The sequence below is a fragment of the Opisthocomus hoazin genome, chromosome 15, assembly GCF_030867145.1.
Source record: "Opisthocomus hoazin isolate bOpiHoa1 chromosome 15, bOpiHoa1.hap1, whole genome shotgun sequence".
Classification (NCBI taxonomy): Eukaryota; Metazoa; Chordata; class Aves; order Opisthocomiformes; family Opisthocomidae; genus Opisthocomus; species Opisthocomus hoazin.
The window spans coordinates 22265286-22502082 of record NC_134428.1 but is presented as its reverse complement, the minus strand read 5'-3'; the positions used below and the strand labels follow the sequence as shown (position 1 = coordinate 22502082).

At 49.7% G+C, this 236797-nt stretch overlaps 5 protein-coding genes and 1 long non-coding RNA gene across 14 annotated transcripts; 4 read left to right on the top strand and 2 right to left on the bottom strand.

Annotated features, from left to right (window-relative positions):
* Positions 1–5808: 5808 nt before the first annotated feature.
* LOC142363272 (uncharacterized) lies at positions 5809–23276 on the top strand. The gene is made up of 3 exons (XR_012765638.1): positions 5809–5872; positions 5999–6131; positions 22474–23276. It is a non-coding gene; the product is annotated as an uncharacterized LOC142363272 (long non-coding RNA).
* On the bottom strand, positions 6987–21941 carry LOC104335664 (uncharacterized). Its single transcript, XM_075436806.1, is given in 25 exon segments — positions 6987–7163; positions 8004–8066; positions 9414–9549; positions 9551–9598; positions 10033–10062; positions 10064–10131; positions 10263–10326; positions 10328–10396; positions 11625–11721; positions 11724–11760; positions 11762–11833; positions 13114–13213; positions 13215–13244; positions 14041–14270; positions 15006–15119; positions 15288–15419; positions 15745–15839; positions 15842–15986; positions 16599–16653; positions 17992–18175; positions 19323–19617; positions 19757–19828; positions 20247–20363; positions 21027–21220; positions 21788–21941. Coding segments are annotated over 25 exon segments (2778 nt in total).
* Positions 23277–52166: 28890 nt separating the features above from the next.
* On the top strand, positions 52167–60526 carry KPNA7 (karyopherin subunit alpha 7). Of its 2 annotated transcripts, none has more exons than XM_075436355.1 (10): positions 52167–52232; positions 52888–53025; positions 53591–53676; positions 55127–55395; positions 55898–55980; positions 57166–57429; positions 57795–58028; positions 58327–58509; positions 59228–59377; positions 60446–60526. In XM_075436355.1, the coding sequence occupies exons 1-10, from the start codon at positions 52167–52169 to the stop codon at positions 60524–60526; spliced, it is 1554 nt and encodes a 517-aa protein (XP_075292470.1). The 2 variants fall into 2 exon arrangements, with proteins under 2 accessions (XP_075292470.1, XP_009939704.1); XM_009941402.2 differs by having other exon boundaries at positions 52888–53031; positions 53600–53676.
* A 4845-nt stretch (positions 60527–65371) lies between these two features.
* On the top strand, positions 65372–113304 carry SMURF1 (SMAD specific E3 ubiquitin protein ligase 1). 4 transcript variants are annotated; one of them, XM_075436263.1, is made up of 18 exons: positions 65372–65544; positions 92962–93000; positions 93661–93769; positions 94374–94507; positions 94623–94688; positions 95565–95640; positions 96000–96238; positions 97033–97117; positions 99345–99491; positions 100745–100949; positions 101216–101319; positions 103018–103132; positions 104107–104285; positions 105130–105267; positions 105644–105764; positions 107252–107453; positions 108820–108895; positions 109639–113304. In XM_075436263.1, exons 1-18 carry the CDS (start codon positions 65490–65492, stop codon positions 109736–109738), a joined length of 2190 nt encoding a protein of 729 aa, XP_075292378.1. In that variant the 5' UTR covers positions 65372–65489; the 3' UTR covers positions 109739–113304. The 4 variants fall into 4 exon arrangements, with proteins under 4 accessions (XP_075292378.1, XP_075292377.1, XP_075292376.1 ...); XM_075436262.1 differs by having other exon boundaries at positions 108811–108895; XM_075436261.1 differs by having other exon boundaries at positions 95985–96238.
* Positions 113305–120506: 7202 nt separating this feature from the next.
* RNF216 (ring finger protein 216) lies at positions 120507–202294 on the top strand. Of its 5 annotated transcripts, none has more exons than XM_075436501.1 (17): positions 120507–120525; positions 136540–136668; positions 137820–137953; positions 139029–139886; positions 141688–141764; positions 145424–145526; positions 146419–146583; positions 147512–147626; positions 147912–148051; positions 149056–149106; positions 150106–150243; positions 151234–151382; positions 151838–151916; positions 187163–187260; positions 189760–189982; positions 198123–198192; positions 198824–202294. In XM_075436501.1, the coding sequence occupies exons 2-17, from the start codon at positions 136602–136604 to the stop codon at positions 199141–199143; spliced, it is 2787 nt and encodes a 928-aa protein (XP_075292616.1). In that variant the 5' UTR covers positions 120507–120525; positions 136540–136601; the 3' UTR covers positions 199144–202294. The 5 variants fall into 5 exon arrangements, with proteins under 5 accessions (XP_075292616.1, XP_075292614.1, XP_075292615.1 ...); XM_075436499.1 differs by lacking the exon at positions 120507–120525 and adding an exon at positions 120567–120693; XM_075436500.1 differs by lacking the exon at positions 120507–120525 and adding an exon at positions 121185–121255.
* Positions 202295–204315: 2021 nt separating this feature from the next.
* Positions 204316–215084, bottom strand: FSCN1 (fascin actin-bundling protein 1). The gene is made up of 5 exons (XM_075436776.1): positions 214209–215084; positions 207943–208099; positions 207337–207458; positions 206742–206909; positions 204316–206645 (listed from the first exon to the last, which is right to left on the bottom strand). The coding sequence occupies exons 1-5, from the start codon at positions 215029–215031 to the stop codon at positions 206443–206445; spliced, it is 1473 nt and encodes a 490-aa protein (XP_075292891.1). The 5' UTR covers positions 215032–215084; the 3' UTR covers positions 204316–206442.
* Positions 215085–236797: the final 21713 nt, after the last annotated feature.

The window sequence follows — 236797 nt, the reverse complement described above, 5'->3', positions numbered from 1 at the left end:
TGAGGCCTCCTGAGGTGAGGGTTGGCAAGGCAGAGCTGTAGACTTGAGGAGGAAGTTGTGAGGGTGTGAAGGGAGATCGTTTTGCCTTCTTCAGTGTGGGTTGGCTTACATTTGGAGAACTACAATGCTAGGAGTCTTTGTGAGCTTCCTCCGTTTTGGAGGCTGAATGATGGAAGGAAGGTGCTCTCCGCTTCAGGGGTAATAATCCTGTTCTCGCTCAGTCAGGTGCTGTAGGATCTTCACTCCTATCTGGCTGGAATATAGAAAGAAGTGCATTTGCAGGACTCTGCTGTACTCTTAATCCCCTTGAGGAGCTGGTTGCAGTTTGGGGTCTCATGGTTTGGCTCATTGTGAAACCTGAAACTCCATTACCTGTGAGGTTTTGTGAGCTCAAGTACAACAACAAAAAAAGCAAGTGGGGGGAGTTGGGAGAGATAGATATACTGAGGAGCAATAGAGTACTGAGTTTAATTTTGAGTCTGAGAGAAAATAAACAATTTATAAGCATCTAGAAGGAAACAAGAAGGTGAATGCTAGCCAGTATAGCTTTGTTGTGAATGAATTGAGCCAATCTAATTTCCTTTTCTGGCAGCATAACAGTGCTTGCAGATAAGGGAGAAGCAGTGTATGTCATATATCTTGATTTTCAGTAGTGCTTCTGACACTGGCTTGCAGGATATTCTAATAATACACTGGGAAACCAGTCTAGATGATACCGCTCTAAGGGAGCTGCAAAACTGGTTGAGGAAAAATGTTCTTGATATCAGTGCTTGTATAGAGAATTACCCTGGGTCCATTACTTATCCATGATGAAAAAGAGTGTAATTACTGCATTTGAAGATGAGATCAAGTTTGAAGGCAGAATAAACACAGTTGTAGAAGTAGGATTCAAAATGGGAGCTCTATGGAGAAAACAGAATGCAGCTCAGTAGCAGGTGCACTGCTGTATGCTTAACATAATCAACTTCAAAATTACAAGACTGCGAAGAACTGGGCAGCAGGCTGTGCTGCAGGAAGGAATGGAGGGGCTGCCGTGGGTCAAAAGCTGAGTAGGAGTCCATAACACCTTGCTGTTGCAGAAGAGGCAAACGCGGTGCGTGTCCGCATAGGTAAGAAAATGCTAGTAACAGGCACAGGAATCCTGCTCCGCTGAGCTGTGCTAGAACTAGAGTATGTCCCGTCCTGGGTTCTGCACAAGAGAAGTAGGGATATTTGGAGGAAAAGGTGGCAATAATGATCAGAGTCTTTGAACACATGACTTTTGCTGAGCCTGTTGAGAGGACGGAAAACTGAGGAAAGATGTGGTAAGTCTTCAAATAGATAAAAGGCTGCTTCTATGAGGAAAGGAACAATTTATTCTCTTATGTCCAGCTGGGGGTAGGGCGAGAAGTCGTAAGCTAAGATAACAGCAAGGCAGATCTAGGTTACAGTGAAAAAAATTCTCAGTGATTCCTTTGAAGCAGTTGAGCCCTGTGCTGGTCTGACGTGGCAGGATGTAGGGCTGCTCTTACTGGTTTTTAGGAATAGATCAGACAAATATTTGTCAGAATGGCAAAAGTGCAATATAAGATCTTGTGTTCAGGAAGGAGACTAGTGTCGATGGTCTCCTAAACCAGTGTTAGTATGGTTCTGTAACTGCGAGATATGTAATCATTGCAGCCCTTACTGGCTTAACGATAAAACTCTGAGCTGCACAGATTAAAGATACGCAACTAGGCCAAGTAAAATTACGTAACAGGAATGAAATTACATTTAAATAGGTTTTATGTTTACAAAATTATTTTCACCAGATGGGGTGAAAGTGTCTAAATGGGGAACTCTGCAGAGCTTTTAAGCATTAAAAGCTAAGGCCCTGTCTCCAGCGAAGCTTTCTGGAGAATTTTCCACCTTTGTTCCTGCGGTACAGCTGATACAATTATGCTGTGCTAATCCAGGAAGGATGCCAATGTTTTTGTGATTAAGGGCTCAGAAGCAAGACTGACTGATCTTAGTGAAAGTAGTTTAGATGCAGTCTGATCTTAAGATACACATTAAAAAAAAAAATTGAGCTGAGCCATCCTTTGAGGTTGTGTTTATTTTTTAAAGAGCAAATGTAGGCAGATGAGTAGCAGCTAGTCAAAAATAGGTCTGTTGGAAGCAGGCGGTTGTATATACAAACAGGTAATTGCAGATGAAGATAGTTGCCTTGAGAGGCGTTCTGGATGTGCATTGTTCACCCCGGTATTTGAAAATACAGCAGTTTCCAGCAGTATCATACCATGCCTGATGTTTAAAAGGAAGATGGAACAAATGGAATAAAATTAGGGGGAAAAGTTACCTATTTCTGTAGAACTGCCACCCAGATCACAGTAATTGGTCAAAATCTGTTCCCATCAGTAATATTCTTGAATTATCAAGAACAATTGCGTTAAGATCAGGTGAAGTCACTGATGATCTAAATAACTGTGAATCGGGGATATTTAAGCAAGGAAACACAATGTATCCCAGTGTCCTTCTTTTTTGCTACTTAATACTGTGCCCACCGTGCCAACTCTTGTTACAACTTTGTGGGAATGACGAAGAAGGAAGACTCTTCCTGCTGCTTGCAGCTTGGCCGAACTTCTACTGTGCAGTCCTTTTGCATACAAGCTTTATGGGTGATGATGAGCTTGCTGGTGATGGCTTTCCCCCCTGCCAGAGAAGGTCTGTCGTGAAGCAGGTGAAGCCTGTGTGCTCAGGCTGGTGGGCCCGTAGGCTCAGGCTCTAAATGACCACCTTTAGAGCAAAGTGTAAAGTGTGTGACAGCATCTGTGCTCTGTTAGCTTGCTTTTCAAAGGTTGTATGCATAAATGCATTTGTTCCAGTTGTCCAAGCAGGGTTTGGTGAACAACAGGAGGGTGTTTGGATGGCAGCAGTGATTTACTCTAGCTCCTACAGAAAATAATCACTAGAAAAGAAACAGCAGCAGTGTTTATCACCATTTTTTTAAATTATGACAGCAAAATTGTACATCAGCATTGTTAACATTGACTGGTTCAAGGCATTCCCTAAGGGTCAGCACTCCAAGTTCTGGAGTAACTCTCTCACAGCCAAGAAAGTCTCGCATCCTGCAGACTGTACCCCACTGCGATCTCACAGGAGCTGTTTCTGCCTCCCAGCTTGTCTGAATTTGCTCTATCTGTGCTACTCTACCCTCCCATTGCAGCACCCTGCTATGTCGAGCGTCCTAGGTTTGAGCAGCAACTCAGCGTACTGTATTCTGCTGTCTCGATGTGAACAAATTCAACTTTTTCCCCACACAATAAGCTTTATTAAGACTATGAGTGAAGGCTATTGATGAGAGAAATTCTTTGCAAGAGACAGCCCAGATTGCACCTTATATCTTTGACTTGAAAAATCCCAAATCTGTGTTACTACAGATCCGTTTCAAGTAGTGTTGGATGTCTTCTATCATTCCAGGTATACGTGAGAAGTATTATTTGCAAGTTTTCAGGTCTGACACACAGATAATTCTTCTGTCTGAAGGTCATTGCACACTTCTTGGTCTTCTAGTCTTTTTCCCATGTAGGCCACTTCCTGAGATCTCAGACCTGTTGTTTTAATCAGTATTATAGCGATTTTTCAATGGGCAGCTCTTGGCAAGATAGAGAGTACTCTGAAAGAAAAGGGGAGATTGAAGCTGTGTCACAGTAGCATCTTATTTACCTTTCGCAAGCTTGTTAAGAAAAGGGAGAAATGCTATAATGTCTAGGCGCATGCCCATAAAACCTCTTGCTATGTAAAGAAATCGCTTGGATAAGCAATGATGTTTAACCCCTTGTTATTACCCCAGAGGAAGCACGAGAGGGAGAAGGAATTGGGTGGTACTTGCTTTGTACGGTTTTGGTCCCTGTCTTTGCTGCTAGACTGCTGGAGTGTACAGAGGTGTCCTGGAGTCCCATGCCAGAATGAGGTGGGCTTTTTCCTAAGAGAGGTCCCAGCTGTGCAATTTTGGTGCCCTTAATGTGATTTAGCTCTTAATGTGCATCCCTTTTGGAAGTAAAAAGATGCTGCTCTTTCCCCCTTGCTGTTTCACCATTAGTGAAAACACATCTGTACCTAACCATTAGCCATTTCAGAACTTATCTCCATGCATTAAAATACTAATGGAATATCTCTGTTCCCTTTGGTAAGGAACTGCATGAGTCAGCTAGTGTTGAGAACACACCTATGTTTTCCTCATCTCCATCCCACACCCTTTTCTGCTCTAGTAAATTCATCGCAGGTGGGTTCAAACATGTGAGCTCTATCTTTGGTGCCTGTTCCTCAGCTGCTGACACAGAGGAAGAGGGTTTAGGTGCTTGGATGATATCTCCAAAAGTGAGCCTTTTGCTTGCTGAGACACAATGACTGTGGTGCAGTTAGGTTAGAGCTGATTCAGCTGTCCCATCTCCCTCTCCTCTGCATCATCCAGTTCACGTATGGTCTTCCTTTACTTGGCAAGGCTCTGGTTAGCCTCCTCTTCCTGTACCAGAAAGGTTTTGATTTAACAAGAGAAATCTTTGTACTGGAAAAAACTGACCTGGAATGTGTCCAATATCTGTGCATAATGATGTCAAGCTGAGGAGTATAGTCATGAGCCTAGAGAATGGTAGTTAGTAGGTATTTTTTAAGTTGTGTGTTCATATGTGTGTACGTAATGGAGACTCTGAGGACAGGAGGTGGCTGCAAAGAAGGGAGAGGAAAGTAATCCTTTGCAGAGAATGATGCATATTTTTGGGTGACTGTCTCAATAGGTGTGTGCAAGTCTACAGTGGGCTACATTTCTAGGGATGGTATCAGTAGAAGCTGAATGTGTGCTTCCTTCAGTATGTGTTTTGGAGAGACAAAGTGCCCCTGGTGTGCACAAGGTGCGATTGTGTGATCATAGAATACATCAAGTTGGATGGGATCCATAAGGATCATCGAGTCCAACTCCCAAATGATGAAGCAGTGAGCTGGAGCAGGGAATGCATACGGCCTCCTCAGTTTGCCTCTTGTAAGTTTTCAGTTTGTTCTGCATCTTTTCCCATCACTCCTGCATATGTTAGTTGGTTTTGTGGCCATTGTTTGTGGAAGACGGGCTCTTTTAGAGGCCTCTTGTTCTTGTGCAGAATTTTTTGTTTCTGCATGGTGTTTTTGTTTGGAGTCTAGCTCTATTTCCAGTTCCTTAATCTGAAAAGGAGCAGAAGGATATGTGATTATGGAAGGGGTTTGAAGTGTTGATGTGGAATTATGAGGATCAGAAAAAGAAATAGGAAGATGGTATCTACCCTAGGAATTTGAAACTACTTGTGCTCTAGAGTTTTGTAGCAGTTGAAAAACAAAGAGTAAGTCATGCCACTGATGATAGTACACCTTGCAAATTCACCTTCGTGGGTGTAGAGCAGCTGCTGACATAGGTGGCTTGTTACTGCTGTGTTCAAGTACCATAAAGATTCTGATCGATGAGTTCTGCACGGGGTGCACTGTGCTGAAGTTCTTTTGCGCTCCACTGGGCTGAGAGTGTCCTACACGCACCTTTTCTGCCTAGTCTGGATTTCCTTAAATTAGTGCATTCCCTTTGGGACATGTTGGCTGTTAAACAGAAGTGTTTCTTTTAGGTGTTTGTGCTGAATGTGGAAGCTCAGGTGCAGAAAAGAGTTTAATGGCTGCTCTGTTGGAATGATCTTTCTAATATATTTGTTCTTCTTACCCCGGAGTTTCATGATGGTGTGCTTTTTTCTCCTTTCTGGGCTAACTGCTCAGCCTATTCCATCTTGACTTACAGGTCTTTTATTGCAATTTAATAGTTCTTCTTAATCTTTTCCAGGTGTACATAATGATCCTGCTTCTGACACAGATCTTTTTGCCACACAGGAAGCCTACAAGGAAGGTATGAAACAGATTGACACCAGAGCTATTTATATAGAGCACTGAAAAGTGGGATATGTAGACCTGATATCTGTATGTTACCTTCTGAGAAATATTGCAATATCTTTAATTTCTCTGTGTATCATAGGCTGCCTTTCGAAAGACTGGATCCACAGTTCACTGAAATCAATGGAAGCAATCCCAGCTGACTTGGACAACTCTAGATCAGACCATAAACAAAGTGGTGGTGTGTTCATGTAGTACCACTGGACTAGTCAAAGGTATTATCCCACCTATTATGAATTCAGTAGCTTTAGTATTAATGACACTTCAGACTTTTACTTCTACCCTTCCATGGAAAAAGAGTGGCTGACTGTGTGCTGTAGATGGAAACTGAAGACACTGTCTGAACATGCAGTAGCTGAAAGCATAAAGGTGGCAGAAGGCTCAGCCTCACTCTGGGAGGAAATGCTGTGCATTAAATCCACAGCTAGCTCTGATATTTCTGAAGTGCCAGTTGTCAGCACAGTGCCAAAGGAGCAATCTGCTCAGTGCTGGCAACTTTTCTCCCCTCTGTGCCAATTATGAATGCCATTGACTAGCTAGAGGGGGAAGCCAGCCTACTCTTTGTTGGAGGCCTGATAGGTGTGATGAGTGGAGTTGTGTAATAAGTGAAAGAAAGGATGAATAGAGAGGAAATGGAAGAATTCCTCAGGGTGCCATCTGTGATGTAGATTACCAGGGAAGCAGAGAGGAAGTGGATTTCTTCTTTTGTGGATTAATTTTGCCAGACTGCAATCAGTGCGCTAACATGCATTCTGCTTTTCAGGATCGTAAAAAGCAGTGCAAGTGTTAACATGTATTATTAACAGTGTACTTTCAAATTGGCACTGGAGAGAAATAGTGGAATATATACCTTAAGGTTTCCAGCTACCAACATAAAGGACAGAAAGGTGGGGAGGTGACTTATATCAACCACAGTTTTCTTTACTCTCTCATCAGCTGCTCAGTGCTCACTGATGATTTCCTCATGCTCATTAGTAGTGTATTGAAGGTCAGGCTTCAGCTTTTGTTTAATAGTAAGCAGACTGATTCTAGACAGCAGAAAGAAAGAAGTCTTAGAGACTCAGAATGTATTATCTGCTCAGCTCTTCCATTTGGCTCTCAGAGATGACTTGTGCAGCACAATTTTCTATAGAGTTTGCTTTTTCTCTATAAAATTGTGCACTGTTAAGCCAAGTGGGATTCATCCCCACTGCATCTGCATTACAGAACATTAGGACCTGTTTATTTACTTGCATGTTAAATGAGAACTAAAATGATGATACACATCCGAGGCAGAAGTAGAACCTGTTGTTTATCAAGGCCTGGAGCCTGAGTCTGTTTTCCTGAATTTCTGTGTGTATAGATTTTAGTTTATATACCAATATTGTCTATTTCAAAGTCATGCTGCAGTAGCAGCAGCTGGCTTTAGACCCAGCTGAAACTGTATTTGGTTGCGTTCTCAACAAACATAGTCTCTGCTCTGCAGTTTATAATAAGTATGTGTCTTTTTAACTCATGGAAAATGTGAGCCCCACAGCTCATTTGGTGCTTACTGTTTACTCATATGAATCATTGACGGACTGTTGTTGTTGCTGCTGTAAGAAGAGTAATAATAAAAAAAAAAAAAATCACTCTAAGGAAGGAGAACTACAAAGGCTTTAATAGAAATGTTGCATTCTAGTAACGTAAGCTGCGCTTCAGCAAAACAACATCAAGTAAATGTGCCATTGTGTTCCAGAATGCTGCACAAGTTCTGTGCTATGTAGATTTTGTATAACAATAATTTAAAAACTCAAATTTGCTATGGAGGTAGCGGTTGACCTGCTAAAAATGTATCCTTGTATTATCAGTCAATTGGAAGTGAATGTATTAGTTGCATTAGTTGAATAAGCCACATTTATGACTCAGTTTTTACAACTGATGTCCCATAAATTCAGCTGAGGAATGTGTCTGGTATTATCTGTCCTTTCCAGAAGTTGTACTCTTCTCCTTGGAAATGTTAGCATGTGTGGTCTTTATGGAAAAGAACTACAGACTGTAATGGTGAATGTTAAAGTAGCTGCTTAAGTCTATGCACAAAATGAAATGGCAGGTATGTTATTTCATACGGCAATCTGTAATGCAAGGATGCTTAAAATTTCACTAAAACGGATCTCACTGTGGGCTACCGTCTACGGAAGAAATCCAAGCACCATGGAAACAACTAGTAAAACTAGAATTTCAGTGGAGGCAGAATTTTATACAGTCCTTATTAAGGTGGGTTTTTCCAAAGTGCTCAGCACTGTCTTAACTCTTCTGCCAAATTTGGTAAAAGTCTTTTCATAGGCCTTGCTAGGAGCAAAGCTGGGCAAAGGTGGTGAATATTTAAAAAAAATCCTTCTATGAGTGTAGTATCTCGAAAGACTGAGCTCTGCATGTTCTGTAGAGTTATCAGACCTGTCCTGCAGACCACTGTTATATTTATCCATTATTGGCCTAATCCGGCACTTCTTTGCCAGAGTTAAGATTGAATGTTAAACCACTGGCACATTAACTCTCTGACAAGGTAGCTGTTGTATAAATAGTTCGGCTTTCTCTGTACGTGGACTTTGAGTTCATTATGTCTTCTCCATGACCTCTGCCTGCTCCAGGAGCTTGAGGATGCTCGCTGCCCTCCAGGCTGGTCTGCACTTCCAGCTCTGTCTGTTGCGGGCTGAGGCAGCAGGTACCTCTCCTGCAGCTCCTCCTTGTGCTGGCAAGCATCCTCATCCGTTTAGATCTGAAGATGAAAGATTAATGTAAATAATGAAGGGAGAGGAAGGTGAAAGATGGAGGAGGTCTCTCTGCAAAGCTGTTCTTTAAGATGATGTCAGATTTTAAAATAATTTAAAAAAAACAACCCCCACAAAAAAACCCATCGCTGGATTCCAGTATCATGTATGTCTGTCTTATGTCATTGTAGCCACACTGACTTTAAGAGAATTACTTCTGCCTGAGACTGATGTGAGGACAAGTTAGGTTTGAGTTTGTGTGTATATATATATACATGTGTAAAGAGAGAAAGAATCTGTGTTGTTACTCTTTAAGTTACTAAAATTGGATTTTTGGCAGCAGTTGTATCACTTTATTCCAACAAAGAGGCTAGCATTTTACTAATTTACTTCATTTTATTTTAGAAATGAAGAGCAAAAGAAGCTCTTTGGTTTTACATCTCTCTTAGTTTCTAGTCCATTTCTTAGCTATCCTGTTCAAACAGCAATTATAACTTCTCTTAAAAGCAGAACTTTTTAATTACATATGAATAGTTCCTTGGGTTTCTAGTCTGACAAAAGCTGATAGTGATGCTTGTCTTGTTGGAACTACTGCAGATTGAAATTGGTATGACTGGGAGAACAGGGCTTTTGAATATAATCTCTCAGTTTGGTCAAGATGTCTGTCCAAACAAGAGTGCATAATCTACTGCTTTGTTGCTTAAGCTATAAAATAGAACTGGTATGATTTATCCATCCAGGGACCAGCTTCTACCCTCTCCAGTTTACCTTGACATGCTGTGGTAGTTTATTCAGTGTCCTGACAAGCTCACGGTTGTTCCTGTTGGTGTGACCCAGCTGCATTTCCACTCTGGTCAGGTCAGTGTCCATCTTCTTAAGCCTGAGAGCTTCAACGCTTCCCTTCAGTCTCCAGACTCGCCTGCAGAGACTCAGTTGCACGCTGGTGGTTATTTCTGCAGAGTCCAGTGAAGCATATGGTACAGCATTCTGTTACATTGAGTCTGATCCAGCCTTTGTATCAAATTATTGCCCACCAAGTAAGAAAAATGCAGTAACTGTTCAAACCTGTTTAAAACTGAAATACCAGTATTTTGCATAAAGCCATTCATGAATACCTTCTTTTAAAACATAGGGCTGGGAGAGGCTTGCAAGAGGTCATCTTAAAAATCTACTGCCTAAAATCTGGATCACTTCCTGCTAAACCAGTCCCACCAGACAATGTGTGACCAGGCTGTGTTTAACTTCCAATAATAGAGACTCCACAACCTCCAGACAATCTGGTCCAAGGAGTAATTCCCCTTAATGATTATCAAACTTTGCTAGTGTCTAACTTAAAGCCTCCGTGCTATAGCTTCACCTGTAACTAAATGTCATATCATCGGTATACCTGGTTGTTTCAAATTCTTCCTTCTCATGTTCTCCTGTCAATGTCAGCTTTAACCTGAGCCAGTTTGAGCTGAATGCAAATCAGTTTGCTTTCTTCAGCCTGCAAGGAAGTGTGCAACAGATGCATGAATAAATGTCCTTTGTGGGGTTAAACATACAAAATCCTTCTGATGGAATGCGGGCAGCAGCCACCGGGCTGGCGTGCAGCTCTCGCATCTGTAGCATTGGTACCTCTAGGGGAGACTCCGCTTCCTCCAGTGCCACCTGCAGTTCATCCTTCTCAATCGCCAGTCTCTATCCTTTGCAGCTCGTGAATGCTTTTCCCTCGCTCCCCGAGCTGATCGATTAGATCCTTAATTTCCTCCAGGGAACAAAACAGATATTTCATGAGATAGGTTTATTTCAGGACTATGAACCTTACCAAGTGCACCAGGCAGATTCTTTCAATGGAAATGACATGAAATTATTCCAGTCACTTTATATCAGCTGCCCTTTTGTTTCATTGCTTGAATATTATCCTGGATTTGTGAATAAGCCCTGCTTGCTGCCTGTGTTCATGGAGGCGGAAAAATGAAGCCTATTAAATGAAGATAATTTTTTTTCCAGTTTTTATCCAGCCTTCCCCTCTCCCCCTTTCAGATGGTTGCTCTTACAGAATAAGAACAGGAGCGCCACATCGTCTCTGTACAGCAGTGGGGCTCTCTGCCAGCTGATGTAGGCCAGAGGAAAGGGTTGGGGGAGATAGCCCAAAAAACACTGTGTCTGCGCCAGGGAGTCCGGCACTGTTTTTTGTTGGCCACAAGGGCAGCAGATTGTAGCATCTTCTAAATATTTACAGTGTCATCTTCCAGCCTCCTGTAGGAGATCAATTTTTGCAATTTACAGAAGTGTTTTAAAGAAACCTGAAAAGCCAAGGCAGCTGGTTTCCCTGTACAGCCAGTGGGAGAGAAGTGATGCCAAGAGAGAGACTGAGCAGGGGTTTAACTGACTTGCTCTGAACTGTTTCCTGGAGATGCCTAGTCCTCCCTGCTGAGGTTAAAGGGAACATCATCTTCCCAGGGTAAAGCTGGCCATTGTTAATGGTCCCCTAAGTGAATTGCTCAGAATTAGAGAGAATGCTGGTAGCCAGAACTGGGACTGCAGCTTCCGTCAGTTAAGCCTAATGCTGTAACCGGTCATTTATTCCCTTTTGCGGTGCTCTGATGATGGTGCCTGGCCCAGCTTGGAGTGATGACCTAGTGTAACAGTGAGTACAACCAAGGTGCAATTGTGATCGTGTTTTGAGGGTTCAGAAGGGACCTCGATGCTGAATGCTATCCCCAGAGTCGGTGTCCTGAAAGCGCTTCACTGGTGCTAGTTACAATCTTGGGTGATTGGATAGGGGTGGCGTGTGTGTGAGTACAGTCTGTGTCCCAGGAGAAGAATCTAACCCGTGACTTTAAGTGCAGCAAATGTATGTTACCAGAGAGTGAAAGCACTGCTGGAAATAAGAAAAGTGAAATTGATGCTGAAAGACACCACAAGAGATCATTCAGTAGGAATCAAGGGGCTCATGATTTGCAGAGTTTCTTGCCATCAAACCCGTACTTACACTGAAGGGCTTTGTTCTCCTTCTTCAGAGATTCCAGGTGCTCCAAGGACTCTTCACAGGCAGTCTTAAGCTCAAAATTTTCAGTCATGTACATTCGTTCTGGGAACTATCCACTTCCACCTGCAGCTCTTTGCATTTTGTGTTGCCATTCTGCTGGCATCTTATCAAAGGCTCTCTGCTTCTTGTCCAGGGCAGCACAAGCGGCATTGGCCTGGAAAGATGACGCTAAGCATTCACCGGATACAAGTTTTCTTTACACTTCACTTCTCTGTGTGTCCTGCCAGCTAGCCACAGTTAAATTGGCAGCCACTCTAATGACTGGCAGAGTTTCTTTTGGTCACTCTGAATGGATGATTAAAATGTTTACGAGGCTTTCTTTCCTCACCATTAGGAATTTAACAAGATCAGCCAGTTCCCATCAGTGTGATAGTCTTCCTTGCTCCTGCGGTTATAATGATGCTGCTGTGGAGCAAATGTTTTCCACTTCAGATATTCCTTGTGCAGATGTGCTGTTAGTAATTGCCTGGGTTGATTAGTGTGACTCTTTCTATTTCAAAGACGATTCTGTTACAAACAAGATGTTATTCAAGACTATTTTAGACTGTGTTTAACTGCTTGTCACGAAGGGAAAGAATAAAGGTACGTTTTTCTTTCCTAGGAGCTTTTAATCACAAATATTCTACATATCCTTATGATCCGCACATGCGTTCAGATACCATGGTGACAAGCACACCACAGGAACCATAGAATAAAGAACTGCTTCATTAAAGAAAGTGATGGTGAAACAGAGTTTCAGCCCAGTAACGTAATGATGTATGTGGGATTTTCAGCTCTTGAGACCCTGTTCTAAAGCCGACTGCAGTCATTGGCAGATACCCAAGGACTTCAGTGGATTTGGAGCAGCCTTTGTGCCTATTTTAAGTAACATTTTTATTCAAATGTCCCACAGTTGCACTACTATTCATGCTCTTACCCTAACACTAGCAGGAGTAGAAATACTAATTTAATGAAGGAGCATTTGTTGCTAGTGTTTAACTACATGTTGTTTAGATCTGCTTTGAGTATGGTCGTTAATAACCAGTGGCCAACCCACTGGTACTGCAACACTGAAAAGTTCAAAGCAGGATATCATTATCCTTAAAAAGAAGATGAATACCTTGCCTTGCAGTAAAGAAGGGCTTTTGCTTTAGCTGTACTCTTGTTTCTGGAAGTCAGCTAATGAGCTTACCAGAAGCATGCTGTTTGCTCCTAGGAATTAGTTGCGGCTCTCATCTGGGTTTTCTCTTGATGTGATGAATCTTAGCCTTGCTTCTCATGGTCATACAGATTACTTGGCATTTAATAGAGAGATCTTAAAATACTAAAAAATAAGGGACCAGTCCAAAGCTGACCTGAGTTAACAGAAATACTCCTGGGGCTTCCAGTACCGGGTCTTAGATCTTGCTGGTCAGGCTTGTGCTGGATGCACTCTTGAACAGCTGGATTTCTTGCCTTCTCAAGGTCAATGGTGAGGACCTCCACTTCTTTCTGAAGCCTCTGCCTAGTTTTCTCCGTGTTGGCAACCCAGGCTTGAACCAGTTCAGCTGTCTCCTGCTTCTTGGAGCCTCACAGCCAACATTATCCTGAGGGAGAGAGGGCAGAAATATCCTGGCAGCATAAAAGGTACTGTAAAACCATTACCAGGGTGTGGCTGATTCTTCCCCTCCACTGGTGCATATGGCATATTGGGCTGCAGCTCAGCTCTTGATTGCTGGATTGTAACCTGGTGATAGATACTTCCACCTTCCATTTGGGTATCTCAAGGACTGCGATAGTGTCGAAGAGCAAAGAAACCTCCCTCCCTTGTGAATGCCCCTGGGACTCAGTGCAAAGTCATGCAGAGGTGTAGTAGCTTATTCCATTTGTCTCAGCTTGTTCAGGTGCACAGTGAAACCCTCCAGATGCCTTAACTTTTGTTGCTGTTGTCTGAAAGCATCTGTATGTTAGCTCTGTTAGAGGGACTGCTGCAAAGATTTACTCGACTTCTAGCCTGTAATACCAGATCTCAAGGACCAGGTTCTAAGGGGTTTAATCTGATTTGGTGCTTAATTTATTCTTAGGAAATGCTAGTGGCTTTTGTAGGGCTGCTGGAAGAGTGAAGTCCTTCTTGGAATAAAGAAAGGCTATCCAAATTCAAGCCTGTATCAGAAAGGATCAGTGTTGGTTTTCTGTTGTCAGTGTACAAGTGTTAGGTCTCAACAGTCCCTCTTTATTATGGCAAACATTATTTTCTTTCTCTTGGCTGGAGCCCTGTGCTTTCTCTGTCTAACCAATTTGAGTCCTAACAGATCACATCTATAAGCTGTGACTCAGCAATCAAACAAAGTAATGAGACTGCTGTAAGTACTATCCCAGACTCCCTGAAAGCTGAGTGCTCACCTGGTTTCTTCCAGCTCTTCAGTCCTTTCAGTGGCATCAGTCCTGTATTTAGTCCTCCAGATTGTGACTTCAGTACGGAATTTAGAGACCAAGCACTGCAGTTCACCTTTGCTGTCCTCCTTTTCCTCCAACTACTCTTTCATTGGGTCCAAATCATGCTTGGTGTTGGCCAGCTCACTACAGCAGCAGTGCAGGTCTAGAGATTGCACAGCCATTGCTACACATCTGTCCTAGTGGAAGTACGGATGCACTGACCTCACTCCCCAGAGCTGGAGTGCTCTACTTGAACAGCTCAGTTCTGGACCAGCTAGAAACATCTCGGGCTCTAAACTATCTTCCTGCAGGAACCAAGCTTCTGTTTTCTGTACCTGTTTTTTTTGTTGTACTGCAGTGAATTGAATTGAGCTCATGCAACTGAAAACAGAACTTGGCTTGTCAACATCGCTGTTTTCTCTCAAACAGTGTTGCAAAAGAATTATGACAGTAAACCCATTTGGTGATTGTTCTGAACACAGAGAGAATTCGTGCCAGACTTTTGATATACAGGTGCAGCACTAGAATTACTTTTTGGAGATAAGCAGAAATTTCCAAGACAGAGTTGTCGAAGAGCTGAAATACTGGTATATTTTGAGCCAAATTCATGTGATCTGGGCAAATAAACTACTATACAATCCACTGAATGGGCAGTGGACGGAGAATCCAGAGGTGTGTGTTCTGTTCTTTGCTGCTGACTGTGGGAGATTGTGTCTTATTTTCATATCCATACAAGGCTCGTGTCCCCCACACCGCCTCCAGGATCAGCTGGTAACAAGCCCACAGATTAATTTGGATGAGAAAGTTTTCCTTTGTGAGAGCTAACACAAACCATTAACTTGTTACTCTGAAGTGGACAGAGTGCAAAAGAGCAGGCACCGCATGTCCCATGACAGCAGCAACCTCTGTAGGCAGTTGGTGGTCCTCAGTACCTTTGACTCTTCATCCAGCTGCCTTTTGAAGCCATCTGATTGCGAGGTGAGAGAAATCTTCATGTAGACAATCTGGTTAAGCCTGCTCTGAACTTCCTTGTGCTCCTGACTCAGCTGTCTGTGCATAAAGAAGCAAGAGAGGAACTAATTCAACCTGACAGGAGAGAAAGAGAAGTGAAGGCTAGAAGGATTGGGCAGATTGGCTAGAGGACACAGGGCAGGGCTGCCAGAGCTGGATGAAATGTAGAGGAAAAGGAGGATCGGAGGGAGGTAACATTGCACAAAGCTGTCAAGGAATTTACCTTGGACCCTGCTGGCATTAATTTCAGCTTGGCTCTTATCCATCTCAGCCAGCTGGGCATTGGCTTCAGACAGGTTATCTTCCAGCTTATGAACATGAGTATCTGAGTTCAGCTGTAAGAGAGAGGTAGTCATATGATGCTGAGTAAGGCTTGAAGGGCCAAAATATCCTCCCTCTCTTGCAAACTCAGTTTATTCCAGTTGGTTATAATTATAATGGGATGACTGTAATAGCTGGGGAGAGTGGAGAGTGTCCTGATCTTTCGTGAGGGGGATGCCCACTCCATCAGCCGGGGCGGGCAGTGTTCGGCACCACCTGCACACAGCTGTTTTCTGGCATCAGTTAGCTCCTCCTGCAGAGGGCTGAATTCTGCCTTGCACTGATGGCTGCACCCATGGCTGCGTTGGTTTGTTGAGGAATTCGCTGCTGGCTTCTCACCTTGGATTTCTGCAGAGACTCCATGCTTGCACTGAGGTCATCCATCTTGGCTTTTGTGACCTGTTTGTCTGTCTCCATCTTTGCTTTCACTGGGGATTCTCCACCAGCTCTGCCATCTCAGCCACGGCAACCGTGTGCTTCCTGCACAGGGTAGAGCCCATGGCCTCGCTCTGCAGGGCTGCCTCCTCCAGCTCAAGGAGCAGCTTCAGCAGTCCAGCTTCCTGCTTGCAATTCTGATAGATCTGAGAAGGGGCCAAGTACATGTTGTCAGCTGGGATCTGGCAGCCTTGGAGTCTTGGTAAGGCTCTCGCGGATGCTTTATAAGAAAGGCTTTTGGAAGCCTTTTATTTAGCTTTAATAGTCACTTTATGTGGGACAAGCCCTATCTTTGGTATTAATCCATTAGGAGGTCAGTGGCTGGTATCTTCCAGAAAGATTAACCATCTCTAGGCCTGCTTGCTAAAGCTCAGAGTAGTGGTTTGGACTGCAGGCTGTGTATTTTCCTTGCAAAACAGTAGAAAATAAACCTAACAGTCCTACCTCCTCTTTTTACTGTGTGCTTCTGAATTAGCAACTTTCTAACGAATCTCTGAGCACCTTCCTCTCCAACTCTATAGGAATAACAAAGCTCATAGTGCATTTCATGGAGCCTTGGTGCTTTACTCCTTCCAAGGTCTGTAGTGTGAGGGCAAGGTTGGGTAAGGTCTGCAGGATCTGGCCCGCTTAAGAGCTCGGAGAAGCTGCTGAAGAAGCCTCTCCTTTGGAGGATCCCAGTAATGTGTCTCATTCTCTGAGTAATGTATCTCATCTGAGGAAAGAGACGGAGATGCTTAGATGCGGGGAAGGTGTCTGACCTGAGGAGCTGTTGCAACACCAGCTTCTTGCAGGTAGTGTTCCTTGTTTCTCCACCTAGTGGGAAAGAGGTGAAGAAATTCTTATTTCATGCCAAAGAGCCTGTATATACTTAGAAGCATAACCATTTTGGAAACCACCGTAGCAAGGGTGAGGCATAGTCGGAGAGGGAACAGGAATTCCCAAAGCCTATGCTCTGCTTTAACGGACGTTGTTGCTTTTTGTGTCACTGGACAAGTTCCTTTACCTCTGTTTTCCCACCTGTGCAAGGTGTCTAACAACACTGACCTGTCTCCTGATATGGTTGAGACTTAATTAGCTAGCATTTCTAAAGTGGATTGAAATGGAAATGTTACTTATTAGTGATCCTATCAATTTGTATTAGTCATTAGAATGTGTTCAGAGCATTCTGTTAAAATACAACCTTTTGGGGACTAAATTATCTTCAGGCTTTTCCATTGTTAAAGAATCTGATTATGTATTTAACAACTACATCCTGGTAATTTACATAAGATTTATTAGAATAGATCCATCTGTCACTACAGAGCTGTACAAAGTGGATGGGGTGACATGGCAGGTGAAGCACAGGACGGAGAAATGCCTGTTTTCCCTGACCTGCTACTCTGTTGCTCTGTGGAGGACTGCCCTGTCAATAACTGGCTTCTTCACTGGTTTTTATGAAAGGAGTAGCATGTGCAACTTACAATGGTGTGTTTGCATAGGTTGATACTAGAGTTCAAGATTGTTGTCCAGCTTATTATTCTTTCATAAGGAGTTTTGGGCTTTTAATTAGTAGTTTAATGTTTTTAGATCTTTTCAGAAGTGTAATTGCTCCCCTGAGGAGTTTTTTTCCCCTTTAGAATAATATTGTTACCTGTGTTTTTATAGCACGCTCTGCTTCTAGCTCTGCAATATATGGGCCTGGAAGGCACACATGAGCACAGCGGTGGCTATGAGCAAGAGATGCAAAAGAAATTTGTGGAAATACAAACAAGAATATTAATTTCTTCATTCTCTATATGTCTGTCAGCTCTACTGTGTTTTCTTTCCTGGGAGAGATCTACAGCTGGGAATACTAAGCCAACAAAGCAGGAAAGACCTGGCCAGGTGTCTCAGTAGACAACTGATGATGTCTGCAGCATGGTTAGGTTCCTGTATTGTGTTGGAATTTGGCCTTCAGGAATATAATCAAGCTGGTTTAGTTACTTGAGGGAAATAGAGGCTTGTTTGTAGAAATAGCTGCCATCTAGGTTTGCGAGTTATTTTTTTGGTTGAAATGCTGAGGTTTTAGTTAAATATTTGGGCCCATACATACGCTGGATGAAAGAAATATTTTAATTCAGAATGTTAACTGTGTATCCTGTGAGCTGTGGGCTCATTTCTGGGTTTATTTACCACCTTTCCTTCCATAGTGAGAGGGAGAGTGCCTTGCAGGAGCCTTTGGCATTAATGTGGATGAAAAGATCTATCAGCTGTCTCTGCTGGCTGCCTGTGAGCAGAAGAGGAGGTCCCTGCAGCAAGTCACCTTTCTTGTGGCCATAGCAGCATGGCAGGGCATATGCAGCGAGCATACAGTTCCCTAGACTTCAAAGAAAGTAGAGTTTAGAGTGAGTGGATAATATACAAGACAAGCTGTATTTCAGAGCTGGCTTAACTATTGAGTTGCTGGAAGCTAAAAAAGCAAATGTTTCCAAGCCGACTCGGTTTCACAAGCTTGTAGAGCTGTAGTCAGAATCTGCTGTAGAAATAATTTCAAAATCTGCCTGGGGAAAAATAAATACTAGATCTCAGCTGGTTCTGTTATTTAAAGGTTTAAAGAGTGATAGGCTCCCAACTCACATTTTAACAGGGTAGGTTTAAAAGGTCTGTATTAATCTTTTATGCCAACTCAGTCTTATTAAAAAGATAAAATGGCGCAAGCAGGCTACTGTGGGGCAAGGAAAGGTAGGAAGTTACAGCAAATTAGTTAGGCTAAATAGGTGTTTCTGCTCTTTCTTTCTTCATTGATAGTGGGTTGAGATCTAGTGTCCTGTCTCCTTAGTGGGAATGGCAGGGCGTTTAAGTCCCTTTTTGCTTTGCTGAAGCTCCTCCTTACCCCATCATTAACTAGTCTGCAAGTAAAGGCATAAGCACCCCAGGAAGCGGAGTCATCTGTTTGCAGCTCTGAAGGACCAACACCAGCACTTAATTTTTCTTCTGTCACTTAAGCGTCCCAGTGGCCTTGCTCTGAAGCACAAGCATCTTGTACTCCCTGTGGAGCACTGTGCTGGAATTTGAATTAGCAAAGCTTGCCAGTATTTATTAATGATTGTGCACATTGCCTTAGCTGCTTAGCTCTTTAACTAGGTAAATTAGTGGTTTGGATAACACAGTTGGAAATTTGTATTCTGGGAAGTTAATTTCTAAGGGGAGGTTTGTCAGAAGTTCTGGCAGACCCATCACTAGAGTAGTCAATAGTGACACTAAAATAAAGTTCTAATTTGTGATAATATTTTGCATTTCTAAAACAGTTTTTATCTGAGGATCATAGGGCCTTACATAAACATGAATCATTTAAGCCTCATAACTTCCCAGTGATTATACACATTTTATATGTGGGTGAGTGTGGAAGATGAATTACAAATATCAGACAATGAGTCAGAGAAAGACCTAGGAAACAAAATCCTATATTTCTGATTCTGCTTGGGTGAACTACTGAACTGTACTTCTGCTTGTCATTAGGTTACTACTGAAGAGATCAAGGTATGACTGGATTTTCCCAGTGACTTTATGATCAAATGACTTTTCAGGTGTAGGTGATGCTGTCAGAGCTATGATGTAGCACAACTGCACCCAGTAGGATCCTGTGCCCTGGGAAATTCTGCTACAATTGATACTTACTTCTTTACAACCTCTTCCAAGTTTGGCTCGTTTCACCTCACTGAGATTAGCAATTGTCATTTTGAGGTTGTTTCCTGCTTTGTGATAAGTCTTTCCCACCTTGCCAGGTGTCTGCTTTTCTTGTTCCCACTTGTCCTCCAGCTAGTTGAAAAAAGTGGAATTAGTGTGAAAAAGAACTTTGTAACACACAGATGGGTGGTGTTTATCAGAAGGGCCCAAGAGGTCAAAAACAGACCAAAGGAGGCCAACTAAAATGTAGACCATAACAACTGCCCCTCACCTCAGGAGTCTGAGTGGTAGGCTTGCTGCTGCTCTTGGTCAGATGATTCACCTTGTTCTACCTTGCAATTTTCTAGGAAGGGAGAGACCAAGACTAGTGGACAGAGTTGGGTGAGAAACTAACTACCCTGCCCTGGCAACAGACTGAAAACCCAAAGAATAGATTCAGCTGAGGTGCTTCCTGAAAGCAGCGTGCGCTTTGTGTGTGCGTTTTCAATAGGCCCACAGGAACTCAGGCCAACATTGACTCTTACAGAAGAATTGTGCTCGCCCTCAGCAATTCACGTAGCTCCTTTGGGCAGTGGCGCAAACTGGCAACACTTCACTGTGCTGCCATGAGTCAATACCTAGAAAAATACGGCCCCCTTCCTGTTTGTGCAGCAAACTGTAGTCTCGCTGTGTTTAAGCAAGCAGACAATTGTGGGGGTTTTTTTTTTTCCTTTCCCTAGACTGGGAGAATAAGAATAGGAGAAAATAAATAAAAATGGAGCAGTTATTTCTGCCTGATGAACTTCCTCCAAAGCCCTCTTCTCCTTTTGGAATTCAGTGACTGACTCATTCTGATCAGAGAGATCTGAAGTCAGAGTTCAAACTCTGTGGTCTAATGCCTGCAGACAGGAAAGGGAACATCACACAGGTTTTGTGGATCACACAAGCCGTTAGCAGCATCAGAACAAAATGTCACTGGAAACTTGTATTTCTTTAGAAGGAATCTGAGATTCAGTTAATAAATTCTGAGACATATGAGGCATCTGTGAGTTTAACATCCTGTGGATGTTAACACTGACTTCAGAAGAAGCAGCAGACAGCCACATGGCTGCTGTAGTACAGATTTAAAACTTCTTCAGTTACATTAAATAAAAAACAGTTCAGGTGCAGGAGAGGGAGGGAGAAGTATTCCCCAAGGCTAGGTGGAAAGGAGTTACGTGGCTGTAGAGAGAGGCATTTTATAAATAGAGGCCTACCAGCATTGCCATGTAAAAATGGGTATAGTTAATAAAGAATGTAAAGGAGATGCAGATGTCTTTGTAGAGGGATTCCTAGAAATTGCTGTGAAATGACTGTTACTGTGGGGTAGGGGGGAAAAGTGTAGAGTTAAATCTATCCCAGGTTATATGAGATGCTGGAAGACAATATAAGAAACTGGGGGAGGAGACTGGCTGAGTGAATGTGAGCGTCCCAAAGGGTGCGCTGCCTGGAGGACCTGTAATGGTTGTCGGGGTTCATTTCACTGAAGAACGAGGCAGAAAAAAACTCTGTCATCTCCATACCTGCTTTTCTTACTCGGTTTTAGCCAAGGTAGTCTCCAGCCCTTCCAAGTCACATTTCAAATCGCTGAGCTAATCCTCCATCATCCACTTACTGGCCCTCACGTCAGCTCCTTCATAGCCAGGATCTGGCTCAGTAGATCCCATCTTTGATTTCATCATTTGGGCCAGGCATTTCTCAGCATCCAACAAGTTCTCTTGTTCCTCATGAGGGGATGGGAATCCAGTGTTCATCCTGTGAAAGGCTGCTACAACTCCTGGCTCTTATGGCAGCAAACTTCCATTTGCGGGAAATGCAAGATTTTGCCTCTTCTGAAGAGTTTATTGAGATTCCTTTACCATACCTGTTGATCTGAATCCAGTTGATCTGAATCTTCACAACTCAGGCCATAGCTTCTCAAAGTTGGGCATCAAAAAATCTGGGGTTTTGTACAAACACAGATCCTTGAGGAAGAGCTTACATCTTAAAGAGATGTCACCCTGATTTGCTGTAGATCATGCTGACCATCAGTGATTGACCAGGAAGAGAACCTGGGACTTGTGACAACAGCTCCTTTGCTTTAGCCATGAGGCCTCTCAGTCTCCTCTGTTTTCAAAGGACTTAACTTTATTTAAGATACAATCAGGCTGTCTGTGAATCTCATGCATCGTGCCCATATGCTCTTTATTCATTCCATATTCTGAAAAGGAGCCTGTTATGAGTCATCTGAGAAAGCTGACGTCCCGCCTAGATGAATACTAAGCCTTTATTGCCTATCGATAACGCTCAGCCTGCAGTTGGATGGGGAGGTCATTCTTCTCGTGGCTGAGGGTGACTGTCTGCTCTTTTGCATGTTCTGTGAGCTCCTGGGTCTTTGACATGACGCTTCTCAGCTCCAGTTCCTTCAGTTAGATTTTTTTTTTCCTGTTGGGCCACATCCAGCAAAGGCTTCACCTGGAAGTAAGGAATTCAAGTAGTGAGGTTCCCCAAACAAGCCTTTTCTATTATAATGGTCCCTGGAAGCCCTGAGGTGGTCCTTTTATTATCAGATCTTAGGATTTTTTGCATACCAGAGGGAGGCCTGGTGTTTCCTGAAATGCCTGTTTAGTGCAGAGGGTTTCATATCTGTAGTGTAACACAACTCCTAGAAAAGGTTGTTACGGTGCACAGGAGCAGATCTGCATGCCAGCATAGGAATCAGGACTGTATTCCAGATTCTGAACCGATATAAATGCAGAATGGTTAAAACAATCTAGCTTCATACCAGTCCAAATGGGACCCGAAGCCTTTGAAACTCTTTCTTTCTAAGGCTATGGAAGTTAATTTGGTTTGCACTGGAGTTGGGAGGGTGTGTCCCAGGTAAAAAGGCAGATTTTGTTTCAGCTATATGTGGAAAATTGGCTTTAACATAGTTCTGTTTCACTTAAGCTGGAGTATCTTGGTCAGCACTTTTCTTTCCTCTCTTAACAGAAGACCAACTGAATTACCCATCCTGGGACTAAGCGAAGAGAGTCTGAGCTGGAGCTGCCCCTTCATGCTGACACTGTGGTCCTGCTTAAGAGAAGTGAACCAAGCAGCTTTCTTTCAGCTTTTAAATGTTAATGAAGAGTGAAATCTTGTATACCAATGCTCATAACCTCACCGCTTCTTTCTGTGCTGTTTTGGGAAGTCCGGATCTTGAATTTCGAAGACACTCTCTTTCCACTCCCTGGAGGCAGCAGGCTTAGGCTCAGATTTCAGGGCTTTCTCCATTTACTAACTTTTCTGGCATTGATTTGGAAAGAAATCATTCAGGCCCCTTGCCCTATTAATAATGAACAAGAAAGTCACTAGCTTTCTCGGTGTCTTCACTTAAGTGAACATGGCTGTTATTTTTTCTCCCAGCCCTTATCTTGCCTGCCCAGACATCCCAAGGTTCTCAGTGCCTATAATTGCCGCTGTTTAATTCTGCAGAACAGGACAACCTCAGAGCATTTTCCTCAGTCTAGTGTACAATTTCCACCCTCCCCATAAAAGCAGCTGTGGAAACTTCTGGACATTCCTCTGCATTGCTATCAGGCCTAGCCTGTAGCAAACAGAGCACGTGTGGCTTAGAAACAATTTTGTTTCCAGGCAGTGTATGTAGGGGGACTCCAAGTGTTCACGCTCAATTGTACGCAGCGAAGTGCTGGAGTCGGTATGTAGCCTCAGTAAAATGGGGTAGGCCTCGATGCACCGCAGCTCTTTGGCATGCAAGAAGAGTCATAGCAGTTTGCTGATAAAGGAAAAAGGACGACAGAATTGAATTTGTTTAAAAAATGCCACTGTGAATGTAGAAATTTATGTTTTCATGCACTAAAAGAAACAAATACTGCTGGAAATATAAAAATAAAAATGTACAAATAAACCAGACGCTAACTGAAAGGGTGCGCTTTGCCTCCCGTCTTTCATCTGCTCTATCCTGCAGCCACGGATTCCATAGGCAGTGACAGAAAAAGTGCACAGATCGAAACCAAAATCTTGTGACTCATAAACGTATGTATTGTGGTTGAGTTCCAGGAGACTCGCAGCATCACAGTGTGACTTAGGGATTCTTGACGGGGATAATGCTTACTACCAAATTACAGAGATACCCCAGCTGTTGGTCTTTGGAGTGGATGTGCAGGAGGTAACGGAGCTACCTGCCTGTCTAGCTGCAATATTGTTCTACTGCATGGTGCCACGTGAAAAAAGCAGGAAGCTTTATTGCTTTGCTGTGTACTGGGGTGTAGAACTTGGAAGTCCCAGTTTCATTTCATGGTTCTCTAGTAAATGAATTCTATTAGTGGTTGGTTTCTAATGGATGATGAGGGGACCGGAACATCTCTCCTATGAGGAGAGGCTGAGGGAGCTGGGCTTGTTCAGCCTGGAGAAGAGAAGGCTGCGAGGGGACCTTATAAATGCTTACAAATATCTGCAGGGTGGGTGTCAGGAGGATGGGGCCAAGCTCTTTTCAGTGGTGCCCAGCGACAGGACAAGGGGCAATGGGCACAAACTGAAGCAGAGGAAGTTCCAGCTGAATATGAGGAAGAACTTCTTCCCTCTGAGGGTGATGGAGCACTGGAACAGGCTGCCCAGGGAGGTTGTGGAGTCTCCTTCTCTGGAGATATTCAAGACCCGCCTGGACAAGGTCCTCTACAACCTACTGTAGGTGACCCTGCTTCGGCAGGAGGGTTGGACTAGATGACCCACAGAGGTCCCTTCCAACCCCTACGATTCTGTGATTCTGTAATGCCGCCTTGGATTCACAGAATAGTTTCTAGTTTTTTCCCCAAGGATACCGTGTTTCCAGCATGTTTTTGTACTCAATCCTCATGGGGAAGCCATGAGCATGACACTGCAGCATGGTCATGATCTTTGCCACAGGTTCGTCTCTCGTGTCTTCCAGTGTGGCCAGGATCCCAGCACAAAAAAATATGTTGGAAGACAGGAGGCCGTTAGAACCTGGAGTTCTAGGTAGCCTTCGGGACTGTGAAACTCTGGACTTGCTGTGTATTAGCACTCAGAAATAAAGATATTTTATCTCTTTGGTCTTTACATGTTGATTTACCTTATTGTGATCGTGTCTCTTCTCTGCTTACATTTACAAAAAGAATAAACTTTGAGGATGTTATAGGAATGGAAGGCTAATCTTTAGCAATTGGGTTCCATTCACCTTTAGCATGGATTTTCCCGGAGTTGTTTAGCCTTCTCTGTGCCCACGGTATCAAACTATAAAAAATAATATCGGGATCATTGTAAGATCTAGCTAGGTGGCATAGAATCGTAGAATCATTAAGGTTGAAAAAGACCTCTGAGATCATTGAGTCCAACTGTCACCCCAGCACCACTGTGACTGCTAAACCATGTCCTGAAGTTCCACATCTACACGTTTTCTGAACCCCTTCAGGGATGGTGACTCCAGCACTGCCCTGGGCAGCCTGTTTCAATGCCTGACCACTCTTTCAGTAAAGAAATTTTTCCTAATATCCCATCTAAACCTCCCCTGGCACCACTTGAGGCCATTTCATCTTGTCCTGTCACTTGGGAGAAGAGACCAACACCTGCCTCACTACACCCTCCTTTCAGGGAGTTGTAGAGAGCAATAAGGTCCCCCCTCAGCCTCCTCCAGACTGAACAGCCCAGCTCCCTCAGCTGCTCCTCATCAGACTTGTTCTCCAGAGCCCTCCCCAGCCTCGCTGCCCTTCTCTGGACACGCTCCAGCCCCTCAGTGTCCTTCTCGTAGTGAGGGGCCCAGAACTGCACACAGCACTCGAGGTGCGGCCTCACCAGTGCCGAGCACAGGGGCACGATCCCCTCCCTGCTCCTGCTGGCCACACCATTCCTGATCCAAGCCAGGATGCCGTTGGCCTTCTTGGCCACTTGGGCACACTGCTGGCTCATGGTCAGCCGGCTGTCAACCAACACCCCAAGGTCCTTTTCCGTCGGGCAGCTTTCCAGCCATTCTTCCCCAAGCCTGTAGCGTTGCATGGGCATATAGTAAAGCAGGAGTGGAAGTCTTCTCCTTGATGAAACCCAACTATACCTTGTGCTCTCCTGTGCGAGGAAACACACTAAGTACTTTCAGTGACAATGAAAAAATAATAGTAGTAATCTTGTAGCTGTTATCTTTAAAAGTAAGATCAGGGGCAGTGTCTGGCCCACTTTAATCTCCATCCGTACGTTGAAATTTAAGGACAGAATGGGCTGGAGGAGTGATGAATATTCTGTAATTATTATAGAAGTTGGGAAATGCAGATTTTATGTTCATGCAAAGAACAGAATGCTCTGTTTTGCGTGGCTGTTACAATAGCTACTTTCATTATGTTATGACAAAAACAAATGTACAAAATTAAAGATATGTGCTGCTAATATTAGACAGCTACAACAGTCTCTCTCAGTCTCCACTTTCCTTTCCAGTCTTAAATTGGATAAATGATCAGTTAGTAGGATTTTTGCCTGACTAAGGAATAGTAAAGAGCAAGTGAGATTTATCGCATAGCTTAAGGTGCACTTCATTTGCATTATATTAACTGTACTGTCTGATTAGAAGTCAGTTTGGGGAGCATGTGTAAGAGAGAACATTATATGCATGAGGAAGTGGGTTGCTGTAGAAACTCTAACTCTGCAGCTATATCTACACCAAAGGCATGCTGAGTCATATCTGCCATCCATTTGTTTAGCTCAGTTTGGTAGGAGTAAAGAGTACCTTGTTAGATCCAATTCTGTACTCGTTTTCCCCCAGCTCAGTAGAGCCAAGCATCAACTCTGATGCCTGCTTGTTGTCCACAGACCCTGCAGGGATTACACTGGGATTCAGGCTTTGGCATCTAAAATGAGAAAGACAGGTATAATGATAGAAGAGCTGCAGTTAGCGGTGGTGCAGAAAGGCTAATCGCTGCTTAAGATCTTCTCTGGTTTAGCTTCCTAGCCCCACGGGCATGGCACTGGAATGCTGGTGGTGAGGAAGCTTGTGGACATTTCTGTCTGTCTGTGCGAAGCGGAAGCTCTTGGAGGGGGATGCAGAGGCGTTAGGAGCAGGCATTCAGACCCGCTCCCGCTCTGATTTCTTGTGAAGATGGCTGCGCAGGATGCATACCTCCCTCGTCTGACTGTGGAAGATGTGCATTCAGTAATTGCACTGGAATTCAAACAACATGAGTAACTGCCTGTTCATAGCAGACTTGTTTGCTGTTCACTGCTTTCCATTACCTGCTCTTCCACTTATGCTGCGCTTCCCCTCTGCACCTCACTGTTTCTGTGGCTGATCCTGCAAAAAACGGGTTGCAGGAGGCAATGCAGTCTAATAAATAATGGTGCCAATTTGTCTAGTTCCAGGTGGTGTATTTCCTAATTCTTCGTGCTTCTCTCACGAAGTGAGAGGTTTATTAGACATCCTGTCTCTAGCCCTGGCGCTTGGATGCATCGTTCAGACTAACATTCCCTTGAAGGGGTACAAGGGAGCCTGTGAAGTGATGACCCAACTTCCTTCATTCCTGAATCAAGATCTGTTGTTCAGCCAGCCACAGCTTGTGCTGAAGGCACTGTGTGGCTTTGCCGGAGGGTTGCTCTGCAGTGCTGCAGACACCTACCAGCCTGAATTCATTTGGAACAATGCAGCGGATGAAATGCGGGGATGTGCTGTGCGCAGCGGTCATCAGCTAGTTCAGCTGCTCCTGGAACAAGATAAGGAGGAATGGAGTGAAAAAACAAACCAGAGTTACCAAGGCTGCAGAGAGAAAGCCTTCTGTGTTATAAAGTTGTTTGTGTTTCACATCTGGGGGAAAAAAATAAAAACCCAAACAAAAGAGTCCCAGACAACAAGGTAGGAAATGAGCCTGGTCCTGCTTGGCCCAGGGGAACAAGCTTACATGCATGGAAGCAACCTTGGGTGTGGTGTGAACATGAAACAATTTCAGGTAAATGTTGTTTTGTGGTTCTGGCTTGTAGCGTTATATAGCTATTCTTTCACAGAGGACCATCGTAGGAAGAGTTAACGATGAAAAGACCTGCTCTCCACTAGCAAGCTTAGAGGAACATCTCTATGAACCGGTAACAGCAATGGGCTTTTGTTTGCTGGGTGGACCAGCCCCAGGAGACAAAAGCGTGCCACAGAGGACCCTGGTAATCCTGTTTAGGCTTATGTGAAAGCTCCTGCGTGGCTGCCAGCCATTGAGGGTGGTGAAGTGGCAGCACAGTGCATCATAAAAGCAAACAAGGATGTCTGAAAGGGCTGGACTGAACTTGTCCGTAACCGTATCAGGTGGCATTTAGCTTTGGATACCACAGAAATAGTAACACAGGACTTTCGCCGTAATGCATTTCCCCTCTTCATTTGTGACTTTCAAGCCAAAGTACTAAAGGGCTGCTTTAGACCTTTCTTGTCTTGTTTCTAGCACTCACGACAACAAATGTTAAGTAATGTGACACCAGCCTCAGAAAGATATAGCATGTCCTCCGGGTGCTGGCCTGCATGCTGGCCTGCATCTCCAGAGGCTGCGACCTAATTCTCTGCTCGGCCATATCCTTCCCGTGTGACCCAGACCTTTTAGAGGGATTTCAGTTGCCTAAACATAGCGACATTTTAGATGCATTCATGTCTCACCAGCCGCTGCTCCAGAAGAGCACAGGTCTCTGCTAAGCCCTGTGTTGTGTCTTTTTGCCACTTGTGGATGTCCCGGATACCCAGGGGCAGTTTAAATTACACCAATGATACTAGATGCCAAAGTTTCTGTAACTGAACACTGCCCTTTGCTCCTTCAGATCTGTGTTGGTAAAATTAGGGTAATGGCATGAGCCAGCCTTGGGCAGGGTTGAAGATCACCTAAGGAGCTGAAATACAAAGGCATGGATGATTGCTTGCCCTGTAGAAGTTGGAGGCAGTCACAAAAGAGGACCCTCTTTCCTGCCTCTTGCTGCCATCAGCTGAAATCAATATTATTGCACAGAATACATGAGAGATGCTCTTGAAAAGGACTCACGCTGAAGTAGTATGCTGTAGCCTCCAACGTAAATCTGTTTTAACTGATGGGAGTTAGCAGTTCAGTGCTGTCTGGATGAACTACGAACCAAACAGAAATATGCAGCATTTTGCCTGCGTTCTGCTTTGGTTCAGAGGTTATTGAAATCCTCAAACCAGAAGTGAACATCATTCTTGGAAAAGAAGAGAAGGTGGATTCACAATATGTTGGCATACACAATTCTTTGCATTCTAAGTCAGTCTCCTCTCTCTTACGCTGGTGCTGCTTTGCCAGTTTGGCATAGGCTGAGATGGAGTTGCACATGCAGGAAGTAGAAATAAGTTCCGACCTTATTTGATAGCTGGAAATCTGAAAAGCACTTTCCTAAACCGTTTCCCATCCACCTTCCGACTGCAGAGTCCTGGGCTGGGCTGATGACAATCCTAGTTGGCAGCAAGTTTTTCTGGTTGATAGAAAGCTGACATTTGTCCGGGCAGCAGAAGGCCACTGAATGCCAGGGGGGGATTATGTGGCTCGTCGCTAAGCCGGGACTGCACTCACGCTTCCGTCTGTGCAAGCGTGTTTCTGCAGCAGCGCTCGGCAGTGCCTTCACTGAGCGAAGTGAACCCTCTGCGAGTGCTGGAGGGGCAGAATTTTCCAGAACAGAGCTAGATTGTCTTTCAGTGCAGGAGAGAAGTATGCAGGGGCAGACACAGGCTGTTACCTGGATGAAGAGAGTGTTACAATGGCAGGCTTAATCCTTTCCACAAAAGAATGATGGGGAAGCACTGGGCACGTGAACTGATGACATTTGCTTGCTGATACATTGAGCTGACAGTATTGATTGTACCGCATAGTGTTCGCCCTACCTGCAGCCTCCTCCGCTTCAGAGAGGCCCCAGAGCGGGAGCGTGCTGGATTTCTGGAGCAATTCCTCACTGCTTCGTTCAGGGGATCCTCGCTCTTCTCTGTGTGATCCCATGTCACACCTGGAAGGGAGCAGGGGGGAAGGGGCATGGCCAGTTCAGATACAGCGAGAGAACAGCCCAGTAGCTGTGCATGAGAAAGCAGATTTCTGATTGTTAACCTGCATAGAGAGAGGGAGAAATCCTCCATGGGGAAATCCTCTGTGGAGAAGAGAGTTAATGCCAGCATGGGAATAGCACTAATGCACTGGCTGGGGTCTCAGGGTTCTTGGGGGACCCTTGCCACGGAAAGACCATTTGCCCTGAATAAAGGGTTCTGCAGGGTTGCTGAAGGAAAGGATGTTGCGGAGAAATGATATTTTTACCTTTCAGGCTGATACGTTGATACGCTGATAGAGGGGACAATGTGGCTTATAGGCTGGTATAGCCAAGCACAATCAGAACATATTGTGGTGCAGTCAAATGTCACTTTCAAAAACCTGCTTGGTAGCAAAGAAAGGAAATAGTTGCCGAGTGTAAAAAAGATAGAGCAAAGGGTCTGTGATTCATGCTCTGATCAGGTTCTGTCAGTATGTCTGTGCACTGGAGTACATGAATAACTGGTGGAGTTTGATAATATGCTTAAATACTGTTCCTGCTGCTAAACATTAGCATGGCTGCTTGACAGCACAGCAGAGAGGCAAGTCACATACACCAGGAAAGGCTAGACAAGCTGCAGCGAACTGCAGGACTCCGGCTCTTCCAGCAACATGTAAGCAGCAGAAGTGAAAGTGAATTTCATCCTGGGTTTGATGTGCTTTTTGGGTTGCTTTCCTACAGCTTTGTGTTACTAGAAACAAGCCTTGGCTTGAGTTTTAGGGAGTTTGTTCCTTTTCAGAATATGTGTAAGGATTATATTTTTAATCAAGGCCAGTGGCAACATGTTGGAGAGTCGTGAAACAGCCTTGCTGTTCTTTGTACATTAAAATGCTCAGCTGTTGCGTCACTGGGCAGACATTTGCACAATCAGTGTTTTCAATTAATTGTTACTGGAAAGGGTTTCTGAGATGCAGGTTTCTGTGCGGCAGAGCCAACCTCTGGCTGCAGCACTTTTTTAAGGCAACAGATCTGCATTAATTTGCGCCAGGAAAGTACTTTTCCCAGTGTTGCAGTGTGTTAAAACCTGTGGAAGTTTGATGTGATCTATTCACGCAGAGGGCTTGGCCTCCGCGTCCTGGCCTCGTGTCTGACCTCGCTGAGCGCAGCTGACTCACAGCTAGAGACAGGGGCATGGCAGAAACAGCGTGGTCTGCACTTACTGTGCCAGTAGTGGTTGTTCCTGATGGCAGCCTGCAGTGGCCATCGGTGGCCTCGGAGAAGACACGCGTGCTGGCCAGATCTCTCGTTCTGCACTGTAATGCTTTCCCTCTGGGCCTGGTGATGCCCCTCCAGAGCTTGGCAGAGTTCAGACCCATGAGCTGAGCAACTTTGTCAGCCACCGTTGGAGGGAAGAAGATTACTGTGATAATCTGAGTGAAAGGAAGAAAACTGCTCATTGTCTCTATCCCCTTGGTGCATACTCAGGAAAACGGTTGCAGACTCTGCTTTCAGGGGCAGGCAAGAACTCCAGCCCTGCTGGGAGCTCACTGGGAAGGACAGAAGGGAACCAGGTCTCAGCTCTGTCCCTTCACAGATGCACCATTCAGCAGAGCTTGCTGGATGGAGCAGAGGCAATAATACATGCCTCGAACAAGGTGTTACAGCAACTGCTCTGTGTCTGGGCTCCCGTATGCTCTGGGAGGTGTGTGCCCGTTTGCTCCACCATGGCTCCAAATGCACCTGCAAGCAGGGTTGTTCACCAAAGGATCAAGTCCTTAGCTGACAGCTCAGCCATCTGGCTAGGCCTGCTGCCCTCTGGCAGCTGTGAATGCCAGCTCTCACTCTCAATAGCACATCTGTTCATTTAAAAAGAAAAAAAAAATCAGTGTGTTGTTTAAGGTCATTTTCTATTCCCTGAAAACAAGAGTCTGGTTTTAGCAGCTTTTTCAATCTTAGTGAACTGGCTGAGCTCTTAGCAAGCTGGCTTTGTCCTAGTTTGTGGTCACCAAGTGTAAGATCTCAGCCTACGTCTGTGTTCTCCACCTCTGCCTGCTCTTCTCTTTGCTTCTGCTTGAACTCCATAGTGCCCAAGCACGTGATACCCCCAGTCAGCTTGTAAACACAGATCCTCTCTTCTGGACTGGAGCCCGGGATATCAAAGGCCACCTGGCAGAAGGGGACACAGACCCACACAAGGGAATTCTTAATCTGCACCATAAGCTGGAAGCCAGCCTGTACTGCCAAACATCTAAAATAATTTTCCAGCCGCTGAAATTTGACCAGCCAGGTCCCTTCAGCGTAGCATGGGACAGGGTAGCTTAATGTTGCTGTAAACCAGCACTCCGCTCTTCTTTCGTAGACTGATTTATGCTAGCTAAGAACCATGTGCTTTGACAGCAGTTGTTCTAAGCTTCTCTGATACCATGAGAAAAATCCAACGTATCATCTGGGATATCAGCTCATTCCACTCTTCACCATGCTGCTTAAAATCAGCAGGACATGAGCCGCAATGTCCCCTTACAGCGATTACCCCAGACCTCAGCTAGCACAGCTACGGAGGGAGCGCAGCTCTGCCGAAAGCATCGTGCTTTGCTCTGAGCGCACCTGGCGAAGGCAGAGCGCAAGGCTTCGGGCGTGCTGGAGAACCTTGCAGACAGTGTGTTACTCATGAGCCGTGATTTGGGACGGCCTGTCTGAGCGGCTATGAAAATCATATCTGCTTTGTGCAAAAGGCGTGTTTGCTATGTACAGATCCTGGAAGCTGTAAAATACCAACAGCTGCTAGAAAGGCCACTGCGAGTTCAGCAGCTGGAGACTGTTTGATCTCTCTGTAGCTCAAGTCCTGCTCACGGTAATAGTCTCAGGAGCCAGCAGATATTCCCAATAAGCTTTCTTTCAGTAACAGATTTTCTTCAAAACGATATTTAAAAGGAAAATGGGTGTCAAAACCAGACAAAGGGTCAAGTCTTCCTCTTACAAAAGCTGCTCCTTGAGATTACATATGTATGCGAGATGAGCAGGTTTTAACCCATGGTCTCTGCCACAGCTTTCAGATCTGTCAGTTTGCAGGCTTCAAACAAACGCTATAACCAGCTTGTCTGAAGTCCTGCAAACCCCAGGCCATTGAATGTTAACCAGAAACTCCTACGTCAAGCTCATTTGCTCTGGAGCAGATCTTTTACATTCAGGCTTCAGCTCACAGACAATTGAACAAATCTTTAGGCTACCCCTAGCTGCTCTTCCAGTTGCTTATTTATCCTCAGGTTGAAGAAGCTGAATTTTATTCCTGGGGGAAGCTTAGGCCAGGGTGGCAGCATCCTGTTTGACGTATTTTCAATTTCACTGATGTTTCTTCTTACTTCAGTGAGAAGTGGCTCTCCCCCGTCATCCGCGTTGTCTGCCATGATCCCACCTTGATGCACCCAGTGGTAACGATTAGGACTGGGCACAAGAATTACTTTCTGCAGCAAGAGACAGGCCAAGAGGTGATTACAGCAATTGCCATCAGTACAATCAAGGTGTGACATGAGCTTCTTGACCAGAGACTGAGGATTCTTTTAGGTTTCAATTCCTGAGCACGTTTTGAGTGGATCACTTAAGATAAAAGCCTTTTGTGGGATGAGTTGCTTAGACTACCTAGGAGATTTTGACATAGCAGCTGTGTCAAAGTAAGTGGGATTGAGCACCCAAACCTTTTCAACAGTATTGGAAAACTTGTCCTGGCTGCCTTTCCTGTCCTGCAGCGACAGTAAGCAATTGACACGAAGCAGCTCAACGCTTCAGTTTGAAAATGATCATTTTTACCTTAGTGGCAGCCCTGCCAGATCAAGTGGGACCTCACCACGCATTGATCAAGATAAGGGAAGACAGCTTTCTTTTCTCACTCTGGCCTGCCTAAGGAAAAGTCACTTGCAATCCTCTTCTTCCTGGATAATTAGTAACAACCCCCCACCGCAGAGAACCTGTTTCAGTCTCTAGCCAAGCGCAGTTCTGGTGAGTAGGTTTCTTATTCTAGAAACAGAGGATTGAGCAGGGATGTCTGCATTAAAGGGAGTGAGTAACACACACGAAGTGCCATGCCAGTAAGTTCAAGTTTGTTCTTCGAGAAACTCTGATGGAAGAAATGATCATCTCTCTTAGCTGCTTCCATGGAAACAACACGTGACTTCTCCAGACCTGAAATATAGAGAGAAACACATCCAGGTGTAGGCAGCAGCCAGAGATTGAAAGTCATAGCCCTGTGGTTGTCAGTGAGAATTTTGCTTTGATACCAGTGAAACCAGCATTTCACCAATGTTCTTTGGTCCTTTGGTGTCCTTTGGAAGTCCTATCAGTGCAGCAAGAACCATAGTATCCTTCAGTGATGCTCTCAGAGCATGCTTTTAAGCTTCACAGCATTCCCACTGGCACAAGGTTTAGTACAGCCATTTTGGCAGCTAGTGAAATGGAGGCAAAAGATGCCATCGCTTGTCCAGTTATGTCAGCGCTGTGTTCAGGAACAGATCTCCAGACTAACTCATCCTACTTCTAAGCATCCTCTGAATTGCTAGTGTATGGTTTGTACGACTGACCTGTGAAACGTGTCCTTATACTGCCCTGCCTTTCTGAGAACAGCTCCGGAAAAGATATTTTGTGGGGCAAGGGGCACAAACTGAGGCACAGGAAGTTCCGTCTGAACATGAGGAAGAACTTCTTCCCTCTGAGGGTGACGGAGCACTGGAACAGGCTGCCCAGGGAGGTTGTGGAATCTCCTTCTCTGGAGATATTCAAGACCCGCCTGGACAAGGTCCTGTGCAGCCTACTGTAGGTGACCCTGCTTCAGCAGGACGGTTGGACTATATGACCCACAGAGGTCCCTTCCAACCCCTACTATTCTGTGATTCTGTGATTCTGTGATTCTGTACCTTCTGTCAGGCACTAACATGCTTAGTTCAGTTTTTGGTCTTGGCAGAAAACATCCTGCTCCAGATCTCAGCTGTACCACATCACCAGACCTTGCTGGCAGCCCTAGCTGGGCATTTTTGATCCTTGCCTTTCAGCTGAAATCTTCTGTCCATGTGGCTCTGCTGGTGAAAAGGATCATGTAAGTTCTTCAGACAAATGTGGGTTAACTCAAACCACCTTTATTGCCAATTTTAGTTAGTCCAGGTGACTTCAAGGAGCACTCGTACAATCCCTTCTGCCAGCCGAGCTCCAGTGAGGGTGTGGAAGGGTCTCAATTCAGTGCTGTAGCTTGCACAGTGGAGGTCTGTCCACACGCTTGCTGGCCAGACCAGGCTGGAAGAAGCTGCCAGCTGCCAGTGAACAACCTGAAACTTGCCTTGGCCCGCTGTCCAGAGCAGCAAATCCAACATATGGTCTCTGGGTGTGATGCAAATCTGGGATGAGTTGAAAGCAGGAGGGATGCAGACAATCCCACATTAAAGAATAACCGGTCCATATGTTTCCTCTCTCCTTCTGCACACTAACGGGCTTCAGTCAGGAAGCATGGTGGGGTCTTTTTACCTTGAGAGCTGGGATTTGTGGTTCTCAATTTAGTCTTGGATGCACGTGTGCAAACGAAGAACAATGCACCTTCCCTGGATAGCTATTTTTAGGGTCTTGGTTGCAAGACAATTACAGTGTTGTACTGATGAACGTGAGTAATGGCTGCAATATAATTGTAGAATGAAAAGTGTACAGCTTTCGGGGGAGGCATTGTGCCTTTTATGTGTTCACAGAGCCTCATAGGCAACTAAAGAAAGAAGAAATGAATTTGTCATCATCTAAAGCATGTAACTTCACCGTGGAAGTAGGGGCAGATTTTGGTTTCATTTACAGCAGTGCAGATCCCTCAAGTTAACAAAATTCATTTCGGAGTTGCAGGTGTCTGATGTAATCAGAGCAGGGTCCATTCAACACAAGGGAAAATCTGAAGCAAAATTAATATAAAGAATTATGTGCTTACCTCCAGCCCTCGGTGTTAGCCCCAGCCAGCTAGCCTGTGCTACCGAAGTGAATTCAGATAAATTTGCCCTCGATGAGAAAATAAAAGATGAGTCTGTTAATCAAGATTGCAATATCTGTAGGAAAACAGAAAGTAGCTGAGAGGCTCTGAGCGTTCATCAGGGACAGACAGCATTGCCTGTAGGGGCAAATTTGCAAGTCAGTGAGAGGAAATTTAATCTTTTCAAAGATCAGATCTATAAAAAACCTCTTTCTTCTTGGATTCTGTATTAGAGCTTAAAGAAATCCTCCTTTCTCTGCAGCATATGGCAGAAGTATGTAGCACACAGAAACAGAGGAATGAGACTTCAGTTGAAAACCCCAGTGTTTTATATTTTCACTGACAATTTCAAAATTAAAAATAGTCTGCAAAAAATGAAAGCATTTTGAGTCTTTGCAGAAGTAAACAGTTGAAAGGGCGTTGATTTGGGGTTGATCAAAACTATTTTTTTCTTTTGATATATAAAAATAGGAAGTTAAAAAATGTCGACTGACAAACTTAGTTCAAGAAAATGGGAACCAATAATGCTTTGTGTGAAATGTTAGTAAATATAAACTAACTGTAGTGCTTGAGGAAGCATTTTAAAATAATTTTTGGGTTTATTTCTTCTAAGGGAACATCTTTGTATGGCCTACCAGTGACCTATCAGTGAAGGGTTGGTGCTTACAAAATGGGAGGAACTGCTTTCACATGATCAATTTTTTTAGCATTAGCAAGGGGCTCCAGAACAGGATTCGCCTGGAGGATTTGATCTTCCAGGGATTCCCACAAAAGGAAGAGAGAAGTCAGCATCAGCAGGATGCTCAACACTGAAGACTTCGGCTTTGAGCACAGCTCCTCCTCACCATCCAAAGCAACCCAGTAACAACATTTTCTGTCAGTCAGCTCCCACAGAAAGCTGCATTACTGCTGTGACCCTTAAATCCTTTTCAGGTTCAGCCCCACCGAAGGTTCTCCAGAGCCGTCCAGCCTTGTGGCTTTGGGGCCGGCAGGAGCCTGGCTGATCTCCCCAGCTCCGAGAACCAACACCAGATGCAAAGCGCGATGCAGTTGGCAGAGCTCAGCCCTTCAGAGCCGAGTTTTGGGGTGTTCCAGCACTGGGAGCCCCACAGAATGGCAGAGCCACGCTGGGGTCCGCAGGCAGAAAGCTGGGGAAGAGGAGCGGGGTTGGTTGCTGGGAGGAAGAGGAAGGTTGTTGCAGGGGTAGAGGGCAGCAGAAGACAGGCTGGGGATGCAGCAGGGCAGGGTCAGCCCCGGGGGAGAAGCGGAGGAGGAGGAGGAGGGTGGAGGTACAGGCTGGGACACGGCAGCGCGGAGCTGTGGCCAGGAGGAAGCTGGCAGGAGGAGTGGGAAGGCGCCGAAGGAATCCCACACAGCCAGAAGAACAGGATTTCTGCTGCCAGGCCAGATGCAGCTGCTGCTTATGTCTTTAAATTCGGTACTGTTTTGCTGACCCTCAGAGCAGAGTCAGAAGGGAGAGGAAAAGGGGCAAAAAAGAAAGGGAAAAAGGGAAAGGGAAAAGGGAAAGGAGAGAGGAGGGGAGAGGAGAGGAGAGGAGAGGAGAGGAGAGGAGAGGAGAGGAGAGGAGAGGAGAGGAGAGGAGAGGAGAGGAGAGGAGAGGAGAGGAGAGGAGAGGAGAGGAGAGGAGAGGAGAGGAGAGGAGAGGAGAGGAGAGGAGAGGAGAGGAGAGGAGAGGAGAGGAGAGGAGAGGAGAGGAGAGGAGAGGGAGAAGCAAAAAGAAAAAGAAAAGGAAAAGGGAGACAAGCCACTGCTGTCAGCCTTACAAGCTGCAATGCCTCTGCACGCTGAAGCAGCCGTTAGCATGGTGGGCTTCTTTCTGTTCAATACCAAATAGCACACTTCATTGCTATCAGGAGAAAAAAGACCAGGTCTCCCTCCCTGGTTATTGATGCTTACGTCTCTCTCATTATTTGGATAACTTGCTCTTCACAATTTTTTACCCAGATAAAAGACTTTTTCATATGTTTTTGGTTTGGCAGGTGGCAATAAATAAAGGGCTGGGAAATCCCACCTGGCCGAGGGTCCCTGAGGCTGCTCTGCAGCACTGTTCTCTCAAGAATCTCCATGCTCTCTGCAAACACTGTGATTATTCCTCCCACTGCTATTTATTTCATTTTCCAGACCACCTGCAAGCCCCCAGAGCTCTGCGTGAGGGTAGATTCATTGCAGCCACAGATCAATATCACCCTCTGTTTTATGAATGGGAAAAAAGAAATGCAGGGAATTTGTTTGAAGGCAGGGCAGAGCGAAGCGGAGAACTCAGATGTCCTGGTGCTTTGCCGCTTGCTTTTAACAAGAGACAGACAGGCAGGGAATTGGGGCTTGGACATGAGCTGACACTGGAAGATTGAAGTCGCATGCAGACAGAGTTTACAGCAGCACAGACTGGCCCTCTGAGTCAGGACCAGTTCCTGTCCTGCCGTTACCCTGTGCTGCTTTGCCGTTCCCCTCTGCCCTCTCAAATCATAGATCCTCACGTGGGTGTAGTGCTGACATATGTTGTCCAGGATGCTGGCCTCGTTCAGGAAGGTCCTGTTTGCATGTCATCCATCTGCTTGAACTTGGGCAGGTTCATCATCCACCGTTCCATCCATCCACTGGACATTCTTCACCATGATAGCGTGCAGTGTTGGGGAATGGAAACTAGGTGTTGTTATCGCAGATAGGTCTCCATGGACACCATGGGAAGACACTCTCTTGGAGATGCTTCCACTTCAAGTCTTGTTCTAGCTGCCACTGCTCCGGGCTGGTCGCCGGAGGAAAGGAGTCCCACAAATGCTCTGACGCACAGAGCACAACAGGTCTGGACTCAGACATGGTTGCACTTCCTCTGGGAGCAGTAGGCTATTGGTTTCCTCTTGAACCCATAAAATAGAGCTTAGCTGGTTGATTACCATCTTCACCATCACTTTGTCATCCTTTTCAGACCAGATGTCCCCAGCAAAGAAACACCTTTTCTCATCCTTCACCCAGCAGGATGTCTTGATGTCATAGGGCTTGTTCATGGCCTCAGTTTTCTCTTTCGCAGGAGGTGCCAGGAACTGCATGGGGTCAGCGTCATCCACACACTCTTCCTTCTAACCATCAGACATCTTACCTTCTCTTCTAGGCAGAAGGTAAAACTAGAAGGAAAGGAGAAGGGGAACAGTGCTTCCCACATTGCTGAGAAAGCAAGGGTTGAAGAAGCCTGGAGTTTCCTGTGGTGCTGTCCTGTTCACACCAACAGTACCTTCCAGTTCAACAGGAACCTGCAACAGAAGGAACAGGCGAGTCAATGCCCCAAACCTGGGTGGTAGTTCCTAAGAGGGGCCAGAAAGTGAGAGACGAACTGAGGAGAAATAGGGAGAATATTCCCACTTTCTCTTCAGCCTTCCTCACTGCCCAGTGCTGGGCCACTGGGAACCTGCCCATGGCTGAGAAGGAGGGCCTTTCTCCCATCTTTTGTTCCTGAACTCTGTAAGACCCTAAGGCCCAATTCTGGCGAGGGCAGTTCTTGGGTGGGGAGTGCCAGTGGGATTTCAGGAGTACTGAGGGTGTTGGTGGTTTTCTGTGGTTCGCAGAGGAACCCATGAAGTAGATGCAAGTCAGAGCAACCACAGAGCTTCTCAATCCCTCCCTGGGGTAAGGCAACTCCTGTGCAGACACCTCCTGTGCAGTATGGGCATAAACCTTCTTAGTGTCAAAGGCTACAGCAGTGCACAAAATGGCACAAATGCAGGCACAGCTCTAAAAGGGGTTCAGGGGAACCTGAAAGGGAGGAGCTGGTTCATCAGCTCCTGTCCTCAGCCATCAAAAACCACCGGGGTTGTCCAGGAGAGTCCATGGCACCTCCACTGCCCATGGTCCGTGGTGGTTTTCACCCTTGTCACAACCTGAGACTATACCTGTGGCAACGCCATTCCACAGGAAGGAGCAGAGGAGTTCAAGGACATGACTCATGTCCCACGGCTTCGCATTTTTTTGGGACCCGTTCCATTTTGGGAGCAGACTATGTCCCACACTCCGGGCAGTCTTCCTTCCCCCACCCACACATCTGAACTAGCTTTAATGTTGTCAAGGCAACGGTCAGATTGCTGATGGTGAGTAGTCTTTGTCAGTGTCCAGCTACCTAAAGATGTGCCTCCTGGGGACCTACAATACCCGCTCGACTTGTTGCTCTCTGCAGAGGCAAAGCTGATTTCATCATTACTATGCATACTTAGATTAAAGGGAACACGGGCTTTGTTTCGCTCTGCGGACACGCTGCCCCGGCCAAGGGCTGTTCTTCTTCCCACCTTCACAGCCCTCGTGACGACAGCCCCAAGCAATGCTTCGCACCAGCCCTGCCCGTCACAGCCAGGAGTTAGTCTGGGGCCAGTGGGAGCAGCCCCTGGGGTGGGTGGGGGGCTCTTCGCCAGCAGGGTCTGGTTTTAGAGGCTGCTGCTTGGGCTGGAGTCGGAATAGCTTGGCACTGGTTAGAGACAGTGACAGCGCTGGCCCTTCCGCTGATCTCATTTTCCCCACCATCCTCCTGAAAACCTTAGTGGTCTAAAAATATATGTGTGCAAGGACTCCAGGGCAGCAGCGCTGCCCCTTTGGCCCTTTTCAGGGCTCGAGAAGGTGCTGGTGTGACACTACCAATTGCAGTCTGCTGCTCTGGGATGAATTTCACCCAGAAAGCCGGACAGAGAAACTTTTCTCTGTATTTGCACTTCTGATCAGGCAGAGATAAGGAACTGTGACAGCTCAGCAATCATTTCCCCCCTCAATCTATATAGTTAGATCTGTGGACTTGCTGGTTTTAGATGCCCATATTTGCAGTGTATTCCCACAGGAACTGATTCTGTGGCCCCTTCCTGTTGCCATCACCTCCCTGAAGCCCATGGGCTAGCGTGGTCTCTGAAGCAGATCAACGAATTGTTAAACCAGACACCTACAGAAGAGGAATACATGTGACTAAAAATAGTTCACACTCACATCAAACAAAGTTCCTTGGGTGCAAGTTTCAGACCTTTAAGGAACTTTAAATTCTTTATGCCTCACCATCCTTTTACGGCTGGGGAAACTGAGGCACAGCACGATGACAACTTAAATCTTCAGAGTTGTCCACCCGTTGTCAGTCCGGTCTCTGACAGACGAAGCACCTACAAAAAGTCTGTTTCATTATGGCCTTTCAGTCTGAGGTCAGTAGGAGAGGCGGGTGCTTAGCTTCTCCAAAGGCAGCCCTCAGCCGCCTTGGTTAGGTACCCAGGGACAATATGTGTTTTTAAAAGCTTAGGTGTTAAGTGTAGTTCCAAAAGCCATAGGTGAAGGAAGTAGTAAGGCCGTGCCAACAGTTGGGGGTGAGTTAAAATTCTGAAATTTCATTTTCCAGAAATCACATGGAATTTAATAAACTTACACTTAAAATACCCATGAGTTCAAGTCTACCTGTTATAAAATCCAGTGAATATAGATCCAGACGGGCTTCACCTACACCTGCAGGCACAGTGCTTTTCTCTTTCTGCCTCTGCATGCAGTTTCTGCCCCATGGAAGTACAAGGGCCTTGGTGATCTTCACCCCACACCTCTTCCCAGCAATCACGCAGAGTGAGCACCCACCAGGCTAAACCCATGATCCTGGAAGAGGGGGGTTTGCAAGGGCTGGCCAGGCTCCTTCCGAGCTGCCCAAAGGGCCTGAGCCAGCGCGTAGGTTTTAAAAGAGACAACACATTCCTTATCCATAAATTCAGCGGGTTGTAGTGCTGGGAAAGCTTTGTTCCCTCAGGAGAGATCAGCTAATGCTTTGTTTCGTGGGGATTTCTCCTTGTCTTTCCATTCCTTATAGGGTGCTTTATGAACTCAGCTGCTGGAGTACAGGAACAAGAGGCTGACATAGAAAGACCATCTCAAGAGGGTTGGACTAGATGACCCACAGAGGTCCCTTCCAACCCCTACCATTCTGTGATTCTGTGATTCTGTGATACTGTGAAGCCTTTGTTCAAAGTCACATCTTGGGCCGTGCCCTTCTTGCCAGGGTGGACTGGTGGATTTCAGCGGTGAGAAGAGCTGTTCTTTGGCAGACAAACCACAGACTGAATCCTTGGCAGGAGCAGCCACGCTGATGATGGAATTAAAGTTTCATTTTAAAATCATTTCTAGGCCCCGTGTTCACGACGAATAAATTCTGTGTGTTTGCTACGAGCAGAGAGGATGAAGGTTGTTGTGTTACAGTAGTGCTTGTTCCAGCAGCTCAGTGGATGTGAACTGCCCCGAAAGCCAGCTGCTTCTGTGTCGCCCTGAAGGATTTCTCTGCTCTGTTTGCCTCAGCTGGAGCGTCTGGGATGCGGTTCCTCTGCAAGGATTGCCATTGTGGGTGTTTCGGGTGAATACGCTTGGGACAGAGTTTCCAGGCAGGAAGATTCTGATAAACAGCCGCTTTGAGATGAAAATTAGAGCATTCATGTTACACCCACCTCTGGAGTTTCTAACTGACTGTTCACCCTGCAGATCTGATTCTAGGAACTCAACGTGTCCCGTCAGGAGCAGAATAATACCGCAGAAACCCCGGCCAGCTTGAGTCTTGAATATTGAGGATTGTGATTAACTTCTCAGGAATGTATCCAGAGCAAGTCATGTTTTCTGGGTTTTTTAGGTAATTAGTTCAAACCTTGAATGAATCTGTGAATGAAGATTGTAAACAGTTCTCAGACAAACGTCTTGGAGAAAGACCTGAAATTCATCAAATAAATAATGGGTTCTGACCTGTTCGCTCATGTGTGATGTGCATAAGTGTCTGGTCTGACCGCACAGCAGGAACAAGCTGCAAAGGGAGCGATCAGAGCTCTCCATGAAGTGACGCAGGTCAAAATGGCAAACCTTGAACAGCTACAAGTTCTCTCAGCCCGTAGACAGATCAGCAACAGCTAGAACTCAGCCAAATTGCTTCCTGAGTAACTAGGATGCCTCTTGCTGAGTTTCCATAGCCAGGCCCTGTCCTGTATCATCCCATGTCACGCTGTTCTCCGGCACAGCACCTTACTCTGTAAATCCTGCTGCAGCAGCTGGGTTGGGCTGCAGCTGGTCCATCCAGCCACATCCCGTTACACCGATTATATTATCTGGTAAGGAGATTTTTGAAGGTTCTCTTATAAAATGAAGGAGACATCGTGCAGTGACGTGTCCTCATAGCGCTGCACGGCAAGCTCTGCAGACAGCGCGTCGTGGGGAGGGAGTTGTCTGCTGAGCAGGACGTCTGCCTTCGGTGTGGGCTCGGTTTCTTGCCCTGACACAGACTTTTCATCATGTTAAAGTGAGACTAAGAGTCCAGGCTTCTTGCCTGAAGGGATGGGGAGCATAACTATTTCAGACTGGAAAATGGTCTTCAGATAAGGGGCAAATCAGCCTATCTAATACAGGACATGTGGAATAACGGCCCTGGGCTCTCCCTCTTGGTGCTTCTGGAGTTCCCCGGCTAAGCACAGCAGCCCGAGTGTCCGTAGTGAGATTCCCAGTTACAAAGAAGAAGGTTGTAAACAGAGGAGGGCACGGTGTGAGGAACAGGGAGCACGAGACCGCTTTCGGCAGATCGCTGTAGAGCCTCAGCCTTTGCGATGTAGTGACAAGCCTTGGAACAGCAAGGAACCCAGGTCAGATGCTGCCTTTGGGGGCTGCATTTCAGCATCGGCAGCAAACTGTTCGCTGGTGGCTAGGGGAGGAGAGGTGTTCAGATCAGAAAGCCCCGCTGAAGGATCACAGGGTTATATAAAGATCTGGCCTAGGAGACTGCAAGATGTTTTTGCATTTATTAGTCATTTCTAAAATCATGCTGGTTCTGCAACGAAAGCTGCATCCTCATCCTCAGCTGTTGTCTGTGGCTTGCTGGGGAAGATCAGTGTATTCCTGCGAGCGCCGGAGCGGTGTTGGCTGTACGGAGACACGACCAGTCTCCCACCAAACAAGGACAGATCGCTGCTCGGGAGGCACAGAGGGTCCGACTGGGAAGATGCCAAGCACTTTCAAATCCCGTTAGGTGCTCAGTGAGTCACGGGTCCTGCGGAAGGCAGCCTCTGCCGTTATGGGGTCAAAAACTCTACGGGGAAGCATAGGCACACGGAAGCGACGTTAGAAGTCTTCCTGCTGTCGAACTTTTCAGTGCGCAGCTTTCCAACTGCAGCACTCTTTTAATGCAAGGAATTACGGAGGCAAAATGAACAGCCCCAAAACTTCTGAAGGTATTTTTTAAAGGAAAAAGAGAGGAAAAAATCCGCTGAAACCTCTGGCATGTGACCCCACACAGATCGTTGGCAAGGGTGGGAATTTTTAATCCATAGCCCAGACTTTGGCCACTTGAGCTCATGAGGAGTCTTCGAGCTCTGCCAAGTGTCTCTGCCCTGGGTGGACCAGCTGTAAGGTTTGGTCTGGTGGACCACCTCTGGGCTGGTGGACCAGAAGGCTAAGCCAACCGTTCCGCCAGGGTTTAGCTGCATCTGCCAACAGTGGAGGAGCAGTAAGGGTCAGAAAACAGTTCTCTGCCCAGATCTGGAAGGGAGTAAGTGGGGACTAACAGCCAACGTGCGTGCCCGTCCCTTCGTGCCGGAGCTCGGGGACAGCCGAAACCCTCGGAGCCCACACTAAACCTGAAGCAGGTCTATTGGTTAGCCTTCCCCTAGCCCCAGCCTTGAGCCTCAGGGCTCTGTGTCTACCTCTGACCAAGGACCACCAACAGCCAAGCCCTTACGCTTAGCCAGAGACCATCGGGAGCCACAACCTCGTCCTGGACAGGGACATCTCCCAGCCTCCAGCACCGTTCTGGGCCAGCCCCAGCTTAGCCGCAGCCCCAGCTTGGGACTGTCCCTGGGTCAATCCTTTCCAGCACAGGCCTGTGGCTTCTCTCCACTCTGACTGGCCCACCATCCACAGCCCTGGACGAGGACACTGGCAAAACCACAGCCCTACCCCTCACCATGGGCTGTGATTACCACAGTCTCAACGGGGGCGATCAGCATCTTCCTTAGCAGGTCTGCAGGGCTTTCATCCTGTGTGTTTGGGACCATCTCCTGGAATCCTCCGTTCAGTTCGTGCTGTGGGCACCTCCTGTTCGCCACACTCTGCCTGTGACATTCAGGAGCAGAACAGACAAGATGGAGCGGGCAGGAGGGAGCTCTGCCATTCCTCCTCCCCTGGTTGCCCTTTTTCCCGGGGAATTGTGTACCTCAGCCTCAGAAAAATGGACCACACCGATTCCCTGCCCCTGCACAGCGACATGTGGAATTCGAGTACATATTTTTACATACCTAATCCCCTAATACGAGACGCCCCAGTTAAAACAAATCTGCTTGGAGGATCACGGCAGCAGCATGGTGCTGCCCAGGGCCTCCGCTGGTGCGGAGGGACCAGGTTGTCCAGGACAGACCTCGGAGCATCCGAGTGGCAGAAAGGAGATGGCACAATGAGATCTAATTACTGGGGGGCCCCTCAAAAGCTCATTACCAAATCAGTGTGTGCATGACATGTGAAGCTGTTGAAACAGAGATGAATATTGCCCCTGGGCTTGGCAAAAACTATCTTTGGCTCCTAGGATCAGGTGGAATACGCATGTTGAATCCGCTTTTTAGCATTTCTTCAACAGGGCTTTTGAACCAAGGCTGCTAAATACACATTTTAAACAAAGACACTAATTTCTGTGGAAATGCTGTCCTCAGCTGTGATAATCAGAGGTGCTGGAGCAAGGTGAGCTGCTGTCTGGCAGCCCTCCCTGCCGAGGAGGCTGCAGGAGCAGCACGGGAAAGCTCATCTCCTCGTCTAATTAAGCTGTACAAGGACTCTCTGACAGCAAAGTGGCATCCAGAAGCTCAAGACCCCGTGATTTATTTGGGTTTCCTGGGGTTTTCCTGGGGTTTCTCTTCCCTACGTGATCTACAAGGTACTCCACTTCATAGCCTTTCTTCCACGAGGTGCTGTGGAGCAAGGTCACGCGTGTTTTATACAAAATCATGTGCTTTTTCAGGAAGTCCAAGGTCTCTCCATCACTCCGTTGTGCCTCAACCCCAAATTCACCATAGATTTCTGTTTCAGTTCCTCAAGTTACAGGTTCAGTGACTAAAGCAAGAATCATTACTGGGTCCCATTAGGGGGAAAAAAAAATCTGTAAGATTTTTGGCCATAGGTGATCATAGTTTCCGCAGCTGAATAAATCATAACTGACAGAGGATAATGGATTTAATAAATAGCTATGATTAAGTCTGATGTTATTTTTAAATTATTTCAAAAACTGTTACTCTAATCCCTCCGTGGCTGGCAGAAAGGATGCTGCTTAGAAGTTAAAAATAGTTCCTTAACGTTCAGCCTGGTGTGGAGTTACAGGCCCTCCAGGGCTGTGCCGGTTTTCGGGGGCGTCCGCTTACACCGTCTGCCTAACGGGCATCAGCAGCTGCCTTTGGCAAGCGGGAAAGGGCTCCCGCAGCTCACGCCGTTAGCCGTGCTCCTTCCCGGGGCTCAGCGAGCTCAGCAGCAGCTCCCACCAGCTCCAGCCCAGCTGCTGGGATAATTGGCTGGTGTTCAACTTCACGGTGTGCTCCACTTCACAGGCTGGCTTCCCCCACAGCGATTCCCTTCTCCCTAATTCCCAGGGCTCTGCCAGGCCTCTTTATCAGTAAATATCGATCTCTTCTGTGTAATAGAAATGTGACTTTTTTTTCTCTTTTTTTTCAGCACCTACCTTTCTGAATGAGCGATCCTGTCTTGGCTGGAAAAAGGCACCGAAGAGCACTTTGCCTTGAAAAGCACCATGCAGAGGGACAGGTTTTCTGGTCCACGTAACCTCATACAACTCTTAGGTGTGAAAAATGTATTTGCTCAAGCAAATACAAAATCCTAGTGAACCTGAACGTGGATCGTGGGAATGAAGATGTCCCACAGTGCAGCGGGTGACCACGGCAGAGTTGGTATTTACCAAACCCACTTTAACGGGCCAAAGTCCCAGGTATTTGGGAGAAGATTATGCTGCCTTTAAGACAGGCTGCCCTCCTCTTGGTGCCCTGCCATCGCAGAGCCCTGGTACATTCCTGTACTGACCACAGGGACGAGGGGCTGCACTGGGGACCAGTTTGCCCTGACCTGCCGCTGCAGCTGGCAGCACGAGATGCGATGCTGCGCTGACGCCCGCCCTCGGCGACACCTCTCCTCCTTGCCTACCAGCTCCAACGATCCCATGGCCACAGCAGGAGCCGTTTCAACTGAACTGGTGGAAACTTGGACCTGGGTGTGCTGGTGGACGACAAGGTGACCATGAGCCAGCAGTGTGCCCTCGTTGCCAAGAAGGCCAATGGTCCCCTGGGGTTCATTAAGAGGAGTGTGGCCAGCAGGTCAAGGGAGGTTCTCCTTCCCCTCTACACTGCCCTAGTAAGGCCCCATCTGCAGTGCTGTGTCCAGTTCTGGGCTCACCAGTTTAAGGAAGATGAGGAGCTACTGGAGAGAGTCCAGTGGAGGGCTATGAGGATGAGGAGGGGACTGGAACATCTCTCCTATGAGGAAAGGCTGAGGCAGCTGGGCTTGTTCAGCCTGGAGAAGAGAATGCTGAGAGGGGACCTTACAAATGCCTACAAATATCTGCAGGGTGGGTGTCAGGAGGACGGGGCCAGACTCTTTTCAGTGGTGCCCAGCGACAGGACAAGGGGCAATGGGCACAAACTGAAGCAGAAGAAGTTCCAGCGGAACATGAGGAAGAACTTCTTCCCTCTGAGGGTGACGGAGCCCTGGCCCAGGCTGCCCAGGGAGGCTGTGGAGTCTCCTTCTCTGGAGATATTCCAGCCCCGCCTGGACGCGGTGCTGTGCAGCCTGCTCTGGGTGACCCTGCTTGGGCAGGGGGTTGGACTGGGTGACCCACAGAGGTCTCTTCCAACCCCCACCATGCTGGGATTCTGTGATTCTTCCTTTATTGTCATGAGTTGCTTTCTCTTCAAATGAGCTGTCTGAACGGGCGCATCCCCACAGCTCCTGGCTGCAGAGGAGCCGGGGGAGAAAAGCAAGGGAGGGGAAGAAAAGCATGACTGTTTTCTTGAGGCCGCTACACTAAATTGGCAGAAACAACAAGCTGCACCTTGAGCCTCGGAAAATCCAGCTGTGGAGTCTGGCTTTGGCACTGGCTCAGCAGCAAGACAGGGATAACAATAAATCCCTTCTCCCACCTTCTGCGTGTCCTGATTAGATAGACTGTGCGGGACGGGGGCTGTCGCTTATTATGTGCTTGTTTAGTGCCTGGCACAATGCAGCTCTGATCTCGACTCCAGCCCGCGGCTGCTGCACCCACAATAGGGCTGAAATGAATCTCTTGGCTGGCGGTGGGGAGGTCACCGGCTGCCTGGCATCTGCCCGCCCAGGAGGAACCGGCGTGGGCTGCGGAGCGAGCGCTGCCTCCCTCCAGGATCGGGCGCCGGGAGGGTGCACCCCAACGAAACAGGAGGAATTTCCAGGCTCCATCCCTGCCACGCTTGGCAATTGCACTGCATCCACCAGCAGTTGCCTCGGCAGCTGGTTCAGGAACCTACATGGATATTTCCTTGGTGTTACTGTAGCTAATCAGTGAAATAAATTTGTTGATGTTAACTTAATGAAGCACATTAGACCTGACGGAGGAAATACGTTGTCTGAGAGCAGGCGGTCAGCGGCTGGCAGGAATCCCTACCTTTGCTCGCTCTCTGCCAGGTGAGCTGCTCCTTTCACCGAAGGGTTGCTCTGAGCAGCTGCTGTGGCCACGAAGCTCCCCGTGACGGAGCCCGGGCTGCTCCTGCCCCAGCTAACCCCGCTGCGGAGATGCCACGCGCTGACATCTTTCCTGACTTTACCTATCCCCGCACGCAGCGAGGGTAAACCTATTAAAGATGAAAAAACAGAGGAGGAAAAACATCAGTGCTTGTATCTCAGGGCTTAAAACTGGTATTTTTAAATCTGCCCCAGCCACAAGCTTAACTAACCTACAGTGGGAGCACGGGGCGAGGGGCGGCAAGGTGGGAGAGAGCAGCCACAAAGAAAACCTCTAAACTGGAACCGCAGCTTTTCATACCTGTCACGATGCAGCTTTTCAGCTCGAGCACACAAGGCTGAGCTCAGGGGACGCTGTCATGTAGATTTAGGGGCTTATCTCCTTTCCTCTCCATTAACTGTGATACCCTCTGACTGTGTTGAAAAGCAAAACGTTTTTTTTTCCTCCAGCCGCTGTCCTCTTTCCTGCTCAGCAAATATCGATCCGCCCGTGTCCTCAACACGGGTTGAAACCAGCCCCACTCATCCTCCGCCTGCTCGCAGGGCTGAGCGATCGCCTGTGCCACCTCTCGTGCCATCGATGACCAAAGCGAAGGCCGGGGAGCGAGGTTGCTAATCAATCTGCATGTGTTTTTCTCTCCCCATCCTCTCCCTCCCTGCGCTGGCAGTGACTGAGGACCGAACAGGATGGGTCTGATCCCGCTTGGCACATGGAGAGGGGATGGAAAGGGCAGAGAGGGAAAGAGCAGCCCAGGAGAACGATAAACTTCTCACAGCCTGGTAGCACATCCACATCCCACAGTGCCTGGGGCGAGAGAGCTCTCCAGGCAGAGGAGCAACTGCTGGGGGCTGGCCGGGGCTGGAAGCTGCCCCCACTTATCTCAGGGTGTGATTTAGAGCCAATTTAATTAAAGCGCTTGGCAAGGTTGCGTGGGCTCATCTATTTCAGCTTGAGCCAGGCCTGTTTTGATTTAGCGTTGGCTGATTAGGAATTAGCTGAAACAAACCGCTCAGAAAACAAAATTAGAGGGTGCACACTAACTTTTGCACCAGATTAAGTTGAATTAAAAAGCAATTGAAATGTAATTTTCCTGTCTCGAGCAGCCAAGAAGCAAGATAATGCAACCGGTGGCACTTGAAGCTTAAAAATGCAGCATCTAGGATTACACGACAGGCTTTTTCATGCCCACAAACAACAGGTTTATCTGAAGGTCTTCTCTCAAACCTTCCCCCTCCACCTTCTGCCCGAAGGAAGGTTCGCTTGCCTTGAAAGGGAGAATCAGTGTGACCCCGGGGTTTGAATCCACGACCTAAGGCAGCCCGGGTACTGCACAGCGTGATTCCGTGGGTATCTCCATGCGGGAAGGAGCTGCCCGGTGAACTCGTTGTTCCCTGTAAGGTGTATAATGCAGTTTGAAATGGCTCCCACGTACATGGCTGGTGGGTGCGAAGGCCCAGGCTGTGCTCCCGGGGTGCAGGGGGTGAAGACCCTGGCGGTGGGTGCTGCTCCCACCCCCCTCCTGCTTCCCACCGCGAGCCCACCGCCCGCTGGGAATCACAATGTGTCCCGTCTCCCTCACAGAAAAAGATGCCAAGCAATTTAAAATCAGGTTTTAACGAAATGTTTTCATAGCTGCTTTCCCTACCTGTTTGGCAAACCCTGCTCCTCCTCTCCCCATCGGCTGGGCCAGGCTGGCACCTCTGCGCACACGAGGGGCACGGAGAGGGTTTTCCGGGGCTTTGCTAAGAAGGGCGATGGGCTGGAGGGCTGGCAAAACCAGGAAGCCTTCAGCGCTTTAGAGTCCCTAAAACCTCCAGCAGAGCTGTAGCCAAGCCCTGCCACGAGCAGTTATTTTGAGGGCTGGGATGCTGCAGTCTCCGTTGGCTGGAGTGGTGGCACGGGCAGGAGGACAAGCTGTGCAAGCAGCCCCAGCATCAGCGTGTAACTGGTGTTAGGGGACTGTAAATGCAAATGACCTCTTGACGAAAGCCGATGGAGACTGCGATAGGCACGTAACGTAGCGTGGTCAGAGCTGCCCAGCAGCTCCAGGCCAAAACCTAAAGGACTCGTGGAGATAACAGGGTCCTGCTGGGTTTCCCTCCATGCTACCTCCTGCTGCAGCCCCACCAGGCTCCAGCCTGGAGGCATTGTACGGGTGCAGGATGGCATCTCCCGTGAAGGGTCTGGCCACAAACTCTGCCCAAAGTGGGCAAAGCATAAACGTATGAAGGAGGCACGGGGAGTGAGCATGGCGGCCCAGGCAGGAGGGCAGCTCCAGAGGGATTCCAGGCTGCTCCGGAGGGAAGGGAAGCAGCTTCAGAGGGAAGGCAGGCAGCTCAGGAGGGATGGCATCTCCATCCACCCCCTTCCAGGTGCATCGAGGTGGCCGTGGCAGAGGAGCAGCTGGGGATAATGAGAGGCTGTTCTGGGAAGAGCCAATCATGGGGGTGAGTTCGGAGGGGTCGTGGCTCCATGGGGGCAATAAAAGAGGCAGCCTGAAGGTGCTGGGGTATGAGAGGGAGCTGGGGTGAGTAATTCTGTCTGTTGTTTGCAGTGGTGGGTGGCTGTCTGTCTGTCTGTTCCCTTCCACCCTATGATGACTGTGGGGCTGTGCTGGGTCTCCTGCTTGACTGGTGTCAGCATAAGGGTTGTAGTGTATCTCTGTTGAGGTGCGGGTGGAGGAACCTAGGACAAGGTCCTGTGCAGCCTGCTCTAGGTGACCCTGTTTTGGCAGGGGGATTGGACTAGATGACCCATAGAGGTCCCTTCCACGCCCTACTATTCTGTGAAGCTCCCCAGAAAGAAGAGACCTTTTGGGGTGCTTCTGTTGGAGGGGGAAATATAGGAAGGGAGGCTGAAGCAGTCCTTGAGGTTTGGGTGTAGGGCTTAAGGCTATGGGGTGTAACTGGCTTGAGCTGAGAGGTGGATGGTCCTAGTCCCTCTGTGAGCTGGGGGAGGTCTGCAGCTTGGTGGCTTGGTTAGCATAAAGAGCTGATGCTGTTGGCATCTGGCCTTGGTTGCTGGGGGAGAGAGAGCACAAAAAAAAATTGTGAAGCCCTTCAAGCTTAAAAAGATGGAAGAAGGGGAGCTCTTGGAGGCTGGTCTGAGACACAGGTGTTGGCTATAAGCCTGGAGAGAAGGTGAAGATGCAACCACCTGTGTGAGTGCATTTATGCACAGCCTGGCTTTAGGGGGCCCTTGGTGGTGTCTGGCTGCTCTGAAAACACCACTGCTTCTGCTGGGTGGAAGCCTGGCTTCTTCTGACAAAAACTGTCTGAAGGCCTGCTCTTGGTCTTATTTGTGTATATGTCTGTGGCTCTTGCTAGGAGATGTTTAGAAATGGTTAGCTGGGTTTCCAGGAGAACCCTTTGCTTAGTTGAACTTGCTCACTTCATCCCACCACCCATGACCTTGTGTATTTTCTACTGGGGGTACCTCAGTGTAGGAAGCCAAGCTGGTCTGTGTGGTGGGAGCGGAGAGTAGGCTTGGATGTGGCTAATTCTCCTTAAATCACACCTGAAGTTTAGCCTTTTGGAGGCAAGAGGCCTTGCAAGGCTTGGGCTCTCTGTCTAAAACCCAAAAGCCCTGGGATCAGAAGCAGAGGAAGGTGGTGTCGCTGTAGATGTGAGAAGTGGTGTGTCCAGCTTCCTCTGGGGATTGTAGCAGCTGTAATTTTTGTAGCCTGGTGTTAAGTGGTGGTTTGTGCTTGTGTTAAGTTCAGTGGCTCAGCTGCTGTGTGTGAGGATCCTGCTGAGCTCTGCTTAGGGCAGGGGACCTCCAGCATCTCCCTTGCTAGGGGAATGGGGGAGAAAATGTGTGGCACAGGCTGTTGGTGGGAGTGGGGGGGCGGGGGTGTCCCAGACCCCTCTGTGGATGGAAGTGGGTGTTGCTGTGCAGCTGTGACCTAACCCTGCTCCATCCTGAACCCCAGAAGCACGTGAAGTCTTTCATCTGGCACCTCTCAAACCTGCTGAGATGCCGGTCATGGAGAAGCACAGTGAGCGGATGAAGAAGTTCAAGAACAAGGGCAAGGACACAGCTGTAAGTACTCCCCTGTGCCATACCCTGCTGACAATGGTGGAGCCTGCTGGGGGTTTGTTTCTTGGCAGGAGCTGGTGGGAAGGCTTCTGAAGGGCAGTTGCCCCCAGATCTACCTGTGTGGGGTAGCAAAGGTGGGGGGGATGGCTCTGCTGGCAGGGATGCTCAGTTAGCTTTTGAGATGTGGTGTGGAGCTGGCTGGGCTGTGAGGAGCGTGGTGGCACAGGCAAGGGGGATGTGAGTTTTGGGTGGGTGGCTCTGAGCTGTGCTGGGGAAGGGAGATGGTTTGGCCCCAGCCTGCTGAGCTCTCTGCCACAGCTGTCCCTGTGGAGAGCGGGCTGCTATGGAATGTCAGACCACAGGATCTGTCAACTTGCTTTAAGCCAGTAGAGGAGATGAGTGTTTGCCTTTCAGGTTCAGCAAATCTACTTTTAAAAACACTCACTGATTGCTGGTTCATCCAGTAGCCCGTGTCCTTGAGAGGCTTTACTCTGTCCCATCTCCTACATAATCCTCCGAGGCCATAGCTAGGAGCTGCCTGAGAGCAGATGTCCAACACTCCTTGTGTAGGAAACCTGTGACGGAAGGTTGTGGAGCTGAGCTCCTTGGGGAATTGGGTGATGCGGACACCGGTGGGATGGTGATTTTCTCCCTCCAGGCCATGCGGAGGCAGAGAGTGGAGGTGAACATCGAGCTGCGGAAGGCCAAGAAGGATGAGCAGATCCTGAAGCGGAGGAGTATTTCAATCAGTTTGATGGATGAGAGCTCCTCTCTGGGAGAAGACAAAAGAAATGAGGTAAGTGCTGGGCGCTCTGCGCATGGCCAGATTCAGTACTGCAGCACATGGCTTGTGCAGTAGGTATCATCTACTGCTTGGACCACCACCAAGTCCACCTCAAGTGACCTGGGTTAAATAGCCAGTGCCATTCCTGATGGCCATGCCCAGTGCTGGGGAGTGTTCTAGACTGCCTAGCCCTTTTTCTGTGTTACTTTGCATGGAGATGATGTCCTGTGTGGCTTCCCTTGATGGCAAGTAGAACTGGCTGGTGCTCCAGCTCGTTGGGAGCTGGGAAAGCTCCTGTCTGGCTCCTTGCATGGTGAGGGGTAATTACTGAGCTCGTAGGCCCATTGCGGTGTGTCAGTGACTCCTTCTGTGCTTGATTATAAGGATTAGTTGCCTTGAAGGCTTTTGTGGATTCTCTTCCTCTGCCTCATCTCGAAACTGCATTGCATAAAGAACAGACATTGCTTAGATATGAAGTGGTGATGGACTTGGGTCTAGACAGCTGATTGACTGCGGAGATTAAACTGGAGGGAGTCCTGGCTTGCTGTCTGACTCTGAATCATTCCCTGTGACACAGACTACTCAGCTGTCCTTGGAGGAAATCGTTGAAGGTGTGAATGGGAGCAACACCAAGCTGCAGCTGCAGGCTACGCAGGCTGCCAGGTATGCTGCTCTGTGCTGGGAGGGAGGTGGCTGACGGAGCTGCGGTGGGTCCTGTCAGCAGAAGGCCTTTCCTCCTGTTTAAAGAGCTCTCTGAAGACATGACAAAGGGGGAAAGGAGCCTGGAAACCCAAACTACTCTGAGGGACCTCAGATGGTGCCTGGTTTGTGCCTGGTGTGCCTTGCTTGGCTCCATCTGCAGTGTCTGTGACAGGGACCTGCGGGGTTGAACCTAACCAAGGGATGGGTGGTGGCTCCTGGAGCTGCTCCCCTTGCTGTCCCTGTGCTGGGGCAGGGACCAGGTTGGATCCCACCAGCTGGTGTGGTGGTTGGGACAAAACCAAGTGCCAAAGGCTTGGGCAGGACAAGGGCTGGAAAGCCTGGGTCTTTGAGGGCTGCTGCTGAGCAGGACTGTCCCCACCTGGGTGGGTGCAGGAGGGATCACAGGGTGCCATCATTGCCCAGCTGGCAGCAAAGACATCTCCCAAGGGTCCAGGAGAGGCTGCATTGCTGCTGGTGCTTGCTTGGCTGGCTCAAGCTGCCAGCTCGGCAATCTGCCCATGTGCCAGGGGACCAGTGCTGTTCCCAACGGCTGTGAGGATGGCTGCTTGTGGCTGTCCCTGCTCCCAGAAAGCAGATCAAAAGCTTTGCTCCAGAGGGGTTAACCACAGGCTGGCCAGAGCAGACCCTAAAGAGGCAAGTTTTGACTAGCTCCATGACCTGCTGTGCAGTGCAGAGCTGGCTTTCTGCCTGTCCCTGTTGGGTGCCCTCATGGCACACCCCACTGCAGTGGGGTGCTGGTGCCAGCACTGTGCAGCTCTGAGCTGTGGGTTCATGCCTCCAGGCTACCCTCGCTCAGCGCCTGCTGAGCCAGCCAGGCTGGGAAGAGGATCTGTCAGAAAGCATTTCTTTTTCTGGCTTGCTTTGACTTGATCAATGCCCTGATGCCATCTCCCAGGCAGCTTCATGTGCTTCTGCACTGGTGTGAGGCAGGGAACAGCAGCGGGGAGTTGGTGACTGTGTTTTCTAGTTGGAAAAGCAGTCTGTGAAACCTCCTTAGAAAAGTGAGCTCTGGCCAGCACTCCTGAGCCAGGGAGCAGCAGAGGCAGGCTTGCAGGCTGTAAGACAACAACTGGCATATATTGACTCTTCACTGTCTTGAACTCCTGCAAGGTGGGGAGCATGGGACAGTGTTGTCATGGTCTCAAAAGGGTAAGTGGAGTGTTGTGCTGTAACAGCCAGCCTGCTGTTGCTTCAGCATCTTAGATGTGTCTCCTGCAGAAGCTTCTCTATGGCAACTCCTCTGCCAGAGGTCTTGCTGACATGGGATGTTGAACTAGCATCTTAAGAGATCCTAGATGCTTCCCTTGCAGGCCGCAGCCTTGTACCTGGCTACAGGCTTATGGTGTGGGAGGGCTTCTCATGGTGGGCTGTGCTGTGTCATCTCTTGCAGAAGAATGCTGTCCAGGCAGAAGAACCCCCCTATCAATCAGATCATCGAGCTGAGGATCATCCCCAGGCTGGTTGAGTTCCTGACCCGTGCTGACAATGCTCCTCTGCAGTTCGAAGCAGCCTGGGCACTGACCAACATAGCCTCTGGCACCTCTGACCACACCAAGGCGGTGGTGGAGGGAGGTGCCATTCCAGCCTTCATCTCCCTCCTGTCCTCCCCACACATGCACATCAGCGAGCAGTCTGTGTGGGCACTGGGCAACATTGCAGGTGAGTGGAGGTCTCCAGGCCTGGGGGCATGTAGAGGGCCACTGCCCAAGCCAGTGCTGGAGAGCTGCAAATGTTGATGCTCCTCAAGATAGCCTTCTCTCCCTGCAGCTTTGTCTCCAAGCTGCTGCCCTGTTGAAACCCTTAAGCCTTCAGTCCCTTCATGTGGCCTGGCAGGCTTCAAGATGCTGTGGTGGTTCTGTAAGAGGTCTTTGGCCAAAGCCAAGTGCAAGGCTCCAAGCTACTGGGATGGTCTAACCCACTAGTGTTGTCAGTAGGGAGAATAGACTGGGTTGTGTCTGGTTAGCCTGCCACAAACCGGCCAGGATGGCACTCCAGCCTACCTGGTAAATCCTCCATGCCTGAAAAGTCACACTGGTGTGTGACTGGTGAGTGAGCTCAGTCACCCAGCCCTGGCCTCTGCCTGCAGGTCTGGCTGCTACTTGAAATGGGCTGTTTTGTGACTTGGGCAGATACATAAACAACCCTTTTTTCATCTGTACAGGTGATGGTCCCCTATACAGAGATGCTCTTATCAATTGCAATGTGATTCCTGCCTTGCTGGCTCTGGTGTCACCTGTAACTCCAGTAAATAACCTTCCTTTTCTTGACTTAATCTCTCTTAATCCCTTGGGTACTGGGTGAATGGTGGGCTTTCATCTGCCTTGTAAGCAACAAACTGTTTGTATAGTTGAATGAGACCCTGACCTAAACTGCTCTTAATGACCCTGCCTCTCACTATATGCAAAGCTGGGGGTGCCAAGCAGATGGTCTTCAAGTCAATGTGGTGTCCTCTGGCCTTAGCTTTCCTATCCAGCTTTGACCATCTCAGGCTAGAAAGAAGGTGGAACTGGTACAAGGTAAACTTGCATATGGAAGGGCTGAACTTGCACTTCAAGCTTCCTCCTGCTGCTTTTTGGGTGACTCTAAACTGCTGGGTTTGTGGCTTATCTCTGACCTTCTGCAGTGGTGCCTGTCCTGCTGCTTTCTCAGGCTCTGGGGGAGAAGGACCTTCTCAGAGAAGTGTAAGGGGGACCAAGAAGATCTCAGGGGCTGTAACAGTGGTACCAATGCCTCCAGGTGTCCCACCCCTGGATGTGGTGGAAGCTGTATGCTTTCTGTAGGCATAACTGTAGTCTTGCAGGCTGGTGTTAAGAATACACCATCTAGGCCTTCTGTTAGTCTATATAGCATGATCTTTTTTAAAGACACTTCTGGCTGCTCTGTTGCTGGCCCAACTCACCCTTGCCTCCTGGGGAGCCCTGTGGAAGAAACATGACAAAACACAAGTTTGTAGATGCATATACCTTGGTAGCTATGATGCTTTGAACGTAGCTCCAGTGCCCTCCTGGGAGCATCCTTACTGGGATGAACTGTCTGGATGATGCAACTTAATCAGATCCTCAAGGTGCCCTACTGTAGAACAATGAGCTGCTAATATTAAAAACAAATTCCTGATCTTGTCTAAAGAATGCTCTGTAATTTGTCCAAGGACCCAGCAAATGAGCTGTTTGGTACCTTTGTTAGTCATCGTAGCTTGTCACACCACCAGAGCTGAAGTTATTGGAACTTAATATTGGGCAGGGAGAAGGTGAATCTACTGTCTTAGTCACTTACCTGTTTCATCTCCCTGCTTCAAATAAGCCACAGCCCCTAAGAAGGCTGCTTCTGGCTACTGGATAACATCTCTGAGCTGTAAGGACCAGAAGTGGGGTGCTACCTCTTACTTATTTGTTGCTGCAGTGAGGATCTTACACCTCTGTTGTATTTCAGATTGGGTTCCTGAGGAACATCACATGGACACTATCAAACCTCTGTAGGAACAAGAACCCCTACCCTCCCCTGGATGCAGTGAAAATGGTGCTGCCAGTCCTCATCTGCCTCATGAAACATGAGGACAAGGACATAATTTCTGACTCCTGCTGGGCTGTTTCCTATCTGACTGACGGCTCCAATGATCGCATCCAAATTGTGGTGGATACAGGGATTCTTCCAAGACTGGTGGAACTCATGTCCAGCCTGGAGCTGATTGTTATGGTAGGAAACAATTGGCAATCTCCAGCCTCTAGTCCCTTAATGTAGGAACATCTGAGGAGAGGGGAGGCATGTCTCCTTGCTACATGTGGCTAGCGTGGTCTGCTGTCTCCTCAGACTGCAGTATTGATGGCTTGTTTGCCAAGCCACTGTTTCATTCCAGCTTGCTGCGGCTGGCAGAGTGGCTAGGAACTCGAAAGCTGCTTAGAGCAAGATAGGATGATGATAGGTCTGTAAATACAATGGTAATCACCTGTGATCCTTTCTCCATTTGAAGGATTGAGTACTTACTGAGGGGTCTTGCTGGACTTTCTGGTATGTATGCCTTGAGGTAAGGATTCTCCTTGTCTCCTTTAATCTCTGTCTAGACTCCAGCTCTCCGTGCAGTTGGGAATATAGTCACAGGGACTGATAAGCAGACGCAGCTAGCTATTGATGCTGGTGTCTTGGATGTCCTGCCCCGTCTCCTGCGACATGCAAAGCCAACCATACAGAAGGAAGCTGCATGGATGCTCAGTAACATTGCAGCAGGGCCTTCCCGGCACATCCAACAACTCATCACCTGTGGGTTGCTGCCACCTTTGGTGGAGCTGCTCGATAAGGTAAGGGATGGGTGCTGCAGAAGCAGTGCTGAGGTTCATGAAGTCTGTGATGCCTCATTGGTGAAGCACTCAGCATGTGCCCAGGAGCCACCTGAGCAGTCTGTTTCAAAGCTGTTGAGATCCTTGGAACAGCCTGGGCTGCTCTTGGCAGCTCTGCTGGGTGTCCACCCATCGCTCAAAGGCCTGGGGAAGGTGGGTCAGTCCAAACAGAATGTGAGGGAAATGGCTGTCCTTGCCTCACTCTGATCCTGGAGGGATGCTGAAGCTCAGGAGTGCCTTCACTGTGCTACTCTTCCAGGGGGACTTCAAAGCCCAGAAGGAGGCTGTGTGGGCAGCAGCCAACTTCATGACCGGAGGCACTGTGGAGCAAGTGGTGGAGCTTGTCCAGTCTGGGGTCCTCAAACCTCTGCTCAACCTGCTCTTGGCCAAAGACAGCAAAACTATCCTGATCATCCTGGATATCATTTCAAATCTCTTTCTGGTAAGATCTACTCTCTCTTGAATTCCTTCCCAAAGAGAGCAGTGAGGTGTGAGCTGTTGTGTGGCTGGAACAGCTCCTCCTATGGCAGCTACTGATCTTGCAGCAGTAAGAGTTAGACTTTGTGTTGTCAAACTTGTTCTTAGACACCCTTGTGTTGTCCAAAGGGCTTAGCAAGATTAAGATCGCAAGGTGTTTCTCCTTACCTACTGTGGCTTTAGTCCCCTTCTGGGAAGAGAAAGAGGTTATGTGTTAATCCAAGCTGGGCAGAGGTGTAGGTCTTGTAGAAACACAATGGCAGAGAAATCGAGTGGTCCTGGGGGCATTTCAGCTCAGCTCCCTGCCAACTGATGTCTGTGTACCTCCTGCTTGAAAGCCTGCTGCTTGTAGCACCTTTGAGCCAGTGAAATGACTTTTGCAAATGAAATAGTGGGTGGCCGGTCACACCTCCTGCTTCTCTGTGTGTGGTTGTGAGTCGAGTCTGGCTAGCTGGCTTGGTTGGCAGTCAAGCCAGTGTGCAGTAACCCCAGCAGGGACTGGTGTTTCTTAGGCATAGGAGTCACATCCCCAGGATCTCTGCTAAACACACATCGGGTAGGGACTGGTCACTTGTAGATCACTTGCTGGACTGGTCACTTGTAGATCGGGGTCTTACAGTCAAGACCATCTCAGACCCCTTACTGATGTGAGGTTGTTTGCCTGCTTGGTTATCTGATGTCAGACAGCTGAGAAGCTGGGAGAGACTGAAAGGTTGTGTCTGCTGGTGGAAGAGCTTGATGGTCTGGAGAAAATTGAAGCCTTGCAAACCCATGAGAACAGCACAGTCTACCAAGCTGCACTGAATATCATCGAGAAATACTTTTCTGGTGAGGTATGTGAGCTCCTGATGTTTTTTACGTGAAAACACGAAGCCATTGCACACTGGAATAAAGCACTGACTTTAAGGATGCTGAAATGGGTTTTTGGGAGAGATCTTTATGTGGCTAGAGTAGTCCTTGCAGCTTGTTCCAGTTGCTTTTAAAGGTCTGTAAAAGCTCTGAGCTGTCAGCTGATGAGGTGCACAACAGATATGGATGCCTTGATAGCATTTTGCTGCTGGAGTTTAAACTGGCATCAGCTGGAATTACTGCAGTTGCTGATATGAATAACAAATGTGGAGAATTTTCCTCCTTTGGAGCTGAGCTAGCTTGTCACTATGAATGGAAGCCTCCTACTCAGCTGATAACTGTGCTCAGGTCCTGTTTGGATTACTTGACCCTTCTCATGCTAATGAACTTGTGGAAAAAGAGGATAGGATGCCAGCTAGCAGTTCCAAGAGTCCCACAACTGTCACAGATGCTATGCTTGGTCCTAGTCTTAGTCTTGCAGATGGGGAAACATGAGGGAAGAGGCTTAGCGGTTCAGCAGATCTTAGAGCTGAGGCTTAGTCTAGACCCAAACTGCAGCAGCAGGGAGCAAATGTCTGCTATAGTCCTCTGCCCAGAACAGGGTCTGCGGGATGTCCCTGTGAGAGGGTGTGGAGGAAGCTCTCCTGCACCAGCACCTGCCTGAGGGGCTGGATGCCAGGGGCAATGTCTCTCCCAAGCAGCCCTGGCTTGCTGCTGTTCCAAGCAGGCTATTTAATCTGAGTGCTGCCACTCCAGCCGCTCTTTTCTTCTGCTTCTGGTGTCTGAGCCTGCAGACTTGGCTGCTTCTTGTGTGTGAGATGCAGGGACAGTGTCGCTTCAGCGTGCTGTGAAGAACAGGAGGACTTGGTCTGGTCTCCAGTGGTCCTGTAAGTGTCAAGCTGATCTTAACAGCTTGATACAGCAGCAGAGCTTTTGAAAACAAGAATAAAACAGTAAGCTGCTGTAGAAAACTTCTGGCAAACTCTGATGCAAAAATGTTAGGCTTATTGAGATGCAGAACCTTTAACTGGTGGCTATCAACTTCCTCCTAGGAAAATCCAGACCTGCAGCCTGGCACTGGCCAAGATGGACTATATGATTTCTCAGTGGAGAAGCAAGACTTCAACTTCTGAAGATGAAGCACTACACAGCTCTGAGCTGGTGGGTGGAGGTGTCTTGGGTACAGCTCAGACATCCACACCAAGGGGAGTAGGGATGCTGAGTCTTTTTATTTGTCAATAAATTGCACTTCTGGCTTTGTATTTCTGGCCTTTGATTAATTTTTTTCTCATAAGCTTTTTTCCATAATGTCTTAATCCCTCCAGAAGTGTATGGGAGCTCCTATGTACTTTCTGCATGGAAAGCACAGCCAGAAATTTTAAGTGCATTAAGCTACTGGAGAGCAGCATGTCACTACCACTTCCACCTGGGTCTTGGTCCTTGTGCTGAAACTTTCAGGCTGGACTTGGAGTGGTTGAAGTGGCTCTGAGAAACCGTTCAAGAGGTGTTTCACTCTTCCGCAGGCAAAACCATCTCTGTGTGAGAGGAGATGCTTCTAGCAGAGAAGGAAGTTGGCCAGGGGAAGGTGGGTTGCTCACTCCTGTGTGTGCTGCTCCACAGGGAAGTATTGGGGTCTAGACACAGGAGTAAATGCTGGTCCTTTGGCAGCAAGGCTGTGTCAGAGGCTGCTGCTGCCCTGGGAGCTAATTCACCTCCCACTGTATCTTCCCAGATGTTCCTGGAGCCCCTTGATCTGGCTGCTCTTTGATAGAGAGGACCTGAATTTCAGGTTTCCATTGCATGTCACTGCCCCTTGCTCTCTCCAAGCCCTCAAACTTTGATCTCTAGCTGTGGGCTGAGCAGAAGGTGAGGATAGAATTGATGTGGCCCTCAAGTCCAGCTTGCAGCAAGCTCTGCTGCCCTGCATACATCCCTGCAGCTATAGGTACTGCTCTGCTAGCAGATGCATAGCACAAATGTTCTGTGCTGCAGGTTCCCAACAAGGTGCTGGACACTGCTCCACCCTTGTAGTGTTGGGGTGTGGAAGGCTCTGCTTCGTGTCCTTCATCCCCCAGGGCTGGAAGATATTGCAAGGGTTTTGCTCTGTGCAGGATGGGGGTGGCAGCTTCCCCCTCCCTGCTCTGAGGGGTTTGACTCTTCAGAATAACCCCCAGTGGGTTCAGGGCTTTGCTTCCTCAGAATCAGTGGGAGGTGAGGTGACAGATAAAATTAATCTGAAGGGAAAATCTTCTCTCCATGAAGCAGAACCTCCTCTTCCACCCTGGATCTGTTAATCAGAGGATTTATGTATTTCTCCTCTAGACCATCTAGGAAAAAGGGAGTTGGTAGTTGAAGTCTGGTTGTGCTGCATGCCCTGCAAGGAGGTGTGCAGCCCTGATCATGTGTGCTAGAGCTGGGTGTAATTTATTTAATATTAAAATGCTGAAACTGATGAATTGCAAAGTGCTGCTTGGTTTTTAGCTCTGGATCCAAAGCTATGTACTTAAAACTGATAAAGCAATACCTGAACCTGCAGCTGAAACAAGTGCCTGTGCAAATCCTTTCTTTGTGCCATGGGTTAACACAAAGGGCTCTGGCTCTGCTGCATCCACCTTCTTGTTCCTGACAAGGCTGATGCAGCATCTGAAAATGGTCAGATTTCACCAGGTAAAATGAATCTGAGGCAGGTGCTTTCTCAGTGTAACTGGAGATGCAGACTGGAGCTGGGGTCTGTGTGGCTGCCCTGACTTTGGACTGTGGTCCAGCACGGACCTCATGGCCGCTTGGGTGGCAGGGCTGGTGTTTGCTGATGCTCTGCTGAGTTAAAGCCAGCTAGAAGAGAAAGGGCAGAGCTATTTGACTTTTTTTCCTGCTTTCCTGTGTGTGCCGGAGATGAGCCTGCAGTAGATGGTGTTATGCAGAGCCCTGGGACAAAAGCTTCTTGCTTCCACTGTCGTGGCCTTAAGCTGCAATAAAATAGCATCCCTGTAGCCCTGACTGTGATGGAGAGAAAAACATGTCCCTACTCTTAAGAATACTGGTATGTGCCTGCTTCCCTGTGCTGCAGGGCAAGCAAAGCGGAGGAGGTGTTTGGGGTGGCACTGCTGCTGTCGTCCCATGGGGGTCAGAGACCCAGGACCAGAATGGCGAGGCTGCTGGGCTGTACCTGCCTGCTGCTGTGTCATGGGCGTGCAAGCGACCTCCAGGCAGCCGCTTGCCCAGTTAATGGAGCTGATCTCTGCTCACTGCTGGCCCTGGTTCTCCTGCCCAAGGTGCAGGCAGCAGCCACTGTAGCAATTTTGGCTTCGGTGCTCAGCTCGGTGGGGTTGGGGCCACCCACTTCTCCCAGTGGGATGGGATGGAGCATCCATGGGGCCCTGAGAGGGTGAGATCCTGCCGTGCTGCTTCCCAAGAGCAGCTCAACCTCCCTCTAGAGATGCACAGAAAAAGCAGTTTTTCTAATTAAAGCATCCTGTGTCCTAGTCCCAGAGGAGGCTGCTCGGTCCCCACATCGCTGTGGAGTAGGAACAGGCGCTGCCAGTGCCCGTGGTGGCCTGTTTGCCCTGGATTAGAGCCCAATTAATTTATGCAGATGGACAGGGTCTCTGCTAATACTTTTATGCCTAATTGTTCACTTCCTGCCACCATGGGAGCACCCTGCAGCTTCCCTGGCACCGTACAGACTTGTTGCCCAGGTCTGGCTTTGCGGGAGCAGGTGGAAGGAGATTTCTGTGGCTGTCTCTGAGGCTGCACGCCCGGAGCTTGCAGGAGCTGGTTCAGGGAGCTACGTGAGCCAAAACCCGCTGGCTGGTGAGAAGGAAAAGGAGGTGGGAGAAATGGCTTTGGGCAAGATGGGCTGGGCAGGAGGCGGGGGTCTGCCCGGGGCAGGCAGCATCCCGGTGTGGGGATCGAGCTGGGTTAGCGGTGCTAAGGAGGGGAAGGCTGGAGAAGGGGATTTTAAGGAAGAATTTGGGTGAGGAAAAGCATTGCCTGAGCTTCCAGATCTGCTGCTGCACCTGATGCTTGGCTGTAAATCCCTGAGGCTTCCTCCTTTTCTCCACTGCTATTTTGCTTTCTCCCTGGAATTTCTGGGGAAAGTCTTTTTCCTCCTCTTGACCCTGCGAAGAGGCGGGCAGAGCAAATTTAAAAAGCCAGGTATTCACTACTTGTGCTGGGTCATGGGTACCCTCAGCACGTGCCGGAGCGGAGAGCCCAGCCTCAGCTGTTCGGTGTGAAGCAAGGCTGGCCCCAAGGTTTGTGTCTGTACAGGGAGCTGGCAGGGGTTCCTGTCTCTGGAGGGGTTCAGGATTTAGGGATTTTTCCATTTACAGTGATTTTGGAGGGGGAGGGGGATGTTTTATGGGATGCTTTTTTTTAATTGGCCGTTCATGAATCAATAGTTGAGGTTGGGTCAGGAAGAGAAGGACGGAGGGATGGGGCACGGCGCAGATGGCGGGCAGCAGCACCCGATGTTAGCAGCTGTTAGCCTGTGAGTGGGGGATGCGGGGACGTGGGGACCCTTCAGGGTGGGTTCTGGGGGCTGAGCCTGTGGTCCCAGCTGCCCGGGGCTGCGGGTGCTGCTCCCAAACCCCACGTGCTTGATGCAGACATATTCACACACGTCCCCTTGCCATTTTCCGCACCAAGCTCCATGCCACAGCCACGTCACCCACCCTGCACGTCAGCCCCATGCACCCCTAGATGTCCTGCACATGGGTCAGGGCAATCCCAAGCACAAATCCAAGCTGTGTGGAGAATGGACTGAGAGCAGCCCTGAGGAGCAGGACTTGAGGGTGCTGGCTGACGAGAAGCTCAACATGACCCGGCAGTGCACGCTGGCAGCCCTGAAGGCCAACTGTCCCCTGGGCTGCATCCCCAGCAACGTGGGCACAGGGCGAGGGGGGGTTCTGCCCCTCTGCCCCGCTCTGCTGAGACCCCACCAGGATTCCTGCGTCCAGCTCTGGAGCCCTCAGCACAGGACAGAGCTGGAGCTGTGGGAGCGGCGCCAGAGGAGGCCCCAGCAGTGATCCAAGGGCTGGAACCCCTCTGGCTGGGAGGAAAGGCTGGGAGAGCTGGGGCTGGTCAGCCCGGGGGAGAGAAGGCTGCGGGGAGACCTGACAGCAGCTGCCAGTGCCTGGAGGGGCTGCGAGAGAGCTGGAGAGGGGCTTTTTACAGGGGCATGGAGTGACAGGACAAGGGGTGATGGTTTTAAACTGAAAGAGGGGAGATTTAGACTGGATACAAGGAAGAAATTCTTCACCATGAGGGTGGTGAGGCCCTGGCCCAGGCTGCCCAGAGGAGCTGTGGCTGCCCCCTCCCTGGCAGGGTTCAAGGCCAGGTTGGATGGGGCTTGGAGAACCCTGGTCTGGTGGAAGGGGTCCCTGCCCATGGCAGGAGGTGGGACTGGATGATCAATAAGGTCATTTCCAAACCAAACGGTACTGGGATTCTGGGATTTGTGACCTTGAACTTCCTCCCTCAAGGCTTTGAGCACCCTGGGCTGGTGGAAGGCATCCCTGCTAACGGCAGGAGGTGGAACTGAATGATCGATAAGGTCATTTCCAACCCAAACCGTGCTGGGATTTTGGGATTTGAGACCTTGAACTTCCTCCCTCCAGCCTCTGAGCACCCTGGACTGGTGGAAGGCGTCCCTGCCCATGGCAGGAGGTGGAACTGGATGATCGATAGCGTCGTTTCCAACCCAAACCGTGCTGGGATTCTGGGATTTTGGGATTCTGGGGTTCTGTGCCACCCCCAGCGTCCTCCCCCTCGCCAGGGGGCGCTGCCCCCTCCCTCACCCCCCCCATCCGCGCATGCGCCCCACCCACCCTCCGACCTTCCCGTGATGGCGGCGGGACGCGGCCGCGCCGCGCCGCGCCCTGACGTCACCGCCCTCCAGGCGTGCGCGGGGCGGGGCGGAGGCGGGGGGCGTGGCCAGCGCTTTTCTCCTCGGTCTGGCGGCGGCGGCGGCGGCTGAGGGGAGCGGCGGGGAGTGGAGGCCGGGGTTCGGCGGCGCCGCGGGCGGGCCCGCATGGAGGGGGTCCGAGGGGCCGCCGGTTGATTTCGGCGCTGCTGTTACCGTCGGCTTCCGGCGCGATGTCGAATCCCGGTACCCGTCGGAACGGTTCCAGCATCAAGATCCGCCTCACAGGTAACGGGGCGACGCCGTCTCCCCCCGCTCTCCTGGGGCCCGGCCTCCCCTCCCCTCACGCCGTCGGGCCGGGGAGGGGGCGGACGCCAGGGCGGACGCCCCCTCCCCGGCCCGACGGCGTGAGGGGAGGGGAGGCCGGGCCCAACGCGGGGGGGCCGTCGGTGTGAGGGGAGGCCGTGGCCCTCTCTTAATTCTTATTTACCTATATTTTTCCTGCCTCACCCCGCTCTGTGAACTCCACCGGCTGCTTCAACCCTCTTGGGCTGGCGCAAATTTGGGGGGGCTGAGGGGATGTCCCTGTCTCCCCTGCTCCTTCCAGCAGGTCAGGGCACCCCGCTCCTTTCTGGTGTCTCTTCTGCACCTTCCTTTTAGGTGATACCTGTGTCCCCCCCCTCAGCACCCTGCTCCTTCCTGGAGTCTCTTCTGTGCCTTCCCTTTGGGGGATCCCTGTGTCCCCTCCTTCAGCACCCCGCTCCTTCCTGGGGTGTCTTGTGCACCTTCCCTTTGGGGCGGGCGTGGGGGTGTGTGTGGTGTCCCTGTAGGTCCCCCCCTCAGCACCCTGCTCCTTCCTGGGGTCTCTTCTGCACCTTTCCTTTGGGGGGGGAGAGGGGTGTCACAAGTAACCCCGCCCCGCCTTCCAGCAACCCCAGGACACCCTTGCCTCTTTCCGGGGTCTCCTCTGCACCTTCCAGGAGGATTTCCAGGGCTGTTCTCCCACAGAACGGCTTTTAGCAAAACATTTCATAATTTCCTTGTTTCACTTTAGTTAATAAACTCCCCCCAGCCTCCCATGTGCCTGGGAGGATAACTCGTTGCTAATGAGAAAACGTGTATTTATTGCTTTTAGCTTCTTTCTTAGTCTTTTTTTTTTTTTCAACACTTCTTCCTCGAAACTTGCTCTCGCTTGGCAAATCACGCGTTCCAACTTTTGAAGTTCCTTCCCCGAAGGAGCGATGACACCAGCAGCAGTGTATGTCGTGCCTGCTTACGAGGTGTGCCTATGGATAAACCAACTTGTGTTGTACCCTGAAAGATCTGGATTAAGTCTTCTGGAAGCTGCTCCGGTCGATGCCGAGACTGCTTCTTTAATGGGAAGAGACACAGTTTCTGATTCTTGAGACTGCTGTGTGAATTATTAATAAATAAGGCCCAATCCAGTCTTTCAGAGGCAACAAGTGGATGTTTGGAGATCTCGGGCTGAAGGAGCCATGGTGCAACTCCGAGTCGCTGGCATTGATCTCTACAGAGTTGCTTCTGTGGGTACATAAAACCTTGTCAAATAATGCAAAAACGGCGCTAGTTAAACTTCAGTTACAGGTTAACTTGCTTCTGGCTTATAACGCAATCAATCAGAAGCAGCTCTTCAACAGCAAATAAATCCTGGGTTTCTTTTAATCGTTTTTTTGATTCTGCACTGCTTGTGCTTTGGAAGATGAAAGTTTGTGAGGATAATGTAAATCGGGAAATCCTTCTGTTGGACGTGAGAAGGCAGAAAGTATTTTTAGGGTGTATGGATGATGTTTGATCTGAAATTAGTTTTGTGCTGATGTATGCTAAATGTCAGCTCAGTCATTAATGTGGCTTATTTTTATGCAAGTCAGTCAATGAAATTGTTGTGAGTTAAGTAACTTCTGCCGTGGTCACAGCCCTTCTGAGCTGGAGGACGTCATTTGAATAACAGACAGAAGCTGTCGGTTTTAATTTTAAAGCATGAACGCTGCATCAAAATGCTTTTTTGCTTTTAGCATGCACTGGTCTTCTAGCTGAGAATGTTTTCTGGAAGAGACTGAAGTTTCAGGTTATTGAGCAACTTGGTGGATTATTGTCTTCTTTTTAAAACTGTATTGAAGAAATCTCGTGCTTGCTCAAACACATCTTCTGTTTTTACGAGCAGGAAACCTGGGTGGTGTGACAAAAATTGCTGTATTTAATAAAAAATAAATTGCTGTGGGAGAGGTTTAGCTTTAGAATCGTTAGGCAATGCTGTGTTCTTGGCTTCGCTGGAGTCCTGTGCTGATTTACCTGTTTCAAATAGCTGTAGCTAGCGTGGCTTTTGTTTTCTCGTCTGTTTTGCTATTGGGAGATTTGAGCCAATCTAAATAAAGACAGAGGACCTCTTCTGTTATGATTTACTGCCTGCATGTTTTTTTCTGTGATTAGAAACCATTTATGTTTTGTGCTACTGAAAATAGCTGTGTAAATACCACTTAGTCTGAAGGTGCCTGTGAGCGTTACTTTGTAAATGGGAAGTTGAACGGTGGTAGAATCTTCCATGCTTAAAGACACCATTCTTTTCGTGTACATTGGAAAGGTATTTGTATTAGCGGCATGTTGGGATTATGTTATTTATGTGAATATATCTAAAAGTTCTGGATCCTGTGATGATTATCAGAAATGATCTTCCAGCTTACAGAGAATGGTGTCAGTCCTATCCTGATACTAACCATGATGAAGTAAAATGGCAAGTAGCACATCCTGTTTAGATACATGTAAAAAAAGCCCCAACCTCAGCAACTAAGTTGGATGGTAGGTGAAGATGACTTTGTGTCCTATGGATCTCAAACATGCTGATCTCTTGTCATATCTCGATTTCTCCAAAAGCCTGTTCCTCTTATTTCCATTGGAGCTTTCACCGCTGCTGGTGATGTAGGAGCCAGAGATATTCGTGGCCTTGTCTCTTGCTGCTTGGAGCAGTTCTAGACAAAGTAAGGTAAAACTTATTGCTAAGTCCATGGTCTCTTTGTGTCCGTGCTGTCATCAGCATAGTGTGACAGTGACGGAATTACCAAAACAACGAAGGAAATAATAAAGTGGTATTGCGAGTGCATCTGCTCAGAAAGTCCACTGAGGATCTGCTGGGTCAGGGAAGAACACAATCCACAGGCCAGGGGACCTTCGTGGAGCATGATGTGATTTTTTTTTTTTTTTTTTTTTTAACTGATGTGCTTCTCTGAAAGCTTTGTTTGCTGCCACAGTTGCTGCTCCCTGGGGAAGTTCCAAAGGGTTCGTCATCCCCAAGGCTTACACACGTCTTGCTCATACTGTTATATCACCCAGAAGTACTCGTGAAAACTGCATTCTCATTGTGCTGGGTAACGGAGACGTTCCTATTCCAGGTAGCTTGCAGATGAGGGTTGCAGATGGAATTGGAAAGTCTGTGAAGCAGCGGACTAAACATGTAAATTCTCTACCAAAAAAAAGCTCCAAGTTGTGTTTTGGCTTTGTCGGTACTGGCTTTTTCAGCAGTGTCTCAGCTGAGGTGTTAAAAGCTGGCTGGCTTCTGGTGCCGTTGTGGAACTGAGAAAAGATTGGGAAGGAAAAGGCATTAGTTTAGACTTTATGGAGCACTTCCTAGATGGAGCAGGAAGGGGGAAGGATCTCGTGTGTAAGGTCAGATGGCCGTGTCGAGGGCTGATGCCAAAACCAGTTTCTTTAACAGAAAAGCAGGAGCTGGTGTAACAGGAGAAGACAAATAATTGTCTCTGAGCATCTCACTTGGTGAGATGCAAAAATGAGTGTAAAAATGTGTTCCTCCTTGGCAGACCTGGCCTGGGAAGGTGCGGGGCTGCTGGTGGTGGCTGTCGTTGCCGTTTTGGAGGGACGGTATGGGTGAGAGGCCTCCTGGGTGTGAGGGGAAGGAACGTGCAGGGTTGGCAGCACCGGGGAGGAGCGAGGAAGGTGATGGGGAAGCAGGCGCTTTCTGTGAGGCGAGGGGAAGAGTCAAGAGGGGGACGCGTAGGCGACAAGTTTGATTCCTGTAGGAAGTGTGGTGGTGCTCAGCAGTGGCAAAGAAAGGGAAAGAGGAAAGAGGTGATGCAGACGGGTATCCTGAACGCCACTTTCGGTTCACTGTAGTCAGCACAGTTTAGGCAAGTCCCATCTACAAAACCTGACCAGTTAGCAACTGGTAAATGGGTGGCTTCGGGTCTTTCTGCAGATATGCCTTTGTAATTTAAGGAATACATGGAAGAATACAGCGACTTGAAGTAGAAAATAAAATATTATGTTACCTTAAGAGCAGTGTTCATGTAGGTTTGTTACAAAGGCACAGGTTACAATGTGTCACAGATGTCAGCATGTTTTGCTTCCCCTTCATGACTAATGTCATATTGATCAATGCAGCAAAATTAACTGACTGATCGATAGCAACACTAATATTGGTGACCTGGACAGTTTTATGCCCCGTGTTCAGAAACAGTGAATATCAGTGCAGGCATCTCTGTATCGGACATCGTAAATACTTCACAGGCCGTCTGTAGTTTTACGTTCGTGCATTACAATGACTCTGGGTTCCAGGCTGAGAGCGCTGGTGCAAGAAGGCAGGAATGCCTGGCCGGTCAGCCCAGCCTGCCTCGGCATTTAGAATTCAATACTGAGCCAGTCTCGTGCCATGGGGAGCACTGTGGGGAAGAAGCAGCATTTCAGTAGCTCCAGATTTATTTTGCGTGGTAATCCGGGAGTATGTCGAAACCTATGTCTCGTTATTTTCTTCTCGTAAGGATTTTCTCTACCCCTCGTCTTGTGGGAGCGGGTTGCCTGGTTGTGGTTGGAGCGCTGGGCTGGAACTCGACGCTGAGCTTCACCGCAGATTTCCTGTGTGATGCTGAGCGAGGCGCTTTATCTCTCTGCCTCTCTTCCCCATTTGTGTTGTGAAGTAGTAGCATTTTTGTGAAGGTGAATTCGTGGCTGTTCAGAGGCCCTGGAAGATGGGGATGGCAAAGAGGCTTGGGGCATATAAGTAGGGGACATTAAGGAAAAAAATAAAATAATGTTGCTTTCATGGGGGGAAGTGCAGAAAGCAGCCTCAGCAGCCGGCCAGCTGGCATCGTTGGGCTGCCGGAGTGGGAATCCAAAGAGCAGCCTTTTCCTCTGGGCAGGCTATGGGTAGCAAGTCTCCCTTTTTTGTTTCTCCCAGTAAGTCAAAGCTGTGCCAGCACCATTGTCCTGGTAGAAGTAAATTAAATCTCCAAAAGGAGTTTGTTTGAATACCCCCCTCAGGCAGGGAAAGTAGAAACAATAACTACTTTATTCCAAACTTGAAACTTTCTTTCTCAAACTGAGTGTCTTCATCTAAAGAAATGCAATTTGGGATGTGGCTGTGCAGTTACTTAATGATTTCTTCTTTTTCATTCCATACTACCCACTAGTCTGAGAACAGTTTTCTCATCCATTTCCTTAAACGGCTTTATCGCACTTCTAAAATTTTGTAATATCATACTTTCTCTTTGTGTTGCAAAATTAAGCATCAGTTCCAGGGTAATATAAGCTGAGTTTCCATTTTCTCAGCGCGGAATTGATGCTGCACACGATGTTATGTGTGCTGGGTAGCTGACCTCTTACTGACAGCAGCTCATAAGCTGCTAAAACTGCTACTGTAAATAAAGATAAACAAGACCCCTCGGTTGTTTCTGGAGCTGGCTGGAGGCGTGCTTGGTGGGTCACAGCGTGAAGGAGCACTGTATGGAAATACCGCCCGTGTGTGTCTGTCTTGGAGGTTTACCTGGATCGCTGCCCAACTTGAGGCAAGTCCAGTTGACATGCTTAACGTTGGATTAATCTGGTTAGATTGCTTGGTGCCGTTTGTGGTTGCAGTGTTGACTACTCACTCGGCTGCCTGGTTGGTTTGGGCCGTGTTGGTTGAGGTAGCGTGATAGGGCAGAGTGGTCTGGAAAAGATACGGTTAAATCGGTCTGGGTGGTGTACTTGTGAAGTTTAGGTATGTACGCAGGAGAGCAACTCAATTAAGACTTGAATGAAGAGAATATTAAAAAAAATGGCTAAAGAGACTGTTCCATCTGCAAACTTTTTCCTGAAATTAGGAATTGAATCCTTTTGGGCGTGTTTTTCCATGATGATACCTATGGAAATGGTCAAAATATTACCGTGAAAAGGAACAAATTCTGGAATATAGCTGAAAGCTTTTACCTGTAGTAGTGCTTTGATATTTTGCATTAAAACCAATGCTGATTTTTTTTCTCCTAGAGCGAAACAAGCTTGTATTCCCCTGTGTTACTGAAAATGGTTTGTTTCTTCCTACGCCAACAGCTGTGGGAGGGGAAGGGAGTTAGTGAGATCTTGAGTCTCGAGGTACTTGTTGACAACCACTGTGTCGTTTCTCCTGTTGTGGATCTGTCCAGGTTTTAGGGAATGTCCGTACCAAGGTCTTGCATATAGTCCTTGATGCTCTTGCCAACATCGGGATGCCTCCTCCGTTGATGGTGAGGACAGTGCTACAGTTGATTGACTTCCAGCGTTTTCACCTTGATGGTATCTCTCCAGGCTTTCCAATATACATGCTAAAGAAGTGTGCAGATAGTCGTCATTGAGCACTCATGTGATGGCTAGTGGTGAGGAAGCCGTGCTGCTCTCGGATCACAATGTTTCGGGTGCTTACAGATGAATTCCTGCAGATATTGCTGCGCTAACTCATGATGTTACCTCCTTGGTGGTCTGCTGACCCCCATTGCCAAAAATTTGTCACCCACCATGAGAAAAGTGGCAGAAGAAAACCTGTTTTCACACTTCAGCTGCTTCAGTGCAGATTCACATTCCGCATGTAAGTCTAGCACCAGAATTTAAACTAAGATACTGGACTTTGAAAAACTGAAGTATGTCTATGTGTGACCATCTGTTAGGAGGAGTTGACTTTGGGAGGGGAAAAACAGAAAAGAGAGACAGTAGTGATTTCTTACACCAAGCAGCAAGCTTTGTTAGAGCTTGTTTATTAGTATATATCAATTTATGAAAGATTTATGTAAGTATCAGTGTAATATAAGAAGAAACCTGCACCTATGTTTGCTAAAGAAGAGTCAGTAGGTCGGCGAAGATGCTACATGTTTATAAACTTTGTTTCACTTCTCTTTGAAGGGAAGTTCAGTAATTTCAGAGAGGAGATCCCTGGGGATATCTTTCTCTGTTTTCCGTCTCTATCTTTCTTTGTGAAAGTCATAAAACACAATGGGAGGACAGAGCAAAAATGTTGAAAGTCTTTCTTTCAAATATTCTCTTATGAACTGGCAACTATGTTGGGAATATTTGGGGGTATAGGAGCTAGATGATAAATCTGACGATGCTCTAGCTGAATTGGCAGAATAAGCATGCATGCGGTTTTAGAAAGAATCTCTCCACAGGGCTGTAATAGCTTGATGCCTTCCTCTTCAGTAAGTCATTTTTGTCAAGTTAAAGGCCAAAATTCAAACTGGCTTGTTGTCAAGGACACTAAGCACAGCAGGCAAAAATCCCCAAGGCTACCCAATTCACAGCATAGATAGATAAAGCTGGCAGAGCCTGGCTTACTCTGCCTCCCCTCCCCCATGACAAATCCTCTTGCCTGGGTTGTGTTTTGGTTTTTTTGAGGATATGGACACTATTATGCATACTAATACAATTTAACAGAAAGTATTTAAATGGAAGGTTTGTTCATCTGTTTGTGGGTAAAACAATCCGTTATTGTGTGGGGGTAATGCTGAAATAATGGACAATCCCCCCAGTGACTGTGTGGTGCTGCAGGCTGCTCTGCCGTTCCAGCTGTGCTCACCTCCACCACAGCTGGAGGGAGTTGTCATTGGCAGAGGACCGGCTCCAGCATCGCATCCCGGTGAGCACCAACCCTTTACGTTGGCTGCTGTGTGATGAAGCAGTTCAAATGGGCTAAGCTCATAATCCTAAATCGTGCTGTTATGACCGTAAGAAATGATGGAAAATCCTGTGGAATTAGGTGTTTGTAATAGCTTTCTATTTTACACTTTGGTTCCTGATTCTCTCGTAAGAATATACAGCAGCCCATTTAGGAATAAATGGCAATGTTAAACCACACTATTAACTTCAAGTATTATTGACCACTGGAATACTCCAGCAGTATTATGTGTCCCTGAATGTCCTCGCTAATGTGCAGCTTCAGCCACGGTTGGTTTTTTTGAATGGTAGATGTTACTTTCCCAACTGATTATGAAGAAGCCCTGCTGAAGAAAATAAAATTTCATTCTCTTTCTTTCGTAGATAATGTGGCATTATCTTTCTCTTGCTGTAGTTTTTGCTTTTACTGGTAACCAGTGGTAGGTAAAGAAACATTTTTTTGATAGGATGCAGTCTTCTTTTCCTCAAGTTGATGAGGTCTTTCTCAATACATTTTATTATTTGGAGTAAAATGACATTTTTTGTATGAGTGAATTAGGAGGAATAGCGTTTTCTTTGACCTTTTCATATGTTTGCATTTCTGTCTTCCATAAAAATCTGCCTGTTTCCTCTAATGGTTAGGCTAAAATAAAATGCATATGTTCTTATCAATTTAAAGTTTCCATCGCTTGTTTACTTCACAAAATGGCAAATTAAATTTGCATGTGTTAAAATCTATTCTTCTGATTAATCTTCCTAGTTTCCAGGACACTATAGTAAAATCTCTCCGTTTATTTTAAGGAGAAAAATACAAGGTTTAAAACCCATTGAAGATAGTTGCCTTTTTATTTATTTTGATTTCAAAACGACTGCTAAAATCGGCCTGAACTCTCTTTTTCATGGTCCTGATTTTTACTCCTCGCACCCCGAACGTGGTCTGCATCGCGTCTCCAAAGTAAACCAGACATTACAGCAGCAAGTTCAGTCCCTGTGGTCAGTGTTTTTACATCTTCTAGTCCACAGGGCGTATCAGCCGAAAAGTTTCTTGAAAAGGAAGCACCTTTTGAAATGCATGTGCTCCATCTTACTGAAGAGCAAAAGCAAAAAAAAAAAACCAACTCCAGACTGTATATGAAAATTAACTGAGTGTATAGATTGTGCTGTCACTTTAACATCTTTTTTTTTTTTATTTTTATGTTACACAAGTGCCAAATTTAGAAGAGCGAGGAATTTCAATTTGATTCAGACTTGCAGTGATTGATGTACTTCCAGGGGAAGCCTTGTTCTTGCATTCTTGCAGCTGATGTGTTTGGGTTCTTCTACATGTGCAGACATTTTTATAACTTCAGTTTAAACTCGGAATTAAAATGCAGAAGTGCCATATTCTAGAACTGTAAGTCTAGCAGATATCTCATTGTTGAAAAAGACTTCTGTAGCGTTAATGGGGAGAGAATCCATTAGGTTTGGTAAACTTTGGGTTCGGAATTGAGCAGGTGGGTGTAAGCTAAAGACCTGATGTCAGCCTTTGAAAGAAAAATTGGGTAAGTTTTCTGGGCTCTTGAAATGATAGCTACTTCAGCGTTAGATAGTAGTAGAAATTCCAAGCAGTATCTCTTCCTTGAAAACGCCTGCAGACAGGTTAACCATCAAGCTAAGTACTACGATGGGCACGTTCATATGTCATGTGTCTGTAAACACCCTGTTGAACAACAGATCAGAAAGAACAGAAATGGCTTGGTGCAAAAAAAAAAGAAAAAGCCTGAAGTGTTGAGGGTTTTGGAATTTGCAGAGAACTTCTTCGTATCTAGTTTTTCATCTCCCAGCTATTTCTTAAGTGAAGCATTTTTATGCTGTGATCTGCTGATGCATTTAACCCACTCCTGAAATAGTTTTTAACCAAAGAGTGAAAATACTTCTTTTGGGGTTCCCCTTTCACAGATGCCTGCTCAAATACAGGTGAGAGAGGAAGCGAGGGAGCTGGTAGGTGCCAGCAGGTCGCCCAACTGTTTGAAACAAAGCGTGGTCCACCAGCCCGGGAACATGCTGGAGGCAGAGAAGGGGGTCCAGATTGTGAATTTACTCCTTAATGACTTTGTTCAACTTGGTAGTTGTATGATGTAACCACATTAAACTTGGGTTTAAATCTTTGCCCTTGCACCTTTTCCCAGAGATCCTGTAATTCGTTAAATAATGCAACATTAAATTTGCTGCTGTAAGAGCACAGGCTGTAAGAATAAATGTCTGGCTCTTTGTAAGACTGACTTCTGCATGTTGTGCAATAATTACTTAAAATATAGTATGCTGCAGGTACAGCTAATATGCTGTAATAGAGACACCTACATCTTTCATTCCTTCTTTCCAAGATTTTTAGGGATTGAATGTTAATAGACTTTTTTCCAAGGTGTATTAATTAGAAGTGTCTGTTACAGCACAATAAACCAGCACAGGTATGAGGGGTAGACGGCCAGGCTGACACCAGCATGCAGCCTCCTGATCTACTTAGGGTAATGTAATCAGTTCCAATAATTACACTGTCACCAGCTCTTATTAGTAGTGATTTTTCCTGGTCTAGTAGGAGACTTAGGCAAACAAAAGAAACATGTAAATGGGCGCTTTTCTGTGTTGTGTTCTTCAGTTGAAAATTAAATACCTTCTCAGAGTTCGAAAGGTCTGTCTGGTAACAGGATAAATAATACTTTGGTGTAATCCAACAGCTTGGCTTGGACTTGAGTCACAAGTGATTTTTTTTGTCTTGTTTTGTTTTTTTGTTCGATCACAGAAATAATTTGACTTATCTACAAGTAATGTTTTGATAAACTTCAATAGAAATTAGCAAACCAGCCATCAAATGGGATTTATAAAAAGTTGCTTGGGAAAATGTGTTGTAAGTAGTCTGCAATTCAAGGCATTTCCTTCGCAGGATGCTTATCAAGTCTGCATACACTACTTCCAAATTGAACTAGAGCATAGAAGAGAACTATTTTTGATAGAAGGAGGAAAAAAAAAAAAAAGAAAATAAAGCCCAGCTGGAAAGTAGTACCCGTTTTTTTTATCATTGCCTTAGGATGTAAATCCTACAAGTGTGTGGAGAGAAAACAGACTTTGAAACACCAGAAGGGATCAGATTAATCTGTGATGTTTGAGATGATGCTGGTAGTGTAAACGTGATTGAAATAGTCATTGTAGGAGTGGTGAGTAAATATACTAGAAGCCTTTGGATAAACTGACTTCTCTTTGATAGCCTGTATAGCAAATAAAGGCAAAATGTCCTGCTTCTTTCTGTGATGTTTCTTCACCAGGGAGGCTGTATCATGCCAGTTTTAAGGATGGTCATGCTTCCAGATGCTTACATTGAGCTCTTTTTTCATGATGGCAACAACCAAAGACTCGTGCAGGAGGTCCCGCTGATGGCTGCCAGACTCTTCAGGGGTGGTGGAATTAAGATGTTGAAAGACTAAGGGGAAAAGGATCCAGCAAATATTTTTGCAGGGATTTCTTCTAGATTGGAAAGCCAATATTAATCAGTTTTCTAGGCTTTTGGTGGTTTCACAAATCAGCAGTGAAACCTGGCACATGGAGGCTGTCTACAGATTTCGGGAGACGGTGCTGCCTTAGCTGACCATCGAGCTGATGGATAAACTTACAGGAGAAGCTTAATCTTCTTTCCAGACTGAAAAATTACCAGGCTGAAAAAGGGATCACACCTGTTATTCTCCTCTGACTAATTTTTGCCTCTTCATCTGATTTCAGTCAAATTTAATAAAGGCAGAGAAGTTACCCATACTGGGTCTCCAAGACGCGTGGAGATGAGTAGCTTGGTAGGATGAATCCCCCTTCCCTCGCTCCGCCGGCACTGCTGCGGAGGGTGAGGAGGGGTGCTCAGCCCCGGGCCTGCAGACAGGAGGTGTCAAAGAAGCAACCTGGGAGGGTGTGAGAAGAGATGTGAGGTAAGAAGGGGAGAAAAATACGTGTATTAAGTCCACCACACCTCTGCAGGTAAATCAAGCTTCATGAGTTAAACTCCTAATTGCACAACCGGGCTGAGAGTGTTTGGGTGTTGTTGGGTTTTTTTTCCTCACAGAACTTAGCAACATTCTCTGAGGGAAACATCCAGATGACTTTATCAAGCACTTGTAATAACACTCCCTATACATGTGTTTTGACTTAGGGGTTTTGTCCTGCTTTTTAACCCAGATGAAACTGTGCGTTAATTCTTTACACAAAGATTCATCTGCGTCCTGTGAGCATGTCGCTTACAGCATCAGCCAATGCATCAACCTCCTACTGGCATTTTTTAATTAAAAGAACGACACTATCACTTCAAATTAGTGCCACATAGCTTATTGTAGTAAGGAGTGAAATGCTGTTTAAAGGTTTTTTTCTCTTATGAAAATTTTCTATTAAATTTTCCTCTCTTTTGGTTCTGTCTAGTAGTTTGCCTTCAGTGCTTGGGCGTTATCAGATTTAGGTGTGCGAGTCCTGTTAGTGATATGAATGCAAAGAAAAGGCTTGCTTTTATATATTATATATATTTCAACTATGTGATAAATAGGAATCGCCTTCTTAAAAAAACAAAGCGAACATTACATTATTTTATGGTTCTTGACAAAGCATGCGTTAGCTTTTTTTCAAGTGTATTCACTGTTTCGCGAAGGTAGTGAAGAAATAGATATTTCTGTGAGCTGCTGTGTCATGAACTGTGAAGAGGTGGTTTTTGTAATCCTGTTCAGTGAAATTGTTAGGCCTCCGTTGTACTAAATTACTGGGAGAGCAAGTAATATATTCAGTGAGAGCTAGCCCTAGTGAGAATTTTCCTCATACAGGATTTCATTTTATCTGGAATATTAGCACTGTTAACCATCCATGCGAAATGTAATGTATTGAATCTATTTAATCAATTTAAAATGGAAAACAAACATCTTAGGCTTTGACTGAATCAGCTGTCCTCATGTGTTGTTTTTTCGGATACTAAATTTTGGACTTTGGATGTGCTAATATGGTAGTTTGATAAAACGCTTCAGGAGAACTTTCTTCGTGTTTTTTGTTGCAGGATCTTGCAGCCAAGTGGTGTCACTTGCTTAAAAGCCTGTGTCTGAATATGAGACACATACGTTAAAATCATATAGGAAGAGGCGTGGTATCTCTTCATTCAAGCTCTGGTTTATTTATATAACACCTTTGATCAAGGTATCTTGGAGCAGTAGTGGGATTATGATTTATTGATGTAGTGGACAATGATATTTTGTACAAGGAAAATAGCAAGCCGTTGCTGTTACAGGCAAAGTGGTGAATGTATAATGTTGAGAAAATTGTAACCAAACATCGTGGTCAGAATAATGCACTAAAACATTTTCATCAAGATCCCAACCTTTGTGACTATGGGTTCACTTGGGATTAGAAAGGGGGTTTCCTTTACTGGGTAGCTTCAAAATTGTCCTTAAAAAAAGTGTCCGGGGCGGGGGGATGTCGACACATGTTGCTGCTAAACCACTGTGGAGAAGCTGACTTTGCAATGGAAGCATTTATTTTTTTAATTCAAAAAAAATCTTCACTAGAATGCTACATGCACGCAGTACGTTATCTGTTTTCGTTCTAAACTCTATATAATTTTGCTCTCTGAAGCCAGCCTGTAACTAAAACATTCCTAGCATCTTTTGACTGAAGGTTTAGTCAAGGACATTCTTCATCCTGCTTCCAAGAAGATGGTTCTAGCCTTCCTTGAAGCTGCTCCAAAGGAAATTTCCTTCCGTTGCAGGTACAGTGACAGTAAGCGCAGTCACTGCTTATGGTCCGAAGGCTTAGTGACATCCTCTTGCTGTTGTCGTGTCCTACCATGCTTAATCTGAAAACAAATGGAAATGTTTAACATAGCTAGATGGTACAAGATAAGGGTTGGAGTCACTCTGTATCTGTGATGTTAGTTCTGCTTGAGCTCGCTCAGCTCACAAGTTGGTTGTTAGCGGAATAATCTGGATAAATGTTTTATGGGTACGAAGGACAGGGACTGTGTCAGTGGCCATAGGCGACGGACCTCCCTCCCCACCGCCTGACTAAATCGAAGGTTATTTGCTGTCACGGATTGGTTTTTCTTGCTCAGCCGTAGATTGGCTCTAACCAGTCTGTTTGTTTTGTTGTTCATCCCTGGTGACTGTCAGTGGCGCTGGGCTGAATAAACAGAGACTATTGATCAAATTTGAAGTCATTAACTTGGCAGTTTAAATAGATGCTGTCCTATATAATTAGAACAAGGGAGTAACACATAGGCTGATACGGCTTTATTCTGAATAAAAGACTTCTTTTCATGAAATCTTGTTTGGTGCTATTCAGCTCTCAGTTTTGTGCCTGCCATAGGTCACACAAGAATGAGACATTTTGTTTAAAATACCTAAAGTGGAGAGGATGGCTTTGCTTGTCTAAGAGAGTGATCACATTGATATAATGTGGATCTGCTGAACTTTGATACTAGTTGGAAATCATGTTTGGAAGAAGGGGGTGCTAATGCGAGGTTATCGGTTAAGCAGATCCAGCTAGAGCATGGGTTAGGGAGGAATACCACTCCGTGTTACCTTCCATCTCCAAGCACGCAGCACTGCTCCCAGCTCTGAAGCAGAAGCGGTTTTTGATTGTCCATCTTGCTGCTGCTCAGCTGAGAGAAACACATGCCTGTTAGATCTGGAAGTTTACACTCAAACGCAACGGGTGATTAATTGTTTCGGAAGGAAGATGTTTCCTTTTAATGGCTACTGTCGTGCAATGTGCCTGTCAGCCTTCTAAATCATTTTAACATCTTAGATGGAGCATGGCCATAAGACACACAGAGTATTTTGCTCTGTGTGTTGTGGACTGCTTGAAGATCCGTTACAGATGACTGGCGGTGCAGTGTGAACACACCAGCAAGGAGCAGCGATAATCTCATTAATGGATGTGCGGCGTGCGCCTGCAGACAGCCCGGTGCTCCTGAGTCACGTCGCTGCCGGTCCCTAGAGAGCGTGCAAATTCAGCAGTAGGATGCACGCGTATTGACCCACATTTCCTCGGGCAGAGCGGCAGTCACGTGCATCTCATTGCTTGGAAATCAGATGAGAACTGATGTAACTTGGTTCATCCAGCATTTGCATGACCCAAGCCAAAGTGCTCTTAGGGATTTACCACTTGTGTGACTAATACGTGATTAGGTGGATTGTAGAGAGTGTGTGTATGTGCTGCTTAGTGTGTGTGCCGGGTCGGATGGGGTTTGGAGCACCCTGGTCTCGTGGAAGGTGTCCCTGCCCATGACAGGGGGTTGGAACTGCGTGATCTTTAATGCCCCTTCCAATCCAAACCATTCTATGATTCTTGTAGACAAGAATTACAGTATAGCAACGGCAGCAGCAAAAAAGTTTCTTACGCATCCTTCTCTTGTAGCTTTCAGATAGCACTGGTTATTAAGTCAAGGTGTTTTTTCTCTACGTAAAAGCTTTCATACTAATTACTAGGAAAGTTTGTTACATAGGGATGTTTTTCCTGCAACAGATGAACAAATGTCCTGTAGAAGAAGATAGTGATTCTGTACTAGGCTTAATAGAAAGAACAAAAGTAGGTGAATGAATGATAAAAATTTGGCTTCCAAAAGCTATTAATAGCTCTGTAATTGCAGTCTTTTTTTGGAACAAGCCTCGTTTCTGTCCTGTTCTCCTTTCCCCTCTGCCACAGCTTCCTTATTCCTGCACACACACACACGCAACCCCTGTCCCCCCTTCCCCATTAACTGGTGCCACAGGTGTCCCCTCCCGCTCCCCACGCACCCCTGTGAGTTCAGCAGTGCTGGCGCAGGGCCCGGGCTAATAAGCCGAGATGAGCTTATTGCCTGGCAGGTATCCAGCAGCACTGCTCACCTTTTAGCATCTGTGCCCTTCACAAATACAGTCGTGTGTTTGGTGCTGCCTGCGTTTTTTTCGTTTGTAAACAAGGAGGGTTTAAACTGAGCTCTCCAAACAAATGAGAAAAACTGCTTAAAGAAAGTGGAGAGTGATGTGTAACATCTTGGGCGGATGTTGAAAGGGATTATAACAGGCTGAATAATTAGGAAACAACCACTGAAGATTTTGGAGTTGACAATTTCCAGGAATTAAAAACAATATTCTAAAACAGCTGATGTGCTTTATTCGAAATTGAAAGGGATGCCAAGAATTCAATTTGGGCGAACGCGGTTTTTCTTTCTTCTTCCTGAATTTAAACTTTGAACCTTTATTTTAGTTTTTGTATTGGAAATGACTAAAATAATTTTTCCTTTTTGTAGCTAAGCACTTAATCAGTCTGAATTATTTTTTTAAATTTTACCCGGCCAGTCAAGGTGTTGTTTTTCCGTTGTTTTTGCATGTGCCTCTTGAATCGTCGGGAACCTGATGGATATAATTTGAATATGAAATGGTAATGAAGACAAAAATAGATGTGTGGCTGTATTTTGCCGAATGTCAGTATGCAGGGTTGCTGTAACAGGCTTGTGGTTAGTGTTCCTGCAGAGCACCGGTCTGACAGTGGCCGCTGCAGGGGCAGTCCTCCTCTGTGCCGATCATGGGGTGGCCGTGCCCCTACCAACAGCCAAGTTCTGCTCAGCCCGGCTGAACAGAATGTAGAAAAAATACCAGGTAGTGCTTCACGCGAAACCCTGCTCCGCTTTCGACATACGGTGTCAGTTGGGTGTGACGAATAAAACTGCTCGCCTCCTTTTTAGTACAGATTTACTACAGCAAGGTATCCAGGTGGTATTTTGAACAACTCTGGCTTTTTTTGCGGCAATAGCTTTACTTCACTGAGCATTTTTAAAACAAATGCAGTCTTCCCATTTCAGTAATCTATAGTGTCCGTTCTGTATTGACAGCAGCTGAAACCTGGCAAAAGAATGGAGGTTAAAACTGTTCACTGAACATTATGTGTACGAGAGACGGTCACAAGGTAGTCGTCAAGAAGAGAAGTCAGTGGAACGTTTTAGTTCCATCTAGCCTGGGCAAATCCTACACTTTTCCCCACAAGACACTAAAAGCATTTATACCTCAGCGCTAAGGTCCAAGTTAGGTTCAAAACTTCGTTTATTAGGAGCTATTAGGCTGTGCCACTCTTTCCAGAACTAACTCGATCTTGATGATCCGTAGGTTTGTTGTCCTCGGGTTGATAACGACAGCCGAGGGAGCTATGGGAAGAAAGAAGTACTTCTGAATGAATTCCAGCTGGTTCCGTTTTTGGCTGTCCATTCACTAAGTAGCCTAGAACAAAATGAACTCATCGCTCTAGGCTTTTGTACACTGTTAACTCTTCACTGAAAGTTGACTTTCACCACCCTGATTTTTAAATCTGAGCTCGTTCTCGGTCCGTTCAGAAAGTACTACTCTATCTCATCTGTTTGTTATCATGCTTACCGCAAAACGAACAACAGATTTGTGAATAAGGAAGGCAAAAGCTGTAAGAGCATGACAAAGTTTCTTTGGCAGTGAGGCCCGTGGCTTTGAAAAGCTTTATATGACAAGACTTGAGGCTTTTTATGTTTCTATCCAAACATGCCAAAAAGCACTCGGCATACCTCAGTTAAAGATGAGCGTGGAAAACAACTAGATGCGCCAGAAATTAGGGAAAGTTTGTAAGTCATTAGTTAACCTGAGGTATGTGGTTTTAAAGCAATGATACAGTGCGGATGCCTTGCTTGAAAGAAAGAACGCTTTTCATTTACTTGCAAAAAAAATGTGGGGTGTTGACTGTGCCTCTTGAAAAGTCATCCAGTATCTGGTGGAATTCGTTCTGGTAGCAGTTACTGAAGTTGTTAGTAATGCTCGAAGAGGTGCTTGGTAAGTGTTACTCTTTGTGGTAGTTTTCTAGCAACTGCTTGTTATGAGATTGTCCAGTTATTGAAGAAATGCAAAATGTGTCTGAGTTCTACTAAAACAGCTTAAGCCCAGTGCATGGTTTTTCCTGAAGTTTCTTCTTTTTATATATCTAATGTTCTATAGGCTAAATTTCCTCTCTTTTTCTGTGGAATTTCTGCATTGGAGAGTCTTCACTTGAATATTTCAGAATGAACAAAGAAATGTGTATTCTTGAATATTGTCACCATGATGGTCATCGGTGTTTTACGCATTTAACTGCAACTTCTAAAAATTACTCTGGCAAAATTTGTTGTTTCTTGTTTTCAGTATTTTTAAAGATTTTTTTTTTTTTCCTGTTGCTGGCAATTAATTTGAGCATCAGCAGTGTCCTAGGTCACCCAAGCAGTTCTCTTGCCAGCTTCTTGTTCTTGATTCACAGCGCAGCTTTAGTTTCACACTGAGCTGAGCAGTCCTACTTTGACCAGAGCCAAACTTGTATATTTAGCTTTAAGGCAAGGTTCCATGTGAATTGTTTAACTAAAACTATTCTACTGATACATTTAAGCCCCCATGGGATGGACTAATAGTTTACATAGTTTACAACTTACACATAACACCATTCATTTTTTAAATAACAGTGTTCTTGCTTTTAGCTTGATGAAAACCAGACATTAATTTTCTACTGTTTATTAAAATACCCCCTTTGGAAAATTTTGTTCCTATAAAGTTGATTTTGTACCTTATTTAATTGTAGTAGGATATCAAAGAAGTTAAATACTGAGTCTGTCTGGAAAAACAAATCTCAGTTCTTCAGCTGAGATTGAGAATGTGTGAAATTGCATTCGTTTCTCCTCCTTTGCAGTAGTGTTTAACATTCAGATTGTTTTGTTGAAATATTGATGCTACTTATATGTGAAGGGCTGTAAATACCCGCCACTCTTTGGAGGTACCAAACACGTGTTTTAGGTTTTAAACTGAAAAATATACTTGATTTTTCGCTTGGAAGTTTTAGACCTTTTACTGTTTGACAAAAATTCAGTGTTTCTATTGAAATGTTGCTTGGCTGTGCCTAGTCTAACTTTGCCAAGATTTTCAATACCAAGGTTTCTGCTTTCACAGGTTTTATGTGTTTTGCAGTAGAAGGTCAAACATTTTTTCTGCTTTCTGCAAAGCAGGCAGATATTTTGAGGCAAGAGAGTATGTATATGAAGAGAGCAAGAGATAATACTAGGTTAGAAAGTAGAAAAGTTGTGTGTTCTGTTCCTGCCATTTCAAAAATGTTTTGCTCCACGGACACCAAGGCTGGCTCTGTTTTAATTGGTCTGATTGCTTGGGCTTGCTACTAATTCTAGGTGTATGGTAAGCATCTGCAAATGTGTTGCTTCTGGTTTTGGGGTCTTGTTCTGTACTTTTTCCTCCTTTATAAAGCAACAGAGAGCAGTTGTGCAGGTTTTCCTCCCGGACTTAGGAAATTAATGTCTTGTAAAACCTCTAAGTCCATTAACTGGATGGTGTTTGGGGCGGTGGGGGAAGCGCTGCTGTTAGTACAGAAATGCAACTTGAGTCTCACAAACTGGTTATAAAACATATAGTTGTAGTAGTGGTATGGGTAGCCCCACAGAGAATATCTGGGAAGAAGGGGAATCTAAATTTCTGTGATTTATAGTGAACATAATATTTATTGGAAAAGCCTTTCACGTACTGAGTTAGTAAGCAAGTGATCAGCTGCACAGGAGAGTCCTTATAAGCTTCTTTTTGGTAATGAAAATAAGGTGCTTAAATGTACAAAGCGTTAACTTATGAAAGTGGAGATCAGAGGCATGTTAAATTAAACACACCCGAATTAAATGCTGACTGAGCAGTAGACTAAGCTGCGCAGGGGCTCTCGCTCTCCGTTACAGGAGTGTCAACTCTTTAATGTGTCATTTCTGTCTAAGTACTACCTAGCGCGTTCAGGGTTTTTTTGTGTGTTTGATTAGTAGTTCACAGTTGTTCATCTATTGTTTTTTCAGAGAAAAAAATCTATACGTCTGCAAGATTTGGACAGGATTTCTAGAAAGGACTTTTTGTTTACTGGGAGTACGGGAGTGGGGCAAGGTTTGAGTTTGGTCCCCAGCTCTGCCTGGGCCCTGTTGTGAGCAACGTTGGGTTGAGTATATGGCCCTCTTAGGTACTGATATTTGTAGAGGTTTGAAAAAGGTGCTTTGAAAACTCTAAGTGTTAAAAGTGCAAAATATTTTTGGCAATCTTAGCAAAATTCAGTTTGGAATCTGAGTTATGAGTGCATGTGGGTGGAGGAACATGTTTTTCATGCTTTAGGAATTTTTTTCCAGATGCTTTCGCAGTGCTTGTGTAACTATAAAAGCTAAGTATTAAGACTTCACCATGAATTTATTCCTTAATGTAATTTAAGAAAATTGAGCCACATAGTTTCACGGCATGTTTTTGACTTTATTATGGAGACGATGTCGCACGGTGCATGTTGGTGTCTGTTCCAAAATGTGAGCGCAAGTATGTGCAAGCTGTGCAGATAAGCCAATCTTGATAGACACTACTTGCTTAAAAATATCAATTATTCAATCCAAGCATGTGTGGTTGGAGATACAAGGGATGTAAGGGAAGAAATCCAGAATTGCATTGATCCCAGTAAATACAACTTGCATCCCAGTAAATACAACTTGCACAATGAAGTGTGGAGTAAATGTAAAATGCCATTTTGTAGGAATGTTGTCATTGAAATTGTTTTGTTTAGCTGTCAGCTAAGAGCTTCTATTTGCCCTGAGAATGGGACATTATTCTGCGTGGTTTTAACAGAAATGTTCTTTCCAGATATTTCTATTTCTTACTACTGTATACAGAAGCTGACATTATAGCTGAAGCCTGAGCATATACTTTGTTTTCAGAGAGTTGGGAGACCATTTGTGGACACTTTAACAAAGGAAAAACTTGACTGAATTTGGGAAATCTCTCTCTACAAAATTATTGTTCCACTCCGTTGTGGTTCTGGCAGGTGTGTTGGTGCGGGTGGAGGGCTGAGTTTTAAAAATCGTACAGTGGATGTAAATGACCTCATGTGCTGTTCATGTTTTTGCTGGTAAAACTGTAATTGGTGGGGTGTTTTTTGAGAATGGCTGTAAAATGGCAATAGTGGTAACTGCCTTGCTTCTTGAATTCCAGTTCTATCAGAAAGTGGTTGTGCTTTGAACGTGTTGGGAGACAATCTGTGAAGAAAAGGTACGAGGACATGAGGGAACACAGTGCATCAAGGCATCTTCTCCATGACGGAGGAGGCTTCACCAGTTACAGTCTCACTCTTGCCCCAGCGTCTCCAGCTGTATTTCTTACAGCTGAGCAGTCACTGTAGGGCTAGGCAGAATGGGTAGCTGAAGGTGGTGAAGCAGCAGTTTATTAAAGGTTTGCCCTAAAAAAAAAAAAACAAAACCAACCAAAAAAAACCCAACCCTTTTTTTTAAAAAAAAAAAAAAAAAGTCCCTGGAAGTACAATTTGAGTGAGAAATAGGAACTTCGTGTAGCTAGAATTTGCCCCCCTGGTACACAGGGCAAATAAATTTCATGGGCAGCTTCTGCTTTCGGAGCTGAGGCTGGGCTGAGGGCATGTCTGTAAGACTCAAGCAGTCGGGGATGCTTGGGTTTTATGTCTATCGAGGAAATAGGAGACTCTGCAGAGAGTATGCAAAGGTTCTTGGCCTGGATTAGAGGAAGGCATTGCAAAGTCGTAAGGAAACTGATGTAATAGCTAGGATTTAATGAAAGATTTAATCTGGGAGGTAGCCTTTGTGTCAGGCATTTGTTATGGGTGAGCAGAGGGGGAAGAGGAAGAGAAGTTGGTATGAGGGATAATTGGATATGCTGGTTTCCACCTCTCTGATTTGTGTGCCTTTCTCTGATTCTGTACATCAGCATTCATTCAACTTCCTATTGATCTCCCTTTTTTATTCCCGCAAAGTTCTTCCGCTAATTCCATAACTCTTAGTGTTTCTCCAAGTTTTACATCTCAGTCAGTTCAGTCTTAAACTTGCTTTACTGGTCTTGTGTTGCACACTTTAACTGGCAATTTAATGAGTCTTGTTCTTCCAATAGTCTTATGCTGTTTTTTCAAAGATTTATGTTATCAAGGGCTAAATCAGCCCTTGCTTGTGTGTATCTGTGTATATGAAGAGTTACTGTTGTTGGTCAGTGCCCTGGAGGATTTTTCAGTTTGAGTAATTTTTTAGGAATCCTGGAGATGAAACCCTTCTGTTTTGTCAACGTGGTGTTGTTTGCACTGCGAGGACTGACTCTCGTTCGTGACGGGTTTCTGCTTAGGTAGGATGGAATTTTGATTCCTGGCTAAGTAGATTCTTTAATGACATGTTAATGGACTCATAAAAATGGCTTTTTCTGGGTGTGTGGTTTTCTGAAGATCTCTTCAAAGTTGTCTAGTGTTTGCAAGTGGCTACACCAAGCCAAGTTCCAGCCCACGAGGAAAGCATGCCTTGAAAAGAGGCTTTGATTTTTACTGCAGCCTACACACAAGGCCCACAAAAAGACTTCGTGTATCAAATCCAGCAACTCTTTGAGAATAGAGGGTTTTTTTAATGAAGCATTGCTTTAATCTGGTAGTCAAGGTCTGTTTTAGCATGAGTCCGGGCAGAGTCTTCCAACGTCAGGGCATGATGTCTGCTGGCCGTGATGTCTTGAGGGGTCTTGGGGGCTTTTGGTTGGCTTACGTGTCAGATTGCAAATCTCATTGGCACCACAATGCTAAGATCGTTAGTGAAGGCCACTCAATGTGCACGTATGTATAAAATTAGTTCTGTACAGCTAATTGGTTTATTTGGCAAATGTAACGGAAGACTTCAGGTTTGTTTATCTTCTTCTGCATGCTAGGCGCTGCAATGATTCAGATTTGGTTACTGAGAAGTTAAAGCAGTCCATGGATTTATGCATTTCAGTCTCAAGCAGACGAAGAGAAAGACCAAAAGTATTCCTAAAGCAAACAAAAAGGACTAGAATAGAAACCTTGGCCTTTGTGGTGACAATTTGAACTGAAATTTGTGAATAAAGTGGTATATTTCAGTTCAGCAATGTGGCTAGCTGTAAAGACACTACTTTTTTACACGCTTGGTGCCTTTAGCCATCTTTCCCATTAAACTCTTTTCTCTTGTACCCTACCAAGCATAAATGTTTGTCATCCTTAAAAAAACCAGAACACTTAAAACCTACATGTGTTGCCTAGTAGTAGAAATAAAAACAGGCATTTATCTGCAGTGAAGTCTCATTTAAAGTTATGCCCAGAGAATAGGAACGGTAAGCAGAGTCATTCGTAAAGGCGGTTTAGAAGGGGTGGCTTGTGGTATTCAGAGTATTTTCCACAAAATAGGCCGAACCGTTTGGACAAGACATGATTTCATACAACAGATTCAGCAAAGATTTTAATTGTGGGCCTGGGCGCTTTGGGGCGTTAGAGCAGCATGTGGTAAATAGCTGATGTTTGCTTTTTTTCTTTTTCTGGAGGCTTTTTTACACTTCAAGCACATTATTTTTGCCATGCAGCCTTCTTCTGAAAACTGTTTTTCAGAATGGCAGAAGTTTTGCTGTGGAACCAGCCTGTAAGCCAGCGTGCACGAGGGGCTGTCCTGCTGTCGTACGCTAGAGCTGGAGCAACCCTACATCCAATGCCGGTTACCAGCTTCACAAGTCAAAAGCTAGGCAGACTTTGCAGCATTAGCAGAGATGTTTCCGTTACTTGGATGCATCAAATTTGACCTGCTTCGTGGCCTTTTTTATTTTTTAATGGTGCACAGTAACTTTAGTTTCACTTTATATCAAGGTTTTTATTCCTCTCTCCTCCGAAGCCTAATTGTTCTTTGCTTCTTGTTTGTATCTTGAACCAACCAACCTGTGATGCTTTTAATGATTATGCTACATATCTCTATGATTAAAGATGGTCTACATGGGAGTAAATATTAAGTCCTTTCTACGTCATCAGCCTGCTGGCCTGTGTTTATCTTCTGTCAGAAAGTAAAACGAATGTATCCTGGAATCTAGCTGCCTGTTTGTACAAGCACAAATGATTAACCTGGAATATCAAAGGCAAGGCCAAAGATGGCTGAAAGTTGTACTTGCAAGCATCGTTCAGTATGACCTTCCCTCTCCGTTCCTGAGGAAGATGTGGACATACTGCTGGTTCGTCTTGTCTTCAAAAATTAACTTGAGTACTAAATGGAAGGTCGTAGTTAGCGCAGATTCTGTCCACTTTTAAAAGTCCTTAATTTGAGCAAGGAGGCTCTTGCCTTATACTCGCAAATTGTGACTGCATGCAGTCTCGGGTGCAAGAATATTTTCGTCACTTACCTTCCCCCTCCTCCCAGGTCCCAAAACACAACCACCTAGTTCTTACGCTGTGTAGCAGACAATGGTCGTAGCATCTTAGCGCTGTGCAGCCGAGACTGGTTGTAGCATCTTGGCGCTGTGCTGCGGGACGGGGTATGCTATGTGTGAATAAATCCGGCGCTGGTGCGGAGAGGGCAGTGTGAGGACTCCCTTGCAGACTCGCAGCCACCCTTGGAGCGCTGACAAGTCAGGAGGAGGAACTTGCACATGAAGGCTTTGATTCTGTAGGCTGGGTCTGTTTACTCAGGGATGTTTGAAATGGTTCCTTACTCAGGCCGTCTGTCCTCTGCCTCCTTTCTGAAAATGCTGGTCTTGCTGCAGAGATCGGTGTCGCGGTGATGAAGCAGCAGCTTTCTGATGCAATTCTCAGCCGGGTTGTTCAGACATTGGTGCCACTCTGTGCTTTCCTCACTACGCCCATCTGTAGCCTGCTCCTGCGGCACCTCCTGAACCACAGCAGATGATTCACTTCTGCTTTGGAAGCAGGGTGGACAACCGGGGGCTGGCGAGGAACCACTCCACTCTCTCAAGTTACATCTGCATTGAAGACATCCCCAGGGTGAATACTGACTTTGTGTAGGGCTCGTCCTTTCTTCACCTCCTGCCAAATATGCTTTCACACTAGCACTTTACCCAGCTGGCTAATTTGGCCTTTGAAATTATCTCAATAATGTCAGGTACTTAAAAAAACATTCCCATCCCTTTATAAATATTATAATCTAGATGTAAAGACATTGTTTCAGTGTTGTTTGGGATCTGTTGTATTAAAAAAAAAAAAAAGCTCTTCAGTGCTGTGCAGCAATCCAGAGCGGAGTATAAACAAATACTGTGTCAAGCTGAAACAAGTCGGTTGAATTTGAGAAGGCAGAATGTAAATGCCCAAGTCAGGAGAATTAGTACCTTTTGTAACATTGCAACAAGTGCAGGGAGATTGCTCCTGCTGACAAGCCCGAAACCTTTCTTGTTCAAATGAAAGAAAAACTAAAAGAAAAAGCTCTGTGCGAAGATGGAAGTTAGGTGGAGATGAGGTTCATGCGAAGCTCATCTCAGGTGCCTGGTTTGCAGAGAAGTATCCATCCCATTCTCCCACACACTGGCGCAGGGATAAAATTAATAACTTTTTAAGCCTTTGTCACTAAATCCACCCAAGTTCACAGGTTTCGGGCCTGAAGTGGCAGCAGTCGGACCCTGTGAGCAGTCTTGCTGAAGTCCCGTTGGAGCCGATGCGTTTCAGAAGTGACCCTGGCGCGTGCCCAGCTTTACGGGGCAGGGAGGGGCTGTCTGCTCCGCCGCTGGCACGGACTCGGGTCAGAGGCTCCTGTTGCTGACCTTTGTCACCTGGTTCTTTACGGGAATTTAGAAGTCTATGGCTTTTAAGTGATAAGGCACTTGAAAATATTTTTTTGCTCTAGTGGGTTTAATATGCAAATAGTGGAACAGAGCCAATGGGCCATCTCAGGCAGCCTGACTTTGGAGATTGCTCCATAAAGGTTTATTTCGGCTATTAGCTGTTGTGCCAATATTTTTCTTGCAAGCAAGAGTAATGATTTTTCTAACCTAAAATTGAGGGTTTCACAGGCTGCAACTGGAAAATTGGCAGCCGCGCTCCTCTACTGTAGACTGAAAGCCCACGGCAGAGGGAAAAGAGTTAAATGAAAAAATATAATTCTTCCATAATAGCTTTAAAAACTTGCGTTGCTAGTTAGCTCTAGAAAGCACACCTGAAACACAGAATAAAGGTAATAATTATATAGTCAGACTATATGCAGACAGTTACTGATGGCATACTTTCCCAGTTCAGTAGTGTATTCGTAAAACTGGAGATGGGGAAGCAAAATGATTAAAATGATTAAAAAAAGAAAAAAGAAAAAAAAGGAAAGCTCCACCACTCACAGGAACTTTAAAATTCCTTTTGACTAGTACTAGGAACATACAAGTTCTGATTTTACCTATACTTATTCCCTGGTTTTCTGGTGTTTTTTCCTCTGAAGCACTTGCCACAGGAAGAGGAAATTAAAGGTTGCTCTGTCGTGCTTCCATGAACAGCGGACGGTGATTCTGTAATCCTGTTTTGTTTCAAACTGAATTGCCGTAGTCCAGCAGACTTCTCTTTTTTGGTCAGTTGTTAACAAAAAGCCCAAAACACCAAAAACAAAAACAAACAAAACCAAACAAGAGAAGCTTTCTCTGATTATGCAGCTTGCCAGTGTAAGAAATAACTAATTTTTAATCCATTCTAAAAATAATTTCCTGGTACAGCTGCTTTAATTATTACTAAAATGGAGGATTTGTGTATTTTTTTCCATGAACATCTGGGTGAAATAGTGGACTTCTTTGGTCTGTTTGCTTGATGTGTGAGGTGAACCAGTTTATTCTGCTAGCTGTGTTGGGTGGGGAGCATTGCTCTGGAGCTGAGAGATGGAATTCTAGGACAAGTGTAAAAAAAAAAAAATAAAAAATCCTGTATTTTTGCTACTGTGTCTTCCCTTTCCCCAGTATAGAGTTAAGGTGTGTAAATGCCCCTGGTGAGAGTGAGTGTAAGCCTGGAGCAAGGGGTGGAGATGAGAAGGGGAAATGGTCCATACCAGGGGAAATGGCCATTAGAGAATTTTCTGAGCAGTCATTCTCATGCTGAAAGATCCGAACTGGGTGGCAAAGACACTACCTCAAAAAGAGTTAGGGCTTTTATAGTTATCTTCCTCTCTTGAATCCTAGTTTTAGATAAGTTAGAGCTCTAATATTTTCATCTTTGGCTCTGTAGTTATTTTTCCTTGCCTGTTAAGAGTTTGATGGGTACTCAACAACTTGTATTGCTGAGGTCATACTGATCAGTCCTTATTGAAAGGCAAAACTAGGCTTGTCGCTGGTGGTAGATCTAGTAGACGTGGAGTCTGATGCGAGTTTCCTGATCTCATTTTTGCTTAAACTACAGTGCTATTTGGTAGAATTGGAGAGAGGGAAATGATATCTCATTTGTGGCCCTTATAAAGGAAAACATCTTGAAGCAAATTTTTTTTCAGTGTATTTTTTTTTTTTCTCCTGAGTAAGGTCCTGTCATGGTTACCACAAAACCCTTTTGTATTTGCAAACTGCTTGCGCTGCTATAGCATACCTGTTGTTTTGTTTGAGGACGTGTCATGTACCTTCTGTGTGTAAAGAGCAGAGGTTTGCGCTGCGTCTGATGGGACTTAGCATAGAGGTCTGCTTCTAGGAGTCCCAGAGCCATTCTTGGCTCAGAAACTTGTAGTCCTTGTCTAAAATTGGTGGGTTCTGAAACTACACAACAAAATTCTGGTTTAGCATTTGTGTAAGCACACATTATAGAAAATTAGGAGGTTTTAACACAAGGGGACGTTCATTAAATCTTCTGTATATTATAATAATAGAACAAAAGTAATTTTTTTCTTTATGTAAATACATATTCCAGTCACAGATAAAGAAAACAATGCTCAAATTTAGTTTTTGGATGGCTTTTTATGAATTACGATCAAGTAGTATTGTAGCTGGTATGGTTGCCGGAAAGTTTTCATTATGGTTTTAAGATTTCTTTATCTGATATTTTGTTTTGCAGTATTATGTGCCAAGAATCTCGCAAAGAAAGATTTCTTCAGTAAGTATCCCCTAATTGTATAACTTTCTGCTCTTGATTAATCGGATTTATTTGTAGATTGTGCATTACCATCGTGTCGTATCTATATATGTCATTGTTCTGTGGTTCTCTTCGTGCAGTAACATTGCATTACTACATGAGTAGACGTTACCCTGAATTGTATTTAGACAGTGTAGACTCTAGGACTGGGAGACCAAGGACTCACGAATTCTAGTTGAAAGTCTGGCTGATGAGACCACGAGCAAGTTGCTGCTTATAATTCTACGTGTGGGGTACCAAGAGCATCCATCTGAAAGGCGCTCTATTTATAAAGCATGCCAGGGGTATGAGTAAAGTACCCCAGTGCTGCAGGCTCGATATTATGTTAAGGACTGAATAAAAATGCCTACTTATCAGTATGCATGGGCAGGCACTGTCAAATTAAGCATGTTTAACCTTTTGTTTTACCTTCACAATTTATGGCAGATATCAATCTGTATGACACAAGTACGTTATCTAATTAGGAACTCAGTTCTCTTTTTTGGAGTTACTATAATAGTTTTAGGATAATGGCAACTTTTCTTTCGGGGTGGGAGGTGGAGAAGAAGCTCGTGATAGCATTATCTTGGAAGAAACAAAAGAAAAAGTGCGATGTTTAATAGGAGCTTTTCCCTTCCCCAGGACTTCCTGACCCATTTGCAAAAGTAGTTGTTGATGGGTCAGGTCAGTGCCATTCAACTGACACTGTGAAGAACACGTTGGACCCCAAATGGAACCAGCATTATGATCTGTGAGTTGTTTGTAAGGTCACAAGCAAACAAGATCCCAGAGATTTATCTAGTAAATAGCATGCACAAGGGTTGGCACTGCAGCTTCATTTTACGTTCGCAGGAAGAGGCACATTTGCTGAGGAGGACTGTTTTTTTGCAACAAGAAATTACCTGTTAATAAAGGAGTGGTACTTTGCTTATAGGTGTTTGCATTTGGGAATATTTGTGTGTCGGGTACACGGCACAACTGCTTAGAGTAAGCTCTACTGGAGCAGTGCAGTCCATCTTTTCCAAAAGATTGTCCTTGTTGTAGTGATTTATTTCCTTCAAATTATTAGAAACATAAATTTTAAAGTTTTGTGTATTAATCAGCTTGTTGCATAGCTTTTAATGAGGCTGTCTAGTTAAATTCATGCTGCAGCAAATTAACATGCTGTGTGAAATCATAGTGCAGTAATTCATTAATAATATCATTTCAGGCTTAAGCACTTCTGTATTTATAATGACGCAGCATGACCGATACACTAAAATGTATCAGAACTTGTATCAAATAAAGCATAAATTCTGTAGAGTAAAAAGAGGTTATGTTTTCTAAAATTACTCTTCTAATATGTATTTTTCTAGATACGTTGGGAAGACAGATTCCATAACCATCAGTGTATGGAACCATAAAAAAATCCACAAGAAACAGGGAGCTGGCTTCCTGGGGTGTGTCCGACTCCTCTCCAATGCCATCAGCAGGCTAAAAGATACTGGATGTAAGAGCGATTCCTACCTGGCTCAGTCAGGAACCTCCTGTGCCCTGTATCCGAGTAGCAAATAGTATCCCACCCCCCTCGGTGTTTTGTTGATCTTTCCTATTCTCATTTGCAGACCAGCGTTTGGATCTATGCAAACTAAATCCCACAGATACTGATGCTGTACGAGGCCAAATAGTGGGTAAGGATACTCCCAGCTAAACTTTCATCTTCTTGGGTAAATATATTATACAGACAAATGTTGTATTAAAAAAGAAACCTCTAGTCATTATTCCTTCTGTGCCTTTTCTGTGTTGTTTCTTCTGACTTTAATGGAATTAAATGACATAACCTGAAAATGTTTGTTGTACTCCTACGCAGAACTTTGTTTTCTCTCAGTCGGTAATGGGAAATTATATTAAGAAGAGGGAATGCATCTGGCAAGGTTTCTAATGTACCTCTGGAATGGTAAATGTTACTGTGAAACTGATTTGGTTTGGACCAAGGTGACAGGCAAAAAGAATCTTATGTGGGAAAGAAGATCTGGAAGAGTTAAAAGAAATTTTACAAATGGCTATTTTCATACCTTTGGCTTGTGTAACCCGTTTCCAAATATCAAAAAGGCAGTGCTAGTTTTACCGCCCGTTTACTCCATCTTACCATGTTTTGCTGTCCCTCAGCCCAAGCTTTTCTTTAGAGATGGATACATAAATATATTTGGCAAAACCCAAATTTTCACTGTAACGATGACATCTAGTGGTGAATGGTTTCTTGCCAGCTGACTTTGCTGGATCCTCATGAAACACAGGTGTAGAACCTGACATGTTTGGATATTTATAGACACAGACTCAGCTGAAGTTTTGGCATGGTGATGCCTCTGGTTTTTCTTTTTCCTTTTTGAAAATCAGTAATGCTTTAGGTTTATAGAAGGTGTTTAGGTAAGTGGTGTGCTCTCATGTGTAGGATATAACTTTCCTTAATGTTTTACCATAGATAAATGTGCGCCACTTGGTTTTATGTTGTTTTTAAGGGAACAATTGTTCTTTTATTACTAACTTGTGTTTCTTTTTTATTTCAGTCAGTTTACAGACACGGGACAGAATAGGCACAGGAGGTTCTGTAGTAGACTGTAGAGGGCTTTTGGAGAATGAAGGGTAAGGATTTTCTTTGCACTTAATTAGAAAAATGGTTATATGTGGAAAGAATATAATTAACACTAGAAATATTAAATATCAGTGTGAGTAATACATTGTCTGGGAATATGTATCGGGTAGTAAGGTTATAGCTGGATACTTACTTGAAGAAAATAAGCTAAACTGGGTTGGACTTGATATTTTTTATTACCAGTGCTTCTGGCACTTCCATGAGAAATTTGGGATATTAAAACATTAAGAAAGTTGCATATCTTGGGTTAAAAGTCACAGTACTTGAAGTAATGGAGAGAGAGAGACAGACGTTTTTTTCTGCATTCACTTCTCTGTGATGGAAACTCTTGAAGTTTCCCCATTTTCAGAACGGTTTATGAAGATTCCGGACCGGGAAGGCCGCTGAGCTGTTTTATGGAGGAACCAGCACCGTATACAGACACTACAGGGGCTGCTGGCGGAGGCAACTGTCGCTTCGTAGAGTCCCCCACTCAAGATCAGAGGCTTCAGGCACAGCGACTTCGGACTCCTGAAGTCAGAGGTCACATACAGACACCTCAGAACAGACCGCATGGTCACCAATCGCCTGACCTACCGGAAGGCTACGGTAAGAGCTTTTCAGAACTGTGAAACTGAAGTTTTTTTCAAAAGACTTTAGAGAAAAAAACCTCCCATTTTAATATATAGATGTGGTTTACCTATTAGAACATGCAGCGTCCATGTGCATCTAATGGTCTGCATTTTGGAAAAGGAACTAAGCAGTGCAGTTAGAAGTTTGAGATTGGCTGATTAGCAGTTGGCTACACCAGGAGACACTGAGGGTTGATGGTAAATTAAACATGAGTTTGTAGTATGATGCTGTTACAGAAAATTCAGTGCTAATCTTGGCTATGTATCTGGGGAGAACGACTGTAAAGAGCTCTTTAAACTAGAGCAGTCATGCTATTTTTTCCTTCCCCCTTGGCATGTTGTGTAGGTTTGAGCCCACATTTGAGAAAAGATCAGGAAAATATAAAAGCAACAGAGAAGGCAGTAGTATGGAAGATTAGGGAGGATAAGATTAAGGAGAATTTAAATCTCAGAAAAGAGCACGACAAATCTAGCAGTAAAGAAATCCAGTTTGGGGGGTTTGGGTTGTCTAAAAATAAAAATACAAACGAAAACATACTGGTGTATGGATTTGTGAGTTTCAAAAAGAACACAGAAATGTGTAGTCAACTAAAATGATGAAGACAGTGTTTTAAGGACAAAACAGTCCAAGCTGCAAGAGGTCAGGTGGATGGCTCAAGCACCTTCTCCTAGCTCTGACAGGAAGATAATCTGCTACTGGCTTTCAACAAACTGTTTATTCTGATGTTTTCAGATTGGTAATTAAGAATAATCTTTCTTCCCTTTTCATAGAACAAAGAACAACGGTACAGGGACAGGTTTATTTTTTGCACACACAGACTGGAGTTAGCACATGGCATGACCCTAGGATACCAAGGTATGTATTTATCTATTTATAGTTAGAAGGTCACGGGGGTTTGCAGTGTGTGTGTGTGTGTTGATGGCAGTAAGTTGAATCTTTAAGAGCAAAAAATCTATTAAATGGGTTGTCTAAATTTAAAGGGAGAGCTACGACCAGAGGAATAATTTTGGACCTTTCTAGTTACCTTTTCACCAAACATTAAGGATGTCTCTTTTTGAAAGAAAGAATTATCTACTTGTGACTCATGTAAAACAAAAGGGGAAAAAATATGTAGTCCTTCAGGAATTCCCATTTGACAAATTCTTCCAAAAATGTCAGTGTGACTTTTATTTTTTGGTGAAGCTACAGATTTCTGAATCTTACATAATTCTCTTTTTGTGTGTGAAAACAGTTTGGACTGCTATTTGAAGAAAAAAGTGACTACTTTCGTAAAGCCGATGTTTCTTGAGTATTGAGCTTGTACCTTTTGCTCGAATAGTGCTCACTCATGTGTAACTGAAGTGGAGATTACTTAACATCTTTAAACTTGAAGTGGTGTTGGGGTTTTTTCTGCTGTAGACTGGTGATCTGCAGCTAGAAAATTTGAATCTTCCATATGATTAATCTAGTAAAGCCTCTTTGAACCTTAACCTGCAGTTAATCCAGGTCTTTGACTAAGGTCTGGCATTCTTCCTTGAGGAGCTTTATCTGGGCTGTTTCACTGGACCACCTGCACACCAGATTCAAGAGTGAAACACGAAGTCAGTAACTCTTCAGCTGCTGCGCTGGCTGGATGATACATGGATGTGATACAGGATATTAGAAAAATGATATAAAGTAGTATAGGCAAAAGTGTTGATAAAACCACACACAGTAAATGGAAGGATATGAAAAATAAAGCTGAGAGAGAGAAAATAGCTGATGTTAAATTAGCTGCTGTCTTTGGAAGAAGTAGTGACAGTGCTCATTCATTCACGTTGCTCGTGTCAGGCTTGTGTGCCCAAAGCCTTGTCTCTGCTTCTAGTGATGCTGGTTGGCCTAATAAAAGGTTTTGCTTCTTCCCTCAACAAATTTTAGAGCTAGGTTTTCAGAACCAGCAATGTAAGTGAACACAACAATGTCTCATGAGTTACGGGTCACGCTTGTTTTAGTTAAAGGTGGCTTTCTTACTACCAAGTTGCAGTGCAAAAACCTGACCTTGGAATTTAGCACAGTTATAGGTTAAAACTTGATGTAATCAGATCTCTAAAGTACTTTCAGATGCACAGCTGATTGAAACAAATGGCTACAGCCATAATCGTCTTTAAGGGGCCTAACAAAGGCTTGTCTGTCTCCCGGGGTACTCCCTGCTGGCTTATACTCCCTCTGACACTACAGAAGTCTTTGGTGTGCAAAGTGTTTCTACCTTTTCTAAAGCCTCTCAGTTTACTCATTTATACTGATGTTGCATGATTAGATTTAGGTAAGGAAACTATGCAGAGTGATGCCTTCAACCCTCGATAATAGACGAATCCACACCAGTTGCCTAGAGAATACATTATTTAACAACAGCTTTTCTGTCTAAAAATAATCTTCAGGTTTCCCTCCTTCCTTTTCTTGCCCGTCTTAGTATTTTCCTCTATCAGGTGGCTGGGGCCTTCAGTGTTTTCAATTTTCTAGGTGTAAATACATCCTACGTATTGAATTCATGCACTACCCGAAAGTGAGTGACTACTTTTAGTAGCTGATATCCATGATATCAATGATACCCAAAACTGATTTAGGATGAAAGGGGTGAATGTCTTGGTAAAGCCTTGCTCTCAGTGATTCACGAGTCAAATAGTTAGGATTCTAACCTGAGGTGATACTTTTTTTTTTTTTACGTCATATTAGTATTTGGCTGCCTTAACCTCTTAATTTATTGGACCTTTGGAGACTGTGGTTGGTGCAGAGGCCTTTGCTTCATTGTTTGGTTTTCTGCACGGGGATCACACTGAAGTTACTTTTGAGCTGTAGGGCTTTGTTACTTTCAAAGCCTGGCAGAGACAGAAGGTGTTTTGCTGATTGCCTTTCTGTCTCTGTACCATGTATATGTAGGCAGTTGCGCTGCTTAGATTGAGGATTCTAAAAAGACAACATTAGAACAGCTATTCTGCCCTTCCTCCTAAGACTTCCAGCCTGGAATCACTGAGCACCAGATTCATTCTCCCCTCTCCCCTGGATGTAAATTGGTTTCATCTGAACTTCAGGAGTGCTTTAACTTGTTGTTTGCTTTTCTCCTTAGAGACCTTAACAGTGTGAATTGTGATGAACTAGGACCTTTGCCTCCAGGTTGGGAAGTTAGAAGTACAGTTTCAGGAAGAATATATTTTGTAGATCATAACAACAGAACCACACAATTCACAGATCCACGACTACATCACATCATGAAGTAAGAATCTTGCCTGATAAATAATTCCTCTGAAGTTTGGATTCTTAAACCTTTTATTTTTGTCCAATTTTAACTATAGTCTGGGAGTCATGGGGGGCTGAAGAGCTGCATGATGATGTTGGGGAACAGATGCAACCAATGCTCTGGTCAGGGTCTGAGCTTTGGTTCTCAGTGCTGGTTTTATCTAACCTTTTTGCAGAGACACTTCAAAAATGTTTTCACTATGCTTTGCAGTCCTCAGGTTAAAGGGAGGGCTTGCTTATTTTGGCACAACACTGATCTCTTTAAGCTGGTTTGACAAAACTGCTCCAAGCTGTGCTGGAGCAGATATGCAGTTCTGGAAATGCTGGGGTAGAGGGTCTGCCAGGCGGTTCCACAGCAGTCCGCTCGTGCCTGTCTGGATTAGTAGTTCTAGCTCTGTGCTAGCCATGCTAGACCTGAACCAGCTTCGTGTTCCCTTGAGCTCCAAACAACAGGAATATAAAGCCATTTGGAGTCTGGTCGCCTGGTGCTGTGCACAGCCAGCTTGGGTTTAGCAGGATTTAATGAGCTCAAGCTCTGCATCACGCAAAGGCAGCTGTGAGAGAACTGACCCTGGAAGCAGCCTGGCAGTGCTTGTTGTCTCCAAGATCAGACTTTTTCCTGGATCTGAGTTGTCTGTGCTTGAAGCCAGCTGGGGAATCTCTGTATCTAAAGAATCATTGTTCCACAACCCAAATAAAGCACTGATAGGTAAGGATAGTTGAGCATATGAAGCTGCAACTATCTGGGGCAAGTGCATCTTTCTCTTTCAGTAACCATAGATGCAGTACTTCTACTGTGTCAGGAATCCCTAGCCTTATTTTGCATGGAGCTGGAATAAAATTCATTGCGGTTGTTAGATGGTTCCACTTATAAAGCTGTTGTTTGTTTCATCAGAGGTCTCTTTGTGTTATGCTCTTGAAAGTTGTCTCCATATAGAAGAAATACAAACTTTTTAATTGCTGCTCAGCATTTGGTGGTTGTGACCCACAGCCTTCCACAATGTATTTGCCATATAAAAACCGAGCTGAAAAATGCTGAAACTCCTATTGTAAATATCTGTGTTCCTCACATCCCTGGATATAGGGTAACGATGGCGTAGAAATTGCCCAGCTGAATGCACACGTCACTCCAGGTTCCTCTTAAAGAAGCTTAATCAGTTCTTCCATCGTTGTTTTACATATTTCTTATTGTTACACTTCTAGAATAAGTATTTTATTTTTCTTTCAAAGCCATCAATGCCAGCTAAAAGAGCCCAGCCAGCAGCCTTTGCCAGCTCCAAATGAGGGGTCACTGGAAGATGGCGAGGAGTTGCCTGCACAGAGATATGAAAGAGACTTGGTACAAAAGTTGAAAGTTCTTAGACATGAGCTCTCTCTTCAGCAACCACAGGCTGGTCACTGTCGCATTGAAGTATCCAGAGAGGAAATATTTGAGGTATTTTTATTGACTTTTTACTACTAATAGCAGCTTTTGTCACTCAAGAGTTAAGTAACACTGATCTCTGATTACAGCAAGTTTGCTTCAGGAGAGAGGTAGTGAATACCACCAAGTGTTACAGAGTTGCCGTTGGAATTGGCTTCATATTAGCACTTCAACAGAATGTTTCCTGTAGTTGAGTAACAATCTATGTGTTACAGTAATGCATCTTAGTAGACTTAATTATAGGAAGGAAATACCTAATTGTAAAAATACACATATAGGAGTCCTACCGTCAGATAATGAAGATGAGGCCGAAGGACTTGAAAAAGAGACTTATGGTGAAATTTCGAGGAGAGGAAGGCCTGGATTACGGAGGAGTAGCAAGGTGAGATTTGGGGGTTTGTCTGACACTTTTCAACTGTAAAATTGTCCCTAAAGTGAACTGTGGCTGCTGTTATTCCCTTTAAAATTATCTCTTAATGGTATATGTAAGTTATTTGTTATCTAGTTTATAGGTAGTGGTTGTAGCTTCAGTCTTCATGTCGTGGTAGATTGGAAAGTGGAAGCATGCAATTGAACAGTTGTCCCACAGCCCTCCTGGTGTCAAAAGCTCCCACTAAATGACTTGGTATGCCTTGGATTTGGGAGCATTACTGGAATTAACGCCAGACTGAGGTGTTTGTTTCCCCTGTTCTCCATACGTACTGTTCTCCTCACCATTACCTGGTGAGTGTAAAAGGCTTGTTTGGGATAGGCTATTGATCTTACTACTGAAAGTGGTGATCCCAACAACAGGCTCCAGTTTCAGAAGTGTGAAAGTGTGATCAGATTAAACTCTGAGGTCTTTGAAGAAGCACGTATACTCTGAAGTCAAATCCAAATCACAGTAAAGGTTTTGTTAAACACACCTGTCTGATTTCCAGTGAATGGATTGCTAGACGTTAGGGGTTCCTTTTTGTTCTGTCTCAGCCACATTCAGGAGAGCCCTCTGATCTGTTGGAGCAGGAGTGGAGATGAACTAATCCTAAACAAAGGCTAAAACTTTAGAGAATAGTTGCCTCCCTCTTAAAAATAATTCCCTGTGGGTCGCATCAGATCTGAAGTTCTGGAGTTGCTGTAACAGCATCACCAAAATACTCATCTTCGTGGCTCAGATGCATCCTGTGAATTCACCGAGAGATTTCTCAAATCCACAAAAGCTGCATCACCCACTTCGGTGTCTTTCAGTAACCCATCGCTGGACAAAGGAAAGAAGTTGGAACATTCTGAGCTGCCTTACCCGAGGCAACCTTTAGTGTCTCCGCTGTTGGCATCCTGTTGTCCTGATGGCTTTCATAATTGCCCATTTGCTGCAACAGACTCTTTCAGATCAGAACTGCTCCACTTCTAAGCATTAAAGTTGATAGTTCTCTCAGAATATTTTGGACCCGGGATGGGTGTCCAAATTTAATAATAAAGGGGTATTTGTCATGGTGAGTTGGGAGGTCAAAAATCGCTTTAGTTCCATTTCCATCCTTGTGTGTTACTGAGGTGAGAGAAATTTACCTAACCCCTCCTCTCTCAATGCGTGTTGTCTCTCTGCCCCTTCTGGGCTCTCTGCTGAGTCATCAGGGATTTGCAGAAAAGCAGCTTTTCTGAAGATCTCCAGTGACCAAGTTGATTTTAAACAACAGATTTTTTTAAAATATTTCTCTATACTGTACAGGTCGCAGAGGAGCGGATCTCTTAGTCTCCAAATATCTGAACTCTGTACAAAGTCAAGATTTTCTTGGAAGTGTGTCTTGTTCAGACTCGATTTGTTGACGGCCTTGTCTAACAGCTTGCTGTAGCTTCTCTAATTGACGTTAATCCCTTCAGTGCTTCTAAACTAAACCATGTCTGCCTGGGAGTGGAGTAAGACACTCAGAGGTTTTAAGCATACCTTTTTGGTCTGCAAATGGAGGGTAGTACAAGGTGATCTGATTTTGAAATAAGCATTTCATAACTGATGACTAGTTTGATGATTCACAGTAATGGTGGTGTCTGAAAGTTAAGTGAAGTTGCACCCTTCTAAAATACCTTGTTTGGTTTTTTTTTTTGGCAGAGAATGGTTGTATTTACTGTGCCATGAAATGTTGAATCCCTATTATGGACTCTTCCAGTACTCCACAGATAATATTTACATGCTGCAAATCAATCCAGACTCTTCTATCAATCCTGTAAGTACGCACTTCTGAGCAGTGACAGAGGTCCCCTGCAGATTTTTTGTCGTAGCTGTTCTTCCATGGCAAGAGTGTAAACCGAATGGTAAAGCAGAATAAGAACGTGTTAATGAGTCTTATGTTGATATAGTATGAAGCAGAGGGCTTTTGTTTTAGAAATTAATAACATGGGAGAGGAGGTAGCCTTTGAGAAGTATCTGATTTCTGTGAGACTGCTCAGTACTGACTGGGATGCGCGGTGATTCGGAGAAGATACACGGACGTGAAATTCACCTTCACGGTGAATGCCAGTGGTTGTGTAAACAGCATCGCGTCCTCAGCATTGTTCGCCCCTGACTGTAGAGGCTATATGCCTTGCTTGCCCTGTCCCAATAAGCTGCTGTACTTCCTTTTTGTTCTTGCTGGAGGATTTGGACTGATGCAGACGCTAAAGGGAGCAGAAATTCTGTATTAGTACAGGGGAATTTTTCCCAACATGACATTTCCTGACATTTGCTCTGTAAGATGGGGGAGGTAGATCGGAAGAATCTCAACCATAGGACTTACGCCTTAGTTCTCAAAAGTCAGTTTATAAGCAACATGAAAGACATGAAGGAAGCGCGCACATGGCCTGCTTCCTCAAGAGCAAAAAGATTTTGGTGGCTAAACAAAGAATAAACTAATTTGTTTGAAATTGTCATACCTGGGATTCTGGGGATTTCATGGGGATTTTCTTTTCAGGAGTTTTGCCATATGAGAGGCGTAGAAGACTTGTATCCAATTTATTAGTCAGGTAATGCAGAGAGACTTGTTTGAGGCACTTAATCATTAAATGCTTCTGTTCTTGGTTATGTTATGAGGAAAAATGGTGGCTCCTCTTGCCCAGAGGGTTACCGATAACTTGCACCAAACGCACAACTGACAGGGCGGGTATAACCACAAGATGTCAGTGTCTTCCTGCTGCCTGATTTTCCTCTCCTCTCTCCCTGCAGGACCATTTGTCTTATTTCCATTTTGTGGGTCGGATAATGGGTTTGGCTGTGTTCCATGGACACTATATCAATGGGGGTTTCACAGTTCCCTTTTATAAACAGCTTCTGGGGAAGCCCATTCAGCTTTCCGATCTGGAATCTGTTGACCCAGAGTTACACAAAAGTTTAGTTTGGATCTTGTAAGTACTGTACTTATCAATTGCCTTGCTATAGAGAAGATGGGGTAGAGTATGTTGGCAATAGAGAATTAATGCTTTATGGAGAATATTTGCAAAAATCTTGTAACAAGAGAGATCTGTACAGAATTATGCAACTACTGTTTCTATGTCAAAAAGCGCAAGGTACTTGAAGAGAAGTTCTCACTGCAAGCTGTGTTAGCTCTCCTTGCAGCAAAGTAGATATTAAATCATTAAGCATTGCATGAGTATGGTAGAATCAGTATCAAAATCCAAACTCAGGACAGCATTCTGAGGGGAAGTACAGCCTTGTTCGGAAGAAACATGACTTTGATTAAAAAGGAAATAAATTGAATTAATTTGGGCTTCTGTACATTTACAGTTCAGAACAAAATCCACCGTTTGGTGTGGCTTTGGGACTCTTCAGCACTGCTTTGCATTGTCTCAATTTCTCTTCCTAAATGCTGTTTTGAATTTTGTATTTGAAGTTACTGATGTTGTTGAAGTTCACTGCATGTGATCTCTTCCGTGCGTCACATTGATACGTGACAGCAGATCAGATTGTTACTGTATAGATGTGTCTGTGTATATAGGGTTTTATTCATTATCCTCAGTGCTACTAGAATTAGATGGGTGACCCATATCTGATCAGGCTCTCAACATGCATTAAGCTATGCAGAAAGAAACTGGTGACTGTGGCAATACTTCTCTAGCAGTGTGAAATGCAGAAGGCTGGTTACTAGGTTTATCCTGAAGACTAAGGGTTCAAATAGCAAACTGTCAGCACCACTGAGAGTTATCAAAATATAAAAAATGCTAGGTTTACCTTTTATCTTTCTATTGCCAGAGAGAATGATATCACCCCAGTTCTGGACCATACTTTTTGTGTGGAACACAATGCTTTTGGGCGGATTTTACAGCATGAACTCAAACCAAATGGCAGGAATATTCCAGTGACAGAAGAGAACAAGAAAGAATATGTCAGGTATTGCAGACCAAAAATATATCCTGCAAAGGTAGTGGAAAGAAGGTAGTAAACAGATTAATTTTTTTTATCTGTTGAAACTAATGAAATAAGTATTTGGGGAGGAAATATCAGAGTCATAAATGACAGGAGTGTTTTTACACAATGTGGTTTTGTAAGACCTTGGAAGATGGAGCTGTGAAGTGTACTTTGGTTGTTCTGTTGGTGGTGCAATAATTAATTATTGATGGAAAAAGGAACTGATAAGCAGTTCTTTCCTAGTACAAAATATGTGTATTAAAACAAGTTCTTCTGTAAAACGAGCATTTCCCAGCTCTTCTATGAAAATCCGAGTCCTATCTAGCTCATCATCCCTGACTTACTCTTTCCCCCCCAGGCTGTATGTAAACTGGCGATTTATGAGAGGAATAGAGGCACAGTTCCTGGCTCTGCAGAAGGGTTTTAATGAACTGATTCCTCAACATCTCCTTAAGCCTTTTGACCAGAAGGAACTTGAGGTATATGTTTTATCCCCATGGAATATTTTGTAATTTGCTTCATGCACAATCAAGCACTGATTTTAGAAAATAAACAAGTGAAAACCAAACCCACGAAACTTGTTCCAATTTACGTACCAGAAAGCTGTGTACTTATTTTAACCAAACTCTTTTTGGTTTATTCTAGACTTTATTTGGGTTAACATTATTGAGAGGGCTACTTAAACAGGAAAAGACAAATACACCATGTTGTCTAACCAACGACTAATGCTCAGAGCAGGTGAACTGGGCAGAGGAGGAGTACTGCAAGTCTCTTGGCAAGACCTAACGCGTTATCTACCCCAGAACTTGTTTTCTTCAGTAACTGTTGTGGTGTGTGGCTGTTTCTGTATTCACACAGGGCATGGTTTACAGGGACTAAAATAGAAGTGTAGAGCATGTAGGAAAGAAATTAATTTGTCTTCTCATTTAATCCTGAGATGCAGAGTACTACATCTTAAAATAATTCCTGACATAACAATTTTTCCTCTGGTTTTGCCGTTTTGAAAAAAGAAAGCAACCTGTGGAACATTGACTGTTTGCAACATTCGAAGCACTAGCTTCATGCTAGTCGTTCGTGCATACTGATTAATCCCATGAAGTTATTGCATTCCATTTGCTAGCTGCTTGAAAGAGCAGATTAAAAATCCATTAAATATTTCAATACCGTCTGCGTCAGAACAGCCACAACTGTCCTAATAATGTAAATGAGTGCAAGTGGGTGCTGTCTTGGTGGCACAGAAAAGCAGCTGTTAAATGGGAGCTCTCAGAAATGCAAGCCTCAGTACGGAATATTACAGGAAATGTAGAATATGGAGCACATTTTGAGTGCTGAAGTTTTCTCTGTGCCATTTATTTGTCCTTGCCAGGGGAGGTGGTTACATTCATGGCCAGCAGTGACTTCCTTTTACAGTATTTTGCAGCCTGGTGTCTCTCTGGGAAAGAGATTGAAGTAATATGTCTGGTGTGTGTCAGATGACATCAGAAAACAGATGTGAAGTTTCTGTATTCTGTTGTGGGTTATGGAACAACAATCCTTAAACTGAGCAGGATTCTGTTGTAGTTGGTGTTGGCAGCTCTAGGACAAACCTACATCAGCACAATGATGTTGTGTAGCGCAGTGGATGGCATGCCTTCTTCCGAGTCTGTGCTGTACCCTCATAAGGATATGCTGTACTCTTCAAGTAGGATAGATTTTAAAAATGCAGGTCTTGAATGGGCTTTTGACTCTAGTTTCTTGTGAAAATTCTAGTTCTGGCGAGTGTACTCCATGGCCTCAGTTTCATTGCCATTTAACTGGAGAGATTTACTGCCCGTTCTAAACTGTTTCAGAGCGTTACCCTGCGTCAAAAAGGTGGTTGAAGTGTGTAAAGAATGCTAGGCTTGGTGAAATAGTTGGATGTGTGTTGTTATAGGTGCAGGCCTGAAAAGACTCTGGACGTTAAAGCGTTTTTCTAATCCTTTAACAGCTAATCATAGGAGGCCTGGATAAGATAGACCTGAATGACTGGAAGTCAAACACGCGTCTGAAGCACTGCATGGCAGATAGCAATATCGTGAAGTGGTTCTGGCAAGCGGTGGAAACATTTGATGAAGAACGAAGAGCAAGGCTGCTGCAGTTTGTGACGGGTTCGACACGTGTCCCACTTCAAGGTTTCAAGGCTTTACAAGGTGACTGATGTGGAGGCTGAGTTAATCTGTGGTGGGAGACAGAGATAAAAATCAGGTGATATTTACTAGCCCCTTGTAAAATATCAGTGCATTACTGGATAACTCAAGCACTGACAAACTGGAGATCCCAAGAGCAGCTTTTCATTTTTCAGCAGCTCTGCTGATGGCGAACTCTTTAGCCGTTGCTGACAGTGATAGAAGCTGGTAAATCTCTCATCATGTAGCACGTTGACTGGTGTCAATATTAGCTTATCAGCCTCCTACAACTCTGTAGACTGATGGTAAAATCATTGCATGCAAGCACACTGTCCTGTTTTCGGCTGGGATAGAGTTAGTTTTCTTTCCAGTAGCTGCTGTGGTTTGGATTTAGTATGAGAAGAATGTTGATAACCCTGATGTTTTCAGTTGTTGCTAAGAAATCGAGGACCTTTTTTCAGTTTCCTGTATTCAGCTAACGAGCAGGTGTACAAGAGCTGGGAGGGAGCGTAGCCAGGCAGCTAACCCAGGCTGGCCAAGGGAAATACTCCATAGCATAGACATCATGCTTAGTATATGAATGGGGGTTGGCCTGGGGGCAGCAGTCCACAAGTTCCACGATTGCTGCTCAGGGACAGGCTGTGCAATCAGTCTTTGAGCAGTGAGGAAATTGTGCATCACTTGTTTTGCATGTTCTTTAGTAGTAGTAGTAGTATTCTTCCTTCATTTGTTGACTTATTAAACTGTCTTTATCTCAACCTACCACTTTTAGTCCGTTCTGCTCCCTGTCCCACTGCGGGGGGAAGGAGTGAGCGAGCGGCTCCTGGTTCTTAGTTGCCAGCTGGGGTTAAACCACAACATACCCACATGATCATAGAGCTGACTGAACAACTTTTTCACATAATAATTGTATTCTCTTCATTGTTTGGCAACAAACCATTAGACTTCAAAACAAGTTCCTGAAAATTGCAGTATTTTTTCATTAGAAAAGGTGGCAGTGTCCTAGGCTCTTGTGATTCTCCTGGTAACGTTCCATCTGTTTGCTGACAGCAAACTGATGTTCGAAATTAAAATACATAGTTCAGTTTTACAAGGAAAACCTTCATGCGCTTAAGTCTTTTCAGTTTTGAAGTTACATCTTCATTAATATAAAATTTAGCAGCTTTCCAAAGCGGTAGTCTGCCAGTTCATTGTAATGAACAGCCCTGTTGCTTCTGCCATCCCTTCATCAGCTGCAGAACTGATCTACAGATTTAGCCTGTGACATCCTTAAGTTTGCAGCTGGAACTGCAATTTTCTCTTGTCTTTTTATCAGCAGCCATATCTGTGTACAGGAATGATGTTTTGTTGAAGTGCATTAACTAGAATGTTTGTCTGTAAGGTTCTACAGGCGCTGCAGGACCCAGACTGTTTACCATCCATTTAATAGATGCAAACACAGACAACCTTCCAAAAGCCCACACTTGGTAAGATGAAAATGTTCTGTGCCTCAGTGCTTGCTTTCCTTTTGTATTGGTTTAAAGGAGTCATCTCTGTTTGCCCTGGGTATGGGTTAGCCATGGGATACACATAGATGACTCCCAAGTGTGCTGTGCTAGCTTGGAGATATCTGTACTCTGCAGCCAGCAGAATAATCAACTTCTCTTCTTAAGCTTGATTTGTCTTCTGGGCTATCTGTGGCTTTTGTTTATGCCAGGGTTGATTATTCTGGATAGTGAGGTGTTTGTAAGTTTATTTCTCTGTGTTCAGCGAAAGTATTTGCCAAGAAATGACTCACAGCAATGTGTCCTCGTGCGGGATTACAAAGAATAGTTTTCTGATCTAAAACGTAGGAGAAGAGTGCTGTCGGTGCAGGACAGGCACAGAACTGAGCTCTTGTACGGAAGTCTCGCTCGCAGAGACAGGAAATCACTTCCGCAGCGGCACGGAGTGTTTGCAGGCAGAGCGGGGGGTTGGCCTGCCTGATGTCTTGCTTTATCTGCAAGCCTCCTGCGTCTGCCACCTCCTCCCAAGCACTGCCCTACCAAGTTGTGCATTCCTGCTGCAGAAATACAGTTGTATTTTGTCTTGTCTCCTTTGGCCACTGAAGTGGCTGAGGCTTCCTTTGATTTTTACAAATTCTATCTATATGTAGCTGATCTAGAATTTTTTTTTCCCCAATAAATATTTTAGATGCTTTTGCTGCAATGTGTTGTTATTTTACCTCTAGCTTTAACCGGATTGACATTCCGCCTTACGAGTCGTACGAGAAGCTTTATGAGAAGCTGCTGACAGCTGTGGAAGAGACATGTGGGTTTGCTGTGGAGTGAAAAAGCAACCAAAGGAAACAGATGCTAGCTCATGGACCACCAAATCAAAAGCTAGAAGAAGCTTGCTGTGAACTTCCTGCTAAGCTGTCTGAAGCATCGGACCTCTAGACAACTTAGAGATGGGGCTGTTTCCCTTCTACCGCTGGTGGATGAGGGTGGGGGTAGGGGCTTTTGTTGGTGGTTTCCAACTCTATTTTCTTTCCTTTGTTACAATAACCCCTTCCCTCTTCTTCCGCCCTCCATAAACCGAAATGCAGCCAAGTTCAGCATTTGGCTTTGGTTACACAGGATATTCTGCTAGATTTGTAACACATATTGTGATAGGGTCAGTGACCCGTGGTGTTTTTTTTAAAAGGAGACTCAAAGTGTAATTAAGAATGAGCTTAATTTGCTGAGGACTTGCAACTGGTAGGCATACCTGGCTAGTTTGTCTTAAATCAGGCTTGAGCCTGTGTAGAGTCCGGCGGGTGCAGAGTGCCTGGCACTAGAATTTGCGTTGCACATTTCAAACACCTGTTTAAAAAGGAAACTTCTAGCAGAAAATACCTCCATATGAACACTTAACTGAAAGGTAAAGAAATCCAAGTTCTGCCTTAGCAGGAAGCTCCCAGTGGAAGCTGCGGCTCACCGTGAGAAAAGTGAAGGAGCCTGGGACAGCTTAAATGGTATTGTATGATTTTTTTTTTTTTGGTTGTCCTGGCTGAAATCTAATTGTTTTGCACATGAAAACAATTATTTCTTCCTGCAGAATTACTTTCCATAGTTTGTTCAGATGTAAGTACCTTGCAGAGAAGCCTTGTAAGGAGGAGACAGAGGATAAAAATCCGTTGGATCCCAAAGCTGTGATTTCTGTGTCACTGTTTTAGCCGAGATGTGTTTGTGTGACTTCAGATTCTAAGGCTCGCGTGGAAATCACGGAAAGCAAAGTTAACAGAGCAGGCTTCTGTTCTGAAGTTTTTGTCCTTGGGAAAGGTTTATCTGGAGGTTGAGGTAAAAGGGTAACTACACAGTGAGTACATTTCAAATGTTATGGAAAGCTATTGGAAGAATTTATGACTTCAGTTCTGTAGGGATGAAAATTTCTCCAGAGAGCCATATAAGGCTATTTTTTCAAATATCTGAAACTAATATTAAAGGTTTGTTCTCTAACACGTTGCTAAAATGACTTCCCAAGGGAAACAAAAGCAAATCAAATACCTGAATCACTAACATTTTTTTCCAGTTTGCACACCAAGATGAGACAGTATTTTAACAAATAACACGGCTTCAGAAAGACCCAGTTATCTGTCAAACGTGTCTAAACTGAAGTAAAGCAGGCTTGTTGTATAGGATTTTTTTTTTCTCTGGCAAGCCTGATTTTTAGAGGTTCATTACTGAAACATTTAACAGATGTTATGTTTATGGAATAGTGCATTGAAATTCAGCTGTGGGTGAGATCGTTCTTAGAAGATGTCTGCTGGAATACTTCTATTTTGTCCTTTTTTAAACTGAATTTAATAATAGCTTTAAACTGTGATAGGACAGAAGGTAGACACTTGTCAAAACCCTGGCATTTGTCTCTGTTTTGTGGGTTTCTTTTTCCCATTGACCATAATTCTTGTGATTTGTTGTTGGGAGTAAGGATTGCATTGGAGGTGTAAAATTGTACGGTATTGTGAGATTGCGCGGTGTGGCTGAAGACGCTCTTCCTGCAAGACGGTACAGAAGAAGAGTATTCTGACCCGTGTTCTGTAGGAATCCTTGGCACTTGGGGACCAGTTTCTGCAGTACTGGTTGCTGGGACGTAAACGGGACGGTGTGACTCTGGAAGAAAAGAGAGGAGACGCAGCTGTCTGCAGAGAAGCGTCTGTACGGTCTTTGGGCTGAGCAGCGGAATCCCCGCAGCCCTGGCTTTTCCAAAGGGCTGTGAAGCCGTACCCGTTCATAGAGCGTATTTAATCCTTTCAGTGCGTTTGAATGTGCAATAAACCAGTCAGATAGGAAAAGTCCAAAACGGATTATTGCCCGAAAGCTTTGCATGCAGTCTCATGTGGATTTTTCACTAAAAGAGTTAAAAAAACCCAGATACTAAAGCCCACCGCTAACAAAAATCCTATCACGCAACTCTACATGCAGCACAACTGGCTCAGTGAAAACCAGCGAGGTGAAGGTAAAGGCTCTGATTTGGAGATCTATAGGTCAAGTAGCTTTATGTCAATGACACAGTTGACATATGATAGTTCCTAATGTCTTTGCTAGGTCAGTGTTTTATGGAATGCACAAAATAAGAATAGGCGAGGATTGTTGTTTTGAAAAGTCCGTCTGTTTTTTGCTGTATTTAAAAGCCCTTGTCAAGGTACCTCCTCCATGCTGACAGTCATGAGAATAGGGCACTGTCTTTTTAATTATTGCAGTTCTCTTTTTAAACAGCTTCACCACCTCCCCCATCGTGTTGTCTTTGCAATTTTGTGCCACTTGAGTGATGATGGAGACATTTTTTTGTATTGTTCTGTACATGCATTTGAGGCAGGCCTTAAAGCTGGTTGGATGGACGGAGGAAGGTAACGAAGTGAGGCAGAATGGGTCGTAAGCGATGGCTTGTTCTTCCCGTGGCTGCTGTCAAGGCCAGGGAAGGATGAAATGCAAACCAGGGTTTGCGTGGCTGGAACCGTTGGCTCTCTGAGGCCTCGGGAGCTGCTCAGATGACCTCAGCTGTCTGAATTTCTGTGTTCATTCCCACTTGGTCTGCCAGCACTTGAACTGGTTGTTACTTCTCAAACTTGCCCAAAGAATACCATCGAGTCTGGTGTTCCTTTTGTCATTACGCGTTCCACCTTGTACACGGATACTCTTGGATCCGACCTGACGGAAATGCAAGGTACAGTGTGTCTTTTGTTCCTGTCCCAAAGGCAAACCGAACAGCGGGGCCGCTGGCGCGGACCTTCGCGCTGGCCCTGGCACTGCTCATCAGCCTACCCTATATGCTCAGGGATGTCGGAAACCACCACTTGGCTCGCGTTTTAAATCGGGGAGAAGCGAGACCAGTTTGTAACCCTTAGCGTTCACTTGGGCATTATGTTAGACGAGACCCTGCTTCAGAAAGGCTGCTCGAAGCCCCGGATGGTGAAACGGGCGTTTGCTCAGCAGTGTGTACTTAGTTCCAGTCGAGGTGGTTATGAAATCCAACAGAGTTTGTAAATTAGTGATCCAGCCACCGGGCCCTCTGGAGCTGGGGCCTAGGTTCAGGGCCGTGTGGCACAGCAACTTCCCAGAAACACAGTATGGATCTGTTTTTAATTTGTTAATTTTTTGTTCCTCAACCACTTTATAATGTATTTTTTTTAATTTATTATTTTGTAATGTCATGTTTAAGTATTGCTGCTATCCTTGTTATTCTTCCCACTGTTTTTATTGCAGATTTATTTTGTGAAAGTTGTACACTAATGTTTCATTTTATGTCTAAATCAAAGTATTTAAAGAAATACTAGTTCTATTTAATGTGGTTATGGAACCAGCTGGAATAAACAGTGATTGTATAGTAGGCTGGACCCAGGAGGTCATGTTCATTTTTGTTACATATGCAATAAACTCACAACTTTAAACTCTTTGTATCCACTGTTTTTGTTTGTGAAAATATTTATGGAAGTCACAGGAAAATTGATACACTCACAGTTAAAGAGTGTGGTGGTGCAGTGCTGTGGTGGAGATGGGGGTGGGGGATAAAGGCCAATATTAGTGGCAGCAACAAAAAAATAATGATTGCTGTTATTGAAAGCAAGGTAGCATTACAAAATGGAGAGCAAGATTTAAAAAAAACCCCAAAACAATCCCGTTTGCTTGCCAGGCCCAGAGCTGGGCGTGATGCAGCTGTCCTGCTGCGAGCGCTGGTCTCTCGGGAGCAGCGGTGTTGGCTCACAAAGCTGCCTCGCGCTGCGTCCCAGCACCTCTGCGGTGGGTTGGGGTTGTGGTGGGCAGCTCCGCGGGTGAGGTATGGAAATGTGGCGATGTAGCAGATCAGACTGCCCAGACAGAAGTCATCCTCTGCAGGTAGAACACTTTGTTTCATTCAGTCTTTCACTGATTAATTACCACCCTTAACCTTTTTTTCTCTTCTTACCTTATTTATCCTGTTAGTTTTCCAAAACCTCACTTTTCCAGAAAGAAATTATAATCCCTAATCCCTCCCCTTTAGGAGAGTTGGAGAAAGATTCATTAACGCTAATGAATCTCTGCTTTCCTGTTTGTTTTGGGTTTTTTTCCAATCAGTAGTGTTTAGCAAGTGGAGAAGGATGAGTAGGGGTCTGAGGACGGGGCTGGCCGTGACGGCTCAGCGCTCGGTATCAGGGGTGCGCTGCCGCTGAGCCTTCTCTCTCTGAAGCTGAGAGCTAGGATTTCTTTAATCTGCACGTATTTGGGGTTTTATTCTTTTAAAAAGGCAGAGGGGGGGGCCCCCCAAATTCAATGATGTCTTTATTCTTTGAGTGACTTCACGACATGACCAAATGCGCTAACGCAGAATGAGCGAGCGCGCAGGGAGCTGCCTTCGCCCACTGCCTCGCTCCGGCCAGCAGCAGGGGCCGGACAACGTCCGCTCGATGGCTGGGAGCGAGGAACGCCGTCGGTCCTGCCGTGCTCAGTCAAACACTGCTCCCTTGTGCGTTCTTTAATGAATACTTCTTGGGAACTCTTCCTCATTTCTGGTATCCCGCTGGTATGCGGGCGCAGCTGCGAGGAAAGGAGGATTCCTGCAGCCTGCTCCAGCGGATGCGGCACGCTGGAGGGGGGTTGCTGTAGGGCTTCGGCACGAGGTGAACTTTTTGAAGACGTGATTAAAAAAAATCAATATTTCTCTGCAGAAATCTTCTAGAGCTCAAGACTGTCTCTTTTATGGAAGCTTGGCACGTCAGTGAAATTCCTCAGGTTAAATTTTTCCAGTCTCTGCCTCTTGCTGCGGGACATGCACAGCCAGAGCAGGAGCAGGAGCACTCGTGGCAATTTTGTTTCCGATTTATGGCGATGCTGCTGTGTCCTGGGCACTCTGCCTGCCTGGGGCAGCACCTGCCTGCTGCCATGTGCTTTAAAAAGGCGCGGCGGGATGGGTTTTAATTCACGAGGAAACCATTTTACATCTTCTGTTGCTGCTTTGCGGTCTGATGCCTAGCGAAACCCTCCCTCTCGCTGCCCTTTTCAGCGTTTCTTCGCGTGTGGCTTAGGGTGGAACTTCAAACCCCAAAGCTTTGCCAATAAATGATCACAGATGAAATCCTGCTGGGGTGGGGGGAAGGGGGGGAAGGCAGGAGGAGAAGATTCTGCCTCTCTTTCTAATTCGAAACGAGATCAAACTGAAATTTCTAACCCTCTTCTGCAATCTGACAACTCCTTGCTGGATGGGTGAGGCAAACAACGCCCACCCGTCCTGCGGACTCTCTCCCAGCCTTGGCCGCAGCGTTACTCAATTGCTTGTATCCGTCTTGAGGAGAAGAACCCCTGGCAGGGTACCAGGACGCTGCCGTGTTGCCCAGACACACGATGAAAGAAAACCTGCCTGGAGAGCTCGGGGCTGGCCATGAGAGGACGGGGAGGAGGTAAGGCTGAAGAAGACGATCTTCTCTTGTGCCACAACCCGGTTTTCACGGCCTGCGGAAGAGGGGTGTTCCAGGGCCGGGTGAGCGTGGCTTCAGGGATGGCCGTGGGAGAGTCCTGCCAAGTCTGCTGAGCTCCATCCTGGATTCAGAAGCAGTTGGCACCTAAAATGGAGGTCAGGCTGTGGCTGGAAAGCACACAATCAGAATCACAGAACCACAGCATGGCAGGGGTTGGCAGGGACCTCTGTGGGTCACCCAGCTCAACCCCCTGCCCAAGCAGGGTCACCCAGAGCAGGCTGCACAGCACCGCGTCCAGGCGGGTCTGGAATATCTCCAGAGAAGGAGACTCCACAACCTCCCTGGGCAGCCTGGGCCAGGGCTCCGTCACCCTCAGAGGGAAGAAGTTCTTCCTCATGTTCAGATGGAACTTCCTCTGCTTCAGTTTGTGCCCGTTGCCCCTTGTCCTGTCTCTGGGCACCACTGAACAGAGTCTGGCCCCATCCTCCTGACACCCACCCTGCAGATACTCATAAGCATTTATAAGGTCCCCTCTCAGCCTTCTCTTCTCCAGGCTGAACAAGCCCAGCTCCCTCAGCCTTTCAGCGGTCCCTGTGCAGGGATGGGGAGAGAAGTGTTCCTGGAGGGCTGGGGGGACCATGGCACTGGTATTTGGCCAGGTTTTAGGAGAAGATCTGTGAGAGAAACCTTCCGGAGGCAGAAAAGAGAAGCAAGCAACATGAGTCTTGCTGGTCCAAACTGGTCTCTTCTACAGAGGTAACCCTGGTCAGAGAGCTACCACGCGTTCATCTTCCTGGGCTGGCATAAAGCATTTAGTCTGGGAGATTTTGAAATTATATGTCCATTGTATTCTAATTAAATGAGCCTGGCTGCCTCCCCCGACTCCGGTCCTGGACACGGCCAGGCAAGCCCTGCCACCGAAGTCCCACAGGCGTCGGGTCCCCACAGACTCCAGGGGAGGTGGCCGGCGGTGCCCGGCTTGGGCAGCTTGTCCTGAGCGTGCCGAGGACGCGCGAGCGATGCTTTGTATTTCAGTTGGGATGCGGAAGGGGCAGCGATTCCAACACCTCTGCACGATGCAGATCTGGGCTGGGGGCTTCTGTGAGTTGATGTACTCGGCCTGGCTCTGCAGGAAGGAACCGAGTGGGTGTCCGTTATCCGAAGGGACTGGTCCCTGCGGTCGGACGTGGGCTGCGTCCACCGTCACCGGGTGCCCACACTCTCCTTTGACTCAGCCTCGTGTTTGGGCTTTGGGAGGGCCAGGGCTGATCCCCTGCACCATCGGCTCCTGCAGCCATGGGTGGGCTGAGCCCATGTCCTGTGCGAGCCCCTGCCTCCCCCCGGAGCTGCCCTGCAGCGGGGTCCCCGGCCGAGAGGGAAATGCAGCATCCAGCGAGGCTCCATGCCCCTCGCTTCACCTCCCTGGGCATCGATGGCCATGGGGCAGGGGGTGACAATGGGGGGGGTCCACCAGTACAGGCTTGAGCGGACCTGCTGGAGAGCAGCTGTGCGGAGAGGGACCTGGGTGTGCTGGTGGATGACAGGTTAACCATGAGCCAGCAGTGTGCCCTGGCTGCCAAGAAGGCCAATGGGATCCTGGGGTGCATCAAGAGGAGTGTGGCCAGCAGGTCGAGGGAGGTTCTCCTTCCCCTCTGCTCTGCCCTGGTGAGGCCTCATCTGGAGTACTCTGTCCAGTTCTGGGCTCCCCAGTTCAAGGAAGATGAGGAGCTACTGGAGAGAGTCCAGCGGAGGGCTACGAGGATGATGAGGGGACTGGAGCATCTCTCCTAGAAGGAGAGGCTGAGGGAGCTGGGCTTGTTCAGCCTGGAGAAGAGAAGGCTGAGAGGGGACCTCAGAAATGCTTATGAGTGTCTGCAGGGTGGGTGTCAGGAGGACGGGATCAGACTCTTTCCAGTGGTGTCCAGCGACAGGACAAGGGGCAATGGGCACAAACTGAAGCAGAGGAAGTTCCAGCTGAAGAGGGGGAAGAACTTCTTCCTTCTGAGGGTGACGGAGCCCTGGCCCAGGCTGCCCAGGGAGGCTGTGGAGTCTCCTTCTCTGGAGATATTCCAGACCCACCTGGATGCGGTGCTGTGCAGCCTGCTCTGGGTGACCCTGCTTGGGCAGGGGGTTGGACTGGGAGATCCCCAGAGGCCCCTTCCAACCCCGAACATTCTGTGATTCTGTGAAATCAGCTGATGCCCCAGGCAGGAGGTCCTGTGGATGATCTTCAGCACTGAACTTGCTTCCTGCTCTTCCAGCTGTGGCTGCTCTTCAGCATCTCTCAGGACAAGCAGGAGGACTGGGGTGGAACCACTGTTGTCTCCATCAGCTGCACCACCACTGTCTCCATCAGCTTCCTCTTCAGGAGATGCAGAGGGAGAGCTTTGAAATCCACCGGAGCTGAAGCGGGGCCATGGACGCTGCTTTTTTTCCCCGGTGAAGTTTGTCTCAGCCATGTTTGCGCCACTGGGGGCTGGGTTAAGCCCTTTGGCCGGGGGACACGGTGCTGTTGCCACCTGTGTGAGGCCGGTCAGAGATATCGAGTACAGTAATAAATAAAAGGATAGTAATAAATGAAAGGATAAAAGCCAGCTCCCCTGCAGCAGGGCAGCTGTGATCGCTGACCTCACCCTGAGCTTTTTGCTAAACATCTCTCTCACAGTGAAGTTTTTATCGAGGAGCTCTATTGAAAAATAACTTATTTCCACATTAGTTTGAAAAAGAACTTCCCGGAGGGAATCGTGGCTCCCGGCTCCTGCTGCAAGTCCTCTGGAAATCGCTTTTCCAGATTGTTTCAGCCAAACCCTCTGAGATGAGCCCTTTGCCCAGGGTTCCCACGCTGCCCATCCTGCAAAAGGTCTCCGAAGACCAGTTCCTCACGAGGTACATGCAGACCATGATGGGGCTGGTGGATAAGCACAGGAGATCGGCCAGAGCCAAGCTGATGTACACGTACATGGAGCCCATGGAGACCACCAGTGCGTAGATGTTTCCCACCACCCCGACCATGCACATGGTGGCCAGGATGCAGCCAAGGAAGGTGACCAGGAGGTCGCTGGTGCTTTTGGAAGAGCTGTTGGGCTGAGCGGTGGTATTTTTGGGGTGGCAGGGCACTGAGACGCACTTCCTCAGCTCCATCCTCCGTCGCTGAGAGCCACCCCGGGGAGGTCTTCTGGAGGCAATCCCGAGCTGCGGAAGCAGGAGCCGGCAGCAGGACGGGGCAGCAGCTCTCCGCTCCAGCCAGCGCCGCCTGGAAAAGCCATTTTGCCTCCCCCGCACACAGCGAAGCGGGGGTCCGGCCTCAGCGGAGGTGGGATTCATCCCTCTGCCCTCGCGGCGGGGATGCCAGCCGCCCACCAGCCTTCTGTGACGCCCCTTCCATGATGCGCATTGCTGCAGACGGGTCGTTTTCTATGAGATTTGGTTTTCATTCCTGTTCTTTTGTTGTTTTTCCCCATCTCCCGGGTCTGGGAGGCTCTGTGGGAGCAGGATGCGGCCCAGCCCTCGCCCTTCCCGGGGGGTTCAGCTCCCCGTAACCAGGTATCAAAGGAGAAATTAGTGCCACCCAAAATTCAGAGCAGTCTCTTGTCCCCAGAGCTGCTCTGTCCCATCGCCAGGTGGGTCGGGGGGGACACAAGGGTTGCTGGATTTTGGGGGCATTTTGGGGATGGCAACCGGCCCCCACCGACCCGGTGCTGGGAGCTCCAGGGTCCCGGGTAGACGGGATGAGTCCATGGACCATCCTGGGTCCTTACGAGCAACGTACGGGAAGCAGGGAGCTCCTGGCTTCTCCCGTGCTTTTGGGGTGAATCAGCGGTGCCGGTGCCGGGGGACCCAAACCCGCCGAGGTGTGCCGGCAGCGAGGGGGCAGAGAGCCCCACGGCGCTGCCCTAGAGCCGCTTTGCCCCCCAAAACCACAATTTAACGCCTCCGAAGGGCAGCGCAGCCCTCGCGGGGAGGGCCCTGGAGTGTGGCTCCCGGTACCTCCACCCCGGGGCTGCCCCTTCCGGGGGCTTCGTGCCTGAGGTGCGATGGCGGGGCTGCACCCCCGTAGGGGACCTGCACCCCTTAGGGGAACTGCGCCCCTATTATAGGGGACCTGCCCCCCACACGGGACCTGCATCCCTATTATTGGGGACCTGCACCCCACACGGGACCTGCATCCCTATTATTGGGGACCTGCACCCCATAGGGGACCCGCACCCATATGGGAGACCCGCACCCCTATTATAGAGGACCTGCACCCCTTAGGGGACCTGATCTGCACCCCCATAGGGGACCCACACCCCTACTATAAGGCATTGCACCCCAATAGGGACCTGCAGCCCTATTATAGGGGATGGCATCCCATAGGGGACCTGCACCCCTACAGGAGACTGCACCCCATCGGGGACTGGATCTGCACCCCCATAGGTGACTTGCACCCCTATTACAGGGGACCGCACCCCTATAGTGGACCTGCACCCCTGTAGCGGACCCGCAGCCCCATGGGAGACCTGCACCCATACAGGTGTCTTGCACCCCCATAGGGGACCAGATCTGCACCCCCACAGAGGACCCACACCCCTGTAGCGGACCTGCACCCCGATAGGGGATGGCACCACCATAGGGGACCTGGACCCCCATAAGGGATCCACACCCCCATAGGGGACCGGATCTGCACCCCCCTAGGGGACCCGCACCCCTATTATATGGGATCGCACCCCCATAGGGGACCCGCAGCCCTATTATAGGGGACCTGCACCCCTATAAGGGACCTGCACCCCCTTAAGGGACCCGCACCCCTATTATAGGGGACCCGCAATCCTATAGGCAACCGGATCTGCACCCCCACAAGGGACCCGCACCCCTATTGCAAGGGACCCGCACCTCCTTATGGGATGGCACCCCCATAGGGGACCTGCACCCCATCGGGGACCGGATCCGCACCCCCCTTAGGGGACCCGAACCCCCATGCAGGGGACCCGCACCCCCATAGAACACTGCACCCCAGAGGGGACCCGCACCCATACAGGGGACCCGCACCCCCATAGTGAGCCGGATCCGCACCCCCATAAGGGACCTGACCCCTTCCCCGCCCCGCAGATCCCCCCAGCCCGAGGAAACACGTGGAGCCCCTCGCCCCGCCCCTTCCCCTCAGGCCCCGCCCCCTCTCCCCGAAACCGCCTCAGGCTCGGAGGACCGCCCGCCCCCGCCTCTATGGTAGGTTTAGCCGAGACGGGACCCTTGGGGCCGCTCGGCGCTCCCCGCCGCTCCTCTCTATGGTGCGGCGCGGTGCGGTCACGTGGCGCGGGCAGGCCGGAAGGAGCCGGGCAGCGGCGGCTTAAATGGAGCGGGGTCGGCAGGGCGGCGCGGGGGTGGATGGGTTTGGTGAGTCCCGGCTGGGTGTCTGTGGCCTGGGGCAGCGCGGGGGGGTTCGCTCCGGGCCTCGGGGCTCTCCGTCTCCCCCCTCGGCGCGGGGCTCGGGCCCTGCCGCCGGCTGGGGCCCTGCCGCGCGGGTTCCCCCCCCCCCCCCCCCAGGGCCGGGTCTTTCCCCCGGTCCCTGCTCCCCTCCCCGGGGCCGGCCCCACTCCCTCCCCTCCCGGCGCTCAGGGGCTGGGCCCGGCGAGGCCCTCGCCTCCCTCCCGGGCCAGGAGTCCGGCCGAAGCCCCGTGTGTGTCCCCCGGGAGGGTGGGCAGGGTGGGGGGCACTCGGTGCAGCTCTCCGTGGGCTCCCCTCACCGGGACGTTCCAGGTACACGGGGCTCTGTGCTCATACCCGGGAGGAATAACGGCGTTGGCTGCAGAGCTGGGGGGGGAAGACACCCCTGACCTCCCGCCCTGCACCCCTGACCCCCATCCTGGCATGGGACATCTTGGCATTTCAGGTGTCTGCTGTGGGAACTGCTGCAGAAAAGAACCCCAAAACACAGCTGTCCTCGGAGTTGAGGGATGTGCGTAAGAGATCTTCCTCTTCCTCTTTGCCCTTCTCTGTATTGATTTGAGTGCTGGCTCAGCTTGGTGGGAGAGGGTGAGCGCTGGAAGCGTTAACGGGCGCAGCGTTTGTGTGGTGGAGAGGTCTGATGGGTGTTTCTGCCTCTGGAGCTGCACTTGTTGCCCCAAGTGGCCGGTGGAAGGTTGGCTTTTCTCACAGGTTCTTCTGAGACCGAAGAGTCGTGGCCAACTCCAGTGTGTGTGCGAGGAGCAGAGCGTGAGCTCACCCCGGCAGCGATCCCACGCGCTGGGTTTGCGTGGGCAAAATGTGCCTCGTCTTAAAAAGTTGCCATTGTCCCGCAGATCCGCGGCTGCGCTCACTGCAAGCCCTGTGTGGTGGCTGGGCGGGTAATGACGAGCTGTGGCCCGGGAGGGTTTGCTTTTCATCTTGCCTTTACTTTATGACCTGATGGCGTTGTCTTCCGGTGTCTTCTGATACATTGTCGGAGAGTTTTATGGAGAAATACTTGTTACAGAAATGTAGCTTCCAAGTGACTAAGTTGAGTTGTCTGTGTGTCTGTTCAGTTTCCTTAATGCTCGTCAAGCAAGGTTCAGTCTCTCATGTGAAGTGTTGGTGTTCAGTCGCTGGTTTGAGGCCTCTGATGCTTTTCAAAAAAGCAAAGCTGGTGTTGCTGCTGTGCGGTTTTATTTCCACTATCGAGGCGTGATGCGGAGGGCCTGTAGCTGGGTTTTCGGTGTGCTTTTCACGGTATCTCTCCTTGTGTTTCTTTTCCAGCTTACTGACTGTTCTGCAGAACACCAGAGCCCTCTTGCTTTATTTTGAGCAGCGATCCTAAAAGCAGCGGCCAGTTGCCTTGGTGGCTGAGAGGCGCAGGCAGCGTTCATGCTAAGGCCTGGGAGCTGGTCACCATTTCTCTGTTCTGCTCTCTGGTGGCTGATTCCTCTTTCTTACAGTTCATGCTTTTTCGGTCGATGTACGCTGGAGCTGTTGCAGGTTTCCAGCGGCAGCGATGGAGGAGAAGGCGGCAGACGTCTCCTGTCAGGTGGACAGACTGGACTTTGCATGCTCAGTCATAAAGTGGCACCCTCCCGCTTCCAGAGAGGGTGGCATAAGAGCTTTTTTTCTCCAGCGACCTGTTTGGAAGGTGAGGGGGGACGTTGGAGACCCATCGTTCTGCAGACTCGGATCTCGAGCAGTTCTGGTACATCCCTGTGTGGGCATCGGGCCATAGGAGCGGGCAGCACAAACAGCCTGGTGGAACCTGGATTTTTTTTAGGACTAGTAGAATTGCAGGGGTAACTTTTAATGACAGAACTGTGGGATTCACGGCGTTAATGTGAGCTTTTCATTTCTAGGACAAATGCCATGCAAAATTTCCACTGCCTTACATCAGGCCGTTCGATATTGTAAACACAATAATAGATTTCATGTGCTGGGTGTCTGCGTGGTGGGACTAGATGTTAATGAACAATCATCTTGATGGGAGTTTGTGCCTGTAATGCCAAGACTTGGGAAGGGACTCGGACCCACTTCCCGAAGATCTGTTGAGGCGTTCAGCCCGCTTGGTAGTGCTGTGTTTTGGTAACGGGCCTTCTTCTGTCGCTTTTTCTTTCCTTCCCAGGATGTTTTCCTCTTGGCCTGGCTGCAGGCATCCTTCGTGGGCAGCTGCGTAAGTCGGGGCACAAGTAGCAGTTCCTGGAAGAGCAGCTGGGGCAGGCTTTACTGGTGATAAGGCGTGTGCTGGTTTCCAGTAGGGTGCTGGCAGCCCGTTCCTGGGCTGGTGTTTCAGAAGCTGCCTCGGAAGTCCAAATTCCTGGGTAGACCGAAGCTTTGTCTGCCTGAGAATGCAGTGGGCGTTACTGCCGCCGGCGAGCTGGGCTTGCTGGCATGCTGGCAGCCTGGCTTGTGCTTCGAGATTGGACACAAATCGTTGAAAAGTGCGGTGGCAGAAATAGGTGGAGCGAGCACACGACTCCGGTGACCTGGGCGCAGCTGGAGAGAGGCAGCGAGCTGTCTCTGGGGCCGGGAGCTGCTGAGCAAGGCGGAGGCACACAAACCCAAGAGCGACGAGATGTGGAGCCCTTCGGGTGGTTTTTTTAGTGCCTGCTGGAAGAAGCTCCCATTCACTAATTTGGAATGGGTGTCTTGTTTTTATTTATTTCTTTTTAAAGTCATTGTAAGTGGTTTACAGTGTCATAGCGCTGGCAGCTCGGCGCGGCGATGGGCGTCGGGGCTTGCTGCCGGCTGCATTCTTTCTGGGACAGTCAGAATTGCGCCGCTAATTCCTCTCATCAGAAGCTAGGCTGGCTTTTTTTTTTTTTGCACATGGGTTTGGTCTGGAGATATTTTAAGTCTCCATTTAAATTATTGAATTCAGGCATCTCCTTAACTACTTAAAGGAGAGGCACTAACAGTCTTGGAAGTCTGTGTGTGCCCTGAAATAGGAGTGTTGTGTGTTGCCCGCCTTGGTCAGTGGGTGGGCTTGTCAAGCTGCTCCGTGTAACTTTAGTTACTCCTAGTAGGATCTGTCCCTGGTGGGGTAGGTGCCTTTTGTACTACAGTGAGCAGTGGAAGGTGTGAAACGTGCAGCTGGCTTGGGACACTCGCTATCTTCCAGTAGCAGCCTGGGAGATAAGGCTGTTTGTGTACCGACGTGGTAGTTCCTGTGTTTGGAGCTGAGTAATGCACTGATCAGCGTTAGTCTGACGAGGAGCAGAGGAGTTTTGTTTCAAGCAGGTTACTGGGACAGAAATCTGGGAAATCTAGGGAGAGCTGGAAAAAAGAGAAAAAAGGCCACTTAGCAGTGTCCTGGTGGCTTGAATAAGTTATGCTTGCCAAAGCACTGAGATGTGAGATAAGGAGGAGTGTTCTGCTGAGCTGGGATAATCTCTCTCAGCAGCCTTCATGTGGCTTTTACAGAATTTAAGGTTTATTTTGGAATATCTCAGGAGTGATGTTTTTCCTTTGGGTCACCGCTTAAGAGCTCGTGTGGTTTTAAATTTGTAACGATCCTTGAGAAAGCTTAATTCCTGAGGACCAGAAATCGTATTCCTTCTGAGTGACACCTGGCTCCTATTTACCGGTGCTGCTGTGGTTCCTTCCGCATTCACGAGGGGAGCTGGCAGTGTCTGCTTAAGGGGAAAAAGCACTGGGCTTGGGGAAGGATTTCCAGCTGCGGCAGCTGCTACCCTGAGCCGCAGTGCCAGCTTGTAGTGTTCCTGACCCGGCTCGGGGGGAAATCAGTTAAAAGTGCAGCTTGCTTGCTGGTTTTGGGGGAGCCCGACTGCTTTGCTGATGTCAGTGGTGTCACTGGGTGACTTTCGGAGGCTGTCATCGGTACTCATAATGAGAAGCAAAGTCAATGAGCTGAAATAACTCTAGGAGCATTTGTAGGTGTCAGGGTGACCTGAAATGTTTTCAGTTGGCTTCTGAGGGGAAGCGCTGTATTGCTCACCCTCGGTCTGTGTACCTCTGTGAGGAGGCCAAGCTGGTTGCGTTATTTGCTTAAACATTTGGACAAGATCTGTAGAGGCATCATGTGATAGTACTCTGTAGTATGAGGTGATTTTGTACTAGTTAGAATCTTTGTTCAGGGAATACACGGATGGAAAATGGCCTCAAGTAATATGTTTTGTCTAAAGCCTTTCTCACACGAGGCTCCTGTACTGCGTTGTCGATGCTGATGTGCTCTTACCAGCTGTGGGCACTGCTATTGCTGTTGCTCGGTTGGAGACAGGAAGGCAGCAGTTGGCTTTTTGCAGCATTTGCAAAACCAGAGTTAGGAACAAATTTACACTTCTACGTGCAAATACCATCCTGAAGACATGACACATTTTTATGTTTGATGGAGATAGGAGGGAAACCTCTCTTACAGATCATTGTTTTGCTTGAAGATTCAGAGGTTCTCCTCCTCTGCTCTGCCCCATCTGCAGTACTGCGTCCAGTTCTGGGCTCCCCAGTTCAAGACAGGTGAGGAGCTACTGGAGAGAGTCCAGTGGAGGGCTACGAGGATACTGAGGGGACTGGAGCATCTCTCCTGCGAGGAAAGGCTGAGGGAGCTGGGCTTGTTCAGCCTGGAGAAGAGAAGGCTGAGAGGGGACCTTAGAAATGCTTATAAATATCTGCAGGGTGGGGGTCAGGAGGACGGGACCAGACTCTTTCCAGTGGTGCCCAGTGACAGGACAAGGGGCAATGGGCACAAACTGAAGCAGAGGAAGTTCTGTCTGAAAATGAGGAAGAACTTTTTCTATCTGAGGGTGACGGAGCCCTGGCCCAGGCTGCCCAGGGAGGCTGTGGAGTCTCCTTCTCTGGAGATATTCCAGACCCGCCTGGACGTGGTGCTGCGCAGCCTGCTCTGGGTGACCCTGCTTCGGCAGGGGGTTGGGCTGGGTGACCCACAGAAGTCCCTTCCAACCCCAAACATTCTGTGATTCCTGAAGGCCGGTAGCGGAAGGAGCGCTTACCCACATCCAAGTACCAAATGGTGTTGGATGAACATGGTCTGGTGGGACAGCAGAGTGAAACGGGCAGCGATGCTGCCTGGAAGACTTCCCTCCCCTCCCTGCTCTCACTGTAATGCAGTGTGAGGACGATGACAGCAGCAGCAGCGTAATGGGGAGGCAGGAAAAGAAGCTTTTTCTCCCTTGCAGGAAACGGGCAGCGTGGGGCATTTTGTACCTTGCCTGCTGGAAGGATTTCCAGCTGCAGATGAGCAAGGCTGGCAAGACCCGTTAGCATAATGAGTTCATGTCCTCTCTCCATATAAACCAGAATGCTCTTGTAGTGGCATGGGCTTCATTGTGTGTAAACTGGGAGGTGCCCTTGGAGCAGGCACGACTGGCACAGACCAGCTTGCGAGGGCTGGAACGCACCTCTGACTCTAACACAGCATCTGAAGAGTGCTCCTCGGCTTCGTGCTTTTGTGTTTGTTTAGCAGTTTGTGGCTGCTCTTACTGACCCTCTGTCCCAGCTGGTTAAATGATCTGTTTGATGTTGTGCTGTTGCAACACCCAGGAAAATAATTTATATTCTGCTATGTGAAGGCTGAGACAGTGTTGGACACTTGACTGTGATGACTAAGGGGTAGGCATGCAGATTTGCAGCCCAAAAACAGTTGTGTCATTAGCAAATGCTCTGCCTGCAGCCTGCGTGACCTCTTAGCTGTGGCCTGTAGTCCTTCTGGTAGTCTCGCGTAGGCAAAATATTTATTTTCATTAGGGTGAAATTGTTAGGTACCTTGCGGTCTCCTAAATCTGCATGACCGTGGACCCGGAGAATTAATGTGCAGTGCTTTTTTCCTTGCTTTTTAGCTGGCCAGCTGATCCCACACTCATTTGTGAACTTTAATAGGCTCAGAAAAGAGTAATGCTGGATGTGGAGCATCTCTAAATCTGGCCATGATCCAATTTCACTGATTTCAGTTCTGATGTAGTTGTACGCTTACCTCAAATACAACCTCTTTGCTTTTCTGCTATTTTAACATTCTGCTTAAGCCCTGCAGTAGCTGCTGCCACGTGGTGTGGATGAAGTCAGACCAGACAACTGTCCCGAGCCTGGAAAGCTGCCCTCGATTTCTGCTGCTCAGAGCCTGCGTGCTGGGCTGGAATCAGCTGGCTGCAAGGCGAAAGTGTGGCTGCAAACAAAACTAAACCAGGTTTTACGAAAGCCGTTGCTGGCTGGCGTGAAAAATCTTGTAACAACTGGACATCTGCAGTGCTTGAGCAGTAAGGCCATCCTTGGTGTTCTTCAGATGGGTTGGTGGCAATCCTTTGCGTGTAGCGGTTGTGGGGTGCAGTGGGCAGCTTTTTTAACTCTTTCCCGTAGGAACTGGTGCGGACGGTGGGCTTGCTGCTCACGTGTTGTACCTGCCTGTAAGATTTCATCGGTGTTTTACCCTCAGTACTGAAGGCAGTTGAAGGCTGGTTTTGCTGCAGGGTGAACCTGGCCCGTTGGCTCCGTGTGGCTCTAAGCTGACTCTTGTCTGTATTCAAGCCCTTCAACTGGATGTGTAAACGGATCTTTCACAGGCAGGGCTGGATCCTGGACTGGCAGCGCGCGTAGTTTGCATGCTAGTTGGGCGTCTTGGCTGGGGTTGCACAGTGTCAACTGTTAGGCTGCAGCTTAAGACCTTCTCCCTTCTTGCAGTCTGTTTTAGCCTCTGATTTCTGTTCTCCCAGTTATGCCATGGTGGATGTGTGAGGAGAGAAGGTATCTGATCTGAATCCTACAAAAAAAGTTTTCCGGGCCGTTTCTTTTCAAAGCTGTGACAAACGCTGGTGGAGCTCGGCGTGAGAGGAGCTGACAGGCTGTGGTGTGGGAATGTGTCCGTCTTAAGCAGGTATTGCAGTGAAACCCTTCCTAACGTGAAGCCACAGCTTCTGGCCACCACTGACCTTTGAAATCATGGCAAGTGCAGATGCTGAACGTGGCTCAAAGAAAGGGTACAGCCGTAATAACCGGAAGGTGTGACCTGTGAAGTCATTCTTTTTTTGAATTCCCTAGTTCTGGGATATTTGACACCTAGAATGGTTAGTGGCAAGCTTTTAAGTCGATACTTCTAAAAATGTGATGCAGATCGATGTAAAAACCTTTTTTGCTAAGGTGGGCTGCTGCAGTAAGTTGTTTGTTTTTCTTTTCCCTTCCGTGCCACCTCGAGGTCAAGTCTTGGCTTTTATATTGTCAGCAGCTTTGTGAAAAGAGGTGAGGTGTGCTCTGCAGACCACAGCCGTCCTTAAAAGCAAAGTTTCTTGCCATAGGTTCAGATCACATTTAAAATAGAATAAAATAAATTCCCTCTTCCTTTCCACATTTGCTCCTGGTGGTGCATTATGCTTTATTTCTGGAACACAACTTCTTAAGTGCAGCTTCAGTGTTTGCTTCCAGAGTTGGTCTGCTGGGCAGCAGCTTAACTTCTAGGATGCCATTGCAACCTATCAGTCCTTTGTGATGTTTAAAGTCCTCTGGCTGTTACTGCAACTAAAACCGACTCTTTGTGCTTTCCAGCCCTCTTGACTGTGGCCTGGTTAGTCTCTCGCTGCCGCTTTTAGCAGTGGTCTGCCGGCTGCGTGCAGCCTGTGTCTCTTCTCCTTGCTCCCCGTGCCCCCCGCAAGCAGGGCTGCGAGCGGAGCAGGCTGCTTGGCTGCGCGAGTGTCAGTGTCACAGCCTGGCAGGGTTACTCTGACCAGCAACCTTCAGCTCCTTTCTTCTGTTTCCTCTCCAGTGGAAAACAGTGCTGAGATGGTAACCTGAAAGCTCCTGAAGACGCGCAGCCAACTTGTGAAATAGCTGCTAAAAAGGTTGCACTTAGTTTTCTTTGTTCTGTTATGCCTTTTAAAGGTGACATTCAGGATCTCTTGAAAAAGGAAAGAAAAAAGGAGGAAAAAATATGAAGGATTTGGAGAGGAAATGCTGCGTCCTTTCTGCTGGAGAGCTCTGAAGTAGGAGTAGCAGCAGAGCACTCGCATACATCCTGGGGCACGTAGGGCATTTCTGTTCTTTTCTGTGTGGCTGCGGGGTTGATGGGGAGGAGAAGGCAGTTGCAATTAATGTTATGTAGAGCCCTGGCAGGTATGTGCAGTGCTGGGTGGCGTGTGGAGTCTGGCTCTCTGACACCCATGGGTTTGGTAACGGTGCTGCTCAGAGGAGGGAGCCTCTGCCCCTCCTCTTGGGATACACGTGAGTTCGGGGCAAGGAAACTGGAAGTAAAACTTGCTCTGGGAGCAGCGAAGCTGCAAATCACATGGTTTCACGTGCTCTTCCGTTCATCCCCGCCCTTATACCACAAAATCAGAACAAAACAGTCCTTTAAAATGATGGTTTGGGAGATAGGCTGCGTGCCCAAAGAGGTTGGCTTTGTGCGTATGTGCTGCTGTGGCTGAGCTGCCGGCATCTGAATTGGTGCTGGAACACAAAATGCCAAGCTGGCACCTATGTTTGCGATGTGGGAGGGAGGTTTTGGATTTTGGGGATTATCCAGTATGGTCTTGCACGTGCTGGGAGTCTGAGGCTGGCAGCACAGTACCCTTTACAGGAGCAGACTGCAAAGACGCCGCCTCACCCCTCAAAGCCTGGCGTTTTCATTTTGCTCTCACAATGAGCTACTCGAGACAATGGCAGTAACTCCCCTTTCCAACCAGGCTACTTAAATTTAACTTTTGGGTTTAGTGCTCAACTTGATAGGGGAGGCAAATGATGGATCCAGAGCCTCACCTCTTGAGCTGAGCGTGGGGCTTTTTGCATACATCAAAATTAACAGCATCATGCTGGTCAGAGAGATGTGATGATATGGAGTCCTGTTATTTAGCAGAAGAACTGATGAGGGTCGTGGGAAGGTACTGAAATGTCCAGCAGTTTACCTTGATGCCAGGCATCAGGGAATAGCTTGAAGGCAACAGAAGCTTTCAGCTGAGTTGAATGAGTAGTTGCCCACTTTTGGAAATCAAGTCCAGCTGTTTCCAAACAGTCTTAGTTTCAGAGAGGTACTCACAGAGCAGAAATGGGTTTCACTGGGAAAGCTGGTATCCTTGTAGCTGGCCGGGTGTTAGATGAATGAGATAAACCTGGATGGATTTCCTTCCTCTTCTGCTTTGCGTGAGGAGATGCAATAAAAATGGAGATTGGGTATTTAAAAAAAATTATGATTAAGTTATACTGTCATCTTAGTGGAATGTCAAACTGCAAGTGAGGTTGATTGGAAGTCCTGTGATCCACAGACAGTCAAGATGTTTCCTGTCAGTCCTAAATTGACTTGTGAAATGAGGAAAATAAAGTTAGGGATTTAAACCCAAGTAATCCCTAAAAATCTGCTCCATTAATTGCTCCTGACCAAGCAATTTTCACTAGACTGGAGCAGTGACACATAGATGCAGCTCGTACCCTGTTAATCCATAGCCAGTCTTCTCAAAGCATCTTCTGATGTGTTTTTGGTAACACTAACTGAGAATTGACTGTAAAAAAGCACAGCAGAGCTCTGCACGGGGCTGCAACCCATAGTCCTTGTTCTAGCTGCAAGCAGGGTTTTAATAAAGCTGGATAGCCCTGCGTTAGCGAGCTCGTACTTTGCTTCTCATCAATGTGGTGATCACTAAGCGCCCTGCAGTTACCAAGAGAGCTGGAATCAATGGTAAGCCTTGGTGGAAAGGGCATCGCCCGCTTCAGTGTGTGTTTCACAGCTTTTCTTTTTGGGTAAGAGAGGGTGAGGAATAGGGAACTTTGAGATAACCAGAAGTTGTGATTGCTGCCAGAGAAGCTTGAAGACTCCCTGTCCCTCTTGTCCAACTTCATACTGTTCTAGCCTGGAGCACTGCTCTGAAGCTGGGTATGATGCTGGGGTGGCTGCAGAAATGGTGGCCGCTCTTATGAGGTGCTTCTGGACAACGCATGTGTTGGCCAGCTTGTACGTGTGGGGAGGTAAACATTCAGTTTTGATTTACTTGCCACAAAATGCTGCTGGTGTTCTGTTGCCCTTATGGTTTGGTGTGACAATATCAGTTCTCTGGCTTTCTGCAGCAGGACTCTGTTACCTGGCTCTTAATGGAGGAAAAATTGTTCACTTCACCTTCTGTCCCTTGATCTGTCTCAGGTCTCAGGAATCCTGTCCTCTTACTAGAGGGCGTAAGTGTCTGTCTAAAATCCTTTGGCAAACCAAGCCAGCTGCTAAGGTCTTGTGAGGCATTTAGGGAGTGTTTTAAAACTTAGAAGCCAATTTTGTTATTGAATGATCTTCTGATACCTTTATCCTTCTCAGTACATGCTTCAGGTCCAAAAAGAGGTGCCAGAGCTATGTGGATGCAGGTGTCGTGAGTTTATCCCCATTTTGTGCTGCTTGGAGGAGCTTTGGTGTGGTATCTGTAGCTGGTCGTGCTGTTTTCTTAGCAGCAAACCGAGCTGCTGCTGGAAACAGCATGGTCTTGCTGCGAGCTCCTGTCTTCAGGAGGCCGGGGGAAAGGTTTTTGGGCTGGGGCCGAAGCTTTTGTTTTGGGGTGGTTTCCCACTTTTGCAGGAGCTGTGGGCAGGCCGGGGTGCAGACCCGCTCGGCAGAAGCCCTGCTCCCGGTCCGCGTTTTAACCTCTGGCTTTGCCCCGTTGCAAGGTGCGATGCAGTGGCAGCGACTGCCTTGAGATGCAGGTAGGACTCGTTTGGGCACAGTGGTTCTTGCTGGGCTTTGGGTCAGGGGATTTCTAATTTTTGCTCGGGATCATGCCGCTTGGCGCAATCAGCCACTCTTGAACTCTCCCTGCTTTTGCTGAGTGACTGGTACAAGGAGCAGCCCCCAGCAAATCAGGAACCCTTTGAAATGCTTTAATGCAATGCCTGACAGTAACTTGGGCTGGTCGATTTCCTTTCTGTTACGCTTTTTTTAAGGGTTGAATTTTTAGCTTTTCATTTTGCCGGTTGTCACAAGCCATGCATTATTTAAGCAGCTTCTCTTTGTTTTAGCAGCTTGAAATGAGCCAGGAATTCACCTTGCTTGCAGGCTACCAGCAGACACGTTTGCTACCCGCGGGCAGAAAGTAGGAGTTGATGCTCTCCCGTCAACGTAGGTGAGCAACAGTGGTGTTGCTGTGTGGGGGAGAGGCTAAATCACACAAGGATTTGATGTTGCTGACATCTCTTTCAAGTTACTCTTTTTTTCATTTTTTTTTTTCTTCCCTCCCTGGGTCGGTTGGGATTTCGATTCCTGCCCCCCCTGCAGTGCGTTCTGTCTAGTCCTGTTGCCTTGAGCTAGAGCCAGAAAAGAGCACTTTGAGCCTAGTCCCAGTTTGGGTATGTGGGAGTTCAAGATTTCAAATGGTGCAAGTAGAGGGGGGGAAAAACACATTACACTGTCTAGGAGGGGGGTCTCCCCTCGACTGTCGTTTTAAATTCCCACACCGACTGAAGATGCTCATTGCAGCGTGAATGCGAGGTGGGGGGAGCAGGTTTGAGTTCTGCTCCAATTGCTGCCGTCCAGAAACGCCTCCGTATACTGGGAGTTTAAATATACACACAGTACCGACGCTGGCTATTTTTAGGTTAGGCTAAAAATATGTAACGTGGTGTTCGCAGGGATTTTGAATGGGGTTTGGAAATCCTTGTGTAAGTGTTCTGTGTGCACCCGAGACCTGCTTCACCTCTCAGCAGCTGATCTGGCAACTGAGAGTAGTGGTTAGGACCAGTGGTTTTGCAGATTATATTTCTGCATGTATGAGAAGCTTGTTTGGAAAGTATATGTGACCTCAATTGTCAGCATGAGATCTGCTCAGTTCAGAGAACAGTTTTACCCAAGTCCCTGATGGTCTCTGGTTTTTCCAGTAGCTGTTCTATTAATGGGGGGTTCTCCTCTCAAGTTGCTGTAGGAAAAGCCTTGATGGGGAGGATTTTATCGCCTGTGCAGCGAAACAGCTTGGATGTGCAGAGTCATGAGTACGTGGAGTAGTGTGGAGAATGGAGGGGAGATTTGCTGGAACCACGTCTTCAGAGTGGCCATCTTCACTGCGCTGGTGGCTGCACAGTCGTGATGAGAGTTTTGTGTCGCCCTGGTGCTGTGTAGGGATTCAGGTCCCTTAGTCCAGTTTGGTGTGCTGTAGTGCAGGTAGGAGTTTTTATGAAAAAGAAAAAAAAAAAGCTTGCAAAGTGTGTATCTGCCTGCTGCCAGGTCTCTTTCTATTAAAACGGTTCTAGCATCCTGTCCTCGACTGTATTGCAAAAAAGCTGATGGTTGTGTTAGAGCTCAGTTATAGGAAGCCTTATTCTTTACCTACAAATAGGCACTGAAATCACTGAGGTGGTGTGAGATGGCTCCTCTCCATCTGCCTGCCTTGCTTTTTATGATGTTGTTTATGTAGGGCGAGACCCTAGGCTGGCTTTGATCTTGTTACTTCACGTTTTTGGCGGCCTAGTGCTATGAACATGAATAAACTTTCTTATTCATGCCACTAGATGGAACTGGCCCATGCTTATAGATATTTGTTTAAACTTGAGCTCTGCAGTGAGTATTGACAAAATGAGTTGTTAGCTCTCGGTGGAAGCTTGGCTTTTACCCTCAAAGCAGTGCTTTATTAAGCTGCTTGGGTTCTTATGCAGTGTGGTTTGAAATAGAAAAGTGGTAGTTTGTCAGTTCTTTCCACGCTTGCCTTTTTTTTGTTGCCTTGTCTGTGTATTACATTTAATGCTGTTTATTATATTCCTGCTTTTAAATTACTAGGAGTCTTTTGGTGATGTGTACACATCTTGTACAGGGGGGCAGGCACTCTGTAATCCCAGATTTAATTTCAGATTATTCCCTGTACCTCTATCTTGATGCTCAAGGTTGAAGTGTGCCGGTTTCTCTCTACAGGAACCAGCGTAGCCTAGGAGAACACGGTTTTAATGTTAGCCTTGTGACTTATCCCTCGCTCTTGGATGAGAACAACTGTGGTTTAGCCAACTTTGAACAAAGCACCGTTTGAGCTATGTGGGAGAAGATTTTTGTGCGTGTTCCGAGTGTTTGCGGTGTCGACCCACCCGCGTGTACACGCATACCCAGCTCTGCTAACACAGTGTGTGCCCCCGTAGAGGAGAAATGTCCAAGCCAGAAACGTCAGAGCAAATGTGAGCAGATACCTGTCTAGCCTCTGTCTGCACTGCTTGATGCTGAGGGCTGAGTTGTGGCCTTCACGAACGACCTTGTTCCTCCACAGCCACTCTTGGAGTGATCCTTCACCGTTTTTGCCTGCCAAGAGGTTCCTTCGTTGAGCGTGAGGCTGCTGAGGCGAGGCGAGCGCAGGCTACGCGGGGGTTGTTGGTGGTTGCAAGGAGTGCTTTGTAGGACCAGCCTGCTGGGAAGGAGAAGGGGTTGGCATGAGTATGTGAGCTGAAGAGGCCTGGGTGCCGCTCCTGGCTTTGCTGCTAGCCTGCGTGACAGCCTTGGCCACACTGGTCCTTCACATGTTTCCATTTCTCTATCTTTTAAATGGCAAGAAGCGTATTGATCTTGTTTTCTAAATTACTGGGGGAGCTAAGGGTGGAAGAATGCTATGCAGGAACTAGGTGGTAGCCATTCACGAGTGCAGGGAAAATACAACTGTAGTAAAGTGGCTGTGACCTTTGAAAAAGGACAGGATTTTTGCTCAGTATGCTTACAGTGACCCAGTTACTGAACTGCTGCTCCGGCACCTGTCTGCGACAGAGAACAGCACGTTCACGCCATTCTGGCAAATGAAGTAAGATTTGTTCTTCCTTGCTTCTAAGCAAGAACCTAGTGGAAACACTCCCAAAATCTTGCTTTTGAAGCATTTTCAAAGCATCAGTATGCCCGTGGTGCCCTTGGAGCTGCCAAGGGTTTGAGGTTTCATGGCTCAAACATAGGGGTAGTTGCATATTCATGGTCATGCTGGGTGGAGGGGGCCTCTGCCGTTCCCTAGCCCAGCGTCCCACTTGGGTTTGGACCATCACCAGTGCTGGCACCAGGTGAGCGTGGCTGTTTGTAGCCAAGCCTGGGAAACCTTTGCAGTGGAAGTTCGCTCCGGAGGAGGCTGCTTCAGGCACTGAGCTGTGCTGCTGGCACCCTTTGCATGTGCTAAGCATGCATCCTGCCCTGCAAACGGGAGGACGCTGCCGCCGTCCTCATCTATCCCGCTGCCCATGGTGCCAGGCTGTGGACCACGTCTGTGCCGGCTGCTCCGCAGGAGGCTGCAGCCCTGCCCCACGCTGGGCGACTCTCGGCGCTGCCGTGCAGAAGCGTGGCTTGGATTTTGACTTTAAGTGCTAATTTCTACTTCTTTATTTTTATTATTTTATCCTGTATGAAAATATTTTGAGGGTGGTAATGACTAGTTCCTTTGTCGGGGTGTGGATACGAGTACGTAGTATGCATCTGAGCTGATCTCTTCATTTTGCTGTCTTAGCTGCAAATCCTGTTCCCTGCAGAGGAGGTTAAGTGGAATTATTGAGGAGGAATTTATACTGCTCTTGTGTACTAGCAAACAGGATTTCATAGCAGGCCCACCATTTTCTTCCAACTTATGCATCAGTAAATATTTAATAACACAGATTCCTGCATGCTCTAATACGGAGATGAATACTTCTCAGTGAAAGACCTCCTTTCTCGTTCCAGTGATCAAATTGTGCTCAGAGTTCCCGTACGTATCCAGCTGCTCTGCGATAGCGGGAATTGAGAGCTGTAAGCTGACAGAGCGTAAAATGGAAACCTACTGTTCAGGTTGCAGCGATTTCTCTGATCTCCTAATCCTGTTCGGGAGCCTCCAGCCAGCTCGTTGCGCCTCTGAGAACAGGTGGGGGGAGCAAATTTTAGTCCCAAAAGCTCAGTCCTGTGAAGGACCCTGATCCCTGTCGTGCTCTCTTTTCGATTTGAGAGCAGGTTGGAAGTTGCACCAAACCCTCATGGAGGAGGGGATGTGTCATAAATCAGGGAGGTCTCTTCTTTAAAATAGCAGATGACGGCAAGAAAGTGTGCTCTGTGAATGTTAACTTGTTCCTGTGCGGGTTCACAGCGCAGGCACCAAACGTACACATATGTACTACCCTGCTTCCTTCCGCCGTGTCAGCAGCACGGACGTGGTGGAAGTGAGCTCAGAACAGCTCTGGTCCTGCAGAAGTTGCGCCTTGGCTGGACAGCACTCGAGGGAGTTCAGGATTTGATGCTGGTGTCTCCATTCCAGCGGCGTGGCTCGCTCATGGTTCAGCTCCTCAGCAGCTGGGCTCACAGGTCTGACCCATAATACTGGCTGCTCACCTCAGTGCCAGCGTTGCTGCAGCCCTTCTGCGTGGTGTGACTTCATGGCATGAAGTGTGATAGAGAATGGTTGTAATGACATCAACTGTTGCGTTGGAGATGCAGGCTTACACGGCGTTGCCCGGTGGCAGCTCAGGCAAGTGGCTTTTGTGCCTCTTACTGGCAGATGAGGGTAGAAACACCGCCATGTGAGCTGATGTATCAGGTTTTTGACTTCTTGGAAACAGAAGATCCACATACGAGAAGGGTTTGAGTCCTGGCTGGACAGAACTGTATCTCCTCCCTTTTTCTGCGATTGCATGGCTATAAGCATCTTTATGTCTTCTCCAGAGAGGCTTCTTGGGCCTGATTACACTCTTCAGCCGGCTGTCTTAACTGTTGAAACAGAAGGTAGCAGAAACATGTCTGGTTTTAGGCACTGAGAAGATGATAAGAAAAAAATATTCTCATGGAGAGGTTGTGCTGGTGGAGCCAGGAGAATCTCCAAAATGAGCTAGCGGCTTAGCTTGGTAAAGCGCGGTTAAGGTGCTGCTGAGTTTGCCTGACTCTGCTGGATTTTTGTCTTCTAGTGCCTCATCTGAGCCTGACTGCCATGCCTGGGCATTGACACTTTGGAGTACAGCTGTTGAAAATGGCAGAGAGAGGTGGGAATGAAGAAGTAATTAAACTGAACAGCTTCCGTAGTCACAGAGGGAAAGGTGAGTACCCAGTTGTGCCCGTTTCTGAGACTCTCTTTAAGAGACTCTGCTTACAAGCAGCAGGATTCGTGGATACTGAACTTGCAAGCGTGCTGTTAGTGGGAGCCTGCTGGTGGTCTGTTTTGCCGTGTCATACGCTGCTCTGTTGCGCTTACTTCGCAGCCACCTGTAGAGAATTCTCTCTTCTTGTGCTGACACGCAAAATATTTGGCTCTTCCTCGTGTGGTGCTGCCTCAAGGCAGATGGTGAACTTCTTGGGGACGCCATGTTACCGTGTTCCACCTTTCTGAGGACCTCGTAGCGGAGAGGCTGGCTTTGCATTCGTCTCCTCGTAGGGCTGTACGCATTGGCATCCGTTCCTGCGAGAGTGGAATGCAAAAGGATGCTTCTGCGTATGCCTGAAAGGTGATAAATGAATATCATGAGTACTTATGCTAAAGTATAAGCCAAAACGCTCTGTCAGATCGTGGGGAAACAAGGTGGTGTGGTATCTCTGCAGTACAGAAACCCTCTGTTTCTGGCTGGAGTGTCTCTCCTGAGTTCCAGCAGCTGTGCTCAATAGTGTCTGTATTCCACTCTTGACAAGCCTTGATGGACAAGGTTATCATCTAATAACAGGATATCTTCTGCACCCATAGTCAGGGGCCCTATCGCAGTCTTCCATAAGGTGCTCCTGCAAAGTCACGCTCTTTTGGAAGAGGCCGAATTACCCAGGGAACCTTATCTATCTTCTAGAATGCACTACACATTAATAAAAGAAAATGTCTCGTCCCTGAGATGCTGAATGCTCAGGACTTGTCTGCAAAAATTAGGAAGCACTCTGTATGTGGCTTGTTCAGAATAATTTTTGTAGCAGCTTGAAGTTTGGGCTAGAAGAATCTCTGTGTAAGTGTCCTGTGAGTGACTGCTTCGTGCAGGTGCTGTTGTGGTCTTCCCAGCTACGGTTTGTGCAGGAGTTCTGCTGGGAGGGCGGAGGGAGGTAGGAGTGGCTGTAACAGTACCTTGCTGAGGAACCGGTGACCTTTGAGCGCTTCTTCCCTGTTGCTGCAATGCAAGTGTGAAGATTGCATTTTCAGATATTTTGGTGCTTGTGCCCTGTAATTTCAGTTATTTACCTTTAGCAAATAGCTAACTTTACTTACTTACTACAGACTGGATAAACCGCAGGGACGAAGGTCTTATCACGATATCGGATTCCTCGGATGAAGAATTGCCTTTGTTGCTGGAAACGCCAGCAGAGCAGCAGCACGAGGAAGACGACGATGATGTAGTCATCTTGGCAGAGGTAATTTTTCATCCTTGTGGTTGCCCTGCTTTATTCATGGCCTTCATGGCCAACTCTTGTGCAAATATCTGATGCATTCCTTTGAGAGTATTGTCTGGTGACAGTAATTTACTTAGGATGTCTGAAATTAATGTTGAAGTGATGGCATTTTGCTGGCTTTAAGTGTTTAATCATAGTCTGGGTACTGGAGGGGAGAACTCGACTGTAAACTGCATTGTAGTTAAAGTTCTACTTAACGAAGGCTGTAGCTTCCGTAAAGTTATCTGTGTAAATCCAGACAGGTGGAGTGCTTTGTAAGAGGACTTGATCTTCCTTGGAAGGCGGGTTTTCAAAATGTGCTTTGTTTGACCTTGTGTACTTTATATTGCTCTGTGCTGTTTGGATTCTTGTTGAGCTTTTGCAGGCACTTCCATTTTTGCAGTTTTACAAAGCCAACCCACCTGATAGATCTCTTTCTGCTGGCACAGGCAGTCACACAGAGGAGGGCCGAAGGCTTTAGCTTACCCTGATTATTTTAAGTGTCTAATTTCATATCTAAGCTGTATTAAGTATATATTCCACTCTTCTGTTAAAGTAACTAGAGGCATTGAGAAAATGGGTTGCAAAGCTGACCTTTGGTTTCTTAGTTGAGAACAGTAGCAGAGAATTTTCAAACTCTGTTGGCTGACAGCAGTCCTAGCCTGCCAGAAGCAAGAACAAGGCCAGAGGTTAACGGTTTTGAGCTTTGGTTCCTGCTGCCTGTTTAAATAAATGGGTGAGAATGCAAATATGCCACCAATTAGTTCCTCTTTTACAGACTGTTTTCCTGGGAGGGAGGTAGGGACTGGTGTGAGCTCAGGAAATTGTTCCAGTGTGAGAGTCCTGTGCATCCCCAGTTCTCTTAGCACCTGGGGACAGACTGAGGATGGAGTTCAGTAAACAAAGATCCTGTGGGTTGCAGCTGCGTGCACCTTGCTAAACAGACTTTTCATCTGTTTCCCATCAGAAATGTGATTAGATGCAAAAGATCACCTGGAGCAAGGATTCTGACATGCAGACAAGAACTCCTACTTACTCTTGTCTGTCTTCTTTTTAGACACCAAAGCATCAGCAGCTTCTGCGTCCCAATGTCATCAGACCTGCTGCTCAATGGCAGGGTGCAAACACTGTGGCAGAAGGAGGATCTAAAAGTGCTGTTGGGCCCTTGAGGAGTGTATATCTGCAAGATGAGACCTCAGCTCTGCTGTGCCAGGGAGACCAGTATAATCACATGGTGGAGAGCAGTGCTGGACCAAGCAGGGATGACAATATGAACTTTGCCTTGCAGCAGCCTAGACCATCTGAGCTTAATGGCCCCAGGTTTGAACTTACAAGTAACCAGGAGCCTGGCCCAAATTTGCTTCCAGCAATAAAGATGAGTCCACAGCCTGTTGTTAACAGAGAAATCACTAGTCTGGAGAAAGCAGAGCTTCCACCGCAACAGGAGGAAAAGGTGGAAACCCAGGGGTGGCGAGGAGAGGAGCTGGAGCCAGAGCAAAACCTCAGAGGAACAGCTGCTGCGACTACCACAGGCCAGGAGCTCCATGAGAGCAGCCAGCGGGATCACCCACACTTCCAGCCATCGGAAGGCGAGCCATGTGCTGTAGTAAATGGTTGTGCTCCTCAGCAAGGGCAGCCTGAAGCAGATCCAGGATCTTTGAGGGCATATGGAGAAGAGGCTCCTGGGCCAGCCTTCCCCCGACCTGAGCCACAGCAGGATGGGATCCCAGGTCCAGCTTCACCCCAGCCGGCACATCCACCAGAAGAAACTGGTCAGCAGGCAGCGATAGACAATGAACAGCCAGGTCCAGCATTCCCTGCCCAGGGCTCTCAGGAGCTTGGCTCTAGTAATGTGCCAGAACAAGGAGCTGCCGGGCAGGACCAAGACCTCACTGCGCTGCTCATCAGAGAGACAGTAAGTATTCCCAGGGCTTGTTTGCCATCAGTGTGCATGTTATTTTCAGACAAGCTTTTCCAGCTGTGTAGTGTTTTACATTCTCACAGCACAGCCCTGTTGACTTCAGCTGCAAATCCTCTTTATTTTAAATGACTCAGCTATGCATCAGGTGAGGAGCATCCAGTGAACTGTCTTGGAAAACTTTGGGGTGAAAGACTAATGCCAACACTATAGCAGAAGTGGTAAGAAGATGTGAATCTTGAGGACACTGTTTGCTTTGGGGTGGGCTCTTGGCCAGAGAGATCTGGCAGAACTGACAGCACGATCACAGGGTGAGGTGGAATAACATGGGTCTGTTCCCTCAAAGACTGCTGCCCTCTCAGTTCTGCTAGTTTGTTCTTGTCTGGCTGATTCTTGACTCAGCTCTGTAGAGCTGCTTTAGGAACTGATGTAGAGCTAAATGAGCAAGACTGAGACACAAAACAGTGGCAGAGAGATTAGAGGGTGGGGTGTAGAGAAGGCTTAGAGACACGTGGCTGAGAGCCATGATCTTTCAGCTGGCTCTCTGAAATAGTTTGGTCCATGGCCATGTTAAGGCCACCATAGTGGGCAGGGGTAATGGTTGCCTTGCAGTGTGGGTTTCCAGGCAGTAGCCCTGAGGGATTACTGGGTAAGCAGTGTGAAGACACGTGTATGTTAACTCCACGTGCTCCTGTCTGACTCTGTGTGTGAAGCTCAGCATGAGGGGCACTAGCTACAAGAACTGAACCACCAGGAAGGGTACTCCTTAACCTTTGGTATGTTCAGCAGCTTGAGCAACATGGTATATATTTAAAAAAAAAAAAAGAAAAAAATATGGTGATACTACACATGTCTAATGTTTTGTCCTCCAGTGTACACTCCTGCCCTGGACTGCTAGGGAGGAAGGGTCTCTCCTGATGCCTTGTGGAATAGTTTTTTGCAAACAAGTCTGTTTTACTGCATCTGTGTCTAACGCTGCCCCCTCCCCAGCCCTTCCAAGTCTTCCCTCTGCATCCTGTATCTGATTTTGTTTGGGAAAACTGGGGCTGAGGAAAGTATTCTTGAAGTAGCAGTCCAACAGAATTCAGTTCTTTTCAAGTAACACCATGTTGGTCTGTGACTTGCTTTGGGATGCTCAGGTAGATACTCCTGCATTGTCAGGGTTGCTTGACAGCCCTGACCAGTTCAGTCTTGCAAAGCAAAATGTGATATGGTGCAATTGATTGCAATACCTGTCCAGAAACCCAACAAGAGAGAGCAGCAAAGCGTCCTCTTTGCTACGTGGCTAATGCTGGGAGAGCTTTCACAGAAATGCCAGTAAAGGTTTGCTGTCTGTACTGATCTCGTTGCTGGGGGCGGTGCTTTGGGTGGATATACGTACTGTTGGGTTTTTTCCTTTTGCTTTGGAATGTTGTATTTCAGCACACAACCTGGAACTCCTTAATCTTCTGTCTGAAGGTAAATATTAGCTTTGTTTGTGTTGTAGATCATACCTATGTACCTCTCCTCTTTGTATCCAGCCTGAATTGCTCGTTAGGCCAGCTGCTCATGGCCATTCACACCACTACCTGTACTCTTTTTGTGAGAAAGAGCTGTTGCCAGTCAACCTGTGGAGCAAAGGAAAGCCAGCAGCTTGGCAGTATCCAGACTGGATGGATATAAATGGTTCTCTGTTTTGGCCCTTGTCTCAGGAGCGTGCTAGATAATTACCTATAAATCCCTGTCGTTGGTGCTGTTGCTGGGATGTGCTACACAGCTCCTCTAACACCTACGTAACCTTTAGCTTTCCCTACTGTAGGAAGCAAGATTCCCAGACGTGAGGAGGGAATATATTGAAGAGCTGATCAGCGTGAAGAACTGCGATGACTTAAATGTGTAAGTATAGAGCTAAGAGCCAGGGTATCATACAGCAGTCTGGCTGCAGGCACATTTCCATTTCCCCACCTGCTAATGCTGCTGTTCTAGAGCATATCGAGGCTGGGAGTCAGCACTGCATTGATAGTGCCAAAGAGCAGCAATGCTTTTTTTTTTTTTTTCTTCTAATAGAGCTTTTCTTAAATCCTTGCTAATTCTGACATTGTGCTGTAGCTTCTCTGCTTTTAAGATCATTTGCTTATTTAAAGATATTACATAGAATTTCCTCATAACTATTGCTAGGGTTCTTAAAAAGGGTGTCAGGATTAAGGTATTGAGACGATTTCTATAAAAAGTAGTACAGACGTGGGTTGGTGAGTTTTGAGTTGGAGAAAATAGTTTCCTACCTCTTGATTTCACTGGCTTTTGACTTCTCCCAGGTAAAGCTGACACTGTTTTAAACTCCCTTATTTAGTGTCATGATGTTGGCTTCTATCCCCTTTGTGTAATCACGTAGCAGTGGTGCTGTTTGAGTTCTCCCACATCACTTTTTGCCGACAGAATAGAGCAAATGCATTTAAGGGCAGGTAGGGCTGATTCTAGGTATCTGTTGATTGACTGATTTTGGTCAAACTGAGCAGAAGTGTGAGCCAAGAAGGGAAGTAAAAGCAGTGGAAAAGCAGCATGAGGACTGTTGCTTTCCCAGTTGTGTTAGAAGCTCGAGAATACCTTAGTGTTCATTGTGCTTGATATCTCTGGGAGTCGGATTAGAATCAAAAGTGTAAAAAAAGTCGTTAACCTTATTGATAAGTTGCATCATCTCCCTACCCTTGTGGGTAAAGCTTACACAGCTGAGGAGTGAAGGATTGTGTGTGTTGGCACCAACAACACAGAGGGGAGAGTGGTTTGAAGCAAATAGCTTGTGACTTGTGTCTCATGCTAGGTCGCCCCTCTCTGTAGCTGTCACTGCTGTCTCAAACATGTTGGAACTAGTTGTTACGTGATACAGGAATGAAGAATAGGTGTTGGTTGCCAGATTATTCACTATCTTGTATGAATCCGATGCCCTTTCCGGTTAACTAGGGCACTAATTAAGCAATATTGAAGTGCGTGAGACACGGAATTAGTTATTGGATCATAAAGAAGTTAACTGGCGAGGAACTAAGGATGATCCCATCCCCTGGGCATTGTTTTCCTATTTGGTTGCCTTTGCCTGTGTTGTGAAGTGGTGTCTCCAAAGTAGGACTTCTTAATTAGAAAATCATCACCTTGTAACTGCTTTCTTGTCTTTCAAAAGTGCTTTCCATGCAGTGGTGACGTGGTCAGCGTGAGAGAAACGCACCGTGTACTTGGTGCACCTCGGCGTGGATGGTTGCATTGGGAGTGTAGAAGACCGGTAGGGCCATTCCTCAGGGCGATCGGGCCGTTGAAATTTGGTATCTGGCAGCAGGACCCTCTCACAGATTGTGTGAAAAAACTCGTTATTGTGTCCTGCGGGGATTTAGCGAAGCCTGATAGATTAAATCCCAGTATTGGCTTCTATCAGCCTTAATGTGTTTCTTCCCTCTTTGCTCCCAAAATCTCTTCTCTCCTATTGTGTGCCACAGACCCAGTGAGATGAAAAGGTGCTTACAGGCTTCCCTGTAGGTCATCTACAGTGTCTGCTCAGCGGTGCGTTACCCACTTACTGGATGATAAAGATTTCTTCTCCATATTTTTATTCCTTTAACCAAACTATCTTTTGAGTTGTCACTGCGTCTTTTGTATGAGAACAAATGGGTCAAAGCACCGGTCAGCCTCGCTGGCAGGGCCTCTTTGATGTCCCTAGCATGTCAAGCTGAATCAGGCTTGAAATATAATAAAGAAGGGTGGCTGGGTTTGGGCAGGGATGAGGCTTTTAACTGGCTCTGTGTCCTGTGGTGCAGATATTAATGAACAGTGCTGCAAGTGTGCGTGCATTGCGCGCTGGGACCCACTGCACTAATTGTCAGACACTGAAGGTTAACATCTCCGAAAATCCCGAGCATTGAAATGGCAACACGCAGAACGGTTCCGATGTGCTCTGACTGTGCCCCAGCCGAAACCCTTGCGTTTGAGCTGCAGTGATTTCAGCGCCTTGAAGTTTCTGTTTTGTTGGATTAAAACAGTTATCCCTTACAAAAGGGATGGGGGGGAGGGCTGGAAGCTATTAAATGCTCAGTGCCAAGATATTTTGTTGTTTTCCGAAATGATCTCTTAAAACTTTCAACTGATGTGAAAGAGAAGATGTGGGAGCTCCTCTTGGCAGGGTATCATCTATTCAGCTTTTGTGTGCAGAAGCATTCACATTCAGTCAAAAGCTTCTGGCTCAATACGTCAATACCTGATTAAACAAAAAGAAATGCGCCTGCTTTGAATGAGAAAGCAGGGCTAAAGTAATCATGCCTTGATAGTGGGTTAATGCTGCTAGCCAGTTCAGATTTCTTAATTAGGGACTGATTTCTGACACCAGGAATGTAAATTAGCTGCAATTATGTTCTCTGCTGCAACCTAGCACCTTCTCATTCAAAACGTTTTACAAATGTTAATTGCTTGTCCTGGCTCCTTTCAGAAGGATCTTATTGTGCAGCTGGGGAAACTGAGGCGCAGCTTATGGTACTTGACCCAGCTAGCACAGCTGGTTAGCGATGGTTCAGAATATGCAGTGGAAGTCCAATTCAGACAGATAGCCTACAGCAAGCTTCGCTTTCAGAAGGACTTCAGGAGTAATTGTGAATCTCTGGCAATGGGGTATTCTGAAACTACTTGCTCCAGTCTTTTCTAAGCTGAAATACTTGGATAAACTAAATTTACCTGACAAGGTTATGATTGTTTGTGGCAGGACCTCAGGTATGCTGCACTTACAAGCTAGTATGCATTTTTTCAGCGATTTTTAGTGATTATTTTCTAAATGCTGTTCTCACTAGACCAGTTTCTAGTGTGAATTGGACAATGCTGGTGTGATTTATTACGATGAAACCTGTCTTCAGAGTACATGTTGCACGTAAACACAGTTTAAAATTGCTTCTGTCTTTGCCCTTATGTTAAAGTAGATAGAGACCGGAGGCTTTAATTCAAATTTGAATCTGAAATCTTCTATTGAGGAGGACATCAACCTTTCACATATTTTATAGGCGTTTGTATGCTTTTTTCCATGGATACATTTTTATTAGCAGCAGTAGATGGCAGTGAGGTTTTGATTACTGCTGTGACTCTGCTTTCTTGTACAGTCTTCAGAATGTTAATTGCAGAGTAGCAGAAAGTTAGTACACCTGAAGTCCTGGTTGTGTGCTCAAAGGAGGTACCACTTAACGTGGTTTTACTGATGGCAGTGAGTGGGGAAGTAAGCCTGGTTGTTCACCTCTGGCATGGAGAGATGCAGGTTGGTTAGTAACTCACCCATACAAGCTTCACTTATGTAAATGTAATTACTGAAAAACCAATCTATTGCTTTACCTTCTGCAGGCATACAACCACTCATTCTTTACTTAATTCTCAGTCATTTGCTTTCAGTTCGTTCTAGTCTGAGACCTCCCTTGGTTTTTACAGGGCACGCTGTGACTTGCCCGCCCAGCCTCGTAATTACAGGGTACTCAAAATTTGACAAGTGAGGGATGGGCCTGAGCTCCTAAACCCTGAAGTAACTGTATTTATCTTTTCAGACTTTGTAACTTTCTGCTGGAAAATCCAGATTACCCGAAGAAGGAAGGCAGAGTGGTTTTAAATCCCAGCAGCAGCCTGCTTGCCAGCCAAGATGAGACGAAGGCAAGTGAGGGTATCCTCATCTACAGCATGCCTCCCATCCAGTCTGTTCAACCGGAGCGGATCTGGAGATGTCTGGTTCTATCAGTGCATATTTGTAGAGTGCTTGGTTGGCCTGTATGTTACAGGAGGCCTCTGGGTGCATTTAAGATGGTGTTAAATGGCAATAGTTCGTTAACTTGGCTTGCAGGATGACTTCCTGTTTTGCTGTTGCGTAGCTGCACCACGTCTGCTCTTCTGCCTTCAGCGAGACCCTCTGCCCTGCCTGCCTGTCAGCTGCCCTGTCCAAGTATTCATTTTGATAACCGATACAAGAATTCCTTGGTCATTACGTCACACGGAGGAGACCTGGCTATCAGGTCTGTCTTGATGGCTTTCAGGCATTCTTTCGGTCTCCTAACTGCAGATCTCCCTACAGCTTCTTGACTTTTTTCTAAAGTCAATTTGACAAAACAGTATCTCTGAGCTGCTTTGAGTAAGCTGAAATAGCTGTGTGTGGCCTGAGAGGGGGAAATGTCAAATACCTCTTTCTACTCTTGGAAGCATCTCTTGACCTTGAGCCAGTAAAGTCATTCACCCTTGACAGTAACCTAAATATATCCTCTCCTCGCTGTCTCATGCAGCCACACACAATGGCTTTAAGCTGTGTGGCACAGGGTCCTGATAGGAGCAGAGCTGCAGCGTGGTGCATCTGAGGGCAGGTTGCCTGCACAAGTGCATAGACCGATAGGCTTCACACCCATGCTGCGCTCTAAGCTGATGCTCAGAGCTGAGTGCTGTGTAAGTTGAGCGGTGGGTGGTCCTGCAGAGGGTCCTGATCATTGAAAGAGTGGTTTGGGGTGTTCTTGTGTGTATTTGTACCAGCCTTTTTATATCTTTCGCGTTTCCTTCTTAGGTGCCTAAAGTGGACTACTTTGACTTCTCCAAACTTGCCCCGCTTGACCAGCGGTGCTTTATTCAGGCAGCTGACCTCCTTATGGCAGACTTCAAAATGCTGAGCAGCCAAGACATTAAGTGGGCACTGCATGAACTCAAGGGACACTATGCAATCACGCGAAAGGTTCTCTGGTTCCAGTCTGGTTCCTTTCCTAGGGTTATCTCCCATCTCTGTGGAGAGCAGCACAATGTCTTTTGCCTTGCTATACCATCTGCTAGTGTGTGGTTATGTTTTTTTTTTTTTAAATCCTCCTTTCCTTTTAAGAAGTATTAATCCATTTAGTAGAGACTTGCAGAATTTATTGGCCAGACAGAATGGTGCAGGAAGCTTTTTCTTTTCCCTAGTAGAAGAACTGGGGAAACACTACCTAGTTGATGGTAGGTAGTGCATTAAATGGAGAAGTGTTCCTGTGTGTTGCCGCTGACGTACAGCATAATTGCCAATAAAACCTAGACATTTAGCTAAATCTTAAAACATTTAACTGCTGCTATTACTTAACTGACTGCATGTAATTGAAAGGAAGCCCAAGTCTCAGTGTCCTGTTTCTTCTTATTACGACTGAATGTCAATGTGGCTTCAAGCTTTTGACTTGGATCTACTCTTCTGATACGCTTCTCTTGTGTGAGCTTCTTTCTCTACTGTTCCAGGACTTTACTAAAACAAAAACTCCTTGGCTCTTTGCTTGATTGATTGAGCACTGAGTATTTGAGCTTCTTTTTTTTTTTTTTAAATAAAACCACAAACCCAACAACCAAAAAAGCCAGGCCAGCTCTGCTGCATCAGAGTGGACACCAGCTGTATTAGAGTTAATAGCTGAGGTGTTCTGAAGTATTGTTCAACTATTTTGTTTTTATGGAGTAATGGCTTTATGTACTCATAAAGCAACAAGGTGAGCAAAGGAAAGAGGTATACTTACCTCTACATGGGGCATTTGGCTTTCTGGTTTTGGATCAGTCTTATGCACATGTTTGTACTGTGCTTTGATGTGAAGTGTATGCTTCTGCTTTGTTCCAGGAACAGACAGCATTTAAGTCTGTATGTTGTTTTCTAGGCCTTTTCAGATGCTATCAAAAAATGGCAGGAGCTGTCTCCCGAAACCAGTGGGAAACGGAAGAGGAGGAAAGAAATGAATCAGTATTCATATATAGACTTCAAATTTGAGCAAGGTAAATACCAAGCTGTATGTATGGTACTCTCTGCATAGTCATTGTAAGCAGAACTGGCTTGCAGCAGAAAGTACCGTTCTTGAAAAGGGATGTGATCCCGAAACAGTTATCTTTATGTCACTGTCTAGTGTCTAGTCTGGAGGTATTCTTCATTAGTACCTCCACTTGGTACAGTGCTGTATGAGATGCTGAAGTTACGCAGCTGGTGGCATGTGGAGGAAGAAGGATCTGAGCTTTATTCTGGCTGCTGCAACCCATTTCATTGTGCCTTTAACTCTGGTTTAGGGGATGTGAAAATTGAGAAGCGCATGTTCTTCCTGGAGAATAAGAGACGACACTGGAGGTCCTATGACAAGCTCTCTCTCCTCCCACCGGTGCTACTGGAGCAGGAATTCTATGAGCAGAAAGTTAAAGAGATGGCAGAGGTGAGTGGTAGGGGCTGCTTGGATCTTGTGGTGCAAACAACTTCAGCTACTGTAGAGGTCTTGGCCCTAAGCATGGAAATCTGCCTCTTAGTGAAATTCAAGCATTGAACAAAATGTTGAGTATCTGACTACCTTTGCCTCTTTACCACCTGTGAACATGTATGATTCTTCCCAAGTAACTTGTTTTTGGAGGAAGAAAAACAAGCACAGAGTTTCGTATTTAGTTAAATATATAGCTGCTACTTCTGCTGCCAAAAACCTTCCATGTATCTGCTAATGCCAATGTGTCATCCGTGATACAACACTGTTCTGGACCCTTGTTTTACTACAAAGTAGTAAAAGCTCTGCTAATTAATCCTTTCCTCTAATTGTTAGCAGGCTTCTCTGCTGCTTTAGGGCTTGTAACTGCAGCTTAGTGTTGGTGGCGAATAATGACCAGGCCCAAGGCAGTCTGTCTGCTCATTCTGCCTTCCACAAGTTTGGCAGCCCTGTCTCTCCAGAACGTCTTGGCCTGTGCTGAGGATGGTGTGTTTCGAAGCAGAACCCTGCAACGCCCGCTGGTGTGTTCCCTTCCCCTCGTAGTCTGAGAGAAGACTGAATTCACTGCTTTGTACCTGCAGTCCTTCCTAAAGTTGCTTCTTAAAGATCCTTGTCTCTTGGGCAGATGGATAGTGTCTCCTTCTAAAACACAAAGCTAATGTTCCTTGGGGCTTTCCCTGGAGGGGCCCATTGGGTGAGATCGTCTCTGCCCATGGAAACCTGAACCAGCAGCCCTCTATAATACAGAATTTGGTCTTTTGTTCTTTCTGTCTTTGCTGCTCCCATCTGTTTTAGCTGAATCATAGATAGCTTAATGGATTGGAAGGATGGGCTGAGTGATGCTGTAAGCAGACAGTGAGCCTTTTATGGTGGTTTGTCAGTCCTGAGATAATGTAAAAGAACGTAGAGGCTGGAAAATTGCTTTATCTGTTCTGTAAATACAGATGCATGTGTCTGTCTTGCAGCATGCAGACTTCCTCCTTGCTCTGCAGATGAATGAGGAGCAGTATCAGAAGGTCAGTATCTGTAATGTCATCCCTTGAGTCCAGCTTATGCATAGACATTGTTTTGCACTTGCTGCTTTCACAGACTCTTGGCTTCTGGAATGGAGCTTTTCAGAAGCTGCATTTGCACTGTGTTGCTTTTGCTGAGCTGGCAAAACCTGTGTAGTGTGTGTTGGCTGGCTTTTGGAAAAGGTAGACAGGAGCTGAGTCCAGCAAGACAGTAATGATGCATGTAATGATCTGTAGTAGTTCAGTCAGCTGCTGCTTGTGTCTTTACTGGTGAGAACAAACATTGCAATAGAATAGTACCAGGTTTGCTCTTGCTACCACCGTTATGGCTGTTTAAACAGATTTGCTGTTGTTGGAGCTCTGCCAGTGGAGAGGCCTTCCTCATTTGCAGAAAAGACTCTTAAAAAACCTGAAAATCAGATCTTTGCCTTCAAACAGAGAGGAAAGTTAGAGATTGACAGCTGTGGATTACCTTTTTATTGTCAATGCCCATTTCTCTTCAAACTTTGGAGGATGTATTGGACCTTTGAAGAAGCGGGCGTACTTTTTAACAGTGGCAAGCTTCTCCACCCCTGCAGTGAGGAGGCAGAGACCAGGTCTCCAGGCAGATGGGTAAAGGTTCCTTTAGAGGGCAACAGCTCTGAAGCTTAGTTTTCCCCATAGGAGTGCTGCGTACTCTGCTTCCCTACGATTGCAGCTTCCTGAGCCCAAGATGCTTCTCTATGCATGAAATGAGAATTAGGGAAACACCATGTGTTATGTAGCTTTTTGGAACCTGTCAGGCAGGACATGTAGATATTAAGTTGTTTAAAACTGAGTTTATGGTTGTGCTTAGTGAGTTGACCACCAATCAGGAGACCTAATGGAATGGTGGATATCTGTTGCTCATCTTTTTACAATTAATGCTGGCACTGCTTATGGCTTGCAGGTGTATGTGCCTGTATGTTGTTGTGGTTGTTGATGTGGTGATGATGATGCTAATACCTCTGTTTCTGGGTGCAGGATGGTCAGATGATAGAGTGCCGCTGTTGTTATGGCGAGTTTGCGTTTGAAGAGCTAACTCAGTGTGCAGATGGTCACTTGTTCTGCAAGGAGTGCCTAATTAAGTATGCTCAGGAGGCAGTCTTTGGCTCTGGGAAGGTAAGAGTTTCCCAACTGGATGAGGGGGAAGTGAGTAAATTGCTATTGGGAAATCACATTGCTGTTTACGGAGTGTTGTTGCTTAAGTCAAATGTAACTGCACTTCCCAGGAAATATTTGAATGGAATTGTGTCCTGAAATCCGAATGCAACAAGTCAGTCTCACCATCAGGTGAAGCCAACAACTTTGCAATGGGATCTCTGCTGAACAGGATTTCAGTTTTGCCAGTCTCCATCTTTTGTACTCTGTGCTTAGCAACTTGGATTATTAGGAAGACTTTCTACAGCACTCATAGTAACAAGAATGTGCACTAATTTGGTTCTTATTTTCTACTTAATAAACCAATGGTATCTGCATAGAGAACACGCTCTTATCTCTGACTTGGCCTGTGTCCTCCTAGCTAAGAGTGCTTGTCCTTCATAATGTCACTGTGATCCCAACTTAATTTGGGGGTTGGTTTCTCTATGATGCTACAAACCTTCTTAGTCTCTAATTTAGCTAGCAATTATCCTGGTACTTAGCTGAGTTATAAACAAGTCATTAAACTGCTCTGAGGTGTGTGTGCTCCTTTGCCTCAAGATACAACAATCAAACTGTGGGATGCTTTTGTACTCTGGGATCCGTATTTCTTGTAAACGTATAAACTGGCAGCTGTATTTTATATGACCACATTGACAAGAGCACAACGTGCTGTTTGTGAGCAGAGACCATACAGCAATAACGGGCCGCTGTGTGGTCACAGTGGACTCAGTGAACTGTGGTCCCAGTTATCCGCAGCATCTCCATGCCCAGCGTTTGCCTGAGGCCTGATCTGTTTAACTAGTCTTGTTCTTTCCATAGCAAACCTGTTTTCTAGCAGTTGTCTGCTGACTTAAGCTCTATTGTCTCTAAGCAAGGCTCTGCACTGGTTTATTTGGGGAAGTTCTGGGTACCGAGTCTTGCTTTTCACTAGTATCATACTGAACATGAGCTCTCTCCTTCCAACCCTAGTCAGAGCTCAGCTGCATGGAAGGCAGTTGCACATGTTCATTCCCCACCAGCGAGCTGGAGAAGGTGCTTCCAGAGAACATCCTCTGCAAATACTATGAGCGGAAGGCTGAGGAGGAGGTGGCCGCTGCCTGTGCGGATGAGCTTGTCAGGTAAGTGTCCAGCAGAGGATGCAGACTGCACTTGCTGTTGTAGAAAATTGTTCCCCAAAACCCTAAGGGTGTGCTGACTACGCAATAGGTAGCTTTCAAAGATGTGTTATAAATGCAGGCTTCTGTCTTCCCAGCTCTGTTCTTACTCAGGTTGGTCTGCCTTTGACTAGGAGCAGATTAAAATTCAATAGACTTGTCTCCCCCAAGACTTGCTTGCCAGCTCTGTGCTGATCTTCTAAATTACATAGTCAAAAGCAGTGCTGAGCATATAATATTTTGATTGCAAACAGGAAAGTGATTGAAGAAATATGAGCAAAAAGGCAGTAGTCAGCACATCCTGGTGGCAGGCATTTGGTTGGCAGCCCTATGAACAAGCACATAGCTATTTGACTGAATCCTCTTCCATCACAGATATGTTTGGCACTGCATTAATGGCTTCTTGTTTTGGGGTGCAGGTGTCCGTTCTGTAACTTCCCAGCTCTACTGGACAACGATGTGAAGCGGTTCAGCTGCCCTAATCCCCGCTGCAGAAAGGTAATTGGGGGATGCTTGCCATTTGGTCTCTTCTGGAGCATTGGGCAGGAGAGCTGGGAGGACAACTCTCACTTCCTAGTAGCAGGTGAATGAATATCAAATGTCGCTGCATGGGGCAGCAGTCAAAGTATTTGCTGGATCCTGCTGAAGGTCCTCTAAAATTGTGTGACTTGACAGATGAATTTCAGGGCGCTGTTGATAAAGATGACAACAGTATTCCTTTCTGGGTGCTGGCTAAAAAAAGCTTCTAGATGCCTTAGGTTGCTGTCTTACATATACAAAAATGTTTTAGGTCAACAGGGAGCTGGGTGTTTGAGGCATAAAAGCAAATTGCAATTCTGAATCTGATGAAACCTGGAGAAAGAGCTGAAACAGCCTTACACGCTATCGTTAAGAGAATTAGCGTCTGCATTTTTCTGTTATGCTGTCGCCTGAATACGGATTCAGCTTGAAGTGACAAAAAAGTTGTTTGAAGAGCTCGCTGAAAGTGTCCATTCAAAGAGCAGAAGATCTTTGTGCTTCTCTCAAAGTTTGCTAATAGCCATAACAGTAGGATCCTCAGGCCCAAAGCAGGGACGGAGTGGGGAAAACTTGCTGCTGCTGCTTCTGCACCATCTGTTCTGGGGAAAACAGAAGCAAAGAAATGTGTTTCCCAGTGTCCCGAATGCATGCAGAACCCCACTTCCGTCTGGTGCCAGTGAGCTGAGGCCAGTACAGTGTCAGGGTTTAGCGCTGAAGCTACAAGGCACCTTGTGTAACTTTAGCCACAGCAATGAATTCTCATGCAATATTCAGGGAACTGCCTGTCCCCTAGCAGAGATTTTGGCTAATCACTGAAATTCCTCTTGGGGTCCTTAACCTTATGCCTGTAGCTGCCGGGTTCTCTTATTGATGCGACACCACCATTTGCCTGTGTTGAGGAAGTAATAGGAAGTCAAATTCTCTTCTTTGGAGAAACTGAAGTTGCCAGCACTGAACTTTGCATTCTGTAGTGAAAATTGAACTTACGTGTGAGGGAAAGCTGCTTACGAAAGATGCACAATTGCATTTTAGATCTTGAGTCTCCAGAGCTGTTTTGCTAGCATCCACCTCTAGCGTTTGGGTAAGAAACGTGCTTCTGATGGTATCATGAAGTATCATGAGCAAGGAGGTTTGCTAGTCACTAGGTGGCAATGTTGTTTCATGTTTAAACATATTTTTTCTGCAAAAAACAAGTTGTTTTCAAAATGTACATATGTCAGCACCACAGAACAAAATTCAGGGTTGAAGAACATGAGCACTTCAATGTGAGAAATGAATTGAAGCTGCTTTTTTTTCCTAAAATATGTAGTGCGCCACAGTAACTATGGTAAGAGGGGTCAGTGCTGAAATGTTCCTTTCCTTCTGGTCTGCTGTTTCATTTCCTTCCTAGCATACTGCCTGTCCCCCCTCCCTGGGGCTGCAGCATTCCAGTGGGCTGGATTTCTGGTTTCCTGGACAGCTTGTGTTGATTCATTAGCTGAAAATCTGCTGAGTAGCTTTGTGTTCTGCTTAGAAATCTTGAACGACTTCAGGATTTGAAGTCGGGGGTGAGGAGTTCGGATAGCAGGATGTGGTGTTGCCTCACAGCATCAGCTGCAGCCGTTCTGCATATTCCCGCTATCTTGTCTTTCTACAGAATGACAAATTTTGGTTAATGCTCTTGCCTGCCGGAAACTGTTGCCCTTAGGGAGGAAAGGGCTAATCTGGGGAACTCTGCAGAGGTTGGAGAGGATGCGTTAGCTTTGCTAGCAGTGCCTCTGGCAGCCTCGGAGGTGGTGATGACTGATCCTGGAAGGAGTCCCTCTCGGGTTGGAAGGGCTGCACTTGCACAGCTGAACCTAGAGCGAGGGGAGGTGTGGAAAGGGAAAGGTCAAAATGTGCCTCTCCTGAAACCTCAGGGCTCCTCAAGGGTGGGGAGGGGGAGGACCAGATGGTGGTTCTGTTGTATTTCTGTGCTCCATCACCTGGATCCTTTGTCTTGCTTGGAGAGTTCATGTTGATACTCAGGCTTTCCTTTAAATCTTCCAGAGAGGTTGATTCGTATTTGGGCCAGCTATGGATGAATTGCAAAGCAAGTGATGGGAACCAGCTGGAAGCCTGCATTTTGGCTGTATATATGTATGTTGAGCTCGATAATAAGAGCAGCTCTGTGTGTACCCAGGTCACTGCTTATGCATCTCACCTGTAGTTCCAGTCATTTGCACCTTGCAGGGACCAAAATGTGGCTAATTGTAACCCGAGCAACGGGCAGAGCTGCCGGTCGCCTGCTGTGACTGAACGGCTGCATGGAGAGCATGCAGATGAGCCAGCACCATCTGCCAGGGCCACCGTGGCTCCAGCTGTGGGGCGTGAAGTTTGGCTCCCAGTTAGGTGGCCAGGGCTTGAATCTTAATATCACGAGCTGCAGGGTGGAGGAAGAGCTTAATTAGCCAAAGAAAACCGTTCCCAAGTCACCCTACGGATGTGTTCTGCTCTGTGTGTGTGTGCAGTCGGAGCTGGTGCTGGGGTGGAGGCAGCTTTTGCTCAGACCTGTTTGAATTTTGAGGTTTTGCTCTATAATGGGTCACTGACTACACGTGGAGCCAGGCTTCCCGGCGATGGGAGGGTTTGCCAGACGGCTCGGTCAACCTCCATCTTATTCCGCACAGGGATCCCTGGGTGGAAGCAGTGCTCGAATTTCTCATCTCTAATGATGCGTGTTTCTCCCCCCTGTGCTCTGAGACAGCAAACCAAAGCTGGCAATTCTGGTGAAGCTAGGAAAGACACACGCTGCTGGTTGGCTTGTGCAGCACTGGGAAGTGAGCGTGCACTTTTGCACACTGGGGGAAGTGCTGTTCCCCCCAGAAAAGGAAGTCCACCCTTTCTGCTCTGCCTCCCTCCTCCCAAGGCCTCGTGTTGTTGCTGAAGACAAGGCTTTTGTTCGTGGGCTGCTCGCTGCTCTCCCCGGTGCCGTGTTGTGGGTGGGGGACATCGTCTCCCCTCTTTGCAGTCTCAGCACAAAGCACTGCAGGGCTTTCAGCCAGCGAAGAGATGGGGAGGTGAAAGCTGCCGTTGCCATGGAAATAACGCATGTCCCTCTGGGTGCCGGAGAGCTTGAAACCCTCCACACTCATTTCATAGCCAGGCCACAGTGCAGGGACATTTCCAAGACTCAAAACTCCTTTGCGTAGCTTAGCATGTTTGTTACTTTACGGTGCTGAGTCGTTTGCCTCGGCTGGATGCAAATGGGTGCTGGCGTATGGCTGCAGGGTGCAAAATTGCGTTGCCCTGGTACCGGGCAGCTCGTCCCTTGCTCGGGGCTCCTCGGTGCACCCTGTTAGCGGTGTTTGGGAGTGGGTTTGCCTGCTGGGCGTCTAGACTGGCACGCTGCAAACGTGACCATCGGTGTGCCTGCGGCAGATGGAGAAAATCTTCCCTCTTCTGCTGTTTTCACTTTCGGGTTGGGCTCCCTGGCCACGGCAAGCCTTGCGTGTACTTCTGATTTGCAGAACTAAGACGCAGTGTTTGAGGGGACTTTTTTAAGCTGCTAAAATGTCTCAGGATTAATTTCAAGGTGCTGGCTGGGAAAACAAGCACCCAGCTGATTTTAACCTTCATTTTCTGTTGGAAGCGAGACAGGTTTAAGCTTGTACAGAGCTCTGCCTAGCAAGCTGTGTCTGAACATGGCTTCTCTTAGCAGGGTGCTAACACCGCATCCACAACCTATGCTAATAAGCATTAAGTTGTGTTGTACAGTTTGCAGCAACTTTGTGAGTGGCCTTGCTGAAATAAATTGTTGCGTGATCAACCAGACTGAACATTCCAGAAGGTTGCCCCGGGAGGTTGTGGAGTCTCCTTCTCTGGAGATATTCCAGCCCCACCTGGACGCGGTGCTGTGCAGCCTGCTCTGGGTGACCCTGCTTGGGCAGGGGGTTGGACTGGGTGACCCACAGAGTCCACCTTCCAACCCCTACCATGCTGGGATTCTGTGAAGGAGCTAAGGGACATACTGCAGCGCCTGTGATCTCTGTACCTGGCGCAGTGATGGGACGTGCAGCTGCTTGTGATTCAGAGCTAGGTAACAAGACAGCCCCAGCCACCTCTGGTCCAGTTACAAGGGTTTTGTAGGGTGCCGGGGGAAATGTTTGTGTAATCAAGTCCCTGGCAGCAGGGGATGTGTTCAGGATGACATAGCCTTCCAAGGACGTCGTCCAACGCGTACCACGGGGCCCATGACTTCTGCGCTGGAGGCTGCCCTGTTGCTGCCCGGAGCTGCCCTGCCCAACTCCAGATGCGCTATGGGTTTAGGCTTAAACCATATCAAGATCTGTCACTGGCAGGGTGCGTGTGCTACATGGAAAAAAAAATTGTTCTGGTTGAGAGAAATTGAGCTTGTCCAGAATGCCTCGGAGTAGGATGCACATATGGAGAATTACTTAATTCTCCTTGTTTTGCAACATGTTTTCCCAGCTGTTGGAGTCTGCTGTCTCATTCAGCTTCCTGACAGCAGCGCAAACATTTTGAAGGTCCCATGGCCCCATCTCATTCTCTGGTCAGCCATTCTTACTGCTGTTCTCTGTATGCTTTTCCCTGAGCCTGTTGATTTAGATTTGATTGTTACTTAGAGCTTAGTCCAACAGCTTTAGTGGAGAGGAGCCAAAGGGTGGCACTCGTTTATGGCAGACCCCTGTAACTTCTTTCTGGTGGCAGTGACCTCAAGAACCAATTCCTGTGTTTAAATTCTCATCCTCCTGTGTCTGTGTAAATGCGGCTTAGCAGAATTTGTTGGGATGAGGAAGAAAGGGAAACGCAGTGTGGAGGACCTTGCTGCATGCCATACTGGGGGGGTTTGGGAATGGAGCACTCGTGCCTGCGTATGCTTTTGTCCGGAGGCCTGTCTCATGCTTGTCTGGGCTGGCAGAACAGTCTGAGCCATCTTTTCATGACTCTGCCATCTTCCTCCTCAGCGCTGCATCCTTGAAACCTCCTGCTCCGGAGCTCTGAGCTTTCTCCTCCAGCTCAGTGGCTTCGCTGCACCCTTTTTAAATGAGCGGTGCACATGGGAACACGCTCCACGCTGTTACTGCCAAAACCACAACAAATGGCAAGTTTCCGTCTGTCATCTCGGCTTGGCTCTGAGGCACTCCACGGGCAGGCGATTTTCATTTTTCTTCCATAAAAGGACATTGAAACCCGTCTGCAGCGGCGGTGCTCTGTGCCGCAGGCAGGGCGAGCAGCGATGCTATCGACGGCAGTGCTGCTGCGGGAACGCCGGTGATTTCCGTATCTCTCCTCAAAGGGATGGGCAGGAGGGAGGGACCAAGGCCGAAGGTGGGGTTGAGGTGATTGTAGGTGGCAGATAACACCCCAGCAGATCTTATTGCCAAGTCCTAAAGGAAGACAGATAACAGGCGAGTGCTCCTGGTACAGCAAAGCCTTAAAAGTACAGTCCCCGTGTAGGACGAGTGCGCGTGTGCTGAGCCACGTGGTCTGTCCCATTGAGGCGTCTAGGGTCAAACTTGCATGAAGAGTGCTGAGAGTCGGGAGATCTTCTCGCTCCGAGCTTTATGCTGGGCAAGATACTTTTGGATACCTCTGTGGGGGGAAAACTGTAAGGGGAACAAGGGAAAGCCACGTGCTGGGGGCTTGCCTTGCTTCCGTGGAAGCTGGATGGTGCATGCTCACAGCTTGCTCCCTGGCTGGGAGGGAACATCTAGGTAAGCCAGGGACGAGGAGTGAGTTGTCCCCCCAGGGGGGAACTGCTATAGCTTGCTCTTTGGTGTATGCTTGGTGTGGGCCAGGGGCAGTGACAAGAACTGAGTGGTGCCAGCAGTAGCTGGCTCCTAAATGTCCCTTTCCAGAGAGAAGGCCCAGCGGTCAGCCCAGAATCCCTCCTTGCCTTGTCTATAGACCTGCCACCCTTCCCTGGGACACGTAGGAAGGGGCTGTAGGAGCTCCAAGAGTACCTCACCTGGAAAAAGGGTAGGAGCAGGCTGGGTTCGTTGCCGTGGGGAGGTGCAGAGACTCCATCAGTGGGAGCTCAGGTGCTGCTGCTTTTACAAGGTCAAGTCTATTTATGCAGTGGTATGTGGAAATGCTTCACTTGATAAATGAGTCTGACAGAGGAGAGGGTGAAGCCCAGCCTGGAAATGGACCTGAGGATAGAGGTCAGTTTAAATGGGGTATCTGTCCCTTAGAGGGGGGGGTTGGGAAAGCTGCTGAAAGCAAAAACTCAAAACTAGTCCTTCTTAAAAATAGACCAAGTCAGTGCAATTTCAAGCAATAAAGCTTACTCCTGTGCTTGCTTTCTGCCTTTATATATCAATATCCATTCAGTGAAAAGGCAGTTCTCCCACTGCTTACTGACCAGTGAATACCTCTTTGTCAGGTCTGTGAGAGGTAGCAGTGCTATCTTCCCTTCATAGCTTTGTCCTTTGCCGAGGAAAGGTCTGGAGGTAATAAGCTGAAGGCAACTTCAGGTGGGGGTGCAAGCTTCAGGCTCAGCAGTTGGTACAGACATGCAAGACAGGGACTCTGGAGACAAGCTGATGGACTCCACACGGGGCTGGTGTGAAAGGTCCCGAGCTGTCTTGAATGTGGCAAGTTGCTGGAGTGGTCCTGTAGCCAAATTGCTGGGGCTGGAAGGACCCCGGAGGTTGTAGTTGTGCTGAGGGTTGAGCAGAGTGAGGTGAGCCGTAAGCTTTGCTTTTTCCTCTTTTTAAAGAGAAAGGGAGGACTGGTGTTCCTCCATTTCGTGCAGGGAGCAAGAGAGTGAGTAATGTAATGCGATCAGCCTAACATCAGGGAGAAAGCCTAAACCTCTGTACCGACCGGAGCGCTCAGACTGCTTGATTTGTTTGGTTTTTGAAGAGTGAAGTAACTTATCCTCTGCCACTTGTCTGTCTTCGCCACAGGTAGCGATGCCACCGAGCTGCCCTGGGACCGCTGTGGGAGCTCGGTACGGGTACCCTGCGCGGCAGCAGGGGTGAGTTTAAGGGTAAAACTCTGCCCGGTGCTACTTGCAGAGCATCAGAGCAGGGTTATCGTTTTGTTGCTGCAGTGGAAATGGACATTGGAGAGGATGGAAAAAGGCTGTTCCCAAGCTAAATTGAAAACATTATTCTGACCTTAGTCAAGAAGCTACATCTTCCCTCTTTCCTCCCCCTCACATTCCTGTCGTAGTAATCACTGCTCTGTAACCTCAGCTTCATCTGCCACAGCTAACCAGTTAAAAAATGCACTAAAAAAACCCCAAGTCTCTGCATACACCTCATCTTGCTGTACCTTAGCGCTTCCAGGGCAGAGTTATCTTTGGAGGGGCGTGAGTCAGCTGTGGAGGTTTTCCATAGCATTGTGTTGGGGCAGCTGACAGCTGTCTCCTTCGGGCCAGAGCACTGAGATGGCCTAACCTGGCATGTGTAGTGCAAGGAGGTGTTTTGCTTCTCCTTTCTGTTTGCACATAAACAGATTTCAGCAGATGACACAGTCATCAGACTTCCTGAGCTAATACAAGGCTGCTGCAGATGATGTCCATTTTGGAGGCTTCAGTAGAGTTTGCTTCCTAATTTGGTCACAGAGTGCTTAGGGCTGGCCTGCTTTCTTCTTTTTTTTTTTTCTTTTTAAAAACACCCATCCTTTTATATCATTGTTGTGGAGGGGAAACTGTTTGTATCGGAGAACCTCCAGCTCTCCTCTCACTTCCTCTCCGCAGAGGAAGTGATACTTGAAAGGTCTCTTTGAAAAAGCAGCGTAGTGCTGAGGCTGATCTTTTCCAGTCTTTTTTCCTCCTTTGCCACTCTTTCATGAGCTCATCTCAGTGAGCCTGCTGGCTTTTTATCCCTTCTGGGTGGTCATCTGAGCCCTTCATGCCGGAGGACTTTGGAGTAGTTCGCAGAAGTGACAGTGAGCTATGCTGCAGTTAGATAATAATATTGATAAGCTGATGTACTGGAATATATATTGCAAGGGGGAGAGGCGTGTGTGATTTCAGCTAATGGAAAGAGCACGTGTTTTGTTTCGGTTCATACATCATCACTAACAAGAGGCCTGGTACCGTGTAGGAAGCTGTAAATGCCAAACACCAGGAGAAAACTAGTGTGGCTGCTCAGCTCTGCTAAAAGAGCTTTAGAAGTTAGCTCGTGTGTCTTGCAAATCCTCAAGAAAACTAGGGACTGTCAGCCCCTTTAGAAGATGCCTGCTTGTGGGTGTTGGACCAGAGTCATCCCCAACAAGCCACCTTCCTGGCATGCAGGAGGCAGTTCAGCCCTTCTGCGGTCAGTGTGAGTCTTTTCATTCAGCAATAGGAACAGCTGAGGAATCAGCACCAATCCTGTAGGCTCCGTTATTACTTTTATTTCTATGCTGAATGTAATGGGAAGAGAGAAAAGAGTGGGGGGGGAAGAAGTTTTCAGGTGATAGGTGATGCAGCTGAGGATGCAGTTCCAGCAGCTTTGTTCAGCACAGTTGGGAGGCTTGTGTGCCTGGCGTGGTGGTGAAGCTGTTGCTGCCAAGGGAGCTGCTACCTGTGCTGGAGAAGAATCCTTGGCCTTGGAAGCACAGGAAGATGCTGTTACCTATGGAAATCCACCACTGTTTTAGGTTCAGAGTACATGTCATAACCGGAGGCTCTGCTGAAGCTGTTTAAGGTGCACCAGGAGCAGCTTGATTACTGGCGTTAGAGGTTTGGCTGTAGGTGGGCAGGTACGGGCCGGTCCCTGCAGAAGTCCCTCTGGAGAGAGGGAGCTTCAGTGTGTGTCATGTGTGGGATGTCAGGTTGTCCTTGACCTCTGAAACATGAGTAACGGAGAAACAGGAACATCAAGTGGTGAGACAGCAAGTTTAGAGGGGGAAGGGGAAGGTGAAACAGTAGTTTTCTTCTAATTTGGTAAAAATCACCTCTGTGTGTCATTCTTATTTGCATATTATCTTCTAATTAGCCATGACTGACTCACTTGCCACTTCCACCTGAAAAGAACTATATGTTTTGAAGTATACAGTTCATAATCTCAGTAGACCAGCATTTTTTCTCCTCCTCCCTCCTCTTCCAGTGCCCCCCCAAATGCATTCTCTTACTGCCTTTAACCTTCAAGCCTCTTTTCTTCTGCTTGCTCTCTGTTACTACTCTTGCATTATTAATGGGGCCGTAGCAATTCGGCCAGAATACTGACATTGCTGATTACTACTTGTAGCAGAGGAATGAGGAGCAAGATAGAAACTGGGTCAGGAAATGTTGTCACCATAAAATGATAGCATCAGAACCAGGGAGCAGAACTCTTTGCATTGGAAATGGGCTCCTTCACCCGACAGCATACCTGTGCACGTTCACCATGTGTGTCCTCCTCGCTTACTTGCTGCATGCAGATGGGAAAGACCATCTCCCGCACACACAAAAAGGTTAATGGACCTGTAGTTTCCAGGAGCAGAGCAATGGAGTGAGATGTTGTGTTCTGCCTGGTAGCACTTCAAGTATCACAAAATTCCTGTGCTCTTCAGTGCTGGAGCTGTAGTATGAAGCCCCTTCCCTCATTGGTGTCAAAGGCTGAGGAAGCGTAAGTGGCTGTGTTTATTTTTGCATTCACGGTACAGCCTGTCACACTCGATGCGTTCAGATTGTCCTTGGTAGTACCAAGGGCATCCGGTAGCAGCAAACAGCTCTCCATGCTTCAGATGAGAGAATATGGCTGCTATGAAATCAGAATGAGAACGTTATTTTGGGGATGCAGCAATTAACCTGCGAATCCTGGGCTGCCGTAAGCGTAAGGAATTGCCTGTCTATCCTGCGTCTGGTCAGTGGAGCTGTGCTTGCTCACTCAGTTGGGCAGAGCATCCCCTTAGGGATCCACCATCCCTCGGAGGCCTTGCACAAACAGTTGTGCTGGCGCGTTAGCTTACTCCTTGAGAGAGGGGCAAGTGTGAAAGGGGAAGTGTCACTGCGAAACATATCGACTCTTATGGGAAGTGACAGAGGAAGTAAACGCCTGCTGCTGTTGTCTTCTTCGAAATAGTTAAAACAGCTAAAATACATAGGTAAGCAATAAACCACAAATACAAAATTGGCTAGCATGTGCTGGCAAAAGACCGAGGTCCGTCTCCCAAAAAGATGCTTGAAAAGAAAAGACAAACCAAAGCCTAACCCTTCCCAGAGTCACGACGCAGTCTCCCCATTCATGAGCTGGGAGGCTCGTATAAATGTGCCTGCTAGCGAGGAGGGGACGAGAGGATGTCCCTCGGTGAGGTGGCTGGCTCGAGGCGGCGGACTTCTGCAGCCCCTTGGAGGCAGGGGGAGGGACTGTGTGTTTCTTCCCTCTCCTCGTTGCTGGTCCCAGTATGTGTGACCGCCTGGGCGTGCATCAGTTGGGTGACACTTTTGGCTGAGTATGGGGAAACATCAAAGCAATTTGTGCTCAGTCCCTGCTAGACGGTTGTGCATCCAGATAAGCTGGTAGCTTCATTTGTATTCTCAACCAAGCTGGGAGGCCGGCTCGTGAGCGGCGTGACTCCCTCGCGGGTCAGGTGGTAACTCGCACCAAGCGAGCTGGAGGTTTAGGCTGGGCAGACTCGACAATGTCCCCTTTCAAAGATTATCCTTTAAACTGTCCTAGTTTCACACCGCCTTGGGCGCCTGCCTGAGCCTTGTGTAGTGACGCACGGTGTTTAAAAGAGAGGCTAGCTACTCTAATCTCTTCTCCGTGGGCTGAGAAATCTATCCTCCTGTAGTCAGCCAACTTCATTTCTCTAACTGATCATAGCAAGTGTAGGGCTCTTAAATCCTGGCTCGCATTTTATCCGTGGTGTTGATGGGGCTGCCTGTAATCTTGAAGTGAGCCCAAAGCAGAGCTTTGCTCGTGCAGCTTGGGGCGTTTGAGGGAGAGCAGACGTTCCTGTTAAGTGGGAGCTGATGATAGGCAGTAATTTCTACCACGTATTTAACAGAGCCGTTGTGGAGCTGGAGAGGTCTAGAGTTTACGACCCCAATATTCTTTATTTTCTTAAAAGGCAAGTACTGATTTGCCATTAAAACCGAGCATTGTCAGTAAGGCAAATGCTTTCTCTGTCCAAAATTTCATGTGCACATATTTAATTAAAAGGAGACAGGGTTAATGAAGCTTTGAGTGCATAAGGCCTAATTCCATGAATTTAATTTCCTTTAATTGCTCCAGAGATGGAAATTCCCAGCTGTGGTTGTCCCCTACCATGTGAATTAAGGAACTGGAAAGGGACAATTTGAATTGTCTCACTCGGTGCCAGCTTCTTCCTCTTCTGATTTTTCATCTCTTTGGTTGAAAGAGGATTAGATTAAAATGCTTTAAGTCAATGTTTTAGCTTTGTGGTGGAACTGGCAAAGCTGTGAGCTGCTGACACTTTGGACTCTGGGAACAAGGTGAAAAACAGGGAGTGTTTGTGCAGATCGTGTCACTCATCCCTAATGTGTTACAGAAGATCAAGAGAAAATATGTTTCTTATTCTCTTCCCACCCCGATAACTGCCATCACGTTCAGCATCAGTGGGGTTGGGTTGACTGAATTGCCTGCCACAGCCCAAATCAAACCAGCCTCCATTAGTGTACAGTTTAAAGAATAAAAAAGGTGTTTTGGGGGTGGATTTCTTGCTCGTTTACAGGGGCATTTGAATAGTGGGTTTAGTGCTGAAGACCTCTGAGAATCAAGGTCTTTTTGTGGCCCTGTTGTGTTAACGGTTGTGTGAGCTCATAGGCTGAGCTCTGAAAAGTTCTCTAAGAGGGTGAAAATCTAAAAATGCACCAAATCCACGTACCAGTGAAATGAGCAGTGACAGAAACAGCCAATCTTATTCCTGCCTTTGTTACAATAAAACCTTATGACCCTTGCTGCACGTCCCCACATGTGGTGCACTCTGTCTCTGTTGGTGACAGACGCTGTCAAATATTCCAAGGCCACTGTAGGTTTTTATGTATCCTGACGGGCTTGTTAGCAACTTTAGCCTTGACTCGATGGTTAATAGAAAAGAAAGCTTCCAGCAGCAACAGAAGACATGGGGTGTTAATTTAATGCACGCCTGACACTGGAACAGTGGGAGCAACAAGCGTTTTAGGGTTTTGCCACAGGTTTGACTCCTTTTGGAGGTCTTAGCTGCCAAAAATCCTTGGGGAGATATGGAGTAGCATCCCCTTGATCTGGTGGAGACTTGCTGTAACCAGCTGGCACGTGGTCCTGCTAAATCAGCAGCTCCTACCTGAAGAGGGGTGTTGGAGCTCTTGGGCTTTCCCAGTAAGAAGCTGGTAAGCTGTGGTGTGTAAGGCTGGGGCACATTTGGGGGCTGGGGGGGGTTGTTTTGGACGAGCTGTGCTTTGCTCCCAGGAAGGCATTCTGTCTCCTACCATCGCTGTGGGAAGAGGCCCCGTGCAGGGACCCCTGCCCTGGCCGTGGAGCCGAGGGGTGCGAGGGTGGGCTGGGCACGCAGCACTCCGGTGAGATGCGTTTGGAGAGGTGGCGCAGGGAGAGGTGAGCTCTAACCTGCATGGATCAGCCGTGTCCGTTGAATCTGTGCCTGAACATATGAATCCCTAAAACCATCGGGGTTAAAAAAAATTGAATTTTTTTCTAGCGTTCTTTAATCTTTCCTTATTTCCCATCAGCCTGTTCATCTTCAGCTAGAGTCAGCACAAATACCTCTCTCGCGCTTGCACTTCTGGCCTGAAGGAAACCACCTTCTTTGCGACTACATAACCTCTCCTGCGCCTTGATGGTTTAAGCGACCTCTGCCCTGACGAATAACTAACGGCCGGGTCGTCATGCTGGGGGCCAGAAGGTCCAGGGCCTGGCCCGTGTGTGGCTGCTCCTCCTGCTGCCAGCCCGGGGAGCAGAGGTGATGCTTAAGTGGTCTCCATGCTGCTACCAGTGTAAACAGAGCAGATGTTTCCCCGAGTCGGGGGAGCATTAATGGAATGCGTCGGCCCCGGCTGATGTAAAACATCGCCACAAGTTTTGGGGATGAGGTCAGTGGTACTGAACACTGATGGGAGTTTAATGTCGAGTCTGCCTCTCTGAGACGACGGGTCAGCCGAGAAAGCTGCGGCTAATGGAAAGGCAAGTACACTTGTCATAAATCAGTGCCAAAATACTGAACAGGCATAGCTGCCGCTGGATTCCACAGCCAGCGACGTTTCTGTAACCACCCATTAGCTATTCGGTGGCTGCTTTCCTTGCTGGGTGCTCTTAGTGTTTGACTTTAGAAGGGACAAATCGAGGCCGAAAACGGAGGCTTTGGGGAAAGCTTTACCTCCGTGTGCTGGGAGAGCCCTGCCTGCTTCCCCCACCTTCCCCCTGGCATTTGTGGGGTCCCATGGCTGCTGCTGCCCATCTGTTTTGGGAATGGTGGGAGAGCAGCTGGGATCTTGTTTTAAGCAAGTTGTCCTGCTCGTAAAAGGAGATGGATCGCATTTCTGCCACGAGGTTGCTAGGAAGTCCCGAGGCACTGGGGGAAGCATTGAGAGGCAGGAGGCAAAGCAGGCTTGGCACTCCTTGGAGATCATATGGGTTTTTTAACAACAAACAAGTCTTGTAAAAAGTGAAGAGCAGCGTTTTTCTAGACAATGAAAAGTCAGTTTGCCCTCCAGACCAACCAACATATTTCCTGTAAAGCTGGACACTGCGACATACCATTTGCCAACAAGATAAGATGGTTGTATTTGTTCAGTGATTTATCCTCTGTGAAGCTAATCTGGAAGAATGCTTTATTGCTCTATTTTTTCAAAAGAAGCTTCTTTGACCTCATTTTTGGTCTAGGAAGCGTGCATGCCTTTAAGCTAAATCTGAAAGCCTGGTCGAAATTGGGGTCTGCCTTCAGGGTTGCTGCTTAAAACACAATATCCGTGGGCTGTTAGTGGCAGAGATGGCATTCAGAAGCCGGGAGGTGAGCATCTCTCCCCAAGGCCTTTTCTGTATCGAAAAGCCTCGCCATGATATCCAGCCTCATACAAACCAACAAAGCTGGTCTGCAGCTAGAAGGTGATTCCCCCCCCCCCCCCCCCTTCTGGGCCCTCCTTAAAGGGCAGAGGTTAAAACAAAACAGATGCTCTAGGATGGTCTCTGCTCTGCTAAGAGGCAGTTGCTGCAAGAGGCCTTGCCTTGGCTCTTGGCTCATGAAACAAGGGTGCTACCTCCGATTTGCAAGTGGATGTCAGGCTTAATTAAAAAAAAAAGCAATCTGAAAGAGCCAGATGATCCCCCCCTGAGTGAGACGAGAAGAGTATCGGTGGTGTTACTGCATTGCCTCCATCCTAAAGTTTGTGTATGCAATTATCCGTGCGAGTAAAACCCAAAAGTGCCTCATTCCGGCACGTTCTCCCCAAAGAAGGGAAAGGATTGCAGCTATTGGAGTGGCCTGCGAAGAGAGGGATGGATCTTTCAGGTAGCTGGAAGCCGTGCCAGTCAGTCTGTTTGCTGGTAGCCTGCTACTATATTTAGTTTCTCCTGGCCTCCCCAAATGAAAGCATTGAACCTTTCTAGATATGGAGATAGGCACGACACCAGCTAGCTCTGAACAACAGCTTGCCAGCTTCTCGGCTTTCTGGTGGTTGTTTTCAGCCTTGGTCCTGGCCGTTCCCGTGTTTGGGGTAGAGGATAGTTAGGGGAGGTCATGTGAAGGAGTCGTTTTTGTAGCTGCTTTGTCTGCACATGAAACTCGGGGTATTTTTTAAGAAAAGCTTCTCTTTGGAGGATGTTGTTTTCCTGTGGCTTTAACCCTTTGTGGTGTATTTTGGGTGGGCAGAGCAAAGACCAGGCACTTTGCCAGAGTCATTAGGTAACTTTACCAGTCTTGTACCACAAACAAGCATGCAGATACATTCAGAGGCAACTTTGTTTTACTGTAAGAGATCCCTGCCTTGAATAATTCTAATTCTGACCTACCCATGTAATTAAATGAAGCATTTTTTTCCTCCTGGAACTTTATTCTGGTTGCAGCTGTTGTACAAGCTATAGATTTCTAGATTTGTGTCAGAAAACCATGACTTCAGACCACTGGGATTTTTGTGGGTGGGTGAAAGTGATAACAGATTAATGAGCTTTACTTAGCATCTCCATCTGCCAGGCTAAACCATGTTCTGCACAAGAGGCTTCACGCAGCTGTTTTGAGCTGGTCCTCTAAAAGCAAAGCACCCTTTGCCTAGTCAAAGCTGACCCCTGATCTAAAAAAACAAGTATTTCTCTCAAGGTGGCCTTTTGAAAGACAGTGCCTTATATATGATTCTATTTACTTTCCTTTTCCTGATCACTGTGATGAAGGCAAAGCGTGCAAATGAGGAAAAGCGATGCTCAGATGGAGAAATGCAGGTGATCCCCTAAGGACCAGCCGCAAGCGCCGGGTACTTGCCGAACACGTGGATCAGGTTCCTTGGCTGAAATCTGAACTCTTACTTATTGCTGTGATGCTTGCGATTGCCTTCCTTGTGCTTTATCTCCGTAAGTAGATAAATTAAAAAGCGTAGTAGAAAATGAGTTATCTCGGTCCCAATGTGGGTGACCCGCGCCGGAGGGAAATGACTGGCAAGGGATAGCTGTGCGTGGCCATACGGGTGGAAGCGTAGGCGCTTTCTCACGTTGCGCTCGGCTCAAATCTTTGTCGCGGCGAGGGGCAGCCTGGAAGTCCAGCTGAGAGTGGAGCTGGGGTGAGGAATGAAATGACCCAATCAGGCAGAGGCTGTTGTGCATTAAATGTGGCTGTTAGCTTTTCTGTTCCCTCCTGTGAGCTCTGGAAGTTAAATGGGAATGAAGTAGCTGCTGAATAAGAGACATGTTATCCTGCGCCTGCATCCTGTTATATGTAGCAAGTTGCCATGGCTAAGACACTGATCAATTATTGTTATTTTCAAATTGAGGGTTATTCTTCAGCTTTTTTTTATAGAAATGAGAATCTGTCATCTCCAGTGCCCAGAAAGTATCTGCAGAAGCGAGTGCCGATGTTAGTGTTGTGTGTGCCTGCACAGACACACTCCCCTGCCATTCCTCTATGTCCTTTCTCTCATTTTTTTCATTGCCTGCGAGACTGGATAAACAGCCCCGACCCTGCGGAGCCCAAAGGCACTGGCTGGGGAGTTAGAGGGTGTGGGGAAAGGCTGGCTTGGCTGATTTGGGTATGTAAAACAGAGGTATTTACTCAGTACATTGGGTGGACTGTTCTTGTATGTAACACGTTGTGTAACTGCACAGCTGTACCAAAACAGGCCGAGGTCTGCTGACTTGTCTCCCACATGGACTCATTACAACTGCTTGTCAGGAAGATGCAAAATTCCCGTGATCTGTTTGTGTGTGTTCCTCCAGATTGCTTTCTGCTCTGAGTGCCTCTCTTCTATGCCTGGAGTATCAGTGCGCCTTCTCGCTGCTTTCTGCGGGCTCAATGACAGATGCTATCCTTAAAATTTGGACTGGGTAGTTCCTCTGAAGTACCTCACATCACCATGGAGAAGTGAAAGCAATGCAATTAGCAGGAAAGCTGCTGTAGTCCTTGGACTTGCGTGCTGGGACGTGTACAGTCAGAGAAAGATCGCATTTTCTTTATGTTATGGCGTTAGTGACACCAAGTGTTTTGTTCTGATTCCTAGTCAAGAATGACAGGAAGCTAGAAGACCCTTAGACAAAGTTTAAAAGTATTCTCTGCAGTCTGAAAATCCTGCCTGACAGTAAGGTGTTACAGCAGCCTGCCAGTACCTGAAGGGGCTACAGGAAGGATGGAGAGGGACTTTTCACAAGGGGGTGTAGTGATAGCACAAGGGGGAACGGCTGTAAACTAAAAGAGGGCAGATTTAGATTAGATATCAGGAAGAAATTCTTCCCCATGAGGGTGGTGAAACGCTGGCCCAGGCTGCCCAGAGAAGCTGTGGCTGCCCCCTCCCTGGCAGGGCTCAAGGCCAGGTTGGATGGAGCTTTGAGCACCCTGGGCTGGTGGGAGATGTCCCTGCTCATGGCAGGGGGTTTGGAACCAGATGATCTTTAAGGTCCCTTCCAACCCTTGCCCTTCTGTGATTCTATGAAAAGTTGTGAGATCGCTTGGTAAGTCTGTAGATGTACACCTTCAGAGAGGTAGGTAGCATCTTAAATGTAACAGGTGATAAGATAGTACTAAATGCCTAAAAGGTAAAGCTGATTGAAAACCTGTGCTTTGAGACAGCCTAGAGCTTTTGGATCAAGTTGGACATCTGAATCGAGAAGGAGGAAGGGAGATCTTAGACTTAGTTGTAAGTAGAATTTTTAATGTAGGGAATAGATGCTTTTATAGGACTCCCTACCTTAATGGTCATTTTTGGCTTCACTCTGGGTTGAAGCCTATTGCTTTAGCATCATTACAATCTGTAGCCCCACCATTTCAAGCTGTGATTCAACTAGATTGCCCAGGCTAAGCCAGACTAGGTGTGAACAGACGTGGCTGGCTGACAGCCAAGGAGCCGACTGCAAGAAGAGGTAGCCTGGATTTGATAGGTAATGCTCTCCTGGGGATCATGTGCCACGTTCATTAGCGCTACCAGGGGAGAGACAACCTTAGAACATGTGTGATTCAAAGGCCACAGGACAGACTCAAAGAAGAAAAATATGTAGAGAGCCATTAGACGAAATACCACCAATGGGACAAAGTCCCTGGCCCATGGAGAGCAGCATGCAGGAGCAGCACGCCTGTCCTGTGCGCGGGGTCAGGGCTCGATGGACTTCTAGCATAAGACATTACACTGGGTCACGCTCATTTTGCTGGTGGAGAAAACTAGCACCATCTTGATATTCAGGAGTAAGAGACCTGGGTGAACAGGGCTGTAGGTGAGCACTGCATCTATAACTCTGCTTTTGTCCTGGACTCTGCAAAACAGCCTTCACTTTGGCACGGTGGCTTGTTAAACAGGCCGAGGGTAGTCAGTTCTGTACATACATACGGAGAGAAAGGCTATGCTATAGACTAGGGTTCCTCTGTAACCTGGGGTTCCTCGACTGCTACTACTGAACCGAAGCTTGTGGATGTGGGTGTGCAGGAAGGTCCTGCCCTGGGTTCTTCTCTGCGCGTTTCTGTTTTTGACTCCACACTTGGCATTGAATACAGCTGTTTATGCATATACTTAGAAAAGGCTGGTCTGGAAATAAACTCCTCTCTGCAGCACTCCACCTCCCACTTCATATTTTAAGACTCTTTATTCTCTCATAGTAAATTTCCAAGTGGATTAGCGCAGGTCACTGAGGCATCCACGTCAGTAAAACACAGCAAGATGTTGCTGTCATCTCCTGAAACACTCCAGCACTCCACCCCGTTGCTTATCAACCCGCGCTCCAGTAATCCTAATAGCTGTGTCATGGCAAGATTAACAGAAAATCCAGGCAAATATTTATGGTTCCCTTCAAGGTGTGTATTAATCTGAGAATGTGAAGTGGGGTAGATGCATTATGAGGAGAGCTTGGAAACCTTGCTCATGTGGGCCAAGATGGGGTTCTGCCAGGCTGGGTAAGCTGCTGCCAGCTTGGGGAAGAGGCATGGGGCAGCCGATGCTGCTGCGGTGTTGGGAGGGTGCAGGGGGACGCAGGGGCTGGGCAGCCTTGCTGTGTGGCATCTCCCAGGTGGGGATGGGGAGAAGAGCAGTTGCAGCTCACGAAGGGAAGAGGGGGAACTAGAACCAGTGTCTTGGTTGCCTGCGGTGCTATAGCAGCATCGGACAGCAACTCGATGGTGAGAGTAAAGGAGAAGAAACACAAAGGCAAAGCAAAGGAGGAGCAGCTTGAGGCTGGAAGAAAGAAGCGGAAGAGCTATACGGCAAGGTGGCACCCAATAAATGCCTGGGCGGGCGATATTGGATGGGAGGTGATAGTTTTAATCATGGTAAAGACTGGTTCCTTTTTGTCTGTGGGGCTGTGAAGGTTTCTGGAGGTTGGGGAGTGAAATGAGAGGGCTAATGAGGTACAGCTTCCTCCCCCCAGAGCACAGCTAGTCCCAAGGTGGTCGGGTGCCAGCCTCCAGTGTAGCTAGCGATGAGGGTACTATCCTAGCTTTAAAATCCCTCTGCTCATAAAAAAGTCTAAACAAAGATTTTTAGTAGCAGCATGTCAACTCACATGAACCATGCACATGGGAGCTGCTGCAGAGGAAGACCTAGAGAGGAGCATGGTGGATGTTGCAGTTCAGCTAAAGCCAGGCAGAAACCAGTCTCTGAAGGAAGGGGAGAGCTGGAAAAAAGAGGAGGAGACGCTTTCTGGGTGTAGCTCTGAACTCTAGGAGAGATCTGTAATGTCCTTCGCATGCTGTAGTCAGAGAATGCTTTGTGCCTGGTAAGGCCGTGGTAATTGCTGATGCATATAAATATTTTCTTCTCTTTCCCAGAGGGGGGAAAAAAGCAGGATTCCTTGTAGTTTGTGTGGGTTTGGGGAGTTTTTATTCCGAATCAGCTGCAGATGTGTGACACCAGAGGGAGCAAGTGAGCCTGAAATAGTTGCTTTCAACAAAAACATGCACAAAAAATCACAGCTTTTGTAAGAGGTAAATTAAAACCATCTCCAGCCTGGGAAACATGCACAGCTCAGCATCTTTCCTCCATAAATATTTCCCTGCTGTGGAATCGTTGTAACCCCTTTGGAGCCCAGCTGTGCTCTTCCCTGCCAGCAGCAAGCAGCCTCCTCGTCGCTTGCTCCCTGAGTGCTGGGCAGAGGTTTTGACCCATCGGTAACAGCTCTGTGTCTCCATCAGACCTTACTGGTCTGGAGGAATCAAGAAAGGGTTGGTATGAAACCATTCCAGCCTTCCTGCATGGCACTGGGCAGCCTGGCATGCTTATGGAGCAGTTGTTAGCATGGGGGCAGTAGCTTTTGGTAATTTCCTTAGCACCCCGCATGAATTTCTATTGCTAAAGCAACACTTGAGCTCTGGAGGAGGTTGGTCTCCCTGTCTTCTGTCACCCTCTTTAAACATGGGGCTTGTCCAGTCTTCACACACGCATCAGAAGCAGCCAAGTAGCTGGTAGTGTGGGGTTTTAATGCTTGTGTTATTAAAGCTCACTCCCAGCCAGATGATGTTCCTTCCCACCCTGTCTCGATGGCGTTGTATCCTTCTCTACACAGAGACAGTGTGAGGTTTACGTGGGTTTTTGCTCCGAGGAAGCTGAAAGCAAGCTGCCATAAGAGGGCTCCAGAGCCCTGTTCTTGAGTATGCTCCTTTGTGGAGCAATCTTCCCCTTTTGCTTTAGCAGTATGTCCGAGCTGCCTTAGCAAAGCCCTCTTACACCTGCTCTAAATTTTTTTTTTTCCTTGTATTGCTCAGACTGGTGGTGAACCTGGTCTCTTCATTTTAGCCAGTATGGTTGTGTGTACTACGGAAATGCCTTGTACTGATAAAGCTTATTTCTTTGTCTGGATAGAGAAATTGAACTCGGTAAGGCTCCCTCCCTTCTCGTCTTGCGACTGCACCCCGTTGCAGGAGCTGTGTCGGTACAGCTGCAGGGAGAGGAGGCCTGAGACCACGTGGAGAGACACCGGTCATCTGTATGCAGCGTGCTGCCTGCCCGTCTGGTAACGAACACAGCGAGCCCGCGGCCGGGGAGGGAGCTGTGTTGCCATGACAGTGCAAATTGCAATGGATGACTCTTCAGATAAAAGCATCACATTTTTTCAAAGGAGGAGGGAAAAAAAATGTGTAAAATAATAGCAGTTGAAATATGGTGTGAATTCTAGCTTCGGGTAGATGCAGCTTGCTAGAAAAACATGGGGCTGTAGGTGTTAATTCTGGAAATGTTCTTCCAATTGGGATGTTGAGAGAGCATAAAGATGATCATGCAGGAGCCAGGCATCGTATGAGTAAGCATCCAGCAAGTTTTCCATGCAAATATTTGGACGTGTGGTAATGAGTTCCAGTAATAGCTGGCTGCTGATGCGCACCATGGGAGGTACTGGGCGAGCAGGGACCATGCGCTGATAGCGTGCTCACCAGGGAAGATACAGCTGCCAGTCTGGTACAGTCAGGCGCGGTGCAGATGGCCAACTATTTATATTTCTGTTGTGCCTAGAGCAGATTCCTCTGTGTTACCACTGTCTGGGGGAAAGTAAATGTCCCCTGGAAGCCAGAAGTGGTTAGGATGTATTTTGCAGGAAAGATAGTGAGGTCCAACAGACCTAGTTCTGCTCTAGGGGCTTTTTAGGAATCTCCTTGTTGATCATGTTTAGGTGGAACAATGCAAATCCTGCTGCGAGTCCGTGTTAGAGACTGGTTCTGTTTTCAAGCACGGCCAGTGTAAGATCTGTTTCTACTTTGATCTGGCACCTAGCTGTACACTTGTCTCTTTTTAACATAGACTCCAAAGACCGCAGTAAAACAGGCTTTTTCTTTAGCTGTCGTTCTCCCAGAACTGTTCACAAGGAGAAACTGAACTTACCCAGTTGCTTGTAATTCAAGATGTGTGATGATTGCACTGGTGTCGCAGCCTGTTGTGTCTTGTTGAGCACAAATAGAAATTCCAAGGAAGGATGGGATAATTAGAAGCAATCCGGTGATTCTTGTGACTGGATAAAAATAACAGGACTTGGTAAGGATGAGTTATTTTTAGTAGCCTCATGTCAAAAAAGTAAAATGAGGTATTATACCAGCTTTTTTTTCTTCTTGTGACTGTGAAGTGTGCTGAGGATCTTGCTTCGTAAAATAAATTGGCATTGGAATCTGCTGGGGTAGCTAACAGCCCGCTGGCTTGCTTGCAAGGGGACATCAGCATCAGGTTTAGCACTGGGACCGACAATGCTTAGTGGATAGTGAAGATCTGATTTAAGAAGAATATGGTTTGAACAATATGCCTGAAGAAACCTTGCAGCCTGAAGCTGTGTGATGTCTGTCTGATCTGGATTTAATTTTGGTGTTCTGTTGTGCCCTGGGGAGTACCTTTTTTCTCTTTGCCTGTCCTGTAACGAGACTCCTGTAAGACAGGGTGTTTTTCAGGCTTGTTCTGGGAGAGGTTCTGGATTGGTGGCCAGAACCAAAAAGTGAAGTTTTTGTGGCTTTGCTTGTATAGTATATCCTCTTTGCGCTCCTGGGAAGTCAAGTAGTAGTGTTTATGTATTAAAAAAGGGGGAGAGGGTTGAGGGTCTCAATAGCTGCTTACTCTGGCTGCCAGGCAGCATCTAACCCACCACACCAAGCCATTTCACAACGGTGCTTGATTGTAGTGTGTGTAATACCAAAGGTTAAGCTTATGCACTCGAACAAGACTAAATGAAACTCAAGATAAATACTAGGAGTGGCCTTGGGTGCTCTGCTGGTGGGATTTTTTGCTGAAGAGCAGTTGGAGATGTTTGGGAGATGCCCAGAGTCAAGCAGCTCGTCGTAAGGTGTGACGTGGGACAGAGTAATGTTCCCTTTGCCATAAGGGGGAAGGACACAGATCCTTTAGTGCTGTCTGGCTCCCTTCTTGCTGGAAATCTTCTGGTTTGGGAGGCTGGGGCTGGGGAGGGAGATGCACTGGAGTCACGCGTGTGGAAGTCACAGTGGGGAAGAAACTTGGAGACACAGCGAGTACAAAGCGGTGATTCTTTGGCTTGCTCTGAAATGCCTTTTTAACATAAAGCTCCAACTATGTAGTTTCCTCAGTAATAACATCCTCCCCAAAAAAAACTACAATAGATGATGTCTTGGGATCTTAACGTGCCCGGAGAGCGTTACGCTGACTTTTCTCCCCAGATGCCATTGGGCAGACATCATCTCCTTTAAGAAGACTTGACAAACTGGAGCTCGGGTTCGTTTTTACTTCTGGAGTCATAATCAGTTTTGTGGTTTCCACCCAGTGCTTCTGCATTGTTTTGTATGGTTCTGAAAGTGAAACTAGCACCAAACAAAAATGAAATTGGCCTGTCAGCTTCTGTTGTCGAGGCATCTGAAATGCAGGGTGTAAAGCACTGATGGCAGCCAGGGAGCGGTGTTCGGGGCAGGGTCATTTGGCCTTCATCTTTGTCGGAGTGTGTGTGAGCATGGCTGTGTTTAATGGTGTAAAGGTTAGAGAAGATTTTGTCATTTAAAAAAACAAACAACCAAAAAAAGCCCACATAAAAGCAAAGTTACTGTTGCTGAATAAAATCGCTTCTGACCGCTCTTATTACTGGATTGAGCGTGTCTGCGTTTAAGCTCAGGAATTCAGAATGATATCTGATGGAAGCAACTTTGGGGTTGGTTTTGCAGACATAAACATGCACTAAGTAAAAGGGCAAATGCCTCCCTGACTGAAGTGAAATTCTCAGCTTGTTAAACATGGTTTTCCAGCAGATGCGTAACTCGGGTTGCACAAAAAGGAGCAGATTGGGTCACCTGGTGAAACGGTGCATCGTGCGTGTGTGGTGCCCTCGCAGAGGCTTCCCGGACCACGCACGGGAGCCCAGGGCAGAACTCCTGGAATTCTGTCCGACTCTGCCCAGTGGGTTTTTTTTTTTCTCTCTTTTGTCTTCCTTTAAACCGAGACATCTGTGCTCCTCTGCAGTCAGGTGTCAGTGGCCATGTGCATCCCTCACAGAAGCAGGATTAAAACCTTTTAATCCTTATGGGGGGACGGTGGTGGCCTCTGGTGTTTCCGGAGTTTTAAGGAAGTTGCTGAAGTTCCTCCGCGTTGCCTCCCCTCCGCAGAAATGTGACAGATGGGTCTTTTCCTTTTATGGCCAATAACGCTGGTTTCCCTTTGCAATAAAATCCTGGGTCAGAAGTGGAAGTGAGAAGTCGGGCAGGGGGACGGGACTGGTCTTACCAGCTCCAAACGGGTGGGGATGTGATTTGCGACACAGTAAATTCTAGGCTAAAATAAACCAAATTACAACACCTACCCGGAGGTGCTTTGTTTGCTTGAGGGGTGCCTAAGCTCTTCAGTCCTGTTGCTTAAGACAGCAATTAGGACTTGTGACTCCTTAATTTTGTGGGGAGAGGTTGACCTCCTCCAAACCGAGGGTGGCTTCCAGATAGCCTGACTGAGTCTAGATAACTCTGATTGAATCCAGATAAGCACAGGAAGACAATACCCGCTTCTTTTTACAATCCCCTGCAGTCCTTCAAGCCAAGTGAAATTGGCCTCTTACGGATGTCTCGGAGTAATTTTCTTTCTGGACCCTGAAGAGCCATTTTCCATGGCAGTTACTGTGGGCTTTGTGCATGACACTTGGCACTGGCTTCGCTCATTAGCTGAGAACAGGTAATGTCCCTCTGGGTGGTAATTGCCGGTGGTGTTGGGAAGCCAAAAGGCAGCTTCCTCAGCCAATAATGTCTTTTACAAATCGTCCGTGGTTGCAAATGGTTCGATAAATTTGAACCTGAAAAGTGTTTTTCTAATAAAGTGAATCTCCTGTTTCTTGCTGCAAAGTGCTTCATATCCTGTTTCGCTACGTTAATGCAAATGGCTTGTTTGGCACTTGGTTAAAATGCTCCATTTTTAAGTGCTACAGCTTGCGTTCCTTCCTGCAAAACCTGTCAGCTGCTGCTTTAACTTCAGTTCTTATTTAGCCCTTGAGCTCTGGAATTGGGGGGGGGGGGGGGGGGAGAAAAAGAGTGACTGGTTAGGAGAGTTTTGTTGTGATGGTCCCGGGACTGTCCACGAGCCTCCTCTGCTCCCAGTAGCTGCTGACCTAAGCGAAACGGTTCATTTACAGGCTTTCCACTCTGCCCTCTGACAGGCAGCTCACAGACCATTCTTACCCTGCCCAGCTGGCTGGTTCTTCCCTACTTGCACCTTTGAGCAAGTGAGTTGGACGTTCAAAGTGAGTGCTGGATGTGGGCTCACAACCACCTCGATATGTCACGGATCTCATGTTTAATTCCAGCTGTCCCTTGCCAGATCACCGCTTCCAGCTGCGGGTGTACCCCTGGGGCTTGTCTTTCGGAGAAAGGTGTTTGAAGGTCTCCATTCCTTGGTGGTTGACTGTAGGAATGCCAGTAGGATTTGCTGACACGGAAAGCCTCTTCCCAGGGGTTACCAACTGGTCAGCTGGAACTAAACGCTTCCCCACGTGTTGGGGAAGCAGTTCGGAAAGGGTTTTCAGTAGCATCCGCGTATTCTTCAACTCTGTTTCAGCAATGGTGGGTTTGTGATCACATGGTTAGTTGTTGGTTTGGTTTTTTTTTTCCTTTCCTCTCCTTGTCTTTACAATAGAGGTCCCAGGAAAATGAGAACAGGATCTGTAAGCTGCACTGGGGCTGGGGAAACGGCCAAAACAGCCCTGTTTCTAAACACTTCGCTTGTGCTGCCAAAATTGTTGATTTAATCTTTCAGTATCCCCCACTCTGCATTTCTGGCTGTGGTTCGTACCCCTCTGAGGGTATCATACTTAATCCTTTCGGAGGAAGGGCAGGTAACCGCATAACTTAATCATCCACCCTTTTGAAAAGGTAACCCCCAAAGCACCAGTCTCGATCCTCACCTACATTCAACCATACCAAACCACCCCCTATTTGCAGTTCTTTTTAATTTTTTCTTATGGTACGGATGTAGGAGGGAGATGGTCTGCAGGCAGTAAGGGTGACCAGTGGACCCAAGAGTGAAACTGGAGCAGCATTCCTTGATGACCCGGCATGGTAGGGTGGCTTTCCTTCCTCTGAACCAGCCAGGGTTCTCCCCTCAAAACTGAATTGACGTCAGGGATACAACGTGAAATATTCCGGTTTGTTTTGCCATTGTGGCTGGATGGTGGCAGAAATGACTGTTGCTGCTTGGGAATGAATGCGGGGTCTCAGATGGATCCCTGGGGATGAGTTGGCTTGTGCTTTTGGGGCTTTTTTAGCTTTTACAGACAGCAGGCTTGCAACATCTCTGGTTCGTAGATAAGTCATGTCATGCAAATAGTTGAGCGGTGCACTTAATTAAACGTGTGTGCTCTACTGAAGCAGGGGGAGAAGAGGGGAACTGGTCTTTCTGATCAGTGTTTGTGAGCCTAACGGGAAGGGAACTGCTTGCCTTGAGATTTCGCAACGCCGAGGGTTGCAGCGCGCTCTTCCCGTCTCACTTCTGTTGCGATGGGCCGTCTTCTGCACGGCGCTGGGACCTCACAAACATTTCGTAGTTTGAGGTGATGTTTTCGGTCTCATTTTCCCTGTGTCTTGCCTGGTCTCACGTGATTGTGCAGAAGCGAGCCTGTCTTGCTGGAGTAGCAGCTTTTGTTCCGGAGCTGGTGCGGGTGGAGGCCCTGCTTGGAGCTGCTAACTCCGTTTAGCTCCCATCTCTGTAGATCTGAGGTGGCTTTCCTCTTATTCCAAAGGGCTTCCAAGGCCCACATTTTTCTGTGACTATTTGGAGGGGGAAAAAAAAAAACATTAAAGGAATTATGACTTAAACAAAAATTAAGTTACAGATTAAACAACTTTTTTTAATTAGGAGACAAATGTGTCCTGAGTTAGCCTCGTTTGGCAGGATGTTGCAGCACTGCTGCTATTAACCTGCCCGTTGCCCATCAGGAGCGAAGGCGGCCGATCGGCTGCGGTCAAGAGGAGACCAGTCTGGTAAGCAGGCACTTTCAGCAACGGCCTCGGGTCACTGTATCCCCTCTGCCGTGTCCTTTCCTGGGGCCGGTGGCTTTGCGGGGTGTGCGCTGGGCATTGCTCTGCTATTTCAGAGCCTTGAGGCTGGTACGGTCCTGCCTGAAAAATACCCCTGTTCCTGCACGCCGTGCCGGGGCGGTCTGACCTGTGGTAATGGGAAGAGGCTCATGCCTGGCAAGGGCTGAAGCTGGTCTGTTCTCCCACTGCAAGGTGTGCTTTGGGTCAGACACTCTCGATTGCTGCAGCCTCTGCCCGATGGTTTTGGACATCACTTTTCTCCCTGCATCTCTTTCCCAGGGTCCTCGTCCCTCCCTGCAGCCCTGGGGTGGCATGTTGCCTCTGTCGAAGCTGCGTGGCCAGACGACCTTAGCAGGGCTTGAAAAACCACCCCCAAGCTGCAGTTTTGAGGCTTCTTTGCCACCTCTGCACCTAACAGAAACGCAGATCCAGCTGGCGTTAGGCTGGGCTGGTAGGTGCTTTAGATATGGGAGGGAATGGGAATGTCACGTGGGGGCTCTGAAAGAGGAATTGGTGAGTTGCTGGCACATTTGTTTCCCTGATTAGTTTTCAGTACTTTACTCTGCTTTGTTCTGGTGCATACTCGCTTGATATCTTTTTTATTATTTTAAACAGGCATCTGAATAGCTTTCTGGTGCAGGACAAAATCCAGTACACGTCTGCACTGGAGCTTCGGGTGTAAACTCTTCCATCACACCACACTTCTCGGTGGTTTTGGTTATTTAAAATCTGACGCGGCGCTCTTTCTCGCCAGGACGTTTCAGGAGGCTGCTGGTACAGGCCATCGGCTTTGGTTTCACCGCTAGCTTATTTTAGCGTAGCAAATGAGCTGCAGATGACTCATTGTCATGTCGGTGAATTTGAAAGATGGAGGTTAGCAGTTCAGAGGGCCATTCTCACTTTATCTGATGTAAACGCCATAGCTATAAATACTATAGTTGCAAGGCTGGCTGCTGTGGCTCTTGTGTGGCTCAGTTCAGGGGCTGTGAAGCTGTCCTCTTGCTGTCTGCACAGAGCTGCTCTTGGGAGCAGCAGGCAAGAGGTAACTCTGTACCACGTAGGCATTAAAACAGTAAACCATCTGAACTTCGGAGATGTCAAGGAGGCCAGGTATCAGTTTGCTTTCATTTTTCTTCATCCTTGCTAGTCACCCAACGCTTTTTATTTATTTTTGGTTTACTATGGCTAGTTGAAACCTAAGAACGCCATACTTCAGGGTTTTCTCCTCATTTGGGATCGATTTCCTTGGCAGAGCAAGCTGTGCTTGCCCAGTTTCTAAGGGTACATTTGTCCCTAGACTAAAGCTGTTGACAGCGTAACTGCTCTGCTCGCAGTTCACCTTTCTCATCCCTTGCTGGTGTTATAATGACCTGGAGTATTAAATTCTGCTGTAGGTAGAGACTATGGTTAAAAAGGCTCTAAACTGGAAATCAAGTGTGTTAATGTTGCTAAATTACCATCTGCAGTATGGCAATTTTGAGACTCATTAAAAGTGGTCGTAGGTGTGTGGTATAAACCTGGGTCTCCACACAGCCGTTGACGGAGGAGAGGACATCTGTAATGGAGTTCCTCGCCCGATCCTTTCATAATACGATAAAATCTGGGAGATGGTAGGGGAAGACAGAACCATAGGACAAGTCTGGAGGAGGCTTTCTTAAGTTTCTGCCACCGAAAGCCCTGGGTAGGGATTAGTGTCTGGGGCAGGGGAATTGTCTATCATGTGGTGATGTAAGAGGGAAGTTTCAAAATTTAACTTCAGTAATTGTTCCTTCTCTCAGTCTTACAATGAATCATTAGCAGGTACCTCTGCAAATAAGATACCTTGCTTTTGTTACACCTTAACCTCCTTGATCTAGTTAGGTGCAACCCATTGAGTGACCTTCTGGAGTTATCCTTTCAAAATCAGGTTGCTCATCTTGAAATATAAATCTGTTCCTCTCCTAAGGTCTCCATTGTTTCCACCACTTCCACAATTGCTGCCACTGTTACTTAGCCCTGCTAGATTTCATCATTCAGAGTTCCAGCTATCGGAAGGAGCATCCCTTTTTGTGGGGAATGGTGTGTAGGATTAGGTGGATAACCTCTTTGATCTCCTCTGCTGAATAGGGTAAGGCAGTCTGCACTGGGGGGAGAGGTGAGGCGGTCAGCTGCTGCGTGCTTTGAACTAGTCTGCTAGCGTTTAATTATTTATACGTTTGCTGGGAAGGCATGTAGCTATTATCTGTAATCAGCCCAGCAGATCTAGAAACTATAGTTAACAACTACAGATGTGTTTCCAGTAGCATGTGCTGAATTCCTCTTAACTTTCTGCCCTAGGATGGAGCAATGTGACCTCAGGTATGCTGATTTAGACATCATCTTCGGTGTGAGGTCACAGGCTATCTTTAACCCGCCTTACAAAGCGACCAGGCAGTGGTTTTTCCTCTCCCTACACTGCAGGCTGGCTCAGGTTGGTGGGTGACTGCCTCTGGGTAAGGCACACAGCTGATCCGCGCGGCCATACCCAAACTGGAGAGGTGCTGTGTGTGACATCAGGCTGCGTGGGGCAGGGGATGAGCTTCTGAAAAAGGTTATTTTGGGGGGAAAAGCTTATCTTTGAGAAGCACTTGTTTCTAGGTTTAGGAGAAGGGATCCTGGTGAGATGAATGAGTGATGCACATACCCCAGTGCTCATTTACAACAGCCAACCTGCTGCCTGCAACTTTTGGTGTATTCCTCGCATCTCTGGAGCTTGAGAGGAAGCAGCTTTGAAACAAAAATGCTTCCTTCATACCATCCCAAATAATAATAAAAAAACCCTTTAAAGTTTTGTACATGTTCACATTAAATGATGATCCTTCTTGGTGAAAGAGCTGCTTCTCTTACTCTGATTGCGCTGTGGCGAGCGAGTGTGAGATCAGTGAGCAAGTTCTCATGGTAGCACGGTTTCCACTTCTGACCAGCTGTAGGGTGATACTGATGCTGAGCAGCACTTCTTGCGTGAAGCTGCAGTTATTTTTGCTCTGGAGGTCTCTAACCACTGCACCCGAACCAGCAGTTGATCTGATCTTTTAAAGTCAGGCCATGGGGAGGGGGAAAGTTTGCTTTGGTTTCGTGTATGTGTTTTGGGAACTTCTGAATTACAGATACAAGATAGTCCTACTCACTTAGGCAAGCATGGCGTGGGAGTTACCACGTGCTTCTGGTCCTCAGATTCTAACGCAGATGACCCGAATCTCTGTGAGAACTGGTGTGCCAGTGCGTTTCTAGAAGCAAAAGGGCGTTGTGTATCTCCAGTGTCTTAAAGATGAGAAAGGGACTACAATATGCTCAGTTTAACAAGAATGCAAAACAGGAGGCATTGTTTGGAATCATAATTTTTGGTAATGGAGTCTACATGGTCACAAATGCTTTAACCAACCCACCCGATGGGTGTCGGATATAAATGTGTATTTTCCTTATCCAGCCTGTAACTCGCCATCACTCACAGCTCTCCACTCGTGTCTCCACGCTGGCATGTTCTTACAGCCTAGTCCAAGGCTTGTGCCTTTGCTTTATTCTTCCTTGCAACCCCTCCCAGATTAAATTGCGGCTGTGCTAAAGAGAGGGGACTTCAGCTTTTCCCAGGTTTCTCTTGGCTGCCATCTCCCCGTCCTGCAACATGGCCGGCCACCACTGAGCAGCAGAGCTGCCTGGAGACCAGCCTGGCCTGCGGACCCAGCATGGCTCACCAGGGAGCTCCGAGCCCACCAGCACCTCTGTCCCCCCAACCCTTGCACTTGGCCCCTCGCCCAGCCGAGGCACGGCATCCGTTTCTCTACGCTGCATCGATTTTTGTGCGTTTGGGGTCGGTACCTGCTGCCAATCTTGCCCATTTCATGCAGCGATGCTGGCGGCTCTGGGAGCGGAGAGACGCCGCAGTGGTTTGTGCTGGAAGGAGCGCTCTTCATGCTGGGCAGTCAGGTACCTGCGGAGCTGGGGTCCTGCATCCCTGCACTGGGTGTTTGTACGCCTCTGAAGAGGGATCTCTCACCAAAATGGATTGTCTTGGGCTGGGTTATAGCCTCTTTATCTCAGCTTAATGCATAGGAAATCCCAGAACCGGTCCTGAAGGAGTTGGCTCATGAGAGCTTATCCGTGCTTAAAGGTTGCATTCAGTTAGCTGCTTCTGCAGCCATTTTTAGTTAAGGACAGTGCAGCTTTATGGACAGTGGAGACTTTGTGGGGAGGAAGACTGTGTGGTTCTTTGTTTTGCCAGTAACTCGTCTGGATGGGAACTGCAGCCCTTTAATTAAACCAGCGCAGTACGGACTGGCCCTGGGGTGCTATTCTAAGACTGTTGCATTCACATCTGCTTTTGGGTAAGACTTGGCCTGTTTGGGGTCAGCCTGCACTATTGTGTGCCTGAAAGCAGGAGGAAGCAGAGAATCAATCACTGGGGCTCTGTCCCAGCGAGCATCGAGGGGATGCAGAGCAGGTTTTACCTCCCTCTCGCTCCTAGCAGGGAGCGCGGCAGCGAGCGTCCCCGTGGGTGCGATGGGCAGAGGCCGCCGGAGCGCGCAGCTCTCCCTTCCTGGGGGACGCAGGCAGTCGCATGGCGCAGAGGCAGAAGGATTTAATTAACCAGCATATGGAGAGCTAAGGCGAGCGCTGGGCTCCGCTCAGAGCCACCACCGAGAGCTGGAGGGCGGTGATGACAGCTTAGTCCATCGCCTGGCGTCGTTGAAGTTCGGCTTTTCCCCAGCACCACCACCACCCCCTCTGCATTTTGCTCAATCAGTAAACGGCTTCGTGTCAACTCCTACAGAAGAAGCGGGCCGACAGGAATGCCGTGGGCAGGCGGTCCGTGATCCGTGTGTATCATCTGATGTTTTTGCCCGTGTGGCATTTGTTTGGGTTGAAACCAGGAAAGCTGGTGCGTTTACGCTGCCAGCAGTGTGTACAACAGCCTGACTGTAGCCAAAAGGACAGGGAGTCTGGCAGGGAGAAGCTGATTATTTGGGTTTTTCCCCCCACTGATATGTGGGCTGGACCTTGGAGAGTTATTTTAGTAGACGACAGAATGGAAAAAAAAGTCTAGGCTATGTTTTAAAACTGTAGCATCCATTGCAGGTACCAGAAGAAGTGCTGAGGAGGGTGGTGGGTTTGCTTAAAACACTCCCTGCTGCCTTCATGCTGGGACAACTACCAAGGACGTTTGAGGATTGTGGTGCCCGTGCTAAAAGCAAACCGGTCGCCCTGAGCCAGGCTGGCCCTGAGCGCTGAAAGCTGCGCATCCGCCCCGCCGACCCTGGGAACAAAGGATCCTCCTGAACCCAAACATGTTTGTGTTAATCCTGGCTGCTTCCTGGCAGCCAGCGAGAGGAAACGGAGCCGCTACCTCAAGCAGATGTACAGCGAGGAGATTACAGCGGGCGATTAAACACCCTCTCCATCACATCCTCCTCTCTGCCGTCCCAGCGCGGCGCAGCGATGGACTGTCCCAGGCTGCCTGCCAAGCGCGGGCAGATGTAACAGGCAGCACATACTTCATCTCCTGCATCCGTGCCTGGTTTGGAGCAGTTTGCTGATGCCGAAGCTTCTGCAAACACGCCGTCCCTCGCACCGAAAGCTCTGTTCGCTGTACCTGCCTGCGAGGAGGAGTGGGCTGGGGAGAGGCCGGAGAAGCACACGTGGTTCACACCAGCCAGAAATGATAAATGTAGCTGAAAAACTGCTCAAACTAAAACAAAACGTGCTTTCCCTCATCGGGTACCTCTACGCGAGTAGGCCAGGGTTTGCTCATGGACAAGGTGCTGAAGAAGTTGGGCAGGGTCTTTATCCTGGTGGGCTGACTTGCTTTTTGGCTCCTGCGTTTGGAGTAGAAGATTTCGGGGCTGGGAAGGACTCGTTCCCTCTCTGCGTGGGTTTAGGCGCTGCCTCATACTGCGGTAGCCAGTTGTAGTGCCAAGTGCTGCTCTGACAATGGAAATAATCTAGGCTGGCTGCAAATACTCAACTATCATACTGTGTGTTTAGGTTAATTTATGTGGTAATTGGCAGAGTATATTTCTTTATCAACCAAAAAGTTGTTTCTAAGATAATAGAACTGCCTGTGGAAATTGTAGAGGTCAGAACTGCCGTCATGTGAGGTGTGCAAAACCCTCATCAGCTGAGCGGGTTGGGTTCAAAGAAGGGTAAAAATTAAAAAAGGTTGCTTTTCTTTTCTCGGGCAAGAGCTGTGACCTCAGTGACGGCGCTGGAGCGGTCACCTTTGAACCGTGGGCTTTCTCCACGCTGTTGTGCCGAGGGCTCCAGCACCTGTTCCTGTAGCTGCCAACAACGTGCCGTTGTCTTGGGTAGAGCACAGGGAAAAGTCGCACCGTGTTCTGCTAACGGCACCTGTATTGTCCATGCTTCCCCTGCCTCTGGAGAGGACGTGGCGTGGTCAGAGGCAGCACCAGGTGACGCTCGGAGTCAGAAGCCGTGGGGACGTCTCCTTCACAGGGTGCCTTGGGGCAGGCGGGCAGAGCTGCCCAGGGGTTCGCAGCTCCCCGGGGCCAGCACGTCTTGGGAGGGATCCCAGAACCGCGCACAGCTGCGATGGCGCTTGCCGAGAGCTGAATACCTCCCATCTCACACCATCCCAGCGCGTCTGGGAATCTACATTGCCGTGCCTCTTCCCTTTCTCCTCGCCTGCCCAGGAATCCCTTTTCCCGGGTGTAGGAGACAACTGTTTGGCAAATAACAACAGCCTTGGCTCAAGGGAGAGCGTTGTTTTTAAATAGCTGCGGCGTGCGAAGCAAGGACGGTGGCAGTAACAAAAGGCAAAGGGAATGGCTTGGTACAAAAGTATGAGGAGCACCGTCTGCTTCAGAAGGGCATCGCTTCTAATTCGGCAGCAAAGAAGGCTCCTGGAGTTAAATAATTGGGAATAGTAGGCTCCTGGCTGGAAAGTGTGCCAGCCCTTCTGGCAAAAAGCTGTTAAATCTTTGTTGCTGGCGCGTGAATGTGGTGCTGTGTAGCAGGGCTCCAAAGACTGTTTTTTAACCCTTGATGTATGTGAAAAAAACCTACAGCGCTTTTGGTGTTGGAACGGCATGGGGCTGGATGTCAAGAATAAAAGGAGAAAGTGAGTCCTCATCGAGGAGCATGAGCAGCTCCAAAGCTGATCCTCCCGTGCCAATAACGGCTAGACGTGGCCTGCCAACAAATGCACACAAAACGGTGCCTGTTTTAATGGATTTAGCAGGAAAACTCCGTGTAGCATGAATGATTCATGAGGATCAGCAGAACCAAGGCATTTACTGCCCCTTCAAACTGGTGCCTGCCTGCCAGAGGGTGCATTTACAAGGTGAGCAATCACAAAATCCTCTGCTGAGCTGTTGGGAATGCAGTCACACGCTTGGCTCTCCTCTTGCTACAGCCCTTACCCTGTAGTCTGCAAACACGGCGGGCTTACCGGCCAGGATGAGGAGACTTTAATTCTCCAGATGAAAGCACGAGCTGTTATGCACAAACACAAACAAGTCAACATTTTGTGCTCCCTCCTAGGGCTGGCTTCCTTGGAAGCTTTGGTCTTCATCCTGTTTGTCGGATTTGCGATCAAAAGCGTGTAGCTGCCTACGTGTGTCTTTAAGCGGTTACTTCTATCGCATCTCATATAAACTCCCAGTGTCTTCGTTAAAATAGAATGAAAGTAATGCAGTCAGAAAAGATCTGTCTCTGCAGCCATTGTCTGTCGCTGATAGAGTGACCGGAGCTGGGCAAAGCTCTTTTGGGACCTTCTTGGGTGTGGAGGGGAAGAGGATGCCTCACAGCCCTATAGGTTTTCCTGCCAGGGGGAGAAAGTTGGATTTAAAAGCTGGGGCCCCAGCCATATTGAAGATGAAACGGTTGGATTGTGAAACATGTACTTTTTCCAAGTTTGATTTGGATGCTTTTTAATCTTCCTCAGATTAAAGGAAAAAATCTCTTGTTTGACCCAAAACAAAATTATGTTTTCTTTGGCTAGCCAGCTGAAAAAATCAACTTTATTCCCAGTGTTAGTCCAAGTTCCCTTGCCAATAGTGCCTCCACAGCTCTCCTGCTCCATGCAGCTTTACCAGTCCTGGAGCAGAGCCTTGTTGCTAAAGAGTTTACAAGAACAGGAGAGTTCAGTCACTTGCTCTAAGTTCAGTTCAGCTATTCTGCTTAAATTCATAAATATTTGTTCCTGTGCCACCTCTGTTTTATGGACGTTTGTCCCCATCCTGCCTTTTAAGCTGTTTGCTCATGTAAACTGCTTTAACTTTATTACGTGAGATTTTGCAAAGCAGAATATGGATTTGCTTGTGTGCGCGGTGAAGCAGAGTTTTTGATGCAGCTGCAAGATTTCCATTGCCTGGTGAACGAGAAGCCCTGTGTATGAAGGTGAAGGATTTTAGTCAGGGAACAGATGAACTTCATGTCCTTTAGCACCACGTTTTCATCTCTGTAGTCTCCTCAGGGAAGTAACCAGAGAACCTGGTAGCTGTTCCAGGAGTTTTAGGCGAATTAGGATTTGTGGACTCATTTTGTACCTGGGTTCTTGTGCCTTGGAAGAACCCTCGGCTCTGCTGCTTGGTGGGCTTACTCTGGTCTGCGGTGGAGGACAGACCTGCAGACCTCTGTACCGTACTGCTAGCCCCATCCTCAACTGACAACCTGCAGCGTGGTGGGGGAAGAGATGGGAATTTTTCCAATTCCTAATGCTGGTAGTGGTGAGCTGGGTCTGCTCTTGCTTTAAAGCTTGTTATCCTCCTCAGGAAACGTGTCGGAAGTGCCAGGGGCTGTGGAAGGAACACATGAACCTCACCTGCGAGCAGCTGGCTGAGAAGGATGACATCAAATACAGGACGTCCATGTAAGTAAACTCCACAGCCAGGTGAAAATGGGGAGTGGATGAACTCATAAAGGCAATATGTTCGGCAATAAGGTGGTGTGGAGGGGGTGAGGAGCCCCTCTGTTCTCATGACTGTAATAGAGGCCCTAAAGTTCTTCTGCTGGGTGTCGCTACCTTCCGTCAGGGTGGTCCTGGGGATGTCGGAGCTGAGGGGTCAGCAAGCACCCGGGATGGGATTCCTTTCTGCAAAAGATACTTGGCAGCAGATCCAGCTGGTAATTGGAGAACGTGGGAGAGCTGTCACCAGAGCAGCCTGTTCCTCTGGCTAGCCCGGTGTCTCGCAGGCTGGCACCTGGTCCTTCTCAGAGGTGAGAAACCCCCAGTAGCGTTGCTTCAGGGGGAGAAGGGAGGTGTTGCCCAGAGCCAAAGAAGTGTATTGAGTCACAGTAAGTCGTTAATAACCTTTGAAAATCTAGACCGGGCAAGACGGTTTGCTCAGCTGCTGCTTTCTGGCTCTGTGGGAGGGGATTGTTTTCTTACAGAAGCTTGTCTCTGTTTCTAACCGGTTTGTAGGAATCGTTACAGAGCGGAGTCAGTTTTTTTAAATACTTGGGTGTAAATCTTGAATGTTTCCCTAAAATCTTTTGAAGTTTGATCTCTCTCTTTGCTGCAGTAAACGGCAAAATCATCTGCCTTTAGGAAATAAGGGAAGGTTCATTCATGGAGCTGCACGTCTGGTGCAGTCAATTGGGACTTGCCCATGTTGCTCAATCCTTTTCCCTGTGATTTAGAGTCTGTTTGGTGTAAGGCAAGGCTGGAAGCTCCACTGCTGGGAGGCTGAATGACTGTTGCTTGCTCATCCCACAGTCCCTAACTTGGAACAAAATCTTTTGATGCATCCAATATGACTTTTTTTCCTGCCACTCCTTTCCCTGTAGGAAAAAGGGGTGAGAAGGAGGAGAAACGAGTTGCCATGTCCCTAATAAGGAAGAAAAAAAGATCAGTTTCAAAACCTTTAGCAGGAACGTTGTTGCGAATAGCTGAGTCTTACTGCCTGAGACAATAAAAGCTTCCTTTCGAAGCCCTGCGTAAGGAAAGGGAAGCGCAGCTGGAGCTCGGGCCAAACTTCCTGCCTTGCTCCAAGTTTCCAAAAAAAACCTTTGCATCAGCAGCATCCTGTTGAGTAGTGGAGGGAAGAGCAGCTGTGGCTCAGAGGAAAGTCAGTCTCAAGTTGGTAGGGTTTTTTCTCCTCCCGTCTCTGTTCTTAGCGTACCTCCGAACGCCTGGGCGCGGGTCGTGCCAGGTATAACCGCGTGGGAGCTTTGCGGGGCGGCTGAGCTCCCGCCTCGCTGTTCCCCGCTGCTCCGGCTGCGCTGGCGGAGCGGTGTGTGGGGCTGTGCTCTAGGCTGGTTTGCTGCTGCGATCCTCCTCGGAAACACCTCCCTGCCATCTCCCGAGCGCACGCTGACTCCGCAGGTCTGCTGAAGCGGCTGGGTGGAGCTGCCTGGCTGGGGAAGATGGTTCCCCACTGTCAGGTCAGCACGGCTGGGGAACTGCGCTTCCCTCAGTGAAAGCAAAGTCGCTTTACTCTTCTGTCATCAGATTTCACTTCTAGGCTGTGAATTAAATTGTAACGTGATCTCTAGCGGTCAGAAAATTGGCCCTTCTGATGACAACTTATATTCTTAAGCCTTTTAATTAAATGACCGAGGTTTTCCTCCATTTCTGTGCCAAAGCAGTGTTGCCGCGAGCTCAGCCTTTGCACTGGAGCGCGTGTCACTGCCAGGATGTCTCCTGGGGACAGCGACTGTGCTTTGTCCCGGATTCCCATTTGTGCTCCATTAGAGTAAAACCTGTCTCTTGAACCTAAAGCAGCAACCTCTGGAAAATGTATGTAGGGAGTCTTAAGGAAGGGGGAAAGCCCAGTCTCTGCGGAGAAAGATGGGATTATTTTTCAGTTACTGATTTAAATTTAACAAAAACCAAATAGATCTGGAACATAGCAGCCAGGGTCGGAAAAAAAAAATTATGTATATACAGTCGTGGCATCTTTGTAGCCGGAGCAACAGGCAAACATAAAACTAGCTAGCAGATGACAGCCAAGGGTTGTCCTGAGCTTTATCTCCCGGGCCGTGTTTCTCCGCAGCCAAGTCCAGCATCCACGTGCCCTTTGGCCCTTCGACTTACGGCTTAAATTCCTCCCAAGCCAGAGCCTGGCGCTGCCGTGTTTCAGCTCGCATGGAAACTGGGATCGGGTCTGCAGCATGCAGCCAGCGATTGACTTTCTTTCACTTAATTTGTTCGTGAGTTGTCGTGGGTTGGCTCCAAGTGGAGCTGAGCCCAGACCTCCTTGGAACAGCAGCAGACCGTGGGGAAAGGCGTAGGAGGGAAGAGGAGGGGGAGAGGTGCACTGGGGAAGGGGGTTAAAGCATCGCTGGGATAGCATAGCAGTAATTTTACCCCAGGCTGGTGAGCGCAAACACCCCTCTTCTAATTCTTCTCCCTCCTCTTGTGTTGCAGAGAAGAGAAAATGACAGCTGCCCGCATTAGAAAATGCCATAAGTGTGGGGCTGGCCTAATTAAATCCGAGGGCTGCAACCGCATGTCCTGCCGTTGCGGTGCTCAGATGTGCTACCTCTGCCGGGCTGCCATTAACGGGTACGACCACTTCTGCCAGCACCCCCGCTCGCCCGGGGCTCCCTGCCAGGACTGCGCCAAGTGCTCTCTCTGGACAGATCCCACAGTAAGTAACGAAGGACTTTGAATGATTCGCACCCTGATTTCAATTACCGTTGGATGCCAGCGCCTTGAAGCACACGCCTTCCACCAGCGGAAAACGGCTGGTTTTAGGCAGCGCTGCTTTTTCCCTTTCCCAAGGCAGCTAAAAAACACACTACATCAGCACAGAGTCACATCTGACCGCAACTTGGAAGGAACTGATGTTGTTTTAGGGAAAAAACAGCTCCTGTTAGTCGAGGGCTTTGGCTGGAAGCGCTCCGAGCGTTGTTCTGGTGAGCGGGGCTTGTGGAAGGAGCTGGTGAGGAGCGTGTGCTGGCACCGGGCATGGTAGCCAGCGTTGGGATTACTGGGACACGTTCCTAGTTTTGCATCTGAGTTGTAGTTTGGTACAGCTTTGTGTCTGGAGGCAAGGGGAGTCGCGTCTTTTTGGTGCCTAGGTTGTCTGCTTGCCCTGCAAGTCCCTGTGCAGAGACGGAGAACGCTGCTTGCACGCCAGCAGTCCGGATTCACCGTCGGGTCTGTTCTCACGGCTGTTCTCAGCAGCTGCAAAGGGAGAACTGAAGCACGGACTGAGCTGTAGTAACTTAATACAGCTTGTAGCTGTGACAGGCATGGGAAAACTTAGTGCAGCATCTCTGTAAATAGAGGCCTTCGATGCCAGAAATCCGGAAGGGGTGTAGGTAGGAGCAGGAGCTGAATTCCCAGATTTCAGCGGAGCGACGCAAATGTGGATCTGCCTTCCCAGGGCTTGTCTGAGCTTTGTTTTTCCCACTGCTTCTTCGTCTCGGACCGCTGCAGCTCGCCGGAGGCTGCTGCCAGCCCCTCTTTCTGCAGGCAGCGTGCACAATCCGGTGCTTGCACGGAGCCGACGAAAAGCCACTCTACATCTCGCCCTCCTACCTGCAGGCTCTTGGGGATCTCCCAGCAGGGTCCCAACCAGCGTAAACATCCTTGCCTTCCGCATGCCTGCCTTTATTCCTGGCGTTACCCTATCAATGTGAGGTGTTAGACTAAGCAGAGGCACCCCGGTAGCATTTCCAACGCCCGGATTCCTGTCCCACTCTTCCTTGTTTTCCACCGGGACGCGATGCAGGTTTGGCAGCGCCGGCGTCCTTTGTTCCCGTCAGGCCACTGATTGAGCCGGGTGATGGCATTTGCTCAGAGCCAGAGAAAACATGAGGCCTCTCAAAAAGCTCGTACTGTACTTTAAAATAAATAAATAAATAAGCTGCACAAAGAGGGCACTGTCACCAGGCCCCTTCCAGCTCTCTAATTAACCAATGTTGTGGCAAAGAAAAATTTCCCACCGTCAGCAAAGAGCTGGCACTGCCTGTGTTCTTTTTTCTTTTCTGGGGGGTTTTTTTTTTGGATGACATAGCGCTGGTGGGCTGGGGAGGTGAAGCTGGGTGACTGTCCTTGCTGCAGTGCAGAGAGTAACGTGAAACTCAACCGTTGGCTTCTGTAGACTGAAATGATGGGTAAGGGGCTCAGTGACACTAACCCCGTCCCACCTGGGTGATGGGCGCTCTCGTATGGGATGTGTAAGCAGGAGTGAACATGGATTTGAATCTTGACATGGGGAGCAGAAGGCCATTGTATCAGCAGTGTCTTGTGCTTTGTCAGGCACCGTGTCCATCCAAGGGACGACGCTGCTCCAGCTCTGCTGGCTGCTGCATTGGCATCTCCTTGTGCCTTTCTTAACTCCTTTGTTTCCTGTTTTGATTCAATTTCTCTTATTCTGTTGAAGTCAGTAGCCAACTGGTGCCGTGCGTATGGGAAGAGGTGAAACTGGCAGCCCATCGCTTGGGAGCTGCCGCTCCTCTCCCTGGATTAGGCTGTGCTGCAAGATGGGGAGGGCACAGGGGTGGCACCAAAGCCTGGCTTCTGGAGGGTGACGGGATGTTTTTGTTCTGATTTCTGATATATTCACGTACAGCCTCGACTAGAACAGTCTTCACAGCAGACCAGTGGCATGGTCACAGTACCATGGTCTCGTCCATTTGCATTTCACGGATGTAGACTTCAGCTTTGTCGGACCTGGATAATCCTTGGTGAAGGATCTGGTTTGGGCCTAACTCCCCGTTATTTATAGCAAAATTCATGTTTTTTTAAAATAAGGAACCTTTGTCCTTTTCCAAATATTTAATATTTTCTGGTTCTTGCAAAAGTGTAAGTAAACCTATTCATTAGCTTGGGTTAAAAACAAATTGAAGACAGTCCTTTAGGAACGGCAGCATCTGTTAGTCTTTGTCTCCAGTGATCTTGAGAGAGTAAAGCAAACGCTTCAATATTTCCCAAAATGAAAGGTTAGTTAAAATCTTGTCCCTGTGCTGTAATCAGACTGGAGTCTGATTTAGAAGTACTGGTGCAATATTTGCTGGCGCAGAGACGAGCTGCAACCGGGCTGTGGTCAGCAGCTTCCAGGGCAGCAGGCAGTCATCGCTTAATCACCGCATTTCTGCCGGCGCTGAGCGGTGCCCTGCACCCCGCTGGGGTATGAACGCGGGCCAGGAGCTCTTGTCGGTGAGCTGCTTGGCCAGAAGTCCTCGTGTGCCTGCTCTGCAGCCCGTGCGAGCTTTGGCTCAGCTCGCCGAGACGTTGCTGGCTGCGGCAGAGGCTGATGCAATATTGCCAGAGACAAAGCTCGGGATGGAGCGGTGAGAATTGGCTCTGCAGGCAGCAGGCGCTGGGCCTTGGGGGCTGTGTTTTCCCCGATTTCTAAAGATCTGTAGCAAACCTGAGGCTGAGGTGTGCATTTTAGCTGGTTTGTGTGAATCCCCTAACGCAATTTGACTGATACGTTCAGGCTGTGCTTGTAAGCCAGGTTCTGCTCCAGTTTCTATTATTTTTAATCTAATACTCATCTTTGGGCTATCAGTAATTTTGCGCAGTGGCTTTTTCAGCTTGAAAATTTAAGATGCTTTCAGTAAACTCTTAAAGCACTCTCAAAAGCCTATCATTAAAGTTCAAAGCAGAAGACTAATCATGATAAGGTGTTTGCGATTACCCCTCCTTCTAGTGTTATAAACAGATGATGCTGAGCGAAGCGTGTGTAAAACTTCAGATGCACTGAGGAAACGCATGCAGTACACAGCCCTGCCTTTGGGATGTGGAGGGGGGGAAGCACCCCTAAATTTAGGGTGTTGGGTTTTTTTTTTTTGTCGTAGTGTAAAATGCCTTAATGGTACGCACACGGTTAACCGGGGGTATGCACGGAAAGCCATCGATATAGAATTCTTGTTGCTAAAATAACTCTGCATTTCTTAGACGCCGGCGTGTGTTTCGTCCCCGTGCTGGCCCCTCTTTTCCTGCAGCGCTGCGGCTGTTCCAGTTACAACACCGCCTGCTTTCATCCCCTGCTTCCCGCGGCATGGAGGAACACGCCGGAGACAGCCCCTGCCTGTTCTTGCTCAGGCCTCTCCGCAGCTGATCTGGGAATGATTTGAAACAAACCCCCTTAGTCCCTTTGGAAGCCTCCATCGTGAAAAATCATTTCAAGTTTATTGTTAACGGCTGCAGCCACACGTACGTGGAAAAAGCAAGCAGTGAAAAGCCAGAAGGGGGGGAGGCAGCGGTGGTGAAGGCGCTTTCTAAAGACAGGGGAGGGGTTGCGCAGCGCAGAAATAGTTACCAGGTCTCTTGTTTTCCCCTCTTTCAGGAGGCGGGCAAGCCGCTTTCCCCGTGACACTTAATAATTAAAGATAACAAGAAGCATGGTAGATAAAACCAGAGCTTTTCAAAAGCTTTGTTGGTGGCACTTTTGTTCTGGGCAGAGGAGGTTTTATTTGGGGGAAGGTTGTCTCTGGGTGGCTGGCGGAGCTTTTATCTGCTTTGCTGCTGTGTTTTCTTGTTCCCGAGGGGCTGCTTGTTTCCCCGGCGGCTCTTTCTGTGGGGAAGAGCACGGCCCTGCGTGGGTGCTGGCCGCAGGTTCTCTGTACTGGCGTTATTGAAAAGGGCCTCCCTGCCATGAAAAGGTGCCTCGCTTAGCAACCCGCAGCCCCGCTCTCCCGTTAATCCATCCGCAGACCCGAGCCATCCGTTCTGCTGTGATTGGCTCCGTGCTCGCCGCATTCCCTGGATTCAATGAAAGGAAAAGCCTCCTCCATGGTGAGATCCTGTCAGGGGTGGCAAGGGCAGGCTCTCAGACTGGCCAGGGATGGGCGTTTTTGTTGGCTGCGGGACTGGAGATGGATCCTGCAAAGAGCATCCCACCATCGGGTTTGGGGCGAAGCTCGGTCTTGTTTTGCTACTTAAAAATGCAGCTGCTGTTAATAACTGCGTTTGCTTTCTGCAGTGTTTGCAGAGAAGGGTGAATACATCCCATAGATCCTCTGCGTTTTTCTCCTGGCCACCTCCCTTCTCCCGTGATGCAGCGGAGCACAGGGAAGGGCTGTGCTGTAGCATCGCCCTGCATTTTCTCTCCTAGGAGGAAAGCCAGGTTACGTCCTTGCTCCGAAAACATGCGGGCTGGCCAGTACCGAGACCCCCCCAGGGGTTGGGGGCTTGCTGTTTTCGTTTTCTTTTTTTTTTCTTTTTTCTTTTTTTTGCTGTAGGCAGGGCAGCTGACAGGAAGATGACCGTTAACTTGACAAGATAAATCCCTGCAAGCCACACAGCCTGTGAACAGGCTATTAAAATTATAATCTGATCCTTTATTAAGGGACTTGAACCCACTCAGGAAAATGAACACAAGAGGCTTTTGAAATTACACTGCAGCCTCCACCCCATGTGACGTTCAGTGGTTTCTTACCGCAACAGCCAGCCATAAGCGTGCTAATGAAAACTTAATTTTTGATGTGGATGCTTTACCCCTAGATGAATCTGTCATCTTTCTCCAGTTAACTGTGGAATCAAAAAAAAAAAAAAATGGTCTTTGCTTCTCAAAGAATTAGTGGTGTTTTGCAAAAATCGCTGTTGTGCATGGTGAATGTTCGTAGGACTGAGACTTGTTTATGAATTCTGACCTGTGCCAGTGCGATATGTAATAGGCAGAACTTGTGGCATTAGCTTTCCTTCATTAATATCCTCAAATGATCTTGCTGTGCACATATCAATTTTTTTTATTCCAGCTGGGGCGGGGATCTTTCCTAAGTACTGCAGGTATTGAACTGTGCTGTGTATTCATCGCTTGCCAAATTTAATGTTGGCTTCGTAAGTAGGAAGGTGCATATTGTGTAGTGTATTTTTGTTTTTACTATATTAATAGATAACAGTTTTTTCAGAAATACTGATGTAAAAAAAATCCAAGCCAAGGCTTGGTATGTGGGTTTAAGTAGAAATACTTAATAACACTTCACCTTCCAGTGTGAGAATACACTTGTATCAGCAGAGAAGCAGCAAAGCTGATAACAAGCCACATCTCCAAGAACAGAAGTTCTGCCTCTGCTGTGACTTGCCATCGCAGAACTAGTCGGGAAGCCGTCGTCCCGATCCGGGTCTGTTCTTGGCAGGTTTTCTTGCATCCAGGGTGTGCTGTGAGGTTTGCCCCCTCTTGAAGACCAGGAGGGGATGGGCTTGGATATGGATCTCTGGCCGCTGCGTTTGGGGTGATGAGTTTGACAGACGTCGTTTTGGAGACCTGGCAGATGGGGTTTGCTGTTACGCGTTGCCCTGGCGCTCTGGGAGCTGCGGTAATTGAAGGCAGCATCACCTTGGGCGTGCGTGCAGCTGCCTCGCCGGTCCCGGGGGCAGATGGCTTTGTCGATCTGTCATTAGCGTGGAGGTCAGCTGCAGTTTAAACTGGGGGGGGTTGAGTAGCCCTTGCTGCATGGGGGTCCTGTAATGTTGCGCTGTCGCTGTGTCCGATTCCCCAGGTTGCTGCAGGACTGGCCGGTACCAGCAGCAGGGTTTGCAGCATCACGAGAGGTGGTGGCAGGACCATGGTGTCCCTGGAAAGCACTTGTTTCAAAGGGTTAATTGCAGATTTAGACTGAAGTAAAAGCTTTTTTTTTTAAGTTAGAAGAGACTTCTGCACGTTTCTAGGCTTTCAGGTGAGGTTTATGCTTCTGTGTGAGGGAAGGAGATACGGTGATCTTGTTCAGTTGAGCTCAAAATATGTTTCTTATCCTATAACTAAAAAAAATCCTTCAGGAGCATCTTTGCAGCATTAAGATGGGAGAGGTGGCTATCTCCATTTTCCAACAGCATTGCAAAAAATATTCTGGGAAGAAAAAGAAGTTGAAATATTGAAGCTTGGGGGTTGCCCTTGGAGCTCTGCTTGGGCAGCGGGGGAGCAGAGGGTGGTGGCTTGCCTGTTGCCGAGCGTGCCCAGGTTGTTTTCCAGCCAAGGGACTTTGCAATCTGATACTTGGGGGGCAACTGGAAGTTCTGTGTAGACTCAGAAGAGCCATTCTTCAGCAGTTTTTATGGAGACAGATAGTCTGTAATTAACAGTCCGTGGAAGCAGCCCACTTGGAGAAAAGAAAAAAGCATGTCTTGGAAAGTCTTAATTTTAACCATTGACTCACAGGATAATAAAAGGGAGGGAAGCAGTGAGTTTGGCTTTCTGCAGATTAAGATAACTTCAGTCTCCCAGGGAGACCTGATCTGGTGGCGGGAGGAGGGAGCAGCTTCGCAAACTTCCCAGGCGTTGCTGTTAGACATGTGCAGGACTGTGAGGCTGGAGTTGGGAAGCTGGCTAGACTTAAAATAATTTCAACATAGCTGCACACATGAAGCATATTTCGAATTTAGTCCCAGAGCACTCTTCAAAATAGAGGATATTTTCCACAGAAGAGTGTTCAGGAAGGGATTTATGGGGTTTGGCAGTACTGGAATTAGGATGAATCAAACAAAGCAGAGTCTTGCGCATTGTGGGGTACGTGGGGCTTGGGGTTTCCCTCCTGCTCCACCACCAGTGCTTGCAGATGAACTGCTGAAGCAAAGCAGATGCTCCCTGGTACGCAGGTGGACCCAGAGTGGCTGGTGCCTGATGCAGGTGTTGCATGTCATCCAACAGCTCCCGCGCTTGGCCCTGCTCCCTTACAACTGACATCAAGAGTGCAAACACTGTCCGGGAGGCTTAGCTGGTCTCATTTGTTTTCTGCAAGTGCCAGGTAGTCTTTGTCCCACCGGGCGTGAAGCAGCAGCAGATGCAGCCCTGCAGAGACTGGGAGGACCTCTCTTGCTGTCGCTGCACATATGGCCACCAGAAGCATCTGCTGCCCGGCACGAAGAGGGAGTTGCCTCTTTAGTTCTTTTATTACCCTGATAGCTGTTGCATGCTGCGGTGCAGTGAAGAAACTCATTTTTCACAGCCGTTCTTGGGAGCGGGCAGCTGAGGTTTGAAGCAAGGATCAGGGGGATTCTCTGGTTTCACGCCAGCACTAGTGTGACCTCGTGGAAAGCCTGAGGCAAGCGTCTTCTAGCTCAGGAGTTTCATAGTCTTCTTCCAGGACCTCGTCCGTCGTGCTCTCTGAATCTAGTAAGAGGTGGTGCCAGCTCTGTGGATACCTGCAGCCACCTGAGGCTTTGCTGCGTCGTTTGGTCTTGCTGCTGCTACTTCAGGTTGAGAAAACTGAAGATGATGAGGGGCAGAAGGACGCTTTCAGTTTCTGGCTTGTGCTTGTTGAGTAGTGGGTCTAAGTATTCTTGCTATAACCTCTAGATAGACATTAAAGAAACATATTGCGATTTATGCCCTCCTCAGAGCTACAGATAAGATCTAAATGGCCTCGTCGCAGCACCATTTAGCTACCAGAGCCAGGATTGAAGTTGCGTTAACTCCAGCTGCTGGGCCAAAAACTGTAGAAGTGCTAGTAGCATAATGTAAATATTTAATAGACTATTGCCATTTAAAAGATTAACAGCTCTCCGGCAGCTCTTCAGATGGGCAGGGCTGGGTTGCAGTTCTCTGGTTTCCATCAAGTCAATGAATTTTAGCACTGATCTCCTTGGAAAGCTGAGCTAAGCCGCTTGGTCGTACTGGGTAGAGTGGGCTTGGTTCTGTGCAAGTTGTGCTGCCGTCCCCCATCACAGCCTTGCTTTTGGCTAAACCGGCGTCAACCCCAAACCGGGATAATTCAGCCTAATTTACCTTTTTATTCCCATGCAAATGTGCTGCAAAGAAAAGCAGCCTTGAGAGAATGGGAAGCTGCTGCGGCAGGAGTTCGCCCGCTGACTCTTGCTGCTCCTGTGATTTGTAGGAGGATGACGAGAAGATAATCCAGGAGATTCAGAAAGAAGCGGAAGAGGAGCAAAGGAAGAAAAACGGAGGTAAGTCACAGTCCTGACCTGTGCTTTGAGGTCAGACCGAGGACGACGGGAGAGCGGGAGGTTCCCAGCTGCTGGCAAGTCTCTGGATCTTCGCTGGATTGTTTTTCCCCATGGCCTGGCTGCTTGCAGGCTCCTCCGTGCATCGCTTTGCTGCACCGAGCATCATCCGGATCTTGCTCCAGAGGGGAGCACAAGCCATCCCCCTGCTCCTCCTGCGAACCGGTCTAGCTCGAAAGTGCTGCTGCCTGCGGGCTTTAGCTGGGACCGTGAGGAGGCACGAGGCTGGTGTCCAGCTCTGGCTTGGTGCCGGGTGTTGCGGGCGCACAGACCTGTCTCCTCGCCGCTTGGCAGAGTGGCTGAAGGGCAGCATCACCTCCGTGGTGGGGGGCGCGGGGCCGTGCCAGGGGCTGCCCCACATCCCTGCGGAAGGGTGCGTTCCCCCTTTGTGGGGCAGCCTGGATGAAAGGAGCCGACCTGGAAAGCTTGTGCTGTGCTCGGCGGCGCCCGGAGCGATGCTTCGGAGAGCACGCTGGGGCTGGAGGGTGCTGGCTGCGAATGTAAGACCAGAAACCAAGCTCGGTGAGGTTTTTGTTTGTGGGATGACTGGTTCTTTTCTCTCCTCCCTCTGCAGAGAACAGCTTCAAGCGGATCGGCCCTCCTGCTGAAAAGCCTGTGGAGAAAATCCAGAGAATTGAAGTCATCCCCAGACCCGTTCCTCAGAACCTCCATCAACCCCGGATGCCCCCTTACCCCTTCGTGCACCCTCCCTTCCCACTCCCTCCAGTCCGTCCCTTGTACAACAACATCCCCCTCAACATCGGCCCTATCCCTGCCCCCTACGTCCCCCCGTTACCCAACATGAGGGTGAACTATGATTTCCCCCAGATCAACGTTCAGCTGGAGCACAACTTGCCTATGCACTTTGGCCCTCAGCCTCGGCACCGCTTCTGACCTGGTTCGAGTTGCGGCAGGGCAAAGCCCACCCTGGTAACATCACCCCCCGTTCCCCCTCCAGCCCCCCTCGGTTTAGCCAGCTGCGAGGGGCCCTGCTCCAACTCACACGTCCCCGCACTGCACCCATCTCTAGAGCTTCTCTGAACCTTCGCCATCAGGACGTGTCGACCTGCGCTGCGGCAGGGCTCGGTGCTGGGTTTCCGAGGGTCTCTCCCTGTGGTGGGCATCCAGATGTTTTGATTTGACAGAGCCTGTTCAGGCAGCTGCTGGGAGGGAAAGTGAGACTTTGCGGAGCGCAGGGATGCAGCCGTTCCTTGGGGACTTTCCAAAAATCCTGCCTTCCTGCTGCCCAGAGCAGCTGCCGCATGGTCAAGTGAGTCCTGGGAGGAAGGGAGGAGAGGCTTGGCCTCCAAGTAAGACCTTCAGGAGCAAGGGAGCAGGAGTCAGCTGCCCTGGCCTTCTGCCCGTGGAGAGGCAGGAGGCCGGGGTTCCTGTGTCCTCCAGCATCCCTGTAACCTCCTAGCACCTCCCAGCAGAAGTAAATTGTTTGAAACCAAGTAAACCTGGTGTTTTTAGCCTTTCTCGCTCTGCGAGTGGAGTGAGGGGAAGCAGCAGCCCTCTCGATGGAGCTGCATTCCATCTCAGGGCTTTAGCAAGTAGCAGAAGACTCAGGCACCCTAATCTTGGGCTGAGCTGAACTTACCCCCTGCGAAGGGCTCGGGGTTTTTCCCCCAGCAGTGCGTGACTCTCACCTTCCAAAACACGGCCTTTGCTTTGCTGTTCTCATCCAGCATCCCCCATCTCCCCCTGCTTCTGGCAGCAGTCCTCCAACCCCTGCTAGAAGCACCCGGAGCCGAAGCTGCACCCTTCATTGCAAAAAAAACAACCTGCTTGGGCAAATAACCCGGTGAGGGGCGTAGGCAGCGGTGTGTGCTGTGTGCCAGGGCAGAAAAATTGGGAACTACCCGGGTAGTCACGCAGGCAGGCGGCGGTGAGCTGGGCCCCCTCTTCCCTGAGCCCCCTGTGACCAACGGGCAGCCGTAGGAAGCGTGAGACCCCCTGAAAATGTGTGTTGCAGCTCAGCAGGCTTCGGGAAAGCGTGGTGAAAGGCAAGCGCGGGTGTCGCTGGGCTGGGGAAAAGCAAAATGTCCCCGCGAGAAGCGGGGTGTTGTCACTGGGCTGCGGGAGGAGCGCTGGCGCCAAGCCCTCTCCCCACAGCCCTTGGCTGTGCTGTCTGGTGCAGACCCCCCTTAGAAAAGAAAATGGATGGAGTGGGGGGAAAAAATACAGAACAAATCCCTGCTCTCGGGAATGCTGGGCTAGGTTTGGACAGCCCGGTTGTGCTGTCGTTCCTGGGTGCTTTGGGCTGGGCCGTGTCCTGCTGGGAACCCGCTGGGGGCAATTCCCTGCCCGTTATCCCCCCTGGAATTTGACCATCTGGGTGACTTTTGGTTTTATTTGGTTTTTTTTTGCGTAAAACTCCCTGCTTCTGCCAAACCGTGGCTTGCAGCTCTCCGTAACGGCCCTGGGCACGGCATCTCCTTGGGTGCGGGGCTGTCGGTGGGATGCTGCTGGAGAGAGGTGGCCTCCGCCATGGCTCGGGACAGCTCCTGGGAGCTGTTGTCCCCGGGAAGGTCTCCCAGAGGGGCCTGCCACGCTTTCCGGAGCTGAGTCAGCAATTTCTCCGCTCTTGGGCGTGGGCTGAAGGTCCCCTGCGGAGTGCTCTGTCCCAGCTCCTCAGCGCCGCGGTCTCTGGCGTTCATAGCCGAGCACAGTTCCCTTGCTGCTGTCGTTTTCTCTTGTTTATTTTAATTTATTTCTGAAGTAGTGTGGGGGCTGCAGGAGCTTGGCTGGGTTTTAGCCAGGTTTAGATCTGCCCGTGCCCCGAGTGATTCCTGTGGGAGCCGGGCGCGGGGTGTCCCCGGGGCTTGGGGAAGCGCTGCCTTCAGCCTTGGCGGGCGGCGAGAAAACGGAGCCGGCTCAGCAGCAGCGCCAGTGGCTTCCCCCGCCAGAGAGGGAATCCTGGGGTTTGATAACCGGGATCTGGTGGCCTCAAGCGCCGGCTTGGGTGAGCCCTCCAGGCTTTCTAGAGCAGGGTGGTGGCGGTTGTCCCCCGTGCAAAGCCAGGTTGGGCAGCAGAGATGGCTCGGGCAGCTGGGGTGGCCGGCAGCATGGGCTGGAGGGTGCTCTGGTCCCGGGTTTTGGTGCCTGTCCGGAGATGCGTGGCCTCCAGGAGCTAAGCCTCAGCTGAGGGAGGTGCAGAGATGGAGCGAGAGGGGGGAGAAGCATCAGGCAGAGGGGGCCGAGAGGTCGGGGTCTGGTCCGACCTTGGGCCTGGGGCGTGAGCGTCTTCTGCCACTGTGGGGCAGGGGCTGTGGTCCTGGAGGAGCCCGGTAGAGGACCACTGTCCCCGTGTCCCCTGCCAAACCGCGGCCCTGTTTCTGTCTGAGAAGACAGCGGTGCCTGCGCTCTGACGCAGGGTGCAGCGTGCCCAGGGGCCCCAAGCGATGGGCTTGGCCCCCAGCCCGGGGCGATGCTGGGTTCCCGGTGCTGCTTCTCTCCCCGAGGAAACTCCCATTTCACCGAAAATTCCTCTGCAGCCAAGGCGTGGGGCTGCTCCTCCTCGGGAGACCTCGAGTTGTGGTTTCTGATGGCGCTTGGATCTGTGTTGATTTAGTTAAAAAAAAAAAACAAACAAAAGAAAAACAACCCAAAACTTAGAGCACAGCCAGGGGAGCCATCCGTGATCTGGTCTCCAACGCCTGCCTTCCATTTTCCCTCCTGCCCCCCAGTCTCGAAGCCCTCTGTGCTTTAGCAGGCGCCGGGGCGGGTGCTGTGCCCTGGCTGGTCCCCCACAGGTACTTCCTATGGTTAACTGCAGTGTCCCCTTTTACTTGCCTTAAAGGTGGAGAGAGAAACTTAGTATTTGCACTTAGCAAAACGTTATATGAAAAGAAACCCTGTAAAGATGTGCATGTTCTGCCACTTTGTATAACAGTAGCTGAAAATAAATAGGTGGTTTATTAAAAAAAAAAAAAAGAAAAAAATATTTTTCTTTACCTTCTGGTAGTAAACTGTTCTAATATTCTGTGTGTAAAAAGTTCCTGTATTATATTGTAATTTGAATTTTTGTAAATAAATTTGTGCACTCTGGCTTTCACCTTATCCCAGCTGCGCCGCCTTGATGCTGGGGCTGACGCCAGGCAGGGCCTCTGTCCCCGCATCTCAGCCCGCGCCCTTGAGACCTCTGCAAGGCGCAAGGCAAAACCTGCTTGACCCTCCTGGAAAAGCTTAATCCCTTCCACCTGCTCCCGGGGAAAAATGGGATGGGATAGAAGATGGTTTCCAGTCGCTCCGTTAAATGGAAACCAGGATGCGGGAGAAGGGCTGGGGGAGCTCTGGTAAATACAGAATCCGGCCTTAAGAGCAGAAGGAAATGTTTAGAGGAAGGAATGGACTTCCCTTCTTCCTTCCTTCCTTCCCTCGGCCCTTGCTGCGGTGCTGGAACCCTGTCTGAAGTTGAAGGTTGTTCCTGGCGAAGCCCTCCCACCCTGGGATGAGCTGCGGGGGGGTGTGTGTGCAGCCCCCCTCTCCCCAGATTTGCTTCCAGCAAAGCAGCTTTGGATTTCTAAAAGCCACCCGGGAGCCTGTGGGTGACCGGCGGGGCCGAGCGGGGCTGTGGGAGATGAGGGGCAGTGAAGGGGCTGGCTGGGGTGGGCACGGGCGATGGCGTGGGGCCCCGGCCCCTCCATAGCCCCTGTCTTCAGAGCCAAAACCGCAGTTGGCCCCGATGTAAAACCGGGGTGGGTCGGTGGAGTCCTAGGGCTGGATTTGGCTGTCTGGGGACAGCATGCCGGCTTCTCCCGCCGGGCTTTGGGCTGGGCTGCAGCGGGTGGGCTTCCCACCTCCTTCCCATCCTTAGGGTTTTCTTATCTTCCTTATCTCTGTGTCACCGAGCAGAGGAGGGGGCTGATTGCTGACCCCCGCCATGCCCTGCACCCGAAACCAGCACCCTGTCGCTCTCCCCTCCCTGTGGGTCCTTCCCCTCGGGGCTGTCGTATGGGGGGGAAATATCTGAGCAGGGGGGAGAAAAAGCAAAAAGCAGCTCCTCCGTGGTGCTGCCGAGCTGGCACGGGGCACAGCTTCGCTCCTGGCAAGGACGGGAGGAGGGGGCTTGCAGCAGAGGTGGCTTGCGGGAGGGGTTGGGTTGTGGCGGAGGAGGTTTGCAGGAGGGGAGGTGGTTTGCAGGGGAGATGGCTGGTTTGCTGGTGCAGCTCCTTGACTCATGCACAGGTCACCCGCCCTCAGAGATGACCCTGGGCTCAGTGGCTGAGGGCTGCTCTGAGCATCTCACAGAATCCCAGCATGGTGGGAGTTGGCAGGGACCTCTGTGGGTCACCCAGCCCAACCCCCTGCCCAAGCAGGGTCACCCAGAGCAGGCTGCACAGCACCGCGTCCAGGGGGGTTGGAATATCTCCAGAGAAGGAGACTCCACAGCCTCCCTGGGCAGCCTGGGCCAGGGCTCCGTCACCCTCAGAGGGAAGAAGTTCTTCCTCGTGTTCAGCTGGAGCTTCCTCTGCTTCAGTTTGTGCCTGTTGCCCCTTGTCCTGTCGCTGGGCACCACTGGAAAGAGTCTGGCCCCGTCCTCCTGACACCCACCCTGCAGATATTTGTAGGCATTTCTAAGGTCCCCTTCTCAGCCTTCTCTTCTCCAGGCTGAACAAGCCCAGCTCCCTCAGCCTCTCCTCGTAGCAGAGATGCTGCAGTCCCCTCACCATCCTCATAGCCCTCCGCTGGACTCTCCAGTAGCTCCTCATCTTTCTTGGACTGGGGAGCCCAGAACTGGACACAGCACTGCAGATGGGGCCTCACCAGAGCAGAGCAGAGGGACAGGAGAACCTCCCTCGACCTGCTGGCCACTCCAGGTGACCTCACGCCCGGCCAGCTCCGGGTCTGAGCCTGCTGGGTGGAGATGGCCCTGTTGGTCACCGTTCCCACCAACTTCCCTGAGCCCTCTGAAGCCAGGTCAGTCTGTGGGAAGCGATCTGGCCCCCGAAGGCTCCGCCGCCCCAAATGCTCCGTGCTCAGCCTCGCGCCTCTTGGTGAAAGGCTGTTGCAGCCCCAGCCACGGTCGCCCCGACAGACCACACCACCACTCATATCCGAATGCAGGTTTTATTTTTTTTATTCATCTTTCTCCATTTGAAGCTATTTTTTTTTAAGTTATACAAATGGCACTTACAAAAAAAATAATAATAAAAAAAAAAACAACTGAAAAAACCCCAAAACTTAAGTTTTTGGAGTGAGATGTTTCCAGAGAGTCACGACACCCGAGAAGAGGAGACAGGAGAGATGTTGACCTAGTGTCACACGGAAGAAGCCGGAGTGGGAGTTACATGGTTCGAACTGCGACGGGGTGACGGGGAGGAGGCGACGCGGGGAGGAAGGGGAGGGGGTGTGAAGGCCAGCGAAAGGTGTGTGCCGAGTCACAGGGTCACTCAGGGCTTCATCAAGACACTCGGTCCTTCGAGGGCATCGCGGGCGGGCGTGGATGTGAGCGCGGAGCCGAGGTAGAGCCCCAGCCGGGATGCCCTGCCAGCGAGGGACCCCGGCCGGCTGTCCCCATGGCGGGGGGCGGCCGGCTCGCTCTCCAGCGGAGAGGTTAGCACCAAGCTCCCACGGAGGGTGACCCCTCCTCATGGCTTTAAGGCCTCTGGCAGCAGGGACCGGCCCCGTTTCGGCATGGCAGCAACGCCACGAGCACCCTTGGTGTGCGGGGACCAGCGCGGGGGGACAAGGCTCCTTGGTTGGGTTGGCAGGGAGCAGATACCGGCCCCGGGAAGGCCCCGAAGGATAAAGTGCCCTTCAACACCCTAACGAAGACATCAGCGTCACCCATTACGAACAGCGTTATACTCTAATGCAGACCTAGTACAGACAACAGCTGGTAACACAGTGCCACGGAGAGCATATATAAATAGAGACTAACAAAAATACTGTTTTGGTCTTTTTTTTTTCTTTTTTTTCTTTTTTTTTTTTTCCAGTAGGGTTGGGCAGGAGAGCCGAGCCCAGGCACCCCGGAGGCGGCGGGACCGGGAGCTGCCCTCCTCGGGGGTCCCCGCGGGAACGGGCCCTTCCTAATTCAGCATCAGATCTGATGTTCCAGTATTTTATGAGAAGGAAAAAAAAAACCAGACCAAACCCAACACCAGAAACCCCAAAGGTACTGAGCGAAGATCACTGTGCAAAGTTTGCTAAAGAACTTTTCTATTCTGTAAACCAAAAATCTGCAGTTTCTGTGGCCAGCCACCACCCGGGGAGGGGGTTGCATCGACCAGCCGGGCTTCTGCAGGGACCGAAGCCCGCTGGGTGCTGGAGGTGGCCTGGATGAAGCCCCTGCCCTGGGCTCGCTCTGCCTCCCCCCGACTCCGTCAGCAGCGGGAGCAGCCTGGGGCAGGCGCCCGCCGGGCTGGACCCACCGTCGGGGTCTGCGATGCTGCTCCAGAGCCCGACGCACACGGCCGGAGGGGCAGAGGGACACCAGGAGCGCGGGGCTCCACGAGATGAAAGGCTGAGGCTTTCCAGATGGGATCACCCTAAAAAAAAAATCATTTCCAGGTACATAAAGGGGGGGGGGGTCGGCTTGCTGGCAGGGACGCGTGCCGGCACACGCCAGCCCCGACCCCGGGGATGCTGTGATATGCGAGGTCACCTCTTAGGGCTCAGCTGGGGATGGATCCTGTCCCTGAAAGCCAGGAGCAGGGAGAAGCTGCCGGAGGGGCCGGGGGGAGCCGGCGGAGCCCGGCACCATCGCTCAGCCCCAGCTCGGAGCGGGGCGAGGTGGGACGGGTGCTCCGGGGGACGCTGGCAGCGCAGACTGAGGCGACTCCAGCGCCGATATGGCAGAAGCGAGCGCAGAGGTGATCTTATTCCCTTTTTTCAATCGAGGGGAGGAAAATAAACTACCTAAGGTGATGCTGGGGGCCGGGCCGGGGGGGTAGGGCAGTTTCCAAGCCCAGCAAACCTGGAGGGGGCAGGGGGAGGGCGGGGAGGGGGAGACAGAGACAGACCCCTCTACAAAGCTACAGGCAGGCTGCCCCATCCCTTTTCCAGTTCTTACAGAGGTTTACGGAGCCCCATCTCCCACATAACGCACCGACTGCGGCGGGAGGGAAGGGCAAGCCGGTCTGAAAATGCTTTTACAGAGAGGAGAAACAAAACATGAAAGAAAAAATAAAGGACAGAGGAGAGAGGAGAGGAGAGGAAAGTTGGCAACGGGAGGTACGCTAAAGTGCATCAGTATTCCCAGAGGGTGGAGGCATCGATGGCGTCGGCGGATGCCTTGAGGACCCCGGCGTGGTCGCCCTTCAGGTATTTGCCATTGATTTTGATGGCCACTTTGTTATAGTCGCAGAACTCAAAAAAGAAGTCCACGGGGGTGTCGCTGCTGCTGGTGACGGACGACTCGCTCCCCACCATCCAGTACTTCCCGGTGGCATCTGCGGGCGGAGGGAGAGGTGACAAGGTGGCCCCGTGAGCCACCGCGGGGACCCCGATGGCCATCTCCCCCCCCGTGCCCACCCCTGGGGACTCACCCTTGATGTTGTAGGCGCCGTCGTTGAACTCCAGCTGGAAGACGTCGTAGGAGGAGCGGTTGGAGTCCAGGGTGCCGGTCACCTTCCGGCAGCCGATGAAGCCGTGCTCGCCGCGGAGGACGATGATGGGCCTGTTGATCAGCTTCATCACGAAATGCTCCGTCTCGCCTGCACCGGGGGGAGAGGGGCCGTGAGAGTGACCCTGGGGAGTCTCCTTCTCTGGAGATATTCCAGACCCACCTGGACGCGGTGCTGTGCAGCCTGCTCTGGGTGACCCTGCTTGGGCAGGGGGGTTGGGCTGGGTGACCCACAGAGGGCCCTTCCAACCCTGAATATTCTGTGATTCTATGAATTCTGTGACAGAGCCCAGACCCCACGGCTGGCAGCAGCAGTGAGGAGTGTGGGCTGTGCCCCCCACCCATTTCTCACCCCCCCATCTCTCCCTCCACCCCACGTGAAATGGTCGTTAAGAACTCATTGCCTGCATCCTTGAGCATCACTTGGAAGAGGAGCCTGGTTTGGGGGGGGTGGGGGGGACTTTGTGCATCCCCTGCCTCCCCGGTGCAGGGCGGGGGTCCCTGAGGGGGTTCCTTACCTGCTGTCTCCATGGAGGCCGCCAGCTGCCCGTTCTTCTTCGCCGTCACGTACTTGCCGTTGGCAGCTTTCAGGGTGATGCGCTTGTCGCGCCACTCGATGTCAAAATAGCAGCTGGCGTTCCTGCGGGACGGAGAGGGCGGTCGGCGGGATGCGACGGACGGGGATCCGGCCGGTGCCACCCCGCTGGGACGGGAAGGGCTGCGGCTGGATGGGGGGGCCCCGATGCCACTTGTTTCTGCGGGACGAGCCGTGCCGCGGCGGCCGTCCCGCTGGGCAGCCCTCGCCCTGCGGGCAGCAGGCAGCCAAACGCGCTTTCGGGTTTTCCGCCCGGCTCTCAGCTAGCGCAGGGCTGAGCTGCGGGGGGAAGCGTTTCGACAGCCCCAGCCAGCCGGGAAGGATTACATGGCCCGAGGGACTTCCCGAGCGTCGTGGGCGGTGAGCCCCGACCCGGCCCCAGCTCCCCGGGGAACTGGCTGCCTTCGCTGGGAAGCGTTTCGAGGCGAGCGCCTGGGCTGGAAAATCCCCTTTGGATTCCCCTGGGAGACGCAGAGGGGTCCCCAAAGCCCAGGCACGGCCCCGGAGCTGCTAGGGCCGGGGGACTCACTTTGTGGAGGCGGTGGACTGGATGCCCCCGTTGGAGGTGAGGGTCCAGTACTTCCCGGTGTAGGTCCTGAAGGCGCATTTCTTGGTCTCCTTGTTGATCTCCAGCTGGTAGGTCTCCTGGTCACCCTCCTCATCTTGGTTGGCCGAGAGGTCCATCCCTGCGGGGCAGAGACAGATGGAGGTGGGGGTGCGGGGAGGGGGACCCCAACCCACCTCCAGCAGGTCTGGGTGCGGGGGCAGCCCAGGAAACCCAACCGAGAGGGGCTCCTGCTCCCCTGGGTGAGCTCTGGTGACCCCTGAATCCCTTGCACAAGGGCTGTCCTCCAGAATTTTGGGTTCAAATCCAGCTTTTCATTCAGCTCCTCACGTATTAAGGCCATAAAGAGGGGCTGGAGCGAGATGAGGCGGCCACGAGCTCCAGCTCAGGACCCTCCAGCTCCACCACGGCTGAGCACCAAGCAAAGCCTGACTCAGATATTTCACACGGAGAAGGGCTGCCATTTTTTCCCCGCAGGTGACAGGTTATTCAATCCTTTAGCAGAGGCTGCCGCACCACCTATGAATCCCCAGCTCTCGGCGTGTTTAAGGACCGTGGCACCGTCCTTCATCCGTAAATTGTCACGGCCCGTTGGGGCGGAGAGGTTTGCGGGGAGAGGAAGCTCAGGAAAGCCCTGGGGCAGCCAAGCCTTTCCCTGGCTCCCAAAAAAATCCATCGGCAGCAGCCCGTCCCCCAGCTCTGCCAGCCAGGGTGACCCAAAGGGTCCACCAAAGGGACCAGAGACAGCGTTTGCTCCAGCAGCCTCGGAGGTGGGCGCAGCCGGTCCTGGGGCTACCAGCCACAGCCCTGGGGCCACCACCGGTCCCCCCGGCCACGTGCACACCCACCCACAGGCACCGAGCCTGAGCAAACCTGCTTCGTCAGGGCTAGCGGGGCCAAACCCTCTCCAGAGCTCTCCAGCTCGGTGGATTTCCGCCTAAAAATATTTCTGGGATGCGAATCAGAAGCCGTAGCCTGGAGCCACAGCAGCACGGCCGAGCCAGCTTTCGCAGAAGGAGCCAGGGTGGGGTGCTGAGCCCCGCTCCTCCCTGCCTGCGCACAGCTGGGATGAGCTGACATGGGCCCCAGTACCACCAGTGTGGCACTGGTCCGTAACCAGTGAGAGCAGCCCGGGAGCGGACGGCGATGCGGGCTGCGGTTTAGAGGAACCGGGTGAGTTTTTCGGAGCAGAAAGCACCCGCGTCCCTCCCCTGCTCCATGGGTGCTATGGGCTGGAGTCCAACCAGGCACCTGGTCCTGGGAGGGACACAAAGCGCGCGGGCAAAGCGTCCTGCCCGAATCTGCCTTTCCCTGGAGCCGAGAGCACGGCCGCGGGGCTGGCGAAGCGTTCAGCCCCTCGCTCCTCCGCCCCGCGACGCCTCCCCGTTCCGCAGCCGCTGGGATCTCGAGTGCAGCCAAGGGGGGCTGCAGGCTTGGTGGCCCCTCCTGCTCCAGAAAGCCACCAGCACATCCCACCAGCTACCGGCCCGGGAAACAGAGATGCCTTCCCCCGGAGCCCACAGCTACCTGGCTTCCATCACCCCATCATCTGCACCCCCAAAACAGGCACCCGCCTGCTGCTTTGCCTATCTGGCTCCCGCCTTTCCCCAAGGGATCGGGCTTTGAAGGCTGCGCTTTGTTGGCTGTAATCTTCTCTCCCACGCCCAAACCGTCCCACGGCCGCCTGCTCGCAGCATCCCTGCTCCTGCCAGGCATCCGCCAGCACCTTCCACAGCCCCCCCCCCGTGCTTCACTCCCCAGGGTATCTGGGGCAGAGGGGTGCTGCCCGGCTGCCAACCCCGGCCCCACTGGCCAAGCCCTCAGCTCGTGTGGTTGCCCCCCCCTCCACCAACCTCCCAGGGCCAAGCCAGCGGGCGGTGGGAACATTTGGTTTTGATTTTGGCACCCTGGCCGGGCTGCGGCCCCTCTCGAGAGCGAGAGAGGGGGGAAGAGGGGCTCTGCGGGGGCTCACGGAGAGGGGCTGGGCTGCGGGAGGGGATGCTGGAGGACGCAGCCCACCCCCTCCCAAAGGCTGCGAGAGCCGCTGGCGTGGTTTGCGTGGGGGATGTGGGCAGCGGCGTTTCCTCCTCACCACGATTTTAGATGATGCGCAGGCGATGGAGGGGGGGCAGAGCCTGGGGGGATGCTTTGTGCCGCAGAGCTGGATCCCATGGGCCAGAGATGAGGCAGGGAGCGCCGGGAGCCTCCCAGCACCGTCCCCTCTCCCCCAGAGACCCCCGGCTACGGAGCAGAGTGCCAGGAGCCTCCCGACACCGTCCCCTCTCCCCCAGAGACCCCCGGCTACGGAGCAGAGTGCCAGGAGCCTCCCGACACCGTCCCCTCTCCCCCAGAGACACCCGGCTACGGAGCAGAGCGAGCCCCCCAGCCTCCCCCGGCCCCACCGCTGCGCGATTGCGCACGCTCCCGGTGCTGGGCAGAGGTTTGGCTTCCCCCCCCCCCCCCCCCCCCGCCCCAGTGCCTTGCAGGGCCCAGCATCAGGAGGGTCTCCTGCATCAGGAGGGTCTCCCGCCGCCCCCTCCCCGAAAGCCCAGCGCTGGGTTGGGTTACGCCGACTCAGCGGAAAGGAATGCAATTACAGCTGGGGAAGAAGGAGGCTTCAAAGGGCTGTAAGGCAGCCAGAGCAGGAGGTTTGGGGGGTCGGAGGCGGCAGGACCATGGCGGGTCCAGGGGAGATGTCCCTGTGTCCCTCTGGTGGGGGACACAGGCTGTCCGTCCAGCCACCCCCCTGCTTTTGGCTGCAGGGAGCCGGCGTCTCCCACAGCGCCCGGCCGAGCCCCTGCCGCTCCGATCAGGCTTTAATTACCGCTCTCAGTAAATTTACAGTCTGGAACCGGCACGACTCTGCCTGACCTTGACGAAGCTGCTAATTACAGCTGGAGGAGGGAGGGGGGGGCGAGCACGCCGTGGCAGGGCGGCGCTTTGGGAATGGTGGGGGGGGGGGAGTGGAGGCACCCTTGGGCCCCCCAGAATTCCCCGTCTGCAATATGGGTGTGCTACGGGGGTCTCGGGGGTGATGCTGATGCGGGAGGTGGGAGCTGGGGGGGGCTGAAGACTGTGTGTCCCCCAGGGCTCCCCAACACCGAGTCCCCTCTGGCTAAAGGCACAGTTTGCTGCGGCCACGCCAACCTCCACGCCGTGAGGGCACCCGCAGCGTGCAGAAGCCTCTCCCCCTGCGTTAAGCTCACGCGGAGGGTGTCCTACGAGCCGGGATGCTGGCGAGACCACGGCCATTCGGTGGGACAGGCCGGCTGGAGCAGCCCCCCGCGCCCGGACCCACGGGGAGCAGACCCCCCGCACCGGGAGCTGCCTGCCCAGCGCCGGGAGCCTGCGCCTTTCCCATCCTCCGACTCCCCAGAGTCTCCTTTCCAAAAAACCCACGGTTACGCATGAAAAAAACCCCATGGTTCTGCCTGAAAACCCCCCCGGAGCCCACCGCCCTCCGAGGGAGCGCCGGCAGCTCCCCCCAAAGCCCCCCAGCCGTCGCAGGCGGCAGGGCAGGGTTTCGGGTGCCCGCACCCCAGCAGCCCCCCATCTCCCTGCTGCACCCCCAGCTCTGCCTGTGCAGTTCCAGTGTCCCCCCGGGGCTCTGGGACCCCCCACCCCTTGTCCCCTCGGACGGGCTCACGTCGCACCCGTCTGTAAATCCGAGCACATTTTTGTCCACGCAGGGACCGTGCGGCTGCTCTGCTGGGGGTCACGGGTGGGGGTGGGACACGGATTTCCTGGAAAACCCACCCCTCCTTCCCCATGGATCTCCTGCGGCTCTGTGCTATAGCCAAGCACCAACGGAGTCGCCGCACCGCTCACTCGCCCCCCCCTCCCCGCAGCGCCCCGCTCCCCAGCCCCCCCATCCTCGCCCCGCGTCGCGGTGGGGGCGGCGGGCGGCAGAGCTCGGCCGGGCGGGGGGATGGCGGGGGCTCAGCGGAGCAGGAGGACGCCAGCGCTCGGCCCCTGGGACCCTCGCGCCCACAAAGGGCCCTTTGTTGCCGCAGCCGGGGCGAGAAAGGAGCCATTGAGGAGGGGAGGAGGCCGCTTTCTGCTGGCAGCACCCCGACTCGGCGCTGTTTTGGGGTGCAGCAGGGAGACGGGGGGGTCTCATGGAGCCCAGGGCTCCCCACGGACCCCCATCCTTCTGCAGCTGGAGGTGGGGTGGCCTCGCACCCCGCCCCGGGGATGGGTGGCATCACGCGTCCCTGGTGCGGAGGGGACGGTGACGCCGGCCATCGCGGGGACGGGGAGCGGGCTCCACGCCAGGCGCTGACTCGGCACCCGTGGGACAGCGCTGTCCCGGCTCCAGCTCCCAGCCAAGGGAACCGCGACGGCCCCGTGGTCCCCGCTCCTCCATCGGGGCTGGGGGGGGGGGACGGACACACACAGCCACCGCCATCCCCGCTCCCTCCCCGCTCCCACGCGGGACCAAGCTGCCTTTTCCCACGAGCCACAGCCGCTCCCTGCCCGCATCCCGCGTCACCCCCGGCGGGCTCCGGCACATCTGCCGGCAGCGTGGCGCGTATCGGGGCGGCAGGGGGGGGCGAAAGGGCTGCCTGCGACCGCTTCCTCCGACGGCGGGTGTTCGGCTGCCTGCTCCGTACCCTTGGGACGAGGCTGTTTCCCGACGGGAGACGGGAGGGCGAGCCGCGGAGAACGGCAGCTCCCGGGCTCTCCGCACCGCCGGGGTGGGATAAACCGGGTGGAAATGGCTTCGCCGGGCAAAATGGACGCGAGCGAGGACGTGGAGCCCTGCGTAGCCCCCTCCCGCTGGGTTTCACTTGGGAAGGGGCCGGGCGCAGCCCAGAGCCCCCTGTTGCTGGGGAGATTTGTGCCCCCCTCCTCACTCCCCCCCCCTTCCCCATCCATCTCGAATCACACAAAGCCGGCGGGTCCGCCAGCAGCTCCCACCCGCGCCGTGGGGTCCCCCCCATCCCGCACATCCCCCCGCCATCCCAGCTGGTTTTCCCATCTCCGGTGACAAAGGGCTGCAGCAGCCCTTCCCCCACGGCGCTGCCGCAGCCTCCCGCCATCCTCCTCTTCCTCCTCCTCCCCAAACCCCTGCGCCTGGGCAAACAGCCCCCGCTGCTCAGCTTTGCGGGCTTTTTTGGGGGGTTTTTTTATCCTTTTTTTCCTTCGCAGCGCTGGGTTTGCCCTCGGAAAGCAGCAAAGCTGGGAGCTGCCTGCAAGGAGCTGCCCGGGCACGGGCGAGGGCTGAGCCGCAGCCTTGAAAAATTCTATTTACACACACACAAAAAAAAATAAATGAAAGAATTCCTGGCTGCTTGCTGGTGCGGGCTGCGCTGCAGGACCGGGCACGCCGGGGATGGGCCCGGAGCTCCCGCGCCGGCCGTGCACCCTCGGCATCGCGGATCCCCCCTCTTCATCCCGCAAGCACCCCGCAAGCCGTGGGGAGGGATGCACGTCGCGGGGCGGGGGGGGATGCAGGGCACGGCTCGAAGCCATTTGGGTGACATTTATGGATGTGATTGCCAAGGCTGGGGGGGGGGGCACCCCCACCTCCGGCTCAGCGCTGCGCGGGGGGAGTTTGGGGGAGGCTTTGCTGGGCGAACAATGAGCTCCCCAGGTAGGAAGGGGACGGTTGGCGGCCCTGCCTCCTGCACGGGGGGGGGGAAGACCCCAACCACCTCCCCTAGCTCCCCCCCACCCCCCCAACCCCTCCATCCCTGCACCCCGAGGCAGGCCCCTCACCATTCCTCCCCCACCCCGGGGCCTCCAGGCAGGCGATGCTGGGGGGATGGGGGTGCTGGGGGGTGGGGGGCCCCCATCCAGTCAATGCTGGGGGGATGGGGGGCCCAGGCAGGCGATGCTGGGGGGATGGGGGAGGGAGAGGGATGGGGGAGGGGTGCGGGGGAGAGGATGTTGGAGGGATTGGGGGAGGGACGATGGGCAGCCATGCTGGCGGGGTGCAGGGGGGTGCCCTGGGAAGACGGTGACTTCCGGGGGGGGGTGTTGGGACGCGTGCGAGAAGGGGTTCAAGCGGGGGGGGGGGGGCAGAGGACCCTAAGGAGGTGACGGCAGAGGGCTGGAGGGGGGGGCACCCTGTGGGGCTGCCGCTGCAGGCAGGGAGGGGATGCTGGGGGGGGTGTGGGGTGTCCCACGGGTCAGTGCTGCGGGGGGGGCGATTCTGGGGGGACGCGGAGGTGACGCCCGAGGGGACTTAGACCCTGCCGAGGGGTGTCCGTCCCCCCCCCTCCTACCTTGCCGGGTGGAGACGTTCCTGTCGTTGCCCGCCCGCAGCACGACCTGCGGGCAGCTCTGCTCGAGGGCGAAGAGCTCGTCCTTGCCCACCTTCCCGCTCTTGCCGGCCTTGAGGGTGCCGCTGGGCCCCGAGGGGGCCAGGTAGCGACCCTCCCCGTCTCGGAAAGCCACCTTCCCGCAGCGAAATTCGAGGGTGAAGGCGGTGCCGGGCTCGGCGGCAGGGACCAGGCGGCCGTCGGAGCGGAGGAGCCGGTGGTCGCAGCTCTGCAGGCTGTAACGCTGCTCGACGAAGAGGAGGGTGATGAGGGCGTCCACCCCCCACGGCACGTCGCGGTCCACGGCCAGCTCGTCACGGCGGGGGCCCAGGTGGGCGTAACGCTTGCGGGCCAGGCTGTAGAGGTTGGCCTGGGGGTGCATGGCCAGGTGGACGCTCCACTTCTCGGCTGCCGAGACGGCGGGGGAGAAGCAGGAGAGGCGGTCCTCGGTGCCGCCGAAGAAGCGGCGGTGGGGCTCGGATTGCAGCGACCACCGCCCGTCCCCGTGGGCCACCACCAAGAAGCGACAGTCGGGCCCCGGCTCCTCGCTGTCGCAGCTCACCCGGCCGTCCTTGTCGGCTGCCAGGTACCGGCCCAGGTGGCTTTTCAGCAGCACGGCGCTGGAGTCCTCCCCGTCCTGCTCCAGCGTCCAGATCTGCTTCTTCTTCATGCTGGCGGCCGAGGCGTTCACCTTGAAGCCGAAAGCCTCCGCCGTCAGGTACTTGTTGCCGCAGTTGATCAGCCCGAACTGGATCTGCACCGGCTCCGCCGTCCCGTTCGCCGTCATCCTGCCGACACCGACGACAACCGACGACAACCGACGACACCGGCACCGACCGCCGCTGCCGCCGCGCCCGCCCCCGGCGCCGCCTTTATAGGGGCCGCGGCACCGCCCCCCGCCCGCCGTCGGGGCCGCCCCCCGCCCCAGGACCCCCGACCGGCACCCCCCTCCCGCCCCAGCCCCGCCGCAGGGCCCCCGCGGGGCGGCAGGACCCCTCCCGGCGAGGAGAGAGGCCCCTCGAATCGCAGGGACCCCCCCACTGCGAGACCGCGCTGCGATGCAAGACCCTTCCCCGCGTTGCGAGAGCCTCCTGCAGTGGCAGGAGCCCCCCAGATTCAGAGACCCCTCCCTGCATAGCAAGACCCCTCCCCGCGTTGCAAGACCCCCCTTGCGTTGCAGGAGCCCTCCATATTCGAAGACCCCTCCCTGCACTTCAGGAGCCTCCTTGAGTTGAAGGACACCCCCCCCCTACATTGCAAGACCCCACCACATAGCAAGACCCCTCCCTGCATTGCAAGAACCCCCTTGAGTTGTGGGAGCCCTCCATATTCCCAGACCCCCCCCTGCATTTCAGGAGCCTCCTTGAGTTGCAGGATCCCCACACACACACATTGCGAAACCCCACCACACGGCAAGACCCTTCCCCGCATTGCAAGACGCCCCTTGAGTTGCAGGAGCCCTGCATATTCCAAGACCCCTCTCTGTGTTTCAGGAGCCTCCTTGAATGGCAGGACCCCCCCACACACACATTGCAAGACCCCACCAGATGGCAAGACCCTTCCCCGCATTGCAAGAGCCCCCTTTAATTGCACGGACCCCCACCACTGCAAGACTCCACTGCATTGCAAGACCCTCCCCCCCATTGCAAGACCCCCCTCGAATTGCAGGAGCCCTCCATATTCCAAGACCCTCACTGCATGGCAAAACCCCTCCCTGCATTGCAAGACCCCCCCCCTTGAATTTCACACACCCCACATCCACTGCAAGACTTCACTGTGCTGCAAGACCCTTCCCCGCATTGCAAGAGCCCCCTTTAATTGCAGGGACTCCCCCCCCCCCCCCCCCACTGCAAGACCACACCACATGGCAAGACCCTTCCCCGCATTGCAAGACCCCCCCTTGAGCTGCAGGAGCCCTCCATATTCCAAGACCCCTCCCTGCATTTCAGGAGCCTCCTGGAGTTGCAGCCCCCCCCCCATCCCCCCATCCCCAATGGGAGGCCCCACTGCATGGCGAGACCCCTCCAAGCAGACCAAGACCCCCCTTGAATTGCAGAACCCCCCCATACATTGCAAGACTCCTTGGCATGGTGAGACCCCTCCAGGCATAGCAAGACCCCCCTTGAATTGCGGGACACCCCGCTGCCACATTGCAAGACCCCCACTGTAGAACAAGACCACTCCTTGCATAGGAAGAACCTCACTGAATTGCAGGACCCTCCCCCATCTTGAAACCTCACCACAAGGCGAGACCCCTCCTTGTGAGGCCACTCTACCCGCACTGCAAGAGCCCCTCTGCTTTGCAAGACCCCCGGGCACTGCAAGACCCCTCTCCTGCAGTGCAAGACCCCCTCCCTCCTCACTGCAAGATTCCCCTCCGCATCGCAAGACCCCTGGGCACTGGTAGACCCCTCCTCGCATAGCAAGGCCCTCCTTGAATCACAAGACACCCCCTCCACTGAGCAACCCCTGCGTGACAAGACCCCCACCCACACTGCAAGACCCCCCGTGCGTTGCAGGATACTCGCCCCCCCCATTATAAGACCACCCCCTGCACAGCAAGACCCCCCTTGAATTAACGGTCCCCCTCCTGCACTGCGAGAATCCCCCCCCCATCCCACTGGAAGACTCCTCCTGCGCTGCCGGACCCCCCCCCGCACCCCTCTGCCCCTGTTGGGGGGGTCTGGCTGTTGGCTGTTGGCCACACCGCAGGGCTGCAGGACAGAAGGGGAGAAGGGGGAACCACGTTGTGGCCCCCCACCATCGTCGAGCCACCCCAATGCCCCGTGCTGGGCATCAGCGAGGCCGGAGCATCCGCGCCCCGGGAATCCGGATTCCCCCAGCAAAATGCGGGTGCCCCCAGGCGAGGGGGGGGATTTTGAGGCCATTTCGGAGGGCGGGGGTGAGCAGCATCGCGGTTGCTCATGCGAGGCCACGCTCCGGCATCACGGTGCAGGGGTGCTGCCCGCTGCTGCCCGGGGACAGGGACATTGCTCGTGTCTGTAACGTGGAAAGAAACCCAGATCAAGAGGAGATTCACGGCCGAGGCGGCAGATCCGAAGCCCTCCGGTTGCCCGCACGCTTGAGGGGGGGGGAGCTGGCTGGGGGGCAACGAGCTGTTCGCTGGGGAAATGTGCAGAAACAGAAAATCGGAGGAGGAGGGAGGGGAGGGACACAGGGGATGGTTTTCGGGTGGATCAGGGATGTGAACCGCCTGCCCCGGGTGATGCAGGACAAGGGAAGGGTTGGGTGGGCACGGGTGGGAGCTGGCTGGCACGCAGACCGTCCCTGGGCTCGCAGCCCCCATCTCCCCAGGCCCTCCAGGCTCCACTGGTTCTGTACTGGCTGTACTGGTTGGAGCCACTGCAACGCAGCCACCGCTCCTTGCCCCCCGGGGTCGCCGGCACAGCTGCCCCCGGGGCAAACCCGCCATGTCTGAAGGGGGTTTGCTCTCCTGAATGCCACGGGTAGATCTGCTCCGGGCTCCGCTCGCCGCTCAGCCCTGCAAATCTGGACGGACAGACAGACAGACAGACAGTCTGCAGCCAGAACCAACCCCGCAGCCTCTCAGCTGGGTTGGAAACCCATCTCCCGCAGCTCCGGAGAAGCGGATCGGCGTTTGTCGTGCAAGCTCTTCCCGCTCCTCTTCCCGAACGCGCCGCGGCGTTAGGACCCGGCCGCGAAGCCGAGCAGCTGCCGGGAGCTGCCTTCTCCTGCCGCAGCAGGCAGATGGTGGAAAGGCTGGGAAAGAAACGCCTTTTCTGCTCGACAAAAAAAAAAAAAAAAAAAGAAAGAAAAATAGACATTATGCAGGGAAAAAAATAAAAGCCCACCCTGTTTTCTCCCCAGCGCCCGTCGTTGCGGCGTGGATGGCTGGCACTGCCTGGCTCAGCACCCTCTGCTTTTGGGGGGGGACGGGAGAGCCCCAGATGCTGGCTGAGACCTCCCTGCACGTCGCTGCGGTGGCAAAGGGTGACCGGTACCCCCGGGCCCGGCGATGCAGCGGCTGAGCCCCATCTCCCGTGTGCAGCCGTGCGTGCCGGGTGCGCTGGAGCAGTAAGAGCGGCACTGGGTTTCCCTCCATACATTGCATTTCCCGTCTCTTCCAAGCTGCCGTGACTAAACGCCGCTGAGGTCACCCTACCCCCCGCTGCCATCCCACCACTGCTCCCGCCGGAGACCCCATCCCTGGCTCACGGCATCCATGACAAGGGCTTTCCGGTGACGGCCGTGTCCCCTCCGGAGGGGCTGCGTGACTCACCCGCTGGGGCTTCAAATCAACCCCAGCTCCGAAAAAGAAAAGAAGAGAGAAAAGGAGCCCTGGTCACGGAGTGACCCTCGTCTTGCCCACCTCAAGCACAGAAACGCCCTCCGATTTTCATGCTTGCCTGGGTGCTTTTTGTTCAGCTTGGCTTCATTCGCCAGCGGTCTCGGGGCTGTCGGTGGAGCTCGTGACATCGAGCTGGAACACGGAGCCGGTGGCCGGGGGTGCCGCAGGGAGAGCGGGCGGCAGGGCATGGTGGCACGAGGGGCTCCGGGGTGGGGGGCAGAGATGGCAAACGCAGCGTCCGGCGAAGCGTGATGGGGGTTGTTTCATCCCTGTGTCCCCAGGGAGGGAAGAAGAACTGTCCCAGGGCAGCGGAAGATGTCCCCGGGCCGAGGGTCAGCGTGGCACGTGGGGACAGAGATGGAGGCAGCAGCCCGAGGCGCCGCGGCCGGGAGATGCTTTGGGCTGTGTGTCCGTCCCTCTCCTCTCCTCTGGCTGCTTCGGGCACGGCTGTGTCACGGGGTGTCCAGAGCCAGTGCCACCAGGTCACCCCTTGGAGCACGGCTTCAAGCCACGTCCCAGCTGCCAGCCTGGCCTGCGCCCTCCTTGTCCTTGCTGGAGCGATTTGGGGACCTCACTGTGAGGGGCTGCTCGCAGGTTTTCATCCCAGCAGTGCAGGGGACGCGGGCTGGCTTACGGCCACCTGCTTCCCCCGGGACCCCCGCCCGCTGCAAAGCCCGGTGCGGTGTTGTTGACGGGGCAGACGGACGTCCCGGGGGTGTCGGTGTCCCTTGCGGTGGTGGCAGCAGCTGTGAGATGGCCAAGGTTGGCGTGGGAAGCCCCCCCCACAGCGAGGGGTACCCCCCTCACTCCGCTGAGGGGCTCGGCAGAGGCTGGGGACCACATTGCCACCATCTCTCCAGCCACCTCTGTCCCTGAGGGAGACAGGGCTCGGTGACAACAGGAGCCCTCGCACAGGGTGACGTTGTGCAGCCCAGCGAGCCGTCCGGTGGGATAAAGGGCATTGCCAAAACCGCCCGGTGATCGGGGACCGCCGGACTGGGGCTGGGAACGAGCCCCAGGCGCAGACCCGACACCCCGGCCGGAGGCTGCATCAACGCGGGGTCCCCAATGTGTCCCTTGCCGTGGCTGGGGGCCACAGGGGACCCCCCCGAGGTGTCCGGCTGCCCCCGCCTCGCAGCCATACGCTGGCGGGCAGCACGGCGGAGGTTCTCCGGCAGCTCTCCCGACAGTTGGCAGGCGCCCCGGCCTCATTAAAATTGTATTAGGCAGTGTTTAAAAAAAAAAGCAGCAGCACCAGGGAAAACAAAGGGCAGCCCTAAGAGAGGGGCTGGGAGCGGAGGATCACTCTCCTAGGGAGTTTTCCCATGGGATGCTGCCCGGGGTGGACTCAGCCCCGCGACCCGGGGAGGAAGGGATGGTAGTGGAGAGCATCGCTGGGGCTTGGACGTGTCCCCGCGTCTCACGGCCATCAGGAATGGTGGTGGTACCAGCCGTGGTGCTTGCTCGGCGCTTTGTTAGCCAGGTTTATCCTGTTTGCCTAATTTAATTACGTCAAGAGCACAAGAAGGGATGGAAAGGCTTGAAGAACCCTGTTTAAAGCTGTCTGGGTGTTGGGCATAGGCAAGCCTGGAAGAAACGAAGGAAGAACGTGGATGGGAAGCACACACGGGCGGGCGGTCCTGGGCCCGCGTTGGGACTTTGTCCCTCTCTTCCTGCTCCAGCTTGTTTTCCAGAGCGGGTTTTGCATTATCAGAAGCTGAGGAGAAAACCTGCCCCTTCCTCCGGCTCCCCTCGAGGACCCCGTGGAGCCCTGATTCGATTCATACAGCAGGAGAGTGAATTTTATTGGGAAAGCTGAAAAGAGCTTTTGCGTGGCCGTTATGGACCTCGGCAGCAGGGACGATGCTCTTCACCCCAGACCCAGCGCCCTGACTGGTCCCCGGGGGCTGTGCCGGGGCGCGAGGTGTCGGTAACCCCATGGAAGAACCCCGAGAGACGCAGGCCATTGTGTGGGCTGAAATAATCTGGCAGCAGGGGATGCTTTCCAGCCTTTCGGAATAAAAAAAAGAAAAAAAACCAGGAAAAAACTACGAAAAAATGGGAGATGATAATTTTTTTCTGCCCATCTTGCAGCAAAACGTGGCACACCGAGGTGCGAGCCCCCCGGGGGGGGGTTTGTAGTCCCTTAGAGGGGGAACAAAGCCACGTCGGTGTGACAGCGGCAGGTTCCAGCAGGGTGACACGGCAGCGGCCCTGCGGTGACACGCGGCGCAGGACGCGCTCACCGGCCACCACGGCGTGTTGGCCTCTGCCCACGCGCAGCCCCGCAGTGAGTCAGGACAAGGGCAACGGGCACAAACTGAAGCAGAGGAAGTTCCATCTGAACACAAGGAAGAACTTCTTCCCTCTGAGGGTGACGGAGCCCTGGCCCAGGCTGCCCAGGGAGGCTGTGGAGTCTCCTTCTCTGGAGATATTCCAGACCCGCCTGGACGCGGTGCTGTGCAGCCTGCTGTGGGTGACCCTGCTTGGGCAGGGGGTTGGGCTGGGTGACCCACAGAGGTCCCTGCCAACCCCCACCATGCTGGGATTCTGTGATTCTGAGTTTTGGCCCTGAAACCTCTTCTGAGGAGCCTCCCTCCACTGCTCCAGCGCGGAGCCTTGGGCCGGGGCCGGGATCGGGTCGGTCTGCAGCAGCCATGGGGGGAAGCCATTTTGGTGCCGCTGCCCAGAGGTGCAACGAGCGCGCCCGTGCTCAGCTCTCGCCTCCAGCTTGCACCCATCGGCGCGGAAGCCGCAGCTGTGACCCAAACCAGGGGGCCGAGAGGCAGACTCCGGTGCCAGCCCCGTCGCCTACCCCACGTACTCGCTTATAATTCCCCGCCGCAGCGCAGAGTCAGCACGGAAGAATTCACAGGGAAGAAGAAAGTGTGTTATCAGCATCTGCCCACGCAGCTCTCCAAAATAACGCGGCCCCAGCCGCTCGGCAGTGCCAGGCGGAGCGGGTGACTCAGCTTGCGACAGCAGCTCCTTCCCGCTCTGATTTTCTTGCTCGGTCATGCCCAGATCCATCTTTCCCGCTGCGGTTGGAGCGCTGTGCCCGATGCACGGCCCCGGCACCGGCTCCGCTCACGGCCGCGTTCGGGGCTGCCGGAGGGTTCGGCGGGCAGAGGAACGGCACCGCCTGAACGCCCAGGGCACGGCCGCTCTGTCCAAACCCGCAGCGTGCCAGAAAGCTGGTCGGAGCGTGGCCGGGGTGACGGTCCCCATCCCCTGCACGACACTGCTGCCATCAGGCACCACGTGTCGGCTCCACGACTCATTGGATGCTCGGAGCCAAAGAGGACACACGAGGGATGGAGAAGCTTTGAAGCTGCTGGGAAGGAGTTGGAGGGTGGCAGGGAGGGATCTCGGGAACAGGGGGCAAAGCAGGCAGGCGGGGAGGAAGCCCCCAAGGGTGGGGGACAAGGAGCAGGTGGCGGCTCATGGTTTTGTGCTTGCCCCATCTCCCCAATGCGTGGAGACCCTTTGCAGGATGCTGTCGCACCCTGGCTGCACGAGCCTGTTTGCAACCCCCTCCAGCGAGGTGAGAGCGCTGGGCTCAACCCGGAGAGAATAGAAGTCCAAAACCCTAACAGGAGCGGGGGGTTCCCCCCAGACACCCCAGGAGCTGGGGGGAGGAGGGGGGGGGGCGGACATCTCTTTAAGGATGAGTTAGCAGTAACAGGAGCCAGCTGGGAAGCCCTGGGCGTGCCTACAAAGGGCTGAGAGGGGGCAAGGAGGGGCTTTTACAGTCTGTGGCTTGGAGAGGAGGTGAGGGGGTTGTGTGACTCCTTGGTGGTGGGATCACAGAATGTTCGGGGTTGGAAGGGACCTCTGGGGATCACCAAGCCCAACCCCCTGCCCAAGCAGGGTCACCCAGAGCAGGCTGCACAGCACCGCGTCCAGGTGGGTCTGGAATATCTCCAGAGAAGGAGACTCCACAGACTCCCTGGGCAGCCTGGGCCAGGGCTCCATCACCCTCAGAGTGAACAAGTTCTTCCTCATGTTCAGACGGAACTTCCTCTGCTTCAGTTTGTGCCCGTTGCCCCTTGTCCTGTCGCTGGGCACCACTGAACAGAGTCTGGCCCCATCCTCCTGACCCCCACCCTGCAGATATTTGTAGGCATTTCTAAGGTCCCCTCTCAGCCTTCTCTTCTCCAGGCTGAACAAGCCCAGCTCCCTCAGCCTCTCCTCGGAGGAGAGATGCTCCAGTCCCCTCCTCATCCTCGTAGCTCTCCGCTGGACTCTCTCCAGTAGCTCCTCATTTTTCTTGAACTGGGGAGCCCAGAACTGGACACAGCACTGCAGATGGTGAGGTGGGATGCAGTGCGTGCACCAGTACCCGCAGTGGGGAGCACTGGGTGGGCGGGGGCTGGGGTTTTTGGCCCAGGGAAGGGGTTGGAGGCAGCGGTTTGGGGGTGGGGTGGGCAGAGCTCCGCCAGCTGTGCCTTCCTGAGCCCGGAGATCCCCTTCCAGATGGATAATTCCATTGTCCGTCGTGAAAAGAGTCCATTAGTCGGGATTAGGAAGGGGGCCTTCGGGGATTAGCCCCCCACCTCCTGCCCAGCCATCCTGTGCCTCCTGCAGGCGCTGGGCGGGTGGGGTGGGGGGGGGCCACCTCTGCCTCCTCGGGGTACTGTCCCCACCCCTCTATTTTTGAATGCGGGAGGGAATGGGGCTGGTGTTGATCCACAGGGCTGAGACAGGGGACATGGCAGAAAGAGGTGAACTGGGTCCCCAAGCGACTCGGTGTCGTGCTCCCCATTTCATTTTCTCATGTGCTTGTGCCCCCCCATGAGTCCAGCAGCAGCCCTTGGGCCGGGGGTCTGCAGCCCACGGCCCCGGTGGCACCGATGGCAGCCGAGATGTGGGACCGTGGCCCCTCGGCTGCTGGGGGGAGGGAAGATCTTGAGGAAAGCGGAGACCTCTCGGGGCAGGTTGTGCTTTCGTAGGGTTGGGGGCAGCTGTGGGTGGGGGGACCTCAGGGCCGTGGGAGGGAGGAGAGCGTTGCCCCACACCAGGGCTTTGGCTCTCGGGCAGCCTGGGAGTCCCTGCAGCCCCCCCATTTCTCTTGGCTGCAGTCCCCATTGATGGTCTGGGCATTGCGTGTGTCTTGACGGGGTCCCGGGGAGGCTGGGGGGGGCCTTGCCGTGGGGAAACTGAGGCAGGGGGAGCCCAGCTGTTCTGGGAGGGAAATGGAAGCTGTAACTCCTGGGGGGTCTGCAGAGAGGGGTGGGGACACCCCAAATTTGGAGTTGCTTGTTGAATCGGGCGCTCTGCAAAGAGGTGCTGGGTCCGACCTCCGGCTTGGCAAACCCGGGGGGCTCCTGGTGTGAAACTGGTGGCAGTGGGAGCTGGGGGGGGGGGGGCCTTTTGCTTTCTCCATCCCACTGCCGCGTTCGCCTCCCATTGCGGGGGTCGTCGAGCCGGCTGCCCCCGCGGTGTGGGGCCCCGGGGAGGGGCTTGGCGGGGGCCAGGGACCGTGTGTTGGGGGGGGGCTGGAGCTGGGGGGGGTCCTTGGTCAGTGTGCAATCCCACCCGCAGCGTGCACCCCATTCCTCGCGCAGCGAGGGTGGCACCCGCGGCCTCACGCGTAGCACCCGCCTCAGTGCGTGCAAATCCTCGTGCAACACACATGTTGGTGTGTGATCCCATGTGCAGTGTGTGCTTTGCTGTGTGCATGTGTGACACGTGTTGGTGTGCGAGCCCGTGTGCAGTGTGTGCTCTGCTGTGTACACGTGACACGCATGTTGGTGTGCAAATGTGTGCTTTGCTGTGTGCACCCACCTCAGCGCAACACGCATGTTGGGGTGTGCTGTTCCCTGTGCAACATGTATGTTGGTGTGTGCAGTCCCATGTGCAGTGTGTGCTTTGCTGTGTGCCCCTCGGTGTGCAATGGACATGTAGGTGTGTGCATAACCACATGGCATATGCATGCATTTCCTTGTGCTACATGAATGTTGGTATGTGCAATCCCATGTGTCATGTGCATGTGATTCCTTCTGCAACACACATGTTGGTGTGTGCAATCCAACGTGCCATGTGCATGCAATTCCGTCTGTAACACACGTGTTGGTGTGTGATCCCATGTGCAGTGTGTGCTTTGCTGTGTGCACCTCAGTGTGCAACACACATGGTGTGGGCAGTGCCACGTACATGCAATTCCTTGTGCAACACGCATGTTTGTGTGCAATCCCACATACCATGTGCATGCAATTCCCTGTGCAACATGCATGTTGGTGTGTGCCCCCATGTGCAGTGTGCTTTGCTGTGTGCACCTCCGTGTGCCATGTACATGTTGGTGTGTGCAATACCACATGCCATGTGCATGTGATTCCTTCTGCAACACGCATGTTGGTGTGTGATCCTGTGTGCAGTGTGTGCTTTGCTGTGTGCACCTCCGTGTGCCATGTACATGTTGGTGTGTGCAATCCCATGTGCCACGTGCATGTAATTCCTTGTGCAACACGCATGTTGGTGTATGCAACCCCATGTGCAGTGTGCACCTTGGTATACGTGACCGTGTGTGCCATGTGGACTTCACCATGTTCAATCCTGTGCGCAGCGTGCTCCCCGCGCGCAGTTCCTTGTGCCGCGTGCATGTTGGTGTGCGCAGTGTGCACACGCGGCTGTGGGGATCACGCACACCCAGATGCACACGTGCAGTCTGCACCTCTGCGCGTGCAATCCCGTGTGCAGCCTGTGTCTGGGGGTGCAGGGCCTGCGTGCAGCGTGCATGTCAGCATGTGTGATCCTGCATGCAGCGTGCCTCTTGGCGTGCGCAGCCCTGTGTGCAGCGTGTGTCTGGGTGTGCAGGTCCTGCATGCAGCATGCATGTTGGTGTGCGTGATCCCATGTGCAGCGTGCCTCCTGGCGTGCGCAGCCCTGCATGCAGCGTGCATCTGGGTGTGCGTGATCCCACATGCAGCATGGTGTGCGCAGCCCTGCGTGCAGCATCCATCCGGGCACACAGGCCCTGTGTGCGGCGTGCATCTTGGCATCTGTGATCACGCATGCGGCGTGCATCTTGGCATGTGCAGGCCCCGCGTGCAGCGTGTCTGGTCATGCAAGCACCATGTGCAGCGTGCATCTTGGCGTATGTGATCCCGTGTGCAGCGTGCGTCTGGGCACGCAGGCCCTGCGTGCAGCGTGCATGTTGGTGTGCGTGATCACACGTGCAGTGTGGCAAGCAGACCCTGCATGCAGCACGCATCTTGGCGTGCGTGACCCCGCGTGCCACGTGCGTCACAGGCCCTGTGTGCAGCGCGCATCTCGGCGTGCATGATCCCATGCGCAGTGCGCATCGTGGCGTGCATGATCCCGCGCACAGCATATGTCTTGGCGTGCGTGATCCCTTGTGCATCACGCATCGTGGCGTGCGTGACCCCGCGTGCAGCGCGCATCTTGGCGCGCAGCCGTGCTGCAGCCCTGCGCTGCACTGTGCATCCCAACAGTGCCACCCAGCCGCCCCGCCGCGCTTTGCAGCGGGTCGGGTGGGTGCTGCAGCTGGTGGAAAGCCTCGGCGAGGGTGGACAACATGGAGACGAACAAAGCGGCCAAGGGGAGCGAGTGTGGAGGCCTGGCCAGCTGCTCAGGCCCCGCGGGGGTGTCCCGGGTCCCCTCTGCAGATGCTGCGTCTCCCCGGGAGCAGGGCCCCGGCTCTCCTGCACCGCTTGCAAACACAGACTGGGGCCCCGCAGCAGTCTGGCAGCTGGTGCTGAGCCCGGGGTGGGAGCGAGCATCCCAGCAAGCGGAACCGGGTGTCCCGGTGCCGGCCGATCCCCGCTGGGGAAGCTGGAGGCTCGGTGGTGCTGACGGCAGACTCCGACCGGGTCGCTCAGGCTGGGTTGTCTTGCGCCGTGATTTCACAGAGCGATGGTGTAACCGCTCGTGCCATCACAGCCCGCTCCAGATCGCTGTACCCAGCGCGGGGACAAGAGTGGCTGTGGGTCCCCCAGACCCAGCACCCCATATGATGTTCTCATCATCATTGATGGAGCCCTGGCACAGGCTGCCCAGGGAGGTTGTGGAGTCTCCTTCTCTGGAGATATTCAAGACCAGCCTGGACTACTAAAAATTAGAAAATATTAAGGCTTTTTTTGTTATAGTTTCACGTTTCTTACAATCAATACCCTCCATCAGCAGCCTGCTCTGGGTGACCCTGCTTCGGCAGGGGGTTGGACTAGATGACCCACAGAGGTCCCTTCCAACCGCCACCGTGCTGGGATTCTGTGATCCCCACTGGTGGGACTTGCCGGGGGGGGGATGAACCTGTCCCTGGCATAGACCCCCTCGCCCTTCACCAAAGCATATGGGGAAAACCGGACCTGAGAAGCGCGTACTACCCCAGATCAGCCTGGGCCATCGCTTGGGGGTCCCTACGCTGCACGCCCCGTGGCCCCTCGTGTGCCTTTGATGCTGCGGGACGTCATCAGAACATCTCCCTGATCTTTTATCACTGGGGTGAATCGTTTACCGGGCGGGTGGGCTGCCTGCAAGAGCCTCGTAGCACCCGGTGCCAGCTGAGCACGGCCAGGGCTGGGGGATCTCGATCCCCGAGTGAAGCTGTGAGCTGAGGGGTCAGCGCTGGTTCCTCTGCCCCAGGCGGGGAACTGGTTGCGAAAGCGGAATTTAGGGGAGAGGGTGGACGGTGGGTGTGGGGCCAAGGTCGCTGCCTGCTGGGGCTGCAGATCGTGGTGGGTTTGTTTAGCCAGGGTTTGGGAAAGCTCTGGGGTGGGAACCCAGCTGAAATCCCACCGCCGGGGCGATGGCAGGGTGGGTTCCTTGGCTGCTTTGGCCTCCCCAGGAGTATTTTGGGGTGTTTGCCTCATCGCCCAAGCGGGGACGCCGCCACCCTCATCCCCTCCCAGCCCCTTGGTCAGGAGAAGGCTCTGAGCCGCAGGGCACTGCCGTGTCCCCGTGGCGAGGTGACAAAGGATGCGCTGGTTGCGAGGGCCACCCCGCCTCTTCCTCCCTCGCACCCCGGGGTGTCTGCTCGCTCGTGATGTAATCCTGGGCGAAGGCGTCGCGCAGGCAGTGCCTGGCGGGGATGAGCCGAGCCGTGGCGGTGCGGAGCCCCGGTTGCTTCTCGAGGGCTCGTTAAACCGCCCCGGGGCGGAGCGGGCGATCAGCACGGGGAAATCCACGGGGATTCCACGGGGAAATCGAGGCAGGGCCGGGGCTGGAGGAGGCAGCACAGGGAGACCCAGGGATGCTGCGCATCCCACCCCGGGCATGGCTGGGGAAGGATGGGCCAGCTTGGGGGTCACCTTGGATGTCAACCCGGCACCTGGATGGGACCGGGCTCTGGTCCCTGGGCTCTGGATGGGCTGGAGGTCCCTGCTGTTTCTGATGGGGTCCAGGACGCTCGTCCGGTGGGCGGCAAACAGGCTTTGCCCGCCAAGCTCCAGGTGCTTCCAGGTGCTCCCAGGTGCACTTACACTTCCATGCCTCCACACCAAATTCTTTGTATAAAGTGAGATTTGGGTGCCTGACCGAGGGCGGTACCGCTGCACCAGGTGCCAAGGTTTCTGCTTGCCCCTGGGTGTGCGTTTTCCCCCCGGCCCTCGCGTGGGACCACGGCAGCATCTCCCCCAGCCCAGCGAGCCCGGCAGCGGCCCTCGGCCAAGCGCAGGGCGTCGTGGCCGGCGCTGGGTGCTTTCGGCACGGTGTTTGCCGAGGCAGAACCGCTCCTCCCTGTTCCCCCCGCGCTGAGGGGAACGCGGAGAGGAAATTGCTGCTGACGGAGCTGCGAGCGCTGCCGGACTGGGGATGACTAAGTTTGGCAGTGCTACCTGCCGGCTGTTTTTCCTTTTATGGAGGACTTGAGCGAGCCGCTGGAGCAATTCTCCGAGAGAACCCGAAGGGATCCACCCTGACCTTGGGGACGAGCATCGCCGGGTTGGGGACAGGGTGGCTGGGGAGCGGGGCGGGTGGCGAGACGCCAGGGCTGCGTGCAGCTGGCGGAGGCGGGGATGGACCCCCCCTCTCCCCGTCCGGATGGGGCACCCGAATGTTTTCACTTTCTATTTTAAGGAGCTGGATGCTGGCCCATGGTGCCAGTCGGAGCCACGGCTGCCGGCACCCTTCGTGCCACCCACCTTCGAGGCCACCGCTCCGTCCCACGGCCGTCTCAGCGTGGCTTTCCCGCAGGCTGGGGGTCTCGCGGGCACTGGGGTGAAGGGGAGGGGATGTGGGGGGACGTTTTGCTTCCTCGCGTTGCTGCGAGGGGACACTGCTGCAGGGGTAGGGCCGTCAGCTGCACGGGGACACGTCTGCAAGGTGATGGCGTTGCAGGGGACATGTCGCTGCAAAGGGACACCTCTTGGTGAGGGGGGGGTTCGCTCTGCACCCTGGAGCTGCTCCATGGGGCTGAGGTGGAAACGGGGCAGCCCAGCCCTGGAAAGTCCCCAGGGCTGATGAGAAACGCGGAGAAAGAGAAATAAATATAGAAAAATAGCAAAATAGCACCTTTCCTGCCAATGGCCGGGATGGCTTGCGGGGGTCAGGGCCAGGCTTTGGCCGGGCTCTCCCGGCACCCAGGACGGTCGTAGCCCCCCAGCCCAACCCGGCTCCTGCATTCTTGGCATTATTTTGCTTTTTTCTCCTCCTCCTCCACCCCGGGGACGAGCTCTCAAACCTCTCCATTTATGGACAGGAGGTTAGGTCAAACGGGAGGGTGAGGGGACGCCTGGGTCCCTGGGGTGGGACGGGGGCCGCGGCCACCCCTGGGGGTCACAGCAGCGACGGCGTGCAGAGAGGTGGGGGACACACGGGCTTTGTCCCTGGGACCCCCATTGTGATGCTCTGTGCCGCTGGGACCCCCGCCCAGCACGGTGGCTGGGGTCAGCCCTGGCTCCCCCCAGGGTGCTGGAGCACCCTGAGCTGCTGCAAGCAGCCGGGGAGAAAACAGCCCCTGCAGGTGGGCGGGGGGGATTCCTCTCATTTTATCATTTTATTTTGAAGCCAAATGCTGACGGTTTAGGGGCGAGGCTGCAGCAGCCAGGCCTGCGGGGGGGCAAAGGCTGGATGTGCCCCCAGCCCCGGGCCACCGAGGAGTCACTGGGGCAGGGTGAAATGACTCCAAAGCGGCTCCGGATGATGAAATGTCCTGATTCATTGGAATTATTAATATTAAAAAAAAATAAATAGAAGAGAGAAAAAAGAACAAGTGAGTCAGGCAGTGGTACCCTGCCGTTTGGTGGTGACGGAGCTGCTGCGTGGGGTCGGGCTGTTGGGGTGGGTTTTCCCCCAGCCTGTGATAACACCTTGGGGCGTTGCTGAAGGCAGTGAGCTGGGGTAGAGGCAAACACCACAGGAAATGTGCTGCTGGGGATGGCCCTCTTGCTCTGCCATGCAAGGCAGCGCTGGGGAGCCAGGATGCTTTAAAGGGGGGCACACGAGAGCCCCCCAGCCCCAGGATGTGCCAGTTTGTCACCAGCGTGGGCAAGGACCTCGGCAGCTCATTAGGAAGGGCGAGAGCCTCGGCTGTCCTTTGGGGTCTTCACCAACCCTGCAGCCTCCCAGCCAAAACCCCGTCCCCGTGGGCTGGGGGGCAGGGGAGGGACCCCAGGGACTCGTCCCTGCACCCCGCAGGGGCCCATCGTCCCCTCCCCAGCTCCCGGCTGACTCAGCCGGACGGGGTTCCCACAGTTTCCGTCAGGTGCTGCCTGGAGTAAATGGGGAAGAGGTTTCACAAGCCCCAGTAATTAATGCTAATTACAGAGCAGCAACATGGGAATCATTTCTTCCCCAGGTATCCTTCCAAAAATGGCTTTCTGCAGGTGTGGCACCATCCCTCGCTTGTCATTAGGGACTGCTCCGCCTCGGAGAAGGTGAAACCTTCGAAGGCTGGGACTGTGGGAACGGTGTGACGGAGGACGGTCCCCACCGTCCCCGCGGGCACCCGGCCCGGCTGCGGCTCCTGGCAGCTGGGTTTGGCTGGAGGGCAGGGCTTGCTCAACCCCGGGTCAAGACAACCCATGGGGAAAAAATACCGTCCGACCTCCTCGAGCAGCATGACTGCTCCTGGCATCTGCAGGCAGAAAAATAAAACCGTGGAGAAGGGTCTCAGAATCTTTTTTTTTTGTGTGTGGCTTGGTTCTGCTGCCTGCATTGGAGGGACAGTGAGGTCCTACCAGGACCAGCAGCTCATGCCAAGAGGGTCTGAGCTTCTCTGAGGCCTGAAAAAGATAGGATGAGGGGGTTGAAAGAACTTTTTCATCTTTGTTTTTCTTCTTCTCACTGAGCTGGTCATGCTCCATCCCCCTGCATGTGAAATATTAGAAATACAGCAGGGTGGAGGTGGGCTGGAAGACCTGAGCTCCAGATCTAGCTGTAATGGGCTGGAACAAGCTTCACCTGCCTTAGAAACGTGCTGAGGATCCTCAGCACTTGGGCTGCAGGGAACCTCCCCTTCCCCTTGTCTGTCTGGAGGAAAGAAGTTAGAGGAGACACAGCCAGGCAAGGTGAAGGGACCATCTGGTCTTCTATGGGCACAGTGAGCGATGGCAGAAATCCTGGGCGGAACGGTCTGTGGGAGAGACGCAGGCTACAGGTGGGGAAACCCTTCCCATGCAGACTGGGGGGTCTCCATCCTCGGAGCCTGACTTTCTGTGATTTTTCTGCAAGATTGAGGAATGGGAAGCAGCTCAGAGGTGACCCAGTGATGCAGGACAACAGCCAACTGCTGGTGGTAGCATCACCTTTAATGGTAAAGTCCAGCCACTCTGGACACCAACGCACTGGATGGCGGCAGGGACCGATCCCGCAGCCCCATTTTGTTGTTTAAAGTTGGGCATAGAATTACAGGATTTAGTTCTCTACCCAACAGGGGTGGTTGTGTCCTATTTAACTTAAGCCTCGGGACTTTTGTGGCAGAGGGAGATGAAGGGGCTGGTGCCTCCCTGTTTGCTGAAGAAGAGCGTATCCCATGCTGGAAACATCTCTTGTTATTTAGGAGTGGAAACAATTTCAAAAGACTTGGTTGAAGCTTGCAGAAGAGGAAATCAAACGAGATTAAATCCACCTGGAGCCAGTTTCCAGGTTGTTGCCATACATCTTCTCCAGGAGGAAATGCTCCCGGGTGCGGGGGCTGCGGGTGCTGCGACTCCCCGTCCCCCGGCCGGCCGGGGTGGGGACCCTGCCACAGAGCGGGGCTGGCAGGCGAAGCTTCATCCCCACCGGCCTGGCGAGCTTGGAAACCGGTCCTGGCAGAGGAGAAACCCATCTCCTCTGCAGGCAGAGTGAGAGCTGCGGGGAGGTGACTGTCTGCTTGGTTTTTAAATAATCGTGACTTCGCTGAGATTATTTCTTTTTGATGTGTGCAGGCTTCTCCCTCTGACTTTCCCTTTGCAGATTTTTTTTTTTTCCCCTTGCAGCAAGGGGAGTTGCCGCGCGTATCCCCGCGGACGGGTCTTCTCCCACCGCTTGGTCCTCGCTCCTGTCTGAAGGTGGGAAGGAAAAGGGCGACGCCAAAACCAGCGCTCCTGTGTGCAAGCCAATTCCCCCAAGGACGGCTGCTTTAATGAGATGTCACAGCTAACGAGTCTGCTGGCAGAGCGCTCGTGGAGAAGCGTGCTTGGAAATGGTAACGCAGCAAATCTCGGCGCTGACAGCGTGCAGCTTTCCTGGGTGTCTGTCCCATCCCAGAGACATGAATCCGTGGGAGCAGCTGGGCCAAGGACCTCGCTCTCCACCCCGGCATCAGCCAGGAGCGGCTGGCTGACAGCCCGCTGCCCACTGGGTGCCAGGACATGATTAGACCAAGCGTAAGAAATAGGCTGATCCAGAAAAAATGGGATGGCCAGTTATCTGGCCCAAAACATGGGAGCTCCTGACATACCGGGCACCAATGTAGAGTTCATTAGATGGGACTGGTGATGTATGGGAGGAAATTCATGATGCTGGTGGGCTTGTCCTGCACTGCGAGACACCCCCCCCTTGCCCCCAACCCAGTGGAGAGCATCAACCCTGCGGAGGGGCTCAGGGTGCCAGTAGATCAGTGGCTTTTCTTTACTGGCAGCTGGACTCAAGGGGACACCTCGAAATCCCCAAGAAATGAGTGAGCACTCAAGCTCCCATCCATCCCGGTACCTGGAGACTTTGAGAGCTCAGAAAGCTTTTCACTGCTGAGCACAGAGGGTTGTCTTGGAAGCAAGCACTTCAGCAACTCGTGCCCTGGCACCTGCTGGATGCCGACATGGGGGCTTGGGGGGAGGGTCTGGTCTGTTGTTGTTCCTCAAGCTGATGCACAAAGGAGGGGAAATAGGGAGACCTTTTCCTTCCCCGTGTTTGCCCTGGGAATGGGGATGCAGGATGGTCCAGGGGTGCAGGATGGTCCAGGGGTGCAGAATGATCTGGGATGCAGGGTGATCTGGGGGTGCAGGGTGATCTAGTATTCAGGGTGATCCGGGTTGCAGGATGATCTGGGGGTGCAGGATGCGCCAGGGCACCCATGCCACAGGAGGACACCCCCGCTGCTTGGACAGGGCAGAGGAGGGAGGGGATCGTTTCCGAGGTGTATTCCTGGTGAATTCAGGGTTTCTGAAGCCACGGGGGGGGGGGGGGCGGCGGGCCTCAGCTGCTCTCTGGTTTCCGGTTTCCGCTGCCTTTCTCCGGCTGGTTATGGGGAGACAGGGCCAGGTTTTGCCATTTAAGGCTTCTTTCCCCAGGCTGGCAGCTGTGCTGAGAGCTGCTGGGTAGGTCTGTCCCTCGGCCACTCTGCGGTCACTCAAACGTGTGCCCAGAGAGGGATGGGTGCTCATGGGCGAGGAGGGGGACCCTCACCACCCCGACCCCCTCCGTCCCATCTCTCCTCCTTTCGCCACCCTCCACGGCAGCGGAAGAAGCTGAGGGCAGGGATCTGGGTTTGGCTGTGATGTGCCCCGTGTTGGATGGGCAGGAGAAAACCTTTCCCGGTCCCAGAGGCTGCAGGGTCTGGGTGGGGGCTCTGGTCCCAAGGGGCTGGGTGAGCAGCCCCCTGCCCGTTGAGCCAGCCCCAAGCTGGCACCGAGCAAGGGACCCGAGCCGGGTGATGCCGGGGTGAAGCCGGGACACCCCTTGCCCTGCCAGGCTGTGGCCAGGGCCGGAGCTGCCCTGTGCTCGGGGCTTCCTCATTCCCAGCACCGCTGATTGCTGCGCCTTCCTCTTGCTCGTCTGCCCCCGAGCTCTTGCAACACAAGAACACGGGTTCCCAGAGAGCGAAAGGTGCCGTGCAGCCATCTCACAGCCATGGGGAGTGGTATGGGGACCAAGGGGGCTCCAGGCTGGGGTTGTCTCCTGCGAAGTCCCTGTAGGAAAATTGCTCCCTGGTTTTCTGCCTGCTGACTTGCCTTTTTCTTGGGCCGTGCAGAAAGCTGTAGAGACAGCAGCCACCCTTCATGTCTCATCCTGTTTTCTGCCTGAGCCCCACCATGGCCGTGGTGGCCCCTGTGTCTGCTTGGCCTGCTCTGCTGCCTGTGGTGCTCCAGCGATGGAGGAGGTCTGGACCCACCCCCAATACCCCGCACGGCTCCAGCTCTGGCGTGGGGAAGGGCTAGAGCAGGAATATGGACAGTTTAACCTCATTTCTCGTTAGAGGAGGGAGAGGTGGGTTCAGACACCATCCTGCCTGTGCCAGCACAGGGTCCCTTGGGGGAAGCCTGGGCCAGGGCAGGCGGGGAGTCCCCAGGGCGGTGCCATTGCTCTGGTGAGTGCCACCTGCGAGCTGCAAGCCCTCGAGGTTTTAATGGGACTTCAGTGCATTTTTCAAATATTCTCAGAGCTGGTAACACCTCCACCACCCTGGAGGGGCTCAATGCTTGCCTGTGCACGTCACCCACATGGGACAGTGAAGAGGGCATCCGTGGGTACGAAGGGACCCTGGTGCCAGGCAAGAGCAGCGGTCTGCCATCCTCCTCCTCGGGAGCAGGAGGGACCTGACAACTCACGAAACCACCACGCTTTCTCTTTCTGGACTTCCATCCCATGGACCAGCCCACGGCGGGATGAACATCGGGGTGTCCTCGCTAGCCCCAGGTCCGAGCTGGTGAGGAGTGGGCAGGGTACCTGACTGCGTCAGGGGAGTGACGGGGCACCCACAGCTTTTGTTTGCCTTTCTCTTGAGATCTTATCTCCTGCCAGCCAGGAATGTGTGAACCCAGCCAAACAAAGCACACGCGGAAATACTGTCTCGAGTGAGGGGTGGAAACTTTGGGGGCAACGGGCTGAGAGGGTGACAAAATGCAGCGGGGATCAGTGCCTCCGCACACAGGCTTTGTGGTGGTGGTTTCCTTCCGTCCCTGGTTTGGGTGCGGAGTGGCCCCCAGATGCTGTCGGAGGGATGGCACCGTCGCAAGCTCGTCGTCGAGAGCTGGACCAGGGGGGCTGGCTGGGAGCAGCACCACCCTGCAGAGCACGTGGGCTCTCTCCTTCCCCTGACTGCCTGTCACCCCGCTCTGATCCCTGCCATGGGGACCAGAAACGAGCCCACTCTGGCTCCGGTGAAAACGTCCCAGTCCAGTCCTCCCCCCCTGCACCCGCTCCCCGTTGGAGAGCCAAGGTGGGGGAGACGGACGGCAGCTGGGTTTCATTTCTGGTGGCTCTGGTAAAGGGCTGAGCGCTCTGCACAGGCTGAATCCTCACTGGAGGTTTATTTTAACCCGGAGGAGCGCGGGGAGTGGATGGGGCATTGACAAGAGCAGGTCCCGCTCCTCCATCACCGACTCCCCGCCTGGGGCGAGCCGCTGGCGTCAGGGCTCGGCACCGGCTGCGCAAACAGAGCCGGGGGCCAGCCTGGGCAGGGACGGGGCTGGGACGTGTGCCTCCGCGTCGCTCCTTCGAGGAACGGACCAACCCCATGCGTCCCCGAGCATCCCCGCGCCGGCGGGCAGAGGAGCCGGGTGCGGGTCTGGGACCACTGGAGGGGTGGGGGGGTCCCCGTCCGCGGGCGCTCAGGGCTGCCCCAGCCGCAGCAGCGCAGCACGGCTGGCTCAGACCCCGCTCTTCCATCTAGCCGCTAAGCCAACGGGACCCCTGTTGCTGGAGATAAATGGGAATCATGCCCCCCCCCCCCCAAACCCAAAGCAGAATTGCCTGCAGAGTCGGAATTACTTTGTATTACCTGGCACGGGTGGGAGAGCCATCCTGACCGAGGGCAACGGGCGTCTCCGCTCTCGGCACCTCCATTTCTCACAGCGAGAAGGAAGGCAGCGCTCTTCCCTTCCCTCCCCGAGGTGGGACAGGTCACCGCTGCGGAAGGCTTGGAGCCCCCAGATGGAAAGCACTATTAGCCCAGCAGAGATCAAAGCGAATTTCCTGGCATGCTTGGGTAGCCCGGGATCTGTTTCATTTCCTAGGTAGAGTACGAGCGGAAAACTCCATCCAGCTGCCTCCCTGCCTTTATCATCAGCAACCGAGAAAAATCAATTCTCAGAGTCATTAAGAAGCGGTTGAAAACACACCGTACAGCTGGGCGTAGTGCCGCGTAGCACGTGTGGGAGCCTTTTGGCAGGCCAGGTAACCGAAACCCGGGGAGCGTCCCTGGCGGGAATGTCCCCCCCCAGAGCTGCATCACGGCGGAGGGGTCATTGGGTGGTGTTTGGGAGGCGATGCAGGTGGGATGAGCAGAGCAAGAGGGCTGAGGCTTGCAGAGAAAGCTCAGGGAGAATCACTTTTTTCTCTTCCCCTTCTGTTTTTAGCTGGAGGAAACATCCCCCGAAGCTGACGCCGGGGCTGGCTGGAGGGGCAGGGCTGCTCCGCCGCCATCAGTCCCTGTGGGGAAGGTCTCCGCTTGGGAGAAGAGGCCAGCGTAGGGCTTAGCTTATACCTGTCCCATTGCCATGGGAGAAGCAGACCCCAAGGTTGCCCAGGGTGGCCGGGAGGGCTGGGGCTGGAGCCCGGCCGGCATCGCCCCAAGGGTCCGGCTGCGCCGGTGCAACCGTGCTGTGCTGGGGAATGACCTTGGGATGAAAACAATTCAACGCTTGGGCCTCACCGGCTCTTGCTGTCAAGGTCAACCAAGACAGCACCAGCAGCACATTTAACCGGTGGGGGAAGGGAGAGCTTTGCCCTGCTCCGGACGAGGCAGCTCAGCCCGGGGAGGGTGGGAAGGCAACGTGGCTGCTGGGGGCCAGGATGGAGCTGGGCAGAGGATGCCCAGTCCCAGCGCTGGGTGATGGCTGCTTACCCAGCTGCCTGCAAGGCTGGGGGACCCTGGGGTCAGCATCGTGGTCTGGAAACATGG

Coding starts and splice junctions, on each gene's coding strand:
- FSCN1 (XM_075436776.1), bottom strand. CDS start 215,031: ATGACGGCGAACGGGACGGCGGAGCCGGTGCAGATCCAGTTCGGGCTG. Junction 207,459..207,942: donor CAGTCCACCGCCTCCACAAA/GTGAGTCCCCCG, acceptor TCCGTCCCGCAG/GAACGCCAGCTGCTATTTTG. Junction 206,646..206,741: donor CGGCGCCTACAACATCAAGG/GTGAGTCCCCAG, acceptor CTCCGCCCGCAG/ATGCCACCGGGAAGTACTGG.
- SMURF1 (XM_075436259.1), top strand. CDS start 65,490: ATGTCGAATCCCGGTACCCGTCGGAACGGTTCCAGCATCAAGATCCGC. Junction 95,641..95,984: donor GGGCTTTTGGAGAATGAAGG/GTAAGGATTTTC, acceptor AAACTCTTGAAG/TTTCCCCATTTTCAGAACGG. Junction 104,286..105,129: donor AAAAGTTTAGTTTGGATCTT/GTAAGTACTGTA, acceptor TTCTATTGCCAG/AGAGAATGATATCACCCCAG.
- RNF216 (XM_075436501.1), top strand. CDS start 136,602: ATGGCAGAGAGAGGTGGGAATGAAGAAGTAATTAAACTGAACAGCTTC. Junction 141,765..145,423: donor AACTGCGATGACTTAAATGT/GTAAGTATAGAG, acceptor TTATCTTTTCAG/ACTTTGTAACTTTCTGCTGG. Junction 151,917..187,162: donor CTAATCCCCGCTGCAGAAAG/GTAATTGGGGGA, acceptor TATCCTCCTCAG/GAAACGTGTCGGAAGTGCCA.
- KPNA7 (XM_075436355.1), top strand. CDS start 52,167: ATGCCGGTCATGGAGAAGCACAGTGAGCGGATGAAGAAGTTCAAGAAC. Junction 53,677..55,126: donor CAGGCTACGCAGGCTGCCAG/GTATGCTGCTCT, acceptor CATCTCTTGCAG/AAGAATGCTGTCCAGGCAGA. Junction 58,510..59,227: donor TCATTTCAAATCTCTTTCTG/GTAAGATCTACT, acceptor ATCTGATGTCAG/ACAGCTGAGAAGCTGGGAGA.